General features: G+C 44.5%; 2 protein-coding genes and 1 long non-coding RNA gene across 20 annotated transcripts in view; 1 reads left to right on the top strand and 2 right to left on the bottom strand.

Moving 5' to 3' along the window:
• Positions 1-3,280: 3,280 nt before the first annotated feature.
• Positions 3,281-138,977, top strand: LOC311593560 (uncharacterized protein). 3 transcript variants are annotated; one of them, XM_084774927.1, is made up of 3 exons: positions 3,281-3,302; positions 13,870-14,724; positions 23,659-24,892. In XM_084774927.1, exon 3 carries the CDS (start codon positions 23,694-23,696, stop codon positions 24,117-24,119), a length of 426 nt encoding a protein of 141 aa, XP_084631053.1. In that variant the 5' UTR covers positions 3,281-3,302; positions 13,870-14,724; positions 23,659-23,693; the 3' UTR covers positions 24,120-24,892. The 3 variants fall into 3 exon arrangements, 2 of the variants coding, with proteins under 2 accessions (XP_084631053.1, XP_084631054.1); XR_014777755.1 differs by lacking the exons at positions 3,281-3,302; positions 23,659-24,892 and adding an exon at positions 137,985-138,977 and having other exon boundaries at positions 13,720-14,724; XM_084774928.1 differs by lacking the exons at positions 3,281-3,302; positions 13,870-14,724 and adding an exon at positions 18,045-18,187.
• A 107,150-nt stretch (positions 138,978-246,127) lies between these two features.
• On the bottom strand, positions 246,128-256,214 carry LOC311593418. Of its 2 annotated transcripts, XR_014777701.1 has the most exons (4): positions 256,107-256,214; positions 251,228-251,450; positions 246,620-247,057; positions 246,128-246,279 (listed from the first exon to the last, which is right to left on the bottom strand). It is a non-coding gene; the product is annotated as an uncharacterized lncRNA (long non-coding RNA). The 2 variants fall into 2 exon arrangements; XR_014777702.1 differs by having other exon boundaries at positions 246,128-247,057.
• A 16,959-nt stretch (positions 256,215-273,173) lies between these two features.
• The window catches only part of SEMA6D (semaphorin 6D), a 567,178-nt gene continuing 551,993 nt past the window's right edge, over positions 273,174-288,358 (bottom strand). For 5 of the 15 annotated variants that reach the window (XM_084774602.1, XM_084774592.1, XM_084774601.1 and 2 more), the window contains 18 exons: positions 287,204-287,366; positions 286,674-286,785; positions 286,079-286,139; positions 285,875-285,937; positions 285,664-285,765; positions 285,324-285,414; positions 284,776-284,895; positions 283,930-284,018; positions 282,984-283,201; positions 282,744-282,875; positions 282,268-282,423; positions 282,015-282,188; positions 281,150-281,290; positions 280,973-281,050; positions 280,516-280,616; positions 280,095-280,151; positions 278,495-278,662; positions 273,174-276,810 (listed from right to left, as the gene is read on the bottom strand). In XM_084774602.1, the coding sequence (XP_084630728.1) occupies positions 275,522-276,810; positions 278,495-278,662; positions 280,095-280,151; positions 280,516-280,616; positions 280,973-281,050; positions 281,150-281,290; positions 282,015-282,188; positions 282,268-282,423; positions 282,744-282,875; positions 282,984-283,201; positions 283,930-284,018; positions 284,776-284,895; positions 285,324-285,414; positions 285,664-285,765; positions 285,875-285,937; positions 286,079-286,139; positions 286,674-286,785; positions 287,204-287,312 (3,261 nt within the window). In that variant the 5' untranslated portion in view covers positions 287,313-287,366 and the 3' untranslated portion in view covers positions 273,174-275,521. The remainder of the gene's footprint in view (positions 276,811-278,494; positions 278,663-280,094; positions 280,152-280,515; positions 280,617-280,972; positions 281,051-281,149; positions 281,291-282,014; positions 282,189-282,267; positions 282,424-282,743; positions 282,876-282,983; positions 283,202-283,929; positions 284,019-284,775; positions 284,896-285,323; positions 285,415-285,663; positions 285,766-285,874; positions 285,938-286,078; positions 286,140-286,673; positions 286,786-287,203; positions 287,367-288,358) is intronic. The other 10 variants (XM_084774605.1, XM_084774604.1, XM_084774603.1 and 7 more) reach the window with 10 other exon arrangements.

The following is a 288,358-nucleotide window of genomic DNA, read 5'->3' on the forward strand; positions in this document are numbered from 1 at the left end:
GATGCTGGCACGTTTTTCACACGTTCTTTTTATGTGTGTATCCTCTAGTCCACGCAAGAACTTTAAAAGAGCAAGATAGAGCGCACAGGCTCCTGGCCTAGGTGGAGGGGCGTAGTGTGTTTTGGGTTTCATTAAAAAAAAAAAAAGCACGGCTTGGGGGGGGGGATGTTAGGATTTTTTTAAAGAGTTCGGAGGTGTTGAAAAGTTGGTTTCTTCGGAAGCATTGTTCCTGGGTTGGTGATGTCTGTCTTCTTAATGGTCTTCTGTGTGCCTTTGTTAGGACCTACTCCAATGACCTCACTTAATCTCAGTGACTTCTTTAAGGATACAATATCTAAGTACCATCATGCTGTGGGATATGGTGCTCTAGGATTTCAAAATATGGGTATTGTGTGGCATATTGTTTACCTGATGCATAGCTGTGACAAAATATCCAAGAGCATCAAATTCCCGGGGGAGGGATTTTTTATGGTTCATGGTCTCAGACGTGGATTCTTTAAGGGAAGAGAAGTGATGGCGGAACAGGCCTCACCTAGCAGTGGGGGGATGTGGCCAAGGCTGCTCACACCACAGTGGATCAGGAAGCAGGGAGGCATGAACCAGGGACCAGCTGTTGTTCACAGGCCCTTCCCCTAGTGACCCATTTCTCCAGCTAGTCCCTACCTCCAGAAGTTTCCAGATCCTCCCACAGTAGAACCTCGGGCTGAGAACCAAGAATTCAAAACACGCACCAGCCAGAGAATGTGTCACATTGAAACCCTAAAGGTCAGGGGAGAATTAACGTATAACCAGTTTTTCAATGTAACCCTGTCTGACTTGTAACTCACTATGTAGATCAGTATTGCCCTTTGACTCACAGAGGTCCACCTGCCTCTGCCTCCTGAATGCAGGAATTAAGGGCATGTGCTGCCGGGTCCAACAGTTAACTTATCTTTCTTTTTATGTGAATATCAGAATTTCTTTGTACTATCCTAGCTCCAGTGTAAAAATTCAATGCCTGTATGGACAACTGTTCCCAGTAGGGACAGCTCTAGGAGACACAGGCATGATGTTAGCCTAGTCAAACCGCCCTAAACACCTTCCTGCAGAAACAGGCCAGGCCATCTGTATGACCATGTCCTGGGGTGAGCTCTGTGCTCCCCATTCGCTCCAGTGGGCCCAGATGTCTTTCCTGAATTTTCAGCAGGCAGGGCTTCTGTTCCACAACGTTCTACAAGGAGTTGGGAAAGATCTCGCGATGGCCGTGAGCAGGAGAGGTAAGATAAGTAAGTGGCTGCTTGGTGAATCTGAGTGTCAATGTTTCAGAAGTTTTCTCATGGGCTAGCTTGGGGTCCTGGAAGAGAGAAGCTGTTTGAGTGGCATGTCTATTTGTCCTGTACCCCTCTGTACTTGGTCCTCCAAGGCCACCACACAAACAGCAAAGCAAGCCCCGTCTTTAGCAGATTCCTTTGCTGGTGGGGGGGCGGAGGCGGGGGGAATCAATGTACTTTTTAGCTGATTTAACATTACTTCTTCTCATCAAGTCCCCCTCCCACTTCCATGTCTTGTGTGTGTATGTGTGTGTGTGTGTGTGTGTGTGTGTGTGCCTTGCTGTGCTTAATTAGAGTTGCTTGCATGAGCACAGGTGGGGGGTTATTTCCTGAAGCACGAGGTCAAAATTCATTACATATATGCATAAAACTGCCAAGGAATAAAAAAAAATGAAAAAAAAAAAGAAATTAAAATATCAGACCTATGGATACAGAGCATAACATTCTGGCCCCTGAGAATGTAGGGTGCGCCCAGGGAACTTTTGTTTCTTAAGGACATAAAAGGGAAAATGGGAAATGTTGCACTGTCAGACAGTTAATGACAGACCTTTCTGGGAGCCGCACCACTAGGTGCTTTTGTCTGTGTGAACATCGCAGAATGTGCTTAAACTGACAGCTACAGTGTCTCCAGGCAGTATAATCAGGGGGCCACCTTCAGGTACCAGCCCATCACACACGTTGGCTGCCGCTCAAAGGTGACTCGCGTTTCAGTATCCTTCATCCTTGCGCAAAGTCTTGAACCTCCACAAAAGGCTCAAAGCCTGTCGGCTGTAGATGTTACCTTGTGTTATGAACATAATTAATTACAGTGCAACACAGAAATGAGTACACATTATTTTGCCTCCATATCCCCTAGGCAGCTATACAATCAAAACAAATTTACAAGTTTAATAAAAAAAACAGTCGGTAGGAGCCAGCACTTCCACGTTAATGTTAATATTCATTTAACTTTAAAATCTTTTACTGTGACGAAACAATGATATATGCGTACAGTGTCTCTTTTAATACTATGCTTCAAGTTGGGGTTTAATAAGAACGCATATTCTACCAAGACAATTAATCGACTACGTTTCATAGCTTACTCCAAACAGTACCTTCTGCTCAAGTGACACAGGGAGCACCTCGGTGTGCACGGGGCCAGGGTGCAGATGGATCACACAGCTCTGGGCCGGCCTTTTGGGTTTCAGTATTCTGAAGTCACTCTGTGCCCCATGCTGACGGCCTGGTCTCCCTCCACTCTTTGTCCTGTCGCTCCTCACAAACCACGGGCAGCACTTATGTTCATCTGCTTGATGCACTGTGGGCTTTGCATTATGTTTCAGCAAATGAGGACACTGGCTTAGAAACGGACCCATGTTCTCAAGCCCATCTCCTAGAGCTCTCAAACTGTGTGAGAGCCATGGGGCAAAATCCCGTTGTGACACACTATTTGTCCCTGCTACTGAGCTACCCATTCCTGTACCATCCGATTCTCACACAAAGTGAGCAGTGCTGTGTAGTATGGTCATGGGGTTCTGTAGGCATCAGCCTCGTTTTGGAACATTTTGGCCATGTGTCCTGTATGAACTGTTATTCTCCACTGTTCCCTACATCTTCATCTTTTCTAGTCTAACCCCTCCCCCACCTACTTCCTCCAGTGTACCTCACCTTGCCCGGAAAGTCCTTGGGCTTTGGGGACAAGGACTAGAATGTATGAATGAGGAAGAATGTGTTGCAGGAAAATATTTGGCTAGGCTCCAGGCAATGACCCCAGCTGGTGACACAGGGCTTGTCCCCTTCCACTCACTGTTTCTCTCTTCATTTGTTTCTCACACCCGTGGGGATAATGGGCACTCAAACAACTCATCTTGCATCATCTCTTGAATTAAGGATGCAGTTGGTGAGAAGGAGTTAAAAAAGCATCCTACGAAGGTGAAGATGTATGGAAGGCATAGAAGTAGGACTGAGGACTGATGAGGTTAAGACGTTATTGAGGAAAAGCAGTTTGCAAAGGTAAGGAAAAGAATGGTGCAAGAGGGTGAGTCAGTCAGCCTAGAGATTTGGTTCAAGCTCCGACCAGCTTCAGCAGCAGAAGAAACTCAGGGAATTTTCTAGGTTATAAATATGAGAAATCATGTCATATCTTGCATCTCCATCATCTCAAGTGTAAAATTTATTAATAACAGCATCCAATAATGCTATCCTTCTAGGAATCCAGTGAGCATGTGCACAGGGAAGCATTTTGTAAACTGTACACACAATCTCATGCAAACAATTAGACTTTGTGGCCACTCACCAGTCCAGAAGCTGGTCAGAATTGACTCAGGGCCTCTAAAGATAATACACGTGTTTATCATTTCCTAGTTCACAGTTCACTCAGTTCACCAGTTCACTTAGACCAGGTCAGCAGTTAGATTAGTTGGGGTATGGTCCATAAAGGGAGGGCTTTGATTAAGACACGCACATCTTTATGGTCTGAAAACCCTGGCATGCATCTCTCCCTACCCTATGGTTTCTACTTGGCAGACACACCAATTTTTCACAAGCAGTCCCAGGAGGAGGTCTAGTCCGCCTTTTCATCAATTCAACCCTTACCCCGAGAGGGGAACTGGGTTCCAAAGATGTCAGTTGACCTAGAGGATAGAGGTCGTTGTGTGCCATGTGCTTTGTGTTGTGTGGGTTTGCAAGGACAACTGGATGTGGTGGTTCCAAGTGGATGATGAGACGCTAAAGGCTAGTGCCACCACTGTGCAACTGTGGTCATCTACTGAGTTTGTATTCTTACTGGAAACAAACAGAATCTCAAGTAAGAAGGGCTGAAGTCAAATCTTGTCTATTCATATGGCCTTGAGTGAGCTTAAACTTTCAGCATCTCAGATATGTTTTTTATCCAAAAAAAAAAAAAAAGGTGGAAAACATGGGAACCAATCACAATGCTATTGCGTGGGAGTCAAGGAGGACAAAATATGCAGCAGGGTACCTTTCCACTGTGCAGGGCTGGATCAATGCCCTTGTTTAAATGAGGTACCTGTGAGCCTTGTATTTTTTCCGTCCTGAAGTCCATCCTCTGTCCCTCAGAGTAAGCCCCCGGATGGCTTTTCTGCACAAGGTCTGCATTCGGTAACAGGTGTCCGGTCCCTACCAATTTCTTTGCGGATTAAGTAGTCACAACCTTTCCATCTTTTCTATCTCACGGTTGCTCTGTAGACAGGGACTGTGAAGAGGTGAGAAGTGTAGCATCCATGGCAGAGCTAAAGGTCCACGCTGCACTTCTGCTAAAGCCAGTCTCTTGCAGTCCTTGGCTTGGAATACCTGCTTTGTGCACTTTCCATCATTTTTATGATAAGAAAGGTGTCAACTGCGGAATCTTGCTCGAGGACTGAGTTAGTGTAGAGCATTTCATTTCAGATCACTCCTCAAGATTTCAGTGGCAGTGTTCCTTATTCCATCTGGCAGTCGATTTTCTTCAGGATGACAAGAGCACATCATCTTTTGAGCCTAACTGTGGCAGGTTACAAGTTCCCCCATCCCAAACAGAGACATCTGTTTTCTTTAAAGGGATAACTCCTTTAAGGCAAGCAGCATGCTCAGGTCTGTTTAGAGATACAGCTCCCAGTAGGTCCTTACCCTGCCCCCACCCCACCCCACTACCTCACCCCTACCTCAGCTTCTCCCTTAGGACCAGAAGTGGCTCATCTAGCACGAGTTACAGAAGCCAGTTGCACACTTGATTTGACTGGCACCTCATAGGTGCACCTGGCCCAGCACATGAAGGGAGACGGGGTTAGCATTTGATGCGATGTGCGGCTGTCCGGAGAAAATCTGTTCTTACGCAGTCAACATTTTTAAAAATTTCACCTGAGGGAGGCTGACATCTTTCAGTGCTCATGGTGCACTGCCAACATGCTTTCTCCCTTTTTTGGGGGGCCAGTGACAACTGCCAAATTTTTTTTTCCCAATGGAGAGACATAGTTGACAGTTTTATTTTGCTACTGTCTGTGAGACACAGAGATAGTTTATTTAATTCTAAATTTTTAGGTCATTGATTATAAGACCATGCACCTGAAACCTTAGTTGATAATATGAACGAGGTAAGAACAGTTTTTTTGGGGGGGAGGGCAAGGAGAGATCATAGAGGAGGCCCTAGTTCTAAGATCTGAAGACCTGGGCTTGAATCCTTGCTTTCCCACAATTAGTTTGATGACCTTGTGTGAGACATTTAACCTTTGCTCCTCTTAATATCCTGCATGTGAGGTGGGGGATAATAAGGACTATAAATACTTCAAGTTAGCCGGTGAGTATGATTGTAGGTGGCACCAAGTGGAAAATTATCATCCCGGAGACATTATCCTTAGAGGCACTGTGAGCGGGGAGGCACATCATGAATTTTGTAGACTTGATACTGTAGTTTCACAGATGGGGGGGGGGGAATAAATCCTTATTGTATGTAACCCATCTAGTTTATGGTATTTTGTGTTACTGGCCCCCCCAAAATGAAGGTAATACTTAGCATAAATAACTGGAGCACGTCTCAGAAACTCATAAAACTTAGACATTGCCTTGCTCATCCAAAGAGATACCATGTTCATGGCTTGACAAATAGTGGTCAACTCGCTCCTGACAACTGAATATCATTCTGTCATCTTCTTAAGTCTTTCAGGTGAATAACTTGGTTGACATCAGGATATGTGGAGCCACCGAAGCTATGCAAGGCACGAAACCACACAAGAATGACCACACACTTGTTAACCTCATCTTTGGGCTATCTCTCTGTTGTCTATACTCAAGCTTATGTATGTATATGTATCTTGGGAAATTTACCTCGTAGAAAGATTATGTCCTCAATTCCATTAAAGAAGTAGTCTCACTGGTGCCAGCATCTGTACTCACCAAAAGGCAAGTCTGGCTGCCCAGAAGACAGGCTCCAAGAGAGCTGGGATCTGGATGGTATAGCCACAATTAATGATAAAAGCTGAGAGGTACATATGAGCCGGAGTGCATTGATCAGAAGCAGGACTTGCGATCCAGGCTTATTCCTGGGTGACTCTGTCAATGTACCATGCAAGAGACCAAGATCTAGTCTGCATAGTCACCAGGCTCCAGTGCCCACAAACTTGTCCTTGACCGTTACTCCTCTATCAGGAAACAATACATTCATTCTCTAGTGAGGCTGTAGTAAAAGCTGTTATAGTTGTGGTCTCATGAGTGCTTCTGGCATGTTCATCCACTCACTCATTTGTGGACTTGTTCATCCAACATATGGTTGGTCCAGTGGTCCAGTGTGTTTCAGGAACTCTTTAAGGTAATCAGTGACCCCCCCCCCCCAAAAAGACTCCTTTGTGTTCACAGAGTTCACAGTGTAGTGTAAATACATGGGTGAAAATTATTGCTGTAATGGAGAGATCACCTCTAACAAATGCTGTGAGGGACAGCAGCTAGGACCAGAAGGAGTGGCCAGGAAGGCTGTCTGTCTAGACAGCAGCACGCTCTATGAAAAGCCCCCACAATTCATTTTGGTTTTGCAGTGCTGCGGGGAAGGTATGGGACCTAGAGTTTTTGCATGCTGGGCAAGTGTTCTCCACCTCTGAAGGGCATCCTCAGCTTGGGATTTACATCTTAATACTGGTTGAAGTAAAATTGGAGGTGGGCCTGATCCCTGGCCTACAGGGATTCTGGGTAAGCTACTGTCTGAGTCTCTGAGAGGGAAGATAGATAGCCCTGGCTTTGAGGTAGGATACTGGCTTTTAAAGGTGTGTGTCCGGTCCTGGGAGGCATTTATGAGCAGCCTTGGAGATTTGCTTATAAAGTTGCAGAGAGAGAGAGAGGAGCAAAGGAGTTCAGCAAGGAGTCTTACAGGGGTCAGGGGGAAGTGAAGCGAAGGCAGAGCTTAGGGTTCTGGAAGGCAGAGTCGCAAGACAGTGGCAGGGAGTGGCAAGGAGGTTTTTGTGTCACTGTTCTGTCCTTGCAACTATGCTGTCTCATTAAACCTAGTTTGCTAAACTGGTTTCAACCGTAAGTAGTTTTTGCTGTAGACACAAACTAACACTGGGCTGTTTAACTCCTTGGCCAGTTCTCTTTGCTTTTCCGGTCTGTGTGTGAGAGTGTCAGTGGGTAGGCACAGTTGAGGAAAAGATGCTGCTCTCTGCTTGTCAGCACTGAGCTTCTAGCCCCACGGCCTTGGAATGCGGACTTCACTCCCACAGGCAACTCCTCCCCGCTCCCCACTCTCCCTTTTCTGCTAGTTAACTTTCATCAGTGACCCAGTAAGTTCACATTGCCTGAGGTTGCCTAAAACCTTTAGATGATTTTTTTTTCTTTTCAGTTTAGTGGCCATTGTCACCTGAGGCAATTGGTTAAGTTTAATCCTGGCTGAACATTGTCACCTGCATTGGAGGTGCTTTCAGGAACTCTGAGGGCTTGGAGCCCGCTGTGGGCAGCTTTAATTTTTTTGGATGCAAAACCTGTGCCATCCCAGTCCATTAAAGCCTTAAGTGCCCTCTAATGACAGCACATTACTTCTGTGGAGTGAAAGGTATTAGAGAAATAAAGAAAAGCATGGCTTTGGGGGGATTTTATAAGAGGAAGAGATTTTGTTCCTTCAGCTTTGCTCTTGATCATTGGTTCGCCCATTTGCCTATTTGCTAAACGAATATATACAGTTTATTGAGTATGCACTGTTTGCTGAAGATGAGGAGGGAGGGGAAGAAATGCTTTAATTTGGCTATACTTCTAAAGTGCTTGCTTGGCATGGAGATGGACTGAGGTGGCTGGGAGGTCCGGTCTGGGATGCCGCAGCTGGGGACAATGACTACGTGACTTAGATTCTCTTGTCTTGATCTCCCTTGATGTTTCTTTGAGGGCTTTTGAGTGAAATTTTCCTGCATGTACTATATGGCTATGTAAGACATCTGTGTTTTCTTAAATATCAAGAATAGGACAGGCATGGTGGTGGATGGCTGCCTTCCCAGCATCCAGGCAGCAGAGGTAGAAGGATCAGGAGTTCAAGGGCATCTTCAGCTTCACAGAGAACTGAAGGCCAGACTGGGATTCATGAGCCCCTGTTTTGAAATAAATTAATAATAAACAAGTTGTATAAAATAAAAATAAAACTTATGTTTTAAAATGTCTATTCGCAGAAGGATAAAAGTTAAATGTGTCAGGATCATCCTGAGACTCTAGAGAGAGTGTCCATAAGAGCAAGGGAGGGGAGGAGGGGAGGGAGGGAGGGAGAGAGAGAGAGAGAGAGAGAGAGAGACAGAGAGAGAGACAGAGAGAGAGACAGAGAGAGAGACAGAAGGAGACAGAGAGACATAGGGAGGAAGAAGGAAGAGAGATACACAGAGACAGAGACTGACAGAGAGAAAACATCACACAAATTATATGGAGAAATGGTTCAGTAGGAAACAGGTAGAGATGGCATTCAAAACGGGCCTGGAGCTGGAAGCTGGGAGCTGGGAGCTGGGAGCTGGGAGCTGGGAGCTGGGAGCTGGGAGCTGGGAGCTGGGAGCTGGGAGCTGGGAGCTGGGAGCTGGAAACTGGGAGCTGGGAGCTGGGAGCTGGGAGCTGGGAGCTGGGAGCTGGGAGCTGGGAGCTGGGAGCTGGGTTTGACTCCCTGATACTCATGTCAAAAGCTAAGAACAGCAGGGTGTGCTTGAAATGCCAGCACCAGAGAGGTAAGGATAGGGGAGCCCTGGGATCAGTGTAACCACATTGGTGACTTCTAGGTTCAGTGATACAGCCTGTGTCAAACAAACAAACAAACAAACAAACAAACAAAGATACTAGGGAGTTAAATAAAAGTAGGCTTTGAAAGAAAGATTAAGAATTTTTGAAGAGGCAGGAAACCCAGTTTACAAGATGAAGATTTCACACAAGATCTCTTCTTCAGAGCATAGAAAAGTATGCTAATGCCAGGAGCATGGAGCTTTGAGAGTGTGTGAAGAAGGGAGGAGCTAGGAGAGACTAAATTGAACAGGACATAGGATGTCACAAGAGGTTGAATAAGACAGAGTGACAGTGCTATGGGTGGAGGCAAAAGTCTCCTCAGATAGAGACATGGACAGGTTTGTGCCCTCTCTGTGTCCCTGAGTGGGACCTAGGCAGAGTGGGAGGGCAGCTACAGGGCACCAAGCCAGAATCCCCCTCCGGAATCTCATTAAGTCTTGGGATGAGGCCCAGCATTCTTTATGTTCAAATACTTCATGTAAAATCCAGACCCTGTGCCAGGTTGGGCTTTGCTGACGCTCTGTGGTCCTTTCATGGTGCTCACAAGGAAACGTGGCAGCCTGGCGAGGTGAAGCCACTTCCCAATGTCACCAGCTAATTATTGGCAGAAGCAGGACTCAAAATGCAGTCCTTCTGTTCCTAGTCACGCATCCCAGCTGAGCCAGGCCGAGAGTTTTGACCCATGTGGCTTTCTCACTCACCTTCTCTCTTTCGTCTTTCTGCGTGGGTGGAGGGAGGAGAGAGCAGGTTTCTTTTCAGGGTGTTGGAAGTTTTGTGTCCCTGCCAAGGTCAGTTCAGCATTCTTATTAACATAAGGCAAATAATAGATGCCAAAAATCTAAGGACATAAATAGTTTAATGTGGCCCAGACTGTGTTGCACTTTCTTTCAGGCCAGTACTTCAATCTTTATTTACTTTTATGTGTTGCTGGCTCCGGGCCATGAGGTTTTTTCCATCAACAGATATGGCTGCTGATTGAAGCTATTTGCTTTCTGCTCCAGCAAAGAGGAGAGACCTTTTCTCCAAAGCAGGTGTTTTTTTTAGATCAAGATGGGCTGTTGGATGGCACAGTGGGGAATATACTTAGCAAAGCAATGCCATAAATTGAACTCGTGTCGGCTCCTGATTTAATGCTTTCCTCGATTCCATCATGAATTATATATTATTTTTTAGATTGATCATTTCTCCCGCTGATAAAGGGACAGTGCCGTGCCTAGTGGGTTTGGCCCCTGACCTAAGAAATAGCCTGATTCATCCGAATTCCCAGGGATGACAACTAGGATGAACTCTGGAGACTGCACATCTGCAGAGCAAGTGCGGGGCGGGGCAGGCTGGGTGCAGAACTCTCCTTTCCTTTCTAGTGCATCTGCATCGACTGCCATAGCATTCTTCAGCTTTGTGCCCAGTGTAATTTGCAAACTGATTGTTACTCTTTGGGAGCCTTCCTTGATTAAATAGTAACTGCACTTATCACCCTCTGACAAAAGAGACAGATGAGTGTCTTGACAGAGGACAGGCTTAGTGCCTTGGATAACAACTGTTGGTGTCTGGTGTCTACTGTGGACTACAGTATGCTTAACCCCTGGATGTTTTATCTCTTTCTAAAGCAGTTTGTCTATAAAGAGTTTGAGCCAACATAATCTTATAAAGAAACACAAACAGGATGCTTTGCTTTCCTTCTCAGGACACTTGGTTCAAACATTACCTAGTCATAATGTATCTGACAAACAGTTTCTGTTGATCAGATGGGGAAACTGAGGCACAGGGAATTTAGAGGATTGCCCAAACTTGTCCAGAGCAGGGAAGAAAGGCACTAGCATAAAGCATGGGTGACCTTGTGATCAAGTGGTGATTGAGATCCAAATGGGTCCCTTCAGCTCCATTTTGTTCCTCTGGAGGTGGCTTGAACGGCCACATTTCTAACAAGGCTAGGATCTGTGACTCTTTGATAGGTATCAGAGACTGTTGGGAATGCATATATGGCCTGGTGCATAGCTGGGGCTTTTAATTAAAGTGTATCAGGGATTGGGACATGCACCTTCAAAGATCTTCCTGTAAATGTATGGCCAATTGTGGTGCAGAATGCATGCCAACCTCTTATTTTACAGAGGATCACACAATGAGAAATGTAAAACAGAGTCAGGATGCCTGACATTTGAACCCACTTGGTGGGGACACTTGGGAACTGGTAGTACCACCAGGAACACCTTAGCACCCTTGGGAGGTAGAGTTTGCTCCTTACTTCTGAAAAACATAGCCTGCCCTGGAGCTTTGTGACTCTTTGATAAAAACACTCCTGGCTTAGGGCCATGCAGGCCCAACAGTTGGTTCAGGTAAGTGTCCCCTTTATCAACACCAACCCTCTCATATTTCACAGCCCTCCTTGCTTCTTCCATCAGAATTTGTCTGTATCCTCTGGGGCCTGGCTCATAAACTGCCTTTTCCATGCCTTTCCCAACTTCTCTCTAAAGCTCTTCCTTTCCTTGTCTTTCTGGAACTTGGTTCCTCCATGGCTTCTTCCTTAGCTATTGTACCCAAAAGCATCTATCTGTCATCCACCACAGAGACTTAAAGGCTTGCATAATGCCATTTATTTGTTGAGTTCAGTTGTCTACTTAACTTATGCTACTTTTGAACAATTAGCCCAAAAGATCCTTTACTGATTAAACACACACGCACGCATGCACGCACGCACGCACGCACGCACGCCACCACCTACTAGAAAGGGAATAGTTGACAGACCCCTCGTGACATAGTTAAATGCTATGTCTATGTGTGTAGACATGACAGTCCCACATGGCCATCCTGGGACTGCTGAGTCCTCAGCATATTCCACATCAGCTGCCCATTGTCTTCCTGTGCCCTGAGGCTGATTTTAATTTAGCTTCTCCCATATTAGGAGCAGAAATCCATTTCGGTTCCATTTGTTCCCTTTCCCAGGCCCTTTCTCCTCTGTAATCAAATCCGACTGCCTGGCCTGTCTTAACCAGCCTTATTCTAGGCTGCCGCAGTGGACAGGACAGGGTGTGGTGATGCTTCTGTGGGTGGCACCCTTGCTTGGAGGGATGAGGATTACAAGCTGCAGCTAGCATTAGTGGAGAGTTCTACCTTCTCTCTTCATCTGCAGATCCCAAGCTGAGATGGGACCAGACCCTTCCTGTGTATCCTGTCATGCCTGGCAAACTGTCTTAAAATGACCCTGAGGGAGGGATTTAGATAAACAGATGGAACTGGGACTGGCAAAACTTTCTGTTAGAGCAATACCAGGTGGGCCTGAGAAGACAAAGTCCTCAGGACCCACTGTCAGCAGACATTTAAAGGGGGGAGGGGTTACCTGAGGAGGGATTCAACCAGCCCTCTGGGCCACCTCATAAATCCAACCCCAGTCATGCTGAGAGGCTCTGGTACTGTGTACATGTGGCTCCCTTTGGTGAAATACCCCTTATTCCTGCCGCTCTACCTCGGTAATCTTGGCTTAGCTTTGGATACCAGCTCACACCCAAATCCAGAGGCCTTTCTTGAGACTGCCTCATTAGAGTGCTGGGTCAGCATATTGAGACTTCAGGCCTGGTCACTTTTCCTTGCAGAGCAACATCACAGAATGTTGAACAGCATCCCCGTCCTTTGCGCGCTAGAAGCCGTTAGCATCTCAGCATTCTCCTTCCCTTACACACTAGAAGCCGGTAGCAGCATCTCTTATTGTGACAAAAAAGTCTCTAGATGTTGTTAATCACCACTTGGAAGCTAAGGATCATTTTTTTCCCCACGACCTGAGAAATAGCTTTAGACTGCTATTTCAACCTCACTCTCTGCTTCTCTTTCTTTGTAATGTTTGCCATACTCTTCACATGGCTAGATTTCTTTGTGTGCCTGTGTGGCCTGTGTGTGAGGTGCACACACATGTGTGGGGTGTGTGTACCCATGCACATGTGCAGGGGCTGGAGGAGAGGGCCTGTTTTCCTGCTCCATCACTCTCTGCTTCGTTCCCTTCAGGCAGGCTCTGTGAATGAATCTGGGACTAGGCTGGCAGCCAGCAAGCCCCACTGACAACTTGTCCCCCACAATGTTGGGGTCACAGGCTTGCCCACAACCATACCCAGCTTTTTACAGAGAGCTTAGGATTTAGACTCAGGCCCTGTTGCTTGGCTAACAAGTGCTCCTACCCACTGAGCCATCTCCTCGCACCATAGGTTTCCTGACGCTTGTTTACCTTTCAACTCCTCCCCTAACTATCAGCACCCTGATGCCAGGGACAGCATCTTATGCTCTTTTCTGTGCCTAGACTTTCAAGCCATAATGGGGCCAGGAGAGGAATGGACAGCAAAAAACCCCAGAAGATACAAGATTTCCTCCCATGGCAAATGGTCACTTGTGGAAGATACAATGGAGGGGAATCTTAGCCCTGAATGTGTGATCTTGAAAGTGACTCCAGTGACAATGGAATTTTGGCTCTCAGCCAAGCACCACGTGGGTAACTAATTAAACCACAGCGGCTCCCTCCATGGTCAGGTGCTAAGTGTTCCCACGAAGGGGCTGCTGTAACACGGGGAGTGACCTTTGAGTGGATCAAGAGTCACATGAATATGGAATGCCTCTTTCCTCCCTCCAGAGAGGTCATTTGACACATGTCCTGAGGGCTAAGATCACGCTTGAGAGCTTTAGTAACCAGCCCTTTCTAATTCCCACTGTAGTGGGCACAGCCTTCTGGGATGTGATATGGGTGGAGGAGCAAGCCTGGCCCTCTGCGGGGTGCGGGAGTTGCCTGAAGGAGCGTTCTTCAGACTTGAAGGTTCCAGCCTGTATGATTTATTGCTTTATTTTTCTCTCCTTCTATCCCTTTTACGACTGGTCAAAGGACCATAAGCAGAGACAAATGGAGACCCTTCAGGCCCACATTTGATTCCTAGGGCTGTGAAAGATTCAACGTCAGCCTTTGTTGGCTGAGGAACTACGTACCAGGCCCTGAGCATTTGTGTGAGTAACCTTAATAAGCTCCATAGCCCAGGGAAGAGCGGCCGGTTCATCTGCTTCCTGGAGGAGCTAATGGAAAGGACAGCCCACAGTCCTATCACACAGCTGGAAAGAAACTGTCCATTTCTGGGCTTCTTTGTGCCTGCCTCAAGCCTGACCTGAACCCCGTTCAGCCTATACGTCTGTTTCAGGAGCTACAGTGAGTGGGACTGTGACAATGCTAAAAGCTCTCCGGGCGACACTGCACTTGACTAGGCCTTTGGAAATCTCCTTATGCAACTACATCTGACTTTTCTTTGTCATTGCACTTCTGAGATCGCCTAGTTCTCTCTAGAAACAGAAGGAAAGCTGGAAAATAAGAAGTGTGAAGTCCGAAGCACAAATCATAGGGGAAGTAGCACAACTGTAGTCTGGAAGACTGTGGCTGGAAAAGCAAAAACAAATGCCCTGGACACCTGGGTGGAGTGTACGTCATCAAGGTGTTCAGGTCAGGGATTAAATGAGATGTAGGATGACAGGGAGAGAGACAAAAATATAGAGCCATTCCTATTTGCAGAGTCTCAGAAAGAATGTAGGTGAAGCAAGCTGCGAGGCTCCTCCCACCTCCTGCCTCAGTTGTCCCACCCCTGCTTTCTGATCTCAGCAGAACATGCAAAAATATCCTGAAGAAGATGAAGCAGAAAAGCCCTGGGTACCGAGCGTCGCGTACAGTCGAAACTTGGGCAGACACGCTGTTCAGGTAAACAGGAGCTCAGATCAAGGTCTGCACACTGATAGGATCCCAACAACCCTTTCCCCAGATGTCTACCAACCTGCCATGGATGAGAATTCTCCTTGAGAGAAGACCTAAAACAGAGGACTCACCCCCCCCCCCCGACTCCCCCGAGAGGGTGGCCCAGCACACCCTCATCCGTCAGCCATTGGCTGCTCAGCTGGTTTGCGCTGCCATGTTGTAAACTATCAAACTGCAAGAGTTGCATCGTTTGTTGCTAGTAGAAAAATCCACTCATTTGCTTTCCACGGCTTACTGGATAGCAAAGCTATCTTTGACGTCTTGGCTTGATGGCATTCTGGCTGCAAAGGCCTTGAGCATCTCTCCTTTACCTGTTTTAGCCTCTTTAACAAACCTCTTCACCTTTCCCTCTCTCCAGCCAGTCTCTCAGTCCAGTTTGTGTGTCTGCTGGGTGTTGGTCTAAAATGGATGTAAACTTGGGTCTACTTCATGGGGATCAGTGGCTTTAATCCTTGCTCCCTGCTCCCTGCTCCTGACACTGGCTGTGTCATTAGTTATTTTATGTTGGTTGTCTGTGTGTTTTTTATGTTTTATGCAATCCTTCCATTGCACTCTGAAGCCTTTAAACACAATACTAGGTTCCTGGGAATAAATAACAAGTGATTTGAAGCTTTTTGTACTCTTGCCAGATTCCATTATGTAGAAATATGTTAGCAATCTTACATAAACATATGTTTAGATTTCTGTAACTAAATGCATCCTTATGTATGACTTATTATTATAGCTGAATATGTCTATAAAAATGTAGCTTTATTTACAGGTGTGATCTATTATATGAATCTACATTTTTATTCAATCTCATGTGTACCCAACAAAGAATGTGTCATCTTTTCCCCCTTGGGAATAAGAGTACATTATTTGTGAAGACTTAGTAGCGATGAAATTAGTATAAGCAGTAGTTGCTCTACTGAATAAGTATTTCCAATACATAGAACAGTCTAATGTTCAAGGATAATGTTCTGAAACACTTCAAGGTGACTTTAGCTCCAGAGCTAAAACAAGAAAATGTGGTGAAGGCTGGCCCAAGTTGATTTTACAGAGGAAAGTCAGGAGTAGACTAGGCAGGTGATGGGCCCACAGTTTTTATTTACTGGGTCTGTGATCTTGAGATAGATACTTTACCTTCCTATGGGTCCTAGGTAGTTTATTATGCATTGAGTGGTCACATATGCAAGCACATTTGACTATCAATTGTCATACATATTTTAATTGCTGTAGATCCAATTCTATTTGATTTGCTGTTTTGTTTTATCCCACTGGTTTCAATGTTTTAGGGTAAACACTTATTGGGTGATAAATTATTGCATTTGTGAGACAGTATTTTACAATTATTTTGCCAGCTGCAAAGTCATTTATAGATATTTGTAAAAATCAGCGACTTATACATTGTTCCTGGATAACAAGAGTACTTGATTTAGAAATAAAAGTTAACTATTTGGTTTTTCAAAATCTCTTGATCTGGGATATTTAATAACAGAATTTATTGTGAGAAGTTGTTATTACTTTGCTCAAAATATGAGGTTATAGATTTTTAAAAATCATAGACATAAAAACATCTTATTTTTAAAATACAAGGCAACTGGAGCTCAGAGGCACTTAGACAGCAGCAAATCTGTATATTTTATCCCCTTTTCAGATCTAGAGTAACTGTAGACTTATGTACAGAAAGTATACTATTTTTGAAGACGCGTTAAGCATCAGGGACAATATAAGACAAAAAGTATGGCCTTACTGAGCTCAAGATCTCAATTTATTAAAAAAAAAAAACACCCCTCAGTGTAGTAATGTACTAATGCTGAGCTGGAACCATAGGATCAGCATTGTGCTTCCATGGTGACTTCAAAAGGAGGGCCTGGTCTCATGTCACAGGAGAGCAGCTGATAAGCGTGTAAGAAGATGCTTCTGGGAGAAACTGGGAAGGGAGTGTGGGGAGCAGGGGGTGAGATGACTTAAATGAGGGTAGAGTTCTGTTTGCGTCTTATCCAGGACATATTAGCCTGATCCTAGGGGGATCCTGAGGGCCAAGCTACACATGCGTTTGCCCTTGTCTTTCATGTAAAACAACTAGGCCTTTTGTAGTCTTGTGCTTCTTGGTCAGTGGCTAGAGCCATGATGGGCAGGGTTAGAAGATATGCTGACCCCTGGGCACTTTGAGCCTTTGAGAGTATGGCCAACTAGCCCCCAGAGCCTGAGAGGGGGCTTCTGAAGAGAGCCACAGGGTGGGACATTAGAGCAAGTCACACAGAGGAGGATGCCTGATGCTCAGAAGTAATGGCCAGAGGCTGAGAAACCTCGGGGAAAGCTGCAGCAGCTCCCGCAGCACGTGCTTGATGACAGAGGTTTCAGCAAGAAGGGCAATGTAGGCATTACAGCGAGGATAAAAGAAGCAATCTGCTTACAGTCTCTGTCTCTGTGTCTCTCTCTCTCTCCTTTTTCCTCTGCCGCATTCTCTTCATCCTCCCTTTCTTCCCTCCTTCCCTCTCCTCCTTCCTCCTCATCTTTCTCTTTCGATTTTCTTGCTGTAATTTGGTTACCTCAAACAACAGGTGGCACATTGTAGGGGTATTTACCCTGAGAACTCTAGGAGAGGTCTGGCCCTGGGGCAAAGCAGAAGCAGCAGAAACAGCAGGCCTTACAGAGCTCGAACTTTAGCCAGAACAACCAGGACTCACGGATCATCCCCTGTGTGAAGCTACTATTGTGGCTTATGTTTCTGCTCTAGTCTTCTGTATACCACCATAAAGTAGTCCCCCACCCTCTCTCTCTCTGTCTTGTCTCTCTCTATCTTGTCTCTTCCTTTGCCTATCTTGTAACCAAGTGGCCCTTGCTTGTGGGCTCTGCTACACCCTAAGATTTCCCTCTATCTCAACTTTCAGCTTCTGCTTCTGTTTCTCCCCACTCCCCCTCCCCTCAGTGTGTCTGACCTCAAATTCCAAGGTAAGATGATTGGGTCAGAAGGTGTCCAGGACTAGTGCGATCATGAATTCCTGCTCATTCAATCAATAAATTAAAGTATTACCCCGAACCCAGATGCTTGAAACTGGTCCGAAGAACTTTGCCCCAGGTGTAAAACAGGGTCATGCAGTCTAGTCCTGGTACCTAAGCTTATGCCCTAGTTTGGTATCTCTGTTGCTCTAAACCTCAACCAAAGGCAACTCAGGGGAGAAAGGGCTTATTTGGCTTATAGATACAGATCACAGTCTATCAGGCAGGACCCTGGAGGCAGGGGTTGAAGCATCGAGCATGCAGAATGCTGCTTCCTTGGCTTGCTCAACTGCCTGTCTTCTACCACCCAGTACAGTATTATGCACGAGAAGATGGGACCTCTCACATCACTCAAGAAAATGCCCCACAAATGTGGCCCAGGCCATGGCGGAGCAATGCTTCAGTTGAGAGTCCCTCTTTCCAGGTATGTGTGGAGAAGACGAAAATAGCCATGCAGTGTTATTTTGCACTGTGCTGAGTACATATATTAATTAACTTATTTAATATTTTACATATATTAATTCACTTAATAATTTCATTCATTCTATCAACACACATTTAATTTCATCCATATTTATTTAATTATCCTGTAAGGTTGTGCTAAAATTACCTGCAGCTTGCTGATGAAGAAACTAAGTCCCGGATTTTACATAACTAGTAGTGAATTCCTCCTACCAAGGGGTTGTGAATCAGTCATCTTACAAGGAGTCTGTGGAAGGAGAGACCCCAGGACTGGTGTTCAGTCAACAGTTTTCTTTCCACAAGAGATTAAAGTACATCAGTTGTAATCATTAAGCCACGTGTCTATATAAGTACAATGGAGCCCGAAGGCTCCCAGGGTGTCAGGGTTGGGACAAAAAGTTGATTCAATTCTCTGGGGCTAAAACAAACAAAATAATAACGACAACAACAACCACCACCACCACCACCACCACAACAACAACAACAGCCTTTGCTGCATTGGTTTCTGTACTAGCTTCAGTTTTGACATATTAAATTGTTTGAGTGAGAGCCAAGGTCTCTGGTAACTGAGGACAAAGCCTGGGATATCCGCATCAGTGGGACCGGGCTCCTTGAACAAAGGCTGTGTTTTTGGCGCTCACTCTGTGTGACAACTGCTCCAAAGGCAGGCCTTCCCTATCACGAGGAGCTTGCCAGGCTGGATGCACAGAGCTGCAGTCCCACAGCTCTTTCTCTCTTTTACTTGAGGGACTTGGTAGGAATGAGAAATCTGACATCTCTTGGAGACCTGGAGACTCGAACTTGGGAGATTGTTTCTATTTAGTCATCTTCTTAAAAGGATGGAATTAAATGGGTTTTTTTCCTTATTGAAAAGAACAGCCACAAGGAGTCTTTTGGCTGTGGTCCATACACGGGTGCCTCATCAGGGAAGCAGGCACAGCCTCACAAAGCCAAAGGAAGATGGTTGGGGATGAATTGAAAAAGTAATCGTGACTCCTACATCTGGCTTCTCACTGCAATGCCCTACACTGCTCTCAGCCCACCTTCTAAGTGGAAGCTGGGAGGACTCTCCTGCACACAAGATCTGGGTCCTGAGTCTTGCAATGAACCTGAAATGTGATGGATCCAGTTACCCAGAGAGAGGAAGGGTGAGATAAACCCACTAAATGGAAGGACACGTAGGGGAAGTCATCTGAGTGCCATAGCAGGTGTTTGCTGCCTCACTCTGCCCTGCAGGCCCCTGAGGATTGGGTGCCAAGGCACTGGATTAATGGAAGAGGGGCTCTCAGATGTGGCCTACGGAGATCCTGTCTCAGCTTCTAACTGTGGGTCTGTGTCATAGTTTCTTGTCTGTAAATGGAAGTTTTCAGCGTGCATGGTCTGTGTTAGGCTTCTCGGAGTATGGAGGGCTTCCGTGACCCAGACTCACCGAAGGAAAATTAGAGACAGATCGATGGGGCATGAAAGTACTAAATCTAGCATTAGTTGTATTTCAGCTTAGACGCTGTGTACTGAGTTAGCCTCTCACCGCTGTAAAAACAGCCACACAAGTGAAGTCAGCATCGAAGAGGAATCGTGGACTCGGCCCAGAGGTTTCAGCTCTTATTCACTTGACTATTGCTATGGGCCTGCGGCCACACCCTCTGACATGACAGAAGCGTGTGACAGAGGAGATGCTCATGTTCTGGTGGCTGGAAAGTACAGGAGGGAGATGGGAGGGAGTTAGGGGTTTAATATACCCATCAAGGCCCACCTCCAATAACCTAACTAGTCTCCATTCACCCAAGAATAACATCACGGACTAGAAAGAAGCCTTCAACACACATGTCTTCAGAAAGCATGCCAGACCCTAGCTGCTTTTGAAAACTAGTACGTAGTACACATAATGTCTCTATCACTGTGATCAAACACCATAGCCAAAAGCAACTGGAGGAGGAGAGACTTAATTTCAGCTTGTAAGTTACACATCACAGTCCATCACTGAGGGACGTCAGAGCAGGAACTTAAACAGAATAGGAACCTGGAGGCAGGATCTGGTGCAGAGACCATGGAGAAGTGGTTTCTATTCCTTTGGTCCTCATGGATTCCTCAGCCTGCTTTCCTATAGCACCCTGGACCACCGGCCCAGGGGTGGTACCACCCATACTGACCTGGACCCTCCCGCACCATAGGCTTTCCCACAGGCCAGTCTGGTGGGGGTATCTTCTTAACTGAAGTTCCCTCTCCCAACATGACTCTAGCTTGTGTCAAGTTCAAATAAAAGGAACCAGTACACTGGCCGGTCTGTTTGTAACTCCTGTGTAGCTGCCACTGAGCCTGACTTGAGGTTGCACCCAGGTCTCCTTTTCAGGCCATAGTGGTTCCCAATATCCTCCTCTCTTTCCCACAGCAATTTCTCATGACACATACATCAGGCAAACAGGAAGGAGCATGGGGTGGCATTTTTTTCCCCTGGAGAAAGGAAGGAAGAAAGTCACGGTGCTCACTGAGGTCTTTTCAAGGTCCTTGTGGTCACTGGCCTCCTCCAGAGATGTAATTGGAAACACAGTAGGCCCCATTGGCCTCGTTTTACACTCATTGGTCTCCTCCCAGATTCTATTTAACTGAAGGGCACATGATCCCTCCTTCCAGGAGAAGAGAGAAGACAAAGCAGCCGTCCATAGAAGCCTTTCCCTCAACTCCGTTTTGCCAGGCTCTTTCCCAAGGCAGGGGTTTTCATAGCGTTTTGCTCATTTCTGTATTTAACCCTTGTCAAAGTTTTATTCTATTTTTTGTGTGTTTTCCTTTGTTGTTTGAGATAATGTATCTCAACATGTTGCTCAGGTTGGCTTTGAACTCCTTGGTTGGAAGGACCCTCTTTCCTCAGCGTCCCCAATAGCTGACCATATAAGCATGGGCCAGTTTACCCAGCTCTATAGTCTTCTATAACCAGTGACAAAAAGACTTCTGTACTTTATGCATGTAAGTGAGAGAGCAGGGAAAATGGTGGCTTTTCCTACTTCATGGTTAGTCAAGGAGTAGGAAAACTACAAGCAGAATAGTGGAAAAGAGCAAAGGAAGGGACTGGGCTAAGCCCCAGTTTCCATAAAGGACACTAAAGGAGAGAGTCTCAGTCTAGTGGACCCACATAACAGACATCCTTATTATGAACACGCCATGGGAAGAAGTCTATCTTTAGTTTTGTATAAAAAATACAAAGAAAAATCTATTTCTAGCTCCTCGAGGAACCTCCACCCTAGTTTATTATTTGCAGGTAACTGGATGGATCTGGAAATAATCATTCTGAGTGAGATAACTCAGACCCAGAAAGAAGTGCCACACACTCTGTCTCATATGTGGATGCTAGCTCTGAATCTTTAGCTGTGCAAGCTTAAATGGAAATACCCACTGAAGGCAGGAAACTAATGGTGGGCCATGGGGATTTTAGATGAGAGAAGATAAAATGAAGGTGGTCTGAAAAGAGAATGGAGCCAGAACGGTTAACTGGGGCAGGGGTGATGGGAGGACAAGGCAGAGAAGAGAGTGTAGGGAGAGATAACTGACATTAAAAGCCTTTTAAAAGGCCACACAGAAACCCACTACTGTTTAACTTTCCTAAAGTATATGCACATATAAGAGGAGTGTAAAGGGAGTTGCCCTATTATGGAGGGACAACGCCTCTCCCAGATACCATTGGATATCAAATGAAAAACAAAGTGCCAGGTATGGGGTACCTCTTCTTGAGGTGTTTGTCAGTGGGGTCCCATAGACCCTCACCCATTACAGGCTAATGCCATTACACTTGTTTATTCATAACTTGGTGGTGAGACCCTATTTATCAAGACACTGCTTTCCCGAGTCAGAAGACATGGACAAGTCAAGGTATCCTGACCTGGAAACTTCAATCCTACTGGTTAGCTTTCATGGTGCTTAAAGATGCTTTGCACACTACTAGGGGAGTATTAACAGTCTTACCTCGCCGTGACTCCTTCAAGCTGCAATAATAGCTGGCCTGACAGTTTATGCCCACTAAAGTAGTAGTGGCATGAATGTCATGGGACTAACCAGTAACTTTTTAATTGGATTTTTGAGGTCGGTTCTACAAGGCAGAACTTGCATAGTTAATGGGACTAAGAACTCATGGCTAGTAAGGTCATAAGCCCCAGAGGAAAATCTATTACTATTAATCTGCTAAATGGACACAGAGTGAAACTATCTTCTAAATTCTTATCTTTTTACTCATAGATCAGTGTATGTCTCAGCCAAGAGAAAAACAGCAGCAGAGACAGGCAGAGGAGCCATGAGGTCTCACTCTGAAGAGTTAGTGTCACCTGATGGCTCCTCTGAGAGGGAGGGGCAGTTTTCCTCAAGAACGTGTCCCAGATGAGGCTTCGTGTCAAGCTTGCTTTAGCCAGCCTACTGGTCATCTTGCTGCCACCTCTGGTTCTCCTCATTGCTTCTGATGGTCCCTCTGTAGACAGGTTCTCGTCTTCTGACACGAACATCGAGAAATCAAAACTCCAGGTGTTTGTGATTCACCCAGCCAGTGGCATCCTTTTATGGCACCAGAAAGCAAGCAGGGAAAGTATTCAATAATGTTTCTTTAAAAACCAAAGAAGGAAAAATTCAGTTTCGGGATCCGTTGCACTTTAATAAAACAAACAGCAATGGATTTCATTGTTCCTGCCAGGAATCTCTGCCTGTCCCAGAGTGGAGACCAGGAGCAAGCTGAGCTGTGCAGACGCTGAATCACAACACTTCAAAGCTCTCTGGCGATAAGGGCGGTGTGGACTGTAAATCCGAAGTGCTATGGGGAGTTCAGGGAAGGGAGAGATTTCAATTTTCTTTGAATATTGACTTGCTGCTGCATAATAACTGTAATATCTTCTAATAATGACAGCCAGACATTTCTCACAAGGGCTAATGAATCACTCCATTTAGCTGTGACAACAGCAAGGCGAAGACATATCTTCAACAGCCCAGACGTTATTTTCTCAGCCTTGTCCCAGGGATATAATGTGCTTAAAAGTTATGACAAATTAACTGCTTGTGGCAAACCTACATGAACCCTTTCAAGAAAAAATGGAAGTCTGAGCCTGAGTTAATGGGTTATTATTGGCAAGGGAAATAAAATTTGGGTAAGGAGGTTACAGCCAGACCAGGAAGGACTTTGAAAAGCTGTAGAGCTCAGGCTTGGCCTGGGCTGCCAGGGACCAGCAGCTAGTCAAAAGGCATGGGCAGGCCTTCCTTCAACCACAAGCCACCTCATATTCAATGTGCAATATTCATTTCACATACCAAGGCTGAGGGCAAAGCATCTAGACAGTTGCACAGAACAATGGAAAAGGAGTCTTAAAAGTGATTAAAAACCAAAAGGAAATAATAGGGGAGAATATGGTGCTATGGATTGTTTTAGCTGTGCTAATTTTTATCTCATTGATATTGTTTTCCTAGAACGGAACATCCATTAATTTCACACTGCCACAGTTATGCTTTCACTTGCCCTAATCTCATTTGGAATAGCTGACCAACGGCTCTTTCTGTACCTTTGGGAGGAGGAAGCCATCCATGTGGTTGGAGTACTTAGGAAGTACAATCTTGTCTTCATAAAAACAAGTGTCCCTATGTATAAATTTTTTAAATTTAAAACTATTGTCACTGTCATCATCATCATCATCATCACCACCACCATTATCACCATCATCATCATCACCACTCTTATCACCATCATCATCATCATCATCATCATCATCATCACTATTATCACCATCACCACCATCACAACCATCATCATCATTATCACTATTATCACCACCACCATCATCGTCATCGTCGTCATCATCATCATCATCATCACTATTATCACCATCATCATCATTGTCCTTCAGCAGCTTCAAGTCCGAGGTACCCTGTGACCAGGAGACATATGCACAGAGAACTGCAAAACCAAGCAATCTGGCAGATAAGGAGCAGGCCCAGGTAGTCTTTAAGAACCAGAGCCATCTACAGCTTCATCATAAGCTCCTTGGGTTCGTAGCCACATCTCTTCTTCTACATGCTGTAATGTAGATCCTGTAAATGCTGTCTCTTTTCTCAGTCCTCAAGGTGTCTCCTTCACATGTCCTATGCCATCTTGATCTGTAATCCCATGGTTACAGTCTCCTTATAACTTGGCTTCTTCATGGCTCAAGTGGCCCCAAGTCTTATCTTATAAACATGGTTTTTCCTTCCTGCTTATATCTGACCCCACCTTAACTGAAAATGCATTTTACCAGTTTGTTCTGTTTTGTAGCAACTTAATTAATTTTACAGATGTGGTTATCTGGTGATTGCACGGATTAGCTCCCAGTGGGTTGCATGATGTTGACCTGTGGAAGAAGAGGAAGCTCAGTCTTCTGTAGTTGGTACTGTGGTGGTTTGAATGAGAGTGACTCCCATAGGCTCATGTTTGAATACTTGGTTCCTAGTTGGTAGAACTGCTTGGGAGGGATTAGGAGGTGTATTACTGGGGGTGGGCTTTGAGGTTTCAAAAGGCTAGTGCTATTTCCGCTATGCTCTCTATGGCTCTGCTTCCTGTTTGCGGATCATATGTGAACCCTCAGCTGTTCCTGATGCCATGCTTTTGTTGTTCCACCAAGGGCTCTAACCCTCTGGAATTATAAACCCAATCAAATGCTTTATTTTCTAAGTTGCCTTGGTTGCAGTGTTTTATCACACTAGGGGAAAGGTAGCTAAGACAAGCAGGGACTATAGGCAGATACACAAAACGTGAATGGTACATCTCGCAAGGATCCATCCCTTATCTGTTCCCACAGCCTTTCTGCCAGTTGGTAGGACCAGTGTTCACAGATCTGGATACTAGAGGTTGTGGCTTCGGGTAGCTTCTGTGTAATTTCTACCTATCAGCCACCATATCAGGTCAATACTATCAGCAGATGTCCTTGTAAGACTTGGTTTTTAAAATTAATTCATTCATATTACATCTCAGTTGTTATCCCGTCCCTTGTATCCTCCTATTTCTCCCTCCCTCCCACTTTCACCCTATTCCCCTCCCCTATGACTGTGACTGAGGGGGACCTCCTCCCCCTGTATATGCTCATAGGGTATCAAATCTCTTCTTGGTAGCCTGCTATCCTTCCTCTGAGTGCCACCGGGCCTCCCCATCAATGGGACGTGATCAAATATGGGGCACCAATCCTTGCAAGACTTGTAATGGCCCTTCAATACAGGGCAAAGCAGAGAAAAATTATTTAAATAAATTTGCCACTGAAAATGATCAATGACAGAACAGAGAGAACAAAGATGTCTCTCATTGGATCCTTCTGATCATTTTGTCATTCTAGTTTTGAGAAATGAGTGCTCCACACGTCAGCCTTGGTGATAATAGGTGCTCCACGTCAGCCTTGGTGGAGATGGGTACTTCACATGTCAGCCTTGGTGGGGATGGGTGCTCCACATGTCAGCCTTGGTGAGGATGAGTGCTCCAGATGTCAGCTTTGGTGGAGATGGGTGCTCTACATGATGATAACGAGGTGAGGGTTTTATAGCAGCCAGCAGGATTGAGAGCAAACCCAACACTGGCTGGCTTGGTTCAGAACAGGTGTGTTTTATGAACAGTGTGGTGTTTTGAGAGTCTCCTCAAAGCTCCATAAACCACACACAATAACCTCCCTCCCTTCTCCCCTCCCAGTTCAGTTTGCTCCATAGCATGTTAGAGTTTCTATTGCTGTGCTAAGCTTGGAGAGGAAAGGGTTTGTCTCAGCTTACAACTCTCAGATAACACTACTTCACCAAGAAAAGGCAAGGAGGAACTCAAGGCAGGAATCTGGAGGCAGGAACTGAAGCAGATTTCATGGAAGAGTGCTGCTTACTGGCTTGCTCTTCATGGCTTGCTCAGCCTGCTTTCTTATACAACCCAGGTCCACTTGCCTGAGGTTAGCACCACTTGTAGAAGGCTAGCCCCTCACATATATCATTAATCAAGAAAATTCCTGATAGACTTGCTGATTGGCTAATCTTACGGAGCATTTTCCCAATTAAGGGTTCCTTTTCTCAGATACTCTAGTTTGATTCAAACGAACCAACTAACCAACCAACCAGCCAAACAAACAAACAAACATACCCTAGCCAGGACAGCACCACACTTTGAGACTCTTGTTGCTAAAACTGGGTCAAACTTGCTTCTAGAGAACAGATATAACCCCTATCAATTTTTATACAATTGTGCTTTCAAAAGACCAGGTATTTCCCAATTTCCAGTTGAGGGGAGTGTTGCCTAGTGATGGGTTCCGGGTTATGTGCCCACATCCTTGTTGCGAAGAGAGCTGGTAAATTGGGACTTGACACTACCAGCAGGCATCTGCTGAGTGATGCCCATTTTCTCAAACATGGAAATGGGTTCCTGATGCTGGGGACAAATTAAAGAGGGGTTCTTCCCCAAAGCCTCAAGCAGTCCTAGAGCAGAGAATCACCCTGAGGAAAAGTGTTTTATGAAGATGTCCTAGCCAGCATATGCAGGAGAGAATTTTAAAAATAGTTATTTATTCATTTTTAGTTTGTTTGTATGTTTGCTTGTGTGTTCATGTGCATTTTCCCTGTATATGAGTGTGAAGAGGTGCTTGTCTTTTTATGCTCAGGTCAAGGATAGAGGATGACTTTAGTGTATTCCTCTACAGCAGTTCATGGCTGGTTTTTGGTTTATGTATTTGTTTTGAGATGAGGTCTCTTAACGAACCCAAAGCTTGCTGTCTGTGGTAGAATACCTGCAAGTCCCTGGGATCTACTCTGTCTTCACACTCCAGTTCATCACTGGATCCAGCTTTTATGTGGGTTCTAGAGACCTGAACTCAGGCCCTAGTGCTTGCACAGCAATCACTTAACCTACTGAGCCACTCCCAGACCTGCAAGACATTTTACAAGTGGGACTTACAGCAGAGAGCTTAGTTAAGGCTACCTAAGGATAGTTAGGAACAATGTATAGCATTTACACACCTACAGCAGGAGACCTGATTACCTTATCATATCTCAGTAAGGAAGGGAACTGCAGATCTGATATGTATAATACCCTCTTAAATGTACTTAGTAATTTCACCTTTCTATTCTTACTGAGAATAAGCTAAGACAGACCAACGGTTACATGGACAGAGACACAAATAGAAAGATACATAGAGGTTATGTTGAATAGAAAGCTTCAGCCCAGGGGACCAACCTTAACTCCGTGGCCATATGGACCTTACATTTACCATCTCTATCACAAGTGTAATAGCGCCTGCTGTGTAGCATCACACTGAGAGTTTAAAAGTTAATGTATGAAGCACTTAGTAGAAAGGTTGGTCCAAAATAGGATATTACTAACTGCTAGTATTAGTCACACTGTGTGGGGTGGTTGGGGCTGGACTATTTGGTTACCATGGAAGGGAGGGAGGAAGAGGGCATCTGAGAGTGATGGAAAAGTTAGAACAGACAGGAGCTGGTGATGGATAGGATGATGGATGGATGCATGAGAAGATGACTCATCAAAGAAGTATCTGGGATTTGTTGATGAATCATCTTCTGATTGGTTCTTAATTAAACTAAATTATTTTGATTTCAGCTGACACTTTTCAGATAAAATAAAAGAACAATTGAGAACTTTTTTTCTAATGCAATGGGATTCTGAGACCCAAAAGACTAGCTTAGCAGGCTGTATCAGAAAGAAACTGTGGAAAGGGGAAGTTTTTCCTCCACACCCTTTATAAAGAGAAGATGACTAGAAACAGAGACAAACTCTACATATGACTGTAGCCAGTGTCCCCATCTGAAAGCAGTCTCACCACCTTAAATCCACATTTTAAAGGCAATAGGGTATAAACTGAGAACAAATCACCTTAGAGGTCATGACTCTCATGAGGAAAAGAGTCAAATCCACACAGAGACAATGGTCAGAACCAGCCTAACACCACATCTCACCTCCAGGCCCTGAGCTGAATGTCCTGTGCTGTCACTCCAGAACAGGGCTCTGAACATTTTGCCTGTCATTACCAGGGAGAGGTGATGGCTGCTAAGCGCCCACACCTGTCATGGTAGCTGATTTCTTGCTGGGCTCCTATCCTCTAGCCTAGAGTAACCTGAGGATTAAAAACTGGAATTTGTAGATAGCCTGAAGAGACCTCAAATTACTCAACACCTGGGTACTTAGAGTGTGTTCAGGAAACAAAGTTTCAGCATGGGCTTGGGAGCTTGGGAGACATGCAGAGTCTTAGGCCTGCTCCATGAGACCTACCCAGCCCACCTGTACTTTAACACCTGCTCCATGAGACCTACCCAGCCCACCTGTACTTTAACACCTGCTCCATGAGACCTACCCAGCCCACCTGAACTTTAACACCTGCTCCATGAGACCTACCCAGCCCACCTGTACTTTAACACCTGCTCCATGAGACCTATCCAGCCCACCTGAACTTTAACACCTGCTCCATGAGACCTACCCAGCCCACCTGTACTTTAACACCTGCTCCATGAGACCTACCCAGCCCACCTGAACTTTAACACCTGCTCCATGAGACCTACCCAGCCCACCTGAACTTTAACACCTGCTCCATGAGACCTACCCCAGCCCACCTGAACTTTAACACCTGCTCCATGAGACCTACCCAGCCCACCTGTACTTTAACACAGTCCCCCAGAGAATCTGGGGCTATCATTAAGTTCTGAGAATCACCATCTATAACAGTGGCTCTCAGCCTTCCTAATGCTGCGACCATTTTGCAGTTCCTCATGTTGTGATGACCCCAGCCATAAAATTAATCTTGTTGCTACTTCATAACTGTAATTTTGCTACTGTTAGGAGTTATAATGTAAATATCTGATATTTCTGATGGTCTTAGGTGACCCCAGTGAAAGGATCATTTGACCTAATCCCTCCCCCCCCACAACAAAGGGGTCACCGCCTACAGGTTGCTAGTCTAAAGGGAGGAGAGAAGGAAAGAGAGAAGTTTCATGGAAGGTAGAAGGATGAGGTTAAAAAAAAAAAAGAAGAAGAAGAAAAAGAAAATAGTGGATAGCTGGATTGAGAGGGATGTTTGGCCTTGCACTTGCACTTAAGGTCCTTCATAGAGTTGCCTGGTACCTGCAGGGTGTATGACGTCACCCAGCTCCAGGTGCAGGGCCACCTGCTGAAGACAGGCTTATTGAGCTCCAAGTGAGTTACACACTTGCTTTCCTCCATCAAATTAGAAACAGATTGAAGGGCTGCAGGCTATGCCATGGAGGCGGTGGCAGCCACCTGTTCTCCCCCCAAAGTCACCCGGAATCCTCCTGAACTCTGCCGACCCCAGGCCACTCTGCTTGGGATTTCAGATTCTCTGCAGAGTAACTTTCTCAGCAAGGCCCTCCCTCCAGTTTTGTCAATTTGGAAAAATTCCTACATTACCAACAGAACAAAACACCAGCACCACCCAAGAGCTTTCTGGAGTTCGGAAGCCCCTGGTCCTACCCAGGCCATTGGGTCAATACCCTGCCGTAGAGCCTGGAAACCTGTGCTAATTCACACAAGGAACTCGCAACACCAGCGCCAGTCCAGACATGAGATGGAAGTGAAGTGCCTGTCCTTTGGCCTGACTTTGCAGGGGCTGCTAGGTGGAGATTTTCTTCTGCGGTAGTCATTACATTTCTAAACTATCACCAAGAAGGAAAAAAAAAAGTCAAGGTCTGTTTTAATGAAGATCTTTATAAGTAAAGTATCTTTCCTAACTCACATACACATGCGCTCTCTCTGTTTCTTTTCTTCTTCTCTTTCTCCCTCTCTCTCTCCATTCCTCTCTCTCTCTCTCTCTCTCTCTCTCTCTCTCTCTCTCTCTCTCTCTCTCATACACACACACACACACACACACACACACACACACACACACACAGAGAGAGAGAGAGAGAGAGAGAGAGAGAGAGAGTGTTTTGTGCACTGTGCCAATCAGGTATTCAATCCCCATTCTTCATCTAAATGAATAAGGACTCTATCTCAAAACCATTCAGTAACTTCTGGGTGACCTGCAAGTCAGGGTGATTTGAGTTTAGCCTTGTCAAATTAAATTGGATGCACAGTTCTGTGAGGTTACCCAAGAAGAGACATTTCCCTGCAAATGAGGCCATTTTCTCTCATGCATACTGAAGCTGTGGAGCATTTTGGTGGGGGCTGTTGGAGTAACTGCACATGTGGAGAAACACTGTTTTCTGCTTTATTTGTGGATTTCCTTTTACTATAGCTCAATGGTACTGATCTGCCTCCAGTCCTTTCCAAAGAAAGGCTTCAGCTACCTGTGTCTGCTTTTTGGTTCCCCTTTCCTGGAATTTGAAAGGCTTTCTGGGGTCCTGAGTATGGGGGTTAGATGCTGGGAGCCAAGCTTTCAGGGGCAGGATGCTGGTCTTTGAGGGTACTAGTGATGACCTATCAGTACACTCCATAGCCACAGTGTACTGTGATGAGTGTGTGAGTGTGTATCTGGCCTGTGAGGGAAAGTAGGTGGGACAGAAGCAGCTGAGAGGAGAGCTGGTGGGAAGGGTGTCCCCAGCCAGGTAGCTCTCGGGTCAAAAAAAAGCATGCTCCAAGTAGCTGTGGAGCCTTGGAGCAAGTGTGTTTGTTTAGGATGAGAAAATGTGAGTTCTGGTCCTCGCCTCCATGTTCGCTTTCTGTAGTAGTTTGAACTACTGAACTACTGTTATGTCCTATCAGATGGAAGTATCAACAGCCACTTTGCCTATCCCACGGAGATGCTCTAAGTCATAGGTGTAGTCTGTCGGTGAATGTAACTTGTCACCATGGAAGGGTAGAAGTGACGAATGGATGAACGACTCTTCCAGCTGTGTGGTCTCCAGCCCCTTAGGGGAAGGGCCCTAACTCTCTGGTGTTGGTGAACAAAAATTCCTTTCAGATTGCCCTCATAAACTTCTTGAAACAAAGCTGGGCCCTTTAGCAAAGGCTTTGTTTGTCTGGACCCAGAGTCATCCAGAGGAGCCGCAGAAGAAGTTCCCTCAGCCCTCAGCGTCCACGAGACTCTGCTGCCAGTGTCCCCTTCTGCCCAAGCACCGTGTCCAGCACCATGAAGACAGTCTCTGTTCTCAGGGACGTATCTGTCCTCCACGAAGCTGAATAGGGCCCATTCTCTGCCTCCTGCACCTTTATTTCAAAGGATCCCAAGCACACGACACTCGCTGGAGCCTGTTCCGTGCTGTTGGACAATAAGGGGTCTTTCACTGACAGGCCCCGTTGAAATGCCACCACCTCGGCCAAGCAGCTTACAGGCGGCTCTACTGGGCTGCGCAGAAGCTACCTCTCCATTATGGATCATTTAGAATGCCACATGCTGACAAGAGCCCAGTAAGACAAGTTATGAAGTGTGGATTTTTTTTTTTTTTTTTTTTACCAAGCTCAGATATGCCCAAACCACTTTCCCACCAATCCTAAGAAACCAGAATAATCCTATTAAGTGGAGAGGTTAAACTTTGATCCTGTCTGATTTTGGTCTGCTGCAAATGGCAGTACTGCCACACTGCTATAAACAAGGGGCTTCTTCACACGGCGTCTGTATAAAGACATTTACGTGCAATAGATTAAACTTTGCTGTTTCCTTCCCAAATGGCTGCGGGCATTCATGTGTCTGTCCTGCGGCAGTTCAGCAAAGGGCTCACTGTGCGTCAGAGCTGGGCTAGGACCCGAGAGCCTGATATTGACAGTTCCTTTGCCTCAGAGTCTAGCATACCTGTTGGGAATGGAACTGCCAAGCCCGAGTCAGATGATCAAACTTCCTACGTGAAAGGAGAAAACTTAGGGTAGCTTCAGACCCGGACTCCTCTTCTTAGTAACAGGTGGCCTCTTGGCTGAGCAACTGTGCTACTCAATGCCACTCATTGTTGTCAAACAAAAACCTTCACATTGCAGCTCCAAGCGTGGCTTCCAATAGTTGAGTTTCTTTCTAGCACACTGCAAACATAAGTTCTTTTGTTGTTTCCTTAAAAAATATGTTCAAATTTTTGGTGGGATGCGGTTTCTAGATACCTCTTAAAGTCCCTAAGCAAATGCTCTGCGGAGGAGGAAGAGTGACCTGCTGATGCACACACACTGGTCTGACTGAGTGCCTGGAAGCCCTCGCCACCCCAGCTCTTTCGTTTTGGTTTCTGTAGGTGTGTGTGTGTGTGTGTGTGTGTGTGTGTGTGTGTGTGTGTCTGTGTGTGTATGTATGTGTGTGTGTGGTGTCTGTGTGTGAATGTGTGTGTGTATGTGTGTGTGTGTGGTGTGTGTGTGTATGTGTGTGTGATGTCTGTGCTTATGTGTGTATGTTGTGTATGTGGTGTGTGTATGTTTGTATATGGTGTGTGTGTGGTGTGTGTGTATGTGGTGTGTGTGTATGTGTGTGTATGTGGTGTGTGTGGTGTGTGTATGTGTGTGTGTGGTGTGTGGTGTATATGTGGTTTGTGTGGTGTGTGTATGTGTGTGTGTGGTGTGTGGTGTGTATGTGTGTGTGTGGTGTGTGTATGTGGTGTGTGTGTGTGTGTGTGTGTGTGTGTGTGTATGTGTGTGTGTGTGAAGCAGCAGGTAGCTACTTTAAAAATTATGGTGACCCTTTCATAGAATCCCTTGGGTCCATTATGAGGGAAGGATAAAGAAAATAGATTGCTTGAATGTTTTTCAAAAACTCAGATTCATAATCGGAGAGTTCTCTAAAACCAATCATCAATAATTCATTAAACCCCAGGTTCTGCCTGAGCTGTACTGGTAATTCATCAGCCTCATGGGCTGAACATATGAGCCATGAGAGTGGAAACTCATGGTGTGCGCACGCGTGCATGCCTGCGTGTGTGTGTGTGTGTGTGTGTGTGTGTGTGTGTGTGTGTGTGTGTGTGTGTGTGTGTATGCAAGCTGGGTATCAGGAGCTATTAGAGAGAATGCACGAAGGGTTTAGGCAGGCTTAGAAATGTGGGTAGTATCATTGGCACAACTCTGTGGAAGAGGAGGAGCTGAAGGATGGCAGTTTGTAGTAGGAGTTATCACCAGGAAAAGACAGTTTAGCTCGGATAGGAGCTGGCAGAGTGCTGGCCTTGGGTGTTTACTCAATAGGCTTGAGTGAAGACTTGTGTTGACCTGTAGTTTTCAGGCATTTAGTTGGCCATGCAGACAGTTTACAGTGGAGGAGGGCAGGAAGCCTGAGCTTCTGAAGCTCTAACTCTCTCCATTTCTTTCTCCCAAATTCCACCTTCCCAGGAGTAGCTTCCTCAGACAACAGTTGATTGAACTGCAGATGGCATCATCGTGGAGGCGAGGGACGGCGTTAAACATTTCTAAGTCGTATGACCTGAGCAGGCACTCACTCCTCTCACCTGGGGGCCTGCCTTGTGCCCAGTTTCTGACTCTAGGGCCTGGGATGGAACCAGATGCAATTAACATTTGATAATGCCAGGTCTCACCACCAATGCTGGCCCAGAAATCACAGTTGGGAAAACACTGATGTCATCTGTCACCTGAGTTTACAAAGGAGGGAGCTGAGGTCCAAACTGTGCTCAGGGTTTAAAGAGAACACCAGCACAATTACTTATCACCTCCCGACACCTGCCCCAAGTCCTGGCTGGTTCTCAGTCCCCACGGAGCAATTCCAACTTTGGTTTCCTTTAGCTGAGAACCGGCTTTTCCAATACCAGGCACAGTTCTTGTGCACTGTGGAACAGGGCTGCTCGAAGGTAAAGGGATAAACCCGCCAACTTTGAGATTAATTTTTTTCTGATTTAAAAAAAATGAATTATTTATTATTTTTTCACTTTACATCCCAGTTGCAGCCCCTTCCCCCCTCTCCTCTCAATCCTACCCTCTCTTTCTTTCCTGTATCCCCTCTCCCCTACCCCTCAGAAAAAAGGGAGTGGTCCCTACCAACCCACCCCAACACATCAACTTGCATCACCACTGAATGCATCCTCTACCATGGTGGCCTGGCAAGTCAGCCCCACCATGGGGGAAGTGATTGAAAAGCATGCTAGAACATCCTTCTCAGAGACAGCTCCCCTCCAACCCTTACTAAGGGACTGACATAAAGACCAAGCTGCCCATAAGGCATATATGTGTAGGGGACCTAGTTCCAGTCCATACATGGCCCTTGGTTGGTGTTTCAGTCTCTGCAAGCCCTCCTGGGCCCAGGTTAGCTGCCTCTTTTGACTCGTCCCACAAGGCTTTCTGCCAAAAACAAAAATAAATAAAATTTTAGGGGGCCGGAGAGATGGCTCAGCAGTTAAGAGCACTCATTGGCTGCTCTTCCAGAAGACTCCAATTCCCAGCACCTACATGGAAACTCACAACTGTCTGTAGCTCCAGTTCCGGGGGAACCAGCCTTGAGGTTTTTAAGGCTTACGAAAACATTACCTTAATAAAAACAAATCTGCTACAAATTAAACATTATTCTACCGGCTCCCAAAGTTTATGGCCTGTAGGTGGCAGTGTCTTCCTTCTCTATGCAGCCAGTCCGGCTTCATTCCCGGAAAAGCACGGTGGTGTCCAGATCATCGCCTCCAACCGCTGCCTGGGACGGCTGGGATTGCAGGACGGCATCTAGAATTCTGAGAACTGTGACTGTCCGTGAGGATTTAGAGGTTTTGAAAATGTTTTTATTTTCTACTTAAAATAATAATAATAACAATCTAGTTACATGCAAAAGATAAATATGTGCAAAGGATGAAATTCCTTTGTACAATGTTCTCCTACTGTGAATAGCCAGAAACTAGACCTAGAGAAGTCTAAGACTCTGGTGCTGGGGGTTGATTCTGAGTGAACATTCTTCACAGCGGAGGCTTCTGGCAGCCAAAGCATCCTTCGATGCATAAAAGTAGGGGGTGAGGAGGGAGATCCAGGGGAAAATATTCTAGGAACAGCACCACAGACATGCCAAAGGGAGAGACAAACAAGTCTGTGATTGTTCGTTAAGAACTGCCAGTGATTAAACATAAATTCCCCATTTCCATATGACCCCGGCCTTGCAGATGGCCTGTGGCTGTAGGGTTTCCATTTTGTCAGTAATCATTGACATGGGAAGAGAGACATCAACCCTGTGATGCAACCATCACTGCAGCATGGGTGTGCTCTCAGTTCTGTCTCCTTTCTCCCAGAGCCCACACTGGTCCCTTGGCCTACTCACCCCAGAAAGCTATTGAACTCTTTCAGGCACTATCTGCCACCATGGAGGGAGCCATGGCTTCCTCTCCAAGCCACGCAAAGATCAGTGAATTGCATCTCAATTGATCTTCCTCAACTCCATCTCACTCTTACAAACTTTTTGTTTTGTTTTTTCTTTTTTAATTAATTTATTCAGATTACATCTCAATTGTTTTCCCACCACGTGTATTCACCCATTCCTCCCTCCCTCCTGCTTTCAGCCTATTCCCCTCCCCTATGTCAGTGACTGAGGGGGACCTCCTCCCCCAATATATGGTCATAGGTTATCAAGTCTCATCTCGGTAGCCTGTCTATCCTTATTCTGAGTGCCACCAGGCCTCCCCATCAAGGAGGAAGTGGTCAAATATGGGGCACCAGAGTTTGTGTGAGAGTCAGTTCCTGCTTTCCACTCAAGTGTGGAGAATGTCCTGTCCATTGGCTAGAACGGAGTAGTGGTTCTCTGTTTACTGCATGTGTTGTCCGTGGTTGGTGCAGTAGTTTGAGCAGAAGCCCTGGGCCCAGCTTTGCTCATCCTGATGTTCTTCTTGTAGCCCTCTTACAAACTTAAGCTGTTGTCTCTGAGTTTCCATCAGGAACGGATGTAACTCTTGTCAGTGCTCAAGGATGGAGGATTCCTTTCATTCTTACTTCCTGGACACCCTCTCCCTATTCTTCCTTCTGCATCTACCAGAACTCCAAACCACTCCCAAAGCAATGCTAGACATTTGCTCATGGACATTGTGTTCCTTATGAAAAATATTACTCATTTTTTTGAGGATTAAATGTCCAAGTAGGAAGTAATTTCCTGTCTCCTACACAGCACTAGCTATCATTTCATAGAGTCTGTAGCACGCTGTGGTGTCACGTGATTTTTATCACACTAGTGTAAAGTGCCCTCAGCACACTGTAGTGTGATGTGCATGTTTAACAGTTGCTTCTGAATCTCAGCCCTGCTTTTCTTCATTCCATTGCCCACTGATTGGGGCCATAATACAATGACTGGCTTTTTTGTCTTAGCATTTTCATAACTAGAGAATATATTTCATAAATTATTTACTGACGTATGCTTAATTCCTTAACAAATTTTGTCTTAAAAGACTTTAATTAGTTACATTTGTTCCCTGACATTTCCTAGGTGTATACAGTGTTCTCTGACTGTTCTTGCCATCCACTCCTGTACACCTTCCCTCCTCCTTCTCCCATGTGTCTTTCTGTTTTATTTGTAACTCACTGAGTGTTTAACCTTGGAACTATCCCGCAGAGCCTTGTGGGCTCACCAGTGGGCACACAGCTAAAGGCAAGGAGTCTCTTCTACCTGATTCAGTTTGTGGCCTGTAGTTCAACAGGGAGGAGCAGGGGCCCATAGGACCCTCACCACCAGGACTGATCGCTGACAGGCCAGTCTTGTGCAGGCCCAGTGCAGGTAATTGCAGGAAACAGAGAGAAGGGAGACTGTTTTATTCTTCATAGCCCTGAGGCCCAGCAGAGAGATAGGTGGTGGATGACAAATAAGGTGCCTGGGCTGCTAATCAATTAATCCTACTTGAGATAGCACTTTCTTCTCTTTCCCCAGTGAAACCTCTTTCTCCTGCCTTGGACTTTCTCCTTCTGGGCATTATTTGACTTGGTAAGTCAATAAATGGCTTGATTTCTCTGAGAGAGAGGTTAGGATGAAGAGAAAGGCAGAAATGTTGGAGCAAAACAATGTGTGTACCAAAGCACTGGTTTCCACAGATCCCAGAAGTTGCCTTCCCTGGCCCCTCTGCCAAGCATCTTCACCTACCGTCCCAGCCATCTTTTTTGTCTTCCTAGATAAACTGATTTTTCTTTAAGTACTACAATTCAAGTAAGTTAAAAATAATTTCTCTTTTACTTTGGTCCCTGTTGTATGCTATATTGCATTAGTATTACAGTACAGGCACTACCTGCTTTGTCTGATAGCTTCAGAAACTAACCTGTAAGTGTGGTTTTGAACATCATCCTGTTTTGATATAAGGGTCTGGCTCGGTATGCATTTAAAATCATAAGTGTGATTGGCTAATTCTTCCACTGGGCAGTGGGCTTGTGCATCTCAGGACATGCCCTGTGTTCTCGTGGCCTCTAAGTACATCCCACTTTGACGCTTCCCAACATTCTGTATTTGTGTTCTCTCTGTGATGATGAGGGTGAAATGTAGAAAGAGCCAGAGGCAGACCTTTAGGGAAAGGATGTTGGGCCCCATGCCAAGGGTGCTAAAAAGGCTTCGTAACATGACCCTTGGTCATCTAACTTGGGTCATGAGTGTCAATGACTAATAAAGCGCGGCCCTCCTTGTAGCCACGGGACATGACACATCACTTTTATTCTAACACTTGGGTAGCGGTGGCCAGAGGAACTCAGGTTCAAGGCTAGCCTGAGAGAGCAGCGACTGCCAAGAACAGTCTGCAGAGTGTGGTTGCGTGGCATGATGGGTCTTCAGACTAGAGAGGCACAGCAGATTCAGAAGGGAAGCCAAGAAAGACTGGACCCATGTGTTATGCGGCAGTGGCACCACCAAATATGGAAGCAGCAGCTACAGCCAGGTGGTGGGGTTGACAGAGCAACACACCAGAATTCACCACAGAGAGCCTCGGCCTGTGCAGAAGCACTTTCCTCAAAAGCATTTCTTTCCACCCCAAATCTACTGTGATTTCTAATATCTTCCCAACATAGCAATGACAGTCTTCATGCTGCAGTGAGATAAACTCAGAGGATTTCAGCTATGTGTGATCTGGAAGATGGCATCGAGTTACCAAGTACCAGGTACCAGGGTACCTGGAGCAAGGAAAATGTCCTGAAAGGACACTCCACATCCACGAAGGCTGATGTCTAACCATTGTTAGCCCCACTGACAAATACTTGAGATTTACCCACACCAGATTTATTATGATGAACAAATTATACCTGCACGTACACATTTCAAAATAAGACAGGCAGTGTGTATGTATTTAAAGCATGATAGAAGAATCCATGCCTAAGCCTACCGACGACTGAAGCTCGTGGGTGTCTTTCTTGCTGTGACCCCCTCTTCCTGACCCACGACCTGGAACTTTATTATTTCTGTAAGTTTTTCTTTACAGTTTTTACATTTATGCCTCTAAATAGCTTAGTTTGAAACTTTATGCCAATGGAATAGGATACTATATGACTCAGTGTAAGTGTGTGTGTGTGTGTGTGTGTGTGTGTGTGTGTGTGTGTGGTATGTGTACATATGTATCATCATTCTGAAATATCTTCCTCCTTATCCTTTTGGTTTGAGAATTCCTCTTATTTATTGTTTTCTGGTATTTTATAAAGATAAATTAACACATTATTTATCCAAACTCATATCAACGGACAGTTAACTCTTCCCGGGTGTAAAGATTCCCAAAAGTCTGCTAGGCGTATTCATGCCATGTTTTGGAACATAGGTACAAATATCTCCTGAGATCAAAATACGGACACCAGCATCTTCACTTAGACCAGGCGAACGCACTTAGCACACAGGCAGAGACTCTGATGACATGGTTGTTTAGGAAGATTCATTCTCCTAAAATATCCAAGTAGGGAGTTTAAGAGAACATTGATTACCATGAGGCAACCTGGCTGGGTGGGAGGATGGGTGTTGAGACTAGAGACCCAGGGAGTAAGTACAGCTGTTTCCCAGAGTGGTCCTACCAACGTACACTCATTACAGATGCCAGGGAGTTCTGATTCGTCTACACTGGTTTATGTTGGCTCTTGCCAGACTTCTCCACTTAAGACAATATAGTAAGAATAAAATAATCGAGGTTTTAATTTGCATCCTGCTTTTGGTGAAGTTGAAAATATGTTTTTTATATTTATTGGGCATGAGAATTTCTTTGTCTATTAAATGCCTGTATACACATATCCAATTTTAATGGAATTAATTATTAGTTTTAGATATTATTTATATGTTATTAACCCTTTGTCAGTTATAGTGTGCAATAAATGATTTCTACTAGCTCAGAGTCAAGGTTCAGATTTTTATAAGATTATGTTAATATTTGACTATTTTCAATATGCATATATACAGAGAAAGTAAATTCTGAGCTATTTTATATCCTGGTGCCTGGCATATAGCAGTGTTTATTTTTCAGGAAGTTTCAGTAGCATTAACAGCTAAGGCCAGTCCTCACCATTTACATCCTATACAAAGGGAACACTTGGTTGGTGCAGAGTGGTTGTTCATAAAGAAAAGGAAATAGAGGCAAGCTGTGGTCTTCTCTTATTTGCTATTTAGACACCATTATAGTTCAACTCACCCTTTCTGTTTCCATTTTGAACAGAAACAGAAGTGAGCCCCCAAAAGAAAGAGAAAGTAGGAGACAGGATGGGGGTAGGGGTACGGGTGTGAGGCAATCTCTGCAAGGTTGGAAAGAATTGGGGTGGCCATGGTTCTAGTCCCAGCCCTCTCCATTTGCTTACCAACTATGGCCCTTCATGGCATCACTTCCGGTGCATCCCTTACCACCTTGCGCTGACATCTCTATTGCTTATTTATTGTGTTTCCCCCACTGTAGGACAGACCGTAACTCTCCACAAGGTGTTGGTCTTCTGTTGATCATGGTGTCCTGGTGGTTCTCAAAACAAAACACCAAGCAAATAACAAAATCCCCGCTCATTACTCGTTATATAAGAGAGCCAGGACTGCTTGCTCACCCTACTCCTTCCTGTTTCCCCCGGCTGTTAGCTCAGTTTGCTGTTTCAAGGGTATACAGCTCAGTGTTGTTTCAGACAATATCACCTCCACTTCTTCAACATAAAAGATTTATCATCATTTATGGTTGAGATAAATTACTTTGATTTTCTGTCTTGCTCTACTTTTTTTTTTTTTTAAATCAATTGTTTGGACAATGCTATTGATATCATCTTGATCGAATACGCAGCTGTACAATTCAGGGAGGGATGGAGTGAGTGGCTGTATCCACATGTAAAGGAACTAATAAACACTAGCTTGTACCTTCCCGTAGGGGAAGAAAGAAAAAGCAAGGCTAAAATGCAGAAGAAATGTCCATGTCAGTGGTAGACCGAACTGTTGATTGACTCTTCTTTGGTGTGAGCACCACATCTTTCCCCACCTCAGGCTGATGTACAATTATGTAAATTGTAGATCACCCATCGTAGAGCAAAATGATTTTTCTGTCCTGTGGAAACTCAAGTGACACTGTTGACTGACAAGTTTTGAATCCATTTACAGCCTTCTTTGAATGAGTAGAAATATCTGCCTAGTTCTTTCACTAAATAATGCATTGAATAAAATCTTCACTACATTTTCCTGGCATGTTTAAACGACAATCACAAGGTTTATCTCATTTGGAGAATTATTCTTTAACACAATAGAAAGGAGGAAAACCTAAATAATGGCTCCTGTGGATCACATTTATGGTCTCAGTGCAGTGTGAGCTACCAGCGGCTGCCGCTGAGCACGGCTTCTTTGGATATTAAATGTGTCACTTGGGATTATTGTTGTAAACCACTGCTCAACTCTTTCCTGTTGTAACCCAACAAGTGATCATGACAATAGTTGTTATTATAAATCATCTTAAAATCTGGTGGAGAAAACCATTATAATTTTCTTTTTTTTAACACAATGCCTCAATGTTCCTGATAGCTTTTTATCCTAGAAAATGTGGGTTTGTCTGTCTACAAGACATTTGTCTGGGACTTAGTTTTGCAAAACGTTTCCTTAGGTATTATTTTCCAAGTATACCTGGTTTTTCAATAGTAAGGTGTGTGTGTGTGTGTGTGTGTGTGTGTGTGTGTGTGTGTGTGTGTGTGTTAAATAGCATGACCAAAGGCAACTTGAAGAGGAAGGGCTTACTTCTTACAGTTTATAGTCCGTTGTGAAAGGAAATGAGGATCTGAGCTCAAGGCAGGATCATGGAGGCAGAGTCATGGAGGCAGGATCATAGAGGCAGGATCATGGAGGCAGAGTCATGGAGGCAGGATCATGGAGGCAGGATCATAGAGGCAGGGTCATGGAGGCAGAGTCATGGAGGCAGGGTCATGGAGGCAGGGTCATGGAGGCAGGTTCATGGAGGCAGGGTCATGGAGGCAGGGTCATGGAGGTAGGATCATGGAGGCAGGATCATAGAGGCAGGATCATGGAGGCAGGATCACGGAGGCAGGGTCACGGAGGCAGGGTCATGGAGGCAGAGTCATGGAGGCAGAGTCATGGAGGCAGGGTCATGGAGGCAGGGCCATGGAGGCAGGATCATGGAGGCAGGATCAAGGAGGGAGGACCTGAAGCAGAAGCCGTGGGAGAATGCTGCTTGCTGGTTCACTCAGCTTGCCTTTTCTATACAGTAAGGACCACTTGCCCAAGGGTGACACCTTTGACATCAGGCTGGATCTTCCGACATCAATCCTCATCAGAAGAATATCCCCATAGACATGCCCACATGAATGTATTTTCTCAACTTAATCTTTCCAGATAAATTTAGTTTATGTCTAGTTGACATAAATAAACACCCAAAACCAACAACAAGTGGGTAGAAATGAACTAGGAATTACTGTTTTGAAAAATTCTCCATACATCTGAAAAATAAAAAAAGACTGAGAAAAATTTGGATTCGCCTTTTTTATTTTAAAATACAGCCTGAGTAATGGATGCTTTTAAGCATAGTTATTCTGGGACAAGACAGTTACAAATTCTGACTGAAATTATATGTTTCTCTCATTCATACTTGGCTAAGATAACTTAAGGTATTGTTTTGGTTCTGTCACTGCCAGAACCTGGAGGCCAGCACCAGGAGTGACCAATCTATGGGGCTGCTCATAGAGTGAGCAGCATGTAAAACCATCAAAATTTGAAAATAATACTGAAAGATGAGGTGGAATAACCTCTTTCCTAAGAACAAGCATATTTTCTTTTCTTTACAAAATGTTCTTTTCTTCTCCTTTGGAAATCGACATCTTTCTTTAATGACCCCATCACCTAAGCTCATTTGATCACTCTTGGTATTCTATAGACTTCGCTGGTTTGACCATAGAAATTAGGAAGCCTTCCACTCCCTCATCACCTCATCTGTAAAATGATGTTACAGAGGGACTGTGCTGGTCTCTGTGTGGTTGTTTGAGTCACATGGTTGGTCAAAAGAACTTTTTATTAAATGCAGAAAATGTGTCCTATCTACTTTGTGGTTGCTATGGTTCCATGTAATTACAAAAGGATGTGTGGCTCAGTAGACAGATGTGGCAGCTACCATGACTGACGGATGGCTTGAGTTCAGTACCTGAGACACCCACCAATGTTAAATGTAAAGCATGTGCCACACAACATACATGGTATAAGATTTATTGTAGAAGTATGGGGAAGGAGGGAAGGGGGTGCCCCAGGGGACAGAGAGAAGACAGACAGAGACAGAGGAAGAGAGAAGAAGAGGAGAGCAAGAGTGAGAGAAGAGGTGGGTTTGCCCTTTTTAATAGCCTGGGCAGCTAGCACATCTAGTGGAGGGCAGATAGTAACACCATAGGTTGCTAGGCAGACTGGGACGGTATATTAACAGGAAGTACAGAACAAATTCTCCAAGCTGTCTTCCTGTCTCTGCGTGGTCGCTGTGGTAAATACATTCACTTATACTCATGTACTCACACTAAATACATACATACATGTAATTGAAAAATCCCAAGGCTGTGAACACAAATGGTGCGAATACAATCTCCCGGGGAAACAAGACACAAACACTCATGTGCACGTGATACACCCAGCGTCGTGCTGCTTTACAGGTGCGCTGATCTGAGAAGTCTAGGATAGACCCAGTGGCTCTTCATTTTAACAGTTCTCAACTGATACCCAGATCAGTGGCTAGGTCTCAAACTCTTGATGGGGCAATGAGAGGCAGAGTCTAGGAAAAGCCAGATACCTCCATATTCACAAACATGGAAACCTGGAAAGATCAGAACAATTCTCATGGTCATAAATGAGAACGGTTCACTTCTGATACTTGAACTCAGTCAAGATGAAGGTTGAGATTACTTGCACTCTTGCCAAGGAGACAAAACCCAGAAACACCACGCCAGCCACATGTTGGAATGAGCGTGTTCACCTGTGGAGGATTCCAAGTCAGAATGCTCAACACTGCTTCTGAATCAGTGCATGAAAGATATTTAGCTAAAATGAATGATGCCAATTTGCCACTTGGCATCCATTTCACACGTGCACATACATATAGAAGCTTCATTAGCTCATGTGTCCTGGTATGCACATGCCTTCTTACATGTGAATTCATCGCCAGTCGGGGCTTTTTCTATTTTTCTCTGGGGGAAAGCTGCATGCCTTATGTTTGTAGTAACATTAAAGCCAGTGTTTAGCTTTCAGCAAGCATCAGCTAGGCTCCTGAGACAGTGACAACAACCCCTCCCTGCACACTGAGCAGCTCACACTTGGATGACCATGCTACTGGCTTCTCATCCCACGAGGTGCCTGCAGCAAAGGGACAGAATTAGATGAGGTCATCGGATGGCTCTCTCAGTGACCCAGATACTGTTCTTCTTCCCAGGGTCATGATGACCTTGTACCAATTCCTTTTGACCAAACCCCATCCAAGTTTCAAAAAACGCTTCTTCCTTGTCTGTTCAAGCTGGAGCTGCTGTTACCAACTCCTCTCGAAGAAGACGCGACTGTATGCTTGGCTTCAGCTGGAGAACGTGTTTCTTGGTGCTGAAAGAAGCTGCTGGATTCTTGGCTGGGAGCCTCCTCCACACTAGTCTCACACTGCCAGCCAGTTTCGTCTGTTCTGCTCTCCTCACACTCTCCTGTTCTTCCCAGTGATCAGCTGGATCTTGCCTAGCTTGAGCCAAGATCCATTTCTGCCTATTCTTTGTAGGCCTCCAAGCTTTCCCCAGGGCAAGCCCCTCTGTAAACTGTTGTTTAAATATGCAAGGATGGTTAATTCTTTGTCGCCTTTTCTGTCACTGGTTTTCATCCATTATTTCCCCTTGACACTTCAGAGCTTATATTCTGCCTTGATATCTTGGCTTCCTGTGTGGAAGTTTTGGATCACATATCTTTTTGATACTAGAGTCTTAGACAAGAAAAAGTGTTTATTAAAACATTAATGATAAACTCATTTCAGAATTTCCAGGGTGAATGCAAGGGGCCCATCCAGCTCAAATGTTAATTGGGACTTCTACTGGTATCTCGGAGGAGAAAGATAAATTTAGAAATGTGGACGAGGCCTCAGAGTTCCTTCCGATCGCATTCCAGAGCTGACCACTGTCTTGAGCCTGCCTGTTTTCTAGGGTCATCCTGATGCCATGGTAACTTGTGCCCTCTGTTGCAGTCCAGCCTCTGAGCTGCCAAATGAGACAAGATAGAGAGGAGAATGTTTCTCAGGACTCTTTACCTCTTCCCTCTAGGTAAAGAGAAGAATGGTACCTCTGAAAGGATCTCACAGACTGAGGCTGAGAAGTGAAGGTCAGCATAGGTAGGGCACGAGGAAGGGATGGGTGTGCACTACAGTCATTGGTCACCCACTCTATCTCCAAGGCCCCTCCGGCTTGTGCAGGACATGACTGCCTAGCTCATTCACGCCCTCTTCTTTGGCCATGCTCTAAGGGTAGGCTGGAGGACAGGCCGAACCAGCCTGCCTGGTTTTCTGTCTCCTGAGAAAGAAAGTCCCTGTCACTCCTGCAGGTAAGACATGGTAAGCGTCCTGCTCTGCGGGCTGCCTGAGCCTCTCTATTGTGGTCCACTAATGTCTCCAGGCCGACAGCTTAGGACTTCGCTTCATGGTGTCAGCACTGATTTCGGAGCACAACATTCCGTCCTCCAGCCCCAAACCTATTTAGGAATGAAAAAAAAAAAACCTAATTACATCACTAAGAAAGTCTGTGCTTTAAACAACTCTCTTGATTGTTACTATCAGACAGCTTTTGAGCTTTGAGAAGTCCTAACCATTACCCAGGAAAATGATGGAGCAGAATCCATCTTTCTTATCTTCATTGTACCCTGCTAGGAGCTGTAGGATCGGCAGCAGCCATGTTGCCCTCAGGAGGCAGAGCTCCCTGGACTTGTGCCCCAGCAGCCCTATCCTGCTGACTTAGGCCAGTTTTGTTTTTCTTCTGTCCAGTCTTTCCTCTGAGCTCTGGATGCTGTTCCTGGGAAACTAAATAGTCACAAATGGCGCTCTGTTTTCTAGGTGGAGGAAGGGTGTAGTGAAAAGAATGAAAGGAACAAAAAAACCCCAAGAGTTTGAGAGCAGAAATTAAGCTTAAGCCAATGAGCAATGTGAAGTCTTGATCCCCAGCACTTTGAACCAACAGCTCCACACATTAGATTCTTTAAAAAATAATTTTGGACAGGACATTCTCCACAGCCATGTGGAGAGCAGGGACTGACTCTGGCATGGACTCTGGTGCCCCATATTTGACCACCTCACCTTGGTGAGGAGGCCTGATGGCACTCAAAGAAAGAATAAGCAGGCTACCAAGATGAGACTTGATAGACTATGACCATATAGTGGGGGAGGAGGTCCCCCTTGGTCTTAGACCTAAGGGAGGGAAATAGGGTGAAAGTGGGAGGGAGGGAGGAATGGGAGGATGCAAGTGATAGGATAACAATTTAGTTGTAATCTGAATAAATTAATTAAATAAAAAAGTGTCCCTGTGGGAAAAAAATAAAAAAATAATTTATTCAGATTACAACCTGATTGTTATCCCCTCACTTGTATCTTCCCATCCACACCCCCTTTCACCCTATTCCCCTCCTCCACATTAGATTCCTATCTTACTATGTAAGCAAATCTATATGTTCCTCCATATTCTCTCTCATTGCTATGGAGAGAGCTTTCTGGTACGGAATCAACTAAGTATTTACCTATATTCTTCCTTGTAGCTTAAAGGATTTTCTCTGTTAATATTCAATGGCCTGAATTTATCTTGGTTATAATATCGGTCTAGGGCAGCCTTGGGGTTCAGGGACCATATGTGAGGAGCTGGAGAAACCAATAGAAGAATGTCTGCTTCTGCTGCTCATGGGCACCGTGCAGAACCACATAGGAGTGATCTAGATCTTTGGACCTCGGAAGGACCCTGCTTTTGGATAACTCTCCCTGTGTGGTATCTGATCCTAGATGCAAGAATGTTAGTGACAGAATTTACTTTGAGAGTTCTTGATCTGAGAGATGCTAAGAAATTCATTCTCACCCTTCCCCCAAAGAATAAAATAAGACAAGAAAGGAAAAGAACTCACTCACTCACTGCTCATCACAGGGATTACAATTGTATGTTAGGGTCTCTGGAAGGGGAAGACAGTTTTGTATAGCTTTTAAAAGGGGGGAATTATTCAGAAAAATTTGAAATTTGGAGACTGAAGACAATGCAACCTTCCCTTAAACATCATAAACCAAAATACATTCAGACTATTGTAATACTTGAATATTAAAAGAAAAAATCCTTAAGATACAAGGAAGAAGCTGGGTGTGGTGGCACATACCTTTAATCCCAGCAGTTGGCAGGCAGATGCAAGCAGATCTCTGTGAGTTCAAGGCCAGCCTGGTTTACAAAGTGAGTCCAGGACAGCCAAGACTACACAGAGAAACCCTGTCTCAAAAAACTAAAACCAAAAACCAAACCAACCAACCAACCAAACAAACAAACCCAAAACGAACCAAAGATACAAGGAAGAATACAGATTAATTCCATTCTAGAAAAGCCTCCCTATAACAATGGAGGAAAATATAGATTTGTTTAAGTAGTAAGATAAGAATCCTACGTGTCAAGCTGGATTAGAAACAGCATTATATTGGCAGAACTTGCATTAAATAATATAAATGTCTGAGGATCTTTTCTAAAGCAATGTGGAAAACTCAGATTTTCAGTGACAGATCAGTTTTTTTTTCAAGTATGAGGAATACATATGTGAATAAATGCTTCATGAACAGTCAGATAAATACAAAATATAGTGATAAAGGGCTACTGTTCATGTAAGAAGCTTACACTAAAACTTAGCTAACTGGAACTCAGGTGATAGCACATGAAATAGAAACTTCTACCTTCTGGGAAGACTAGATCTGAAGGCTTCTAGTTTAGAATTAAGCATCAAAAACTTGAAGTGTGCACAACACACACACACACACACACACACACACACACACACAAATGAGTCATATCTCAGAGAGGGTCTTATGTAACCAAGGTTGTCACTGAACTCACACATTGCCGAGGATGGTCTTGAACTTCTGATCTTTCTGCTTCTATCTTCCTAGTGTTTGGGTTGCCCGTGTGATTTATTCTGGTTTTGTGGGTTTATGTGATTCAGGAATGAAACCTAGGGCTTACAAGATTCTAGGCAAGCACTGTACTAATGGAGCCATATCTTCTCCACTCCCTGTCCCCCATGTATAAAAGGGAGAAAATGCAGCCAAATTATCAAAAAGTTGGCAATGGCTGAATAAATCACAAAAATATGTATGCTGCACTAATAGGCTACAATATACAAGTACAATATATGAAACGAGAAGGTACTATTGATATAATTTTATATTAAAAATAAGAAAAATTGGCCAACTGTAACAGCTTCCATATATTAGTGTCCCACTGCTGCTATGACAAATCACCCCAGACTTAATGGCTTAATACCATACAGTTGACTATTTTTAAAGACCTGGCATATGCCTCAAGGCCTTGAGCCAGCCCTGCAGAGCTGTATTCCCATCCAAAGGCTCTGTGGTAGAGTCCACTTTCTTGTTCACTAAAATTTGGTGGAGCGCATTCCCTGAGGTTGCTGGATTGAAAGCCTGGATTGTTGCTCTCTGCTTTCAGCTCAGAGAACTCCATGGGTTCGAGAAGCCACTCGCTTTCTTTGGTTCATGTCCCTTTGCTTCATCTTCAAACCGAGCAGTCTATCAACTTTCTTCTCTATATCAAGCATCTCTCTTCAAAATCTTACCTTGCCAGCCTGCAGGCTACCAAGAAGAGATTTGATACCCTATGAGCATATACAGGGGGAGAAGTCTCACTCAGTCACAGTAATAGGGGAGGGGAGTAAGGGGAAAATGGGAGGGAGGGAGGAATGGGAGGATACAAGGGATGGGATAACAATTCAGATGTAATATGAATAAATTAATAAAATATATTTTAAAAAAACAAAAAAATCTTACCTTGCCTCACTGGGCTGTAATGCCATATACCTTTAATCCCTGCCCTTGGGAGGCAGAGGCTGGCAGATCTGCTTGAGGCCAGCCTGGTCTACAAAGGTGAATTTCAGGACAGCCAGAGCTAGCTAGCTACATAGTGAGATCCTGTCTCAAAAAGCCAAACCAAACCAACAGGAACAAAAAATAAATAAATAAATAAAAATAAAAATAAAAATAAAATAAAAATAGAATCTGGGTATCCCTAGAAAACCTAAAATGCAGCCCCTTCTCCCATCTTAGGGTACATAACTTTAACTATGTCTATAAAAGTCATAGCATGTCTCTTTTTGTCAAAAACAGTGACATGTTCATAGGTACCAGAGATAAGACATGAACATTTTTGAAGAACGCTATTTTGTTACCATTTTATATTAAAAGTGTTACAAAGATATGTGCATAAACCCAAGCTCAATAGCCAATCACACATCAGAAAAATGGTATGATTATTTAGGAGCTATGCAATTAAGACTTATTTTGTATTTTTAAGAACTTCCAGAGGAAGAAAGATTCAAACGTGAAAGGGCTGGTTGAAGGGAAGTCAGGGGGTTCCAAAAGGCTTAATGAAAATGAAAGGTGCAATGAAAAAGCTATATGGAAATCCAAGGTCTTTCCGCACAAGAAGAAATTAGTAGGGAATAGTAGAACCTAAGCAACAAGAAAGGAGGGCAAGGGTGATTATAGGAGTTAAAGGCTTAAGTGGGGATAGGAGGAGAGGAGAGAGGGGAGGGGGTAGATTAGCCAAACTAAGAATGTGAAGAAGGCTCATGAAAACCCACTAGTTTATAAGCTAATAAAATAAGTAATATATTTCATAAAGGAGTTGAGTATAAGTACTTTGCATGGATGGATGATGCTGCCTCTGGAAGATATATCATTAAATGAAAGTCTCATTGCCAGGCACAGAGTATCTCTATACAATCTAGTCACTGACCAGGGAGACCTCAGAGGGACCCAAAACAGCATACACAACTGCCACCACTCTTGGTTGCCTACAGTAACTAGATACTAAGATGCTCTTGGTGAAGACACTCACTTAAGGACAGGTGTGGCAAGATGTGGCCACCAGTGTAACGTGGTATGACAGTTATGGGATTAATAAACTCCTTTCAGATTGGATATGAGGTCTGCTCCACAGGAGGGAATTTATGGCTAGACTATAAACCTGATCAAAAGCCCATGACAGGGGAGACCAAGGGCCCTAGGAGGGGTGCTACCACTGTTATGTTAAATGATTATGCTTTCAAACTGCCTCCTAAATATTTATGGTTATACCTATTGATTTATGTTATACTTAGCAGTGAGTAGTGGTTAACACAGAGACCCATCACTGGTCAAACTACTGACTCTTAAGTGCAAGTGCTCAGATATGGATGAAGTGTCTATACTTCTCCAATCCAAGGCTAAGGGAACACCATGCAAGAGAGGGCAGAAATAATGTAAGAGTTGGCTAATAGAGAGGAGAGCTGTGGCACGAGGACTTCTGGACGTGACACGGCTGGGGCCCACATCTACTCGTAGCAGTCAGTCAAAATCCCTCACAGATGGGTCAGGAGCCCCTGAGGTCCGTCCTTGGTAGAGGAGCTATGGTCAGTTGATGGCTACTAAGAGAGGGAAAGTTAGTGGGTGAGGGTGGGTGTGGCCACTAAGAGGTTACTCATACTACAGAATATGGCCCCATACCCATGTGTGTATGGACAAAACTAACTGGACTCGGGGAGCTTTTACTAACAACAACGGCAAGAATAGGACATGGAATCAAGAAGAAGACAGGATGGTGGGCAATAGCAGGCACTGGAGGGAGGTAGTGGCAGATAGATACGATTAAAATACATCCAATAAATGTATGGGGTTTTCAGAAAACAAGAAATATATTTTAAGACTCTTGTATTTTTAAAATTTCCCTAAAGTCAGGAAAAATAGTAACACAGTGATTTGGGCTGGGGTAATAGCCTAACAGGGGGAGCAGGTGACATAGTGTTAGAGACTAGTCTGTGAGTTCCCTCTTCCAAGGGAACCTCTGATGGAGGAGAACCCCCGGGAGATGAAACTCTGCGGAGTTTGAATGCCTTTTTCACTTTCCAATGGATACTCAGGGACATTATCCTTCTACTTTGTCTGTAGCCTTAGACCTTTGTGGGAAGGTACTGACTGGTTTGTGGCATGGGCATTGTTCTAAAGGACAGTCAGTCAACAAACACTTGTTGGGGATCTTTTATGTCTCACAGTTATGGGTACTGGTGGCACACCATGGGTGAGATCAAAAGGCTGGGTATTGGTATGTGCAGGTAGACAAGGAGGAGACCAATGAATTCAGTAAACTAAGAAATAAGAGATTCTCTGATCAACGCTGTGAGATTGTCCTTGGTACTGAATATATTGTCTATTTTCTGCTTTTTTGACTGTAGGTCCATATCAGACCATGATGCTATCACGTCTTTTCTTTCTCTATATTCACCAGGCATTAATACAATCCTGTTCTAATCATGAAAGGTATTTTTCCACTTACCTAGATCCCATAAGCATCACCCTGCCTGCTTTGCCCCGCCCTTCTGCCGTCCTCCAAGTACGTCTCAGTGCTGTGTTTCCCATGCGTACCCTCTTTTACTTCAGAGGTCTATCCTGCCAGAGTGAGTGCCTTGTTGCAAAGCAGCATCTGATGGCTGTCTTTCCCAACAGAACTTTCCTGAGAGATTTTTTTCTCCACCCACTTTGCGCCTCTGTGTCCTCTACCCCTCCCCACCCTGGCCTTGTGTTGCTCTAGGGGCGGGGAGCATTCATGTGATTAGAGTTTGTGGAGAGAAAGAGAGAGAGCAGGCAGGAGAGAAGTCCCGAGTGGCAGTGTCTTTCACCTCAGAGCTGTTCTTTTGCTAAGAAGACTCTCATGCTCACTCCAAGCCAAACGACTTGGTTCTCACTGCCAACTTTAATAGATACTTCCAGTAGAGAACGGCAGTCCTAAGCTTAAGGGCCATTAACTCTAGCTTCAATAAAAGGATGGGCATTGGTCCCTGAGCCAATATTCAGTCCATTAGCCCACACTTGGGTTCCTTGACTCTGTGCCTGGCTACCTCATTGTCTTCGTTGCTACTCTACAGTCAAGTCCCTGAGCCCTGTGCTGTCTCTGCACTGTTCAGCCCAGTCTCCCAGGGGTGAATTATCACTTTCTCTGCCCTCTGCCTCTGCCCATTGTTGAGACAAGACACAGCCCACACTTGCTGTGCCCACTGTGCATTCCTGTGCTGTACAGTGTCAGTTTTTTGATTTCCAGTTTACTTCCCCAAATGAGCAGCTCAAATATGTCAGAATCCACCGGGCCCTCCAATAACAATAATAGTATTATGATTGTTATTTTATAATTATTGTATTATGATTGCTAATAATTGTACATTATTGTTGCATGCTAATACTATCAACAAGCATTGCTATGGTAATTAATTACATTCCAAACACTCCTAAGTGTTTAACAATAATTAAATCATTGACTCCTCCCTGTAACCTTAGAAGATGGGAAGGTATTGTTAATCTTTCCATTTATAGAGTCATAATGTGTTTAAGGAGTCCTTGGTGGTCAGGTGCTGTGACTTGGTGCTGGGTGACTGTGCACTGGATGGATCTACAGGATCATGTGAGTGGATACACATTCCCGTTCTCTCAGTGGACAGTTTGTCTTCTGATATCACTGAGAAAACCAAGGCCATATGAACACGGGTTTTCTAACTTTATCTTCTCTTTCTATGTTTTTTTTTATCTTTTAGACCATTCTCGCTGCCTTGCTTCAGTCTTGGAAAATGGTGTTTTCCTGCTGCACTGGGCAGCCCTGATGAGCTCTCGGCCCACACTCTCTCTGTGGAGTTACAATTGCACCGAATTGTTCATGTTCATCCTCAGTATCTTTAGCTTTTCCTCCCTCGAGGCTCTTTCCTCCCAAGATCTTTGCTAGCGTTGGTCCTCTCAACCTCAAGAACATTAAGCCAGGAAGGATGTGGCTATTCCTTTCTCCTTCCCAGGCCATGTCCTTGCCTCTAGGTGCCTGCTTTTAGCTCTAGGTCTTGCTGTTCCTTTCAGAACCTTGGCCTCCTAGTTGTGTTTAGGGAAGTAGAAGCCATTGGGTTGGTTAGCTTATCCCTGCTTATCTGTTAGAGGTGATTTTTACATACCCTGAAAAACAGTAATCCTTCATGTCTCTACCAATTTAATTAGCTACTTAATGCTTTAATTAAAGTATTTTATCAAATGCTTACTGTACATTAGAGACCCCAACATGAATTAAGAACCCAAAATGAATGTGCTTGCCCTTAGACTTGGTCCTGGTAAAGGACAGCCAGCTATTAGATGCAGTAACACAGTAATGAACGTTTTGGTGGAAGATCTGGACATAATAGTCACAGAGGGGGGCAGGGGACCCATTCTAACATCATTTAAACTTTAGCAAAAGAGGCATTACCAACAGTTTAATGATGAGGTAACTAGCATACACAAGCAAAGTGTCTAAGTTGCCATGTTGTGCAGCTAAATGTAAGAACAGGGGTCCTCAGCTCACTTATTGTCTAAATTCTATCATATAGGTTTGACATGTACAGGATGGGTAGCCTGAGGGTCTAGAGGACAGATATCTGGGCTTTGAAGCCCAGCTATAAAGTGTTCACCAGTATCTAATTTGCATCTTGGAGGAGAAATGGGTGTTGTCTGGTGGATTGGAGCCTGATCTAGATGGAGGAGACTCCCTGACATAAATACCAGAGTGCAGTGCTGGAACAAAATGGAATTGGAGTAAGGCGCTCCAACAATACTTCTGATTATTAAGTTTAGGATACACGTAAGCTTTGACTCCTTAGACCAGCAGTTCTCAACCTGTGGGTCATGACCCCTTTGAGGGTAGAGCAACCCTTTTACAGGGGTCACCTAAGATCACTGGAAAACACAGAGATTTGCATTACGAATTCACAACAGCAGCAAAGTTACAGTTGGAAAGTACCGACAAAAATAATTTTCTGCCTGGGGTCACTACAACATGAGGAACTGTATTAAAGGGTCTCAGCATTAGGGGGACTGAGGACCACTGTGCTAGATGGTGGCTGTGTAATGAAAAATCCTCCAGCATCAAAGTTTTTTTGTGTTGTGTTTTAGTGTTTAGCAAAGAGATGCTACACATGGGTTGTTTAACCAAGCTTTCTCACATTGAAGTGACATGTAAGGGCCTCTCACGGCGTCTGAACCAGAGCCTGTGGCATTCTGATGAGCTGGAACAGTTCAGTGCTTTTCCTGACCCATGATTACGTAGCTTTCTGTACCTTCCATCTTTTCTTGTATAGTTTGTACGTTTTCCTCCTTGGGAATGAGAAAGATGAAGTAATTTAAGTCACTTCTTGGTCTGTCAGAAAACAATCCCAGAGATATTACAGTATGAAACAACTACTTTTGCCTGTTCAAATGGGTGGTGGGCTATGATTGATTTGGGATAAGTAGCTGGTCCTGCTTGAGGAGAAGGCAACATCCAGGCAAGGAGCCTAGTGATCTTATCTCTGTATTATGAGCATCAATATTACGCATGATCCTCACTAAAAAAGCCTGACAGCTATGGCAGGTCTAAATTGAGGCTACAGAACCATTTGTGAGTCCCCAATCCAGGAGTTATTTCTTGTCCTATCCTATGGTACTTATTGACACAATTTGAATCTTTGTCTTTGGATTATGGCACAGCAAACTTGCTTTTCTGCTTCTTGACTTAGTCACGAGCCCAAGAACCAGGAATATTTTCTAATCTGTGCCCTCAATTCCATGGGAGAGTAATTAAAACAGGTCTAATATGGCAGACCATGTTTGCACTGTTTAAAGTCATCAGCTTACCAACATAAACTCTTATGCCTTCAAGAAAAGTGGGATGCTCAAAACTGTGCTGACCTTAGGAGCAGTTTCTTTCTGGGCCCATGTTAGAATAGTAAGTGTTCTGCACAGCAGGTTTGGGGGACATGCTGCCCGGTGCTCTTACAGGCTTACAGGCATGCGTAACACAATTCTTACTGACTTAAGATGCACGGCAATAAGCTGTGGCATAGTTAGGTCTTTTTCAGGCAACTAGAAAATTACACACAAACTGCAATTGGTCTTTCTCGAATTATTCTTTGTAAATATCTGATGCTGTTCTTAGGATCTGTTACACATGTGGTGGGATAACCATTTGAGATACTTCTGTCTGTCTCTGTCTCTCCCTATGTCTCTGTGTCTCTCCTCCAAGCAGGATTAGCCTTCATTACCCTACTGTCTCAAGGAAAGCAGATAAAGTAAAAACGCCAGTAGCCTATGTGTGTCTATGGCATTGGTTCCAAAGACCTAAGCTCTTGGAATAAATCAGAAGATTAAAAGTTCCTTAAAAAAAAAAAAAGAGGATCTCAGATATACACACATAAAAGAAATGGGAAGTTTTTTTAGACCAGAACAAATGATAAAGGGAAACAGCAGAGAAAAAGTGGACGTTGGGGTTGGGGAGGGAGCTCACAGAGAGCTGAAGACTGAGGCAGATGAACATGGAGGGCTTGGAAGAAGGTGGCTGGCACCAGCAGGGCCAGAACTAAGCATGGCAGTGCAGAAAGATCTTTATCTTCTGAGGTTAGACAAGAAACAATAGCAAGTCTGGCTGGAGTTGAGCTTGGCTATAATTTGTGTGTGCAGTGGTCTCAGGGACCCATGCCCATAGTTCTGGTATGTGGATTCACTGGCATCTCTGAGAGCCGTTGGGGGAACTGTGGAGTATGATAAAGGGTGCTGTGATGGCTTGGGTTTGAGTTCTTAATCAACTTGATGGAGCACACTTGATGGAGATTTATCATAGTTAACACACAGTGTTCTCCTACGGCTCTGCTCCTCTAATTGCCAGGAACCCGCATAACGAAGCTATAGAGACTTAAGTGTTTGAGGAAAGGAGTTCTGAGAACTGGGCTTGTTTTCCCCATCTGCAAAATGGTCCAGCTGTAAGTGAAAATCCCTGAAGTTGGTCCAGTGCTGGCACACAATGGTTTCTCCCAATACAGCAGCAATCTTTTGCGCTGTTTTTGGAATACTTGCTGTATTTTTGTTACTCAACTTATAATTCAATCATTTGTTTACATATTATCGAACCTTTTACCATATCACTGGGTTGCAAAAACTAATAGATTGCCTCTCTCTAAAAAAGCTTAAGGGTGAAGGCATTGATTCTCAATCTTTCCTGCAGTCAGGAAACCCTGGTGGACACTGATAAAATCCTATTCTATTAGAAGTCAATGTTTATTGAGCACTTGCTGCATGCCAGGGTCTATTTTTGTTTCAAACATAGTTTTTAATTCCTTGTTTCTTTGAGGTAGTTATCTTCTACTTATAGGTGAAGGGATGGAGTCTGAGTACATGAGGTTAAGGAACATTTAGAAACAGGATTGGTTCTGAAGTGGGTCACACCTAGAGTCTATATTCTCTGCCCTGAGCAACACACAGTGCTTCTAACGTCAGCCTCATAAAGAGCCACACTGTAGAGCAGCAGGTTTTGAAATTCAATGTCACATGCTAGTCATTTGCTACAGTCATTGTCTCATTTGATACTAATGACAGCTCCTAAGTGGGTAGTTTCATGATGCAAATATTGCAGAGAAAGTCTCTACTTAAAAGGCTTAAATAACTTGCCCCAGGGCAAACATCTAACATCAAATGGAGGTGAGGTTCAAAGCGCATTCCTGGATACAGCTTTAGGTGCTTCCAAAGCTCCTTGTCCACTGACCATGGGGAAGAGACCTAAAGGAATGGTATTTACTTGCAGTAAGTCCAGTGTAAAGTCTAAGGGAACAGGAGGCATTGGTCTGTGGATTGGGGGAAAGCTCGCCTGTGAGCTGAGGCTTGAAAAGGGAGGAGGGACATAATTGAGAACCCCAGGGAGAAGAGCATCATGGGTAGAAAGAGTAAAACACAGGACGGCAGGAGCAAGACAAGAATGTAAGGCTAAGAAGGTGAGAGTGGGAACACTCAAGGCCCTGGAGTTAAGCAAAAAAAGAGTTTGAATGTCCTTTAAAGGCAGTCCCACGGGGGAGCCAATGGCTGGCAAGGGTAGAGGGGTGCTGCTGACAGAGGGACCAGGGAAGATCAGAGGTGTTTGTTAGAGGTGACATGGCAGGTCCTGGGGTATGTGTTGGGGCCAATGAGGTGCCCAGAAAGAACACGAATGCTTAGACTATTGTAACCAAGGCTCAGTGTGATGAGAGGCCATGTTAGGCAGAGATTAATTGGAGAGATGTTAAGAAGAGAAAAAGTGAGAGAAAGATATTGCTGCAGTCTAGGAAACCCCCAAGCAAAGCCTGATGATTGGGGCCAGGTGTCAGCTGTCTGGGGGACCTGCTGAGAAGGCTAAGGAAGCAGGACTAAAAGTGTGAAGTGGGATGACAAATGGCACTGAGCTGAACTGCATGGGGAGAGTCTAGCTAGAAATGTCACATCATCTCTCCTCACTGCCCAGCGTGGCTGAAATAGGGTTTGCACTCCCGAGGGACACAAAGTGCTGTGCGCTGGATCCATGCTCAGAATCAAACATCTTTTTGAGTAGAGATCATTGTAGATTATGCTGGATTAAGGTGACCTCCCACCTCTAACCTGTCAGGACTGCCGTCCTTATGAGTGGGGCAGTTCACACACACACACACACACACACACACACACACACACACACACACACACACACACACACAGAGAGAGAGAGAGAGAGAGAGAGAGAGAGAGAGAGAGAGAGAGAGAGAGAGAGACGGATACCTTGTAGAGATGAAGACAGCAATCATGCTGGTACAGTAGTGCCAGATTGCCAGAAGTTATGTGAGAGCCATAAAACACAGCACTTCTGAACCTCAGAAGGAGCCAGCACTGAGGACATCTCAAAACGCTAACACCAAATGGATTCCTCTTCTTCAGGCTGCTGAGCTATTAGTACTCTGATATGGTAGCCCTGGCTACCAAGTAGCCACAGATGGTCCCCGTGATGCCTTCAGAGAAGAAATGTAATCCAATTGATGCAATCTGCTTTGGGATCAGGCCTTTCCTGACATAAGATTTTTTTTTTGTGGCAAAAATTAGTGGAGTCATAGGGAAATTAGATAGAGAAGGCTAGAGATGGAGAAGGCCTGGAAGAGAATGGTGTCTGCTGTAAGGCGTGTTGAGCTTCATGTAGCAATGGTAAAGGCAGGGTAGGGCACTGGTCATAAGAGCCAGGTAGAAGCAACAGTATGGCCCAAGAAAATAGACCTTCAAAGGGAGAAAAGCTGGGAGAAGCCACTGGGGTTAGAGAGGGAAAGTGATTAGGCTCTCCAACCCAGAAATGTTACAAGTCATTGATCATGAAGGCAACTATAGTGAGGATGATGAAAGTAGGAGCTGAGGGCAGGTGACCGCCTGATCAGGCAGGAGGCAAGCAAGAGGTAGCCTGCTGTATCCATTAAGGTGAAAATGCTACACACGTGGAGTGTATGTGTACATAAGGCGAGCATATGAGCCTTATTGTGTTGTCCTGCTGCAAATAACACTTGTTCTCACTGCCTCCTTCAGCACCCTGGTTGTAGTAGTGGTTCAGGAGATGTGCTGTGCCGTGTGATAGCAGCATTGGATCTGTACACTCACTCTTTTCCTTTATTTTATGATCCATGAGAGAGTTAGTTTATTAACTGGTTCAAGGAAGAATGAATGACGAAAGCCCCTTTCATGTGGCCTGAGTTGGAGAGTACTTGTGGCTTGTCTGTCACTTCTTGCTGATCTTGAGTTTCTCCACTTCTGCTACATGGGAGTTTGTCTACATCATCACAGTCATAAGGCAACACCTTCCGCTTTGTGAGACCTTTGTTTTGCCAAATGCATTCTCCTGCGCTTACCCCATATGATCCTTGCAAGCAATTGGTGTGTATGCTGGCATGGATTTACACCATCCATCATGACTGTCAGTAAGAATTAGTTTGTTGACTCTGTAATAATTGTCGTACATCCACGTTTCAGATCCAGTGGGAGTTACAGTCTCATGCAGTAAGGAAGTGAGACTTTCAGGGAATTAAGAGCTCTTTATTTTTTAATTGGTTTATTTTGTTTGTTGGTGTTTACTTTTTTGAGTTCTTTATATATTTTAGATATTAGCCTTTTGCCAGATATAGGATTAGTGGAAATCTTTCCCAGTCCATAGGCTGTCTTTTCATTCTATTGACAGTGTCCTTTGTCTTACAGAAACTTTTCAGTTTCATGAGGTCCCATTTATTAATTGTTGATCTTAGAGCCTGAGCTATTGGTGTTCTGCTCAGGAAGTTGTCTCCTGACCAATGATTTCAAGGTTCTTCCCTAGTTTCTCTTCTAATAGATTTAGTGTATCTGGTTTTATGTTGAGATCTTTGATCCACTTGGACTTGAGTTTTGTGCTGGATGCTAAGTATGGATCTATTTTCATTTCTCTATATGTAGACATCCAGTTAGACCAGCACCATTTATTGAAAATCCTATCTTTTTTTCAGTTATATGGTTTTGGCTCCTTTGTCAAAAATGAAATGTCTGTAGGCCTGTGGGTTTATGTCTGAGTCTTTGATTGGATTCCCTTGATCAATCAGTCTGTTTCTATGCCAGTACCATGCAGTTTTTATTACTATTGTTCTGTAGTATAATTTGAAGTCAGGGATGGAGATATCTCCAGAAAGTTTATTGTGGGGTTTTTGTTTTTGTTTTTTCATATGGAGTTTAGAATTGTTCTTTCAAGGTCTGTAAAAAATTGTGCTAGTATTTTGATGGGGATTGCATTGAATCTGTAGAAAGACACACATGGGATGTACCCACTATTAGCAAATTTTAGCCATTTAGTATAAGATAAACATACTACAATTCACAGACCCAAAGAAGATAAGTAACAAGGAGGACCCATGGGAGGATGCTTAAATCTCACTCAGGAGGGGAAATAGAATAGACACAAGTTGTGGAAGACAGGGAACAAGGTAGGAGAGGGAATGCAGAGGGAAATAAGGGTGGACATCAGACCTGGGGAGAACTGGGGCAGGAGGATAGAAGACCTGCAGAGAAAAGAGAAAATGTGGGTGGGGCATCTCTGTAACAAGCTGGAGACTTAAGTGAGAACAGTCCTTTGGGAGGATATGTGGGGGACTCTAGCTGAGACTCCTAGTAGCAGGAACCATGGAAACAGAAGAGGATACTGTCTAACTAGACAAAAATCCTAGTGGAGGGAGGAGAACACCAACCCACCCACAAAAACTTTGACTCAAAACTCACCCTGCCTACAAGACATGCAGGGATAAAGATAGAGCAGATAGAGCAGAGATTGAGGGAATGTCCAACTAATGCCTGGCCCAACCCAAGACTCTCGCCGTGAAAGAGACCCAATCTCTGACACTGTTAACATACCCTGCTATACTTGCAGACAGGAGCCTACCAGAGTTGTCCTTTTGGAGGTTCCACCCAGCAGCAGATTGAAACAGATGCTGAGACTCACAGCCAAACAGTGGGCAAAGCATAGGGAGTCTAATGGAGAAGTGGGGAGAAGGATAAAAGGGCCAGAGGTGACAAGTGCTCCCCAAGAAGACTAACAGAACCAACTAACTAACTGGGACTCAGAGCAGCCAGTGGAGTCTGAAGCATCAACCAAGAACCATGCATAGACTAGTCCTAGATCCTCTACATAGATGTAACAAATGGGCAGCTCAGGCTTTATGTGGGTCCACTAGTAAGGGGAGTGAGGGCTGTCTCCCAATGGACTCTGTTGCCTGCTCTTTGATCACTTACCCCTGAAGGGACTGCCTTGCCAGGCCATAGGGGAAGAGGACAAGTTCAGTCCTGATGTGACATGAGGAACAGGGGTGGGTAGGTGGGGGTGGGGCTCCCTGTTCTCTGAGGAATAGGGGAGGGGGAAGGAGCGAGGGAGAGTGGGGCCGGGATGAGAGGAGGGAGAGGGCTATGACCAGGATGTAAAGTGAATAAATAAATAAATTAATTAAAAAAAAAAAACGGTTTTAGGATGGTGGGGGGAAAAAAAGGGAGATCTTTATTTAGCTCATAATATGAGCAAAACACTGGGCTGGGCACTCTATGTAAATATTCAAGGAAATATCAGGTAGAAAGGGCCTCTTAAAGTGCTTTGACTGTGGAGGAGTCATGGTGTACAAATGAGAAGGGATGATCCAGGTAGAGGCTCTTACCAGGCAAATGTGTAAAGCAGTTCTGCTTTGGAATGTTCCAGAAGAGTTCGCTGAGAAGGTGTGGCAGAAAGGAATTCATCCTGCGGCAGGATGAGGGAGGCTCTCAGCAGATGGTGCTCGGCTCACTTCTCCAGATGGCAACTCCCTAAACTTCGGCTTGCTTGTTGGAAAATGCCTAAGGATTGTTGCTAGCAGGCCCAGTGTGCCTGAGGCTAGGAGTGGAGTTTCCTTGTTGAGCTTTGGAGCTCTTTTGCCCTAGCGCAGCTTTTGGATAGTATTGGAGCGTTGGAGGGAGTGGGCAGAGTACACTATCAAGTATCAAAAGTTTCCATACAGATGCCTAGAAGTATCTTAAAAAGTAGCTTCACTTGCAAGGAAGGAGGGAAGGCAGGAACGAGGGAAGTAAAGAAAGGAGGAAGGAAGGAAGGAAGGAAGGAAGGAAGGAAGGAAGGAAGGAAGGGAGGGAGGGAGGGAGGACGGAGGACAAGTTACTCCAATTTTGGGGTTGGATTGTGTACCCATTTGTTCACCTTGCTATTCAGAGTGTCCCATGAACAAGCAGGATCAGAAATACTTGGCTCTTGTGGAAATGAAGACTACCTGACGTCACTGCAAACCTACTGAACTTTGCTTTGTCTAAGGGCATTCCCCAGTAGGTGCATTTAAAGAGGTCAACCAGAAGTTCAGAGTGCAATTTTACTTAAACAGCACAAGGATATTTATTTAACCCATAATGGTCCTAGTTGTAGCAATTCGGGCTTAACTGTCAGTTTTTATTGCTAGACCTGTACATGAATGTGCTGTCGGTGTGATGGCAGCCCTGGGAGAACTGTTCCGCCGTCACCGCCCTCCACATGGCAGTGGGAGCATAGTCCTTTGCCTCAAGTTAATTTGGGAGAAGCTATCCCAGCATGGGAGCCAATATGGGTGTTGCGTGCATGGAAGGAAAGTCACAGGCTTTTGGATTTATGGCCTCAAATCTAACTCACTTCTCAGAGCTTATATCCTTTAGAAGACCATAAAACTGGGATTTTATCTATCCTATAGGATGTTTTAGGATGTTATTGTATAATTTCTAGAATACACTGAGGTTTTTTTTTCTTTCTAAAAGTCAAAAGCCTCACTAATTCTACAAGTAACATGCTGTCCAACTGAGTAAGTTATTCAGCTTCTTCATGAGCTGGCTTTCTCAAGTCCGTCACAAGACTCAGTGGGCTCTTTAGACATTTACCCAGGGTGGGACTAGAGATGCCTCTTGTGCATATCAAGCACACATAAGGAGGTGGTCCTCACTCTGCCTGCCCTATGCATCTTTACTTCTCAGGCTACCATGAAAAGCACCAGCCAACCGTCTGTGAAACCAAACCTGACAGTTTAGAGTGATTCCCTTGGGGTTCCAGTCCTTGCTCTGCAGGTTGGCTAGCACCCTGGATGAATTCCACAAAGCAAGAAGCACTAATTCACCCTAGATGACTGATGTGAGGAGGTGGCTCCATTGCGCATCCTTGGCTGCTAACACAGAGAGCGTGGCTGGGCTGCACCCTGTTCCCGAGACATTATAATCCTACTTAGAGACAACGTAGAGATCCCAAGACTTAAAAGATGCTCAACAATGAGTCATTCTTCTTACCACAAATGTAACAAAACCTTATAGTCATGGGCTCAGTCTTGAGGGGAATGTCACAGTAACTTACCCATTACCAAAATAATTTTTAAAAAGCAGTTGTGAAACTCCATCTCAACTTGGCAATGCTGGTTAAGCAATTTTGGCTTTGGTTGGGGGTTCTTGGAGCAAGAGAGGGTGTTTGCTTTGTGGCTGGAGCTGCTGAGGGGCACACAGCCAAGATGGTTAATCTGGGTTTCGTCTGTTTTGCTGACATAAGGGTTTTACCTGATGTCACTGTGGGTTTTTTTTTTTTCCTGGTCTTTCCCGAGGCACAAAGGCAAAACAAAAACAAAGCCTAAGGAAAACACCAACCCACTGCTTGCTTCTTGGAGGTTTAATGGTGAGGATTCAAGGCTTGCTATTTCCTCTGCTGGGGCTTGCGTACTGTTACTGGAATTCATTTCTAATCTCGTTGACTCTTTTCTTTTCTATCGCCCATGATTCACAGCTGTGCCTGGGGCACCTGAAGGCCCTGACCTCATCCTCATCGCCACTTCACGGCACCATTACATCCACCATCTTTGGTGGAAACTAGAGCCCTTCTCTAGGAGGCAGCTGCTCCAGAGGTAGGATGGCAGCCCTTTCTGTCCTTTCTATCTCTTCCTGAAAGAACATTTGACTAAGTTTATAGCTGTTTTTCTGAACTGTTGAAGAAACAAATAATCAGTATGATCATAAATATTCACCAAACACTTGGCCTTATCTGCCCTACCAAAGGAATGGAGGCACGAGGATCGGAAACATGACCATAGGACAGTAAGTGGAGAAATTCCTGGGCTTCGGGCTCCAGAAAGAGCCTGGCACGGTTCTGAGAGGAACAGCTGGGTGGTGACTGTAGTCTGAGAGGCTTGCTGCAGAATGCAAATTTCATCCAAGTTTTGACTTAGAAAATAACTCACTCCTTAAAACATTTACTAACTATCATGTACGATTAGCACATCAATTATCCTCATGAAATTAAGCTGATGCTCTTTCTGGAAAATACTCCTTGGACGCTTCTCATCTCTTCAACAGGCAGGACGGACTGCAGTAGTATCCTACCTTCAGTGGGAGGTAGAGGCTCAGGAGTCGAGAGAAGCTTGCACCTATACTGTCCCATTCCCTGCTTTCCAGACATGCCCCTCTGTCCTTGTAGACCCAGGTGACCCATATTGTCACCCAATAATACTCCAATTAGAGTTCAAAGAAATATGTATGCTCTGCCTTTAACAAGTTTCCAATGCAGAGTAATAAGATTAAAAAATGTGTCAAACAACTAGTACCCTGACTTGTTCGCAGAAGGGGGGCCCTTGATGACCAGTTTGGCCACGTGGAGCTGTTTATTACTGGGTGGTAGACTACAGGTGCTAAAAAGGGGTTCAGAAAAAGAAAGATCAATGCAGAGAGGTGTGGGGTGGACAGGTGGCAGAGTTGAGCTGGTAGTGAGCTTCCAGTCGATGCCAAACTGAGTGCAAGTCATGGTGGCTGCCAGCAAAGACTTCAAAGGACAGGAGTGTTGCAATCTTTCTGTTAAGTCTTGGCTCCAGGAGCATGGGGTGGGGGGGAAGGGGAATGGCTTTCACCTCAAACTGGGAGGCTGTGGGTTCTAAGCTTGCAGGCTCCCTCATGGTTCACTCTGTAGCAGAGGAAGGCTTTGTAGACAGTGTGGCTTCCATGTCACTCTACCTCAGCTTCATGTCACAGAAGATGCTTGGATTTAGCTTCTCTGCCTTCTTTCTCGGCCAACACCCCTCAGGATTCACCCCTGCTCAGCCAGCCTTCATTTATTTTATGAGTCAGTTCTCTGAGGTGCCTGTGATGCTTGGCACCAGTCATTCCCTCTAGAAGAAATAATAGATCCATCAGGTTTACTCCTAAGTAAAAGGGATTGGTGGTAGGACGCTCCTCTCTCTCTTAAACCATCGTCTACCCCAAGAATGAAGCTAGAGCTGGCTATTTGGATGATTCTAATCCAAGAATTAATATGAAGACAGAGAGACTGCCCTGGTCTAGCACAAAAATAAAATATCCGGAGTCATTTGGAAGAAGATACTGAGATTGCCAACTTCTCCAACTTCTCCAGGTCTTCAGGCAGAGAGCTGTTTCTAGGGAGAACAACGGAGCTGGTGGCAAATGTTTCTAGGGTCTTGTTGCATAGCTTCCTGCTGCCCTCATGGGGCAGTTGTATCTCAGCAGACATAAAAGTTCTGGGCTTCTGCTTTCATGCGTGGGAGGAAAGGCGCCTCTAGTGTCTTCTGACCCTTCCCAGATTCATTGGCCATGCTTACTTGGACAACACTGAGAAGGAAGAGTTAGCCTCCTTTTCTCAGGCCCTCCTTATAGCTGCGCACTCAGCTGAGGGTGCCATGTTTTCAGTGCCTGAATAATGGAATGAGTCCAAGTTGGATGCAAGTGGGAAAGGCGCTCCCCAGAACAAGGCACCTGATCATTGCTCGCTGTCCATGGCCAATGGATAAAGCTTGGCCTAATGCTGTGTAGCTGTGAGCCTTGAAGAAAAGCTTGAATTAAGCATGTCTCAACTCTTTTTTTCAACTATATTCTGATAAGATCTAGATGACTGCGGTTACCTGTGGACTCAGAGAACTTGAGCACTTAACAGATGATATTAGGGGATTCCTCACAAGATCTCACTTGCATCAGGCTGTGGGCTGTAGTTTTGCTCTGTGTGTTTTCCTCTCCCTTGTGCTGTGGTTGTTTAAGGCAGGGGCAATGTGCTCCCTATGAACCCATAATGCTGAATGCCTTGTCTTGTACACAGGAAGGATTATAAATGTCTGTGAGCTGTATGGACTAATGCATAGAGAACATTTACATAGAGAACCATTATACAGTTGAGTATAGTGCATACCCCTTTAGACTCAGCATGCATTTCTGCGAGTTCAAGGCCAGCCTGGTCTATGTAGAGAGTTCCAGGACAGCCAGAGTTACATAGTGAGACCCTGTCTCAGGAAAGCTAAACAAAACAAAGAAAGAAAGAAAGAAAGAAAGAGGAGAAAGAGAGAGAGAGAGAGAGAGAGAGAGAGAGAGAGAGAGAGAGAGAGAGAAGCATTATACTTTTATGAAGAAACATTTATTTTAAAAAATCCAAAGGCCATAGATGTTGCTCAATGGTAGAGCATGTATTTGGCTGATATAAGAGCCTGGCTTCAATACCAAGCACCAGAAAACAAAAATGAAAACAAAAAGCAGTGCAATCTTCTAGCAAATAGTATGACTCCTGCATGGGCCAGGAACATACACCACTGACATTTCTGAGCGAAATGTCTGGCTAGACTCATGTGAGGTTTGGATTGCTTTATGAACTACTAAGGATTTTCTTGAGAGAAGAAAAATATTTCTCAAGACTTAGATCTTGTAAGTATTGGAAGCTTTGATTGTGCGATTGCTGGGGGATGGTCTGATGTATTTTGATGCTAATTAATAAAAATCCATCCTACCTGGGATAGAGGTGTGGCTAAGGTACCAGGGTTGAGAGAGAGAGAGAGAGAGAGGGAGAGAGAGAGAGAGAGAGAGAGAGAGAGAGAGAGAGAGAGAGAGAGAGAGAGAGAGAGAGGAATCCTGGGAAGAAGAAAGACGGCCATGAGGAGGAAGGAGAAAGACGTGAGGAGGAGAGGAAGGCTGCCATGGGTTAGATGGAGGAGAAGCACATGGCTGGCGTAGATGGAGAATCTGGCCCAGATGAAGAACATTAGCAAGTATTTGGGATTATGGATGGGAGGTAGCTTGATAGAAGTTATTAGAAGCAGATGGTGTGGGATTGGGGCAGGTATCACATACCTGCCCCATTATGGGAAGTAGTTTAAAGGATTGATGTCTGCCCTGCCCCAGGTTAACTAAGACTATTTTAAAATATAACAAGTGTCTGTGTCTTAATTGATTGCTAGCTGGGCATACTAATAATACTGATAATACAGATAATTTAAAAACAATATGTGATGATGTTGGTGCTAGGTCACTACCATAGGTTAGTGTCCTAAGTGTTACTAGCAGGAATCCCCAGGCCTTGTTCTGGAAGTTACTCTGGACCAGAGGGAGGCAGAGCAGAAGGATGAGAAAAGCCATCAATCACTTATGAGCCCAGAAGGCCTACGGAGTTACGGACCACAATTTTTGCCCTTTGGCCTGACTTGGTACTTATAAAGGCGTGATAGGAAGGCACACAGGGATAGAAACAAGGAATGAAAACGGATTGGGACATGGAGGACACATGATACAAATGCTGTGTGCCCTTAATGAAACTTTTGCTGAAGAAGTCTGAGTTACAACATAAGATGGGAGCCAGCAGGGCGCTGGCCAGGCAAGGTGGGACATGAGGAGACCCATGAGAGGGTTTTGGAGAAGAAGTTGCAGGGGCAAAGAAGCAGTACGCAGGCGGGACTTCTCAGGGAGAAGAAGGTACACAGGAAAATGATGTGGGGACAAGCAGAGAAGCCAAGAAGAAAAGGCTGCTGCAGCCCAGGAGAGGCAGGGGCCGATAAAATGTATAATGGAGCCCGTATTCTATGTTTGTGATGATGGTGTGGATTTAACCAAGTCTGAGAAAAGTGGGGCACCAAGCTGAAGGCCAGTTCTCCTAAGGACTTCCATGGCATGTCTTCACAGTCAAAGACCAGGTAGCTCAAAGCAAAGACTTGTCCAAAGAACACTTTTTAAAAAAATTACAGTGGAAGCTGGGGGGTGGGGGAGGATGGGGGAGGGTGGGGGGTGGTGGTGATGGTGGCACATGCCTTTAATCCCAGCGCTTGGGAGGCAGAGGCAGGCAGATTGCTGTGAGTTCAAGGCCAGCCTGGTCTACAAAGCGAGTCCAGGACAGTCAAGGCTACACATAGTAAACCCTGGCTCGAAAAATGGGGGGAGGGGGGAAGGGGGAAGCAGTTGAGATTTTTATCCCATAAATAAATTTTCCCTCTTCATTTTGAAAAAAAAAATTCACTTTTTGTAAAATTTGAGAATAGTAAATATATCTTCTAGCCTTGGAAGGGAAGGTTCAATTTTAGTCTCTCACTCTGTCACTTTTTAGTGGTATAGCCTTAGGTGAATTGCTTAATATCTCTTCACCCCAGATTCCTTATCAGTAATGGAGGAATCAGAAGATGCCCTCACTGTACTTGGGAGATATCTGCTGAGCTCTTGTAGGAGCCCCAGAACGCGGCTGCTGAGAGCACCAGGCTTAGCCTGTGCTGCTCTTCTTACCACAGTTGGGTTCATTGTTGGGTTGGGGGTAGAGGCGTTAGTGAAGGCAGCTAAACTTTTTTTTTTTAATGAGACAGCAGACAGGGAAATTCAAAATGATGCAGCTACCAATGACGTTGTCAATGATTGTTGCCTAACACTGGGCCAAACGCTGCTCTTTAATTAATGGGAGTGTGAAATTTATTAAGATTAATGACGTTCACAGCTGGTAGCCAGATGTTTACATGATTCCCCCTGTTTCATTGTAAATATATCCGTGGAAAGGGTTGAAAGATAAAATTAGCCAAATAAGTGCAATATTTTGAGAATAAGTAAATGTTGTTTTGGAGGGTAGAAGATTAAGGTCCTAATGTATCTTGATTAGACTAATATTCAAAATTAACATTCATAAACCAGTCATCTAAGTGAGGTAGTTTTCAACACAAGTGACTTAAGGAGGGGGCTGGTGTGGGCATGCAGGCTCCTGATGAGACAGCCAGCAATTAAATAGTCCGTGTCTTGCAGAGCAGAGAGAGTGAAATGTGTCTTTACTGGCCTCAAATACGAAAGGGCGAATCATTGTGTTTAATCGAGGAAGGATAAAATGACTTTGCTTTGCACATATATTTATGCTCTCTTTTAGCATTATAATTATTTTTGCAGCAGTCAGAATTTTACAAAACCTAATAGGGGAATAGATTTGATTCTAGCATATCTCAGTACTTTGCAGAGAAGTCCAGTAAATAAAACCTCCTCAGTGACTGACTGACCTTATTCGTGTCATTGCTCCTCAGCTCCAACCCTTGAGTGAATGGGAAAAAGGTTAATTAGTTGGAATAAATTTATGGGACTTTTTTTTTTTTTAAAAAAGAAGCAGGCTGAATGTAAGTGATTACAGCTACACAAATGAATAGAGGGCAGACCGAGAGAAGACAGGTCTGACATAAATGATCATCTTGACCATGTGAGGACGACAGGAAAGAGACTGTGCCCACTGTGGTCTTGAATAGTCAAAGAGCAGAGTTAGAAGTGACCAAGCTCTTCACAGGGTGGAATGGAGCAGGGTTCAGAGCTCCAGTAATTACACTTTCCTGACTTAGAAAGTCAAATCACAAATTTGCATATCAACTCCTCACTTCCTCGCCCAGTCAAAGGAAACAAGGAATTATCCACAGGACATCTAAAACCAGCCTTTAGAGCTAGCAACCCATAAACGCCCACTTAACAAGTCTATTTATAGAAACTTTTTGGTGCCATACATGCCCTCAATAAGCTGCTAACCCAAAATTGCAAAGAGCAGTTCAAGCACACGGACTGTGTGTGTGTGTGTGTGTGTGTGTGTGTGTGTGTGTGTGTGTGTGTGTGTGTGTGTGTGTGTGTGTTGATGGTGGTGGTGGTGGTGGTGGTGGCAGAGTCCTTGACCTCCCCAAAGATATCTAAGCCTGAATCTCAGAGGTTTTGCATACATTATATGCTACCCATCTTGAGAAGACTAAGAAACAGAAATGAGGTCATTAATCAGTCGACCTTAAAATAGGAAGATTTCCTTAAATTTCCTACGTGGGCTCATTGTGATTACTATGCTATTTAAATGATGGAAGAGGAGTCAATGCCAGAATAAAACAATGTGACACTGTGACATTCCAAGACAGAGTCTTGCACTGGGTGGGTAGAGACTTGACACGGACACTGTTGTCTGAGCTAGCTTCCCAGCCCCTATATTAATGTCTGAAAGGAAAGTCCATTGGCAACTTCCGTTTGACTTTTTAAAAAAGGATTGATTTATTTATTATGAATACAATGTTTTGCCTGCATATACACCTGCAGGCCAGAGGAGGGCACTAGATCTCACTGTAGGTGTTTGTGAGCCACCCTGTGGTAACTGGGAATTGAACTCAGGACCTTTGGATGAGCAGCCAGTGCTCTTAACCGCTGGGCCATCTCTCCAGGCCCCATTTGGCTTTCTTAAGAAACATTTATTCGGATGTGGTAGATTGTTACGAGATGAGACCCATTTTCCTGGGATTTTTGGGGGAAAGGTATCTAACTGTGGCAAATACACTTTCATTTCATTCTAAAAACCAGCAGCAACAAAAAGAACTGTATATTCTGGGCCAGTGAGATGGCTCTGTGGGTAAAAGTGCCTGTCCCCAAGCCTGAGATACTGAGTTCCTGTGGAAGGAGAAAACCAGCTCCTACAACTTGTCCTTTACTTACACAGATTTCCAACCCCTTCAGTGACAGGATATTTACTATCCTACTTACGACGGCTTTCCGTGGGTGTATCCCGGAAAGCTTTAGAAGAAGCTAGGGCCACTTTCTGGACACTCCCTCGTGTGCTTTTGGAGAGGAGGCAACAGTGTTAATAGCAGAAGTGACTTTTACTAACGGGGTCCCATTGCCCCCAAACTTGCTCCTCCACAGCGCTCCAAACCTGAGCTCCAGAGCTTTCCCACCTACAAACATCCTAGAGGTGGGACTAGGGCACAGCCTTATGTTCTCACTTGTGTCTGCTGAGCCAGCCCACTGGGCTGGCCCACAGTACCACCCACCAGTAGATAATGGACACCCCACTGGGATATCCCCAGCACCCACCTTGGAGGTGAAGTCCCGCCAATACTGGTTGTGTGTGGAATGCCATTCTTTCAGGCCCTTCCAACACATTTGCTGTGCTATTCTTGTGATCACCGCCAATCTGTAGAAAATTACAGGATGAATTTTTATGAAAGACTAAATTTGCATACTTTTGTCTTGCATTGTTTATTGGGAACGGGAAAAGACTCTGCTTTTTGCACGCAATTTGTGTGGCTTTATTTTACATTATTGGGCTAGATTTGCCCTGCTCCTTCACTGGCCTGGAACTGCTATGCCCGTGCTGTCTGCTGAGGCTTAGCATAAGCCATCTTCTGTTTACATTTGCACTGCTGTCTCGGCCAGCAAATTACTCTGCACAGTGCCCACCCGCGATTTACACAGAAGTCTGGAATTAGATATTTCCTCATTGCCAAGTTCAGGCCCTGCTAATGACATGTGTCCTGAACTCAGGGCTGGGTGGTAACTCCTCTTCACTTCGGCCCCTCATTATCACATTTTTAGTGTGTTCAGCGAAAGAAACACAAAGCTAAAGGAAGGCGTGGAGCCTTGGGACCATGCTTAGGCTTCATTAAACTGGCTCTGTTGACGTCTTTAGTCAAGTGGGTGTTACGAGAGGCTCTTTTAAGCCCTGTATGGTTTTTAGCTGCATCTTTTGCCTCTGTTCTCCAAATATGTAGTAACAGCACATTCTTTAAGTCTCAACATTAAAAAAAAGTATCTAGATATTGGCAAAAGTTTACAAAGTGCAAAAATTCCAAAGCTGAGAACCAATACATTTGAGCAGCGGATCTCAACCTTCCCAATGCTGAGGCCCTTTAATAACAGTTCCTCGTGTTGTGGTGACCACAAGCCATAAATTCTTCTTGTTGCTACTTCATAACTGTAATTTTTCTAATTAAAGTAAATATCTGATGTGAGACACAACCCCAAGGGGTGGGGGTGGGGGTCACGCAACCCACAGGTTGAGAACCACCGTAGTAGAGCAATTATAAATACCTAGCTTCAATCAACTTGTTCAGGAAGCTTTGGGAATGATGAGCAGGCTCAGCTGTCACTCAGCTGTGTGGATCACCTGTGGTCAAGCAGTTGACAAGATGGTTGAGTTTGCAAGGCATGGGTGTGTGGTCTTAGCTACAAGCAAAAGTGTATGCACTCAGTAGGCGGTTGGGCTCAAGAGCTCTGGGATTGCATGCTCTGCTTGGCCCTGCTCTACAGCAGCTGGAAGGTGGCTTCTTTTACTTTCTGGCTGAGAGTGATGACAGCTCAGGCCAACAGTGTAACCCCCAGGATCTGAGTGTTCTTACTAAAAATGGCCATAACTGTATTTTTTTTTCTAAAATTATTCTTGCTCTTGTTTAAAAAGAGAAGATTCAGGAGGTTGGGAAATGACGTAATGTTTTATTGACTTTTCTTTTAACAGATATGGATCTGGCCTGACATTGGCTACATGTCCTGATGGCATCCTAAATAGATCCCAGGTCCAAGTTCAGTACCATTTGCCCCCAAATGGCATTTCAAAACAGCTCATATTCTGGTCCCTAACCTTGAGACAAGAGGTGCCTAATTCTGCCCTTCTCCTTCAGCCCTTCTGGTATACACTCACCATCTAATCCCTCCGTCTACAGCTGACACATTAACTTCCCTAAAGCAAAAGCTGGATTAAGCTCCATTTAAAAAATGTAAAATAGTTCTCAGTAACCCAGAGTTCAACTTTTATATCTCAGAAGTTATGGCCTGTGCTCTGCCTGTTTAGCCTGTATTTTTTTTTCTTCTTCTTCTTCTTCTTCTTCCCTTGTCCCCTCTTACTTTCCTCCCTGGCTTGAAAACCTACACAATCTGGTTTCATAGTATTATAACTAAGCCTACAGTTTCGTGCTAGGCACACGCACAGCTCCTCTATGGTGCATGTGGCCTGAGGGTGGCAGGTCGGACTCACGTGTAAGCCTTGGTATGTTGTTCCTGGTACTTACTGCATTCTAGCTTGGCATAGCTGGAAAAGTGGGAGAGAGGGAACGGTGAGATGGGGTAGCGGCTACAACTCATGTGGCAGGCACTTACCACTGAGTATTTCGTGGAATATTTGTAACCCTGCCATGCACTTTATAGGCATACAATAGATGGAGGCCTGGGAAGGCTGATGACTACACGTCGTAAGCAGGTGGAACTCTCGTCCCAAGTCCACAAAGCCACTACTCGGCTATGACCTCGCACTTCACTGGCCTCTTGATTCAACAGTATGACATCTTTTAGGGAGGAAACCCTTTGGGTATAAGATCCTGACAAAATGCCACAGTGGGGTGAACACTGACCATATAACATCAAACCAACCTTTGCTTGAATTCTGGTTTTGGCCTTTATTGGTACCTTCCAGAATGCCCTAAGGCATGGCCCTGTGTGTGTGGCTAGAAAGAGGCCAGGCGATGAGAAGGACAAGAGTGATGACCAGCGAAGACAGCCAACCACTGTGCAAGAGACGGGTGCCTAGGAACCGCCATCTGACCGCTGTTTACATCCCAGAACTTAGTGCTGGGGCTAACCCAAGCCTGAAGGGAAGTTATATCATGGTTTTCACTGCTGTTATTTGTTAATCTTTATGTGGCGTTGAGTCCGACTAACGCCCAGGGATGAATGGCTCTTAAGGGACTCTCTCTGATGTCCCAACATAGTAAACATCTGTTGTCTTTCCTTGCGTATGCTACATCACTTTTACCACAGAGATAAAACGCTCAAACAAAAAACTGGAGGGAGAAGGCTTTATTCCCAGCTCAGTGTCAGAAGCCTCCGTCTGTAGCTAGCATGCTCCATCGCCAGGGGCCTGAAGGAGTGCAGAACATCTTGACAGAAGGCATCAGAGAGGAGCTGCTTGCCTCTCAGCTCACAAGAGGCAGGAAGCAGAAAGATCAAGGGGAGACTGGGGACGAGATGTACCTTTCGAAAGTACGGCTTTACCCCATTCTGGGTCTCAGACCTTGATTTTCCTCTATTCATTAACCTTTTCCACCAGGCAGTGTTTTGGGGCCAATGAGTCAGAGAGGATATATGATTTCAGCCAAGCCAAACATAACACATAGAAACAAATCCCAAGTCTCGCCTTTGTCCAGGGTATCTGCCAAGAAGTTCATAGAGGTAAACGGGAGGCCTTTGGAGATTAGAGCTATCTTGGACAGGCAGGGGCATGGCCAGGAAATGGGTTGTGGTGAGACTGCTGAGTCCCTAGTCATTTTCCTGCTTGAAGCTGGAAACTATCCTGGAAGTTTTATATATAAATGTCAATAATTTTCTTTTTTGCTCAAGCTGGTTTGAGTAGGATTTTTCTGTTTCTTATCTGGGTCTTTTTTTTCTTTTTTAAAGAAATAGGATTAATAAATGGTCAATATTAAAATGAACATATTAAGATACTTTCAGCCCCATCCCCACCCAATGGCAGACATGTTTGCACATAGCAGATTATCTAGAACTGATGAGTGAAACAATGAAAAGTAAATAGGGAAAGAAATGAGGGAAGGAAAGGAAAAAAGAAAGGAAGGAAGAAAGTAAGAGAGAAAGAGGGAAAGAAAGAAAGAGTCAGACAACCCCATTAGGCTACAGGGGTTTTGCTACTTTCTTTTGTTTTAAATGCCCTTTCAGACCACATTCATATTTAGGAGTTAAATTTATGAAAACTATTCCAGAAGGTCTGAGATTTTTTTTTTTAGAATTTATCTAAAGACCTCCAGTTGCAGGAAGGCTATGCCCACCTGTGAAAGAAGAGTACCACCCGAATAGCTTTATAAGCAACTTTGTGACTTTCTGGTGATGGCTTGTGGTGGGGACAACACTCAGCGTTGCAGTGGGCACCCTCACTGAGATGACTACGCATCCATGCCGGAAGTGGACAGAGGAAATGATCCTGCGACAGGTCTTTTCAAGGAGGATGAGGCATAGGAAACCAGTTCAAGTCCTTATTATGTGAACCCACTTTGCTTTAGAACTGAGTGGGGTTTCTATAAAAGGCACGTAGACTAAAATGAGTAAAACAGAGAGAAAGGACCAAGCCCCACACAATCCCAGCTGATTACTTTGTCAGCTGCAAACCTTGGTTTGATGGTGGCTTAGTTGTTACAGTTTTTGTTTTTGTTTTTTTTTTGGGGGTTTTTTTTTTTTTTTTGGCTTTTGAGACAAAGTTTGCTCTTAGCCATGACTGACTCTGATATCAATCCTCCTGCCTCAGCCTCCCCAGTGCTGAGATTATAGGTGGGAGCCACCATGCCCCAGCAATAAGCTTTCCTGTAACAGCGACACTTCCGGAGAAGCTCTGTCACAAAGAGTTAAAAGCACTGTTCTGAGCACTTAACTGATATCATTTTGCTCTTCTCATTAGGATTCATGATAAGGAAACTTAGAGCAGAGAGACAACTGGTCAGCTCAAGACAGCCGGTAACGCACGCAGCAGCATAGCCTTTCATTAAATCAACGGTGGGGCTGCCAAACACCGGCCACACCTCATATCCAACCCACTTGATGGGTTCCAGGACTTTCAGAGCAACTTTACAGAGAGGCCTTTGGGTTTGTTTCCAGACAGAGTCTCACTCAGTAACTCTGGCAGGCCTGGAACTTGCTACGTAGAGCGCGCTGGTCTGTTCCGTCTAGAGCAGAGCGTGGGGTAGGCAGAGATAGGGCCCTTGCTTTAGACTGTCAGCCAGGGTTTCAACTGCGTCACTGACCTTCCGCTGACTAGCCAAGGGCCTTAGTGAGTCACTATTTAAGTTGCCCCAACATCGGTAGAATAAAGTGGGTTTTGTAATGAGGACCAAAGAAATATAACTGGCAAAAAGTAGCTAGAGACTTAGTATGCAGCTATGAAAAGAGCCTGTTATTACACCAAAATAGCCATTCGGTCATGTTTTAATTATTTGCTAGCAAATAGCTTAATGTCCCCCCAAACACTAGATTACTAGCTGTAGATATGTGACATAACTTCCCCCCCTTTTTTCCAGTGTCCTTTGTGATCAGCGTCCTTCATCTTATATTGTGATTTTGCTTTTTTTTTTTTTTAAATAGTTCAATACATATGACAAGACTTTAAAAATTAAGAGAAACCTTTCGGGGGTTCAAACTGGATACCAGGAAAGCAGTGGTAGGGTGTGAAATAAAACCACAGCGCAGCGCCCATCACTACCCTCACTGACTTTGCCAATCTGCAATAAGTCTTATCAAATAGAAAAGTGGATTTGGCAGACGCGCTGGCCAGCTCTCTGCCCTTGTGCTTTGGAAATGAACTCTCTTGTTTGTTGTTGTTAAGCAAATAAAGGGAAAAAAAACCCTCCCTATTTGAGTGTCCTCAGAGCAGGAAGAAAGAGTGCTATTGTCATGCAGGGCTTGTGACTCCAGAGGACATGGGCCACCAGCAAGTGACTGTGAAAGGGCTGTACTGTCACAGAAATCATCAAAGGTGCGTTGTCACTGACCTGAAACTGCCAAGGAAAGATACAAGGATGCACAACATGATTAATTACTTAAGTCTAAGTAGTATGCACGTGGGAGGGGGCCGTGCACAGCCATGTGCACGTGTACGTGCATACAGGTATACCTGCATGTAAGCTAGATGACTTAACCCACAGGGTTCAATCATATGCTTTTGGCTTCCCTGGCTTCTGCGACCTGTGGTTGTAAGCAGCCTGTGTCGTACCATTCTGAACTTCTTCACAAGGTCGGGAGCCAAACAAGAGCATGTGGCCTGGGACAGAGTTCCTTGCCCTTTCTAGTTGGGATCTACATCTTAATCAGAGGGTACATGTGGTCCAGCACTCAAATTACTCCCTAATCTAAGTGTTTTCCACAGGGAAAAGAACGCAAAACCAATTTATCAGGGAAAGCCCCCTGCCCTGGTGCTTACACTCAAGGAGGGGTGCCCCCTCCCCTCCCCCCTCCCCAACTCTCCCCTCCTCCCTACATCTCCCTCCCCCCTCTCCCCCCCCCAGTCCCCACACCTCACCACCCCCCACACCTCCCCTTGTAGGAACTGGCTTAGTTCTGCAGCTAGTGCGTCTTGGCTTCTGTCCTCTGCTCTCCTGCTTTCTCTCATCACCTTGTTCCTCTCCTCCATTTGTTCTTCAGCATGTTTCCATCTGCCTCTCCCTCTTGCTCTTCATTTCCATATTTACTTCTCTCCTTCTTGTAAATGCATCTCTCCTGGCGGTGCCTACTCTGTGCCCCGGCCACAGTGACCATCATCGGTCATCATGCTCAAGCTATTGACTTCTGCTTAACATATGTTGTGTGGTGCCCCTCCAGGTCAGCCTTCGTTGTGATGAAACAGAACATGGTTATGTCTGATGATACACATGCAGGACTTGAGAAAACCAAAGAGCCCTTGTTTTTAGAAGCATCATAGTTTCTAGAGTCAACACATTTCTGCAGCCCACGGGCAGGACACTTGCTTTCCAGTTCCTCTAATTGAAAACACCTAAAGTTAAGACTATATAGAAATAGAGGTATATTAACTGTGAGCCAAAGGCTTACATATCACAGCAAATAGTGTTTTGGTTTTTTAAGTTTGTTTGTTTGTTTGTTTTCATTTGTTTGTAAAGGGCTGAAATGTAACTTGGCCTATTCCCATCTAGGCTTAATTATTTTTTCTTTTTGTTTTTAATTTATTCATTTTATAATCTGTTTCAAACCCCCTCCCTTATCTCCTCCGGGCCCCACCCTCTCTCCCTTTCCCTCTCCCTCTCCCCCCCTAGTCCTCAGAAAGGGGGAGCCCTCCTCCCCTATCATCTGACCTCAGCCCATCCTGTCTCATCTGGACTGCTGCATTCTCTTCCTTTGTGGTCTGACAAGGCCGCCCCACCAGGGGAAGTGATCAACATGTGGGCAACAGGGTCCATGTCAGAAGTAGTCCTTACTCTCCATATTATGAGACCCACAAGGCGACTGTGCTGCCTGTCTACTACATCTGAGCAGAGGGTCTAGATCGGCACCATGCATGGTCTTTGGCTGGTGCATCAGTCTCTGCAGGACCCTGAACCCAGTCTTAATTCTAAAAAATACAAACAAAACAAAACAAACCCAAGTAGAAAGAATGGGGTAATTTCATAGATGAAATCACTCTTTAAAGACACTCAAGTCTCACCATCAGGTTGTAGACAGTAACCAACAGCTTGGCAATAGCCTTTGATGTTTGGGGCTTTCCAAGGGACCCCTTAGGCCAATGACCTTAACAAAATGACACCTGTTCCTGGCACTGCAGGTTTTCTTTGATGGCATAAGATTTCTAGTTGGGGCATGGTTTCTCCAGATCCACCCGGATCTCTTGGATTTCTATTCTGAATGACAGTTTTATTAGTAAGAGGGAGTTCCTGGGTACGCAGCTCGTGTCCCCGGGAGTGGTATGTTTTTCCCTCTAGCCACTCCATGGTGAGCTACTGAGAAGCCCTGAGTAACCTTTGTGCAGGCTCAGAGAGGTCCTGGGGTGATCGGCAAAGTCTCAACAACATGGGTTGGGCTACCCCTTTCAGCTCTCTCAGCTGCCAGGTGCAAGTCCAATTCATCTTAAAAATAATATTTTGATCCCAGACCGTTTCTGGCTAAATGTTACCCCTGACAAGCTTTGCGCAAATTATCATTCACAGTCACACTCCCTCTGTGGCTGGTTCCGTTTTTAGCTATGTGGAAGAGAAGGAGTGCTCTCAGAAAGATGCCTGTGCATTTGAAATGCCTGTTCCTGCTCTCTCTGAAGGTCAGCTCCGGCCTGCATTCCTGGCAGGCTGACATTCCCCAGGCTCTTCAGACAGCTCCCTCTGGACTCAGGAAGTTTCCTAGCCCTCCCCATCTTAGACCAAGAAATAAACCCAGATGCTGCTCTTTAAGGCTAGCTTTGAGCCTCATGGTGCCCCTCTCTGCTGAAGGAGAGAGAGGAAAGTTGAGACTCTGGCTGCCGGCTCTCTGTGTGTTTGAGGAGCTGTGGAAGTGTGTGCGTTCCCACACACAGGCTTCTGGGAGGTTGTTTTGTTGAAGGCAAATGATAGGGTGAATTCTAAGCTTAAGAAAAAAGGAGGCCTAAATGTCAACTGCCAAAGCTTTTATTGGAAATTGCATATGCTCATTTGAAGTTCATTTTATTTATTTTTTGTTGTTTTTAGTTTTGCATGCATCATGTAAAAACAACGAATGTAACATAAATACATACTTACACATACATTCTTATGCTTATATATGCATATTTTAGAATATATAGCATAAAGAAAAAAACGAAGTGATCTCTCATGTCATACAACATTCTGTTTTAGAAAGATTAAAACAGGGCACCAGTAGGTTGTATCCACAGCTATGTACCCATAATTAATTTTTCTTTCTTCTCCTGTCTATTGTTTCTTTCCATTATGTTATTTTTGTTACAAATGTAAGAACTTAGAAATATGCACCAGCATGGTTACATGTTTTTAAAATATTACATAAATACACCAACTTTTTATGGTTGAACCTTACTTTTCCTTAATCTCTGAGCCAACCTTACTCTTTATTTCAATATGATTTGAGCTTTGCCAAAACTAATATGTATATAGCTACTGTTCATTCACTTTCACTGTTGTACAGCATATGCTATGACTGCCTTTCAATTTATCATATGGCCTGTAGACTCCTACCTTATCTCTGCTGTATATGAGCAACAGTTACTCCAGATCACAAATTATGTATGAGCGAGTAGTCACCAGAGAGATCCACCATCTATTTTACCCCCTTTGGCTAAATCACTTTTCAAAGTGTTCGCAGAGATGTATGCTGCTAAAAATCATATGCAAACGCTCAGCTATGCTAGTGGTTTGTGTTGCTGACCAGAGTGTCTGCAGTGTGGAAGTGCACATCACTGAGCTGTTTGTATTTCTCTGCATAATCACAGGCCTTAGCATCCTTGCTAGCCTTTGTTTACCATCTATATATATATATTTGGGAGTTGAATTTTTTTTTTTTGCTATCCTCTTCTGGGATTATTTTAGTCTTTTACTTATCATTAAATTAAAAAATTCAATTATATTCAGACATTAACTTTTTCTAGTGTTTCCATGTGATAAATGATTTTTTTACTTTGCTTATGATGCCTTATGATGTTTTAATATTTATTTTATACACTTTATTTCTTTACTTATTTATTTATTCATTTGAGATAGGGCTCACTAGGTTGTTTCAGCTGGCTTGGAACTCAGTGACTCACTCCAGCCTTGGACCTCCTGTCTCTGCCTTCTGAGTTCTGGAATTACAGGTATACACTACCACACTGTTTAGTTTTAATGCCAATATTTTCTTCAATGATTAAGTTTTTCATTGTATTTAAGGAATCATTTCTAGTATTAAGATACTTAAGCTATTTTATGCTCTTTACTAAATGTTTGCGATTTTTCTTTGTATGCTACTCTCTGTGATGTGAGAACAGTTTTTATGTGAGGCATGGGAAAGCAAGGTTTTGTTTGTTAGTTTGTCTGTTTTCTTTTTCAAGTGGATGACCAAAAATATGTGAATGTGCACAGGCCGAGCATAAGAAGATGCACACTAGATAGGTTCCACAGCAGAAAAGGTATTCCTGGACTGTGGTCAGCCTGTGTGAGTTGGTGTTAAGAACTCTCTGATGTCACTTCCTCTTCATGCCATCAACAGTCTTCCGTTGTGACTGTATTCACTTTCGTTGCTTCCTGATAGGCTGGATTTGCAAGTGAAGTCCCATGTGGGGATTGGGGTTGTGAAGCGTGGACTTTAGGGACGGGGTGACCAAGACAGCAAGTGGGTCACCAAATTACCACCTACTACACAATAAGAGCCTCAACTCTGCCATCCGTCAGGATTCCACATGTGTGGGTGTGTGCCTTTAACTCCGTTCTGTGCTCTGTATTCTAGTCAGTGTGTCTATTTGCTACACCTGTATCAAGGCCAAATACTTAAGTCTCTCTCTCTCTCTCTCTCTCTCTCTCTCTCTCTCTCTCTCTCTCTCTCTCTCTCTCCCTCTCTCTCTCTCCCTCTCTCCTCCCCCCTCTACCTTTCTGCCCTTCTGTTCTCTTTCCATTTTATTATTCTTTCTTCTCATAGGAAAATATTCCGCTTTGTTCTATGTAAGTTCCTTGTACATATTCTGCTTAGCTGTAACTGTCAACTTGACCTTACAACCTAGAGCCATCTGATCCTCAGCACAGGAACTGCTTGGATCAGGTTGGCTTGTCAGCATGTCTGTGAAGGGGGAGAAAGTGGGGTTTGTCTGTAGGAGCAATTCTTGATTCTTAATTGGTGTAGGAAACCATAGCTCAGGGTGGGCAGCACCATCCCTAGGCAAGTGGTCCTAGGCTGCATAAGAAAAAGAGCTGACTACAAACCTCCCCAGAGCCAGCTAGCAAGCATCCTCCTCCATGAGTCCTGCTTGCTGTGCTTTGGCTGTAAAGTGAGATCCTTGGCCAGAGTAACTTTGTGTGGAGTAGCAAGCTGGCATGCTTTTAAGAACCTGCCCTGAGTTCCTGTCTCTGTAACTAAAATAAATGTGCTCTTACCCTGTTGCATTTGGTCACTGTATTTTCATAGGTAACAATGAAACTAGAGCAATATGTATTCCTGCAACACAAGCAGTAATTTTGAGTGTATTTGAATTCTCATAACTGACTATTATATAATGTGCTCTCTTCTTGTCTTATCAGTCTTGTTTCTTAGCTATATTTGGGCACAAATCAGTGTTTCTGAACCTACTGTTGCTACCTGGAGCCCAAATCAGATAACCGTTTAAACCTGTCAACTTCCTTCCTCCTCAGTTACCATCTCAGAAAATATTCTCACTTTCTGTTTCTCTTCAAATTTGAGAAGTTACCTTTTTTTTTTTTTTTTTTTTTTTTTTGGCCAGAAATGTATGTCTTTTATTTAAATGCCTGCCTCTTGGCACTGCGTGTTCTCAATATTCTCTTATTTAATGTAGTATGCTTAGCACCTGTAGGTATAGCCCCTTTCATCCTTGATTTATTATGTGCTCATCCTTGAATATTTTCTTGGCTAATTTCTCCATAGATTTTTTTTGTTGAAGCTTTTCCCCAAAGAGCCATTTTGATCTGTTGATTTCTCTCTCTCTGTGTTTTCTAGCTTATCTGTTATCCTTACTGTTATGAAAAAATTTAAATACCTACAACATTACTGATTATAATGGGCCAAGTATCCTTATATGTATAATAGTATACTTTATACATAATCTTGTTTTGCCTTCTTAGGTAAAGTTTTGGTTTCTTTTATGTGGGTTTTTTGTTGTTGTTGTTGTTTGTTTGTTTTGGTCCCAAGTATGGGATGTGAAAGTGTTTTTCCACCACTGAAGACAGTCTCATGACCTTTATTGTGAGAGGGCACATGATGTTTTTCTGGAAGCTGTCTTGTGAGAGGGGCATTTGATGTTTAGAAAGAAAGAATATAAATAAAAGCCCATGGACAGTAAGAGGTCGCTTTTGCATTGCTGTGCCTTTCAATGGTTTACATCACTTTGCTGGTCTTTGCTTTGCAGAGAAAAAGCTTCAGGGAACTTCTAGCAGTGCTTGGACTGAGTTTGGCCTCTTCTGCTGACTCATGCGGATTCGGTGGAGCCTTGCTGTTTCTGCTGGATCATGCAGCTGCTACCGATTTCTCTTGCTGTTTGGAGTTTGCTATTGATTTGGATTGGTGGAATCCTGACAACACAGAGGTGAATTGGCCCAAGAAAATATGTCTAAAAAGGTCCTTCTCTCCCACCTCTGGTCAGTAGGTTGGAATGGAGGTAGAAGTGTTTAAGAAGCTTAAATAAAGTAGATTTTTGGAAAACCGAAGCCTACAAACCTCATAGTGTTAAGAGGGAAATACTACATTCTGACTGTAGGATGAATTAGGAAACATAAAATTCATAGGGCTATGAGAATGAAAAATGAAGATTTAAACCTAAGCCACATATACTGACTTCTTCCTCCATGTTTATAGAGCAAAGCTGAAGGAGAGACAGTGTGTAACTCCAGGAATAAATTAGAGGTATTAAGTATTTGGATGTGCTGTGAAGTCACAGAAGACACGCTGAATTTAGACTTGAAGCTGCATCCAGTTTGTGGGTCTACCTCTAACAGTACTTTAATGCTAAGGACGGCAGACTGAGAAAACTCAATTACTGTGTGAGTCCCCCATAGCCTTTTCACTTCTAGATATATCTGAGCCAAAAGATAATGGAATGCTTCTGAAAATTATCAAATTGTCTTGCTATGACTTGCAATTTTTGAAAAAAAATTTCAATTTTTGAATTAACTTGCAAACAGCTTTCAAGGCATTTTCAAAGCTGTTTCTAGTTCTCACAATTTTGACAACTCCAGCAGCCATTAAGCAGATAGCTGTTTATTACAACCAGCCACAGATGAAAATATCAGAAGTTAAGTGACTCGCTCAAGGTCACTGACCTAGCAGGCAGCAGAATAGGTCCAGATGCAGACTCTCTGACTCTCAGCTTGCCTAATGCCTTTTTACTCATACTTTTCACAACCACTGACTTTTAGGTCTCTCTGTAAGTCAGTGTTGGGTAAAACAGTATATCAGAAAATTGTGTATGGTATAGATACTTTAGTCATAAAATCAATTTAAGTAGTGTAAAATTTGGATAAAGGATTATGGGAAATTTTATGTGTGTATCCTGCAAATGTGTACACTCAGGTGTGTTTGTAGATGCATGCTTATGAAATATTGTGAGATATTTAGGTAGAGTATTATGGAAAGTGTGTGTGTGTGTATGTGTGTGTGTGTGTGTGTGTGTGTGTGTGTGTGTGTGTGTGTGTGTAGATGGGTACGTCTGTATGAGTGGGTGTATGTGTGTAGGTAGGTGTGCAGGTAGATACATGTGTGTAAATGGATGTATGTATGTGTTAGAATGTATATGGGGGCCAAGGACAATCTTAGATGTTACTGTTCAGGAGACATCCACCTTTGTTTCTGAGACAGAGTTTCTCAATGAACCTGACTGGCAATCCCCATTGTCCACCTGTCTTTGCCTACTGGATGTGATAAAAATGATTGGCTTTTTATGTGTGGGGTTATTTAGTTGTCTCCCCAGTCCTAGATGAATGAGAATTTAAGAGAGGTGTAAGAATTGCTTTTGAGTGGAAAGATGAAGACTCTAACATTTTCTACCATGCTCTGAGTTAACCTTAAGAATTTAACAACACTGAAAGCTTGGAGAATTATATAACAATTTTGCAATGTAGCATGTTACATCTAATACATTAAGTAAGCCAGAATAACAGAGAGATTCTATAAAAATGAGTAAAGGATAGTTCAGTATACCAGATATACTGGAGGAACATTCTAGATTTCTATAGGGTATGATGAGCACTCTTGCTGCAGGACATTGCCTATTTTTCCTCCATCTAAACAAAAGAAGGTTGCAAATGGTCTCAATTTTGTACATTGTTCTCTGTGGCTCCCCTGCTTAGGGAAAGCCTTCTATATCCTTTGTCATTTTTCAGACCACTCATCCCTTTATCTTATCCCCACCCGCGTCTCTTCTGCTTTCCTTGTTACTCACTTTATCTCATATAGTGCCATACCATGGACCCAAGAAATGATGATTGGCTCCATTTTATTATCCATAATGGCTTCTCCACCTCTTTTGTTCTCAGATACCTTGAAAGGCACAAGCTCATAACTTACATTAAGCTTTTTTTTTTTAAACTCTTCTCTCTAGCAATCCTTCTGATCCTGCAATCTCATGACTCACAAAAACTGAATATCTGCATCACCATTCTTAAAATTGTTTTTGTTAAGAGACCCTGGTCTGACTTAGAACAGTGCCTTCAGTCCGTCAGCTTCGGCTACTCACTCTTGTAGCTGAGTTCTAGACTTCAGCATTACTGTTGACCTCACTCCACCATATCCAGGTTTCAAGTTCAAATATGCCAACAGGAGCCTGGGGTGAAGCTCAGTTGACACACTATTTGCTAATGAAGTTGCTACAAGGTTCAGGACTCAGTCTCTTGTCACTACATAAAACTGGGCATTGCAGCACACACCAATCATACAGGATTCAAGAGACAGAGGCAAGAGATGCACCTACATATGGAGCTTGAGGCTAGCCTGGGCTACATGAGACCCTGTTTCAAAAAAACAAACAACAGCACTCTAACATGTTTCTTCTAGTATTTCAACAAGTTGCTAATCCATCAGGGACTCCAGCTCACTTCTTATAGCTCATTTTACCACGTGTCATACATCACTTCCCATTTATGTCCTTAATTCAATAAATCCTACAAGCCAGCCCTTCCTTGCACCAACCTTATTCTCATTCCTTCCTCTCTCTATTAGGCCTACTTGGCAAAACCAGAGCCTTGGTTACACAAGATCTTCTACATCCTCTCCTCTTGCATCAGGGTAGGGTGTAGCCAGAAGAAAACACTGTCAGCTTCCTGCATAGACCCACATTAAATTTATGACCAAAGACCTCAGCTGAGCCCTCAGCATTGCCTAGCCAATTTCTTGTTCTCTCTAGTCAATTTACTTTCCCACTCTTTAAGAAAATTATTTCACACCCTCGGTCCCTTCAGACCTATCCTGATTTTTTTTAACTCACAGTTGATATTTCATTTGCTACATCATCGAGAAGCAAGAACAATCAGAAGGGAAAAAGCACCTCTTTCTACTGCATCCATCACTCCATAGTTGCCCTACCTCCCACCCCTGCATCCATCACTCTATCAGTTGCCCCACCTCCCACCACTGCATCCATCACTCTATCAGTTGCCCCACCTCCCACCACTGCATCCATCACTCCATCAGTTGCCCCACCTCCCACCACTGCATCCATCACTCCATCAGTTGCCCCACCTCCCACCACTGCATCCATCACTCCATCAGTTGCCCCACCTCCCACCACTGCATCCATCACTCCATCAGTTGCCCACCTCCCACCACTGCATCCATCACTCCATCAGTTGCCCCACCTCCTACCACTGCATCCATCACTCCATAGTTGCCCCACCTCCCACCACTGCATCCATCACTCTATCAGTTGCCCCCTACCTCCCACCCCTGCATCCATCACTCTATCAGTTTCCCCAACTCCCACCCCTGCATCCATCACTCTATCAGTTGCCCCACCTCCCACCACTGCATCCATCACTCTATCAGTTTCCCCACCTCCCACCCCTGCATCCATACTCTATTAGTTGCCCCACCTCCCACCCCTGCATCCATCACTCTATCAGTTGCCCCACCTCCCACCCCTGCATCCATCACTCTATCAGTTGCCCCACCTCCCACTCCTGCATCCATCACTCCATCATTTGCCCCAACTCCCACCCCTGCATCCATCACTCTATCATTTGCCCCAACTCCCACCCCTGCATCCATCACTCTATCAGTTGCCCCAACTCCCACCCCTGCATCCATCACTCTATCAGTTGCCCCACCTCCCACCCCTGCATCCATCACTCTATCAGTTGCCCCACCTCCCACCCCTGCATCCATCACTCTATCAGTTGCCCCAACTCCCACCCCTGCATCCATCACTCTATCAGTTGCCCCAACTCCCACCCCTGCATCCATCACTCTATCAGTTGCCCCAACTCCCACCCCTGCATCCATCACTCTATCACTTGCCCACCTCCCACCCCTGCATCCATCACTCTATCAGTTGCCCCAACTCCCACCCCTGCATCCATCACTCTATCAGTTGCCCCAACTCCCACCCCTGCATCCATCACTCTATCATTTTCCCCACCTCCCACCCCTGCATCCATCACTCTATCAGTTGCCCCAACTCCCACCCCTGCATCCATCACTCTATCAGTTGCCCACCTCCCACCCCTGCATCCATCACTCTATCAGTTGCCCCAACTCCCACCCCTGCATCCATCACTCTATCATTTTCCCCACCTCCCACCACTGCATCCATCACTCCATCAGTTGCCCACCTCCCACCACTGCATCCATCACTCCATAGTTGCCCCACCTCCCACCACTGCATCCATCACTCCATAGTTGCCCCACCTCCCACCACTGCATCCATCACTCCATAGTTGCCCCACCTCCCACCACTGCATCCATCACTCCATCAGTTGCCCACCTCCCACCACTGCATCCATACTCTATCAGTTGCCCCTGTATTTCATCTCTGCTACTGGTAAGTGGAAGTGGACCATGCTAATTCCTGCTGAACTCAGTGACTTCTTCTCTTGCAACCACACAATTTTGCCTTTTCTACTTTGCTGTTGTTTTCCCAGACTCTGCTCAGTTCATCGTCAGAGGACATGGAAGAGCACCGATGCAATTAAGGAAGAGTACCTCACACTCCTCCAGGGGAGGAGGGGCAGAAGAGTAAATGCTGATGGGTGACAAGGAGACTTAAGTTTGCTCCTGCCTTCCTTTCTCATCCCCCTTTATGCTCTACATACCTGAAGAAAGCCCTTCAATTCCTTTCCTTCAAGTCACAAGGGCAGATCCCTGAAGGAGAGTGTCTGCCACTGTCCTTTGACAAAGGAGATGAGAAATGTGCCTACCACTCTGTAAAATATTATTAGTTGATCAGAGGCTGGCAGATCGCCGTGAGTTCAAAGTCAGGCTGACCTACAAAGCAAGTCTAGGACAGCCAAGCTAACACAGAGAGACTCTGTCTCAAAAAACAAAAAACAAAAACAAAACAAAACAAAATATTATCAGTTGTTTTTAGTTAGTAGAAACAAACCCATCTATCAATAGTTTAGTAAGCAATACATGTTATATGTTGTTGATCTGTCATTGCCTATTTCCTATTTCTTGGAAATTTAGCACTTGGGCATATGAAAAAAAAAAAGGCTGTTTTAATTCACTTCTTCTTTCCCCTTCTCTTAGTCTATCTTTAGGAAAGTTCTGCCCATTAAAAGCCAACAAAGGCTTTCTATTTCAATCCCTGTTAGCTTGACCTAATGCATTTCTCTTCTGCCTTTTGACTAAAATTGGCTCAAGGATGCCACGCTACTTTCTTCATATATAATGAACTGCAACATGGTGTAGTAGTAGACAAATTGAAAACCAAACTAGGAGTACAACAAATAGTTGTGCCTCAACCCTTCACAGCAGTAGGGTACTAGTCAGTCACGAGTGGCTCACTAATCTGGACCCTGTTCAAACCAGGCAAAGGCTGCATCAACAAATCAGGCTGTCTCTATCCACGAATCCTGCTTAAAGCCGGGGCTCTCTGCCCATCTTCTGCTTCAGAAAGAAGCCCAATTTGAGAACCACTCTCTGCTCGATTAAATTCTGCTAAGTTTAATTTGTCTAAAGTTTTCAGTTGGACGTGCCTCTTTCAGCTTTCAATATACCAGTGGAGTTGTTTTGTCAGGACAACAGGCATTTACAGATGCCAAATTCAATGGTCAGTTCTCAGCACTTGAATCTCTCAATCTTTCCACATCATTTGCCACAACTGATTACTCCAGCTTCCTTAAGATGAAATGCTTCCTACCCCCCCTCACCCACTCAGAATACCAGAATTTTCTTCGACACTTCTGAAATTGATTCCTTGTATTTTCAGTGGTGAGCACATGCCACTTCCTTCTCATTCTTCATTTTCCTACGCTGAAGTCACCATTCAGTACAGTAAATTCTTAACTTCCTTCTATCCCAATTCCCTACCAGACTACAAACTACCATAAGCATGCCTGGGTATTGGCTGAGACCTTTTATTTTGTATTTTAAGAAATTCCTCTTCATTCTTACTGTCTGTCGTAGGCAAGACTCATTCTACTGAGATTTGGCTATCTACTTTTTTGGATTTAAAATAGTTTTAAAATTAAAATACAATTGCATTATTTTTTCCTCCTTGCCTTTCCTCCCTCCAACCCTTCCCATGTACCCACTCTTGGTTCCCTCTTAAATTCATGGCCTGGTTTTTTCATTGTTATTGTTACACACACACACACACACACACACACACACACACACACACACGCACACACACGTGCACACACACACACATACCCCACTGCAACTTGCCTCGTTGGTTTAGTGTTACCTGGTTACTTGTACATACCTAATTTCAGGGCTGAGCCCTTGGTATTGGATAACCTATTAGTGGGTTCCTCCCTGGGAAGACTACTTTTCCCACTCAGCATCCCCTACTTGCCTGTAGTTGTTTGTGTAGGGTTCGAACCCAGCCAGACCACCCCTCCCGTGTTAGCATGGCTATTGGTGTTGCCCTTGGTCTGGTCTTGGTTAGGCATCTCCCTGTCTTCTGCTGTTGGCTCATCATGTGCAGCTCTTTGCCTTCCCCAGTGTACTTCAGGGTGGTGAAGGACTAGCTAGCTCTCTTTCAGGATGCCAGCCTGTTTCCATCCACATGTATGATATGCTTTTCTTTTCAAACCCTCCTTTTGACCCCACTGCTATCATCATTTCCCATCATCCTCCAGGTCTGGCACCCCATCTCACAGGTGCCAATCTCCACCTTTAGTCTCACTGTTGTTTGTTCTGTGTACCTAGTCACACTGTCCCTTGCTCACAGCATCACTTTCCCAGTTGGTTCTTCGCCTAGATTCTCCCTTGGGTCTCATTTCACCATTATCCTCTCAGAGAAACCTTCCTGGATCACCCTGTTATAAATCAAAAGCCTCTGGACTTAGCATTCTTTGTCTTTTGTTTTGTTGTTTGTTGTTTGCTTGTTTCCTTCATGTTTTGTTTCCTAAACCCTTTTAATACAGCACACACATTACCTTATTTACCTATGTACTGTCTATCTCCCCAGGTAGAATATAAATAAGATCTGTGAGAACAGTGACTTTACCTGTTTGGTTTCTGAAAACAATGGCCAATCATGGCCTTTCTGCGTGTGACTGGCTGCTTCCCAAAGGAGGCCAGCAATCCTGTTTTTTGGCTCTTTCTTGTCTGTCTCTCTTGAACCATTGCTCTCAGCTTCCATCTCTAGCTGCCAGCGTGTTCCTTCTTTGGCCCAAGGCCCCATAGTCTCTCAGTTCTATCTGCTTCCTTAATTCCCTACCTTTCACCAAATGTAGAGACTTCTCAGAGATCATTTGGTCAATATGTACATACAAAAATATTTTTTTAAAGTTTTAAATCCAATTTTTTTAATATAGGAACAAACACATTTTAAGGAATAAAATTATGTGTGTGTGTGTGCAAAGATGTTTATCTCGATTATAATCAGAATAGTATAATTTTTGAAAGAGTATAAATATTCATTACATGGTGGGAACATGAATTGTGTAGACGATCAAGAAAGGATGATAGATATGTGTCTCAATATGGGGACATATTTATATATTAAGAAAGGTAAAATATCAAGCTATAGGGTAGTGTGGTGGTTTGATAAGAATGACGCCCATAGGCTCCCATGTTTGAGTGTTTAGTCACCAGGGAGTGGCACTATTTGAGAAGGATTAGGAGGTTGCTGCAGGGTGTGTCACTAGTGTTGGGATTTGAGATTTCAAAAGCCCATGCGAGGCGCAGTCTTTCACTCTCAGTCTCTCAGGGTGCATCTCTCAGCTACTTCTCCAGCACCTGCCTGCCTGCTGCCATGTTCCCACCATGATGGTAGTGTTCTAAGCCTCTGATACTGTAAGCAAGCCTGCAACTAAATGCTTTCTTTAATAAGAAATATCTTGGTCATAGTGTCTCTTCACAGCAATAGAAGAGTTACCAAGACAGATAGGAAATGTCTCATTTTATTAACTATGAAATGATATCTATTGCACTAGACATAGAGGCAGAATCTTTAAAAAATATGTCTGTTCCTTGACTCAAGTTGGTAAAAAGAAAGAAGGGATGCTGGATAAAACTTTGTAAGTTTAGAAATGAGAAAAGAAAAGAAATAAGAAGACCAGAGAAGAAAAGATTGATACAAACTAACATAGCTCCCAAAGTTCACAGAGATAGAAAATTCATGTGTGTATGAAGCTAGAAAGCATTTTCAGTAAATATGACATGATTACATAAATACCTCATTCAAAGAAAAGCACCGTGCCTAAAACATGAAATGACTAGCAAATTGTTAAGAAGAGATAGAACTGGCAAAATTCACGACTGAGTGTCCGTGACCACAGGGCTGAAACATCAGCCCAAACCTCAGTGACTCATTGTTATATTAGAAAGGGAAAAGACTGTGTAACTATGGATGCTCAAAAGTATATATATATATATATATATATATATATATATATATATATATATACACATATATGTGTATATATATCTGTATATGTATATACACACCCACATATATGTATGTGCAACAGTCTATGCACATGGACATATATATGTGTACACACACACACACACACACACACACACACACACACACACATACACACTCACTTTATACCTTACTTTGCCAGGCCATAACAGTCTCATTAAGGGCAAAACCATTTCAGCATGAAAACTTCTATGTTGAGAGTGCCCACTCTGTGGTCCACAGAGGACTCAGTGAGTCTCTGCTGTGTGTATATGCTGGTGCACACACGGGCAAACTGACAGGTATTCTAAAGGACCATTTGTCTACTAATATGCCTTTCCAGTTTACAAAGCTGTTTCATGATATTAATATCGTACTGTTTGGTCACAGTCTTTAAAAACAATAGAACGTATATTATAGGTGTGGTGGCACCTGTAATCCTAATACTAAGGGAAACTGAGGCAAAAGAACAGTAATTTGAGGACACAATTTGAAGCTATATACTAAGAATCTGTCTTAAAAAAAATAAAAACAGAAAAAAACAAAACAAAAACCCAGACATACTGACCTAGCCTTTAAAAAAAGATTTAATTATTCTGATGCTATTTTATTTGCAGTATATTTTCTGTCCTTTATCAACGTAATCTATGTACTTACATCATGTTTTAGTGCAACTTACAAGAAAAATAACATGCCAGACAAAATTGCTTTGTAAATGTAAAAATGTAAATCAAATAAAATTCCACTGCAAGTCATTGGCGAGGCCATCTCTAACATTGATTATGGGGACAAAATACCATCAAAGCAGCCACTGCCTTATTATGCAGACTGCAAAATGAACTTTAAAAAATACTTCAAAAGGTCAAAGTGTTTCTTTTTTTTTTTCCTTTTTTTCCAATCAGGCTATGTAAAAGCAGGGCATTAGAATGAAAAACTATTAAAATTAGGCTTCCTACTTGGGAGCTGAGAACTGTTTACATCACATAATTCTAAAAGTGCTAGTCTTATTTCAGCGCTGACACTGGAATGATTTTATTGAAGACAGGCATGGACACTCTGCAGTTGAGTAAGGAGTGGAGAGGCCAGTAGGTCTCAGAGGGAAAAGTTGGATGGATACCTGGGGACTGTGGCCCAGGGAACCCACTGTTGTCATGAGCCAGCCAGCAGTCAAGATGTAGGCCTTCAGGCCAACAAATCTCTGCCTTTGACACCTGGGGTGGGGTTCAGAGAGTGAATGCTTCCCTTGTGTGTATGAGCTTCTGGGTTCAGTTCCCAGAACTACAGGAAAGACAAAAGAAAACACAAATGAGAAAACAAACCTAAGGATGCCGACTCAAAGCCAACGTCCCACTAATCTCTCTGTCTTTTCACAAGGAAAGAAATACTTAATTGTCAATAGCATCAGATTAACATGGTCCTGCACATGGGCTTGGAAAGCAGCTGACTTGTCCAAGGGAGGAAAAACCACTGGAGTCCAAACTTCTTAACAGGGTCTTCGAAAGACCTCTCACCACTTGCTTGGCTTCTCTCCAGCAACTCCCTGCCACACCCACAGCCCAGACGTCCAGCAATTTAGCTTCCTTGGTTGACTGTCTTCTGAGACACCATCATTAGCCGGGTCTTTGGTTCTCATGCACCCTCCGCTAAAGCAATATCTCTTGACAAGAGGGACTTGGACCCTTTACTCGCCAGACCTAGGCTCTGTGCCCTTATGTGCGAACCTGGCTCTCTGTCTAGACTTTCACCTTAGCATTAACAGCCTGGCACAGTCACTCATGCCTACGCAGACCTCATGACAAACCTCTCAGATCCCAGATAGCATAAGCCGTAGCGTTCAACTTCCTGTCTCTAGTGGCTGAATGAAATTTACGTTATATACCTTCCAACCATATGTTGAAACTCAATGTCAAGTCTAAGAGTAGTGGGTGGGCCTTGTAGGATGTGACGAGTGAGTTCTCCAGGATAACACGGGGCCACGGTTGAGACTGCTTTCCTTGAGACTGCACCAGCAGAGTGTGAGCCCTCAGAGACATAAGCCCTCACCAGACACTGGGCTTTCCACTTCCCCGACTAGAACTATGAACATTCCATCTCTGCTTTTCATGAACTAACTTGTCTCGGGGTGTTTTGTTACAGCAGCGGGGAGTACACTAAGACAGTGCACACTACACACTTGAGTGGCAAACGGAGGGGCAATTGGTAAGTAGTTCCTGGGCAGCCAAGCTTGTACGGGAGACCTGATGGATCTAACTTATGAGATATGGGAACAGAAAGGCGAGGTTGGGAAACATCTGAGATAAACTTGATTTATTCCAAAACTTTGCTCTAGCGTATATGGAAGAAGGTGGATCTTCAGAAAAAAAAAATAGCTTCAGAGAAGTTCCAACCAGGCAATCACACTTCTTTGACTCCCCTGGGGTTATCTCTACAACCTGTTTTCTTAGGAGACCCCACTTCTCATTGCCTTTCTGAGAGATAATTCCTGGGAACCATAAATGAGGTTTCTGGAAGAACCTCTGGGCTCTCCCCTGGGGTGAAGAACCTGGGGTTTCTCTTTGCCCATGCCTTTCTTACTTGTATATCTTGACACCCTAAGGCTGTGTGTTAGCAACCGATGCTGGGAACCACACACCACAGCAGAAGCCTGGGCAGTTTCCCCTCTCCCCACTCTCTATGGGCTCGAGTTAATCTTTTTGGTTGGTGGGAATTATTGAGAGACTTGCCCAAGGCTCTAGCTGGACTAGCTGGAAACGCCCATATCACTGTGAAGGTGGATGCCTCTCTCCGTACGGCTCCATGGGAGGAGAGTCAGTAAAGTTCCCTCATCAGGACTCACTCAAGGCCTCAGAGAGTTCTTAGTCTCCATCACAGCCTGGAAAGTAACATCCTGAGCTTTGTGCTTCCTTCAAAGAAAAATGACCGGATTATAGAGCAGACCCCGAGTGACCCGGGAAAGGCACACTTAGGAAGCTTGATAACACACCCAAGCATGCTCACGGCCTCTCCCTGCCTGCTGACACACTTCTGGCTGCAAACAACTATTTACGCAGCCTCTGGAGTTAGGTGTTGCTGGAGTTAGTCCATTACATTCCCGGAGAGCTAGCCATCAGAGGTCAGACAACTTTGTAGCCATTTCTACCTTTCATCATGCAAAACGTAGTGTACAAATAATGCCCCAAACTCAAGGAGACCGATGACGTAATGACCACACCGAAGGCTGCAAAGTTCTACCTGCCCATTGAGACCGTTGTAGATCAGAACCATCTCATGCAGGCCTGACCCCACAAGGATGCTTCTCCACCCTCCTTTCCCCTTCTTCTTTCCTTCATTATCTGTCTGTCTCTGTCTCTTCTTCTCCTCAGAGGATCAGAAAATCAAATTTTAGACTGGCCTTTTGGGGGAATTATTTGCTCTTTTCTATAGGGTTCCAAGCCTAACACCCAGCTCCAGGCCAAATTGCTGTTCTTAGCAACCACTGAGGTCTTGTTAAGGGCACCTTGCTCCTTGGATCACTTCCCAAGGCTTCTAAACAGGCCTCTTTCCAGACCCTATCTCTTAAGTCTCTTTCCAGTACTTTCTATGCTCTTCCCTCTCTGGCCATGATTAAACACCAGCTGCTAACTTCCCAGCTACCCATCAGAGCAGCTCATTTTCCTAGGTATGTTCCATCGTTTCTTAATCCCCTTTCACTTAATTGCCTCCCCATCCCTCTCACATCCCTTCCAGTGGTTTACTATCTTAGTGCGTTTGCTTGCTGTTTCTTCCTTCACTGTTCTGTCTCCCAGTCTCTGATAACACCAGCATGGATCATCTGGTCAAAGCCTCTCGTAGCAACTGTTTCCTTCTACTAAAACAAAATCAGTGATGTTTTAAATAGACACAGAGCTAGAAAAGGTTGCAAGTTTCCTTGCAATGCCCCCCCCCCCAAAATACTTACCTTTGACTATTTTAACCTTTTCTGGGGTGGCTTGTCTTGGGTCAATGGACTTAGAAATTTGTGGACGGTAGTACTAAAAGTCTGTTTTCCATTATTCACTGAGATTTGGTTGGTGATTAGGGTCTGGATCTCAGGTTCCCATATAATGTTTCCACTCCTGAAGAAATGGGAGAAGCCCCACAGTGATGGTTTTCATGTACACATAACCTTTTCCTGCATTTGTTTTTCACATTTTCTATTCACTGTCCTGCTCCATTTTGTCAGACATGAAGGTTGGGAGGCCATTGTCTCACATGTTTCATACTACATGGCAGAATGGACACCACAAAAGGTATCCGTGTGGAACCCTGCATCCTTTCAGCATGACGAGTGAGGTAGCATCCACAACATATGAAAGCCGAGTCTCTTAGTCAGGCTGCAATTCCTACAGAGAGCATACTTGGAAAAATGGCAGACAAAAACGCCCAAGCAATCCTCAGAGGGCTTCGTCATATGCATCAACAAGGCTGGTGATTTCTCTGTCACCACCATACGATACGCACCATGGAAAAGGCCATTTGTCTGGCTCAAGATTTGAAGGGACCTTTCATCGACCAATGTAAGTTCAGGAGTTCAGCATTGAGTCTCTTCTCCCATAACTTCACGGGGAACGTTAAGATACAAGGTTAATGAGGAAAGTTCCTCTACATCATGTTGAACAGAAGTTCTATTTAATAAGGCAAGGCATAAATTTTGTAGCCGCCTGAACTGTGGACCAGAAACGTTTCACCAGAATCCTGTAGGATCCATTGGCAGGGCCTTCCCAGAGAGCAATGCCTTGCCCGTGGAGCAGCTGTAATGCCCAGTGGAGGTGAACAGTATGGGCCAAACCTGAATGAAATCCAGTTTCTATTTGTTGAAGTCATGGATAGACATCAGCATCTGTAAGTCTGGCAACAGAGTATCTGGCAGCCTCTTTTCATCAGGAAACATGATTGGTCAGAACACACGACATCATATTACAGCTGTAAGAAATACTATTCTAGAAACAGTGTTATAAGGGAGAGCTTAGGACAGAGCGGCCTTTAGAGAGTTTCTTCGGTGCTTTATAGTCTGACCTGTTGTTTTATTCTGTATGTGTAACTCTCTGTTTCTGTCTCTGTCTGTCTGTCTCCCCCCAAGCTGCTTGTGTGTGTGTGTGTGTGTGTGTGTGTGTGTGTGTGTGTGTGCGCGCACACGCGTGCGTGCCCATGTGTGTTTGTGCATATGTGTGTGTGCCTGGGAAGACCAGAAGTTGAGGTTGGGTTTCTTATCAAATCTCTTTCCACCTTATTTTCTAAGAAAGGAGCTCACTGAACCCACAGCTCACTGATTTTGCCAGACTGGGCAGCCGGTGAGCAATATGGATCAGTGTTTCTGTGCCTTCTCAGCCCTGGGATTGTACATCATCACCCCAGCTTTATGCCAGTGTCAGGGATGCAAACCCAGGTCCTTCTTGCAGCACAGATAACTCACCTGCTGAGCCATCTCCCCAGGCTCACCTGCCTTTTAATAAATTGTTTACAAGAAAGATCCTTTTAGAAGATGGTAAAGGTGGTATATTATGAAGATAAGGGGAAAATTGAAAACCAAACATGGTTCGATAGTGTCTGTCCTGGGGAAATTCAAGAGGTGGAAAACTGGTACGGATTTAAAGCACACATTTTAATTAGGAAAGTAACACATGCTGATTGCTAAAAATGATGACATGACACACAGAGAGAAAGTATCACTTGTATCCGCATTGTTCCAAAGAAAACAGAAATACCACTTTCATTTTAGAGTTTGCTGTGTTTTCCCTCTAAACATCATTTTCCTAAGAATACATTTTCTGCCTAGTTGAAATATTTCTTGATGTTATGTGCAACTTATTAATCTGTTTTTAAAACATATTATTAAATATTCCTTATATCTTTGCATAGCCATATAAAATTCTTCACTCAGATAACTATTTCTTCATTTTTTACCTAGGATGGCAGTCTACTGAACATCTAATTTATTTCCTGTGTTGAAAGATAAACTCCTTAGTGCATAAACCTTTATCCAAAATTCAAATTATTTTCCTTAGGCTAGATTCCTAAAAGTATATAAACTGAGCCAAAGGATTGTGACACATTTCAGATTCTTGATGTATTTTGACAAATTGCTTTTGCAAAGGGCGGTACCAATTTGCACTCCCACCCGCAGAGGATTGAGTAAGACAATTTTCAAAGTCTTTGCTAATTGGATAAGTTAGAAATAGCATTCAATTTTGCCTTTACTTTGTATTATTTTCTTTCCACTAAACTTGAAAGACTTTTCATCTTATCAGCTAGTTGGAAAACAAGATCTTTTAAAAAGAAAATCATGTGCAAATTGAGAATCTTGTTAGGGCGTCCTAGTATTTTGCAAAGGTTGATGCTAGCCGAGACATATGATGGAAGCTATCTGAAAAAAAAAAATCAACTATTAGGCAAGCCCCTACCAACAGAGCATATCAGCATATGCGTTCACGGCATCAAACGCCATTTGGAAGAGAGCTGAGAGAATGTGCCCACGGGTCCTACAAGAATCAGGCCTGCAGGAAGCTTGAGAAAAATGGTATTTGGAGAAAGCATTCCCATGGGAAGTTAAGAGGAAGTAGGGGAAGAGAGTCTGGAGATGTGTAGACATGATATGAGTGTGGGGGAACCACACTTACTTTAGTCTTACAAGGTTGCTCTAGAGTCTGGCTGTGTAGACATGCACAGGCTCAGCCGCCTTTCGGGCCATTGGGGGAAAACAAGTGAGTCCTCAGTGTCCAGGCAAGTGCATGGAAGGCTGGGAAGGAAGGATGTGGGAGGGGAGAGAAAGCTTTCACCCTAGAGTCTGGTCAAAGCCTATTGCCAGCCGTCAGTCAAGGATTCTAGCACAATTAGCAAAATTTAATGTGAATGTTGCCTACACAGACAGTTGTCCTTTTTGAATTTTTAAACAACTTATTATTTAAATATATATATATATATATATATATGTATATATATGTATTTGCTTGCAAATGTGTGTCTGTGCACCACTTGTGTGCCTGGTGCTTGCAGAGGCCGGAGAAGAGCAGCAGGTACCCTGGAGCTGGAGATACTGATGATTGTGAGGTTGCCACATGGGTGCTGGGAATTGAACCTGGGTCCTCTGGATGAGTGGCCTGTGCTCAGTAGTCCTCTTCCACTGCTCTTCGACTAAATAAAGTTGTTTCAAATAAGAATGTTAAAATAGCAATGAACCATATTTAAGGCATAAATCACATGCCCTTGATCCTTCCCAAGCCATAAATCTGTACTTTTCTAGCAATCTCAAAAGAACCTCTCTCTATAAAAAAAAAAAAAAAAAAACAAAACACAAGAAAACAAAAACCCCAAACAAACAAACAAACAAAAGAACCCAACCAAACCAAACCAAACAATGCCTCTACCAAACCACACATTTATTTGCCCCAGTGTAAGCCTTGTAACCTGTGTGACCATATCAGACTGCCGTCATCTCCATGGTAGCCTCAGAGCCACCTCATGGTCTCATTTACCAGCAAGAAGAAAAGGACTCTGTGTGTGTGTGTGTGTGTGTGTGTGTGTGTGTGTGTGTGTGTGTGTGTGTGTGTGTTGGGGTGGGGCTCTTAAGAAACTGCATGAAAGATATAAACCCTTTGTGTGGCTCCTGCGGACACTTTAGAGGCTCAAACTCACACGTTCGGAGCATGCTGTCCTTCCCCAGAGCCTTTCTATTAACTCCATCCTTAGATTTATGGTAAACTATCATCCGCGTTTCAATTCTGCTTCATGCCACTTACCCTGAGGTTCTTTCCTGTGGAAAAGTCAAGAATCCCAGCTTCATTTGAGTAGAAGCATCTGAAGAGACTTTCTCTGCCTGCTGCAGGCCACAGTGTGAAGCTGGGTTTCCAGCCTTTCCCCACTGTCACAAACACAGGCAACCTACCAACGGGTAGCCCTTTGTCAAAGCAGGTGGTGCCTCCTGCGACTGCACACACTCTCTTGAGAGCCGATAAGTAGCAGAGGCATCGGGGCATCAGGTGGGGCATCCTTCTTTCCCCAGGAATCCTGTGGTCACCCTTCACATCTGGGGGCACTAAACACAGCAGCTCAGTCTCTCCCTTAGATTTCCTGATGCACCCTGTGACCCTGAGTCGCATCTCAGCATCCATTTCCCTGGTTACAGGTATCCAGAGGCTTCTATGGAGGCGGCTCCAGCTCTGTGGGAAAAGCTTGACCAAAGCGGCAGCCTCATCTCTGCAATGTCCCATGGCTTGAAACTGGGGTTCCCTCCAATGGTGATATCAGCCTCCCTTGGCGTAGGTCCATGCCTCCCCCACTAACATGCTCACAGCATTGACTAAGCTGGAGATGTGCACAGAGACATTATTATTTTACACAATCAAAAGGGCAGAGGCACTTCCCTCTCCTTTATGGCACTTCCTACCCTTCCCTTTCCTCTCCTTCCTCCTGGGATATCCCTGTCCCTTCCTGAACAATTCAGAAAGCCTTGGGAGAGAGCAGCCCAGCAAGAGGAGGAGGGGGTGTGTGAGTCAGAACAGGATACGGGGTGCCTCCTGGCGCAATGAGTAGACAGGGAAACATTTAAAGATAATGGGAGTCAGGTTTCTCATTGTCAAAGGAGGGAAGTGCAAATGTGAACGGAGAGAAAATTAGGTAGGTAGCTACCCAGCTGGGTAGACAGAGGATAGATCTCATTAGGCAGATCCCCTAGGGTGACGGGTGTGAGTCATACATCCAGGCCCCAACAGCAACATCCAGATCTCTTGGAAGAGACACAGGCAAGCAGACATCCCTGGGACTTGAGGGGATTTTGGAAAGACTACTATACTTGGAGACAGGACTAATGGGATGTGACCTTGCGTCTATTTCTGCTTCCCTGTGCCTGCTTCCCACACAGACCCTGGCTCTAGGGCTTGGTTTCCTTCTGCGTGATAGGGACCAAACTATGGGTCACATAACCTCAAGAAAAAGTACAGAGTGCACCCAAAAGCCACCAAGGACAAGGCACTTTAGCTCCAAGAGTTGTCCCTACACCAGGCCACATGGGGGATCTGCCTCTTTGGCCTCAGTGTTCCCACACACTCCAGAGATCTATCCTTGCTATCAGTCTGTCTGTCTGTCTGTCTGTCTGTCAATCATTTATCTATTGCCATACATGTGTCCTCTAACTCTATACATAGATAGTCTAGGAGCAGTCATACCCCAATAGCAAGAAGAATATTAATGGCTTGGTAGCTGTAGCAGCTGTCATTCAAATTAAACCACTAAGAAATCCCGAGATGAGACAAAGAATATATGTACAATTCTGAAGCAATCCCTTGTATTAGAAAGTAAATATACATCCAATAAGCAAGGTACATGATTGGGAGCATGCCAAAAAGACACAGTGAGAGGCTCCGACTGACTGACTCTTGGACAATGTATGAAAACAAACAGTTATGGTAACAGATTAGAGACCACTGGCTAACACAGGTGACTGTGAGTCAGTGCGGATATCAATACACAAATGAATAAGGGAAAAACTTGGAAAGAATGGAAAATTTATCAAGTTTCAAAATACCTCCCTAAAAAATGCTTATAAAATGCAAAGGAACTAAAGGCAACTATGGCAGAGAAGCTGCCAGTCGCCAGGCCAATCAGCTGATCAGTGCGAGCATCAGCAGCAATGGGACAAGAGGAGATCGTGAGCTGCCTTGCAGAATGTAGGGGGAACCATGGCGGCACTTGAATGGTCTTCCCGCCCAAGGCACACAGTCAGAGCATAGCCTTGGCAAATTATCAGCCAGCAACAAATAGGGAGAGGATTAGCTTCTTAACATGGCTAAGTTATAAAGGGCTGGCAGCAGCCTGTAGCTAGATGGCATACACTGGCTCAGACTGTGTTATTTTGGTACATGACACCGCTATGACAAAAGGTGAGTCCTCAATGAGAAAGAGATCATGGTTGTACATCAGTGCTGTTTTCCCCTTTGGATGGCTGTGCTGGGCTGCATGGAAGGAGGCTCTGGCTCTGGTACTCAAGAGCGGTGGACATCGTTTTGTCCACACCCTTCAGTGGTTCAGAAAAATCCACCATTCCTAGTTTTGCAGTTTTGACAGTGTTTGTGATGGGTCCACATATAAAACACACACACTGTTGGCAAATCCTCATTTGTATCCTTGTCCTACGAGCTAAGCTCTTGAAACAAAGGCCTTGAGACAGGCACGGGGTAGGGAACGCCTGAGGAGTCTCTTTGTCCCCTGGGCAGTAGCAGAGGCATGGCCAGAAGTCAATAGGTCATCTGTCCTGTGGGGCCCACGAGTGAGCATCGGGAATGGATATGCTGCATAGAAGTGGACAATGGGGACAGGGTTTAGTTTGTAAGAGGTGATGGGTCAGACAGGATTCTGTGCGCTGTCATCACCCATCAGAGAAAACTCCACCCTGACACCCTGGGCTGCACTAGAAGGATTCAGGGGATCCCAGAGTCTTGATGCATGCCAGATAAGGCTGGTGCCTTACACTTGATGAGGGGGGCCCTGGCCGCTCTCTCTTCGTGCATCCTTTCTCTGCTTGTGAATTATACAATGGAGTTTCCACCCCGGCCTAGCTTTTCCTTCACCTTATTTTTCTCAGCTCATGGCCACGAGCCTCTAGGATGAGAGAAGGGATAATATAACAACCCCAGTTTGAGTTTTATACTGCTTTTTGCCTTCAGAAACAGACATTAAGTTTCCATTTCTTTCTGGATATTTGTTCCAGGCAGTAAGTTTCCAGTTTCCCCGGCTATAATGTAGCCCCCTTTCCCTCACATACAGTGTGTCTCTCTCTAGTTATTACATTAGATGGCCACTGTTACCCCCAGGCTGTCAACAATTCAGTTATTTCCATGCAAAGAGACTGAAACAGAGACCCAATCCTTGCTATAATGCAGAGGATACACCCATGAAAAGAAAAGTATCTGCTCAGGACCCCCAAGACCAAGTTCTCAGCACAAAGGTGATTTATTTGTCCCAGAGGGACAGAGGGCAGGGAGTAAGAGACAGACAGACACGTGCCATAGGAAAATGGCAGTTTATAAAGGTAAAATGGGAGACCCCATGTTAGGATGAGGTGTTGAATTTTAATTGGGCATGTTAATTGGGTGAGCCAAAGGGGGCTTTGAAAGGTGAGCCCTGGTAGTCAGCCTCAGGAGGAGGAAGAGGCCAAATAAGGGAACAGACCTTGGTGCCTAGCTTTAGGATGTAATCTAATGTTTTATTTCTTTTTCTTACAGTATTTTTTATTTTTTACATATACATTTATATTATTACACATATATAAAATAGGTAATCTAATGGTTTTAGCAAGGCAGAGGGAGTAGGGGAGAAGGGCAAGGGTTGCCAGAGGCATGCTCTGCAAGCTGGCCAGAGTCCCTTCAATAGACTTCTTTAGACCAATAGAAAGAGAGAAAGGAGAGGGAGGAATCCCTGACTGTGACATGCTAAGCCCAAATAAACCCTCTAGAGTCTGGTCTGCCCAAGGAGGAGGGCCTCTTTACCTGCAGGTGGGTTGCAAGCCCACTCCCTCCCCATGGGGCTTGGCTCTTGTATCTACCCTAGTCTACTGCAGCCACAGCTCTGATTCTCCATCACTTACTGAGAAGAGATTGGCCCTTCAGGGGTGACTGCCTCTTCCCACCGAGGGACAGGTGAGCAAGGAGTCTACTAGTGCTGATCTATGGCGTCATAGAGCCCAGCGCCGTCATTTCCAAGTGAGGAGGTGAGACAGAGGCCTGAAGAGGTGTGCTATAGGCTAGTGATGACAGAGCGACCTGAAAGTAGGGCCAAGATCAAAGGCCAGCTTCCCTTCTCACCCTGCAATGTGCCTGTTACAGAAGTGTGAGAATGGAGACCATAGTGGCAGAATCAAAAACAAACAAACAAACACAAAGTGGAAAATTTAGAAAGACACAAGACAAGATTGGATCCACAAACTTTCCCATTTTATCTGGAAAAGGAAAAAGCAGTCACTAATGAGGGGAAGAACCTTTTAAGTAGATTATTTGGACATTGATTTAAAACAGCTTTTCTCAGCAGCTGAGTTGAGTCAAATAATATTTATGATAGGGGCTGCCTTGTCCATTGCAGTGTGCTCACTAGCCTTGCTGCCCATGGCCACTGCGGGTGCTGCACCTCCAAAACTACAACAGTTTCCCCTGAGGTTGAAACATTCTACCCTGCAGTTCGGCTCCTTAGGCGGGAAGGTGAACAACTCAAAACAGCTTCAGGAAGTTCCTAAAACTGACCAGACTCACTAGGCCCCTCCCTGCCAGAAGAAACAAAAAGAGAGAGTCCCTCTCAGACCCAAGGAAGCTGAGCTGCCAAGAAGACTCTGGGACTAGACCAGATGTGTGGAAGGAACAAAGGTCAGCTGAGCTCCCAGGAAGAGATTTAGACCAAACAAGGCACCTGGGAAGGGCATTCTTCAGGCTCCTGAGCTGTGCAGCGTGCTCTAGCTTCCCACATTTGGTGAGCTGTCACTCAGGCTGGGGCAGCTTTTGGTGTTGCAGCTGGCCGGCAGTGCTGCTTCTGTCTCAGGCTCTGGAGAGAGACTGTCTGTCTCTTACTAGCTCCATGGCGTCCCTTGAGCTGTTTAGGGCTGTACAATATTATCTACAAAACACTGCTACAAGGGTTCTGTCACACGTAGACGTTTAATAATCAGAGAAGGCAGGCATGGTAGCTCAGCGGAACAGTGCTTGCCTAGCATGCATGAGGTCCTGGCCTTGATGGCCACGGAGAATAAGGAGCTTTGATGCCTGTGTGCCAGAGTAGGTCTCAGCATTCTAGAGGCCTCATTATGTATTGCATTTGTTCAACTACAAGTTGGTAACTGATGGAGAAATCAGATTTGTCGTCATCTTAAAGAGTTTCTTCTAAAGAACAGAGCCAGATCAGTTGTGACTAAATGTCACGCAAAATGTAAGAGCCAAGGAAAGCAAATAAGTCAGTTGTCTCAGCTTTGCTGCAAGTCCAAAATTAGACGAGGATGTACATGTTTATTTAAAGTCAAGAAAGAAATTACACCAAATGCTTAGAGCTCAAGAGCTTTTGTTCTATGTTGTCCTGAGGAAATTTGCCAGAAATGCTTACATGGAAATGCAACCTGCTTTCTAGAACAGTCTAGGCCGCCAGTATTACTTAGAGCCTCAGCAGCCGAACTGCAGGATGCTTCAGTATATTAAGCTAAATCCATGATTAGTCACAGGGTGCATATCCTGGGGGACACTGCAATAATGCTACCAGAGCTCTCTGTGCCATTGTCCCGAGCTTTCTGGAAATAGTGTGGGAATGAAAAGTTCCCCTGTGACAACCACAGCATGGCTAAGCTCCCACTGCCTGCAACTTCCACATGGTGTGCACGAAGAGCCTCCAGCTGTGGAGTGCTACGTGGCCCCTGTTTGCTATCCTCGCTTGTGTTGTTTCCTTTGCCAGGGGTATGCATTCAGCTTATTTTCCCAGGCTGGGAATGAATGATTGCACTGGCTTCTCTCCCTCTCGTGACCATCTTTTAAATAATGGTGATGAGAGTGGCTTGTATCTGGAGCACAGAATTTTGCAGAGCAGTTTCACATGCATTAATTTACACAAGCTATTTATTGCTGTTGCCTCAGAAGTGGCTATCTGCTCAGTAGAGAATTTTCACTTTTTCCACGCAAACCCATGGGATCCTTTTGCTATTTTCGCTTTCGTCTTCTTCTTCTTCTTCTTCTTCTTCTTCTTCTTCTTCTTCTTCTTCTTCTTCTTCTTCTTCTTCTTCTTCTTCTTCTTCCTCCTTCAACAAACAACAAAATAACCTTGTATACTTTTCAGTTCACAATGTTCAATCTTAATTAAGCCAAGTTCAGGATATAAGCGGAAATGACTAGCGGTGAGGGGCCGATTACTAACACTCATTGGCACATTCGTTCTAAATTTAGACAGTGCCTTTAGAGGCCTCCAGATTGAATCACAGCCTTATAATTAATATTTCCTGTTCTTCCTCTCTGTGTGAAGTTGTCAGGCCCAGTGGCAGTCGCTGTATTTGCAGTATTTATTTATTCTTTACAGACTGTGTGCCGTTGTCTATGACCTGAAACCAGGAAGCAAGATGGACTGAAAAATACAATCTAAATGGTAACCTCAGAATCTCAGCTAAATAACTTAATCCATAAAAAGTCTAGTTTTGAAAAAAAAAAGTCCTATTTTATCGTAGGGTATATACATCTCAATGATTAGAGCACTGGCCTGGCCTGGGGAAGGTCCCAGGTTTAGTACCCAGTAGGTCAAAAGTATTTTATTTTCAAACTAAAATTTATTAATGTAATATATCAAATCAAATCCTATTAGAATAGTAGAGAGTATGTGTATGCATACCTGTACATAAATGAATAAAGATGGATAATGGATTTTTATAGGTTGTTTGCTTTTTATTTATTTATTGCCCTTTTCATTGGAAGAAACCCCTCCCCTTCTCACATGATACGTTCTGACTTAGCTTTTCCCCTCTCCTAACTTCTCCTAGCCCTTCCCCACCTCCAAACCCACCCAACTCCACACCTTTTCTTTCTTTCTTGAAAAAACAAACAGAAAAAAAAATCTCTCCCTCTCTCTTTCAGACACACACACACACACACACACACACACACACACACACACACACCCTACAAAACCCACAAAACCAGAAACCAAAATACAGAAGCAAAAGACCCAAACAACCAATAAAACAACAAAAAATGCCAAAACAAAAGAAAGATGAAAAAAAAACCCTACGACAATAACATTGAGTTCATTTTAGGTTGACCAGCTAGTCTTGGGCATGTGGGTTACCCATAAGTATGGTTAATATACCCAGGTAGACTCCTTTGGAGAAACCCAAATTTTCCTTTGTAAGCATGTACCAATTGCAGATAGCTTCTTGGTTAGAGGCAGGAGCCCATGTCCACTTCTCTTTCTCAGTGCTGGGACCTACAGAGGCCTTGGGTATGCTGCCAAAGTCTCCTGAGTTCATATGTGCATCAGCCATGTTGTGTGTGGAAGAGTCAATAATCACCTTTGGCTCCTACAGTCTTTCTGCCTCCCCTTCTGCGTAAAGTCCTGAGCCTTGAAGGGAAATGTTTGATGAAAACATCCCATCTAGGGATGGGTGCTCTGCAGTCTCTCCCGCTCTGAATATTGGCCAGTTGTGGATCTATGTTTTAGTTCCCAATACTGCAGGAAGAAACTCCTCTGATGATGGATGAGATCCTAACAGACAGGATGGAAAAATGTCATTAAAGTTTGGAAAGTTTCCTAGGTATGTCAGCCAACCTGGTTGAAACACACACACACACACACACACACACACACACACACACACACCCCAACCTGGTTGAAACACACACACACACACACACACACACACACACACACACACACACACCCCAACCTGGTTGAAACACACACACACACACACACACACACACACACACACACACACACACACACACACATACACACACACCAAGAGTTCGGTTTTGGAATCCTTCAGGTTCATTGTAAGGTTCTGGGAATTCTGAATTGTTTTGGGTAGCAAGCATCAAAGGATACAGGATCAGAAGAGTTGAAGGGATGCAGGGGAGGATACAGAAAGCCAGTAACTGTGTAGTTTAAAGACAGTTTCAGGGCTGACTGCAGCGAGCTGCTCAAAAGATCAGAGGTACCACCTGAAATCGCAAGTTGAAGTGCATTAATTGACTTTAATGATGATGCTGTGTAATAGTAACCAAGAGGATTTGGACTGCTGTGGGATTTTTCACCCTGTAAAAAATCGCATCTTGGCCAAAATAACAACAGTTGAAATTGATGAATCTTGAACTCTCACCGAGGCCAAAAGCTGACTCAGTCCATTTGCAGATAAAGGATGTTGTCCCAATAGAAAGACATAAAAAAAAAACCCCATAGTTAAACATGCCATATACCTGTGTCCCTCATCCTTGGAGAAGTTTATAGCCATTGGAATTGAGAGAGTTATTTCTTTGCCTGCTGTGTCTCTGACTAGCTGTGCGCTGGACGCCAGACTACCTATCTGATGCTTTTGCTATCGGGGGATATAGCCATGCTTTAGAGAATGTTTAATATTTCCATCCTTCCTGTATGAGGTCAGCCCCTGCTGATTAAGGGCTTGATTCTTGGTTCTTGATTGCCAAGACTGATGAGGCTTGGTTCCTGGAACCCTGACAAGGGATGGCAGGAAGGGGAAGAGAGGACTGACATCCGGATACATGTGCTGAAGATCTGGGCTCCGGTGGCCCAGTGCTCACTCTGATGAAGTGGCCCCTACCACTGTCATCTTCCCAGAACCTCATAATGGTTTTTGGTACAGCACAGGGAGAGGAGTTAGGGAGTCTCAGTAGGAAGTGTGTGTAGAGCAGCCTCAGGCTGCAAACATCCAAGAGGAAGAGGAAGAGGAAGCTGCAGTTGCTGGGTTTTGTTCACACTGATCAGTCATCTATAAATACTTGTGCTCAAACCCCTGAGGAAAGCTTTGTCATTCCTCTGACCCTGGCCTGCGTAAATAATGACCAATGTGTCAATTTTCCATGGGTCTGAAGCCTTGAGGTGTTCACAACACACACGTAAGAAGTCCCTCATTCAGGGTTTTCTCCACTCCCTACACTTGATGTATCTATGAACCCATAGCATGAGTCAGAATGGCCATTTTAATGATATTACATGTTAATCAAAGGCCTCTTGATGTTTGAGCATCAAGTGCCTTGAGACACTCACTGCCTTGTGTGGTCTGTCACCTCTGAGTTCTAGATCTTTCTAAATGTATCATGGTGAAGGCTTTGAAGTCTTTCCCCATCATTTTCACCCACACCCTTAACACCCCATACGTAGCTGCCTAGTGCATCTCCGAGACGTAACTTGGATGACGCATCAAACACACTTGCATTCCCTAAGGGCTTCCTGTGGCCTTCAGGTTAAGGCCCAATTTAGCCCTGGCTGGCCAGAGCTCCAGCTGCATCCACAGGCCACACGCACTTATCATTTCCCGACTGAGAAGAAGTGACTCAGTGCTTATGGAAACTCTGAATTCGATGGGCTAAGAAGTGTCTGGAGGAGAGACTATATGTGGCAGGAATCAATGAGCCCAGGACCCACCTCACTGCCTTTGGACATTTTGTTTCCTGCACTGGGAAGAAAGTGGCCACCTTGCTCAACTCTGTGCCTCAGTTCTCCTACCATTCTCCCAGGCTCGACTGTAATGGCACGCCTTCTAAGAGAGAATTTTTATTTTTAGCAGTCTTGCTTTACTCCATGTTAGTTTCCTTGCATCAGAATGGGGCCCCTGCATGCCAGGCTGGAATGGTGTGTGTAGGTTTCAGTCTTTAAGAGCAGGTGCAAACTGAGACTAAGGAACAGAACATTTATTCAGGATCAACATTTTTTGACTAGAAGACCGAGGAAGCAGGAGTGGGTAAAAGAATGCTCCAAGCTGTGATACAGATCTGAAAAGGCTTTTGAGTTAGTCAGCTTCCTGTGGCTATCACAAAATACCTGTAAAAAAAATTAACTTAAAAAGAGAGAAAAGTTGTTTGGCATCATGGTTTCAGTCTGTAGGTGACTGGATCTGAAGCAAGACAGAACAGCGTGCTTGGGAGGGGCTGGTAGGTAAGTAGTCTACCTCAGATTTCCAGGAACGAGAGAAAGGAGGGGTGGGGAGGAGAAAGTTGGGGGGAGAAAGAAAAAAGGGAAGTGGAGGAGAGAGTGGAAAGGAGGAGGGGGAGCAGGAGAGAGAGAGAGAGAGATGGACAGAGAGACAGAGAGACAGAGAAAGAGAGAGACAGAGAGAGAGACAGAGAGAGAGAGACAGAGACAGAGACAGAGAGACAGACAGAGAGAGAGACAGACAGAGAGAGAGACAGACAGAGAGAGAGACAGAGAGAGACAGAGAGAGAGACAGACAGATAGACAGATAGACAGAGAGAGACAGAGAGAGACAGAGAAACAGAGAGAGACTGAGACAGAGAGAGAGACAGAGACCAGGCTCATGCCTGGGGATCTTGAGACAGGTCCCTGAGAAACTGAGCTAGAGCAGTACCTTGCATGGCCTTTACAGGGGAGGCCATACCACTGTTCTTCGACTTTCAAAGATCCTCTTTTCAAGACATAATAAAAACAGACCACAAACTCAAACTGAAAAGGTTTGTAATAACTGCTGCAACTAAATATATATTAGCACCAATGGACATGGCATTATTTTAAGAAAAAAAATAAGTAGAACAAGCATAATTTAAGGAAAATGGAGAAAACTTTATTAAGCATATGGGTAGCATCCATTGAACGCTCCTGCTAGGTAAATGTAGAGACTGGACACTGACACTGAGTTCAGTTCATCCACAGCCAACGCTGAACCAAAAGTCAGCTGTAACAGACGCACCACAGCTACACCTGCTCTGATTATACACTGTGCCTATCGATGTTTCGAACTTGCAATGGAATGAATGAGCTTCCACCAGGTTGGCTTGATGAAAGCAGGGCGAACAAACATGGCACCAGAATGAATCTCTGTGTTCTGTCTCCAAACGCAGTTCCTGGAGAAAACAACCTTGTAGACCGAGCTGGATGGAAACAGGAAGCTCTTGCAGAACAATGCCCCCGAGCTTTAGAACATTAACTTTCATCCCAAACAAAGAGATAATGTATTTTCCAAACTCATCTTCAGCATGATTCGGCAGCCTGTTTCAGAAACATAGCCCCAAAGTTATAATTAAATGTAAGCTTTGCGTTGGTTATCAGAATGTATCCTGGATTTTATGTAATTTCAGGTCACAGTTACAAACTAACCTAAAGCTGTCACTTGTCATAACATAGTCCATGTGACAAAGGACGTTCATCATGTGCTGCTCAGTGACTGCATCTGAGAGCCTCCATGTCTGTCTCTATGCTACTAAACAAGGCCACACGCACAGTTGCATTGTAGGATGAGGTCAAATTGCTACAGATGTCTCAAATCCTTGTTATGTAGTAGGGGAAAAAAAATAATGGGCTGAGAAGGGATCAAGAGCCAAACAAAATGCCAGCTAAAAATGTGGGGAAGCATCAAAGATGTTCACCCTCCAAAACTCAGGGCAAAAAGGAAAACAATTTAATAGTCTAGTAAGAGACACAGACCCCTCTACTGCCTTGTGCTTTGTTGGAAAGCCTATAGCAGAGCATCTTGCCAATGAAATTTCCTTCCTGCTCCAACATACTTGAGCATATTTATTTGAACACTCTGCGCAGCAAATGGTCCTCTAGTCAAGATATTAGATGACATGAGTGCATGATGCATAAGAAAACAAATTGGAGCAAATTCCCAATTCCCTTCTGCCTCAAGCACCTGCTACAAGTAATCCACACAGATACTGCCTCCTGAGTACAGGTCTAAATACCATTTGCTTGGACATTCACTCAAGATGCTATTCCTAATTTTGTTAAGCAAAACTTTGCTGTAAGATTGTGGTGTTCTAACCTTCATGTTCATTTGTGCATGGGGCGATATTGATTCATGCTATTTACAAAGAGAAGCCATGAAGCCTATGGTAGAAAGGTTAGAAGAAATGGCAGGCCAATTTTCACCTTCAAATTACATTACAAAACCGTTGTGCATGTTGTCTGTGGGCTGTGTAGGAAAGGACCATCCCAGACCCCAGCTCAGGCCATTTGTTGCCACTGATGACCACCCACTACAAGTTATTGCAACAAAGACCATGAAAGTGGAGTTCTGTGATGGGCGGGGCATTTCTCAGGGAAAGTAGAGATCATTGTCCCTGCCCTTATTTTGGCTATAGAAATTGGGCATTCTTCAGCATTCTGACCTATTTCTACATAAGGTCTGTGGACTTTTGTTTTTTGTCATTTGTTCACTAGCAGAACTCTGTTTACTTTCCCTTGCTTGTGTGGGTGTTTGGCATTTGCAATGAGCACTGGAGGTGATGATTATATAGTCTGGATTTGCACAGATGTGCTTGGGGATTTAAAACATAGACATTTCATCTTCCCTCCTAATGACTAGACACTTATTAACCATATTGACTACTGCATGTATGTATTCTTAGACACAGGTCTTTCTACTGTCAAAGACTTTTTCATTTTGTGGGAGACACTGGAATATTTCATTAGGATGCCTCATTTCTCTCCTAGGATATTACAATAATTCTAAACTGCAACTCTGGAACATAACAATAGTGTGGGGAATGTGTGGATTCCTGGCTACATTTTTGTGTCTCTCCCAAAATCTCAGCATGGGTGAAGAGGATGTCTCGGATAATACAAAGCTCTTCCTTTTTGCAGTAATGGAACATGTCAAGAAATCTATATTTTAGGAGGTAACCAGAAAACAGAAACCATTAGCATCATAATTGTGGACCTCAGCAAATGATAATCCAGTTGGATTTAAATAACAGGTTTCAATTCACATCTTGGGCATTTTCCCATATGAATTCACTATGCATCAGACAAAGAAAAACAAACAAGTCACAAACAATCAAGCAAACAAAGCACTCTCAACTCTTTCACTTAGGAGAACAGAAGTCAGTATTGTGTTTCTGACTTTACTGACTGATGGATATCCATCTAGGCTGACAATGGTTCATTAACACCCCCCCCTCTCTTTTTGTGTGTGTTTCTTCATGCCATCACTTTTTTGAACCCCAACTATTTACTGCTAGTTCTGAGGGTGGAGGGTAAGTTGATGATACTGCAGAATTTACTAGCCTTTCTGAAAGTTGCTCTCCATGACCCCAGGTCCAGCTCTCTGAGGTGAGACTGGGGTCCAGGCAGTTTTTAGTACATGCTGCCTCTGAGAAGCAGCCTGCTAAAATAGGGCCTTCCATACACTTCCTTCTTGGCTCGCTACCACCCCAGTTGTTGCCAGTGGGCAGGTTTTGATGTGTCGGTTCACAAAGCTCTCCAGAGGCTGCTGTCAGTTTTCATTTTTGTCACTGTGAAGTTGGTGGCTGTGCTCAACATTGCAGCATCATCTTCCTTTTGTGGAGGGGGTGTCATCTTTACCCAAGCCATCATGATACACGCAGGCAAACTGTGTAAGCAATTTGGGGAATTAAAGTTAGACATTTATGCTGTGCCTCAGACACACTTCAAGCAGGGCTCTGTTTCTGCCCCCCCCCCCCCCCCCCCGGCACCACTTACGCTCAGCATTGCAGCATGCAGATGATAACTGGGAACTCAAGAAAGAGGCGGTTTCTGCTCAAAGATGCTCAACAATCCTCAAAGGCATTTCCCAGACTGCGTTATGTTAATTATTACCGGATACACTGATTGTTCTCTTGTTCACCAGATCCTTGAGACATCAGGCAGCCCTGGACAGTTTCAGAATATTGACAAGACTTCTGTTATCTATACACCCGTTAGCAAGGGTTTGGGGGTTCCTACTGTCCAGCAGACATAAAAACATCACTGCCTGGAATCTCCCCATCAGGCCACAGAACCTGCTCCCGGAGTGATGGGTGGACTGCACTTACCTGAGGCACAGTTGGCTTTCTGTGCAGTAGTAGATTCCTGCTACTGCCCGGTCTCTGGGCACAGGGGCTCATGCCTATTTCTGACCTTTGGGTACAATTCTTATTCTCTGGGATGAAAACTGTCCCCTTGAGTGAGTCAGGTGCTTGGACCTCACGTTGCAGAGACAGCACTGTTGTTTGACAGTGTGTTTGCACAGGGCTCTGCTGCGTTCCGGGGACCTGATTAGAAGCATGGCTTAGAAGCCAACTGTCATTTTGTGAATGGTACTTGTTTGGATGTTTTGAAAAGGGGCTGAGCGTTGTTTTTTTTTTTTTTTTTAACCGATGTTGTAGAGGCTTGCTTTTCAAACATTAAACCTTTCCCCGTCAAGTACACCTCTTGTACATGGGGCCTTACACAAGCACACAGTGTATTTCCAGCTCATTCCCTCTGTATTCCTTCCCAATGGCCTCTTGTCTCCCTAGACAGTTTTCCTGTCATGTGTCCCTCCCTCCCTCCCCCCTCTCCCCCTCTCTCCCTCTCCCCCTCCCTCTTTCTCTCTCTCTCCCTCTCTCTCTCCTCCCCCACCCCCTCACACACACACAGAGTTTTATGTATCTACCTAAAACCCAAGAGCCACAAATAAATGAAAACAAATGATGTTTGTATTATGGAGACTGGCTTAGTTCACTTAACATTATTATCTGCTGTTGCATCCATTTTCATATAAACAAAACAACTTTGTTCTGTGTTCACATACCACTTTTCCTTATCCATCCCTTTGCTGCTGGACACCGATGTAGGGCCTATTACAGTGACTTCGCTGCCATAAACAGGGATGTGATGCATCTCTGAGATGTGGCGATAGAGAGTTCTCTGGGTACATATCTGACTTTGTGGGGTACGGGGTGTATCTCAGTGGCAGAGCAGGTGCTTCTCATGCTCACAGCCAAAGAAACGCTTTTTCTTGCGCTTGTGTAAGCGATGAGCAGTAAGCACTGTTATAATGCAGTTCTTTACATATAGACTCCTAGTTGGCCGCACAATGTTGCAGTGGTTGCTGTAGCGATAATCTCCATTTAGAAAGACAACACGTAGCTCACAGAGCAGTTGGCTTTCTCTAGGTCAGAGCTAGCATACAGTATGGCCAAAGTTCAAGCCAAGCCTCCCTGATACCACATTTGTCACCATCAGGACCACACTGCTTCTCTGAAATTGGGGGATACTTTAGATTTCTGCTCTGACCAGTAGAAGACCTTGGGTGTAGTTTTAGAACCATTTATATGTAAAGTAGCACTTGAAACACGGAAATACTGCTGGTTGGTCAGCTCATGTTTGCAGGCCATCAGTGCATACCCACACCCACCCACATCATCATGCTGGAATAAGTTTGGACAAAAAGATTGGGATGGAAGTCTGTTACTATAAAATATACAAAGGCGGGCATGCTGTATCATAGATGTTTTTCTTTATTTCTGCTATCACTGAGAGCCCATCACATCAGCATTATGAGTTAGCAGTAGTTTCCCCACAGTGCTTTTGGAGATAACAGTTCCGCCTCCCATTGGCTAGATCTGGGTAGGGGTTTAAGGTTTACCCAATGGACAGAACACTCTCCACAGTAGAGTGGAGAGTAGGATATTACTTTCTCACGTACTCTGGTGCCTCACCTTTGACCATGTCCCCTGGAGGGGGAGACCTGGTGGCACTCAGAGGAAGGACAGCAGGTTACCAAGAAGAGACTTGATACCCTATGAACATATACAGGGGGAGGTAATCCCCCTCAGGAACAGTCATAGAGGAGGGGAATAAGGGGAAAATGGGAGGGAGGGAAAAATGGGAGGATACAAGGGATGGGATAACCATTGAGATGTAACAAGAATAAATTAATAAAGGAGAAAAAAAATAAAAGCTTGGTAGAATGCAAAAAAAAAAAAAAAAAAAAAAAAAAAAAAAAAAAAAACCAGTTCTGCCTCCCTTGCCCTGGTCTTTGCTTTTGGAGTTCCCCTAAAATATTTGTGTGGGCTAATTTTTCATCAGTTTGCCACAGGCTAGAGTCATCTGAGAGGAGGGAACCCCAATTGAGGAACTGCCTCTGTAAGACTGGGTTTATAGGCAAGCCTACAAGGTGTTTTCTTAGTTAGTGATTGATGCTGAGCTCAATAAGAACGCAGGTTGAGCAAGCCACGGTGAGCAGCACTCCTCTGTGGACCATGGCACAGGACCTCGGCTCCTGCCTCCAGGTCCCTGCCCTGTTTGAGTTCCTATCATTAGTGATGGACTGTGATATGGAAGTGTAAGCCAAATAACCCCTTTTCGCCATGCTTTTGGTCATGGTGTTTCATCACAGCAATAGTAACCCAAGCTAAGATAGTCTTGCATGAAAATTTCCTCCAAGATAAAATAGAGGCTAAAACTTCATCTCTCTCAATAATGTTAGAAGGTAAAAATAAAATAATTTACAAATTAAAGTCCTGTGAAATGGACTGTTTTAATGAAATGCTAGGATAGCTCCCCTTAAAATCAGATTATATTTTAAACTATTACCTCTAGGCACTCCCTAGAAATAACACTATTTCGAAGTAGTTTTTTATTAACAAGAAATAGCATATCTAATAAAGGTCATGAAATTCCTCTCAAGTACATGGGAAAATCTCTCCCCCCTCTCCTCTCTCTCTCTCTTTCTCTCTCTCTCTCTTTCTCTCTCTCTCTCTCTCTCACCCCTGTCCCTCCCATCTCCTGTCTTTGTGTCTTATCTAACTGGGGCTAACTTTATGGCTGTGACAATGTATAGTCACATGGTGTCACATTGTAGGAGCTCTTTTTGCTTTCTGTGCTGTCACGGGTTTGACGTGTAACACTTTATGAGCATGGAGCCCCCATTTTCAGTTTTCTCAGGGACCCACAGAGAATAGAAGGTCTCTGTTTGCTCTCTCTCCTCCTCCCTGAGTCCTTTATGGTGCCTCACTCACCACTCAGGGTTAGTTTATAACAGAGCGACTTCTCCAGGAGTCAGAGCAGAAGAGAACGAACATATTCATGGCAAAGATGATGTTTAAGTTTCTAGTTGAGTGATGTATCTTAGCAAAGTGACTTAATGAACAATCGAGCAATGGGGTGGTGAAGGGTTGGGGGGGAGGGAGGGCAGCCTAATCTAAGAACAATGACCAAAAAAAAAAAAAACAAAGTCAAGGAAGAGGTGTTGCCTACTTCATACCCACTTCTGGGATTTGGCTGCTGTGAAACATCTCAACATTTGGTGTCTGTGGTGTGTGATGGAAAGTGAGGCCCAGAAGACAGCCCCGCCCCCTTGCTATGTGTCTTGTTGCAGGCAGGCGCTGTGTACCTCCCTTGAGCACACTCTCATCGCAAACTCACAGTGCTGGATTTCATTGTCAACCACTTTGAAAAGCACATTTATTAGGACATAATTCACACACCACAAAATTAACTCTTTAAACTCTGCCACCGGGTGTCTTTTCAGTGTGTGTGTGTGTGTGTGTGTGTGTGTGTGTGTGTGTGTCTGTACCACATCATGCAGCTAGCACCATAGTCCAATTTAGAAGATTTCAGCATCCTGAAAGAAATCTCATGAACATATAAAGTCCTTCCCCACTCTCCCTTCCCCACTCCATCCCAGCCCCTACCACTGACAATCAGTGACTTACCTCCAAGGCTCATCCTTCTCGTAGACCGAGTCAATGCACCATTCCCCATCATGGGCAATAACGTTCCACTCTGTGGATGTGCTATGCTGCTAATTGAGCGGGTCTGCCCAAAATCGTGTGCCAGGAACTTCAGTCCTGATCCAACAGTTTTGGGAGATGGAGCCTTGAGGGGCAGTTAGGCCATGTGGACTCTGACTTTGTGAACAGATTTATGTCACTATTATGAAGTGGGCTCATTTCCATACTCTGGCTGTCTTGCCTCGGAAACAGATTGATGCAGCTAGAGGTCATCACTGATGGTGATATCTGGTCTTGAACTTCCCAGTTTTCAGAACCATTTCTTTTCATTTTAAGATCTATAGCCTCATACATCCTGTTAGAGGAGCACAGAGTGGGCTAAGATACATCACATTTTATTGATCGACTCATTTAAGGTATATTCAGTATGGGCCTACATGAATAATGAGGATACATATGGAAGGTTCCATGTGACCACGTATGTTATGATTTGGCTATGAGGTCTCCTACAAAATGCTCATGTGTGGAAGGCTTGTTTTCCAGTGTGGTAGTTCTAAGAGCTGGGGCCTTGGGAACAATGACTGGATGCTGAGGGCCTTGATTTCATCAATGTCTTACCTTTGATGAACTCACAGAAAGTAGAAGGGAGGTCTAGCTGAAGGTTCTTAACCCATAGCCTGGAGATACCATCCATAGACTCTCTCCATGCCTCGTGGCTGCCAGGAGGTCGCAAGACTCAGATCTCCAGAGAGATCTTCCGTCCATTCCCGGAGTCCCCAATGAGAGTCAGAGTTCATTGTTGATGCAAATGCACAGGAATTTATTAAGCCAATGCAATGGAGTCTACCAAGTTCTTTAGAACTGGAGACCCTGAAGAGCAGGGTCTTCATACACTCTGAGAGTGCTTTTTATACACTCTCAGAAGCAGAACTTCCAGGGGTTGATTGGTTAGTTGCTTGACTGGTTAGTTGACTTTTACAGCGACAGGCTAAGTAATGGCACGGGTGGGAGAAAAAGGGAGAAATGGTGCATTTTTTTTTTGCTCATTTTGAGTGAGCTAAAACAGTTGGGGACTTTCCCAACTAGGAGGGGTAAGTACTTTCCTGAGGTAGTGGGGATTTTTAAACACACACTTGCCGTCCTTAGATCAGGTTGGACTCTTTAAGGTGAAAACTTTCGGCCACATGGCTCCACTATCAAGATCCTCTGTCTGTCTCTCCTGGGATCCAGATCAACAGATCAATGCCACTTTGGCTGAAATCTTTGAAACCATGAGCCAAAGTAAAACGTTTTCTTCTTTTAAATGATTTCTCTCAGATATCTGCCACAGCGATGTTCATTTTGGCTTACCGTTCTAGAAGGGTAGAGTACATAATGGTGGGTGTCCGAGTTTGATTTCGTGTAAGCGTGACAAAACACTGACCAAAAGCAACTTGGGGAAAAGGGAGTTTATTTTATCATGAAGGGAAGGCAAGGCAAGGTAGAAACTGAGGCAAAGACCATGGAGGAACACTGCTTACTGACTTGCTCCTCATGGCTCGCTCAGCCTCTCATGGCTTGCTGAGCCCCTCATGGCTCGCTCAGTCCCTCATGGCTCGCTCAGCCTCTCATGGCTTACTGAGCCTCTCATGGCTTGCTGAGCCCCTCATGGCTTGCTTAGCCTGTTTTCTTATTCCACTCAAGGACCACTTGCCCAGGGATGGCACCACCCACAGAGCCTGAACGCCACACTAATCATCAATTAAGAAGATACCCACAGACATGCCTAAAGGCCAATCTGATGGAGGCATTTTCCCAGCTGAGGATCCCTCTTCCCAGATGACTCTGGCTTGTGTCAAATTGACCCAAAACTAGGTAGCACAGCAGGAAGACATGGTGGCAGGAACAAGAAGTGACATACCTCCTCCAGCAAAGCAAGGCTTCAACTCCTAATGCTTGCATAACCTCCCTGGATAGAGCCACCAACTGGGGATCAAGTGTTCAAATGCATGAGCCTCTGAGGGACATTTCTCATAGAAACCTTACTGCCATACACTACGCTTTCCTTTTTCCTGGGCGTATTCTAGGAGTAGAACTGCCGGGTCAGAGTGTATGCCAAATGCTTGCCTGTATATCTGTGCCAAGCAGACTCCTTCAGTATCACTAGAAGGAAACTAGATATGGAATATGGCAATTTCTATGACTGCAAATTAGATAGTAAGGAGATCTTTTATATTTAGTTTCAAAACTTGAAATCAGACTTACTGGGAGAGTCATAGCATAAAATAATTTGTAATTAAGTAAATAACCACAGAGTAGGTATCATCCTTTGCCTCAGAGCACTGTTAGCTAGAGTGGATAATCCAGGATTTCTTCTACTGCTGCCAAAAAATGCATTTGGCATCTGCTCAGAGTCTTACTCTCTCCTGAGGCGCTTTGGAAGGTCTGGCCTGGGTGATATTTGTAAGAAACCATGCTTGAACGTACTGGGCCACTTTGTGTGCCTCGGAGCCAGGGGTGGAGGGAGCAGCTGTGTGGAGATGAGACCAGCTGAAGCTGAGAGGATGTCAGAAAAGAACGGGCAATGCTGAGTGATGCTTTCAGACATTAGCATCCACACGCATGCTCAGAACTCAAAAGTCTGTGGAGGAGGCTAAGATCCTGCTCTCCATCAAGGCCCTGGCTTTTACAATGATTGGTCCTAGGGTGGCAACCCCTACAGGACCTCACTGTAGCTATTACTATTACTCCGAGCAGTTCAAGGACTCAAATTTGCCTCTGCTCAGCTTTTGTAGGTGAAATAAAGCTTGCAAATGCCAAAGATCCCACACCCAGTGAACTGGGAAGAGCAAGGGGAAGACACACGTGCTTCGAGCCCCATTCTTCACTTGCATAATCAGCAGATCTCATCTGGTCTTTCAATTCAATTAAGTTCCGCAAGCTTAATTAACTGGCGCCTGCTTGAAAGTTGGGCCGCTTCATGGTAGAGTGGAAAGGCAGCCTCATACCAGAAATCAAGAATAATTGAAAATAAAGTGTAAAGTACACTGGATAGTCGGTGTGCTTGGCATGCGCAAAGCCGCATGAACCGCTCTCAGAACACATCAAAAGAGGAGCCAGGGATGAAGTTACAGGAGAAAGCATCTTAAAACTACCTGACCAGCCTGCTTGTCCATCTCCCACACACGACACATGGGTCTTCAAGACCGTCTTTGTTCTGGTGTGTCTCCCACCTCTGCCTTGCCCACGGAGACTCCCCTCAAGCCCTTTCCTCTGGGTAGGTTTTAATTGGATAGACGCTGCTTCTCAGACTAGAAAGCACAGGAGAGTCACCCGAGGTCTTGTTAAAACATGGATTCTGACTCAGCACATTGGGAGCAGCCCGAGAACCTGCCTTTGTAGCAAGTGTGTGGGTGACATCAGTGCGCACCATATGCTCCGGAGACGGGTGGATTATTTAATTATTTTAGTCTTTGCTTTTTAGTTCTCTCAGGAGTAAATAGAGGCCTCACGGGGTGCCTGGCCCTGGAGCAGGCACCCTTAGGCTGAAGAACTCCCTTTCCAAGGAAGGAGATCACTCTGTTTCCCCTTCTCGTGCTTCCTCAGTGGAACCGCCCCGCAGGCCTCTGTGACATTGTCACGATTCTCCAGTTTCTTCAGGGACACTGAGGAACAGCCTTCTTACATTACATAATAGAACACAAAAATCACAGCGGCATGCTTTCTAAACAGAGGAACTTTTAATAAGCAAGGCGCGCAGACATTACACATTCTCATTCCGCCTTGCATTTTGTCATCCATCTTCTGGGAAAGAGGCTTAGAGACCATGGTGTAACTCACTTAGAACAACAGACACAATTGTCACAGCCCGTTAATTCCATCTGCTTCTGACGGGAGGGGAAAAATGGTTCCACAGTGAAGTCAGAGGGGCTCAGACACAGACAGGGATTTTCCTGAGGGTCCCACAGTGAGAGCTGATGTATAATTAGAGGAATGAAGAAAAGAGGAGAAGCAGCGCTAGGCAGCCTCTGGTTAACAGGGCTTCTGTGTGCCAATCTCTGTCCCTGACATTTGAGCCTTTTCTCCAGTGTTAAAAACGGGAGTGGGGGAGGGGTGAGACGGGGGTAGGGGTGTGGGGAGTGGGGGGGGGTTGCAATGTGGATGGGTAGGAGCGGAGTGGGGTGAAAGAGACCTTTGCTACCGTCACAGTGACACATTGTGTCTACACGTGGCTTAAGGCTTCTACCCGAGGTGCTGGCCAGTTATCAAGAGCTTCTGGGGAGCCGGGCATGGTGCTGCTCGCCTTTAATCCCAGCACTCCGGAAGCAGAGGCAGGTGGATCATTGTGAGTTCAGGCAAGGCTATACAGAGAAACCAAAGGGGAGGGGGAGAGCTTCTGAAACCAGAGAGGACACAGCTTAAACATCCCCTAGTTTCTTCACCTTAGATTTGTTTTCCATTTTTTAAAGTTAAAACTTTACTTAAAAAAAAAAAAAACAAAACTTATAAATGAAACAGTATGCACCCAAGTTAATCAGACCCTAAATCTATACATGTCAGTGTATAGGTTTCTACACAGTTAGAACAACCATTATGGAGCTGTGGAGAGCTAAATTAGATTTTACATTAATTTTATGACTGAAGTTATTGGTTTTACTGTGTAAAACGTGCATAATTTCAGGATCACTTAAACATCATACTTATTGGATAACTCCCAGGAACACCACTGTTGGGAGCCAGGATCCCTCCCATCTGATTTAGGGCTTGTGTGACCCTGGGTAAGCAGTTCAACCTCTCAGGTTTTCACCCATATATAATATGAAGCAAATATTGGATAAAAAAAAATGCTACGTGTTGATCAAATAACCGTGGTCAGTGCTGAGTTGGGACTTGTTTCTTTGTTGCGGGACTCCTCAGAGTCCTTAATATGCTAATCTACACAAAGAGGCTGACATGTGCTGGGTTCTGAGGAAATTATCACGTCATATGTTGTCACAAAGACCGTCTCCTTCCATTCCTTGCCCATCCTCCCACTTCCGTGTTAGAGCCCTTCTCTTTCCCAGCACCCCCCCTCTCCTGTCTGAGTTGGAGACCCCCCCTCCTTCTCATTCCTTGTCCCCCTACCTTCTGAGAGTCAGAGACCCTCCCCCATCCTCTTCCCTTCACCCTCTGGATCAGAGACTCCCCCCCCTCCCCCGCCCCCCCGCCCCGCCAGTCTCCTATTCTCTGAGTTTTAGCAGCTTGTCTTGTGACTTGATGATTTGAAGACAGCTGGGAAAGGATCATTATGTAATACCAGAATTCCAAATAATTTCACATAGTTAGTAATTATTTGTAAGTGATAGTGGCTCCCAGTTTTCAAGCTGCTAAGCTGGAGATTTTTCCGGAGCCTTCCTGCAAGCATTGAAAAGTCCCCTTCCTCTCAGCCTTTCCGTTGACATATGAGTTTGATGTCAATTATGAAAGCTTGGGTGATTTCAATATTTTCGTCCATTGCAAGTAAAAGTTGTGTGCATCTGAAACTAATTATTTAGGCTCCCGAGACTGCTCTTTAATTACTTGACCAGAGGGATGTTTATGTGATTTAAACATTAACTTCAATATTCTTGATCAAATGTTTTAGGCAGTTGTATGAGCACATCAGATTGATTTTATGGTCAAACAAATGGTTGAGAACTTCTTTTGAAAGTGGTCCAGAAAAAAAGAAATGGACTTCATACCGGTTGATTTAAGAGAAAGGGCATGTACAGGGAATGCTAAGGTTCATTATCAACTGGCATCCTGGTGGGCTACAGAGACACAGAGGGTCCTCTAGGGATAATTTCCAGTAAGAGAACTCATGAGTTATCAATTTCCTACAGCATTTGGGATCCTTTCTCAAGGGGCACCATTGTTGGTGCAGGAGACTCAGTAGCTAGCAAACAGGCTATTACAGTAACCCACGCGGTGATGACTAGCCATCTATTCATTTTAATTTCTTGGGTAATTGGTTTCATCTATTAGCAGTCAGCCACATATTTAAGCCACAAATGACTTTTCTCCATTAAAATAAAAAGTCTTTCCTCTCGGGTGTGATGGTCAACTAAGCCAATAAGCCTGGTGGATTTTGCTAGCTTCTTATATCAGTGACTTCAGACACTACAGGGATTGCTAAATAAGATCTAGGCAGCAGCTCACCATTTTTTTCTTGACAAAAATGTCCCAGAATGCTGTGCATCTCACCATTAGTTTTCCTTCATTATATAGCACAGATTTATAAAATTTACTTAGTGGGATTCGTGATATCCTCAGAACACCGCAGAAAGCAGTTTAATATGTCATTTTCCAAGGCCTGCAGGAGCTGAATCGCTTTTACAGTCTGTAGTAAAAAACGGCCCTTCCTAAGAGGCAGTACAGTGATTTTTATGCTTTTTTTTTTTTTTGCAACTCAAACATGAATTTACTTGGACTACAAAATATTTACACTTTTCACAACCAACAAGTTGTTGACTTTACAGAGGAAATATAAAGAGACTCCTTGCTACAGTCACTGTCACACCTCCCAGACGCCTGCTTTTTCTTCTGCTGGCAGCACTGCCGTGTATTCTCGTACACCTGGGGAAAACAGGCCGCTGAGGCCCATTTTGAAGCTGAAGCTAAAATGTGTTGCCATGTTATTATAAGAAGAATGGTATAATTTGCATTATTCTTCAGAGGATGACAGAAATCTATTCTGAGCAGACAACAGTCATCATTTGTAATTCCCTGTTGCTGGAACTCCATGGCTTTCACTGGGAGCTGTGTGATTCATGCTAAAGCTCACTTCCTGGGTACCAGCACTGATCGCTAGAGGCCTCCTCTCCAATTGTGAGACATAGTCAAGGGGAGAAGAAGAGGAGGGCTTTATTACTTATAAGGTTAGCGCAAGAGAAGAAAATAGTCCAGCCCTCAGGTTGCTTTCGGTTCAATGAAGCTAGCTCATGAGAATGTTCAGTGTTTAGAAGTTTTAGTATGAGAGATTTCAAACTAAGAAAATAATACTGTAATAGCCACCCCAAAGAAGAGTAAACAGATTTTGTGAATGGTTCTCAGATATGCCTCTTTCTCTCTTTTGTCTTTTTGGATTCTGAAATAGGGTTTTACTGTGTAACCCAGGCTGGCCTGGGACTCTTTAGGTAGATCAGGATGGACTCAAACGCACAGCTACCATTCTGCCTCTGACTTCTGATATTAGGGAACACCTAGTGTTTCCCTGACATAACTTTTTAAAAGAAGTATTATGTTAAAATTATACTCAAACACCTCTCACCATTTATCCCCCCACATGCTTTGTCTGAATGCGCTTTTCAAAATAATTTTCCCATGCACCACTGCACATGTACAGGAACATAGTACATGTGTGTCTTGAGAGACATCCTGGAATCCTACCGATGTCATTGATAATCCATCTATTTAGAAACCACTTATGGTTTTTATTGTGTCTATTGATAATTGAAAGCATTGCCATCTTTAAATCTATAGCTTCTTCATTACCTTAGAAGGGAATTCTGTGCCTTTAGCCCCCACATATTCCTTTATTATGTCAATCCTGGTCCTATGCCACTGCTAACCTATTTTCTGTTCCTGTGTAGTCACAAAATTATGTATGTGCATGCTATGTCTGGCTTCTTTCACTGAGCGCAATGTTTCTGGGCTTTGTTTATGTTGTTAACACTCCAGCATCACGTGCCTATGCCACGACCTGTTCATCTGTTTGTCAGCTGATGACATATAGCCTATTTCTGCCTTTTATGAATGATGTCACTATCAACATTTACATCCACGTTGTTGTTTATTTTGGGTTATACTAATGATGGAGTGTTGGGTTTTTAATGCAGGTAGGCCTGTTCATTGTAACTGCCGCGTGGGGTTTTGTTTTGTTGGACTAGCAAGTTGAATGTATTTCTCTTTTCTCTTGGGATTGGCTCTTTGTCTTTGGTTGCCAGTTATGTATTTATGTCTGTGTGTGCACGCTGGGTCACTCCCTCTCACAGAGATGGACTTCTCTAGTAACTGCATGTTTCCCATCAACATCTCCCTCCTCAAACACATTTCAGTCAATGCAGAAGCACCTTCCTTCCTCACATTTTTCTGACGTCTCTGTCTCTGTCATTTTTAATTTTTTTTAAAAAAAATTTGCCTACATGGTGCTCATAGCTTGCTTTATTATTGTCCCTCTCTCTGGACATTAGTGAAGGTCAGCCCAGCCCCATGAGCTTATTGATTGTTCTCCTTTTCCTCTGTAGAACTTCATAGTTGCTGAATACAAGTATGTTTGGTACCAGCCTTCCAGAGGATTTTGTGTCTGTTGAAAGAGATTGCAAATATCTTCTCCTGGCCTTATCCATTACCCTTAACTTTTATTGTTGTCTTGTGTAATGTGTATATGTGTACATGGTGTGCATTGGGGGGGCGGGGGTGTGCATGCCATAGTGTATGTGGAGGTCAGAGGGTAATTTAGTCAAGGCAATTCTCTTCTGCCACCTTTATGTGAGATCCAGAAATCAAACTGAGGCCATGAGGTTTGTGCAGCCATGAGGCTTGTACAGCCGTGAGGCTTGTGTGACCATGAGGCTTGTGTGACCATGAGGCTTGTGTGACCATGAGGCTTGTGTGACCATGAGGCTTGTGTGACCATGAGGCTTGTGTGACCATGAGGCTTGTGTGGCCATGAGGCTTGTGTGACCATGAGGCTTGTGTGACCATGAGGCTTGTGTGACCATGAGGCTTGTGTGACCATGAGGCTTGTGTGACCATGAGGCTTGTGTGACCATGAGGCTTGTGTGACCATGAGGCTTGTGTGACCATGAGGCTTGTGTGACCATGAGGCTTGTGTGACCATGAGGTCTGTGTGACCATGAGGCTTGTGTGACCATGAGGCTTGTGTGACCATGAGGCTTGTGTGGCCATGAGGTCTGTGTGACCATGAGGCTGTGTAACCATGAGGCTGTGTGACCATGAGGCTTGTGTGACCATGAGGCTTGTGTGACCATGAGGCTTGTGTGACCATGAGGTCTGTGTGACCATGAGGCTTGTGTGACCATGAGGCTTGTGTGGCCATGAGGCTTGTGTGACCATGAGGCTTGTGTGACCATGAGGCTTGTGTGACCATGAGGCTTGTGTGACCATGAGGCTTGTGTGACCATGAGGCTTGTGTGACCATGAGGCTTGTGTGACCATGAGGCTTGTGTGACCATGAGGCTTGTGTGACCATGAGGCTTGTGTGACCATGAGGCTTGTGTGACCATGAGGCTTGTGTGACCATGAGGCTTGTGTGACCATGAGGCTTGTGTGACCATGAGGCTTGTGTAACCATGAGGCTTGTGTGACCATGAGGCTTGTGTGACCATGAGGCTTGTGTGACCATGAGGCTTGTGTGACCATGAGGCTTGTGTGACCATGAGGCTTGTGTGACCATGAGGCTTGTGTGACCATGAGGCTTGTGTGACCATGAGGCTTGTGTGACCATGAGGCTTGTGTGACCATGAGGTCTGTGTGACCATGAGGCTTGTGTGACCATGAGGCTTGTGTGACCATGAGGCTTGTGTGGCCATGAGGTCTGTGTGACCATGAGGCTGTGTAACCATGAGGCTGTGTGACCATGAGGCTTGTGTGACCATGAGGCTTGTGTGACCATGAGGCTTGTGTGGCCATGAGGCTTGTGTGACCATGAGGCTTGTGTGACCATGAGGCTTGTGTGACCATGAGGCTTGTGTGACCATGAGGCTTGTGTGACCATGAGGCTTGTGTGGCCATGAGGCTTGTGTGACCATGAGGCTTGTGTGACCATGAGGCTTGTGTGACCATGAGGCTTGTGTGACCATGAGGCTTGTGTGACCATGAGGTCTGTGTGACCATGAGGCTTGTGTGACCATGAGGCTTGTGTGACCATGAGGCTTGTGTGACCATGAGGCTTGTGTGGCCATGAGGCTTGTGTGGCCATGAGGCTTGTGTGACCATGAGGCTTGTGTAACCATGAGGCTTGTGTGACCATGAGGCTTGTGTGACCATGAGGTCTGTGTGACCATGAGGCTTGTGTGACCATGAGGCTTGTGTGACCATGAGGCTTGTGTGACCATGAGGCTTGTGTAACCATGAGGCTTGTGTGACCATGAGGCTTGTGTGACCATGAGGCTTGTGTGACCATGAGGCTTGTGTGACCATGAGGCTTGTGTGACCATGAGGCTGTGTAACCATGAGGCTTGTGTGACCATGAGGCTGTGTGACCATGAGGCTTGTGTGACCATGAGGCTTGTGTGGCCATGAGGCTTGTGTGACCATGAGGCTTGTGTGACCATGAGGCTTGTGTGACCATGAGGCTTGTGTGACCATGAGGCTTGTGTGGCCATGAGGCTTGTGTGGCCATGAGGCTTGTGTGACCATGAGGCTTGTGTGACCACGAGGCTTGTGTGACCATGAGGCTTGTGTGACCATGAGGCTTGTGTGACCATGAGGCTTGTGTGACCATGAGGCTTGTGTGGCCATGAGGCTTGTGTGACCATGAGGCTTGTGTGACCATGAGGCTTGTGTGACCATGAGGCTTGTGTGACCATGAGGCTTGTGTAACCATGAGGCTGTGTGACCATGAGGCTTGTGTGACCATGAGGCTTGTGTGACCATGAGGCTTGTGTGACCATGAGGCTTGTGTGACCATGAGGCTTGTGTGACCATGAGGCTTGTGTGACCATGAGGCTTGTGTGGCCATGAGGCTTGTGTGACCATGAGGCTTGTGTAACCATGAGGCTTGTGTGGCCATGAGGCTTGTGTGACCATGAGGCTTGTGTGACCACGAGGCTTGTGTGACCACGAGGCTTGTGTGACCATGAGGCTTGTGTGACCATGAGGCTTGTGTGACCATGAGGCTTGTGTGGCCATGAGGCTTGTGTGACCATGAGGTCTGTGTGACCATGAGGCTTGTGTGACCATGAGGTCTGTGTGACCATGAGGCTTGTGTGACCATGAGGTCTGTGTGACCATGAGGCTTGTGTGACCATGAGGTCTGTGTGACCATGAGGCTTGTGTGGCCATGAGGCTTGTGTGACCATGAGGCTTGTGTGACCATGAGGCTTGTGTGACCATGAGGCTTGTGTGACCATGAGGCTTGTGTGGCCATGAGGCTTGTGTGACCATGAGGTCTGTGTGACCATGAGGCTTGTGTGACCATGAGGCTTGTGTGACCATGAGGCTTGTGTGACCATGAGGCTTGTGTGACCATGAGGCTTGTGTGACCATGAGGCTTGTGTGACCATGAGGTCTGTGTGACCATGAGGCTTGTGTGGCCATGAGGTCTGTGTGACCATGAGGCTGTGTAACCATGAGGCTGTGTGACCATGAGGCTTGTGTGACCATGAGGCTTGTGTGGCCATGAGGCTTGTGTGACCATGAGGCTTGTGTGGCCATGAGGCTTGTGTGGCCATGAGGCTTGTGTGACCATGAGGCTTGTGTGGCCATGAGGCTTGTGTGACCATGAGGCTTGTGTGACCATGAGGCTTGTGTGACCATGAGGTCTGTGTGACCATGAGGCTTGTGTGACCATGAGGCTTGTGTGACCATGAGGTCTGTGTGACCATGAGGCTTGTGTGACCATGAGGCTTGTGTGACCATGAGGCTTGTGTGACCATGAGGCTGTGTAACCATGAGGCTTGTGTGACCATGAGGCTGTGTGACCATGAGGCTTGTGTGACCATGAGGCTTCTGTAACCATGAGGCTTGTGTGACCACGAGGCTTGTGTGACCATGAGGCTGTGTAACCATGAGGCTTGTGTGACCATGAGGCTGTGTAACCATGAGGCTTGTGTGACCATGAGGCTGTGTAACCATGAGGCTTGTGTGACCATGAGGCTGTGTAACCATGAGGCTTGTGTGACCATGAGGCTGTGTAACCATGAGGCTTGTGTGACCATGAGGCTTGTGTGACCATGAGGCTTGTGTGACCATGAGGTCTGTGTGACCATGAGGCTTGTGTGACCATGAGGCTTGTGTGACCATGAGGCTTGTGTGACCATGAGGCTTGTGTGACCACGAGGCTTGTGTGACCATGAGGCTTGTGTGACCATGAGGCTTGTGTGACCATGAGGCTTGTGTGGCCATGAGGTCTGTGTGACCATGAGGCTTGTGTGGCCATGAGGCTTGTGTGGCCATGAGGCTTGTGTGGCCATGAGGCTTGTGTGACCATGAGGCTTGTGTGACCATGAGGCTTGTGTGGCCATGAGGTCTGTGTGACCATGAGGCTTGTGTGGCCATGAGGCTTGTGTGACCATGAGGCTTGTGTGGCCATGAGGCTTGTGTGGCCATGAGGCTTGTGTGACCATGAGGCTTGTGTGACCATGAGGCTTGTGTGGCCATGAGGTCTGTGTGGCCATGAGGTCTGTGTGACCATGAGGCTTGTGTGACCATGAGGCTTGTGTGACCATGAGGCTTGTGTGACCATGAGGCTTGTGTGACCATGAGGCTTGTGTGACCATGAGGCTTGTGTGACCATGAGGCTTGTGTGACCATGAGGCTTGTGTGACCATGAGGCTTGTGTGACCATGAGGCTTGTGTGACCATGAGGCTTGTGTGACCATGAGGCTTGTGTGACCACGAGGCTTGTGTGACCATGAGGCTTGTGTGACCATGAGGCTTGTGTGACCATGAGGCTTGTGTGACCACGAGGCTTGTGTGACCATGAGGCTTGTGTGACCATGAGGTCTGTGTGACCATGAGGCTTGTGTGACCATGAGGCTTGTGTGACCATGAGGCTTGTGTGACCATGAGGTCTGTGTGACCATGAGGCTTGTGTGACCACGAGGCTTGTGTGACCATGAGGCTTGTGTGACCATGAGGTCTGTGTGACCATGAGGCTTGTGTGACCATGAGGCTTGTGTGACCATGAGGCTTGTGTGACCACGAGGCTTGTGTGACCATGAGGCTTGTGTGACCATGAGGCTTGTGTGACCATGAGGCTTGTGTGACCACGAGGCTTGTGTGACCATGAGGCTTGTGTGACCATGAGGTCTGTGTGACCATGAGGCTTGTGTGACCATGAGGCTTGTGTGACCATGAGGCTTGTGTGACCATGAGGCTTGTGTGACCATGAGGTCTGTGTGACCATGAGGCTTGTGTGACCATGAGGCTTGTGTGACCATGAGGCTTGTGTGACCACGAGGCTTGTGTGACCATGAGGCTTGTGTGACCATGAGGCTTGTGTGACCATGAGGCTTGTGTGACCATGAGGCTTGTGTGACCACGAGGCTTGTGTGACCATGAGGCTTGTGTGACCATGAGGTCTGTGTGACCATGAGGCTTGTGTGGCCATGAGGTCTGTGTGACCATGAGGTCTGTGTGACCATGAGGCTTGTGTGACCATGAGGCTTGTGTGACCATGAGGCTTGTGTGACCATGAGGCTTGTGTGACCATGAGGCTTGTGTGACCATGAGGCTTGTGTGACCATGAGGCTTGTGTGACCACGAGGCTTGTGTGGCCATGAGGTCTGTGTGACCATGAGGCTTGTGTGACCACGAGGCTTGTGTGGCCATGAGGTCTGTGTGACCATGAGGCTTGTGTGACCATGAGGCTTGTGTGACCATGAGGCTTGTGTGACCATGAGGCTTGTGTGACCATGAGGCTTGTGTGACCATGAGGCTTGTGTGACCATGAGGCTTGTGTGACCATGAGGCTTGTGTGACCATGAGGCTTGTGTGACCATGAGGCTTGTGTGACCATGAGGCTTGTGTGACCATGAGGCTTGTGTAACCATGAGGCTTGTGTGACCATGAGGCTTGTGTGGCCATGAGGTCTGTGTAACCATGAGGCTTGTGTGACCATGAGGCTTGTGTGACCATGAGGCTTGTGTAACCATGAGGCTTGTGTGACCATGAGGCTTGTGTGACCATGAGGTCTGTGTGACCATGAGGCTTGTGTGACCATGAGGCTTGTGTGACCATGAGGCTTGTGTGACCACGAGGCTTGTGTGACCATGAGGTCTGTGTGACCATGAGGCTTGTGTGACCATGAGGCTTGTGTGACCATGAGGCTTGTGTGACCACGAGGCTTGTGTGACCATGAGGCTTGTGTGACCATGAGGCTTGTGTGACCATGAGGCTTGTGTGGCCATGAGGTCTGTGTGACCATGAGGTCTGTGTGACCATGAGGCTTGTGTGGCCATGAGGCTTGTGTGACCATGAGGCTTGTGTGACCATGAGGCTTGTGTGACCATGAGGCTTGTGTGACCACGAGGCTTGTGTGACCATGAGGCTTGTGTGACCATGAGGCTTGTGTGACCATGAGGCTTGTGTGGCCATGAGGTCTGTGTGACCATGAGGTCTGTGTGACCATGAGGCTTGTGTGACCATGAGGCTTGTGTGACCACGAGGCTTGTGTGACCATGAGGCTTGTGTGACCATGAGGCTTGTGTGGCCATGAGGCTTGTGTGACCATGAGGCTTGTGTGACCATGAGGTCTGTGTGACCATGAGGCTTGTGTGGCCATGAGGCTTGTGTGGCCATGAGGTCTGTGTGACCATGAGGTCTGTGTGACCATGAGGCTTGTGTGACCATGAGGTCTGTGTGACCATGAGGCTTGTGTGACCATGAGGCTTGTGTGACCATGAGGCTTGTGTGACCATGAGGCTTGTGTGACCATGAGGCTTGTGTGACCATGAGGCTTGTGTGGCCATGAGGTCTGTGTAACCATGAGGCTTGTGTGACCATGAGGCTTGTGTGACCATGAGGCTTGTGTGACCATGAGGCTTGTGTGACCATGAGGCTTGTGTGACCATGAGGCTTGTGTGACCATGAGGCTTGTGTGACCATGAGGCTTGTGTGGCCATGAGGCTTGTGTGACCATGAGGCTTGTGTGACCATGAGGCTTGTGTGACCATGAGGTCTGTGTGACCATGAGGCTTGTGTGACCATGAGGCTTGTGTGACCACGAGGCTTGTGTGACCATGAGGCTTGTGTGACCATGAGGCTTGTGTGGCCATGAGGCTTGTGTGACCATGAGGCTTGTGTGACCATGAGGCTTGTGTGACCATGAGGCTTGTGTGACCATGAGGCTTGTGTGACCATGAGGCTTGTGTGACCATGAGGCTTGTGTGACCATGAGGCTTGTGTGACCATGAGGCTTGTGTGACCATGAGGCTTGTGTGGCCATGAGGTCTGTGTGACCATGAGGCTTGTGTGGCCATGAGGCTTGTGTGGCCATGAGGTCTGTGTAACCATGAGGTCTGTGTGACCATGAGGCTTGTGTGACCATGAGGCTTGTGTGACCATGAGGCTTGTGTGGCCATGAGGTCTGTGTAACCATGAGGTCTGTGTGACCATGAGGCTTGTGTGACCATGAGGCTTGTGTGACCATGAGGCTTGTGTGGCCATGAGGTCTGTGTAACCATGAGGCTTGTGTAACCATGAGGCTTGTGTGGCCATGAGGCTTGTGTAACCATGAGGCTTGTGTGACCATGAGGCTTGTGTGACCATGAGGCTTGTGTGGCCATGAGGTCTGTGTAACCATGAGGCTTGTGTAACCATGAGGCTTGTGTGGCCATGAGGCTTGTGTAACCATGAGGCTTGTGTGACCATGAGGCTTGTGTGACCATGAGGTCTGTGTGACCATGAGGTCTGTGTGACCATGAGGCTTGTGTGACCATGAGGCTTGTGTGACCACGAGGCTTGTGTGACCATGAGGCTTGTGTGACCATGAGGCTTGTGTGGCCATGAGGCTTGTGTGACCATGAGGCTTGTGTGGCCATGAGGTCTGTGTGACCATGAGGCTTGTGTGACCATGAGGCTTGTGTGACCATGAGGTCTGTGTGACCATGAGGCTTGTGTGACCATGAGGCTTGTGTGACCATGAGGCTTGTGTGACCATGAGGCTTGTGTGGCCATGAGGCTTGTGTGACCATGAGGCTTGTGTGGCCATGAGGCTTGTGTGGCCATGAGGCTTGTGTGACCATGAGGTCTGTGTGACCATGAGGCTTGTGTGACCATGAGGCTTGTGTGGCCATGAGGTCTGTGTAACCATGAGGCTTGTGTGACCATGAGGTCTGTGTAACCATGAGGCTTGTGTGACCATGAGGCTTGTGTGACCATGAGGCTTGTGTGGCCATGAGGTCTGTGTAACCATGAGGCTTGTGTGACCATGAGGCTTGTGTGACCATGAGGCTTGTGTGACCATGAGGCTTGTGTGGCCATGAGGCTTGTGTGACCATGAGGCTTGTGTGACCATGAGGCTTGTGTGGCCATGAGGCTTGTGTGACCATGAGGTCTGTGTGGCCATGAGGCTTGTGTGACCATGAGGCTTGTGTGGCCATGAGGTCTGTGTAACCATGAGGCTTGTGTGACCATGAGGCTTGTGTGACCATGAGGCTTGTGTGGCCATGAGGCTTGTGTGGCCATGAGGCTTGTGTGACCATGAGGTCTGTGTGGCCATGAGGCTTGTGTGACCATGAGGTCTGTGTGGCCATGAGGTCTGTGTAACCATGAGGCTTGTGTGACCATGAGGCTTGTGTGACCATGAGGCTTGTGTGACCATGAGGCTTGTGTGGCCATGAGGCTTGTGTGACCATGAGGTCTGTGTGGCCATGAGGCTTGTGTGACCATGAGGCTTGTGTGACCATGAGGCTGTGTGACCATGAGGTCTGTGTGACCATGAGGCTTGTGTGGCCATGAGGTCTGTGTGACCATGAGGCTTGTGTGACCATGAGGCTTGTGTGACCATGAGGTCTGTGTGGCCATGAGGCTTGTGTGACCATGAGGCTTGTGTGACCATGAGGCTGTGTGACCATGAGGTCTGTGTGACCATGAGGCTTGTGTGGCCATGAGGCTTGTGTGACCATGAGGTCTGTGTGACCATGAGGCTTGTGTGACCATGAGGCTTGTGTGGCCATGAGGCTTGTGTGACCATGAGGTCTGTGTGGCCATGAGGCTTGTGTGACCATGAGGCTTGTGTGACCATGAGGCTTGTGTGACCATGAGGCTTGTGTGGCCATGAGGTCTGTGTAACCATGAGGTCTGTGTGACCATGAGGCTTGTGTGACCATGAGGCTTGTGTGACCATGAGGCTTGTGTGACCATGAGGTCTGTGTGACCATGAGGCTTGTGTGACCATGAGGCTTGTGTGGCCATGAGGTCTGTGTGGCCATGAGGCTTGTGTGACCATGAGGCTTGTGTGACCATGAGGTCTGTGTGGCCATGAGGCTTGTGTGGCCATGAGGTCTGTGTGACCATGAGGCTTGTGTGGCCATGAGGTCTGTGTGGCCATGAGGCTTGTGTGACCATGAGGTCTGTGTGGCCATGAGGCTTGTGTGACCATGAGGTCTGTGTGACCATGAGGCTTGTGTGGCCATGAGGCTTGTGTGACCATGAGGCTTGTGTGACCACGAGGCTTGTGTGACCATGAGGCTTGTGTGACCATGAGGCTTGTGTGACCATGAGGCTTGTGTGGCCATGAGGCTTGTGTGACCATGAGGCTTGTGTGACCATGAGGCTTGTGTGACCACGAGGCTTGTGTGACCATGAGGCTTGTGTGACCACGAGGCTTGTGTGACCATGAGGTCTGTGTGACCATGAGGCTTGTGTGACCATGAGGTCTGTGTGACCATGAGGTCTGTGTGACCATGAGGCTTGTGTGACCATGAGGTCTGTGTGACCATGAGGTCTGTGTCACCATGAGGCTTGTGTGACCATGAGGTCTGTGTGACCATGAGGTCTGTGTGACCATGAGGCTTGTGTGGCCATGAGGTCTGTGTAACCATGAGGTCTGTGTGACCATGAGGCTTGTGTGACCATGAGGCTTGTGTGACCATGAGGCTTGTGTGACCATGAGGTCTGTGTGACCATGAGGCTTGTGTGACCATGAGGCTTGTGTGACCATGAGGCTTGTGTGACCATGAGGTCTGTGTGGCCATGAGGTCTGTGTGACCATGAGGCTTGTGTGACCATGAGGCTTGTGTGACCATGAGGCTTGTGTGACCATGAGGTCTGTGTGGCCATGAGGCTTGTGTGGCCATGAGGTCTGTGTGACCATGAGGCTTGTGTGACCATGAGGCTTGTGTGACCATGAGGCTTGTGTGACCATGAGGCTTGTGTGACCATGAGGCTTGTGTGACCATGAGGTCTGTGTGACCATGAGGTCTGTGTGACCATGAGGCTTGTGTGGCCATGAGGTCTGTGTGGCCATGAGGCTTGTGTGACCATGAGGCTTGTGTGACCATGAGGTCTGTGTGGCCATGAGGCTTGTGTGGCCATGAGGTCTGTGTGACCATGAGGCTTGTGTGGCCATGAGGTCTGTGTGGCCATGAGGCTTGTGTGACCATGAGGTCTGTGTGACCATGAGGCTTGTGTGGCCATGAGGCTTGTGTGACCACGAGGCTTGTGTGACCATGAGGTCTGTGTGACCATGAGGCTTGTGTGACCACGAGGCTTGTGTGACCATGAGGTCTGTGTGACCATGAGGCTTGTGTGGCCATGAGGCTTGTGTGACCATGAGGCTTGTGTGACCATGAGGTCTGTGTGACCATGAGGCTTGTGTGACCATGAGGCTTGTGTGACCATGAGGCTTGTGTGACCATGAGGCTTGTGTGACCATGAGGCTTGTGTGACCATGAGGCTTGTGTGACCATGAGGCTTGTGTGACCATGAGGTCTGTGTGACCATGAGGCTTGTGTGACCACGAGGCTTGTGTGACCATGAGGTCTGTGTGACCATGAGGCTTGTGTGGCCATGAGGCTTGTGTGACCATGAGGCTTGTGTGACCATGAGGCTTGTGTGACCATGAGGCTTGTGTGACCATGAGGCTTGTGTGACCATGAGGTCTGTGTGACCATGAGGCTTGTGTGACCATGAGGCTTGTGTGACCATGAGGCTTGTGTAACCATGAGGCTTGTGTGACCATGAGGCTTGTGTGACCATGAGGCTTGTGTGACCACGAGGCTTGTGTGACCATGAGGTCTGTGTGACCATGAGGCTTGTGTGGCCATGAGGCTTGTGTGACCATGAGGCTTGTGTAACCATGAGGCTTGTGTGACCATGAGGCTTGTGTGACCATGAGGCTTGTGTGACCATGAGGCTTGTGTGACCATGAGGCTTGTGTGACCATGAGGCTTGTGTGACCATGAGGCTTGTGTGACCATGAGGTCTGTGTGACCATGAGGCTTGTGTGACCATGAGGCTTGTGTGACCATGAGGCTTGTGTGACCATGAGGCTTGTGTGGCCATGAGGTCTGTGCGGCCATGAGGCTTGTGTGACAAACATTTTACCTGCTGAGCATCTCACTGACTCCATTTCCCTCATTTTTTCCTCTTGAGATAGGATCTCATTGAAGAGCCCTGGCTGGCTTGAACCTCCAACAAGTGCTGAGGTTACAAGTATATGCCGCCATGCCCTGTTTCCATTTTCCTAAATTAAAAACCACATTTTTTCTGGATAAAGTGGAATACACCTATAATCCCCAAACTCCAGAGGCAGGAGGATAATGCTTATGAAGCTAACTCAGGGTACATGGTGGGTTTTGGTCTAGATTAAACAATAAAAAAGTAAATACATTGGCTTGACTTTTAATACAAATTTGTTAGTTCTTCCTTTAAAAAAAACATATATATCCTGCTTTTGAAATTACTTCCTATAGGTTGAAAAGATTACTTAGTTGGTGAACTGATTGCTATGGAAGAGTGAGAGTTTCAGTTTGATCCTTAAAATCTAAGTAAAAACCTAGGCATTGAGACAATGGCTTATAATCCCAGTGCTGGGCAGGTGGACATAGACAGAAGTGGTGAGTCTTGGACCCTAGCAAGAGACTCTTTCTAAAGCACAGCAAGGGCGAGTGGCTCCTAAATTACTCCCAAGACTGCCATTGGCCTCCACACGCAGATAAATATGTGATCATGTGTGCACACATGTGTGCTCACACATGGACATGCTTCTACACTGTACACACATACAATCCTTTCCAGTGACAGTGTTACTCTACTTTGTCTTGTTTTTCTGAAGTGTTTTTTTTTGGGGGGTGGGGAATCTTGGTTCATTTGGAATTCTGTATGTGTGTGTTTTATGGAATTAATTAAAAATCTAATTTTTACCTCTTAAAATTCATTATCTATTTAGGCACCCAATTGTCTTAGCATTGTATACTAAATACACTATTTTCCCCTCATCTTGAAATGCCACTTTTGTCACACACACACACACACACACACACACACACACACACACACGAGAGGGAGAGAAGAAAAATGTGGTAGAAAGAAGAGTGTACTTATGCTTGGCTCTGTAGCTTTACAGCCAACCTTGAATCTGAGGAGATAAACCCTTTATCCTTTTTTTCTATTTTACTTTCATCTTCAAAATTATCTAAGCTAGTCATTATTTTTTGCTATTCTATATATTGTTGTTAATGTTATATACCTTTTTTTGAGTTCCATGAAAAAATCCTCAGCCTTTTTTATGGCAATAGTATAAAATTTATACCTTTAGTCATTATTGAGACAAGTACACAATACAAATCAGAATTTGTAATTTCTGTAAGTTTATGGCCAAAAGGAAACAAACAAACAAACAAAACAAAACAAAACAAAAACCCCAGCATAACAAACTAGAATCTTTACAATTATAAGTGAACTTTTCATATAGTATTATGTTTACTAGTCTGTTAACACCTTCATTTAACAGAGCCTAGGAGTCATCTTTAGAATAATATTAAGAAGGAAAAGGTGACAAGGAGTAATGTGGAATAACTAGAAAAAAAATGCCTCAGAAGAAACAAAGTCAAAACTATTAGCAATCATGATACTTATAGATGAGCTAAATTCATTAGTTAAAATTTGGAGACTCAGCATAATGCCAGATAACCACATTACATCACACAACCCTAAAGAAGCTAAGTAACAAGGAGGACCCTAAGGAGGATGCTTAATTCTCATTCAGAAGGACAAATAGGCAGGGTGGTGGTGGCGCATGCCTTTAATCCCAGCACTCGGGAGGCAGAGGCAGTGGATCCCTGTGAGTTCGAGGCCAGCCTAGTCTACAATGAGAGTCTGGGACAGTCAGGGCTACATAGAGAAACCCTGTCTCAAAAAACCAACAAAACAAAACAAAACAAAACAAAACAAACAGAAGGACAAATAGAATAGACACCGGAAGCAGTTGAAGAGGAGGAACAGGAAGGGAGCCTACCATGGAGGTCCTCTGAAAGACTCTGCCCAGCAGGGATACAAGCAGATGCCGAGACTCAAATTTACAGCCAAACTTCTGGTAGAACACAGGGAGTCTTATGGAAGAGCTGGGGATAGAAGGACCTGGAGGGGACAGGAAGCTCCACAAGGAGATCAGTGGAGCCAACAAATGTGTGCGGAGAAGGGGGTGCTGCAGAGACTGATGCACCAACCAAGGACCAGGCATGGTGATGACCTAGACCCTCTGCTCAGATGCAGAAGATAAGCAGCACAGTCTCCTTGTGGGTCCCATAATACGGGAAGTGGGGACTGCTTCCGACATGGACTTTGGTCCCCACACATTGATCACTTCCTCCTGGGAGGGCGGCCTTGCCAGGCCACAGAGGAAGAGATCCAGGCAGTCCAGATGAGACTTGAGAGGCTGAGGTCAGATGATAGGGGAGGAGAGCTCACGCTTTCTGAAAACTAGGCGAGGGAGAGAGGGAGTGAAAGGGAGGGAGGTGATGAGGGAGGGGGCTGCAATTGGGATATAAAGTGAACAACAACAACAACAAAAATAAAACAAATAATTGTTTTCAAGACAGGGTTTCTCTGTGTAGCCTTGGTTATCCTGGAACTTGCTATGTAGACCATGCTAGCCTTGAACTCACAGAGATCCACCTGCCTTTGCCTCTGCCTCCCGAGTACTGGGATCAAAGGCGTGCACCATTTAAAAAAATGTTGGAGACTCCAAGCTGTGAATCTACCTCTTCCTTAAAAGTGATATATTCTACATAGTAGCAAAAAGTTGAAACTGAGGAAATGATTTAAAAATAACGTTGACTCACACTAAGTATGCCTAACATGAACCTTGTGTGGGTCAACCTCGCCTGCTGAGCTGACTGGCTGTGGCACCAAGAGGTAAACTGATGAGCACACCTGTGAGAGATTTTATTGATGGGGTGATGTGGAGTATAAACATGGTGGCAGCCAAACAAAGGAAGTCCAAAGGAAAAGCTTTTTTTGTTCATTTGTTTTTTCCTCATTGCTTTTTTCTTAGGGTTTCTATTGCTGTGTAAAAATACCAAGACTAAAATCAATTTGGGGAGGAAGAGGTTTACTACAGTTTACACCTCTCAGGTCACATTCCATTACTGAGAGAAGTCATGGCAGGAACTCAGGCAGGCCAGGAACATGGAGGCAGAAACTTCTGCAGAGGCCACAGACAAATGCTGCTTACTGGCTTGCTCCCTATGGCTTGCTCAGCCTACTACACAGGGATGGTGCTGCCCACAGTAGGCAGGGCCTTCCGGGTCAATCATTAATCAAGACAATACCCATGGAGTTGCCTACAGACCAACACAATGGAGGTGTTTTCTCAGCTAAGATTACCTCTTTCCAAATTCGTCTAGGTTCGTGTCAAGTTCACAAAAGCAACCAGGAAGCCTTCACGTCTTGATGGTGAGTTCATCTACCCTGTTGCATGCCGTGCTGCTACCATCACTGCTGCCGCACTCCTCTGCTGGTATCAGAACTCAGCTTTTTAAGCTTCCAACATGGATTGAAGACCAGGGGCTCTCCAGGAATGCTACAGGCCTTAAGCACCAGGTTGGACATGCTGAGGAATACAGTCTCATGTACTAAGTATCTTCTGGGTGTTAGCCCATCCAGTGTGAAGACCATCATTGTTGGACGACCAAAACAGTATCAGGTAAGTAAATGTAACAAATCTTCCTTTAAGATGTATTCATTCTGTCATGTCTCTTCCTCCAGAGAACCCTGACTCATACAAGTATATACTTCTGGTATCTCTCATTACAGAGAATGAAACTGAACAAGAAGAGCCCAGCTCCCAATCTATATATTCCCCCAGGGACTGCTCCTAACATGTGGTAGAGATCTTTCTGGATTCAATGGGCTTGGTATAGTGGTACACACCTGTACTCTCAGCATTCAAGAGGCAGAGGCAGAGGGATCTCAAGTTAAGGTCAGACTGGGATACCTCAAAAACAAACAAAACATTTTCAGGTATCCATTTGAGGGTGTGGAATGCCCAGGTTTGCATACTAGTTTTGTTTTTAAAGAAAAATTTAGCTGAATGAAACTGCAATGCATAAAATATGTTTTAAAGAATAAATATTGATAAATTAACAATAAAAAGGAATGTTTACCAGGCTTTAAATTTATCAAGTGTTAATTCGTAATCGCAACACAGCATCAAGATTTAGAAAAGAGGGTTGAAGAGCTGACTTAGCAGCTAAAGGCGCTTGCTGCCAACCCTGATGACCCAAGTTCTTTTCTCATGACCCACATGGTCATGTGGGTCTAAGTAAGTAAGTCTGTCTAAGTAAGTAAACAAATAAATTTGAATTTTTTGCAAATGAAAACTAACAGTTATAAAGAGAAAAGTAGCAAATACATGATCATATTGGTTCCTTTTCAAATTTCCTCACATTGTTGTTTAATTCTTAACAGAATACACACACACACACACACACACACACACACACACACACACTTTTAGTTTTCTCTGCTGGCTCCACCACACCGTGATGTGTGTCCATTGCTCATTACTTCCCTTGTGGGCTCCTTTTTTCTACTCCACCCCCTCCCCCACCCCCGTCCCCTATGACTTGGAGTGTGCGACTGTGCTGGTTAGAATTGGCCTCTGTCAAGTATAAAGGGGCACCAGCCACCCAAACCAAGGCCAATTCTTGAAGCTTTCTTGGAGCGGGAGTCCCTGAAACAGGGTCCTGCTCACTGGGACTCCCAGACCACACTGGGCAAAGGATCGGCTGTCGCTTCTTTCTGCCTAGAAGCAAGCGGATTCTCAGGGTCCGACGAGCCAGCTTTACGCTGGAGGCCGTGCTCCACAGACCTGAGCCTTCCTCACTGCGCATGCGGCCAGCCCCACTCTGGCTCTCGTGACATTGCTTCATATGCCTCCTGTTCTTTTTCTTGTTTATTTTGTCATTGTTGGTTTTCACCTCTTGCTCTGATTCCACGTTTGTTTCTGGCACCTTGGGTATTCTCTCCCTTGTGAACGCGCCGTGCATTTAAGCATGTTGTGGTGTTTTTGCGTCAGTTTATAACTCCGCAGCTAGAGGATCTTAATTTCTCTTTCTCTGTCGTCTTGTTCAGAAATACTCCCCCTGCAGTAAGTTATTAGCAGCTTGCAGGCTCTGGAGGAAGAAGGCCTAGGAAATGCAGCAAGTTGTAAATTATTCAGGATGATGAGAACACAGATCTGCCCAACAACAGATACCCTGGTTTGCCATTTCTATAAATGATTTCTAAAACCGTGATGTTCATTAGAAAATATAATTAGTGTTTAGTGAGTCATATACAAGAATTTTTTTATGGCCTCTCTACTGGTTGAAGAGAAATAATCCACACAGTTTGGCAGAGGATTGATAAAGCCTGGGATGTGAGGCCTGGGATCTGAGATACTGATCAGCGTCTTTTGTGGGAGAACAGGCTGTGGTTCATTGTCCGGCTGGATCTGCCCTTGTCTCCTTCCTCACATGCTAGAGAACAGCCCTGCCTGCTCAGTGCAGAGGAGGTAAGCACGTGCCGGCTTGGAATGACCGCAGGCTGGCCATTCTGTCTACCCATCTTGCCATTGAGAAAAGAGAGATCATATTGACTTTCTAGAATTTTTTAAAGATAGGAAAAAGAAACTGAAAACAAGATGATATACCAGCATAATAGCTAAGAAACTGGCAGTTTTAGGGTGAGGAAGCAGCGGCCTCGGGGACTGTGTGGGGATTTGGCTGGTGATGTTGTCTGCTCTTCTTCTTCCCGTTCTACTCTTACACATCTTGAACTTGCGAATCAGCAATCATATTTTTGGAAGAAGAAAAACGTCGTCCTAGGCAGTTTCATGGTATCTAGATTATTTGGCCCTGGAAGCTGGAGCTTGTTTGTACACGACACCCCAGCTGTTTCCTCTGTTTCACGAGCTTTCCGTTTTTCCTCGGGTGATCGCCTAGAGTCCTGACTCTGCTCAGCCAATCCTAGCCATCCATTTTCCTTGCCAGCATCTGAGACGGATGGCAGTCATGTGACCTTCTGCATGAGAATGAGAGTTAGGGTGTGTCTGTGGGGGTGTCTGGTGGAAATTTTCCAGCAAAGGGCTCCTCCTTCTTGAAAAAGATTTTAAACAGCTGGATGTGACAGTGCACTGATCCAGTTCTCAGGAAACTGAGGCAAGACTATTATGAGGCAACCAAGAGAGCCCCTGTTTCCAGTTAACAAAACCCACAAATAAATAAATGAAAGCAAACAATCCTGTTCTCTGATTGGACACTGCTGTTTGCCAGCATGGTCTGGTGCTTTGTGTTCAGATGCTACTTGCTTGCACCCCCCCCCCCCACTGTTCTATGACAAGTCCCTCACCCGGCACGTGTACTAAAATAATACTACGTAACCTTGCCTCCAAGGCTTTATTTAGCTTGATTGGCTAAATCAAGTTGCCTACACACCTGGGCAGGACAGAAGTGAGGTAGGTGGAGCTAAGGTTCTCGGACTTGGAGGACAGAAGGATCATGGGAAGGGGAGAGAGGAAAGAAGAGAATAAGGAAGCAGAGACCACCATGGGTTAAAGTAAAGAAGGACCATGTGGCCAGGAGGAATTTACTCTTGAGAATTGGTATGGCTGGAGAGCAGCAGTCCAGATGGAAAATGTGCAAATATTCAAATTATTTTAGATAGGAAGTAGCCCAATTGGAATGGTTAGAGCAAATGGCATGGGATGTGGGACGAGTTAGTTTAGGGGTTAATATCTGCCCAGCCCCAGGTGAAATAAGGCTATTAAAAATCTATCAGGTGTCTGTATCTTTTATTTATATGGTAAAAGGTTAATAATAACTGCCACAACAATTATAGGCTATTAATGGTATTATCAGCCAGTTATGTTTTCTACAACAGTATTGTCTACAGTTGTGGAGGCTATCTTGTGAGACTGAGGGACATCTTCTCAAGATGAGGCCAGCATGCTGATATTATACTCTGGGTTAGCTAGTTTTTTTTTTTATGTTAACTAGACACAAGATAGAGTCATTTGCCCCTGTTGGGAAAATGCCATCAGATTGGCTTGTGGAAAAGACTGTGCGTCTTTTTCTTAATGAGTGATTGATGGGGGATGGCCTTGCCCATTGTGGGTCATGCCATCCCTAGGCAGTTGGTCCCTGTGGTGTATAATAAATCAGACTGAGCAAGCCATGAGGAGCAAGCTAGTAAGCAGCACTCCTCCATAGCTTCTTCATCAGCTCCTGTGTCTAAGTTCCGGCCTTGAGTTCCTACCCTGACTTTCTTTCATGCTGGACTGTCATCACATGTAAGCTGAAATAAACCCTTTCCTCCCCAAGTTGCTTTTAATTCGGTGATAGAAACCCTAACTGAGACACAGTGGAAAGAGGGAGCCATCATCCTAATGTGTCTGGGTGGCTTTATGGAGCTGCTTTCTTATGTGTAGTCACATGAGTTCTTATGTTTAAGCCAGACGAGTAGTGACTTTTTTAAAATAGCACCAGGCTTCCCAATTGACACATTAGAACAATTTGATGATTTTGGCTTACTTACCACCGTATCAGCCATTGTGAGAATTGTACCTGCTTCCCAGAATGCCTTGTAGGGGGAGGGTAATAGAGGTAAGATGAGGAAGCTTCAGGGTCTGACACCAGTACTATTTTTAAGAGTCTGTCTGAGGTACAAAATTCTATTACCGGTTTCAGCAGAACCTTCATGCTAGTGGTACCCTACAGCACATGATCTGATGCTCCAGCTGGGGTGGTTTAATTAGTGATGGGGCTCTTGCTTCCATCAAAAGTACAAAGATGTTAGCTTAAAAAAAAATCTCTCAAGAAATAAACACCATCCAAGATGCTTGCCTCTGCAGGGAGGAAGGAGAAATGCAGAAAACATGTTTGGCACCTTAAACCCTGTAGCAATATGGAAAGTCTACAAGCTTGAACTGTCTATTTATAGACTTAAAAGGGCAGCATATTCTACCACATTCCTAGGTGAACAGAACAGTTCCGAGTAGCAAACTGTCACGTAAACAATCCAATCTTTCATCTTGGTTTATTTGTTGGTTATTTTTCTCTTTAAAACTGCTAGCTGTTGGTGGCCATACATCTCAGGCTTCCAACTGTGAACTGTCAGGGACAGTATGAGGCAGGTCTTTGGGGCTGTCCCAGTGCAGCAGGGAAGATGTCTGTGTGATACTGAAGGATTTGCTCTTTTGTAGGAACCCCAGGCTCTGGCAGTTGGTGCCAAAATGGAAAAACTCCCCCAGAAGAACAGGCATCCAGCCTTCTATCTCCTCCTTGATCCACTTAACCCAATTACAAACACAAAGAAAGGGGTTGACTGGGAGCTGAGTTACCCAACCTCACCCCCACCATCCCCACCCTCATCCCAACTCTACTACATCAAGTTTTACAGACATGCCTTTCTTTGCAAATGGACGAAGAATAACAGCAAGTGTGAACCTCCCAGGACGCTGGGAAGAGTATGGAAGACAGCAGAGGACTCAATGTTCCATCAACCATCATTCACCTCAGTTTCCTGTTTTGTTTGTTTCCATCATCACTTGCCTTGGGCTTCTGTCCCAGTGAGTTGAAGTCCAACAAAATACAGGGGATTTAGAATTCAAACAAGAAGATAATCACCCAGAAATCAGATTCAAACCTAAGTGACTAAAGTCACTCTGTTAGAGAAATAAAAAAATGTTAAGAAACCTTTTTCTTCTCACAACCAAACTTGGGCCTGTTTGCCCTGGGTCTGGGAAAGTACAGAGAACATGTGATGGTGGTGTGCTCATCTCCAAATGAGTCCTTTGGTCTTTAAAGCCCAGGGAACATCACTGAAGAGGAGATGAAAAGATTGTAAGAGCCAGGAGACCAGGAGAACTACCAGGAGGACTGCTGTGAATATCTTCAGGATAGGACAGGGGTTTTGATCCTGTGAACTCTCTACACCTGTAGCTATCTTCACAGGACCTGAAGGACTACACAGCGAAGACGAAGGATGGACTCACGAGGCCCGACTCTCAGGTGTGGAGCCACAGGTAGTTAGTTAATGGCTGCTTGGGGAAAGTGGCCAGGTTTCTTCAAGGACATGGTTCCTGATCTAAAAGCTAAGAGGCACTATATCCATGTGTGTATGAACATAGGTGATAGAACTCACTCAGTAGGTCTCATATGCTGTAGATAAAACCCTGGAAGAATCCGTGCTGCAGAGACTGGCTGGCTGATTGGAATTTCAGGCTGTGGGGAGATGGAATGTTGCATGTCCAGAGATTAATTACCTTACCTTGGGCTAATTCTAGCCCCTTGCAACAGCCATGCCTTGCCCACCTCTGTGTCTGAATGTTATAAAATCTTGTGACTAACAGGAGAAACCTCTTGGAATCTATTAACCTAGCATACCACTAGTTTCCACCAATCTGAATCTTCAACCTATAAGAAAGTTTTTTCCCCATTTTCCTATAAATGTTTTTTTTTTCTGGGATACCAACAGATGTATTTTAAACTTGCCTTGACTTATGATTTTCTTTGTTCTGTAAAACTATAAAAACCTCATGAAACTGCTTCCATGTTGGAACATAGAATTTTTGATAACCTAAATCTGTGTTCTAGGGCCATGGTTGTTCAAAAATAGTTCCAGGATAAACTATTTCTTATTCTTTTTAAGGTGGGAGCTGTGATTTTTCTTTTGCATTGAACACACACACACACACACACACACACACACACACACACACACACACACACACACTTAAGCATAAAAGAACAGAAGTTGAAAGGGGGTGTGGGTGGATGACTGTGGTAAGGACATACTGTATTCATGTATGGAATTCACACAGAATTTTAAAAGAGAAAGAGTGAGCTAAGGGAATAGACCTTACTGTGCTCATTTGCATAGTGTGACTGCATTTGTGATCAACTTGTATAAAAAGTACAAGCCACAGGAGACTCCTGTGAGGGGTTTTCTTCACTGGATTATTTGATGCAGGCAGACCGACCCTAAACCCTGGAGGAACCTCCTGGTGGCTGGCCAGGTAAAGGCCTTGAAAGAAACTACCTTTCAGTGGTGTGCTCTCACTCTCTTGGGTGAGTTCATTGACATTGTGCCATTGTAGCTTCCTTTCACTGATATTCAAGCAGACTCCTTCAGGCTTCCAAGAGAGACCACGGCTCTCTGGGAATTCTCCAGGCCTTCAGTGTCAGGCTGGCAATGCTGAGACTTCCAGCCTCATGGACTGACAACTGCCAGATTCCCAGTCTTTCCAGGGTGACACCATTGGACTTCACAGACCACGGCTTGCTAAATTCCCCCCCCTTTCAATATATATCAGCCTATTTGCTCTGCCTCTTGGGAAGCCCTGACTTACTCGCACAGCACCTGCCTCCCTCAGCATGTGTGCAGCCATGGCTGCAGTGGGGTTTCAGTCTTTTCCTCTACCACGCGTGTCTTTCATTTCTCCTTTTACCCTAGTTTGTCTGCTAAGTTTGTTTTCCTTGGAGTGTTGCAGGTCCAGAGACTACCTTATCTCGGGCTAGGTCGAGCCCTCTGGAACCTTGCAGGAAGGATAATAAGAAGGGCAGCATCATTTCGAATTGATTTACAGCCCTGCTGTATTGGGAAGAACTGATGCTTTATATATGGGAGACACAATTTCTTCTTTCCATTAGAAAAAAAAAGTTTAGAAAGGCCATGGACCTCATCCAAATGCTGTGCTCTGCTGGAAGGACCCCAGGGTTCCTCAGCCATTGTCCTAAAGTATGAGAGCCACTGCCCTGGGGGTTACTGTTTGAGGGGAAGATTCCAATAATAAGCATTTTACTGTAGATACGATACATCTATAGCTAAAGCTTTCCTCTGGCTCCTTTATGTTCATGCAGACAGTGCAACAGAGTAAAAATCTTTGATAATGGGGTTCACTCCAACCCCTGTAGTGGATCCGTTTCCATTTGTGGAGAGTAAGTGGTAGCTTGGCATTAGTTTGGAAACTTTCTTAGATTCAAAGACTATGTTATGTGTACAAATCAATGCTTCTAATTGCCAAGGGGGAGCCCATGTCTGATTTAGTCTTCACCACTCTTCATCAAATACTGCACCGGTTCAGACATCCATCTCATGAACGGGCATCCTGTTCTACACATCCTATGCATGTAAACCCAACTTATTTGTGTCAACAACCCGATGTGGGTCAATAATTTCAGTCTCTAGATAAGGAACTTGAGAAGAAAGGTTGGAATAATAATATAGCTAGTTCTTGGGGTAGGGGTTACTGACTGCTCATGGTCAGTGTATTGATAGCACATTTACTTATTCATGCTGGTCAGGTTTATCTGAGATCCCATGGGTCAGGTAGATGCTTAATCTTGTAGTGTTACAAGGAGGTCCCTTTCTTTTTAGTTTTTTTTTATTATAATTTATTCAGATTATGTCTCAATTGTTATCCACTCACTTGTCTCTTCCCATCCCCCTCCCTCTTTTGCTCTATTCCCCCCCACCCCCCCATAGACCCCTACAGAAGAGAACCTCCTTCCCCACCAAATGACCGCAGCCTATCAGGACTCATCTGGATAGCCTGCTTTCCCCTTCCTCTGTGCGCCCTCAGGGCCAGAAGGCCCCTTTCAATACTATCAAAATACCTTTAATTACTGGGTGGAGTGAAGGTGCTGGGATCCCTAGGGGAGGACAAGAACCAGGCATCATAAGACTTGGGTAATTTTTTTTAATTGATAAGGAGAATGAATTTAAGTATTTTAATGATGGGAAGTCCCCAGTGTCTGTGCATCCTTATGTGACTTGAACACTCACGTGAGTCAAATCATTTAAAATTTTCTTAATTAAAAGCCTTCTTTCTCTTTAGGGGGAGAATAAAGGCACCAGTTACATAATTTCATCAACACACACACACACACACACACACACACACACACACACACACACACGTCAGTACCATTCATTTTTAACAACAGTATCTAAGCGTGTGGACTGTATCTTTGGACTATTTATCTGAAATTAGTTTACGTGTGATTAGTTCTGAAGCAATATTTACATGTATAATTCATCTCCTCGAAGGTAATTATGGATTTAGTAAAGAAAGAATGCCCCAAGGATGAGAGAGAGAGAGAGAGCACCTCCATTTGCATTTGTATGTTACAGGCCTGGTAGTGCGGTGCAGTTTAGCTATCCTCTACGGAGGAGCCCAAATAGAATTATAAGAATCAGATATAGAAATCATTCACGAGATATGTTCATTTAATGAGATTAGCTACCTTGAAAGAATGAATAAGGAGTGCACAAACGTGAAGCTGAAATTACCATCCAGCACTTTAAACACTTGCATTTATTTAAATATGTTACCGAATGCAAATAACCTACCCTAGGGGAGAATGAAGGGCCTTAGCGGTGCTATCTATTGAAAACAAAATGCATTCTCAAATCAAGCGCTACAATCGTTGTTTGCACACAGGTATGTATTATGAGTAGAGTGCTAAGAAACAGAATGAAGAGACTCTTAGGTTGGGGTGGCTCCAGGACCGTAAGATCCTCTACAAGAAAAAACATAAAATGGTAGAGAGTTTCCTACTAACTTCAGGCATATGTTTTCAGTTCCTTCCCAGATGAGTTTCCAATCATGACCTACCTTGGCTTAGCTTTGATTTGAAACTGGACTGTGCTTCTGTCTCATATCAGATGTAAAATGAAACCAGAGATGCAATTAGTTGGTGTCCTTGAAAAACCCAGTCATGTTATGTAAACATGTTTTTGTTTTAATCCCAGGTGTGGGATATGGGGCTGCATCAGATTGTCCACAGTAGCTGACTATTTGCCTCATGCTTGCTCTGTCAGAAGTATGATTCTGCCAGCTGAAGATAGTTTATCTGGGGACTCTGGGGGAGGGTATAAAAAGACAAGAGCCCCAAGGGAGGAGATGCTGCTGCTGCTGCTGGTTTGTCAAGGGGTCAAGAGAAAAGAGACAAGAAGAAGAAGTTGGAGACATCCTGACTAGACAAAGATTAGACTTACCTCAAGAAACTCTACATTCCTAATTCAGCAGGAAGTACTCTAAAAAGATCTCAACACCCCCTCTCCCCACCAACCTTCAACCTGGTGTTGGAATATTAGAGGTTTTTGGAGTTGATAAGGGTGGTAGATATAAGAACCCAATTAAAATAGCTTAAAAAAAAATACAGATAAGCCTACAAGTTGGAAACCACCACCTGAGAGCAACCTAGAAGTTTCCACTCTTTCCCATCAAACATATTTCTGTCCTTGCACTCAGTCCATAAATACTGAGTACCCATGCTGGGGGCAGTACTGCAAATCTCCTCTGGGACTGAGTCCTGCTGGGCTCATAAGTGGTCCCTTGCTCAAATAAATTCTAATAAATTTATGCTTTCTAAATGTTTTATTTTAACAGATGAAATAGGCTTACTTCCCCCCAGGTATAGCTAATAAGTACTTCCTACCCCCAAAACCTAACTTCCAATCGGCCATTGGAACTTGGATAAGGTAATTCAGCCCTCATTCACCTGGTTATACTGTATTGTCAGATACTAGCAAGCCCCAAGGTGAGAATCACATTATAATAAACAGCAACAAGCCAGCGGCTAGGCTGCTTTTCCTTCGCCTATCAGAAAGGGTGCTGGGGCATCAGGCTAGGTAGGATTCTGGTTCCTTCTGTGAGGCTCCTCAGTAATTCTCCTAGTGACAGTTGCTAGCTCTGGGATGGCCGACTTCATGAATGTGCTATCGACCCCAAGACTGCTCACCTCAACCTTTTCTTTTCTGTAATAAATGAGCTGAATGGGGAAACTAAAATGGCCTTTGTGTTGGGTTAGGGGCCTGAACTCCAGTGTGACAGATATAGCCTTTCCTCTTGCGAGGTGTGTAATCCAGAAGTTTAGATTTGTGTGTTGTTTAACTGGCTGTTTTACAGACCTCCCTGAACTGGTGGCAAGCCAGTTTTAAGAAATTACCAGACAGGAAAGAACTGAACCAGATGACATTACAGCTTTTCTCTCATCCCCTGGCCTGAACGTTTTAATGCTGTGCAGTACCCAGACACATTGATGTCCTCTTCTCTGATAGCCTGCTAATTTATGCTTGCTCTGAAGGGTAGAAGAATAACAAAATTTACAGTGCTGAGAACAAGTCCTCAGTCCAACTCAGCCTGAGAACACTTACTTAGCCTGAATTGTGCCAGCCCTTCATAAAGCACTCCTCTAGGGGATAGGACTGTGGTCCGACCTGATACTAAAATCCCAGTTATAAGCTCACCGGGTCCCTTTGTGATTACAGGGCTCCTGGACTTCAGGTTAAGATTTGCTTCCTTACTTTGAATGGCAGAGGCCACTCTGGAGGGTCATTTTCTTTTCTCTTTTATGACTGTTGTATTTCCATGGGATATGGAAATACTGTGCAATGACCAACAATAGAGACAACAAAAAAGATCCAGTAATAAATTAGAAGCCTTCTGCTGCCAATCCCACTGCAACTTGAAATCACTTTCATTCTGGGAGGTGAGACACAATTGTTTGCCACAGCCCAGCCAGATCATTAAAATCTGATTTAAGGTGTAGAAAAGCGCTACCACTGTTTGCATGAGTTCTTCACCTCTGTGTCTCATGATGCAATTCACCACCTAACAAAAGCCAAGTAGTAGCAACTTCCAGCCCACTGAATGGTTAAGTGATATGATAGATGAATGTGCATGCAAGAAAAAGTAGAAGAATCCTGGTGCGTGGATTCAATTTAGGTTGTCTTCTAAACTCCCATATATACAGTTTTCCCCCCCAAAATGGTCTTATGCATCAGGAACATTTCTACATCTGACATGAGACAGAAGTAAACTGTACTTTCAAGTCAAAGCTAGGTCGTGATTAGTCATTTACTCAGGAAGGAGTTGAAAGCATAAGCCTCAAGTTAGTAGGAAACTTACTACGTATTTTAGATAGCTATGTCCCACTGGCCATCATGGCCCAGAATCCTCCAAGTTATGGTCATAGAACCTTGGTTATGGTCACAGAACCGCAGATCTAAATATAACCAGAAGGCTTAAGGCACTTTTCTATGGCGGTTCAGTAGATTATGTCCCAAGTTTCAACACAGTTAATTGGGTTTCATTTATCAGAGTATCTAATATAATAAGGGAATTGAATATTTTATCTTTGAGTTAAAGATATATAAAGACACATACATGTGCTTTGCTTGACTTAATGTATTTCCACAAACTGAATGTATTAATTTCAGCAACAGACAAAAAATAATTGCACCTCATAGCCTATCCTGTGTCAGCCCCTATCTTCACCAATACTCTGTCAAACCCCAGACAACCACCTTCTCACCATAAAACTGTATGTTGTATATTTCTTATAAATGGATAGGTGCTAAATGTATTTGCTGGGGGTAAAGGGGTTATAGGCTAATGATAATAATATTTTTACATTAATTTGAAATTGTTCCTGCATTGAATGACTAAATCATGATTTATTTAACCACTCTATCATTGTAGACTATTTAAGTAATTAACCTAATTTTTATTGTGTTGAGCTGTTTGGGGAAAACACACCTAAAGCTGAGAGATGATTCAGCTGGTAAACTGGTTGCCATGCAGCCTGAAGACCTGAGTTTGAATCCCTAGAAACCACATCAGGCCAGCTATGGTCTGTGATCTCAACACGCCGATGGCAAGGTGGGAAAAAGACGTAGGAAAATTTCTGAAAGTTCAGCAGCCAGTTAGCCTGACATATGCCAGGGTCAACAGGAGGCTGTGTCAAACAAGGTGAAGATCAATACACCCGGTTGTCCCCTGGCCATCACACATGCTCAGTAGTGCATGTGCTAGCATTTACACACATGAACCCGTAGTCAAAGAAAACTGAAGCCATTCTCTCAAAGGGGACAGGACCCTTTAGAGATGTGATATAGTCTCCCAAGGGAGCAGTACCAGCTCTGACTATGGAGTTACTTTGTAAAGTCTCCGATGCTGAAGACTAATTCTCTAATTTTTGTCTTTGTCTCTTTCTCAGTCTCTCTGTCTCTCTCATCCACCTCATTTATATGTATGTGAAATACATACACACACACACACACACACACACACACACACACACACACAGAGAGAGAGAGAGAGAGAGAGAGAGAGAGAGAGAGAGAGGGAGACAGAGACAGAGAGACAGAGAGAGACAAAGGCCAAGAGACAGAGGAAGAGATAGAGAGGAGAGATAGAGAGACATACACACACACACACACACACACACACACACATACACACACACACACACACACACACACAGAGAGAGAGAGAGAGAGAGAGAGAGAGAGAGAGAGAGAGAGAGAGAGAGAGAGAGAGAAGGACTTCTTCCCAGCCAACAGTTCCCATAAGCTCTTCAGTGGCTGGAACCTGAGCCTGGCAGTGTGGAGCGTTAACGCTGCATGCTCCAGTCAGAGTGAATGGCTGAATTATTGTGACATTAGTAAACCAATAATTCGTTTCCTGTGTCATTGTTCCTCACCTCAAGCTGGTTAGCCAAGCCTTTTCAAAACCCTGACTTGTTCGACCTGCTACCAGTTACAGTCCATTTCAAGCTCTTCTGTATAAAATGCAATCTTGTCAAAGGAAAGACACCTGCTCACGGCAGGGGGGCTCCTCACTGCCTGCCAAATCCTGTGTTACAGTGTCTAGAAACAAAATGATCTTTCCATCTGGAATGTGTCCGCCATGACTGCCTGCCTCGAGTTGACTGCCAACCTTTGGTGCCAGAATGAGGCAGAGAAACAAGGCAGGAAGGCTCTGGGAAATGAATTTTGATGAGTTCTTGACACTGTGGTTGTAAAGTTAGTTTTCTCTGAAGGAGGGCTGTTTACTTCAGAGTGACCTACCATATTTTTTGGACTATAAGACACACTTCCTCCCACCCAAAAGTATGTGTGGGTGACTTAGGATGCACGTTATGGTCTGACTGCTGTTTTCACTGTTTCTCTTGTTGTATGGCTCTAAAAACTGTGTGTGTCTTATGGTCGCTTGTACCTTATAGTGCAAAAAAATACAGTAAATATGTACATGTGGCTTTTAATGGGTGAGGGATCCTCTATCTATGGCCTAAATTCAAATAGATTTTTTGTTACCTCTTTTAAATGCTTATTAAACCTCTTATTACTTTTCATTTGTCTTCATGAAGACACCCTCTTCTTTGGCATCACAGCCTCCCTTTGAGGCTGGAGAAGCCAGAGGTTTGTTCATTTCCCCCCAGGAACAGGAAAGCAGCTGTTCACACAGACCAGGCACACTCACCTTTCCTTTTAAGTGCCAAGTCTGTCACCCTGGTTATAATTTTTGACAGTGCCAGCCAAGTCCATTTGATGAATAGTGGATGCATATCATTCCTTTAACTTGGTGAGACATTATCAGCATCCCCGTGACTTCCAGGTGCCTGCTGTTTGGAGCTATGCAGAAACAGAGGGCATCTGGAAAGTTCTCGTGACTGTTCTCTATTGATACCTACTTAGCTGAACTTGGAGACTTCAGCATATTCAAAGTAGCTTTCATGGATGCGATGTATGCCACGCAGCTCGGTATTGAGACTGGGTACTAGAGGGGGAAAAAAAACTACCTCAAGGCACTCTGTAAATCATAACACAGTTGTTATTTTAGTTGAGTCTAGGAATCAGATGTTTGAAAATTGTCTAAATGCTCTTTGTCTCCAAATTGCATGCAATCCCCTAAACAGGTATCATCAAACTCCAATACGCTCTTCCCCTTGTAGAAGTCCAGTTTTAATCTCTTCCCCAAATTCATTTTCTCTGTAGGTCTGTAATATCCCATGAGCTCCCTCCTTTTTAATTAAAACAACAGTAATCATCAACTTATCTAGCTCACTCTCAGCGAACAATTGTGTCCTCGTGCATCTGTTTTGTTTACTTCTTGTTCCTTGTCCTGGAAGAGAAAAGGATGATAAAAGGTAGGTATTGGCTTGGAGATGTATGCAAGGAGACTACAGCACCAAGGGAACAAACTCCATTTAGCCTAAAACATTTCCTCCTCTGCACAAGCCCGTCACAGATTTCCAATTATTTGCCACACAGATAACATTGTATAGTTTCCCACATGTTACAGACAAGACACCAGAAAACAGCTAGTTTGATGAAATTGCTCAGCAGCCCATTAGCTGTGTAGCCCTGCTAAATATCTATCATGTGTGGCCCCCTGTGGGATCTGCCAAGGAAGCAGAAAGGAAGGACTTTCCCATCAGGTCTCTCAAAGTTAAGGAGATGAGAAACAAGATATGGCCTCTCCCACTGGTGCACCAGCTTTGGAGGGCTGGAATTTGTGTGGGGGGAATGTGTGTCTGGGGGAGTGTGTGTGTGGGGGGTGGGGCATGGTTGGTATACATACAGTAAAAAAAAGCAAATGTCCCAGGTCTTCTGACCATGAATGAATGTTTTATTGTGGACTCTCCCTGAACAGCTTGATGATCACTAGCTCAGTTTTCAAGATTGAAAAGTTATTCCCCCCCCCATTCATCTCAATATAGATAAATTCCTATTGTACTATGGTACAACCAGGAAGCAATTCAGCCACACTAAGCCTGAGAGGCTGAAACAAGATGAATGATTCTAGTTCAGTGGTGCATACTTAAATCTTTCCAAGCAACATTTTGAATGTTGATCCTTTATTATTTTTGCCATCCTGAGGTATTCTCTCCTCAGATACTGGGAGAAGTACATATGGTGTTTGTGTGGGTACACTATAAACAGAAATAAATGCCAAACGAAAAGTTACAAAAACTGATATAGCTTAAGTATTTGCAATGATGATATCGCTTTGAACAAAGGAAATAACAATTAAATACAACTGGCAGTTCCAAACATTCCACAATTAGAGGCACTCGTTTTAAAATGGAATTTGTACTTATGAGTTCGACAATCTGGTCGAGACAGACGTTTAAAATGAGTTGCGAGTGCCACCTTCTAGTCTTGATGGCTCACCTCTGTGCTCACACATATAAATAAACTAATAGAAAGATAAAGCCACAACTTTCAGGCAGCTACGGAATGAAGACCCACACATTGTTCTCCTGATGGACCCTCAGCCTCTGCGTTTGTACCAGTTGATGGTGCTGAGTTAGATCTGAGAGTAAGAAGTGATTTGGGAAAACAGGAGGTTCAAAGTCAAGTCATAGGTTGGCACCCACTTGTGACTTACCTGGAACTGTTATTAGAAACCCACGTTCCTGGTGCCTAGTTTAGGTCTTTGGCATCAGTCCTTTCGGCCTGGCTCCTGGGGATCTGCATTTATTAATGGCCAGTTCAAAATGGGATCGGTCTTACTGGCCAGAAATGCCACTGTCCTCATAGACAAATCACAATGCAGGAGCTGCACTCACATTTTTTCACCTTCATCCCTGGAGTTATTCTAATCTGTTACTACTAAGCCTTTCTACATATATGTATACATTTTAAAACCAGGCCTGTTCCTGCTCTGTGGCGATACATAAAACACACATGCTTTGGACTCACGGTGGAATCACAGCTCCCTTCATGTGAGACCTTGCCGCTATCATGAGAAAAGAAGCAATTGTTTTTTTTTTTCTGCTTCTTCTAACATATCCTCTTTCTGCCATTCCTCATAATAGCCTGGCAAGTGTCTTCACATTGTCACACCTGGCAGGAATTGACCCCAGGGTGAGAGCCACACTTGTGAAGGTCGAGACAACAGGGGGATAGCAAAGCAGAGTAGCCTACTCAGCACTTTCGTACCATCTGCACAGTTTAGGAAGTCACTGGCTGAAACTCCTCTTGAGGAGTGAGACAGTACCTCAGGGATTTACAGCCAAGGCAGATATGCCTCCACTCTCAACCTGAACAGAAATCAACCTCCCCCATCCTTCTCGGCACACTACTCAAGTACAGAAAGACTGTCATTATGGTTGCAAAGGATATTTAATTTAAAGAAAGGGCGCAGGCAGCGCCCAAAGGTAACAGAATTAGAATTGGCCTGGACCACTTACAAGGAGATGATCTCTAGAATGCCATTTGACCTAGACCATTCATGCATCCTAACACGGGGGCAGAGCTCCCCAGCTACAAACAACTGCAACAGCCTGCATACGGAGATGCCCATCCTCACTTCATAGACTTTTGCCTAAGCAAGGGGAGTAGAGCAGGAGGAAGAGAATGCCACGGTGAAACCTACTGCTTTGTATGGTATACTGGTTAGTTTTTGTCAACTTTACAAGCATGAGAGTCACCCAGAAAGGAAGAGCGTCAACTGAGGAATCGTCACCGTCAGCTTGGCCAGTGGGGATGTCTGTGGATGCTTTTTCTTGGTTGCTGACTCTGGTGCTTTGAACTAAAATAGCTCTAATGGGTTCAAATATTTGAATACTTGTTCCTCAATTTGAGGAACTGTTTGAGAAGGACCAAGAGGGTTGCCCTTATCGGAAGTGTTCCACTGGGAGGTTTCAAAAAGACTCATGCAATTCCCAGCATGCCTCTCTCTGCCCCCTGCTTGTGGATCAAGACGTGAGCTCTCAGCTGCTTCTGCTGCCATGCCACATGGACTCTAACCCTCTGAAACAATAAGCCCAGCTATAATGTGCCTTGGTCGTGGTGTTTTTTTCACACCAAAAGAAAAGAAGCCAACACACTGATAGATGTGGGAGGGCCCAGCCCACTGTGGGTAGTGCCATCCCTGGGCAAGCAGACCTGGATCATGCAAGAAAGGTAGTTGAGCAAGTCAAGATTTTTACCTTTCAGGGATAATACATCCTGGTTAGCTGGTCTGAAAAATAAATTATGATTAATAAGAGACCAGTAACGTGGCGATGAAATATCCTGGGAAGTTTTTCCACAGGGTCAGCACACAGAAGCTGTGGTCCATCTCAAGCTGGTAGCTGAACTTGGCAATTCTGTAAGAGTCTCCCATGTGGTAGTGGCTTTGAAGTCATGAGGGGGTCACAGAGTGCAGAGTGATAGCATTAGAGGTTCCCTGAAGAGAGGCCAAGAGGCCATTTGTGAAGGTGCAGCCTTGGCTATGGTAGAGAATCTAGAATGTTAGAGATGCCAAGGCTGCGGGAGGGCTACCAAGGATGGCAGCAGCTGTGAAGTGGAGCTGGTCTGAGCCTAGAAGACATCCTGCATGTGCTGTGCATGGCAGAGCTGGAGAGTGGCATTGCCTAAGCCCTTTGAAGACCAGAAGATAGTGAGTGAGAGACATCAGACACTGAACTATTTACATTGTTGGATTTGGGGTTTGCTTTGATCATTTTGTAACTGTGTTCTGGTTCTTGGCTATTGGAACAAGAAGAATTGAGCTTGTTTCTGATCAAAATGAAGCACACAGTTAAGACAGTGGTAGTTTAAAGAGACATTAGAAATTTAAGTGACAGCATTTTTAAAAGATATGTTTTACATTACAATATTAACATGAAATCTTGGAGACAAGATTATCATTTAATAATGATGTGTTTGCCAAGTTAACAGAGAGTCATTTGTGTTGGTTAGTTTTTTTTCCAACTTGGCACAAACTAGAGTCAGTTGGGAAGAAAGAATCTCAATTGGGGAACTTCTTCCTCTACCCCTGAATTGTATCACCAATTGGTAGGCACATTTGTGTGGCATTTTTTCTAAAATAGTGGTCAATGGGTGTGCTACACCTGGGCAAATGATCCTCATATGTACAAGAAAGATAGTTGAGCGAGCCATGGAGAACAAGTCAGTAAGTAGTATTCCTCCATGGTCTCTTCTTTATTTCCCCTAAGTGCCTGCCTTGCGTTCCTCCCGTGAGTTGCTACCCTCCCTTCCATTGATGATGGATTGGAAGCTCTAAGCCAAATAAATACTTCCCCTTCCACATTGCTTTTGGTCAACAGTTGACCATAGTAATAGAAAGCAAGCTAGGACATATGGCATTTAAAAGTAATAAAAACAAATCACATCCTTGAGTAAGAACAAGAGAGTGCTAAATCATGATGTACATTAGCTATTACACTCATTGCTAGCTGCCATTTGCGAATTACTAGATGATGTCATTTGTTAATCTACACCTTTTATAGGAGAGTATTTCTGTGTTATATCAAAGCCTTCTTTAGCCTAGAAAAGCAAAACGCTGTTGTGTGACACATGCAGATTCTGAAGGTTTTGGCATATACTATCAAGGAAAGTTTGGGGAATTGATAAGATATTGCTTATTCACTTGATTACCCACTTTCTTAATGAAATCCCTTGAAGCCCAAGACATACATCACATTGATAAAATCTTAGGGAATTTGTCTTCTGCTGAAATCAATTCATTCCTCTGCATTCTGAAGTTGTAATTTTGTTTTTGTTCCACCTTCTAACATTTATGTCACTCTGCCTAATGTGGTAACTGTCCCATTTCTGTGCCCCCAGCCGATGATAGGCTCCCTGACAACAGAGTCCTCACCAAATTGACCTCTCAGAAGCCCATAGTGACTTGAGGAAAGCAAGAGTTCCTGAGACATCCATTAAGTTAAGGTTTATAGCTGAACAGTAAAAGTGATGAGCTGGTCATGTATGGACCAAGAGTGTCTTTGGTCCATACATATGTCTTTGGTCCATATGGCATGGCTATGACCAGTTGGAACAGAATAGCAGCTGCATCTTTAGAGAGGCCATGATCCTTGTTTCCCATGGTTGCTTTTCACCATCTACACTGCCTGTGGTTCTCTTGGTGGCACCTCTCTCATGGAAGCATTCTTTTATCTTCTCCAGCATTAGCTAAGATGAAACATCCCCATAGGGAGATGTATGGTATATCCATATTTAAAGAGGTAGTTGAGAGCCAAAGAGTCCATGTTGGTCTGACTTGACCAGTTACTTGCCAACAGCCAAGCAATCAATTAGCTGGTGATACAGGATGATCTGATCTAGTTTCCAAGTTGACAGAAGTGTCTGATCATATTTTGGTTTAGTGTTTAAGTCTTGTTGGCTTTCTGGAATACTAATCAAGCTCGGGTGTAAGACTGGTATAGAGAAAATTAACATTATCATTAACTTTTTATTCTTAGTCTGAATTTCCTTGAGCTTGACATTTTTGCAGAACCTTTCTCCTGAATTATCTTTACAACCCCCGGCAGGGCTTTATAGATTTGCATGGTTTGCTCCACCAGAGGCCTGTACACGGCTATCTTCTACACTTTCTTTGACCTGCTTCAGGCTGGTCTCAGACTCTGCTGTGTTGGGACTCAGTTCTGGTAAAGGCCTCCAGGTCTCAGGTGATGGATGGGTGGGTATCTCTCAGTGCTCCTTCACCTCTTGCCAGTCTCTCCTCTACTGAGCACCCCAGTTGAAGCACTACAGTCTTCATACATTCCTTCTAGCTCTCTGGGTTCTCTGTGCAAATTGTTTTCTTATGTAATTACCTCTACCCAATCAGCATTCCAATTCTCTAAGGCTGAGTTCTTATCTTTTTCTCACCCCGTTCTATGCATTCTTGCAAAATGAACAAAGACACCTTATTAATGTCTGTCCTCTGCTTCAACTTCTATTCCCATTAGAGTGACACTACCTGGATGTTCACCAGCAGTCCCCGCCTTCCCATTGAGCTATTAACTAAGCTGCATCTTCTCTAAGATGGCCCAAGGGCATTTCATCTTTAACTTACCCCCATATAAACATATACTTCCTCCCAAAACTGATCCTCTTCCAGAGATCTGAAGCTCAGCGAATAGCACAGCCACGCCCTTTCTACCAGTTGCTTCTTCACTTATGTGATTAAATATATGACTAAAATCAGCTTCAGGCAGAAGAGGTTGTTTTTAGCTCACAGTTTGAACATGCCAGTGCCTTAGTGTGGAGAAAGCATGGAGCAAGTGGCCTGCGGCAGAGGGCATATGCTGCAGCTGATGTTCATCTCTCAGGGAACAGGAAGTAAAGACTGTGCAGGAAGCAAGGCTAAGTTATGAGAAGTCCGACCCACAGCTAGAGACCCACTTCTTTTGTGAGGTTTCAAGCGTGAAAGGGTCCACAGCCTCTCAAATAGGACCATCCTCTGGAGATCAAGTTCTCACAAAGACATGAGCCTATAGAGGACAGTTCATATTTAAATTTAAAAAAATCCACTCCAGCTCCATAGACTACTAGGCAGCTCATAAAACAAAGTACATTATGACTGACTTCAAAAGTTCCCACCTCTTATAGTCCCAACCCCATTCAAAAGTGCAAAGGTCAAAAGCCTCTTTGAGGCTCCATATAATCTCTTGTCTGGGGTCCTGTGAAATTAAAAGTCAAATTATACCATTTTAATATACAATGGTATATTCATTGTTACAATGGTAACCATTCATATTCCAAAAGAGAAAATTGGGAGAAAAGCAATGAAAACTTGAGCCAAAGGGCCAAACCTTATAGGGCAAACACCAAGTCCTAAAACTTGTGCTTGTCCCGATGGGACCACTAGCCTCATTCCTCCAACTCTGGCCTACAGCATGCATGGTACGGTGGTTACTTATATATCAAATTGGCACAAGCTAGAATCATTTGGTAATAGGGAACCTCAATTGAGAATGTACCCCCACCAGATTGGCCTGTGGTTCAGCTTATGCTGTATTTTCTTTATTGATAATTGATGTGGGAGAGACCATCTCACTGTGGATGGTGCCATCTCTGGGCTGGTGGTCCTGGGTTCTATCAGAAAGCAGGCTGAGCAAACGCTGGGAAGCCAGCCAGTAAGTAGCACTTCTTCATGGCCTCTGCCCTCAGGTTCCTGTCATGTTTGAGTACTTATTTTGAATTCCTTCCATAATAGACTATGATGTGCAAATGTAAATTGAAATAGACCCTTCCTTTCTCAAGTTGCTTTTGGTCATGATCTTTATCATAGTAACATAAAAGTAATTAAAATGTGGTCTCTCTCTCTCTCTCTTGCACTTTGTCTACTTGGTGCCTACAGCTTCTCTCTGCAATGGTCTTTGCTTCTGGTATTCCCCCAATATTCTATCGGCTCTCTCATTCAACTTAGGCCTTCATAGTTTCATGCACAATCACCACAAGAGGTCTGCGAAGAGAAGTTAATGCTGTCACATGTTTTCCAGTCTCAGTGACCTTCTGGACCCTCAGCACAAGCCTCCACAATGACCTCATTCTTACATGCTACATGCCTTGACTACAACTGCAGGGCAGGGCCTTCTGCGATATAGCCTGGGTTCCTTGACTACAACTGCAGGGCCTACTGTATGCCTTCTAGGCTAGTCTTGGTAAAAAGCATTTTTCTAGGCATCAGTTTTCCATAGTGTACTACAAAGGCTCATTTTTCCAGATATTTCCCTTTAAATTTAATTTGCACTGCTACCCTGAATCTCCAGCTAAGTGGAGTCTTGTCCTCCACTCATCCTTCTTATTGCCTCTGTGCAAAGTCCAAGGTTTCCTCGTAATGTCTTGAGTTGCACCAACCTGTCCTGCCTTCAACTTTAACTCCATCCCTACTCCTTTCTTTATAAAATTGTACGTACATCTTTTCCCATTCTACTTTCTGTTCTGTCTCACTGGAAATGTGGGTAAAGTCAGCAAGCAGCACCCATGCCACAAGCTGATCTTATATTGTCTTGACATTTCCTTCATCAAAGAGTTCAGACTGTTGCTTTTCAATTTAATCTCATCTAAGAGTTCATGGTCAGGATGTGGACACACACAGGCATATTATCTGCCAGAACATAAGGCACATGGTCTGTAGCTCATTTCCTTGTAAAGTCCTTGTGCCTCTCTGAAGCCTCGTGAGCACCATCTTTAATGACTGGATTCCTGCTGAGCCCCTGCCACCATCACTGCCCATTAAGTTCTTTTCATGGCATTCTAGGGTTTCTCTTGCTCTACAGCTCCAACGAGTTCAGTATTCCTCCCATAAACCAGTTCTAAAGACCTATGAACCACGTGGTTATGTTTATCACAGCAGTGGCTCATTTCTTGGTACTGATATTTTCTTACTAGTGTGTGTCTGTGTATGTGTGTGTATGAGAGAGAGAGAGAGAGAGAGAGAGAGAGAGAGAGAGAGAGAGAGAGAGAGAGAGAGGGAGAGGGAGAGGGAGGGAGGGAGGGAGAGGCTGGGACAAAATATCTGACAAGAAGTTACTAAGAGAGTTTATTGGGGATCACAGTTGAGGGGTGATAGCCCATCTTGGTGAGGCAAGCATGTCATCAAACGGCAGTGAGAATGTGTGGAGGCAGATCAGTCACATTTCAGGGGAACAGGCAGCAGAAACTGGATGGGAAATAAGTCCTGCTACAAACCCACTTCCTCTGGGGGAGACTCTGTCTTTTAAGGGGACCATAGTCCCACAAAACAGCATGACCACCAGCTGGAATCCAAGTGTCTGAAAACATGAGCCTGTGGGTGAAGACTTCACTTTCAAACCACAACACTGGTATGCAAATGAGAAGACAGCATTGTTTACCTTGCACACCTCCCTCCTTGATGATACCCTACCCTTCACCAAGCCTTGTCCACTTGCCTCCCCCTCTCTCATCCCATTCTGATCCAAGCTACCATTATCTATCGCCTGGGCAACTCAGCTGGCTCAATAACTGGCCTCTACCAGTTCATTTCCTACATAAAGTCTGGGTAATCTAAATGCAAATGTGATCATGCTTAAAGAACCCCTTCAGTGGCCTTTCATTGCTCTTAGAATAAAGACCAGAATGCTTAAACAAGGTGTGCATGATTTGCCCTCCATCTTTTTTTTTTTTTTTTAGTCCCACTCACCAGTCCTATCTCACTTCCCATTTTCCACTGTGCACTGACTCCACTAGACATCTTTGCATTTTTGAGTGCTATATATTCAGCAGAATATACAGTCTTTGTTCAGGTGGTTTATAAGAAGAATACAGAGCCTTTGTTTATATGGTTTCTTATGTCCACATCTTCACACTCTAGTTCTAAGTCTTACCCTTCAGTAAAGTACTTCCTCCTTTTCTTTCACTTTATCTTAAATAACACTTTTTTTTTCCCCTCCAGAAAGCCCTTGTTTTCTTTCTGTCCTAGTTAGCATCTCTGATGCTGTGATAAAACACTGATGAAAAACATCATGGGGGGAAGAAAAGGATTTATTTCAGCAGACAGGGTCAGGGGAGGACCCTGGAGGGAGGAGCTGAGGCAGGAGCCATGGAGGAGTGCTGCATACTGCAGGGCTTTCTGCAGCTTCCTCATCTACCTTTCTTATACATCTCAGGCCCACATGACCAAGGATGGCACCTCTTACAGTGGGCTGGGGCTTCCTCTCTCATCACTAATCAAGAATGTGCCCCATAGACGGACCTACAGACCACCTTTATGGAGGCAGTTTCTTTGGTGAAGTTTCCGTCGTCCCTGGCAAAGTTTTATGTGTATTGTTTAAAGAAAGAAAGAAGGAAAGAAAAGAAAAGAAAACTAACCAGCACAGCCAACATCTTATCAACTTGACACACAAACAGCATTTATAAGCAGGCATCTTTCTTATTTATTCCCAAGGTCTTGCTTATCCCCATGATCTCCTGGTAACATTACAATACAAAACACAGTCCAACTTTGAAGATTCTCTAATCTTTAACGGTTTTAACAACAGTCCAAGATCTCTTTAAGATCCAAAGTCTCTTAACTGTGAAATAAAAAAATAAATTTAACACTTTCTTATTCCAACAGGGCAGAACCAAGACACAGTTACAATCAGATCATAGCAACAAACCATAATCCAACCCTGTGAACAGCCCAGTGTCCAATGTCTGGGGCTCATTCATAAACTTCAAGACTCCAAAGGGCTTGGGCTGTTCCACGCCTCTGACTCTGCCATCTGTGACATGCATAGGTTGTCCTGTGGACTTGGGCTGGCACTACTTCACAGCTAATGCTGTCCCTAGTTGTCATCTCAGTCTCAGCATCTCCAATATTTTGGAGTCTGAGGCGGAGGCTACACCTTCACCAATGGCCTACTGGTCGTTCTTTAGGGGCTCCCACCCTGCCACACAGTGCCACCGTGCCACACAGTGCCAACCTGCCACACAGTGCCACCCTGCCACACAGTGCCACCCTGCCACACAGTGCCACCCTGCCACACAGTGCCACCCTGCCACACAGTGCCAAGGCTCAGCTTCTCCTCATGACCCTTTCGATCCTGCATTCTTTACTGCAACTGAAGCTGCACTTTCACCAGTGGACCCCAACAGTGCCAACCTCCAGCTGCTCTCCAGGACCCTCTCACGCCAACAAATCAGTACCGTATTGGAGATTCTTAAACACTGTTCAGATTGGCTGCCAGCACAAAGTACAGCTTTGCACCACCACCACCACCACCACCACCACCACCACCGGACCACGGCTTCTGTGTGCTGAACCTGAAAAGAAATGCTTCCCAGAAGATTTCACTTCAGTGATGTTGGCCTCTTCTGGATCAGGTGATGTCGCAACCCCAGGCGACTAGTGTCAATTCTCCCAGTAAAGCAAAGATTTCACTTCAGTGGTGCTGGACAACACAGCTGAGGTTTCAGACCTAGTTGACCAGAACCACAGATTGTTAATTCAAAACATCATAGGAATTGTCGGATCCAAAAGAAACTCATGACAAATGCCCATTTAGCCTGCCCAAAGCCTAGGCATGCTAGCCTTGGCTCACTCAGTGCCTGTGCCTCTTAGCCTGCCCAAAGCCCGTGCTAGCCTTGGCTCATTCAGTGCCTGTGCCTCTTAGCCTGCCCAAAGCCCATGCTAGCCTTGGCTCACTCAGTGCCTGTGCCTCTTAGCCTGCCCAAAGCCCGTGCTAGCCTTGGCTCACTCAGTGCCTGTGCCTCTTCTCAGATCTCCTCACCCTGCCCCCTCCTTTAAACTTTTCCAGCTCCTGGGCTTCCCTTCCCCAGCTGCCTGTTCCTATACAACCCTGCCGTTTCAGCCATCCATGCTCTTGGTCGTCTTGGCCCCTTGCTCTTGCCCCTCCCCCTTGGTCTCCTTTGCCTTCTCTCTCTTCTCCTCTCCTTTCATTCTCCCCATCTCTCTTCTCATGGCCAGGATCAGTCTCCTGATCATGTTTACTCTAACTACTTTCTCTCCTTCCTCTGGAGTCTTCCAGATACCTGCGGCTGTACTCTCCCTCACATCTACAATAAAAACCTTCTTTGCAGCCATGCTTTGGAGTGGTCTTGCCTTCACTTTATACATCGGGTGCTGGGAAACCCCTACTTTATACAGAAATGGCCCTGATAGTGTTGGAGGGACTTTTAAACTTCTCTCTGATACTTTCCAGGCCAGGCTTCCGTTGTCAGCATTGCTTCTGGAATTACCTGCCAAGTTCCCACAGAAGAGTGCATCTCAATCTTCTAGCCCGAAGTTTCACGTGCTTCCACAGTTCTCCTGTGAGACAACCATGGTCGGCTTCCTCACAGCACTACCCCCACTGTTCTGATACCAGTTTCTGCCTTAGTTTCCTTTATGTTGTCATGGTAAAAACACTAATCAGAGCAACTTGGGTGGAAAGGGCTTATCTTACCTTACACTTTATAGTCCCTTTGTTGAGACCAGTCAAGGCAGGAGCTCAAGGCAGAGGCTGGAGACTGGCCCTGACACAGAGACCACGGAGGAAGAGAAGAGTGCTGCTTTCCAGCTGCTCTCTGCGGCTTGTTCAGCTGCACTTCGTACACAGCTCAGGTCGGCCTGCCCAGGTATGGGACAGCCAATGACAGCGTAGTTTTTCCCATGTCAGTCAGTAATCCAGGTCAACAACCCAACCTGATAGCTGGGATTCTTCAGTGGAGGCTCTCTCTCCCTCCCTCTCTCTCTCTCTCTCTCTCTCTCTCTCTCTCTCTCTCTCTCTCTGTACATGACTCTAGTTTGTGACCCAAACTGACAAAACTAACCAGCACAAAGTGTGTAGTATTAACTTTCTAATGGCTTCAACTATAGGCAGGTACTACAAATTCATATGTTAAAGTCGATTAATATAGTTTTACACGTTGTCTTTTTTTTTTTTTTTAAATAAGTTGCCTTAAATTCTTCCCTAGCCCAGAGGATAGAATTTTATTTTAGGGTAAATTTGTATTTGTTAATTCTGTTTATCAGAAACATCTAAGCCCAGCTTAACCAAACATGCTATTATGCTTCATCAAGCCTCTTCTCACTTTGAGCACTATCACATCATATAAATTGTCTATGGCGCGAACTGCATAGAAACGCCTTATGGAAAACAGGAACAGATTTCTGTGTGTGCAGCTTGATATCATCTCTACCCACTCGCTAAATTTAAATATTTTTTTTTGTAGCCTCAGAAAACAAAGTGTCAAAGATGGATAACCAATGGTAGAATATTTAAACCGCTTTAGTAAAACCATTACAAGGAAACTGGGAGCGCTCTTTTGATTGCTTTGGCACAACAAACTGCACCGGTAAGTTCCTAAATCACTACTATTATGATCTTTAGCAAATGTGTGGTGTAAATTATTCATCAATCAAGCACTGCATGTACTGCAGTGTGCCCCAACAAGGATAGGCCAGATATGATAATTACGTGAGTGCCCGATCATTACATGAGAATGAAAACAGGGCCTCTTTGGAGAGTGTGGTTATGTGTGGCCATCCGGGTCTCTGTATGCTACACTAATTATCACAGAAGCGCTAATGAACTCGCGCTTCACTTCCTGTTATGACTTGGCTTTAGATAGCTTAGGAAGAGTTCCATAGGCTCATTCTTCAACTTCTAATCACTGTCTTGTTAATTGAGTAATTCCTGCCACAAAAGCTTAGGATGTGTAGAACTATTTTTTTCAGGATTCTTATTCAGGCAATAACGGGTATACTTCAGGAGGAAAAAAAAACATTCACCACTGAAAAACACGAGATTCAGAGTGAATATTAAAAGCCAAAGGAGGTTGAGATCTCCGGGTTGTGGAATATTTTTATGGCAAACAAATTTTTAAAAATAGAAGTAGCAGAGTGTTTTCGGGATTTTCTGTTTTGGCCTCTGAAATGCCAGTGTTTTAGCGACACGGACTCATCTGGATGCAAAACTGTATGTTTAGCAATCTCGCCACTCCACATCTGGATGTTTCCTATATCAGAAGCGGCACTGGTGAACATGAAGTAAGACAGCCATTGCTTAAAGGAGCATGAGCATTGAGGCCTCCCACCTCCACCAGCTTGTGTTTTGTCTGAGGTCAGCACTGATCTGCGGTGGGCTAGTGAACACAGCCTGTGCTGAACTAGGATTCTGGGCACTGGGGTCATCCAGGAATTGAATCGTCTTACACAGTCGATGACCCTCGTTTATCTTAAACCACATCTGACTAATCAGATTCTCCCCTTTTTCTCATTGTGACTTTCATTCATGCCTCCTTTTAGATAGAGGAGAAACAGAGTTATCCTTCCAACCTTTCCATGCAATTACCATCAAAGAGAAATAACAGGCTCACAGCTATAGATTAAAAAATATCCAATTATACACTGAAATTGGGACAAATAATTATGTCAGTAAATCAGTTGGCACGGAAAAAGCCAGACCCATGAAACCAGGAGATTTGGCAGAATGTAAGACTTTTACTGGCAGCAGAATTGTGCCTCCCTTTCTGTCTGTCGCCTGCTAACACAACTGGACACATAGACAGTGGTTAACAGAGCCAAAGATGTGAGTATTAAAGTTGTGGCCAGAGCCACTGAGAACCAACTTAATCCATAGGACTGGGTGATCTGTGCTCCAGAGAGGAAGTGTTTCCCTCCTCCCATGCAAACTTTCACGCAGATGCCCTAACGTAGCAGCCCCTTGGGCTTTCCTAACATTACCTTTCCTCCCACAAAATGACGTAGAGAGGAAAAGAAGGGAATGCTTTAACTATTTGAATACATCAATATCTGAAAACTGCTTCCTAGACATTCCGGAGGAAAGGCTTAATTCACAGCCAGGCATCTTTGCAATGAAACCATGAGCCTTCCCAGCATTGGAGGCCTCTTGGACGGCCCAGATGCTTGAGGCAGGTCCTTCAGGATTGTGGAGACAGGCCATGTCCATCCAAAGTGATGTGTTCTAGCCTTGCGTCTCCGGCTCAAAGGATACATCTGCAGTTCTGGTTAGGAGTTTGTAGATAAGGAAAGAGTCAAAGCTCAAGACTGCCTGAGTTGATGTGATAGGGATAAAGGACCTGAAATCCAGTTCCCACTGGTTATGCAGAGCCTGGATAGGGTGAGTCTTGCGATCATATGTGTGTCTGAATTCCTACTTGGAGGAAGTTAGGTGTTTGGGAGGTTAATTAACTATGGCTCCTTAGTATAAGGTTTCATTCATTACTGCTCTAGTGAACTAGTATTATCCTTGGAAAGGTACAGAGACGCTGTCTCTGTGACTGCTAAGAAATGCCACGTTGGCTTGGCCACTGGCAGCATAACCATCTTGCAGTCACATCATTTTCCACTAGGAGGGGTTCTTGAAAATTATGAATCTGGTTGTCAGACAGGACAAGAACCTTGTACTAGCAGGGACATAAATGTAGATACTTGTAATTATAATATTTTTTAGACCCCCGCTGTCTATGATACATTTCTAATAACCAAAACCCAGTTTGGTTGTTGTGTCTGAAAGCATCACTGGGTCTTTTCCAAGTGGGTTTATTACTTTCCCCTAAATGACACCATGGCATTGGCAATGAACGCCAGTATCTGTGTGTCCAAAAGAAAACTGGAAGCGGGATGGTCCTCTCGCGCCATGTCCTTCCATGCCAGATGAAATGCTTCTGCACACCGTGGCCAGAGAGCCAGCTGTGGGGCAGGAGGATGAGGTGAGGAGCCAGGGTCAGTCCAGCTGCCAACTGGAAATGGGGAAATGATCCTAGCCATGCCACGTGGTGGTCTGATGACCAGGAAGAGTGGCTGGTGGTGAGCTGGGACAGAAAGGGCTTTGAAATTTTGATCTTCATATTATGTAACAGATTCCTGGCTGCATTCATAAAGCATCAAAGTAAAGACTCAGATTTTTCTTTTCTGAAAGACAAGGGGGTCTCTATGCATGAATTGTAAAAAAAAAAAAAAAAAAAAAAAAAAAAAAAAAAAAAAAAAGGAAGAAGAAGAAAGAAAGGAAAAGAACAGAAATCTCAAGAACAACCATTGCTATTGACCTCTGAGTAAAACTACTCTGTAAGTGACCTGTCTCCTGCCTGTGAGAGAGTTAAAGAAAGGCGGCAGAAGAGAGGCAACTCATCCTCTTTCCAAGGTATCTTCCAGGCTGACTTGCCTTACCACATGGGCTACAGCTGCTTTTTTCTTCATTCCAGCACTGAGCCTCACGGGATGAATATAACTAGCTGGAGTTCTCTGCAGACCTTAAGAGGTGATATTACAGAGCAATGTTTAAGAGGGGGCAGCATGGGTGCTGAGCCCAAGCTGGGTGACTGTGTATGGCCTGCGTACATGAGTCAGCCCAGTGGGGTGGCCAGGGTGAGGCTCCACAGTTAAGAGCCCCACATCCCAAGCTTCTCAAGTCCTTTCAGTACCTGGGGCACCGGGGAGTGGCCGGACATGGAGAATAAATAGCGTCTTCTGCCAATCTACGTTTATTTTAAAAATAAGTCAGTAACTATTATTTTTGAGTAGTTTGAAGTTTGCTGAAGAGTGAGAAGAAAGTACAAAGTTCCCAGAGGGAGGCTTCACATTGCCCCTCCCTCCTCCTCCCCTTGCCACCTTGCTAGAGTGTGGTGTATTTCTTACAAACTGACAAACTGATGGGTCATTAATTAGCATTTCTAGTTTATGTGAGGACTCACTCTTCCTGTTGCCCGTTCCACTGGTTTTGACAAATGTATTAGGACAAGTATTCACCACTCCTTGTCACACAGAACAACACCATTGTCCTGCAAGTAGCCCTCCCTCGCTCTATCTCTCTACCTTTCCTCTCCACTAGCTCCCAGCTATGACTTGTCTTTTCTCTGTCTGTCTAGCATTACCACTATCAGAATGTCATCTGGCTAGAATCATATATAATATAGCTTTTCAGATTGAGGTAGTTCATTTAGTAATATGTAACTCTTCTTCATTTGTGGCTTGTTAGCTCATTTTTTTTTCAGTGCTAAATAATACCCCATTGTGAGGCTGCACTGGTTCATTTATTCATTAAGTGTCAGTGGACATCTTGGCTGCTGCTTCCAAGTTACTATGTTTAAAGATGCTGAAAACATTAACGAGCAGGTTTTGATGGCTTTGTACCAATTTTTAAACCCCTATATGTCACAGGAAGAGATAAGTCTATTAGACACACATCTCAGACACAAGACACTGCTGTGCCATGATAGCGGCTTCATCAGTCCTGCCTAAGTGAGCAACTAAACAGGCAACAAATCCGGTGCAGAATATCATGAACGGAACGATAGTCTTTCAGATTCATATGTTGAAAGTCCAGCTTCCAAAGTGGATGCACTGGGGCTTACTGTATTTATAGAGTTTTTGAATGAGGTCATGGAGTGTGTGATTCTGATAGGGTAAAACACTAGCAATATCCTGCTCCCATACCCACCCTCCTCTCTCTCTCTCTCTCTCTCTCTCTCTCTCTCTCTCTCTCTCTCTCTCTTTCTCTTTCTCTTGCAAAAAAGTGGGAGGTAACAATCCACAAGATAGGATGATGCCTCACTAGTAACTAACTCCTGTACCTTGGATTTCTAGTCTTCATTTCTGTCTTTAATCCCCCAAGCTTATGTTATGTTTGTTATAGCAGCCCGAGTAGACAAATACTATGGAGTCTGTTTCCCCAGGGGTGCTGTTGGTGAATGAGGGATCAAGGATGATGGGGGTGGGGATGAGGGGGGGGTACACATTTACTAGGCAATACCACTAGGGGTCCACAGGGAAGGAGCCCTTTCATCCCTGGCTCAGAGGTGGCTTCAGTGGGCAGACAGTAGGTGTGGGAGATCCATCCAACCACTTCCTTGAAATGCATTCCCAGTGAGGGAATTTCTCAGTAGGCATTCAGGTCAAAGCACACACTCAACTTGAACGTAATGTCATACTGTTAGCTCTCCTTGCTCGTGACCCTCCCGCCCCATACCTGAGCACTTCTACCTGTGCTGCTCTTGTCACTAGAAAACACACATGTTGTCTACTTCATAAGCAAAATACACCTGACAGCTTTTTAAATTGATATTTAGTTGGTAATTATTGAGGTGGGATGTTTTTATTTCTTCTATGACTTAGCAATTCAGATATTTTTATTTCTCTTAAAGCATGCTCCTATTTTGATGAAGTACTAAGCAATCTTTGCATCTTGAAGAGGATGGTCCATCACCGCAAGTGGTACACTTCCACCATAAATTTTAGGTGGTCTGGATGTGATGTCTGCTGGCATTTTATGTTACTACAATTAATTGATCTATTTGTTTACATTTTGCCCCCACACCAGGTTCCGAAATCCTTACTGTGAGGATTAACGCACATTCTCTGTATTTGCACTCGTTGCTTTGTTTTCAATTTTGCAATTAAAGCTTTAATTATCCTGGAAATTCCCTGTAAAAAGTAAACAATGTGAATATTCTGGCTGCATTTAAAAACCGGGATAGCTACTCTGAGAGTCATTTCTCCCGTCTTAGTACTAAGCAGGCCCAATCCTGCTTGGCTTCCAAGAACAGAGGATATCAGGGGCTCTTAGGATGGTGTAGGACCTGAGTGCTGCTTCTCCCTGACATCTTGCGGTATTTGTGCTGAGTCTGAAGGTCTCTGGTCCTTAGTTGACAACAAACGTCAAGCGAAAAAGAGGGAGGAAATAAAATGGGAGCTGGAAGGACATTTTATTTCATTTTTAAAAGCCAAGTAGAAAACTCACTTGAGTTTTCCCTTCACAAGCAAGTTGAACAGGACATTCTTGGAGCTTCCATCCAGCCAGGCCTCAGGAGACTGGGAAACCGCACCTCTAATCTGCACCCCAAACAGCGAGGAGCCAAAATTATGTCCAAGGTCAGGGACTGCTGGGAGCTGCAAGCATCTTGGAGAACTCTGACCTCAAATCACTTTGTTGATAGGAACACTGAGTCCCAGAGGTTAATGGACCCACCCGAGTCCCGAGTCCCACCACTAAGGGGCTGCAGAGTCCTCCTGGGGCCACGCCCTCAAATCTGGGCGTGGCTTCTCCCTCCCAGTTCCTCAGCAGCCGTCCCTCCATATCCTCTTCCCTTCCTTTTCCTGTGACTTTCTTCTGCTTTTCCTTTCACTGCAATTATGAGTTCCTCCTGTCCCCTGGATATGATGAGTGTGACAAGCAAAGCTGAGGAAGACGGTGGCTTGCAACCAGAGGCACGTAATGGCTTAAGCTTCTCTTAGGAAATTTAACACTTAAGGCTTGCCGTAGGTTTTTAGCCTCCCTCCCCGCCTTGGGCACTTTAAAATATTGTTCCCCCAGGGGGACTAGAGATCTTTTTACTTTTCTTAGGAGAAAGTGATTACAGCCAAAGCAATAAAAATCCTTCCCTTTTTTGCCTAAAAGCAGTGAAATGATTACCTATAGCTTTAATTTAAATTCCCAGCGACAGCTGAGGTACCTCTGCAGCTGGAGGGGATGAGCCCACGACCTTCACATCTATTGTCAGCGCAGAGGCAGAAGGGAATTTTATTGACCAGGGAGGATAATGCGCATTAGGGAAGTCAGGCAGGTCTGCTCTGACCTATTGGAATATAGTGCAGGGTCAAAGGGCACAGGATTTGAGCTGGAAAGCATCGTTAGCTTAAATGCCAGTTGTGTCCCTTTGTGTATTTTGCTGTGACACTTGCCTGTCCTTCTGGGGCTGACAGGAGAGTTGCTCTCGGCTGCTCTTTGCTCATCCATGGGTTGAGAAGAGATTGCGGTCTACGCCCCTTGGGGCTACTAAAGCTTGAGAAAAGAATGGCAAGTGATTGCTACGTCGTCGTCAATCCCAGAAATTCCATCTACATGTTTTCAGAGCCCCGTGGTACAGCAGGCCACTCCTTAGGGGAACAGTTTACTGTGTTTGCTTTTCAAAAGGAGCCCTCAGAAACCACTCCAGGGAATGCCCAACAGAAACCCTGCTTTCATTGTGCCCCTCCCCCTCCCCGGCTAAGTGTCTTGGAAAAGGGCCTCTCTAGGGACGCTTGTTCCTGGTACTATTAAGACCCAGTAACGCATGAGACTTTTTGTTTATTTTTTTCCCCTCGCTTTCCATGCACAGGGGGACAGGGACTTGCTCTGAGGTCACTGTAAGTTCATCCAATGTCCTGGGAACTGGCTTCAGGCCACCTTCCCTATTGGGGCCTCAGCCTCTGCCTACATACTTCATGTGCATTTCTCATTAGATAGATATTGCTAGTATCCCTTCTTGACAAGAGGAGAAATGTGACCCAATGCCTTAGCTCCTCTACTGCTATGATAAGACACCATGACCAAGACAATTCATTTTTTTTTTTTAAAAAAAGCATTTAATTGGAGGCTTACACTTTCAGATGGTCAGAGGGCCATCATGAAAGGAAACCTGACAGCAGACATGGCATAAGAGCAGTAACTGGGAGCTTACATGCTGAGACACAACCAGAAGGCAGAGAAAGAGAGAGAGAGAGAGAGAGAGAGAGAGAGAGAGAGAGAGAGAGGGAGGGAGAGAGAAGAGAGAAGAGGAGAGAGAGAGAGAAGAGGAGAGAGAGACAGACAGAGAGAGAGAGAGGGAGACAGACAGAGAGAATTTAAAATAGCACAAGCTTTTTCAAACCTCAAAGCCTACTCTCAGTGACAAACCTTTTCCAGGAAGGCCACACCTTCTACTCCTTCCCAAACAGTTCCACCAACTGTGAACCAGGCATTCAAATATATGAGCCTATGGGGGCCGTTCTCATTCAGACAACCACAATTCCACTTCCTACTTAGTGGCAGTGTTGCCTGGGGACACTTCATGGCTTTCTCACCTGCCAGGGATGCTACAGATCTCTTCATCCCAGGGTCATCCAAGCTACTAACCGGTCAACTTGAGGTATAGTTTCTGCTGTGGGGTTCTCTGTGGGATTGGGCTAAATCAATATCAGCTTAGACCGCATGTTTACTAAACTTTAATTCCTTCACCTACTTTACTTTCCTAACCACACCCACCACCACCACTACCTTCTACTGCCATTATTACTACCACCTCTCTTTTAAAACCCCTTTCTTAAGCATTTCTAGTGGATCAAGCCTCAGGCACCCGCTCCCCCAAAGTCTCCTCTGTGCCTTTTTATATTGTCTTTATACTGACACTTGCTTTTTTTTTTCTTTTTCTTTTTTCTATGTAACATTACCACGGGCCCACCTAGCTCCAGTCATATTACCCAAAACAGCTTTTCTCTCCTAGAACTTTGGTGACATGGAGGCATGTGATTGACAATACAAGGAAGAAATGAAGGCGGATGGTGGCGGAGATGCCAGCAGGAGACAGCTCCTGGTGCCATGGAGACTGACAAAGTGATCTGAGATTGCTTACTACTTACTGGCCTGTCACAACCATCACAGAACAAAAGAACCCTCAGTCATACTGGGATGACTACAGGAAAATGGCCCTCATGGATTGATGGTGTAATTGCCTGTGAGCATGAAGCCAGGGCTCTTCAGAGGAGGAAGGAAGGGAAAGCCGGAAGGCTGGGAAAAATAAGGGCGAGAAAGACTCCTGGAATCCACGTGGCTTCAACTCTGCCTAGGTTAGAGGGGGACAAGCCGATGATGATGACGGGTCCTTTGGCCTCATTCTCTGCGTTGCACCAGAGTGCGTGACTGGCTAGGGTAGAGGGACGTTCTTCCTGGTAAACAGGCATGGGTGTGACTTTCCAGCACAAGCATCAGCTGTCCCAACAGTATTAGCTCCAAGTACAGATGAGGGGAGAGCGCTTCCCAAAATTGCACAGCGCGATGACTCTCAGCCAAGAGGATGACATCCTGTCACTGGCTCTCCGTGAGTCAGCAGATGGTGCCTTTGTTGCTGGGCAGAAGCTGAGGAGCTTATGTGCCAGAGGTGCCAGAGGAGACTAAGTCATAAGCAAAGGATTTAGGGCCTACGCTCCCTCCTTTTTCGACCTCTGGGGAGTTAGTTTGGGATGCATCTGAGGCTACAGATCGCTGATGGCCACTGAGTTGACTCACGATTGTTGGCAATGTCGTTACAATTTTAGCTGGGAGAGGTTTGACATCGAGCCAGAACAAGGCCTTGGCTGGCTTCAGACAGAACAGATTGGGAGGCCAAGACCCTGAGCACGCACGCACTGGGGTGCTCAGACAATTCGGGCAGGTGGGAAGGAGGTCTAGACAGGCAGGTTGTGCTCAGCAGGAGCAGGGTACAATCACACAGGTGTCCTGGGGAACTTGATTGAGATAGGTTCTGAGTGTTGTCACAGAAAGCGTGTGGCAAACCTCTCCAGCAGAGAAGGGATATGGGGGAGTGGAGGGGGGTCCGCTAATCAACAACAAGTGGTCCAAGGTCTGGAACCAGAATTTTAATTCACCAGAGGTCAGGAAAAGACAGCTTAGAGGTCTGCTTGCTGCTAGGAAGCCCAGCTTCTTATCTTTGCTCCTGTGACTGTGTCCTGCCCATTGCAGGGAGGGCACAGAGAGGCTTAGCTCCTTCGGTGGGGATGCAGTTTCTAACATTCTCAGTTAGGATTGCGCGCACATACAGTGCCTGTGGGAGACAGAAGACGGCCTTGCATCTACTGAGACTGGAGTTTCAGGCAGTTGTAAACTGCCGTGTGGGTGCTGGGAATCAAAACCATGTCTTCTAGAAGACCGCCCGGTGTTATCTCTTATCAGCCAAGCCATCTCTACAGTCACGGCTTTCTGCTTCCTAGGTGGCACCTTATTGCTGTGGTTTCAGATGAAAAAAAAAAAAAGCAAAGGAATTTCCCAAAAGCCTATTCATAAGGGTGATAATCCTATTGATGATGGCTCTTCCCTTACAACCTAATTATTTCATAAAGGCTCCATCTCCCTGTGCCGTTGGCAATTAGGTTTCAGCATGTGAATTTTAGGAGGATACAGATCTTCTTTCTACCTAAAGAAGAAGGCTTGAATGAATAGGGATGAGCAGGTGTGTGCAAGATCAGGCTTTTTTTTTTTTTTTTTTTGGTTTTTGAGACAGGGTTTCTCTGTGTAGCCTTGGCTCTCTTGGACTAGCTTTGTAGATCAGGATGGCATTGAACTCACAGCAATCCACCTGCCTCTGCCTCCCTGAGTGCTGGGATTACAGGTATGCACCACTGTGCCTGGCTAAGACCAGGCTTATTAAGGGAAGCCTCAGGTGCTGACTTGATGAGAGCGGCTGATGTCTTCTGGAGGAGTCTTTCTTTTACATAAGTCTGGCTGTTAATTTTGGTTGTCGACAAAGGGATGAGGAAGACTCAGGATGAAGGATCTAGTCTATCTGCAGGGCATACAGACTAATGGAAGAGCATGCCAAAAGGATGCCATAGACCTTATTCCTGGAGTGTACCAAGTAGAGACCAGCATGGCGGGACAAGTGCCCCAATCCAGACTAGAAAAAGCCCTTCACATGTTGCATCTTTGTTCCAGAATCTGCCTGAGGAACTTTATTATCATCTTTCCAGGACTCGAACCCTTTCTCATGTCCACTTAGAGATGCCCTGCTCCTTGTAAGCAGGATGCAATCTGAATAGTTTGTGCAAGATATGAGAGCAGATATGACAATTGTGGAAAACAGATCAAAGAATGCCAGTGATGGAGGAGGGATGGGTACCTATGTCAGTGCTTTCTAACGTTTGAAAAATGGTCTTAGCCTTCTTCCTCAAAGAAGACAAGATCAATGCCTAACACTCAGATAAGAAGCACAAATGACCTAATCAAAGCAGGAACGAGTGCACACGTATCTGCCCACTCTACCTCCCTTGGTCAATTATGTGCATCCCAACCTTTGTTTTAACAATGAGGACACTGGATTCTAGGAAATAAGATGTCTTCCCTGTGGTCATGCAGCTGGTATTTATGGAGCTTGGGATGGGCATTAGGAGCCTGATTCTTGGACTAAGGATGCAGTTTTTCCATGTGCACATGAGCATTTTTTTTTCATTTAGATCAGGCATTCCCTGTAGACAGATTTTAATATATAGGCAAGGGTAGAAAAAAACTACACATGAACACTAATCTTGCCAATAAATAATCATTTTTAAAACATTCCAGTGTCTGCCATTCCAATCACGTATTTCTGAGTGTATGTGAGTAAGAAGCTACGCAAATGTTGTTTTATAAGCTTGATCCTTTCTCTTCATAATTTCATGTACTTCTCATGTCATTAATTTTTATGACACCATTCAATTATATGAAGTTATCACGAAATACTTACTGGATCTCTTATTAGATTTTTGTCCATTTCTTCTCACCGTTGCAGCTATGAACTGAATTGCAATCAACATCTTTGAAAAAAATGTTTCTTTATGCACATCTGACATGTTGTTTGCCTAGAGAAACAGATGGACCAACCAGCTTCTAAAGTTCCTTCCAACTCAATGTTGCTATGGTTTGATCTTATGAAAAATACTCAAAACATTATTCTTCCCAAGAGTGAACATCTGTACCATACAATCCAGAGTGGCCTTCCAGGAAAAAGCACCTTGGTGCTATGGAGGAAGAACTCCAGCCAATTTGGCAGACATTATTTTTAAAATCTAATAAATATGTGTTTACTTTCACCCATATATATATTCTTCTGGGAATTTACTATAAGTAGCAAGAAAGCTAACAGCAGCAGAATTTCAAAATGCTACAGTACCCAAGCCATTCATAAGCTTTGCCTCAGTGACTGCATTTTAAGGCTGGTGGGATACCCATGCCAGAACTGCCTTAGCTAGGAAAAGGAACCAAATTTGCTACAGGGATTTTAGAGGCTGACGGAAGATTCTGAACACCACTGTTAAGTCCTAGTGTGTGTGTTTCTTCTTGCCAATATAGCTAATTGCTATAGATTTAGGAACCCAAAGTGATAGATAGAAATTTATCTTAAATTCCCAAAGTAGAAGTCTGGGGTAGGTCTTAAGGTAAAAATCAAGACTGGGCAAGGCCTATTCTATAAGTCTACAGATTGCCCCTAGTGGCTTTTGGTGCTCTGGCTTCCACACCAATGACTGCTTTCTGCATGATTACATCGCGTTCTCTTCTGTAGTCAAGATGCTCTCCGTCTCCCTTTTACAGGGCTCCCGTGATTCTACTGAGGCCAATCAAATTCATTTACAACACTCTCCCTGTGTCTGAATCCTTAACTTGGCCTTACACAGAGGGCCAACTGCAGGCTTAGTCTGAAGGTTAAAGAAGCTGTAGTGAGAATGCCAAGGAAAAATGGCATGGTACGCTACATCTGCTGTCCAGGTGGGGATAGGGTGTTACGGCATCGTGGAGCAAAGCCAGAGAAGTACCACTCCTGGGACCCCAGTGCCATGAATGGGATTCACTGAGGGCCACCACATAAGCATAAGGCTCAAATGCCAGTGCCTGTGGCCTCGGAATCAATGCTTGGTGAGACACGGTTCTCGCTTGGCTTTGTGCCTTCTACCTTAATTGTTGCAGCAATATGGGAGAGGAACAAAGGTCATCTCAGGAAGGGAGCCACAAGGACTATTATTAAGAGCCCACAGAGAATATGGACCTAGGAACTAGGGCTCACACTGAATCAGAGTGGTGAGGTCAAGACAGAGAAATATTTTTGGTTTTTGTTCGTTTGTTTGTTTCTGGCTTCCCAGCTATTAGCTCCATATCTGTAATCTAGTGCCTGGTACAAGCCTATCTGTGTTGTGTGTGACACCAAGGATAAGTGTGGCCACTCCTTTGTGGAAACTTCTTCCCGATCTTCCCTCTCCCGGCCCTCCCATAGAATCTTCTATATTATTTTTTTGAAGGTAAAAGAACTCTCAGTAAAACATACTTCTGGTAGACCGTGCAGATCCCACTTCTAATTTGGATCACCAACGTAATAGCATTGCTTAAACCTATTTAATGCAATTGACAAGAAAGTTATCCGAACTGACTCTAGCAAGAGGTAAAGCTGCAAACTGGCTCGTGCCTCTGATGGATGGAGGAGAATCTCTGCCTTGGGCTAAAGGTCAGCCGGGGGTATCATTTCTTCTTGCTTCTGAGGCCCTGCTTCTCAGGGCTTTGTACTCACATGGCTCTTTCCATTTCACCAGAAATGGCTTCCGTGATCCCAACCTTCATAATTTGGAAACTCTCATCCAAAGAAAATCTCCAAGGAGCTCTCCTTGAGGGTGAAAGCAAGTGTCCACCACTTCACTAGTTCATCATAGATGGCCTTCAGCTTCTGACTGAACATGTAGTGGACTGCGGCTCGTCCCCACAGGGAGGGACAGACAGAGCCCAACAGTCAAAGAAACATGATGGAGGGAGCAACAGCATCAGCAGCAACCGTGGGGAGCCTCGGGGTCAGGCACACTTCATGCGTGCCCAACCCCAATCCCTTTTTATACAGGACCCCAGATGGTTCCTCTGCACACTCACGTTAGAGAGGCACCAACTCACCTCTCTGAGAAAGGGGACAGAAAGCTGGGGAGAAGCAGCGTGTGCCTGCTAAACAAATCTCCCTGTGATGGTGCTAAATTGATTTTGACAGCATTTTTCATAGAGAAGACTACAAAACGATTCCAATAGTTATCATCTATCAGCTTAAATGTTTTTCAATGACAAATTAAAAAAAAAACCTCTCAATTCAATGGGCTTACAGAATAAGGGGAAATTATATCTTACGGTACAAAATATTACAAAGTAGGATGATTCCTGTCCTTGTTTACTCTTTTTAGACTCCCTTCCCTTTTGTCAACACGAAGTTTTTGTTATGTATCAAGTGTGTTCAAGGCCAGCCTTAAACTCAGATGCTGTTGCCTCAGCCTCCTGAATGTTGGGACTACATGCCCATGACACCATATCCAGATTACCTTTTCCTTAAAGACCCCCCAGTGGCCTCCTTTCATATTTCATTGGCCAGGACTGGCATCTACAACTGTGTCTAGCCTGCTTCTATCAAGGCAAAGCGTTATCACTGCTTTGGCCATTCAGAATGTACCTGTAGCCATGAGGGGAAGAGACAGCAAGATTAAACCAGGTCCTCATCTTCAAGGAGGGAAGAGCCTCGGCATCCAGGGGTCAGCCACAGCCGTGTCTACAGTTCTCCTACAGTCTGTTACTATTTAGGCTTCCTATTTGTCTCATAATGGCCAAGTTGTTTTGACTCTGGTGGCTTATGGTTTGACCTGAAAATAATTAATTTTCCCTGCTTGTACATTTGGTATTTTAACGTGAAGCTTAAAAAATGTTTTAGGAAGAAAAAGAAAAGAGACCGAGAACAGTAGAAATGGATTTTTATATTCGGGTTCTGATTGAATGTGACAAAAGGCCGAATAAATAAAGAAGGCACTTGACAGAATCCTCTAGACGAAAGGTCTTGTTTGGTTTGTGTTTGAGCAGTGGAGCCTCCTTTTCCCAGGCCTGCCGCTGAGGACCAGGCTGCCTGTACCTTCCAACATCAATACGGTTTTTGGCACTGAGCTCTGATAGCCCTGGGGCACACATTTAAATTGTCATAGCCGGTCTCCCTCACAATGACATTCTTCAGCAACGGAAGTAAAAAAGAGTGTGTGTCTGGCGAGGATTGTGGCCAAATACTAGCCTGCCACACAAGGAAGTCAGGGGCTTTTTAACACCTAGACTTGTTTTCCTTCATTAAGGCTAAATAATACCAAGTTCACTCTTGGTTTCCTTAGAACAAGGCCCAGCAGTGGGTGAATTAGGAGCTGCTTAATTATGCCTCGTGCTGTGTCAATCCCCTGAGGATGAGAGGCCTTGTTAGGGAAGGGTGGACAATTTGAACCCCCTCTGGCTGCTGCCTCTGAATGGCTGGGATCTCCTTGGGCTCTGCCTCATAATAAGGCGGCTCTCCAGTGGCCCTTGGATGTCTGCCTTGTGACCTGCCAGGCTGTTGTGGTCAAGGCAGTGGGTGGCTTTGCAATGGCTTTATTTGCTTGTTGAATGGACGGTTTCCTTATGATTTCCTTTGTTCTCATTTTATTAGCCATCTCCCTGTGCAGAGGCATTCGCACAAGTGTGGACATTGCAAGGAGGAACATGAGGGATTTCACAGAGTGTCAGCCAGTCACTCCAGCACGTCACCCATTTCAATAGGTTTTATTATTAAGTCTTTGGTGGTTTGAGCACTCTTAGATTTTTTACAAGACTCAGGTAATTTATAAGTTAGTGTGGTACAGCTGCCAAGTCCTTTATGAGGCCCCTACAATGTAGCAGCCATGTCAATGCTTTTAACTACTATGCAATGGGCAGATTATCTCTAGTCGGTGAGCAACTAAAGCCTAGAGAGACTGACTCTCTCATGGCCACATAGCTGGTAGGTGGTGGATTCTGAGGTTTGAAACAAAACAAAACAAAACAAAATGGATTTAATATAAATCAAAGCTTTGTACTCTTTCCTGCTCAGGGTAACAAAAAACATAGCTCCGCCCTTTTCTTTAGCTTTACTCACGAAGGAAGACAGACAGTGAAACATGCATGAGCAGAGTTCAAGTGCACTTTATTCTTCAGGTGGTTTTCTTGGTGGTAAACCAGGAAGCTCAGATCTCACTGCACGTTATCCCTGGGGTGGGTTCCTAATTCTGTGAAATAAGTGCTTTTGTTTATGAGCTTGGGTCTGATGGCTCAGACCCAAAGGCACCCAATAGTCTCTCTCTGTGTTTCTCTGTCTCTCTGTGTGCGCGCGCGTGCGTGTGTGTGTGTGTGTGTGTGTGTGTGTGTGTGTGTGTGTGTTATGTGTTTGTAGGAGGTAGTCATGCCTGCATGACACAGTTTACCAGTTTACTATGTAGTTTTGGCTCATAAGTGTATAGAGGCTGAGAAGTCCTATAACCTGTCCTGCCACACTGGGGGCTCAAGGAAACTGATGGTGTAGGTTCAAGGCTAGACAGTTCGTGGTACAGCTTGCAGTCCAATTCTAAAGCCCTGAGAATGAGGAGCATCAACAGCAGAAGATACATACACCAACTAAGGATGCTGACTCAGACTCAGGGAGGAACCTCTGAGATAGTCATTCCATCAATTCCAGGGTTAAAATTGTCAGTAACTTCCTCAGACATATTATCCCCACATAATATTTAACCAGATGTCTAGGCAGCATATAGTCCAGTCAAGATAACACACAAAATTTTCCATGACAAGTACCATTGACTGGATTGGGGTAGTGTCAGGAAAGGGAGAGGTCCCATTTCTTTCTCTTTTAAACACAATCCAAACATACCACTTTTATCTTGTAGCTCAAAATTTAAATGGTTGCTGTGTAACACTGGTAAGGGCACTAAATATTTCTGAGTATTGAAGATAAGATTCACCATGCAGTGTTCCGAGACGGTGAAACCAAAGGAGGCAAGGGGTAGACTTCAGCAAGATGTTTATAAGTGACAAACACCGCCATCGTTTTCACAGTTGTTTGCCTCCATTGCAAATAGCAATGTCAGGTTGGTTTCTAATGTAGTGAGGCTTTCTGTGATTGAGATACTGTATGTCCCAACTCTCAAGAAAGGTTTGGGTTGCTCAGTCACTGTGCTTTAGGGAGTGGGCCTGGGATTCTGACTACAGGGAGCTGGGCATCAATGGATTTCTACTTTCCACAGCCGCCTCTCCAGCATCTCTGTTCCTTGGGCCAGGGCTCTCCTCCTCCTGACCTAGTGCAGCCGTCATCATTTCAAGAGACAATCATAAGACGATTCCCCTTCTGGGTAGGTGAGCCTAACTAGCATTTTCCCCAATGAGTATTTCTAAACTGGAGATTTGTATGGCTCATTCAGAAGCATTTTACCAGAAAAGGCAGCCTGAGGGAAAATGACTTAAAAGGACACATGAAAGATGGACTCGGCCTGTCTTTGTGGCAACAGAAATATTGCTGTTATTAATATCAGGCACTTAGAGAGCTCTGCCTTCCAAAGGAGCTCAAAGTATTGCTCATATATTATCTTATTGTTCCTTGCCATATGCATGCAACGTAAAAGACAGAAATGGGAAATCTTCGGGGAAAAAGGCACTATTCACTGAAGTGCGTGTGGGTTGACAAGACCAAAGCGTTGCAGTCCGGTGTGGGGAGCTGACAAATCACTCTCCTAGAAGCACCTGACTTCCCGCTACATGGCGCTGAGTGGCAGGCATGTGAAAATTGCACTTCCAGAAAGACATCTGAATGCACAGCTGGGGAGAGGGGGAGGGTGGTGTGCTTCACATCTTTGGACTACGGCTGACCCTCTCACCCATGCAGCCTCTATGAGAGGCTGATTTTCGGGTCCCTCCCTTGCCATCTCAATGATCTCAGCATCTTGGCTGCTGACCTCATGTCTAAAGGGCATTGACTCCATGTAGGGTCAGGTAGCCCGCAGAGGATGCCTTGGTGAGGTTAGGCTCTCCTGTTGCGTGGCAGCGGAGGACTGTATGCAGTAGTGCACACATAAGAAGCTATCTTCAAGTTATGGTGTTAACTCATCCTTCTCACCTTCGGCTTTTGTCTAATCTAGACTGTTCCAGTTCATGTCCATAATCACTCTAGCTGGTACTTGATTAAGTGTGAAGGTAGCAGCAAAGGGTAACAGGCCCACACATGCATGAACACCGTGAGCTCATGCTGGCTGGCTGCACATGGAGGCTCAGTCCCATCTTTTCATGTAAGAGGACCACATATGTTCCTGCCCCGGCTTCCCTTCGTCATGTACTATAAGCTATAGGACAAAGTAGATCTTTTCCTCCTCAAGTTGATTTTGGTCACTTCCTTGTCAAAGCAACAAGAGGAAAACTAGAATAGTAACCATTTTATTATCGCTTTCAAAAGAGGCATGAGAAAACAACAAACAAAAACTCCTCCGAGTTGAGGTAGCTCGAGGTAGCTCTGGGGATCAGCAAACACACCAATTACCGTTCTTTCTGTCAGAACTGACCTTTGAGGGGATTGCCTCACTTGGAAAAGGTCAACATCTCCTGGTCCTGGCACAAGCAAGTCCCGAGCATGGCAATAAAATATAGCCAGATTACCCATGGAAGTCCCCTGCCTCTCCCATCCAGCAGTGCTCTGAGCTTCTCAGATCTTTCCAGAACACACTGATTCCACAGCTAGCTCTCATACGCAAGGTGGATGATGGAAAAATCAGCCCTTGCAAGGCAATGTTGTGTAGCCTTTTTATTGGAGACTTAGAATGTGTTTTCATAGCAAAGCTGCTCCTAAAGGAGTTGATTCCAAGGTTCGAGCACTTTGCCTCAGCTCCTGATTAAGGAATGTTATGAAGGGTTGTGATGGGCTGCAGTTACACAGTGAGTTCATCCAGGAACTTGCGCTTTGAAATGTCTGCATTCAAACTCTAAGAAGAAACCTCAGACTCCGTGGGGACTCTTGAGTGCAATGTGTCCTCTGCTGTGATATTGTAAGAACCCGTGCCTCCTACTCATACATCCAACGACAAACTGAGGCTATGCTCTGAGCTTGGCCTCCTGCTTGTATGTTCTCTTCTAGGATCCCAAACCAAGCCTTTGTCTGTTCCAGAGAGATATTTGTGTGTTCCAAATGAAGAGAGTGCTCTATGCTCAGACCAAAGGTTTTAGATCAAGCTGGGAACCAACTGGGCATACCTTTCACACAGCTTAGATTTCACTGTCAGGGAGCGAGAGGGATTTTTAATTCTTTACTTTGATTTCTTTCTTTCCTTCCCTCCCTCCTTCCTTTCTTCTTCTTCTTCTTCTTCTTCTTCTTCTTCTTCTTCTTCTTCTTCTTCTTCTTCTTCTCCTTCTTTTAGAGTTTTCGATTCTTGCCGTTTTAATATTTGTTTTGTGGTATGATGATACAACTCAGGGATAGTCTGCTTGCCTTGTATGTGCCACCTTGGGGTTGACTCCCAGTACTTACAGGAAAAGAAAGAAAGAAAGAAAGAAAGAAAGAAAGAAAGAAAAGTAAAGAAGAAGGGAAGGAGGGAATGAGGGAGGGGAGAAAGAAGGTTGGTTTTGAATTTAGTTTTGGGTTTTGTTGAAGTATTACTAGAAGGTCTCTTATATTCTCAGGAAAAAACTGCTGGTGGCAGGCCCAATGCTAAGATAGTGTTCAAATGTTGTGTGTTGCACTGTCTTCACATTTATAAAGCTTGAACCTCAAAAAACTCAGGAAAGGCTTTCTTACTTCTGAGTCATAAGGTCTATGGATGGGCCGTATTTTCTCTAATTATGTGGAAATGATTTTAGGTACATTTATTTTAGGGAGAGGAACTAAATATATTCTTCCCCAATTAAAAAAACAATACGCAAATGCAACATCGATGATATTAATCTCTCTATTTACATCTGGTAGCTGGTGGGTGACTGATACAGACTAACGATCAGAGCAAGAGGGTCTGTCAGCACTAAGGGAGGCCGATTCGTAGCCTTTGGTGTGAGCAGTTCAGCCATAGGGCTGGACCTGACCCAGGTGGAGTCTATGTGAGCTTCTGTGCCTGAGGTTTCACAAGGGACTTGGTCCCGTTTTCAGCAGTGAGTTTCTTATTAAGTCAAGAGAGCACCTCGCCTTGATAATATATTAATTGTAATTGTGCTTTCTTCTGATGACCAGCAGCAAAGAGGGCCTTGAGGACTTGAACTGTGCTGTGTTCTGGCAAGCTGAAGTTTTACTTGCATAATATCAAGGGAACCCAAATCTTGTTATCCAATTGGTTGTGTAAATAGTCATGGAAACAGAGAAACAGACCCCAAACGAGATTTACCAGAACCCAAGTCACACAACTAAAGAACAGTAAGGAAAAGAGAAGTGTTTCAATAGTTTCTAAACAAAAAGCTCAGAGAGATTAGAAAAAATATATATATTTAGGAGACAATATTTCAATGCCATACAAAGAGAAAAGAACAAACAAAAGTCTCTTCTGATTAAAACACAGTTGCCATGCCAGCTATGCTAACTCATACCTGTGATCATCAGCATTGAGAAACAGAAAAAAAAATGCAGTTAAGGCCAGTTCAGGGCCAGCATGACCTACACTGTCAGACCCTGGTTTGGAAACCAAACCATAGAAGAAAAAATTTAAGCAATCAGTAAAAAGATTGAAGTTTAAACTATTTCTCAGAAAAGAAAAGGAAAAAAAAAAGAAGATAGAGAAATGCAAGAAAAGATAATATATGTAGAGAAAAGAAACATTTTGGAAATAACCATTAAATTAATAAGCTCTTTAGAATGAAGAAAATTGGTGAGGGGGAGGGAGAAGTAAGAAGAAAAGAAATTTCCCTAGTGCCCTAATTCTGGTATCCTCTAATGGAAAGGGCACACATGGACTGACTCCAAAGAATAGAGACTCCTTCTCTGGGCATGATCTTGTGAGATCCGAGCACCGATTACCAGGGATTGAGCTTGGGGACTGAGTGCTCCAGCACTCAGCTTCTCAGCCCTGGAGAAACTGTTTTATATGCCCGAGAAGGAAAATGAATGAATGGATATCAGTCTTCTCAAAAAGCAGCATGTGATGCCCAGGACAGTGAAGCAAGAAACTTCTAGGTTCTGAGGGATAATGAAGTTTATGTTATTCAAAGGGGAGGTGAGAAACTTCTTAAGGTAGAAACACATAGGAAACACACACATCTTTACTAGTGACTTGCAAGTGTTAGGTTATGAAACATGCAAGAATTTGCAAAAAGTCAGGTTACAGCTCATAATGATAGGCTTCTGCCATGATCCGCCCCGCCCCCTCCTGGAAGGCTGTCCAGGAGGCTTGTCTCCTTGCAGCTGCTGACACAGAACACCCTCGTGCTGCTGTCTTGGGGCCCATGGGCTCTCATTACACCAGCTGTTGCCTCCACCATCATCCAGAAAGAACTTTTTATGGTACTTGCTTCTGGGTGTCATGACGACCTCCCAAATTCAGTTCCTGAGCAGAGAGGGTTGATGCTGAATCTGGCTAAGGTGCCCACGGTGTAGATACAAGGAAGATGAAGAGAAGGTGGACTGAAGACATTTTGGGTTTGCAAAGGGGGGGGGGGAGTTGGGCTTTTGCTCAGAAAGACTTAATCCTGCAGGAAGTCTCCATATATAGAAAGAGAGTTTAGCCTCTGACTAGAAAAATATATACAAATGTTCCCACAAGATATCTTAGGCATACCTGGTGATATGCTAAAAAAAAAAAAAAAAAGATACAACCTAATGTGTACTAATTATAAAAACAGATAAGAGAAGGAATATAGTTGTCTAACTCTGAAGCAGAATAGGAGGGAGTCTATGTACGATGAAAAGTGCACTGCGGACACAGGCTTTCAGCTTTGTGTTAGATGCACTGCTACCACTGACTGGGGATCATAAGTAACTCTTGCAAAGGAGCGGATGTAATGCCACCACCCTGTTCTAGATAACAATAACCAACATTTACATAACTACAATAAGACAAATATATTCCTGTTGTTATTTCCAGTGTTTTCTGTTCGTAAAAAGTTTATTACTTGTGGTAATGGCAGAATATAAGCGTTCTCAGCATTTACAATGCAGTGTGTGTCAGGTGAAGGTCATCAACATCAGTGGGACAAGAAATAGTAAAGTATTTACAGTAGCCAAGAGAGATGCTCCAAAGGCGTTTGACTTTTAAGTGTTGGCGTTGCCTGCTGTGAGAAGGGACAGGAACGTGTTTTATATCTGGAAGTTAAGAGAAAAGCTTCTGAATTTGGCAAGATGTGGTGTTACAAGCTTATCTCTAGAGGTACGGGAATGACCAAAACCAAGTCAACTGACAGACCATGCCTCGGATAGCTATGGGAAGGGAGGATGAAGAGAAGGGAAGAAGCCTGGATTTTCAGTGTGTTCTGAGCCAATTGTGTGTGTGTGTGTGTGTGTGTGTGTGTGTGTGTGCGTGTGTGTGTGTGTGTGTGTGTGTGTCGGCCCACCCTTAGTCTGCAGTTTCTGTATCCACAGATTCAACCAACTGTGCATGGAAACTCTTTGGGGGGGGGGAAGCACATATAGTGAGCATATGTAGACTCTTTTTGTCAATAACCCCAAACAATACAGTACAACAATTATGTATATAATATTTGCTTTGTAATTTATGTCTTAAGCACACACTTTTAAGGCCTGTAAGAGCATACAAGTCTATTCTATTTAAATACTATGTACTTTAGAGTGAACTTGTGTGTCTGTTGATCGTAGAATAGACAGAAGCCTTGGAGCCTGTAGATATCAACAGAGAATTGAATAACTCCCTAAAGACAAAAGGACAGTGAGTGTTCTTATAGAAAATGACCAAAATAATATTCTTTCCTTTGTTTTATAGAGAAAAAAATTAGATTTATGATTATTTGAAACAGATTATAGAATTAGTTTTTAAATAATTTATAATATCTTATCAATAATTTTGTTATGCTCATGGTTAAAGAACAATGATTTATCTTATTTTGTACTGAAAATTACTCCCAAAACAGATTAGTTTTGAACATTTGGATGTGAAAAATATATGGACACGGTATTAAAAAAAACAATACATTTTCTAATCTCTTCTGTCAGGTTTAGAGTTGTCTTTTGTTGTTTTAGTTTGTACTTTGTTGTCATCACTGCCTGCATTTCAGTTTCAAAGGTATCAGCAAAGACCTGAGCAGAAAACTGTATTTTCTAGCCAAGCACCTTACTTCAGGAAGCTGTTGAGCTCCACCAGTAATTATTCTCTGTATATCAATGTGTTGCATAAAAGATGGATCAACCTTGACAAGACGGAACAAATATGATCATTATGGAGCCCTAACAATGGAGAACAACTTACTGAATTTGGGTCAGTTTGTCTGTCAAATGACACTGTTCCCCTTTACTGCTTCACACTTGAGGAATCTCCATTGTGCGCTTGACATATTTTGTAACTGCTTGCAGGCAATCTAAAAAATCTTCATTTTTGGAAAATTGCATATTTATTTAAGAAATGTGGGCGTGCACAGCTATCTCAGCTAACCTGAAGTTTTAACACCGTGCAGGAAATAAAACAGCAGAGCTCATCTAAAATATCTGGAAGGTATTCGTGCCTAGGAAATGGCGTAGGTGGCCAAGTATGCTAGAAAAAGGGACTGTGAAAAATCTGACCCCAAGATCCACATCCACGGACAAATTCAAGAAAATATTCCAACACAGTGTCAGGATAGAAGCCTCAGCTGTGACAGACAATGCAATGGGAGCCCAAGGGGACCTTCCTTCCAGGGCCTTTCATGTCATCTGTGGTCTTCTGTAGATTGCCATCTGGTTGGCTACTAGTGTGCTTTCTTTTACCCCATGGAATATTTGTTGGCACTAAGAAAGGCATAGCAGGTGTAGACATATTTGATTTCCTTGAGATTTGCTAATCTTTCGCTATATCTTCCTTACGTTCAACTGTGTGAGAGTTAGGAAGGGTTCCAGGTTGCTTGGGTGGGAATTTCCTCTGCTAGGAACCACAAAATTACCCGGTTCACACAACTTCCTATGAGACTCACCTATGCTTTCTAGTGTTCAACTTTTACAATATGTGTAGCTTAATATTAGGTTCCCAAGTCTTCCTTTTCCTTGCAAACATTTGAGAAGAAGCACTAGACACAAAATTAGGCCTGGGTAGCCCCAGGAATCCTCAAAGCTAACTCATTTAGGTAAACACACACAGTTTTATTGAGAACAGAAATCACCTGTTGTTCAGGAAGCAAAACAGCAGAACTCAATCTGAAATCTTTGGGTGGTACCCATGACTAGGAAGTGGGGTAGGTGGCAAAGTCAGCTGGAGCAAGGGACTGTGGAAAACCTGCCTACAAAGCATTCACTCCCAGCCTTAGCTCAGGTCATGCTGACTCTCAGTGCTTTCCAAGATCCCTCTCAGAGCCTCACTAGGCAAGCTGCCCACTTTCCCACTGCTAATACAGAACAGGGTTAGAAGTTGGCTCATTGTCGTCTGTGAAGAAGATTATGACTAACAAGAGCAACTTCCCACCAGCCCTTTACCTCCACCTCCTCCTGGTCCTTTAGCATCACGTTCTGTATATCTTGCTAAGAACAGGGTTCTTAGGCCTTTAAGATTGATTCTTGATCTTTCCCTTCACTGCTGCTTTGTCTGTCTCCTACACAAAAAAGAGCTTCATGTTCTTCGGTGCCGCAGTCTGAACCCCCTGAACAATGCTTGTTTTTGTTTGTTTGTTACTTGGCCATTTTTCACGAGGTATGCCAAGTTCTATGCTTCACAGTCTAGCCCAGGCAGGCTCTGTAAGTGTTGGGTCCATCCGCTCTGTGCATCTCTGTTCCTATAGACTCAGGCACCCACATTTCTTCACTTGAATGATGCTTCTCACTTCTCACTAGGCTTCCCACTTCTTCTCTTGCGTATTTGCATCCCGTTGTGCATGTAGCTGCTAGACTAGCCTTTAAAAATAAATGTCATTTGCTACCCATTTCAGTGGGCAGGCAGTATCTTTAAAGCTTAGATGTCATGGTGTGGGTTAAAGGGCTCAGATGTGGTTGTGGCCCATGCCTGTGTCTTTAGTCTCATCATAGCCCATTTCCTCCTAGTCCCACCACTTCTATAACTGTGAACACTTTTCACTTAGCTGAACATGACGAAGTTCTTTTTCAACTTGAGACTTTCATACACTAGAAGGGTTCTTTCTACTAGTCTTCTGTTGGAGGTCCCCCACTCCTTCCTCTTTTCTCATCAGCCCTTATAACTCATCACTTCCTTAAAGTTTTTCTCTGGGACTTCTAATGTGTATGAGAATCCCTGGTAATACAACTTGTACCATGGATTTCATCAGCATTTGAACTATTATGCTATGTTATGGCATGTATGTATGTGTGTGTGTGTGTGTGTGTGTGTGTGTGTGTGTGTGCGCGCGCGCGCGCGTGCGCCTGCTATTGCTATCTGAGTTCTATGTGGGAAGGAAGTGCATCTTACACATTTTTCTATTCTCAGTACTTAGCACAGCACCTGATACATCATAGTGTTATGGTTCAAGTGTGGACACTCAGCTCTCCACCAGTCCTGGTGCCAGTTAGAAGGCCTGGGAACCTTGGGAAGGTGGAGCTTGCCAGGAGAAACGGCTCATTAGAGGTGGGCCCATGAAGGTTCTACTTGCTTCTATTTCTGGTCTGTTCTCTCATCTTCCTGGTCCCCACCATGACAACAATCACCACCACAAAGTCCTGTGCTCATGCAATGACTCTCCCACTGCCATACCTTCTCCACGGTGACAGACTGCGAGCCACCGAACCCATGATTCAAAAGACATCCTGCTTCCCTTAAACTGCTTCTGTCAGTCACTAACTACAATGAATGAGAAGACAAAACAGATGTGGGCAGATTAAAAAAAAAACACCTCATTGATTATTTGTATGAATGGAGTATAGGCAGTGAAGGCCAACTTACTAATCTGTGAAAAGGGGTTTCTGAATTATAAATTAAAATGTGACACAGAAATATTAAAGTTTGCTGGTCACTAGCGAGGATAGACCAAACCATGCTGTAAGCACACAGGATGGAAAGAATATGAGACAACGAGATGAAAGAAAGACAGGACTAGGAAGCCAGAGCAGAAACAAGACTACTCTTGGCTGTGTGGTGTCTACTCATAGCTTCCTGCCCAGAGAGCACCATGCCATGAAGCTGTGTGAGCCACATCATGGTTTTAGGTTTTCTTTATAAAAATATTTATTTTTATTTATGGGTATGCATGTCTATCTGTTTTGAGGGTGCACATAAGCACAGGTACCCCAGAGACCAGAAGAGGGCACTATACATCCTGGAGGTAGAGTTACAGGCAGTTTTGAGTTGGTGCTAGAGATGAAACTCAAGTCTTCTGCAAGGGCTGCAAGTACACCTTACCCCCGAGCCATCTCCCCAACCCCCATATGTATATGGTTTTAGATTGTCTACTAGCTAAATTATAAAGCATAAAAGAGACTGGTGGAATTAATTTTTATTTAAATAATTTATTCAGATTACACCTCACACTTTATCCCCTCACTTGTATCTTCCTGTTCCCCCTCCCTCCATCTTTCACCCTATTCCCCTCCCCTAGGACTGTGACAGAAGGAGACCTCTTCCTCACCATATGATCACACCCTACAAGTCTCATCCTGGTAGCCTGCATACCCTTCTTCTGAGTGCCACCAGGCCTCTCCACCAAAGGAAAGTGGTCAAATATGGGCCACCAGAGTTCATGTCAGAGTCACTCCCCACTCTCCACACAGCTGTGGAGACTGTGCTGTGCATTGGCTAGGTCTGAATAGAGGTTCTAGGCTTATTGCACGCATTGTCCTTAGTTGGTACAGCAGTTTGAGGAGACCCCCTTGGTCCAGATCTGCCTTGATGGTCTTCTTGTAGGTTTCTAGGACCCCCTGGATCCTTCTATTTCCCCATTCTCCCAGATCTCCTTTGTTCGTGGATCAGGATAATTAATATAATAAAATGGATATCTTACCAAAAGCAATTTACAGAGTCAATGTAATCTCTATCAAAATACCTACACACCTCTTTGAAGACATTGAAAGATCAACTCGCAACTTCATATGGAAAAACAAAAATGCCAGAATAGCTAAATCCTGTAAAATAAAAGATCCTCCAGAGGAATCTCCATACCTGCTCTCAAGCTGTACTATAGAGGAATAGTAATTAAAACAGCATGGTACTGGCATAGCAATAGGCTGGTTGATCGATGGAATTAAATTGAAGACCCAGAAATAAATACACACACACCTATGGACACTTGATTTTTGACAAAGCAGCCAAATCTATTCAATGGAAAAAAGGATAGCATCTTCAACAAGTGGTACTGGCCTAACTGAATGTCTACATGTAGAAAAATGCAAGTAGATCCATATTTATCACCATGCACAAAACTCAAGTCCAAGTGGATTAAAGACCTCAACATAAAACCAGACATATTAAATCTGTTAGAAGAAAAAATGGGGAAGAGCCTGGAACTTATTGGCACAGGAGACAACTTCCTGAACCAAGCACCAACAGCCTAGTCTCTAAGGTCAACAAATAATAAATGGGACCTCATGAGGCTGAGAAGCTTCTCTAAGGCAGAAGACACTGTCAACAGAACAAAGCAACACAGCCTTCAGACTGGGAAAAGATCTTCACCAACCCTATGTCTGACAAAGGACTAATATCCCACACATATAAAGAGCTCAAGAAATTAAACACCACCAAACCAAATGACCCAACAAAGAAATGGTGCTCAGAATTAAACAGAGAATTCTCAACATAGGACTATCAAATGGCTGAGAAACACTTAAAGAAATGCCCAAAGTCCTTAGTCATCAGAGAAATACTAATCAAAACGGCTCTGAGATTCCATCTCACACCCATAAAATGGCTACAGTACATGCTGGAGAGGATGTGGAGAAAGGGGAATACTCCTTTATTGTTGGTGGGACTACAAACTTGTACAACCACTTTGAAAATCAATCTGGCACTTTCTCAGAAAACTGGGAATAGGGCTACCTCAAGACCCAGCTATTCCACTCCTTGGAATATTCCCAAAAGATGCTCCACCACACAACAAGGACATATGCTCAACCATGTTCATAGCAGCCTTATTTGTAATAACCAGAATCTGGAAACAACCTAGATGTCCCTCAGTTGAAGAATGGATAAAGAAACTGTGGTACATTAACACTATGGAATACTACTCAGCTATTACAAACAAGGACGTCTTGAAATTTGCAGGCAAATGGATGGAACTAGAAATGATCATCCTGAGTGAGTTAACCCAGACCCAGAAAGATACACATGGCATATACTCACTTATAATTGGATACTAGTCCAACACGGATGTCCCCTGAAAGTCTTCACTTAGCAAGAGACTGGGATAGATGCTGGGACTTCTTCCTATTGGGACTCTAGGTGAGAGAGGTATGGAAGAATGGGGAAATTAATTTTGATGTGGTATTTTTATTTATCCCACATGTCTAAAATCTTACAACATGTAACTAACATAGAAAGTTAATGAGGCACTTTACACTATTTTTCAAAGAAGGCGTCCCAAGTTACTGTGCTATACATGCAGCAACTCTCAGCTCAGACCATTTACATTTGAATTGTCCTATAATTACCAGGGCTGGGAAGCGACTATCATTACTGGAGAGTCTTATATGGTTGGATGATTATAAGACTGTACCTCGGACTGAGGGACCTAAACTACCCTCACCGAGCCCTCTACGCCAGAGTGGTACTACGGCTAAGTGTTTGGCAACTGCTTTCTTCCTGGCTTGATGACGGCTGCCTTCCAGCCTTGTCTTCAGAGAGCAGAGACGGAGTGAAAGAGAAAGAGACACGGCAGGGGGAGAACATAGGTCCTCTTTAGTCGCCTCACTAATCTTCTTCTGTTGCCATCTTCACGATGTCATCCAAAGCTAACTGCTCTCCAGAGAGCTCATCTCTAAAGATCCAACGAAAGGACTACTTTCTTCTGCACATGCATGATTTTTAGACATTCATGTCTTCAGCCCTCGGTTGTTTTCTAAAGCTTATCTGTGCCAACCATGAGCTCAAGTTAATTTTCTTCCTCCAGGGTACCATGTCAGGCAGGCTGTGACTGATTCCTTAGAGGGCACAGCCCTGGAGACTTGCTTACCTGGTATGTAGGATTGACTTGCAAGAGGGGGAAGCGTTTGTGTCCTTCCAGAATATGGAAGTGGAATGGAATTTCGAGAGGGAAGATTGCTTTGAGAACTTTAAACAATAAAGTGCCCTGTTCTGCAGATCTTTTTATGAAAAGAGCCAAGCAGCGGCTGGTGCCCACTTGGGCCAGGATTCAATAATTCAGTGAAAACTGCTATCAGATGATCTTTTAAGTGGTTTTGAACCAGGAGATTCTATAATTGAATTAATCTTGCAACATTCTTCCAACAACCAGTATTTTCTTTTGAATTCTCATTTAGCATTAGAAAATGCCTTAGTTGACATTTTATTTTCCTAGCAAATACATTTTTAACTGTAGCTACACATGCCTACAGAATGAAAACAAGGATTTGGCGGAGGGGTTCTCTTTAGCCCACTGTTACCTGACTGTAAATTTTACCCTCCACAGCACATTAGATTTGTTAGTAACACTATTTGACTATACCACAGTGAGTGACAGTAACTCATTTTTTAAAAATGTTCGTTAATGAAACGCTAGCCACACGAAGAAATCAGCACTATTTCCCAATAGAGAGAACTCAGCAAGCCCAGCAAACGATGACTTACCATGGTAACTGCTCCTGGGTTGGTAGATTTTTTCTAGGCACTGTGCTTCTGTCTGCTGTTAGCCATAGCCTCAGTGAAGGCCAGGCCTGTTTCCTGCCCTCTCATTGCCTATGCAGAGAAGACAGATCAGCTCAGCCAGAAAGTAAAAGAAATAAAATATTAGCACTTTTTCAAAGTTGAAGAACGCATAGGCAGAAAAGTACACCGTCGTACTTTACGGCAGTGAACATTTCTTACTTGCTTTGCTGAAGTACCAAAGTTAAAATCCTGTGGTGGTTTATATGAGAAATTCCTTCAGGGTCTCATGCATTTGAACACTTGGTCCCCAGGTGGTGGCGCTGTTTGTGGATGTCTAGGTGGTACAGACTTGCTGGAGGAAGGCCATCACCATCACCAAGGAAACCACATCCGGTCCACTCCCTCTTCATCGTGCTTGTGTTAGAAGAGGTGAGCTCTCAGTTTCCTGAAGCAACTCTATACGTGTAGCTCGCTGTCCTGCCTCTCCGCCATGACAGCCCCTCACATTCCTCTGGAACTCACGCCCACACAAACACCTGGCAACAGGATGCTGCTCACTGCAGTGTCACTTCCTTCTCCTTCCCCAGCCTAGGTAACAGGTACTTTTGGTTCGCTCAGCTCTTCATAAGCTTTCCGTGCCCTATCAGCTACCAGATAGGACACATTCAAAGACTGAGCTCAAAGGCCTTCGCTCTGTAATGTAAGCCATGGGAGAAGCTGTAGGGTGCTGAATGGTATCCTATTAGAAATAATTTCGCTCAGGTGAACATGCAGCCCCCTTTGCTGTTTTAATCTTACTAATTCAGTCTTTTCATTCTGTCATTTGTAAGATATTTCTGAGCACCCACAAGACAGAGAGTAAAAATCATTTCATGGTAAGCAATGCCACATTGTTTTTAAACAGTACCCTCGCTGTAAGGTTGCAATTCACAGAGTGGACAGTGTGTGGTGTCCTCTGGTGGGCATACTGGGGAGGGAGGGAGGGAGGGAAGGGTCACAGAGGAGGTGGGCGGTGAGCCAGGCTTTCAGGAATGCTGGGCACTCCTGGCAGTTGGCAGAGGGAGGGTGGGGGCTGCAACCCAGGCTGAGAGGATAAAGCAGAAAGCACACTGTATGTAGGGGCAACAGGTGCTAAAGTAACTGGGCTATGGTGAGATGGCTCTGAAGCCATGTACAGGCAGTCTGTGAGAAAAATAAAAACTGTGTCTTTTTGCCCTGGGCATTTTCCTTAACCTTTACAATTAAAAACAAAAATCTGCCTGAAGATGAAGGCTATGGAGTTTTCTAGAATATGAGAAACAATTATGTCACATTTTGGTAGTGGTGGCAGCCACTATGGCCTCCTCCTCCTTCTCTTCTTCCTCCTCCTCCTCCTCCTCTTCCTTCTCTCCTTTCTTGTCTGTAATAAAATATAAGAATGCTTTTTTTGTTGTTATGATTTTGCAAACAACAGTGCATAGATTGTCCAAACATTGACATATTGCGTGCTGCTCTGTACTAGTTTCCTATTCAGAAACAAGACATAGTTATGTCACAGTTACCCAGTGTTACGGAGCTGAGCTGTGTGTGCTGGGAGTCCCACTGGGCAGGATCTGCCATGGAGAGCTCTGAGCAGTGCTGGGTAGAATGTCCAAATTCAAGTAACCACCTCAAAGCCCCATTGTAGTAAGGGCGCCCTTAGCATGAATAAAGATGACCACACGCAGCACTGTGGTCACAGAAAGGGGAGCTATACCATCATCCTGAAGGGGCTCTGCATTTGTCAGTAGCAGCATGGCTGTGGATTTATCTCCTGAATCGAACTTGTGGACCCCAGGGGTTGAAGGGAGGAAAATCCAAAATGAAAACCTGAGCTCTAGATAGCTGTGACACCCCCAAGCTAACACAATGGACAATGACTGATTAATTCCATTGGCTCTGGAGTGCTAGTAATAGGATCCTCAGGGCCAGTACCGTGATGGTTCTCCTAAAAGTTGTTATAACCCGGGGGGGCCACACTGTATCGTGCATACAGACACAGCCTGGATCCTCACGACCCATAGTTTCTTGGCCTGACTTTTGATAAAGTGCCATTTGCTTATACATAGGATTAGCTCTAATCTTTGCTGCTGACCTAAATGCCATGCTCTTCCAGCTGCCAAAGAGCTTAGGCGGCAGGCTTCGAGCCTTGCAAACCCACCACCATAAACACTTTTCTGAGCTCACGTAAGCCACCCCAGCAACTCCAGCATGCATTTCAGAGAGGTGTACAGGATCTGTGAGCTGACTCTGGGCAAGGGTAAGCTTCTTAGGCTTTAACCAGTTTCTCCAAACTCTGTGTCGACCCTCCTCACTCACCTGTGACAACTCCTCATCTGTGAGCATAGCACCCGTTTCCTGCCCCCCTCAAGGCTGTCGCCCAACCAAGTGTGTCACTTTTGTGTCTGCTCATACTATCCTTTCCCACATCAGCCTCTTTTTTATCTAAATCTTTACCTTTCTTGCTTCTGAGGCCCTGGCTCTTATTTGAAAACACACACACACACACACACACACACACACACACACACACACACACACACACACACACAAATACTCTCCCCATTTGTTTGTATTTTAGCAGATATTTATAGGATGGTGATCTTAGGTCATCATCACATGCTACGAGGAACACGGTGTAAACATTCCGTCATCTAAGATCTTACAACTGCAGGGAGAAGAGAGTTCGGAAGGCAAATATGCAAATATGGCACTGAGCAATGTACATCAAGTCACACCCAAGCCCTGTGTTTGGGAACCCTGAAAAAGCAGGGGGATACTGAGGAGCCAAGAGACACCACAAGAATGGCTGCATTTGAATTTAATATAAGAGACTCTTGATTTTCTATTGCTCTTCATACTTTGATCCTATTCAAGGCACTTAATTACACATAGTGGAGCAGTCATAAGCCATATGATCAGCCCTGTCAGCTGTGGCAAGTCTGATGTGGAAAGAGAGCCAGCACCTCCAGCACGGGTCCCAGCCTGACATCCTCTCACAGTCCTCAGCAGACAGCACATGCTTGGTTCATCCACAGACATCACAGATATGTCATCACAAGCAGGAATATGGAGGCTTTATAACTGCTCCAAGCAATCTGAAGGTTAAGGATGCATGACTTCCTTCAAATAGGATGTTTCAGGCTGGGAAGATGGCTCAGTGGGTAAGAGTGCTTGCTGTGAAAACAGGAGGACCTGAGGTCAAATCTCTAGCATCATGGGAAAGCCGAGTACAGTAGCATATGTCCATAGCCCCAGTGATGGGGGTGGAGACAGGTGAATGCCCAAAGCTAACTGGCCAACCAATCTAGCTGAAACAGCAAGCTTCAGGTTCAGTGAGAGAGCTTGTCTCAAGAAAAATGTGTATAGTGATCCAGCATTTCCCCCAGGGCTTTGCATGTTCATACACACGCACACGCACACGCACACGCACACGCACACGCACACGCACACGCACACGCACACACACACACACACACCTGTCCACACACAAAATAAAACTGGATGCTTTGCACAGAATAATTGCAGTCATTGTGCCACATTTCAAGTATGACTATTCTCTGTAAAGCATCTCCCCACCATCTGCCTCCAGTCTCCAGAGATGCTCTGTGGAGCTGTATTGATGCTGAGATGTTGGGATCTATATTTAAATCCAAAGTAACTTGTGGCCTCAGGTCAACCTCTTCCAGCATGTAGTTGTCTCATGGACCAGAGAGTGATGTCTTGACCTCACACAGAGGAGCCCATTTTCTGCAAAGAGGTGAGCATTTTGTTTTTTATTTCTCCCATGTTCCTTGTGTTCAAACACTTGTTCTGTGGCATGGTGAGCTGTTTGTGGCCTCGAGACACTTCAGGTCCTCCACTGAAGGTTTTCCCTGGTAGTTACTATGGCCAATCTTCTTGTCTTTTGGAATCACTGGGCAGGATGGGACTAAGCATCCATGAGCCATTGCTGCCTGTAAGAGTCTTCTCAGGGGCTCTATGATTGTGTCACCTCCCTCAGAAAACCAGGACCTACAGCATTTCTGTTTATAAGACACCAACCAGCACATTCCAGTTCTCTCACACCCAAGGGGACAGAAGCAAGGTCTGGCCACTCCAATGTCTCTGTGTCACATTACTGTCAAGGCTGAAGCTTTCACTGTCACGCAATGGTGCCCTTTCGATAAGAAGAGCCCCGCTGTCTAAGGACTCGATTTTCTGGACCGCTGGCTTGTGTGTGAGTACGTTTCCCAAGCATGGCACCCAATGGTTCTAGGAAATGCTGATACGACTGTAGCAATTTTCTCCAATTTGTTCCTGACAAAGAATTCTCTTCGAAATTGAGTTGGCTTCTTTTCTTTTGTTCAAAAAATGCTGGTAAACACAATTAGCCTCATTAACCTCAGTTTCTATTTCATAACCGAAAATTAGCCTACAATCACTAGTTTGCTGGAAAGCACAGTTGTAATTAGTCTTTAACTGAGTGATACGAAAAAAAAATCTGCCTCTTTAAAAATTTTCTCTGACATCTCAGTGCCTAGGAAAACAAGTCTGAACCTTTCTGTGTTAGCACTGGGGATGGAAGTAAAAATAAATCAGGAGTTGAATCAAGGATCTCAAGCTGAGACATGAAAAGTGGTATTCGTGGATGTGGAAACTGGAAGCTGAGGAGGTGATGGTATGAAGGGAGATGCTATGAGGTCAGCCTTCAACATGTCTCCTGGCCAAAGCAAGCTACTGATGGCACTAATGAACATGCCATCTACAGGCAAAATCAAGTTAACATTTGATGAGGTGGGGGGGGGAGAGAAAGGAGATGGAGAGAGAGTGGAGAAAAAGGATTTGCTCCCTTGGCACAGTTGAAAATATGTCACTCTCAGCTCTTGAAATCCACATTGTTGGCTGCTTAAGTACTGATGCCATTTTTTGAGAGCGAGCAGCCTCCACATTTGATCTTTTTCAGTCTACCACTTGAACACAGGCCTACCCATTCTTCTGATGCACAAGCTGTGGTCAGGGGCCAATCAAGAAGTTGCCTGGCCATTGTCGATAACGTACCCAAAGCAAAAGATGAAGTTTCTTTTTGTTCAACACCTAATCTGAAATAGAAAGAAAAGGAAAGAATTTGAGATAGTTCAAATAGGTCTCTGGAAGGAGTTAAATGCACATAGCCAGAGGAGTGAGGCCATAGTGGGCACCTCTTGGACAAAATGCATAGGTCTGATATGGAATGCAGAGTCACTGACTAACCTCATCTGTTGTGGCTGCACAATAGACTGGATGGCTTAAAGACAGCAGACACTCATTTCTGATAGTCACGTGGGTTAAGAAGCCTATATCGAGGTGGATTCTAAGGTGGAAGCAGCCCAGTTCCTAGTTCATAAGCTGCCATCTTCTTCCCCAACTCTTACATGATAGGGCAAGGGGCTCTGTGAGCATCTCGTTTATGGGACACTAATATCATTCATGAGGTCTGCTTCTCCATCACTTCATCACCCCCTAAAGGCCTCTTGACATCGTCCCACTGGGCCAGGAAGATGTCAGTGTGGGTTTAAGTAGAGCATAAGCATTCAGTTGAGGACCTGGGTAGTTCATGAGGGGCACAGTCCTGATGTTTGCCCTTCTGAGCTGTTTCATTTGTGGGCAGCAAAAGAAAGTAGACTGGTTTGCTGTGGTCAAGTTGGTACAAATTGGAGTCATTTTGGAAAAGGAAACCTTAATTGAGAAGGTGTTTCCATTAGATTGTTGACAGGCAAGTCTCTGGGATTTTTTTTTTTGATTAGTGATTGACAGGGGAGACCCAGGTCACTGTGGTGTGGTACTATTCCTGGATGGTATTAAAAGCAAGCCTTGGGGAACAAGCGAGTAAATTGCATCACTCTATGATCTCTACAGAAGTTCCTGCCTTCAGGTTCCTGCTTGCGGTCCAGCCCTCCTTGCCCTCTGGCCTCTTCCCATGAGGGATTGTGATTGTGACAATAATCTAAATAAACCCTTTCCTCCCCAAGCTGCTTTTGGTCACGGACTTTTTCCCAGAACCCTAACCAGACAAGCAGCTTTGTATGTCCTTAGGCTGCATCCGGGGTAACCTCAGACAAGATTTGTGGAATAGTGCTCTCCTAAGCTCGGGAGATGACAGACGCATGCGTGGAAAACATCTCTTCTGCTATTGGCATCAGTTTAGGAGGCCCCAGACCTATCTAGCTCTGAAACTCACCGAGTACATACTAAACAAGGCCAAACCAAAGCACTGTTAAGTTCCTTAAGAGACATGATCGGTCCTGTCCTTACCTCCTTCCTCCTTGTACTACATGGCAAAGTCCTCATTTCCAAGGTCGGTTTCTCTAGACCAGTGGTTCTCAACCTGTGGGTCACAACTCCTTTGGGTGTTAGAATTACTTTTTCCCAAGATTTGAATATCAGCTATCCTGTATATCAGATATTTACATTATAATTCATAACTGTAGCAAAGTTATAGTTATGATATAGTAATGAAAATCATTTTACAGTTGGGGGGTCCCCACAACAGGAAGAACTGTATTAAAAGGGTCACAGCATTATCAGGAAGGTTGAGAACCACTGCTCTAGACTTAGATGACTCCCCTCGGCATACACTCGGGCCTGGTCACTGTGGTGTGGTGTTTCTGTCTATGTAGACACTGACTGGAGGGCTGCAAAGGGAGTCGAGATGTTCTGTCTCAGTGCCCAAATTGCAAATGGAGGTTCCCTCATGTCTCTCCCTGAACCTCTTATCAAGCCCCATAATAGTGGAATGAAGTAGTCACTGAGTCAGGAAATAATCCAAGGCAGTAAAGTGGTTTTCATTAGGGACCTAAGGCATCAGATGCAAATAAAGTAACGAGCGGGGAGATTAGCATTATGGAGAGAGCGGTGTGTGACAGGGGACTGTGCAGCAGTATCGATAAAGCATCTTGTCCTCTCCAGCTTGCTTTGAGAAGAGACTCTGTGCGCTAGCCAGTGGAAATGGGCTGTATTGCTGGAAGTGGATGGCAACACAGGAACTTTCTTCACAGGAGCATCTGCTCTAACCTGGTTTAGAGATGCTCATCAGTGTACTCTGCAGGAACTGCTCTCTTCCCAAGAACGACAGAAGACAACCTTTGCTTTCTGAAACATGGCGTTGGTGTGACTGTATTCGCCCCTGAGCAGATTCTGCCTTCTCTGGTGCCCTAGACATCTAAATACGCCTTCCCCCATCTTAATCTCCATTTGTCTCAAGCTAATATCACATAGCCTCCAGAAAGAGGAAAGACCCTGGGGGTGGTTATTTTGACAAGCTATTCCGGATAGGAGCCTCTCTCTCTCTCTTTCCCTGACATTCATTTCTTGTTTCTTTTGGGTAATTAAACACAGAAAAGGTCACCTAGTATTCTGGCAATAACAGGAAGTGGGGAGGGGAGCAACAGCAAACAATACGAGGAAGGCAGCACTATTTTGATTTTTCTTCCCGTTTCTCTAGGAAGGATTAGTTATTTATTGATTATTCATATGCCACCTACTTCCTCTAAGACTCTCAAGGCAGTGCAATTTGCGAGCACCCCAGAAACACCTGCATGCTACTAAGTTTAATTTCTTGGCAAAACACCATCGCCAGCCACACCGACGCGGAAACTTGACTTGAGTGCTCCTGTGTTTCAGTGAAATGGAAAATTTGTCTCAGCGACAGCGTCTGTACTCACTTGTACCCCATCCACCACCCACTCCTGTTAGCCCCTGCGAGGCGCATCCCGCCTTGCGTGCTAAGACCCCCAAGCCAAAATAGCAGGTCTATGGGATACCGCCCCCTTCCGTTTTCTGTACTTTCTCAGCTCAGCTCCACAAGGGGTGCAAACTGCTTCCTCCACATCCCAGCATTTCAAGGCCCGGGGGCCCGATAATGAACCTCATTCAATGGGGGCACCTTAGCTGGTTGATGACCCTGCCTAAAAGAGCTCAAAGCTTGGCAGCAATTGCAAATCCGGACCCCTTTGGTTAAACTGTGTCTTCGCCCTTGCTGAGACCATGGCTTAGGCGTTCTCGCTCTGTGGTGGTTGCCATGCTATCTTTAGACCTAAAATGCTCTCTTTTTACACTGTTCCAGGCCTGCTCACTCTCACGGTTTGCTGGAAGACTGCTACTGTCGGAAGCATGAGAACTGGTTGTTCTCAGACATAGGTACTCAGGTAGCAACCAGGAACAGTACTTTCACTCCCCCATCCCCCACCTCCCATCCCCCCCCATCCCCCTGCTCCCCGCCCCCCCCCCTCTGCTCTCCAGGGCAGCTGTGTGGCTCTGGTGGCTTCGCCTACCCTTCACCCACCTATCAGCAGACATTTACGTGCCACTCCTGGTTGAGTTCTCTCACATGGAAGGGGCTTGGGAAGCCATGATGCGACCTAGGCTATCCTTCAGTGAGAAACCTGTATTTCCCCCACATGGTTTGTCATCTCCCATTAAGTCACTCAGGTTCGGTCTTAGACAGTGTCTATTTTGTGGGAGAAAAAAAGGACAAGGACAGCCCCTTCAGCCTCAGCTCAGGGTTGGCACATAAGTTCTTTGGCTCCATCCTTTGGTTTGAGCAAGGCCACCACAATTTCAAAGCTTAAGGAAATGGGTTGTACCCCTTGTCGGCAAGACTCACAAAATCAATTCTCCCTGGGAAAGGATGGGAGGAAAGAGTGAGGGAAATGCGTTACAAAGCTTTGGATTACCTGCCTTGAAGCTTTCAACAGTGGTTTATTTTCTGCTGTTTTTGAAAGCTATTTTAAAATGGGTTTATTTACACATTTATTTTATCTCCATTTATGACTCCTTCACAGTCGGGAGCTGTGAGCTGCATCTCACTTATTGTATAGGCCTCAGGTTGCTCAGCACACCAGATATATCTCAAAATAGAAGCATCCTAATACCAAGGCAAGACAGAAAAGAGACACAGAAGAATTTTAGGTTGGGGCTGACCTTAAGAGGTTATCTTTCCCGTCACTCAGGCTGTCATGGCCAGAAAGCCAATAACAACGGCCACCAAAGCACATACAACAGCCTCCTAATCTAGACTCATTGCTGTTTCTAATGCTTCAGCCTTTAAATTCTAACTTGCTCCTTTGCTTTCTCTGTCTGCCTTCCCTCACCAGAGTGGCCAACTTTACACTTCGCAGGTAACAGAGATGACCCTGCCTTTCCTGGTCCCTGAAGCCAAAGACACAGAACGAGATGGCTTCCACCTCACAGTGACCTTCTAGTCAAGGGGTTTCCAGGAGAATTACCACGTAGTGCAGGGCAATTTTGGCTCCCTGATGCATTCTTGTGTTCCTTTCTTCAATGCACCAAAGGCCTTCAGACACGTTGACTTCGCTCACTTGTCATGCCCTGTTCCATCTTTCTGACAGAGCTGTATTTTGGGACCGCAAAGACAATCCAGTGAAGGGCAGATTGCTCTCAGAGGGAGAAATGTGGAGACAGCTCTGCATAGATTGGCTGGTGCTGAAAGCTCTCTGCTCTGCAGAGCGGAGTTCAGTTCATACTTTAGGTTTGCGATGAAACTCGCTCCCACCATGACTTCCTGTCGCTGCTGGAGGCTTTGGTTTGCAGAACCCTTATAGCGAAGGTTTTTATAATCAGGACACATGCCGTGGTTCTCCTGATTTGGTTTAATTCTCCAGTCAGAAAGCTGAGAAAGAAGAACTTGTCTTTAGTTCTCTGCAAAAGTACTTTTTAAAAGAAAGCCACAAGTAGTCCAATTATGAGCCCTCTGTTTGTAGATTTCGTCTGTTTTCTAGCTCGGTTAGCTGGACAGTGCCTTTCAGCCTCACCCTGAGCTGTCTGGCTCTGGGAAATGTGGTAGCTCATTCCTTCGGGCCACTCATTGGTCCCTTTGACCATTTCTCCGTCCACAAAGCTAACGTGACCATTGTTCTTTCTGTCAAGCTGCCTACTGTTCAAGGTGACTGTGGTTGTAACTCTCAACCATCCTTCTTCACAGGGTTCCAGTCACCCCTGAAACTTACCTTCTTGTCGGAAAAGAAAAGGCATTTTGTCTACATTACTTCTACAGTGAGGAAGATCCTTTGGTTCCAAATCAGGTTTTTTTCCCCCTCCATAATCAGGATCTGTTTGAAAATTCATGAGTCAGTTCTCTCTTAAGACTGTCTAGAAATGGTTATTAGGCCTGAAAATTTATAACATGCTTCAGGAAAAGAGAATGTGCTTCTCTAAATTCTTTTAGATCAAAGAAACCAAAACTCAACTTTACCTTGAGCAAAATGCAGAATGTATTGATCCATATAAACCAGGGAAGATACACACACACACACACACACACACACACACACACACACACACACATATGCAAGAAATGGTGTTTGGGCACACAGTTCAGCTATCTATGAGTACTCTTAAAACCCTTCTTACTGGAGGGTGGAGTCAGGGCAGCAGGGAAGGGAGTATCTTCTATAGAAGATGGAACCAAAGTGTTAGGTCTCCCTACAGAGCATATTCAGATATAACATTTGGGGATGCCTGCTGATTCTAAGTTGAAGCCAAGAAATCAAAGTGTTTGTAAAAGCATATTTGTGAAGTTAAGGGGACAGAATGTGAGCTTCATGTATGAGTTAGAGCACTTAGATTTGTGGTCCTGGTTCCTGGCTTCAGGCAGCAGCAGTTAGTCAGGGTTTCCTGACCCTCTGTACAGGGTTGTAGGGACAGCTCCTGTGGGATGACCTGTTGTGGCTCCTCCCCAGTGCCCTGTTCTGCTCACAGGAGAAGCAGGCCTCTCTCTGCTGACTACCTTCCAGCTGCTCACTTAGTGTGGTCCTTGTCCAGATGATGTTTAGGCAGCCATGTTGTTAAGACTTCATTGACGTCATTTCTAAGAGACAAAACACACAGCCATCATTCCTCAAAATGTCCCCACACACTCTGTGATCCCCTCTTCTCCGATTTTGAGCCTCTGATTCGCTTAGTTTGCATGTTCTAGATTTCTGTGTTAATGGAGTAAGCATGTGTGTGTGTGTGTGTGTGTGTGTGTGTGTGTGTATGTGTGTGTCTTCTTTCAAGAAAATTTTAATTTTAAACATCAAAACATAATCACATCATTTTCTGCTTTCTTTTTTTCCTCCCTCCAACCCCTCCTATGAACTCCTTTTTTCCCCTCTCACAAACTCACGAACTTTGTTTTTAATTCAGACACACGCACACACACACACACACACACACACACACACACATACACACACACACACACACACACACACACACACACACACACACGCACGCACTCATACATTCACACTTGCTGTCCACTCCGTATAATGTTACTTGTATACATATTATTTCAGGCTGACCACTCGGTATGGGATAACCATTTGGGAGACTTCCTGGAGGAAGACTATTTCTCCAGCTCTGCGAACTCCTTAGTACCCTGTAGTTCTTTGTCCAAGGTTGGGGCCCTGTGTGATTTCCCCCTTCTGTGGTTACATGCCTGTCAGTGCTGTCCTTGCTCAGATACTGTTTAGGCAGCCATGACTTTATTGATGTGGCTTCCTGACATCTCTCAGAGATGCTCTCACAGCAGATGTCCCAGGCCTCTGGATCTTATGATCCTTGCCATCCCTTCTTCCTTGATGTTCTGTGAACCGAAGGTGAAGAAGCTGTGTTGTAGATGAGTGAGCTGGGGCATGTGACTACTTATCTTCATTTTGATTGGCTGTGGTGTTCTGTAGTGGTCTCTGTCTGTTGCAAGGGGAAACTCCTTTGTGGTGGGTTAAGAGCTGAATTTATCTGTGGGTATAAAGGTAAATATTTAAGATGTAGTAAGGGATCACGGGGGTTTAGTAAAGTAGTAGTAGGTTCTCCTCCAAGATCCCACTAGGCCCAGGCAGTTGGCTCCATTTCCAAAGTAAGATGTGATTTCACTCTTGTTGACCAGGCTGTAAGTATTTTGAGTCTCATTCAAGTGGTTTTTGAAGATTGAAAAGTTTGTACTTTTTTTTTTAAATTGCTTAGGCTCCCATTGTATGGATATGGCACTGCCTATTCCCAAATTAATGGAAAATTGAGTCGTTTTGTTTTTGGTTTGCAGTTATTACAGGCAAACACGCACTGAGCATATGCACAGACTTTGTGTGGAAGTGTAATTTCAGTTCTCTTAGTTAAATCTTTAGAGATGGATAGTGGAGTATATGGTGGCATTATAAAACACCTTGGCCTGCAATGTTTCATCTCCAGCAGTGGCCCAGCCCACTGAGGCCCCATAACTATCAGAGCCTTCACTGTGGTAATCGCCATCTTTTCTGTGTAACTTGGTGGCGGATCACAAACTAGTATCAATGTCAACATCATTAAATGAGGGCGGGATCCCTGGACACAGGTCTCTTTGTACTCTATGGGGCCTCTGCTGAATGATGGTGTTATAATGGTCACCCCCTACCACACTCTAACATGTCCTAGGAGAAACAGTTCACTACACAGGAGCAGACACACAGGCCCATTGTCCCCCAGTCAAGTGACAGCCAAACTGAAGTCCCAGTCCTCCCCAGAAGTGTTCCTATTTCTTTTCATTGTTGCTCTTATTTATTCTTTCAAGAATTTCAATATATTTTCAGCCTGTCATCAACAAGGCCTTTCACTCCCTCAATTCCAGTTCAATATCGTTTAAAGGAGTACAGTGATTTCCATCATGGAGACGTCATGTTCTTACTAGTGGCAACTTAGTTTCTTCTCTCCCCAAAGAAGATACTGATAAAACTTTGGATGCCCATGTTTGTTCTGGAACCCGGCCACAGGAAGCTCTTGCAGAGAGCGGGCAGCGACAGAAGGGACCACACACATTAAGAAGCTGTTGGCAGTGTGGCTCATCCACACTAGATTGAGGTACAAGCAGCACTGCTGGATGAAAGACTTTGCTCCTCATCTTCTTTCTTCCCTGGCAGAAAGTCCTTTCAGGGATACAGCCACTTACTTCTGTGGCATGGAGCTGGGTAAACACATCCTACACCCTTCAGCGGCAGCTCAAGGAGAGTCAGGTGGCAAAACTGCTCTTCGGAGTCTTAGGAATAAAATTTGGTGTCACGGCAGACTAAAGGGAGACTTGCAGCGTTAGAATAATGGGGTAACATGACATATAGCCTCCCATAGAGTCACCTCCGGAGTAGGCCACAGGGAAAAAGACCGGCCAATGCTTTTCTGAAGGTGACAGAGTAGAGACGGTGTTGACAGTGCTGGACCCATCCTCTAGCACTTAGTAACAACTGCTGGTAGGACGCTGCTATCTTCACCCTCTGTGACAGTTTCAAAACCCTTATAATGCAATCTAAACTGTACTGCTCGTTCCTGACACTTTTCAAAGATGTCCGAAGATCACCTACCTTTCCCTCCTTCTTGTCTTCACTTTCATCCTCCAAAGAGAGCTTTCAACCTTCAGTGGTTAAAAGCACATTTACTGAGCAACTGTTACGCTACGGCCAACTGCACTGTGTGAGGATCCAAAGACAACATTATCGGGCTGTGCAAAGTGCACCCCCCATGTCGAAAGCCTGAGCATCCACATGGAAAAGACAGCTTTGCTTCTGTTTCTCCTTTGCTCTCTTTGATTCTAGACCGTATCTTCAGGGCTTAATTGTCATCTCCTGATATTAAACACCTCTGCTCTTGACCCACAGTGGCAACTTTAGAGAGAGATGACTGTTTTGGTCCCAGACTCCTGACACTCCTCCTGACCTTTTGTTTATCAGAGTCCCAGTGGGTCATCCCTGGAACCCCTCTCTATGTACCCTCTTGTGTTTTCTTGTGTTGATTTGTCCAGTCCTGAGATTTGTATTCCTGATTCCCATCTGCTGTCTTTTCCCATGAATTCTCAGCTATAGATTTTTATCTTCGTTTTCCATAATCCCACTTTAAAAGATGAATAACTCACCCACTTATGCTTACTAGTTCCTGCTGGTATTGTGTTTCTCATCGACTTGACATATTTATCTATTGTCATTGAGTTTGGCATTATTTGTTTGTTTTTGTTTGTTTTATTTTGCTTCATTTCTTAGGCCTGGTCTTCTTGATCACAGTTTCCACCATGAAATATCGGCTTCTCAGCCCTGAATAATAGCCTTTCGTTGTGGCAAGGCCACAGCACAGGTGCCAGCCCTCTGCACACGGCCCCTTCCTCCCATCAAGCCTGCTCTCTTCCACTGTAGAATTGAAATCACCCTAATTAGTTGGTATGTCATGCACAATGTATTGAGTTACGTGAACTCCAATCCTGATGCAGCTTCTCCCCACCAACCACAGCATCCATCCGTACTTCTTGTCTAGATCTTATGGTAAAAGTTGATAAATGGATAATTTTTTTTTCCAGCCATTTCTGCTAAACTTGTAGTTCTTTTTCTACAGGAAGGATTTCCTTCTGCCATTCACACATCTGCTCATTCTGTGACATCAGTGGAGACAGGTTCTGGGCTTCCTGTCTTATTCAATAGGTTGTAATCCATTCTAATGTCGATGTTTAAGTTGTCAAATTTGTCCATTTGGAGACCCTACATTCGTGATGCCTGCTGCCTCCCTAGTCTTCGACCATTTATTTCATTTGTATCACATAATAAGATGGTTCAGATTTAGTTTTACACAAGACCTGTTCCTTTTGGACATTTGTGAATCTGATGTGTGTGTATTTGTATGTGCATGTATATGTTTGTGTATGCATATATATATGCATAAATGTGTATGTTTATGTGCATGTGTATATGTGCATATGTATATAAATGTGTATATGTGTCTGCTTGTATATATGTATGTTTTTATGTATATATGTATATGTGTATCTGTGTGTTTGTGTGTCTGGTACATATGTGCATGTCATGTGTGTATGTATATCTACATATCTGTGTGCATATATTTGTGGGTTTGTGTGCATGTGTGTTTATGTGTGTATGTATATATGTATGTGCATATGTGTGTTTTGTGTGTGTGTGTCTGTGTATATGTTTGTTTGTGTATATATGTATGTGTTGTGTGTACATGTACACATGTGTGTGCACAGCCTATGTTTCATCCAGGCTTTGAAACATTTACCAGCTGCTCTTGGGACTGTGAGTTCTCCTTTCTTCTTGAAGCTGCAATCCAGTGTTGCAGGGGCTGTTTTGGCTCTTTTCTCCTCACACTTTAGATTCTATTCTTTCAGGTGGAGAAGCCTGGGTCCTAGTGATGCCTGCTCTGGTGTCTTGCACATAGCTGGTTGCCTGGCCCTCCTTGGACCTGCCTTGGACCCTGCCTTAATGGCTTTATGATACAGGCAGGAAGGAAGATGTCCATGCTTTTTATAAAAGGGAACGGGGGACAAAAGAGCAGTGCAAAGAATTTCACCCAAAACTGCATTTGCTGTTTTCACTTTTTGCATTTAGATAATTTCATTTTCCCACTTTTGGAATTACTCTCAGTGATAAAATTCATTCGATCTTCTCTCTGCTTTTTTTTTTTTTTTTTTTTTGTGCCAGTGACTGTTTCCCTACAGTCATTGCTCCATTGTGTTTGAACAGGGACAGAACAGCGTTTTGTGCTATGAAGAGAATAATTTCTGGCTTGCTCAAAACAGGTTGAGATTGGGCTTTACAAACAGGCACCCCAGAACCTTGGTGCCTTGGCCCAGGGAGCTGAATCTCCTCTGGCTTTTGCTACACACCTCTGGGCAGCTTTTTGGCAACCCAGATTTCATTTCTGCCATCTCTGTGTTCTCACAATAAACATGGCTGAGGGAAGAGATTGCCACTAACTGAGCTCAGACTTTTCAGTTTCTACCGGGAAGAAAATGGCGTCAGGCATGCTAATGTTTCAATGGAGGAAACCAGGCACATGACGCCCCTTCCTGGGAGGTAGAAAATATATTCTTACTATGTGTCTTCAGGAAGAGTGAAGAGGGACACTGATGACTCCCAGGGGTAACTGCAGACAGCACTGTCCTGCATCTGGCACTCTCCGAAAAACAGGAAGCTGAACTCATGGCATCATTACAAAGAGAAGCTGCAAAAGTGTTTTGTTAAGTGTAAAATACTACATAACAGTGAGTGTTTATAACTCCCCTTTCCAGTAATCTTGTCTGTCCTTATATGGAAAAGAGGATTCACTTTCACCACTTTCCTATACAAAGTAATAAATGCCCAATTTGTGCGCTCTCTCTCTCTCTCTCTCTCTCTCTCTCTGTACGTACACAAAAGCCTACGACCTCCAAACAGAGCGGCTGAGTTGTCATATATATATACTGCCACTGCCACTCGCTCTTTGCATAAAAATTTTAGTAGCTGAAGTTATGTGAATGATTTTTCTCTTTTTATTTACCTTAACTTTGAATATTTTCTTAAATAGATAACCCATTTAAATGTCATCTTGCAGCCTATATCGTATTTCATAAGTAATTCTTTTTCATCGGCTCACTGTCCAGGCTGTTTTCAGTAACTGACAGTACCGAGAAGGTCCTTTCCCATGTTGCAGCAGCCCTTGGCCTCAGGCCGTGGAGTCAGTGCCTTCTGCCTGAGTTCGTCTAAGGAAGGCGGCTCACCGAGATGCAGGGCAGCGGTAAAGACAGACTCCAGTCATATCTCCACACCCACTCGACCTTGAATGGTTTCTCTGGCAGAAGCCAAACACCACCATTTTTGGCTGCAGTTTGCATCAGAAGAGCCTCCTACTGACGACAGCCTCTTTGTTTCTACATAGCACACGCCTCTCCCTGTGGCTGTGGCTCCCGTGTTACTGATTTCTGGACTTTTCTCTTCTTCTTTCAGCTGTTGCTTGGCCTCTCTGTGGTCTGCATTAAGTCCTCTCCATAGCAGAAGGTCTTTCTGGATAGGTTTTTATTATGCTCCATTGGGTTTCTGTACATCCGGTGTACAGCTTCTTTATTGGAGGCGTATTGATCAAGGAACAAAATGCGCAGACTACTATCTGAACCTGAAACGAAGAAAAATTTCCTCCATAACTGCAGAAGTGGGATCTTCCAGCAAAGGGCAGCAAGCACCACGCTGGGGATCCCGAGAAGTTGAGTCACTGTCTTTTATTATTCAAAACAAGTTAAGCGTGTTTATTTACGCGTATAATTTATTGAGTGAAAAGTAAAATAACTTAAATATGTAGAGACTAAATAATTTCAAATTCCAGTGTATAACTGGCTAAAACAGCTTTGAAAGAATACAAGTCTTCATTTGTTTGTTTGTTTATGTGTTTGTATGAGACAGACAGACAGACAGACAGACAGACAGAAAGTACCAGGGCCATGAGAGACTGGAATGCCACAACACATATGTAGAGGTCAGACGACCATCTCTTGCCTTCCACCTTATTGGGCAGGGTCCCTTGTTTTTGCTGCTGTGCGGTGGTCTCCAGGCGAGGTGGCCTATCGGCTTCTTCTGTCTCCAGTGCCCATCTTCCTGTAAGGAGTGCCGGGCTTCCAGATGTGCTTCACCTCATCTGGCTTTTTATGCAGCTTCTAAGAGTTGAACTCAGGTGGTCAAGCTTCTGAGGGTAACCACTATTATCCACTGAGTCAGGCCTCCAGAATAAAGGTTGTCTAAACCAGTTCACGGTGAGCTGGTTTTACCATTGTTCTTGAGAGTTTGCCTACTCTGATTTAAGCGTTCTCTACAGGCTGAGCACTACAAAACGGCACTCTGCTTTTACAGTTGTATATAGGAGGACATGGATATAAATGTTTCCAAGAAGAAAGTAATAGATCAGACTATTCCTATTACTTAAACTCTATTTCCCATAGTTCTCTTCGCCCTCCCCCCGCTGTGTGTGTGTATGTGTGTGTGTGTGTGTGTGTGTGATTGTGTGTGTGTGTATTCACACACATGTTCGTGTGCATGTACACCAAAGGTCAAACTTGGGTGTCATTCCTCAGGACAATCTGCCTTATTTATTGAGACACGGTATCTCACTAGGACCCAGAGCCCACAGAGATGCTTAGATTGGCTGGACAGAAAGCCCAGGGATCCATTTGTCTCTACCTCCCCTATGCTGCGATTACAATCAAGAGCACCACATTTGGTGCCTTACATAAGTTCTGGTAATGGAATTAAGGTCCTCTTGTTTGTGCAGAAAATACTTTACAAACTGGGCCATTTCCCCAGCCCCCTCCACAGCCATTTCTTTTGTCATCACATTAACCACTTAGCCAGGCCACAGTGTCTGTATATGGCACATGTCCTCTTGTTTTCTCTCTGGGCTTTTGTGATTTGGTTCTTTGGTCAAGTGAGCTCACTGAGAGATGCGTGCACCGGGCCTGGTACTTTCCAGGAGTCATTTCCTTATTTTCCATCTGGCTCTGTTGGTCTATGACCAAACTACCCATCTTCCAACTTCATGCTGCACTCCAACCTCCCACACTGTCTCCTTTCATGGTTTTCAACAGCTCTCCCCAGAGAATAGGTCAGTTCTCAGACTTTCTGTTCTTATACTAATATACCAGGACAACGGGATTCTTGTTTGAAGTGCTTATTATCCTAACATCAGCACTCTGTATCTAACCTTTTTGTCTGGAGTTTTGGGTCTAGAGCTGGAAGTCAAATCAGGCTCTGAACTTGGTCATGGCCACTGACGCTCCATTTTTGAGTAGGTGAATGTCTGTTATGACTTTCTGGACAGCATGGGAGCACAATCCCAGCTACTGGGGAGGTTGGAGATGGAGAAGTGGCAAGCACCATGTTAGTCTTGGGGGTTTAGCGAGCTTCTGCCTCAGATTTTAAAAAAGGTTCGTTTTAAGGAGTATGAAGGTATAGCTCAGAGTTACAGCATAGGCCTCCCACAGGCAAATGCTTACCTTTGATCCTGGCACAAGACAAAGGGTGTGTACTACAAGGGCTCATGATGCCAAGAAAAGCTGACTGTCTAAGATTTAGACATTTTATAAATCAGTGTTTAAACTATTGATAGCTTGAAATGTATCAAACTGGGTATATTTTCTTTCTCTCTGAAAATGGCATACTACTATATTTGGGTACTCAAAATAGAATGGTAAAGAGAATTATTTTCCAAGCATGACTAATCAGAAAAAAAATGATTGAAAACAGATTTTTTTGTGGCTCTTTACATTTTATTTTTGTTTGTTTTTATTGACTTTACATCCCAGTCATAGGCCCCTCCCTCCTCTCCTCCTGGTCCCATCCTCCCTTCACTTCCTCCTATCCTCACTTCCCTACGTCTCAGAAAAGAGAAGTCCCCTCTACTAACCCACCCCAGCACATCAAGTCACATCAGGACTGAAAGCATCTTCTTCCTCTGTGGCTGGTGAAGCAGTCCCGCCAGTGGGAAGTGATCTAAAAGGCAACAGAGTCAATGGGGGCCCACAAGATGACCAAGCTACCCATTGGCCACAAATGTGTATGGGGCCTAGGTTGAGTCCATGCATAGCCCTTGGTTGGTGCATCATCTCTGTGAGGCCCCTGGGCTCAGGTTAGTTGGTCTGTTGGTCTTCTTGTGGAACTCCTGTCTCCTTCCTTTTATCCTTCTCCCCACTCTTCCACAAGACTCCCTACGCTTTGCTTTGACCAATGTTTGACTTTGAGTCTCAGCATCTGTTTTAAACTGCTGCTGTGTGGAGCCTCTCAGAGGACAGCTATGCTAGGATCCTGTCTACAAGCATAGCAGAGTGTCCTTAGTAGTGTCAGGGGTTGGCTGTCTCCCATGGGGTGGGTCTCAGGTTGGGCCAGGCATTGGTTGGACATTCCCTCAATCTCTGTTCCATCTTTATCCCTGCTTATCTTGTAGGCAGGGTAAATTTTGAGTTGAAGTTTTTGTGGGTGGGTTGGTGTTTCTCTCCCTCCACTAGGAGCTCTGAAAGTAGATTTTTAATATTTTTAGGAGGTCTTTTGGAAGTTATATCAAAAAGCCATTCAAACAGGTAAGCAAGTAAAAGAAAAAAGTTGGTAAATTGGCTTTCACCAAAATAAAATTTTTTTAAACTTCTGTTTAAAAAAAATGAAAAGATACACCATACACTAGAGATCAGAGCCACAAAGTGACTAAGGAATTTATGTTAAATAGATAGACATACCTATGAGTCACTAACTAATAAGATACTTCTATAAGAGAAAAGGTTTGAAAAGATAACTCCTCAAAAGAAAACATGCAAGCTGTCAATAATCACATGGGGGGGGGGGAAAGCTTGATATCATTAGGAAAATGGAAATTCAACCCACAGTGAGGTGGGGTTCCAGGGCTCCCATAACAGCTGCGTGGAAGACCAAAAGCAACGGGCAGCCAGGTTCTACTTACTGCTGGCAGCGATGTAAAATGTAGCTACTGGCAGCTCCTTGTATGTTACAGCTGCATCTCCCCTTTGATCTTGTAATTCTACTCCTACCCAAGAGAAATAACACTTACCCACAAAAGATTTGCAAAAGACTCGTCACGGCAGCTTTATTCACAATAGCTTTAAACTGGAAATGCCCCAAAAGTCTGTCTGTGCCAGAGAGAATATATACATTGTAGTACACTTATAGTATGGAGTAGAACCAAGCAATAAAAATGGACAGAAAACCCATGCAGGCATCAACATGAATATTAACATTTGTTACACAAAAGAACCAGAGGCCAAAATTTATATCGATCCTATTTATATGAAATTCAAAGATGGGCAAAACAACCTTTGACATCAAAATGACAGTGTTTTTTTTTTTTTTATAGAAAGCCAAGGCATTTGGGGGTAACTACAAAGACAGGCAGAGAAGTTTCTGGGGTGACAGGTCATTCCGCATCCTGCTTGGGGTATCAACTCAAGTGCGTGCGTTTATCACAGCTCATGATCATATGCAAAGCCAGGTCTACATAATGAAAAAGAGTAAAATTAAGTCTTCCCCTTTAAAAAGCTACTTAAAGAACAAAGGCAAAACGCAGCGATTTCTTGATGTATCAGGGTGAGTGGGAAGTACTCTTTTACCGGCTGTATGATAGAAGATACAGACCATCAAATGGAATCGCGTTACCCTGTAAAGTGAAAAAGCACACAGCAGAAAGCAACTTACCTTACAGCGTCACACATTTAACCTGATGTTACCTTAATGTCTTCCACCAATCACCGTGCTTCAGCTTAATGGTGCCCCAGGACTAGAACTTTTATTCCAGGCTCGGCCTGTTTAGTCATTAGTGCGAGTAATCAATTCAATAGGTCATTGCAAGCCTCTCCTGCTCTTTGCTGGTGCACAGCTGATGACTGACAGGATGGCCACCAGGCTCCGCAGGACCCGCGTCACCAGCTTTGCTGACTGCCACACAGCCAAGAAGATTTGAGATGATTAAAGGAGCAATTGGTGAGTGGAATCTTTCCAGTCATTGTGGAAGACTGGAGACTCTGGCTGATGGAGTGTTTCCAAAACTAGGTGTGTCGTCTGCTTGCACACAGGCTACCAATGTGCTCCCACGGCAAGATGGCCGCTGTGTTTTCCACTAACAGAGACCATTCAACAGCGCATCCCAAATCATGGATCGTGTGTTAGTCCTGGCTTTGACATTAAAGCAATACTATTCGTTACTGTGCTGAACACATCTTTAGTGCTCTTCTGGGTGTCTCTAAGAATTCCTGCATGGTCTGTGTGTGCCGTGGCCTCACCCTTCTTGGTTTCTTCTAGTCTATGAGGGCCTAGGACCTGCAACGTGAGGCCAGCTCACCCAAAGAGGCTTTGCCACCACGTGGGTCCTAGATTTCATGCTTTGCCAAGCTCAAGGAAGATCTAAGGCGATACAGAAACAAATTGTAACCCTTTCTGGAAGTAAACTAGGATCGGTTGCCTGAGTTTGGGCTACTTTTGCAAGCATATAACAAGCTGGGTCCTGTTTCACATGGCAGCCACACCCTTACTCATGACTGTCTGTGCTCAATAATAACATGTTTTGCCTTAACAGCCATGCCTGGCTATGGCCTTGATTCCCTGACCAAAGCTCCTTTAAATAAAAAGGTAGTACAGCCCCTCCTCACCTAGATGCCCCTGCCCATCTTACTGAAAAGTTAAATTGCTGATAGAACATGCTCCATTCCTTGTCATTCATTTATTATAGGTCACAATATGTGTCCCTGATACCAATGACATTTAGGCTAAATATCTGTGGAAACTCAGCCTGGAACTGAGGGGGTGAAAAGCAAAGGTCGCTGCCAGCACTTGCTGAGTGTCATGCTTCTTACTGCCTCTTACTCCTGTGTATTGCGGGCACGGAGTGTCTGCTTCTGTCCCCTGACTCTCTTCTTCTGGGCCTGTGAGGTCAGTGAGGTCCTTGAGTCTGAACCAAATGGAAAGACAGTTTGGTCACTAAAATGACCACACTTGGAGCCAGTACACGATGGACACACACTTAAGCTAATTGCTTTATGGCCAGCCTGTTGCCTTCACAGTAGCTCTCATCTCTGATCCTGTGTGGGGTGCTGTGGTAGAATCAGAATTCTCTAGCCTGCCCCATTTAGTCTCATCTAATGTATCCAGACCACCGTTCTCTGAACCCTGGTCTTCCAAGTCAGCTTTAAAATAGGCATTGCCAACTTTTCCATGTCGAACAAGGAAACACCAAGACCACTTGTTCTTGGCTGTAGCTGCCATTGCCTTACTTTGCTGTTGTGGCAGCCTCCTCTTCTGTAAGACTTCTGACCCATTGGTGACACTAATTCACAGGAATAGGGCTGCCGATGGCTACCTAGAGTGACCTCGCAGGCTGAGCCCAAGGGAAAACAAACCCAGATGAGTGTTTTAAAACAGGTTTAATCAAAAGAATAGCCATTTGTCACAAGAAAATCCACCCTTTGGAGCATTTCGGACCACCTTTAGATGGTCTCTCTCTTGCCTTTGTCTTCCTGTCCTGCCACCATATTACAATATTTGTGAAAACCCCCAGGAATGATATAGGGCCTGGGAGGGTTTTGGTTTACTGCCTGGCTGTGTTTCTTCCACTGCTAGGGATTAAGAAACTAGAGCTGAAACTGAAAACATTCACCAGCAATTTCTCCATCAGTGCACCAGGGGAGACAGGCCTGCTGCATCTTCCTCCTTCTTTTCCCTTTAAATGAATAGCATTAAGAATTACAGACAGGCACAGCTTGGGACAACTTTAAAAGCCCACCCTGAGACTCCCACTAAGATAAGCAGCTTCCACATTAAGGGCTTCCACCGTCAGCTAAAAAGGATGGCTGGGGCCCACAGTAGGAAAGAAGGAAAGATGCTTTTACAAAAATAACATAATTTGGCTCCTGGAGAAAAAGAAGAGTAAAATACAGGCTATGTTCCTCCCTGCTTCCCTTGCCTGCCTTCCCCATTGGAAACCCTAAGAAACTTGGTGTTCACGAAGGTGAACTCAAAATGAGAGAATGATGAAAAAAAAAAACTCCATGAAAGGAAAGGAACAGAAGTGCTGGGCTGTGGGGCTATCCGGCGGGCTCCTCCCATGTTTCATTAAAGATTTAAGGGAGAGTGGAGCCCCTTTCTGTCTCCTTTCATCAAAAAGCGAGAGGACTCAGCTAATGCAGAAGGTGAGGCCAACAAATTGGAAAGCATTCTGTTTATCTTTGGGCAAACATTGAGTGCTTATTGTGTGCCCAGAACTGTGCCTGCTAGAAAAAAAAAGTGTGTGTGTGTGTGTGTGTGTGTGTGTGTGTGTGTGTGTGTGTGTGTGTGTGTGTATCAACCACAGAGCTCATTTTGGTAAAAAGAAGACTTTCTGGGTACCAAACCAAGTCTTGATGATTCCAATGACTCAGATGCCAACCACAGCTGAAATACCGTGTCCTGGGTGACTTCTGAGTCTCTACAAGGCAACCTACAGTGGCTATGCAAACATTTCTCTTTGCTGGTTTTCTACTTCCTACAACTCAACTGTGTGCAGCACATGACATCATTTATATGAGCCAGTAGCCAGATTTATTCCGCCAGTTTGACCTCAGTTTCTCTGAATGTGTTGCTGTAGAGTCATCTGGCTCTGAGTCATTTAGAGCCTTATGGCAGATGCTTGTTGCACTCAAAACCATTATGTGCTTGTTTGCAGTCACGGGCCAGACATATCAGCCTGACAGTCATGGCTCTGATTGGTGTCTGCACATTGGATCTATAAAGTGCCTGACTGAGAAATTCTGAAACTATTCACCAAGTGAGTAGGGTAGCTTTCAGTAACCAGGAATTATTTTCTATTTGTTGAATACTAAGATTACCCAAATGTGCATCTTACGTTTCTGACTGTGCGCTGTCACAAAAGGAATTCTTCCACTTGAAAATGCAGCTGGCTAAGTGACACTGCAAGCAGCTGTAGTTGACCACATTAGTACTTTGTCTTTTTACAGCCAAGGATAGAGAGTAAGGAAGGGCGAGGGAGGGAGATATGTATCTATGTGTCTCTTTGTGTGTGTATGTGTGTATGCCTGTGTGTATGTGTGTGTGCATGTGTGTATGTGTGTGTGTGTGTGTGTGTGTGTGTGTGTGTGTGTGTGTGTGTGCACCTGTGTGCATGTGATGGAATTGGAAAGGGATGGGAATGGAACTAGGCATTTCTGCAGAAAGTAAGCAATTGTAATTTGTTGACATAGTGTCCATTTATAAATGACCCCTTAACAGCATCAAAAGCACATTGCTTGGATACTGAGAAATATCATCTCAGGGATCCAGCAGGCGCACTGGTCTAGGTGGGCACTGGTCTAGGTGGGACTTTCTCACCTCCCCAGCTAGCCCAGCCTGCTCTCTAGTCTGAGACTCTGACAGCTCCCTAGAGCCTCCATGTCCTGACACCAAAGCAAATCACTTCTGGGGAAGACAATGACTTGTTTACTTTCCATTGAATTGAAAACTGCAGCTATTTTATAATAGACTGAAGATATCTCATAATAAGCTGAAGATATTTCATAATAGGATCTGGAAATTTTTTACCGAATATTTTATTGCACTGTGTTCCTCTGGCAAGCCTACAAGATATAGTGCCGAGAAAGACTAATAAATCTAGGTGAGTATGAAAAGCTTAGGGATGATATTTATAAAAACTTGGCCGGTAGGAGGAAGCCTTTCTATAGATGCTAGAATGAGAAATTCCTTAATTCTGTTGAAGCTTCTCAGAGAAGTTAGTGTAAACTATTGTAGTATAAACTACAGACACCATTTTCTCCTCCTCTCCTTCTCTTTCTTCTTCTTTAATAGTTTTAAGAAAAGGTATAAAATAGCCTTAGCTAGCTTTGAACTCACTATGAAACAGAAGGTCACTTTGAACTCCTGATTCTCCTGCCTCCACCTCCCAAGTGCTGGGATTCCATGTGTGCACCACCAGACCTCTGGTTATTTGTCATACAGATTTGCCTATATTTATTCTTAACCCCAGAAGAGAGAAATAGATCTTCTACATCACTTTGGAGTGGCAATCAGACATATGCATCATAATAACAGCTTTCTTTTTTTTTTTTTGGTTGCGGGCGGGGTGGTGGTGGTCTTGTTGCTTGGTTCAAGGATGGGTGTGAGAGAATAGTCCTGAGATGTGTTTGGATGGCAGATCCGTTCCCAGCGGCAAGCACAGAGTCAGGAAGCTTGGGCTTCTTTGCCTTTATTTCCTCCCCTTCAGGTATTCTGAGAGCTTGGAAAACGCTGCGGCATTAGATGGAGGTGCATCAGTAAAGACTTTATTCTGCATGTGTGTTGCCACAGTGACCCTGTTTCTAGTTCTCTTGGTTACCTAATGTCGGGTACCAAATCACCTCAAGATGTATGGCTCAAGATGACAACTATATATGACAACTTCTATGGGTCAAGAATGTGGGTGCTTTTCTTGACAGCCTCGCTCTGAATCACCTACAGGTTGCCATCAAGATGTCTATACGGGTGATGGACATGCGAAGACCTAACTCTGAGCAGAGGGTTAGATTCCGACATGACACACTCATACTGTCCTGGGCAGGAAGCCTCAGTTCCTTGTGAGGTAGATTCCTCTATACGTGTGGAGGGTCCTCAAGATGCAGCGGCAGGCATCTCCCAGAATGTGAGGGCCAGAAGAGAATGTGATTTAGTATTTAAAGTCAAACTGTTGTGCTTGCTTTATTCCATTTATTAGAATTCAGTTACCAAGTCAGGCCCATAATAAAGAGGAGGAAAAACAGGTCCCGTCTCTTAAACAGGAGAATTATAGGCACACATTACAAGCATCCCCGTGGCTGAATAGAGATCCTGATTTGTGCAGAAGGAAAGGGGAAAAAAAAAAAACCAAACCCTTAAGTCTGTTTATGTCCGTCTGTATGCTTATCCCCACAGATAACTGGCCTTCCAAGCCCCAGGCCATCCCTGTGCTATTTCAACACCACTCACGGCTTTAATTATCCTCTTCCCACCCTGCCTCACGATTTTTGACCTTCCACACTCAACCTACAATTAAAAAGAGTCTAATGCAGATAGAGTCAGACAGTCCTGAAACATAAAGTTGAGAGCCTCACTCACCCCCAAGCCCCCGTGAATCCAGAAGACAAAGATGAAACAGGCATGGAAAAAGAGGAGGAGCAGTCTCTCTCTACCCATGGGATTCTCCTCTGATCTGCAGCATCCTTGAGTTCCCGGAACTGTTGCTATGGCTTCCTGGAGGCTTCCCTTGGCTCTTGGAAAGGGTGGGTAATTTATCAATGTGGGGCCAGCATGACATCTCACCCATCACACATCTGCAGCTCCCCTGAGCTTCTCTCCCCTGCTTGGTACTAATCATGGCACTAAATCACTCCCAGCTCATTACTACCCAGACCCTGCCCCCTAGACAACACTACAGCCCACCAGGAAGTCTGATCAGCCTTTCTCTGACTCCCTTTCATGCTTTCTAGTGGCTTCTGGGACTCACAGGGCACAGGCAGCCCTAATGGCCTTATCACTCGGATACCTGCTTCTCCTTCCCAAAGGGAACGCCCCTTAGTGTATCTGAGCCGGAGAGTCTGGCTGAAGCATCCTATTACTGTTTTATATAAAGCACTTACAGAATTCCTTGAGGAGAGAGGAGTCTCCAAGGAGAACTTGTCTCATTAAGCTGCAGCCCGCTTTCCAAGCAGCCAGAGCGGCTCTGAGCTGAGAGCTGAGCCCTTCTCGGGGCTTGGTAGTGCTAATGCACTAACCTCTGGGTACACGGGCACCTTAGTGGGGGATGATCTCAGAGGAGAATGAGGACACTGGGCCTCTGTCCTTTGCCCCACTTAATGGAGCTGAAGAAGCAGAGACATCTATAGCATGATAAAAATGTACCCAACATCAAAGTCCCAGGGCTCCTACTCCCCAAAACTCCCCATGATATGTTCTTTCCTTCCTTCCTTCCTTTCTTTCCTTTTAAAAATTCTCCTTTCTCTGCTCTATAGGACTCTCTTAGCCATAGATAGATAAAGAAAATGGCTTCTGAAGATGTGGTCTTTTAAAAGCCTAGAGAAGAAAGACCAGGCATTTCTTTAAAAGGCTTCTGGCCACGATGTCTTTCAATTCTGATTTATAGGAACCAGTCAAAGAAACTCCTGGGAAATGGCTTTTTTTTTTCCTTGCTAAGAAAGCATCATAGAAAACAAGCCAACTCCCAGGTTGACAGGCCGCTGTCTGCAGAGAACTTGGGGGTTGCATGTAGAAAGGTTTGCAGAGCAGCGCAGGGAATCAGGCTGCAGATGTGCTCTGAATGCCGAGCTCATTCTGCTCTGGGTTCTGTCTGCAGAGACGTGAGCCTGGAGCACCACCGAGCACCTCTGCATACAGCTTCCTGGCTGCTCTTTGAAGGCCATTTTGGGGGGGGGGTGGTTCATGATAGGGTTTCTCTGTGTAGCCTTGGCTGTCCTGGACTCACTTTGTAAACCAGGCTGGCCACGAACTCACAGTGATCTGCCTGCCTCTGCCTCCTGAGTGCTGGGATTAAAGGCGTGCGCCACCACACCCATCTTTGAAGACCATTTTTGTTGCCAGAATGATCCTGCAAAATTTTTTGCTCTTCCCTTCCAGGCTGCTCGATGCAGGGAGGAGCATTTTAAGAAAGCATTTATGCCAGGTGGCTTGAGAAGGCAGCAAGAACAAGGAAGAGAGAGGGAGAGAGAGGATCGGGGCAGTGCATGCAAGGCATCTGCATGCCTGAAGACTTCAGAGGAGCAAAGTTGCATGTAGAGAAAAACGTTCTACCAGGACTCAGTTTGGTTTTTCGCCAGCGAGAGCCATGATTATTAGAGCTAAAGGCGGGTCTTGGGGCATCCCTTCCTCAGTATCTTCAGTAGATAAATTTCCCATCATCTTTAGAATAAGTTGTTATGGATCTGAGTTCCTGACTCTCAAGCTCAGTAAAAGTAGGTGGCAGGGGGGAATGGTGTATTTCCCTGTTGAAACTTTACGAGATCCCACAAAATTCACATCTTTCATCAGCATGTAACTGGCAGTGGTCCAGATGATGTCTACTTGAGGGTGACTTAGGACGACAGTGTTTTGTGCCCATCTTGGATGGGCAGACAGAGAAAGTGATGAGAAAGCGCTGGCTGTTGTAAGACACTGGGGGAACCAGCTACTTTGTCACTGCAGCAAAGCATATCCGGTTCAGTATGATGTATGCTCCCACTCAAAAGAGGGACTTACAATTGCTATGTCCTTTTCATAAGAGTGATTTATCCTTGCAGAAATGTCCCTCTAGATGAGGATTTAAAAATGCCTCATGTCTGAGCCAGGGGCCCATATATTATCTCTGCCACAGGAAAGGGGGAAAAGATTTTTAAAAATAGCTTTCTGTGAGTCTTCAGTGAAAGTATAAGGACTTTGTCAGTTTTGTTCAATCATATTATTAAAACTTACAATAAAATTAGTTTATCTTTCTCCTTCTGCTTGTGTGTAATGTCTTTCTCCTACAAAATATACATGTTTGTTATTTCCCTTCCTTGCTAAACTACAGATCATCCTTTGAACAAGATTAGGGCAGAAGATCATGAACTACTTATGTCCCAGAGGTGATGAAATCTAGCAATATTTTGTCTAGAGCATAATTATTTTTGTAATGAACTCTTTTTTACATCTGTCATGTACACAAAAGACTTAGGAACAGATCTGTTTTTAAGACCAATAAAAACAGACAGAAAGTTATAAACAGTAACCTTTCACCAGTTTTCTAGCATCCAGTGGGCCTAGGTGCAGTGGCACACAGCCTCAATCCCAGCACTCAGCTAAAACAGGATGATTGCAAATTCCAAGCCAGCCTGGAAAACATAGGAAGACTCTGTCTAAAAGAGGAAAAAACAATAAGAAACAAATCCAAATATTTAACTGGGCAATAAGAAGTGTTGTGTGATGAATTAACAGAGTAAGGCTCATTATTTATGAGTCATAATTCCTTCAATAGTGGGCAAAACCCTTGAATATACATAGAATTATCAGCCAGATCCCCATGCTGGGGTTTCACTGAGGTAGATCATGGTGGTATAGAGTCTGTCAAGAGAGCTGTCAAAGCACATGAGCCACAGATTCAAAAAAAAAAAAAAAAAAAAAAAAAGCTGGCTACTTGTAGGGCTCTGTAGGTGCCAAGAGGCCCCTCTGTCCTGCAGAGCCATCTGTCAGGGAGAAAAGGGGGCAGCCTACCTTTTGGTGTCTCTCTGTTTCTTTCTCTCTCTGCTCACCAGGTGTCTCCCTGGTGCTAATTCCCACAACCCCTGCCTGCCAATCTCTGTGACTCAGCCCCTCTGGGTGTTTCATCTTCTCCTCCAAATGCAGACGAACCGTGGCCCTCGCAGATTCAAGGTCTGAAGATGGCACCCGAGCTGCTATCAGTGAGAACAGGCAATTTGATGTCCAAACTGGCACAAAAGCAAGTTCTAGGGCAGTGATTGGGCAAGGTGCATGAACTGATCCCAGCGGAAGCCCTCGGTATTTAATTGTAAGAGTTATAACATCTGTGTGGATATGGTGGCTAGAGTTGGAATTCTGTTATATGCGGAGAACTAAATGCTTATTATTTGAGATGGTTAGAGGGCTATGGGGCTGATTAGGAGAGAGCTGCATGACCGAGGGCTAACACTAAGGGCAAGGTGTGTCCACCTTGGCTACTCAGAGAGCTGGATACTACAAAACTCATTCAGCTACTGGGAACTCTGACAAGATAAGATCGCCGTGATTGTCAGTCTCTTGTGAATACTTCTTTCAAAGCCAAAGTGCTTGAAGATCACACACACAGCCTGGTGGCCAAGCTGGGCTTACCAGTATACATGCATCCCCACAGTTCAACCTACACGCATGGCTATTAGAGCACTGATTTGCTGAAATAGTTGGACTAGTAGGCTGTGTCTATGTGGTATCAGAAATCATTGAACTAGCCAGCTGTGAGTATGATAAATATCAACGAGCCTGACTGTTGAAATACTTCCCAGGATGCGATGTGGTCTGGAAGTCAGGGCTGTGGGGTCAAGGATTCCACACACACTGCCTTGACTAGAACAGTTTAGGAACAGACTCCAAGGTGCATCATTTCTAAAGTAGTTTAAATTTATTTTTACTTGTGTGTGTGTGTGTGTGTGTGTGTGTGTGTGTGTGTTTGTGTGTGTGTGTGTGTTTATGTATCTGTCTCTGTGTGTATCTGTGTTTGTCTGTGTCTGTGTCTTGGTGTGTGCATTTGTGTGTAGGTGCCAGCATAGACCAGAGGTACCAAATTCCCTTGAACTGTAGTTACAGGTATTTGGAGTTGCCAGATGTGTCTTCTGCAAGACCACTGGGTATGCCCCATTACTCCACTATCTCTCCAACTCCTACGATGCCTTATTTTAAAGAATTATACAAAATCTATTGTCTCCCAAGTCTTTTATCATAGATCATTCCTTTGTATGGAACAATGATCCACCATCCATCCGAGGCACTGCCGGCATAGGAAATATGCACCTCTCGCCTGTCTTGAAGTGACATGTCACAGGCTCGAGTTCTGTCAGCTAAGAACTAAGTAAGCATTGTGCCCCAGGCCCGCTTGTGACATCAGTTCTCTGTCACTTTAAAATCAAGTCACACACCCACAAGCTGACTTGGTTTCTTCATTTTCCAAATAGGAAAAAAAAATACCATCTTGCAAGTGCGTCAGGAAAGGCAGATCAAGGACTGGGTGCAAAGACATTTGGAAGTTAAAAGGCGATGCAAGTGAACTCCTCACTCCTCAAATGAACAATGTGGCTTACGATTGATTCAACAAGCTCTCTCCTTTTTACAAATGAGTTCTGCACGGATCTGAGCAGGTTTTGTCTTTTTTTCAGCAGACTCTCACATCATTTTATGAATGCAGAGAGCCAAGAAGAGCGGATGTTGAGTGGTTGCCAGAGCGAAATGAGCAAGCCCCACTGCCAGCTTCCCACCAAGAAGTAGGTGCTTGGACCATTTTACTCAAAGGCAGTTCTTTGAATGCACTATGTGCTGAATAAATGCCCGAAATGCGTGTGTGGCTTCCTTGCTGTGGAGACAGGGAGGGGGGTCACTGAGTTTAATGCACACATCTCTCCCGTGTGCTCTTCCAGAGTAAAAATGGAAAGAGAATTGGTCATAAAATCGTAGAATGGAGGAATAGAAAGGGATTTTAGGTTTATCTGTTCCCTTCCCCTATTTGACAAAGGGGTAAAATGTGACCAGGGGGCTAAACTTATTTACTCCTGATAAAGGAATTTTTGGGAAGAAGAGTGAACCCAGTTCCTTTGAGTTAAAGCTGATGCCTCACTTCCACCTTTAATCTGGAAGCTGTGGCAGGAGAACTGGCCTTCAAATATAGCTCAACTCCAGAAGATCATGTCAGGATTGCTCAAAACCCCTCTATGATTAGAATATAAAGTGTCCCCTATATGCTTGGGTATGTGGTCCCCTACCTCACAGTGGTATTTTGGAAAGCTCTAGAGCCTGTAGGAGGGGGTAAATGGCTATATCTAGTGTGTCACCTCATTGAGGGGTGGTCTTGAAGTTTAACAGCCTGTTCCCACTTCCTGTCTGCTCTTGACTTCCTGACTATAGATACAATGTGACCAGCTACCTTACACTGCAGCTGTCATGACGCCTTACCTTCAGGTTGTAAGTCACAAGAAACCTGCCCCCCTTATAATACTTCTTGTCAGGTATCTGGGACCAGCAACCAGGAAGTAAGTGATATACCTCCCAGTCGTGGCTGAGTAGATACTGAGCATGCACTATGATTAAAATGGCTTCTCTCCAAAGGCAATACAGAGAATGTCAGAGAAGACACTAGATGAAGTAGGCTGTATTTCTTAGTCAAAGGCTGACTGGGAGGTAGCACAGGGGAGGATGTAGCTGAGCTGTGTTTTGACCCATGGAAGGAAGGTTCTAGAATACGTGCCACAAAGAGCAGCTCTGCCTTTTAGGCGAGGAAATTGACTTTTATATCTCATGCCTGCTAGTCACTGGCTGCACATTTCTGGAAAGGATTTTTTTTTCTTTCAAGAAAGATGTCTCACTGGGCATGGTAGTGCACACTTTTAATCCCAGCACTCGGGAGGCAGAGGTAGGCAGATCCCTGTGAGTTTGACACCGGCCTGGTCTACAAAGTGAGTCCAGGTCTCTTGTGCCGAGAGGCAGTTGTCTCGAAAAAGGGGCGGCTACAAGACATTGTCAGACTCTCTTACAACTTCAGATGTGATTAGAATCATCACTAGGTGAGGGATCTGAGTCTGGTATCCCAAGTGTACCTCGGGCGCGGACATGGCTACAGTAGAAGGGAAAGATTAAGGAGAGAGAAGAGGCAATGCCTACGACCACTGATTTAGAACTAGGTTCATCCTAGGACTCTGAGCTGGCCAGGACAGGAGGCCTAGGGAAACACTGTCCATCTTTTCTGTCCCTCTCCATTACATTTTGCCCTTAGGGTCTCTACTACAGTGTCAGCTGCAATGACTAACAAAAGCAAGAAACATGGCAGGTGTGATGCTGTCCCCAGTGCCTTGGTCCCTGAGCCCCCAGGTTGTCTAGAAAAAAAAATGTCTATGACTGTCTCAGTCTGTAAAGGGAGTGGCCAGCTCTGACAAGTCCTCATGGAGTAAAAGTGAGGCATAGCGTTCCCCCCTCAAAGTGCTGGAAAGCGCTCCTTTCATCTCTTTCTCAGGTTGGTATGTAACTCCTGTTTGAGGCCGCGTGAGTCAGCAGAGATGGGAATGTTCATTTATTTGCACAAACATATATGTCAACAGTGCTTTTGAAAACAACCCACTTTTCTTATCATGCCATGAGGAACATATTACTTCTTTTCTTTGGAGAGAGTAGGTGTTGACAATCCTCAGCATAGCTCACATAACAGCATGGTGTTGGGAATGGATTCAGCACAGTCCCATTTGAGAAAATAGAGGTTCAGAGAAGTTGTAAGTGACTTGACCAAGCACAGATTAAATTAAAGGCAAGAACTTAAAGTTGCTCCACTCTCTGTCTCTCTGTCTGTCTCTCTGTCTCTGTCTCTGTCTCTGTCTCTGTCTCTTTCTGTCTGTCTCTCTGTCTTTGTCTCTGTTTCTGTCTCTGTGTCTCTGTCTCTGTCTCTGTCTCTGTCTCTTTCTGTCTGTCTCTCTGTCTCTGTTTCTGTCTCTGTGTCTCTGTCTCTGTCTCTCTCTGTCTCTCTGTCTCTGTCTCTCTCTGTGTCTCTGTCTCTGTCTCTCTGTGTGTCTCTGTCTCTGTCTCTCTCTCTCCCCTCTCATGTCACATTAGGAATTGGGCCTCATGCATAACAAGCAGGTACTTTACCATATAGCTATATTCCCAGGTCTCTTTGTGCTTTTTATTTTAGCACAAGGTTTAGCTAAAGTTCCCCAGGCTGTCCCTGAGCTCACTGTAGCCTGGGTAGGCCGCAGAACTTGTGACCTGCCTCAGCCACACACACCCCCATTTAGCTGGGATTACAGCCCTGAGCCAATGGCCCCAGCCAAGTGTCATCACTGTGTGTATGCATTCACATGTGTGTCGGTGTTTGCGGGTGTCTGAGGCCCAGAGGCCACTAGTATTTTCCTCCATCTCTATCTACTTCATTTCTTGAGATAGACTCTGGGGATCACAGATTTTTCTAGATTGGATGGCCAGTGAGCTTTAGGGATACCTCTGTCTTTACCTTCCCAGCCTCTTGTTTTTATGGGTGTATGGTTTCTGCATGTGTGTTGGGTATCCAAATGGTGTGGCAGCAAGCACCTTACCAACTGACCCCTCCCCCTAGCCCAAAGCGTGCCCTTATTAACTAAGCAAACAATTGGATGCCCAAATACCAAAGCTTAGGCTGAGAACCAAATATGTTCCCTGTTGCAAAAAATGCCTCGGTGACAGCCACCGAGAAGGAGCAGTGCGCATGTGTTCCACTTGAAGTCTCACAGGGAACGGGGAAGGAGGACAGTGCGGAAGGAGGACATGAGACTGGCCTGAGAGAATTTGGAGACTGTCTTTCCCAAACTTAGAGAATGGGTCATATTTTGAAACTTCCGGGAAGTCAGAGAAAACGGGACAGGAAAGCACTGCTTGAAGCATAGCTTGAGAAATACAAGCACAAAAGGTGCTACCCGGCAGGGCTGGCGGAAGTGCAGCAAGCTGAGGTGGACTCTGGAAAGGAATTGAGTGTGAGCTTCCATTTGGAAACCAGGCTGTGAGGGAGGAGGAAACAGAAGGGAAGAAGCTAGAGTTCCCAAAGCCAACTGGACTTGGGGGTAGTGATGTGGAGGAGCCTACCGCATGGGGTCATGTGCACAAACTTCACTTTTAGGGTGTGTTCTTTGGCAGTGTTGAAGATGCGTGTGAAGTCAGCACTATTGAAATGCAATGCCCCTGAGTGAGGTTGGTGGAGTGTAATGACCCCAGCAAATGTGGTGAGAGCTTAATAGCAGGCAGCTGAAACCAAGATAATGCAAGGCAAGAGTACAGAGGAGGCACCTGGGCATGAAGCTGGGTACTAAGAGGCAGGGGAAGATGCTGAGGAGGAAAGCTTCCAATGTGTGCTTGAGGTTGCTGTGCAGAGCCAGAGATGAAGGCAAAAGCCACTGTCTGCCATGCAATGGGGTAGAGAAGTCTTATATTCATTCCTTTCCTTCAGAAATGTCAATAATTTTAGTTTTTGAAGTGAGCTGACAATAGATAAATAAACAAGAAAAACTTAGCAGTTGTCAACACGTCTAAGTATGGGAGCCACAGAAGTTCAAGACCCAAGAGGAATAGTAGTTGGTCATTAAAGAGAGAGAAACAAAGGGGCAAGGGTTGGGGCTACTAGGGGTAGGACATAGGCTATGAGGGGCACGGGCACAGTGGAGGAAGTGGACAGCCTCAAGGGTTGTCTAGTGATGGAGATAAATCTCCCAGGTGACAGCCACCTGTGGTCATCTCTAACTGGGCCAAGTGTCAGGTCTCCACTCAGTCTCTTCTTCCGGCAGGGGGAAAATCCTTGCTAAGCTGAGAGGGTGTTATCAGCAAAGCCACTGTCACTGCTCTGGGGATCTTTAAAGTTGCTTTTACAAACCAGCAGCTCTTTAGAGTTCTTCCTTCATCTGCTGAGATCCACAATTACAATAGTGGATTGGAGACATACCAAATCAATGTGTTTGGGGCAACATACTCTGGCCTGAGCTGGGTCCTGAAAGGGAAGATGCAGACGGTCCAGGTTCTGTGCCCACCTCAACTGAGTAAAATCAGGGAGAGGAAGAAGCTGGCTCACAGGACTCTTTACTCTTCTGTTGTGGGGAACAGGAATGTGGTTGACGCCAAACTGGGATATTCTTGAGCTGTGCTAGGAGCCAGCTTTGGTGACAGCAGGTCCCATGTACCGGTGCAGATTTTTACATTAAATTTGTTTTAGTCACCTCAAAGACATGCATTATGTTTGCCAACAAATTTGGACAATACTGTCTTCCCACTACTTTTTTAAAAAATTAAAATAAATATATTTGTGTGAGCATGTATGCATATACCCAAAGAGGCTGGAAGAGCTCAACTCCCTGGATACTACCTGCCAATGGTAGCCAGGATTTTTAAATTTAATTAATTTATTTTTATGTATATGGTTGTTTTGCCTGCCATGTATGTCTATGTCTGTGAACTACGTGCACTGTCATATGGGTGCTGGGAACTGTATAAGAGTATCAGGCACTCTTAACCACTGAGCCTTCTGTCTAGCCCCCAGCTCCCAGCCAGTTTTTAGGATGGCTAAATACCCATGACCTTGTTAGCATCCCAGCCTACTTGGTATATGTGCTGCTGAAGCAAGCACCATCCCAGCCTACTTGGAACAGAGCTGGCAAAAATCTAGAATATCATGCTCCTGTTAAGATGGTAATAGTCACAGTAAACCTTATATGTGTGTGCACACGCGCGCGCACACACACATACACACACACACACACACACACACACACACACACACACACATACACACACACATATTATATTACTATAACCAGAAAAACAAGTACAAAATTACCCACTAATGACCAAGACAATTCAGTATAGAAAGGAAAAGAAAGCTGTATGGGGTTCTGAAAAAACAATAGAAAGGATAAGAAAAAAACATTAGTGGCTTCTGACTGCTTAGTGAAATTTGGTGACAAACTACCATGGACCAACCATATGAAAATTCATATCAAAAATAATTTTGACATTTGATCATTATGTCTACCTTAATTTATACTCTTGATTTAACCATATTTACATATTGCATGATAAAATTATATTTTATTTATGTTATATACTTAACTATAGTTAATGGAATGATTATAATTTAATAAAACAGACTAGATGGCTATAACATGACAGAGGAGAGAGCAGCAGTCACCGATGTGCGCCTGCATCATTTACATGTAGGAATGCAAGGGCTAGTTACTGACTAAGGGTTGCAAACGGACATCCTTTAAACTCTTCCTTTCCAAAGAGTATATGGGACCCAACAGTTTTTGGTCTTCACTAGTTTTCAGAACAAAATACAATAAAACTTAATTAAATAAAAAATTAAACTAAGCATGCCAATCACCAGCATACCTGTGATGAAAAGAAAAAAAAATCCTACCAGTGTGTCCCATTTGTAATATCTTGGCACCATACTACCAGTGAAACACACATGAGGAAAATATTAATGGCACAAATACAATATGTGATTTTGCTAAAGTATAAATATATGAATTATACTTGGTAAATTAGGCATACCTTTATTTCAATACTTATTTATACATTAAGGTACATTAGTGGCCATAAAAATTATTTCATTCACTTGTCTAAGATAGCTTACCACTCCTAGCCGTATTTTTTTAAACGAATGTCTGCCTGGGCCAGTGTACTACAAAAACCCAAAAACGATCGTGTCCTGAGGAAGGGGAAGGAGGAAGCTGCAGCAAGCATTGTTGTACACTGACTTTTCAGTTTTGCTCTATGAAGGTATATCTGTTTGTGTGGGAGGGAAAAAGTATAATTTCACTTAACAATTAGCGTTTGTAACTTTTAAACGTTAGGCATAGAGAACGTGCCTTTTCATCCTGCAGACCTCACCAAGTGTTAGAACTGGACTGGGTGACGCAGACCAAAGAGTACAGACAGGATGTGGTTTGCTTGTACGTTACAGCAAAGGTCAAGAAATACTGTCAAAGGCCAAAGTAGCCAGCTGTTGCTTCTCTTTCTCCTTCCTTCCTCCTTTCTTCTTCCCCTTCTTCTTCTTCATTCCCTCCTTCTTCCTTTCTCCTCTGTAATTTTTTCTTTCTTCCCACTTCTCTTTCTTGTTTTCTTTCTTTCTCTTTTCTTTTCTTTCTTTCTTTCTTTCTTTCTTTCTTTCTTTCTTTCTTTCTTTCTCTTTGTTCTTTGCAACAGGTCTTGCTTTGTGGCTCTGTAGCCCAGGCTGCCTTGGAATTTTCTCTGTAGCCAGGCTGATCCAAAGCTAGGGACACTCCTATTTTAGCTCCTGGAATGACAAGATTAGAGGTATGTGGCCCTTGCCAGAAGGTTCCTGTGTAGTCTAGCCTGCCCTCGAACTCACTTCCTTCCTGCGGTTTCCTCCTTCTGTGTTTATACTGGGATTATTGGCATGATCCACTGTGCCTGACAACTGGGAGATTTTATTTGTTAGATGCTTCTCAATTTTTAAAGACACATATGGTATGGATGCCCCATTTATAGCTGAGCACTCCATAAACACTTATCTCCTTATTTGACTGGTTTTGTGTTTCTGAATTAAACCACCATTCACTGCACAAAGATACTTCCCAGATGAGGTCTATGAGTTGCACTAATATATGGATAGAAAGATATAAATTTAGAAGATACTTTGATCTTATGTCCACTAGCAAAACAAGATTGTAGTAGGTTCACCCCTGAAGCCCAAGTTTTCCAACCATAGGTTCTTGGCTGGATTTATAGGAGCAGGCATAGGTTTTCCCCTGTGTAGCAGGCTCTAAGTCCAATGAGAAAGTGGTTGGTTACCCCATAACATTCATGCCACTGACGCACCCACAGGCATATCTTGCCACACAGACATTATTGTAGTTCACAAGATTCACAGCTGGATATGAGGAGTGATGATTTCCCACCTCTGCGAACACCCTGCCCAGTTCTATGAAAGCTATCCAGCATGAAGGAAGCTTCCCAGATGGAACCACCTTGGCTTCTCCAAGTCTTGTGATCAGAGTATACAGTATCTTCAGCAATAGGGTCTGGCCATAGAGTTATGGCAGACAAGCAAGAGTAACGGCAAATGCCTGTACTGTTGGGGAGGGGGGGTCTCTGGGACATCTCTGAACAAAACTGGAGAGAAGACATCCTGTACCTGATACTGGATTTTGTGTCTGGCTTCTGGGAGAATCATTATTCCAATCGGACTCTCTTTAAAAATATTAAAAATTTCTTTTAATGTCTGTGGGTGTTTTGCCTACATGTAAGTCTTTGTACCACATGCACATCTGGCCTACAGAGGCCAAAAAGGGGATTTTACATGGCCTGAAATGGGCGATACAGCTGCGAGCTGCCATATAAGTGCTTGGAATTGAACCCAGGTCCTCTGGAAGAGCAGCCAGTGCTGTAACTATTGAGCAATCTCTCTAGGCCCAGGTCAAACTATTCCTTAAAGATAACTAAACATCCACACCCCCTTCCTCTGCACTACCCTCCCTATCTTCTCTCCTTAAGGTCTATCTTCCCCTCCGCACCAATGGTCCCTTTCTAGCTTCCCGCATCCTACAGGAGCTTCAACTTAAACACTCAAATCTGAAGACTCAACGCAACAAGCCATATATGGGGACCTCGTCTTTTTTGAGTCTGGACCCATTATATTTATATACCTTTTTCATCATTTGCATTCAATTTACCTGTAAATGGTATAACTTTCTCTTTCTTTACAGCTGAATAAAATTCAAGGCCCAGAGAGTCTGCCACCGAAATGGGGAGAGATGCTGCAAGAGACGTTAGATCTTGGGGAGGAAGAGCAGAGCAAGACAGTGTCTTGTAGGACTGACAGGACTGTTGTACTTACACCTCAGAGCTGTCCTGGCTGCCTCCACAAGACCTGCACACAGTTAAGTCAGTCACTGTAGTAGATTGTGGGGGGAGGGTCTCCTGAGTACCCCCTGCCATAGGTGAGGTGTTACTGGTAGTTGATGTCTTCTGGGGGAGAGAACATTCTTTTCTGTGTAAGTATGTGGCACCTGGTAGACTGATCGGGCTTCAGTGGCTAGCCCCAGAGCCAGGAATGCATGTATATGGGGCGTTTCTAGCTGAGAGGCCTTCACACCCTGTGTTTTCTTTCTTCCTTGGACTCTAAATCACTTGTAATTTTTCCACGAGTAGCTATTACTTTTACCAAAATAGAGAAGTGAATGTGTATATGGGTATTTATAGAAAACAGAAAAAAAATTATTAGTTTACCTGTGAATAATAATTGTTGGGCAATTTGCTTAATTGAGGTTCCTGGCTCAGTGACATCAGCCAGTGTCAACCTGCTAGACTCCACCTGAGGTGAGCTGCCTCATTCTGTGATTTGCAAAGCACCATATGCTGCCCCGACTGACTTTTTTTTTTTTTACACAGTGTGAAATAATTCCTGTTGACAGGATAACCGCAATTACAGCAGGTAGGCCAAACTAGGGGAAAACAATAATCAAATTAGGGAAACAGTAAGTAGACAATTACCTATACTCACCACCAAATGTTGCTGCTAATCTGTTCAGGATGTCTGTGGAGCATTTGGTTGGAAACAGCTTGAGGGCCACTTAGAATGATGCCGGGGTGTGAGCATGGGCCCCCCTGAAAGCACTTGCTTATGAGCTGCTTAGGACCTGTTAGTGGCATCCAGTCGTAATTTATACCACAGTGTGCAACATGAACATTTAGTCCATGCCTTGAAACCTGAAGGTAGAGGCCCAGGACCGAGACCATAGCTAAAATTTGCTTTTAAGCTTGATCAGATGGCCTGCACCTTAGATTATTGATTATGATTTTATTTTTTTAATCTGAGTGTCAAAAGAAAATGTCTAATTATCTGACCAAAACTTCCTTCACATAGTCTGCATCCTGTCCTTATACTCTGCTCAGTTTCCCTCCTTTGACATCAGTGAACAAGACTCCTCAGAGTAAGGGGAGTTACCCACAGACCAGTGGTTCTCAACCTGTGGGTTGAATGACCCTTTCACAGGGGTCATGAAAGGCCATCAGAAAACACTGACATCTATATTACAATTTGTTACAGCAGCAAAATTACAATTATGAAGTAGTAACAAAACCAATTACATGGCTGGTGGCGGGGTGGGGTGGGGGGGTCACCACAATATAAGAAACTGTATTAAAGGGTCGCAGCATTAGGAAGGTTGAGAGCCGCTGCTCTGGAGAGTCTCAGTGAAGCAAGCTTGCCACAGGCAGTAGTCAACCGTTCACTTTTGGTACCTCACCTTCTCTTCATCAGGATGAACCAAGTGACACCTACGTAACACCCCACAAGAAAACTGCTGCCGCTTTGTCATCCCAACACGTGCTCCTGACCAGAGTTGGGTCTCCCCAGCATTTCGTTGCACAGTGCCTCTGTTAGTGAGCAAAGCTGCTTTTTGGAAGGAGGCTGAAAGACGTCATGGAAGTGAGGATGCTTTTTAAAACATTTTTTAAAGATTCATTTTTGTATTATTTTATGTGAGTGAATGTTTTGTCTGTATGCATTTCTGCATGCCATGTACCTACCTGGTTCCATCAAATGTAAGAAGAGGGCATCAGATCCTCTGGGACTGGAGTTACAGATGGTTGGGAGCAGCCATGTGGGTGCTGGGATTGAATCTATGTCCTTTCTGCAAGAACAGCCAGTGATTTTTACCCATTGGGCTAACTCTCTAGCCTGGAGAAGGCTTTTAAATGTCTCCTGAAGTTAGAAAAAAAAATCCCCAGTGGAATTGTAGGAGCTGATGGCTTTCTTGTGACCTGAAGTCTTTAATCAATTAAAATTTACCTGTTGGAGCCTTTTGCTAAACAAATCAACATCTCACTCATTAGAAATTAAGAAGCCATAGCATGTAGCATGCAAGTGGAAGAGCAAGAAGTGTAACACCGAAAGCTTAGGGGTAGGGCGTGAAACCACACTGCACAGTTCTGTTTTAAATGTACCACAAAGTTTGGGTGTTGCCACCTGCAGTGCATGACATGTGCATAATCAAGTTTGCTTACTTTTAGTTTATGAGTTGCAGGCTGCAGTTGGGCTTGATTTGTATTGTTTCATCTAAATTATGGGCTGTAGCTTGGGGAGCAAGAAAGTGGTTAAAGATGATGCTTGTAGCAGCTGGAGAAACTAAACGGTCCCTGGGTTTTCTTTGAAATAGACCACAAAACACAACACGGCAGCATGAAGGTATTTCTCACAGGGCTTCTCATTTTTAAGCGGGTTTCTCTACCTGAGAAGCCTTCCCTCGGGGTCCAGAATGCCTGGTGCCCTCAGACATCAGAGTATCTGATGGAGTTACAGACTGTTGTGAGCTGCCATGTGGGTGCTGGGAACTTAGGTGCTCTCATTAAGAACAAACAGCGCTTTTACCTGTTGAACTAACTCTCCATCCCAGAGAAGGCCTTTCTGGATGGCTGAATGACTGCTAACTTCCTCCTCCCCCACCCCCAACAGCCCTCCTTCCCCCCCCCCCCCCCCCCCGCTCCCCTGACTTATTCTTCTGTCATTGGCCCCAAAGTTCCCTGTCCCTTAAACAACACGAACTTCTGGAGGATACCTAATCATACTGTTTGAGTTGTGAGACTCTGGCTTAGAAACAAACAGCATACCTTGCCCTGAGATGAGTCAGGCTTGCATCAAGGGACAGGGACAGTGTCACCAAGGAGAAATGCAGGCTCTGAACTCACATCCAACCTCCCGAGTCAGAGGCCAGCATTCAGCAGCCTGTTGGCTCCTCCATACATCTGTAGCTGCTAAGACATTCATGTTGATGTCGTAACTGATGGGCTATAGACATGATTTGGTAGCCAAGGACTAATGTCTGTTTCTGTCTCTACAACAGACACACACATACACAGAGATGAAAGGGAGATGGGGGAGAAGGAGGAGTGAGGGTGAAGGAGAAGAAGAAAGGGAAGGGGAGAGAGAGGAAGGGAGGGAGGGAAGGAGGGAGGGAGGGAGGGAGGGAGAGAGAGAGAGAGAGAGAGAGAGAGAGAGAGAGAGAGAGAGAGAGAGAGAGAGAACCTTATTTTCTGAGATGTGGGATGTGTGCCTGTTTGTGAATAGGTTTTCCATTCCCACAGACTCACTGCTTCTCCCTCTCCACTCTGCCCATTTCCCAGTGATCTGCACTGGTCATGTCAGCCTTTTTATGCCAGCTACTCTGCTTTGCCTCCTGTTCCCACTCTTGGCATCTCAGCTGTGGACAGCTGAGCCTCCAATGCCTAGATAGCAGTCCAGGCAGCAAACTTCTGTTTTCTGATTGTTCCCTTGACCCCCAAATGCAAAAAGGAAAGGCAGCTGGAGGCACTTCAAGTCTCATGTTCATAGAGCGACTTGGCTCATCACAAGCCAAACTCCTGGATGTCCCATGCATGTGTCAGTCTTCTCTTCTCCCATGAAATCCCCCAGCTAAGTACAAAGCATTCCCAGCCTGTGGTTGCACAAGCAGAAAGCCTGGATTGGACCACTGGGATCTCAATTTCCTTCATGCTCACAGGCAGTTGGTGAGAAGGCACCGCAGGACAGTGCTCTCTTGGCCTGTCTACCTCTCTCAGCCTTCTCCACTATTCTAGGCTTCCAGTTCCCAGACTGGTTTCCCAACTATGCACTTTATGCCCACACAGAGGTCAGAATGTACAAAATCATTTTCTGGAGTATAACTACCAAGCTCCCCATTCAAACCACCCACTGGCCTCGCGAGAGCATCTAAGCAGGATATTGTGGCCATTGACCTTTGCCTCCGTCTTCACCTCTTCTCGCTCTCCCCTCTCTCTACTCTTCGAGCACATGAGCTCACTGCCTCCTCTGGCTGACTAGCTGGAGTTTCTTCCCCATAAGAACAGCCGAGTTACGTTTGCTTCATGCACGGTTCCAATATGGGTCCATTGATATTTCTCTCTCCTGTAGGCTAAACTTTCTGTTCACAGTGAGGCCTACCCCTGACACACTGAAACAAGTTTTCATGCTAGTCCAGAGCTCTTGTGCTACTGTCCAGTGCATGAAGCTCCTTTCCTAGTGCTATAACAAGACACCAGGACCAAGACAACTTATACAAGAAAGAGCTTACTTGGGCCTCACAGAGGGATATAGTCCATGATCATCACGGTGAGGGCATGGTGACATGGTGGCAGGCAGGCATGTACCTAAAAGCTTACATCTGAGATACACCCATGAGGTAGAGAGAGCTAACTGGGACTGGCATCAGCTTTTGAAGCCTCTAAGCTTACCCACTGACATATTTCCTCCAATAAGGCCACACCTCTTAATCCTTCCCAAACAGTTTCACCAAGGGGGACAAAGTATTAAGACATAGAAGATTCTGGAGGCTATTCTCAAGTAAACCATCACTTACAGAGATCTTTCTTTCTCTCTCTCTTTCTTTCTTTCTTTCTTTCTTTCTTTCTTTCTTTCTTCTGATCCTGGTGCATTGCCATTGGACTATAAACCCTTGAGAGTCATCACTTTAAATTATGGAGTGATTCTCTCTCTTTTTTTTTTCTAAACTGAACAAAATTGTGACATGAGATCTGACACGTTAGCTTTATTTCTGTGTTCATTTGTTTCCAAGTGAATTACTCTCTGTGACTAAAGAGAATGTCAAAACTAGCTTGTGTAGGCTAGGAATGGCAGATCAATGGGCCTATACTTGAACCATGCATGAAGCAAGCATAACTTGGCATTCTTGACATGAGCTGCTCTGGGGAGGACTGTGCCTATCTCGGCATAGTAGTTGGGGTGCACTTGGAGAGTACCTGCTACAGAGCACAAGGCAACCATTTTGTGAAAAAAGAGGTGATGGGGTTCAATCCATAAATCTTTGACTCCCCAAAATGAGAAGCATTTCTTTCTTGGTTTCACCTTTCAGTGGGGTGTGTTTCAGCCAAGACTGGAACAACACCCTATTCTGGCAGGGCTAGTCAGCACAGCATAAAGGCAGACAACCCACACAGGAAGCCTAGTTCTCCTGACTCGGAGAACTTCCCTCAAGACTATGCAACGGGTTGTCCAAACACCAATGTATGACAAACATGAAGATGGACTGTTGCACAGCACTCGGGCTTTGTTACTTTGCACCATGGCTAGCCTCCCACCTTCCTGAGTTCTGTCTTTGCTTCCCTCAATAGCTGCCTTCTCCTCACTTAATGATTTTGAGGAGATTTAAGGCACCGTCTCTCTGTCTTAGACAAAGCTCTCTTTCCCACGCTTCAGACATGTGCACCCTGCAAAGGTTCCCCTGTGCTGTCCTTTTCGTCCTTCACAGTCCCAGAAGAATTGATCTCTTTTTGCTCTATTTTTCGTGTGCTGGAGTTTACATGAAGGGAGCCATTCAGTATCTGCTCTTCTTTGCCTGGCTTCTTTCGCTTAGCATCGCTCTGGTAAGGCGCATTCAAATTGTTGATTCAGTGACTCACTTCATTTTATTATGGAACAGCATTCTGTTGAATAGTTACCACTACAGCTGATTTATGCAGGCAGCCATTGATGCTCTGTATAGTTTATGGCCGTCAGGAGCAAACCGACTGTGAAGTTGCTTCATTTTCATCCATACAGGTCCTGATGTGAGATGTCTAACTTTAAAAAGAAAGGAAAGAACGTAAAATTGTTTCTAAAGGTTTGTACCTTTGCTTTGTGACCTTTTGGATAAGGTCAAGTACAGAAGACATGTGCTCACTTATGCCTATCCCTGTGTACAAGCTCCGCTGGGCCTACATCTTTGCCAAACTCTAAGACCGGCCACATTACCTTCAGCCTATTACTTTTACAGAATTGTTACAATTAACCTGGGCAGTTCAGACTCCCGCTCTCTGCTCCCCTCTTCCATGTCTTGTCTCAGTGTCGTTCTTCAAGACCCTACTCTCAGGTGTCTGACATCTTCCCACAGACCTACTACAGACTTGGCCACTCCCTCTATAGAACTGTATCCATTTGCTCTAACTGAGGAGAAAACAGAACATGAGGAAGGCTCCCACCCCCACTCAGACCCCCACCCCGACTCCGACCCCCACCCCACCCCCACTCCGGCCCCCACCCTCACTCCGGCCCCCACCCTCACTCCGACCCCCACCCCCACTCCGACCCCCACCCCACCCCCACTCCGGCCCCCACCCTCACTCCGGCCCCCACCCTCACTCCGACCCCCACCCCCACTCCGACCCCCACCCCACCCCCACTCCGGCCCCCACCCTCACTCCGGCCCCCACCCTCACTCCGACCCCCACCCCACCCCCACTCCGATCCCACCCCGTGGCATCACTGTGTGCACTGGAATTCACAACAAACATTCACAAACGCTTCCCCTCCCTCGGGGAACAGTGAGCTACACCCCAACGCAAGGGTGAAGCTGAAAATAAGCTTCGCTTTCAAATAGCTTCTGGCTCTTCAGCACGGCTCCCTTCAGGACCTTACCAGGCACGGTGAAATACAGCTTTCATATTGCTGAGAAATAAGCCAAAAGAGGACACGCTCAAGAGATGGCTACCAATTTCCATTCCTTTCAAGTTTCACGCCTACAATTTAAAAACTTAGAACCCAGGGGGAGAAAAGAACACTCCAGTTTCTCAGCCCTTTACAGTAAGAAGCAGGGCTGCTTTCCCATGATGCCCCAGGGGTGGCGACAAAAGCCCCCTAACTGGAGGACCTGGTGTGCTTCCACTCCCCTCTGGGGCTGAAGGGAGCCCAGCTAAAAGGAGCAGAAGAAAGAAGATCATCTTACAGGGCTCCTCCCTTTGTGTTCACCTTTCCTTTGCTAAGCCATGCTCTTGCAGAAGGTGCTATTTTAACTGTTTCTTCACTTCAGTAAATAAAAGCTGTAGCTAGCTACTGAACACATTCATTGAAGGATAAATTTTTAAAGGGAGATTTATTGCAATTATTATTATTGCTGTCATTGTTATTCTCTCTCTCTCTCTCTCTCTCTCTCTCTCTCTCTCTCTCTCTCTCTCCCTCGCTCTCCCTCCCTCCCCCCTCTCTCTCCACCCCCGTGTGTGTGTGTGTGTGTGTGTGTGTGTGTGTGTGTGTGTGTGTGTGTGTGTAAGTGTCTCTCTCTCTTTCTCCTATGTGGCTTCCAGGGACCAAATCGAAGTTGTCAGGCTTGGAGGCAAGAGCTTTTACCCAGCGAGCCATCTCATTGGCTCACAGCGACGTTTTTAATACCCAGTCTCAGTGGCTAAATAGTTGAGCACCCCACTCCACACTTCACAAAGTCATCGGTCTGGTGCCTCTCTCACCTGTCAGTCCTGCGCTCTGAATTTTATAAAGATCTTGCAAAGTCATCTGACGTTTCTAAGGAAAGAAGGCTCTGATTTTAGGATGTGGGTTTCCATGTGACTGGTGCCTGAATTCTGTAGATTAGAAACTGAAAACAGCTGTTCTCAGTGCTAATAAATTAGAAAATCTGTCTGGGCCAGGCAGCTCGAAGATCTATCCTGTGACCACTCTTATAAGTCGGAAAAGGAGGGTGGGGCTAGGGTGGTTGAGATGAAAGGCAGGATTTCCTGTGGAAACTCAGCTTGGGCCTCTGTTGTTAGTGATCTAGCTTTTCCTCCTCGCATGTTTAGTGCGAGTTTGGGTCTGCAACCCACTGGCTATCTGCTTATCTCATTGTAACAACAGAAGACATTGCCTTCACCTGAGCAAGCTCTAAAGCACTACATCCGGCATTCTTAGTGCCAACACTTGTGAGCGGCGAAGGCAGACATGATTTCATTTCCAGCCTCAAAACGGGCATTCCCAAGGCTCGGTGCAGGGATACCCCTTAAGATTTCAGAGATCTGAAGTGTGATGCATGCACATCTACCTCCCTTCTCCGTTGTTAGAGTACCAGGATGTGGCAGCTTGGAGCCGGTGGTACGCTTTTTGGCAAGCTTGCTGTGAATACGGCTTGGCTAGCGAGGGGGAAACGATCGGTGTGGAAGTGACCTTGGCCTTCAAAAGGACTGACTGTGCGGCTATATAAGAAGTCCAGCTACTTCCCAGCTAAGAGTGTGGGGAAGGGTAGTGGGCCTTGCTGAGATCGGCCTTCCAGCCATCTTCACGTCCGAGCTTTAAATGTCCTATGTTTCACACTCGTGTCCAGGTAGTGCTGCTGTTTTGGATGATTGTGGAGCCTTTGAACGTGTGACTCCCTGACAGACATAGTGCCTGCCTGGAGGACTTCTGTGTCTGGAACTGGGCGCAGTTTCCCTTCTGGTTCAAGCTCTGCTACGCTCGCACCATCGTGGACACGGGCCTTTCCCGCTGTCCTGACACCACCACCATGCTTTCCCATCATGAATACATCCATCCTCCGTTAAGCTGCCTCCTGCTATTTTGTCGTGGGGGAAATGAATGAATCTGCTAGGGCCCCAAGTATTTGTCACCTTCAGGCCAGTCACCATCTGAATCACCACAAACAGGCCCCATTCAACTCCACAGTCAACTATTGACACGTAGAAAGAAAACCAATTCTTTTTTTTTTTTCAATATATACATTTCTATTATTACACATATATAAAACAAACTACCTACAGCGAGAAGAACCATCAAACATTTCAGGAATTCTATAAATGTTACATTCATAGTGTTTTGGCTATTTGTGTTTGGCAACCTTGAAGAAAACATCGTTCCTATCTTGGTGAGTGTAAAATTCTGAATGCAAATCAATATCTACCATATCTCATCCTTATCAACTTAAAACATCTATCTAGACCTAAAAACATCTAAACCCCTAGACTACTAAGCTTAATTTGTAAAACCAAACTATCTGGTGTTTAACCCCATCAGAGGTTTGAGAAGGAATAAATGACTTATCTGAGTAGACAGAGCCAGTTCTTGACCTGTGGGTAATGGTTGCTTCTCAGTTTGCCAAGTTTCCCAGTGTTTGTACTAGGGCAGTGAGTCCTTGCAGCCCTGTGTAAGGACAACTTGTAGAGGAGCCTCTGGGTCTTATATTGCTTTTTAAGACTTTAGTCCTGTTCTTTTTTTATTTTTTATAACCGTTATTGTTTTTAAAAATTTACAAATAAATAAAAACTAAAGCTAGATCATGATAAGTTATAAATTAGAAATAAGTAAAGCTAATTTTTTTTTTTTAATTCTAATTCTGTTGTGGGCCTTCTTGTTCTGGGTGGTGGATAAGTTCATAAAATATCGTTGATGTTGAAAGCATAAAAATTTAATGTGAAGTTTCACAGCTTCTGTTCTGGGTGCTAATTCTAAATGTACAGAGGTTCGCTTAGATGTGTGGACTTTGTGTCTGGTTCATTTTAGTGAGTGACGTTTTTATTTTATTTTCAGTCCTGTTCCTTATCCAGACACTTCGGTGGGCATCCATGCCTCAGATCCAGACCTCTAGGACCCTGGATGTGTGCTTCCCATGAAGGAATTGGACTTGACGAGGAGTTTTAAGCTTTCCTCAGGCAGTCATAAGTATTCCATATGAAGGGGTCAACTGAAAATCATAGAGCCCTGCCCCCGCCCATCCAGTTACCCCGTTACACAAGCTTCTCTACCTGCCGTGAGTGTGATTTTAAAATCAAAACAAGATATGGGGGGGGGGGGAGTGAGGATTCTGCTGGAGGAAACAAGAACCTCTTTGTGAAACTGTTCCTGTTAGGAAGGAAGAGAAACTCCTAAGACGGCAAGAATTCAAGGACCCAGTGGCACTTTAATCACTGTAATCCTTCCTTTTTCTTTCTCTCAATTACTTTGCTTCCCTTCCCCAGTGCTCATGTCCTCAACGCCATGGGGCCTTTCAAGATACAGATTCCCAGTTCCCGATTATTAGTCTCCCTCAGAGCCGTTTCCCCCCTCCCCCTTGCTTTCTCTTTCTTTTGCCTAGCTAAAATTAGCATTGCTACCTGGGACTTGCCGTTAACCCAGCACACAGCTCCATCTCTGAGTGAGATGCCAAGAACACCTTTTCAGCCTGGATCCCAGGGTGTGCATGGATGTACTGTGCTGAGGGCATCAATATGATGCTCAGCCATGGGTGGTTGTTTCTATTCTAAGGGATACATTTGGCCGTTTATTAAGCTGCAAGAAACAGTGTAATCTTCACCTGCTGACAAAATGAATGTGGGTGAGATGCTTCTAGATGCATGGCGTTGATGTTTTGAGCAGCAATCAGCAGAGTTTCAATATGGCTTAAAGCAGGCAGATGCTCAGTAGAGAATCTGACATCCCCAAATGGCTTTTTAAAAATTTGATCCAGGCCCCCAAAAGAACTTTACTTAGCTGAGCAAAAGCAAGATGCGTTTACAAATGTCACGTGTCAAAAGTTACCTCATCACATTTATTAGGAGGTCTTATTTTTTTTTTTCTGGCTCCCTTGTTTCAAGTTGCAGGATATTTGCTAAAAGCCCAAGAAGAAATCAAGTTAGATGGAGGAAGAATTGAATGAGTTAGCTAGGATGTGTTTTAGGTTATAGGGAAATGAGGATGCCTGTATAATTTAGTCTCCAAAGTAGGACGCTAAGTGTGGAACACGGCATTTCTAACAATTATTCCAGGACAACGAGTGTTAGCCCAGAGGGTGCTAGGAACAAGCCAAAGATCTGAGGAGATAGCTGTCAGTAATGTACTTCCCAGCTCAAGTGTGGTGACTAGAGTTTGACCCCCAGAGTCCACAGGAAAGGTACTTGCAGTGATGCTTGCTTACAGTCCTAGTGCTTCATGGATAGAGCCAAGAGGATGACGGAGGGTTGCCTGGCCAGCCAGCCTAGCCTAATTGGTGAGAACAAGGGTCCTTGTGGGAAAGCCTGTCTCAGAAAACAAAGTGAATAAGTCCCAAAGAATGTCACCGAGGATGCCCTTTGACCTCTACACAAACAAGTATGCATGTTTACACACACACACACACACACACACACACACACACATACACACACACACACACACACACACACACACACACACACACACACACACACGAGTATCCCAACAAGTAATGAAGGTGCCTCACTGGCCTAGGCAACAGAAAATCCAGCGGTCCTGAGCTTCCATTGGTTCAACCAGTTTGTCTTAACATCTCCCTTCTACCTTCTAGCCTGCTGTTGGATCCTGAGACTGCTTCTCCCGGTTGTTAGAAGGACACCAGCAGCACTGAGAGTACTGGGCTTCCTCTCTCAATCAGCAACAGATAGCACATCTGCCCCAGTATCCCAAGTGACAATTCCGAGGTTCTGTTACTTAGATCACATGCCACTGTCATATACCGTACATGGGCAAGGAAGGAGACACCTTGATTGGCTTCGTCTATAAGGGCTCACTGTTTCAGCTGTGAGGGGGACAGTTTCTCATTAGTGATTGGAACAATTTCCCCCATAAAATCTTGATAATCTTTAAAAACACGTTGTTAAAAGGCTGACAGGATGGCTCAGCAGAGGTCCTTGTGCACAGGCACGGTGGCATGGGTTCACTTCCTGAATCCTACAAGGTGACAGGAAAGAACCAACTTCTGCCAGTTGTCCTCTGACATACACAAGTACATGCCTTGGCATATAAGCTCCTGTATTTGTGTGTGTAAACACATACACACACACAGACACACACAGACACACACACACACACACACACACACACACACACACACACGAATGAACAAGCAACATATTTTTTAAGAAGAAGGGAAGTGGTTGAATATGGAATGAGTGACCACAAAATATCCACTCTATAGAAACAAACCTATGCTTAATCAAGTTTCTCCTTAATGCTAAGAAGAGGAGGCCTCTGGTTCTGTTGACACTCTGAAGCAGGACCTAACAGTCAGTTCCCAGAGTAAAACTAGGTTTCCAGCTTTCATTCCCATGTGACCTTGGGCAAGGTGTTTCAACCAGATCTTATTTCTCCAATCCAGAACAGGATAACGACAGTAACTGGACAGTTGCCATGGGGTTAGGCAAGGTACTAGTAGAGTGTGATTATGACAGTGACTGTCATGTAATACTTGCTTAACAAATGACAGTGCCATCGGAATGGTCATTAGACATCTATATATAAACATATATGACATCCTATATGTTGGGGGGGTTGGGGTTCCTGAAGTAAGCCCTGTCCCCATGGCAGTCCATAGGACACAACTTCTCTTTTGCAAGGGAGGTCAACCAAATTCTAACCATCCCTTCAGTCTGTCTTTGAGCTGGCCATAAAGAAATTCTCTAGCACACCCTAGTGTGATGGTAGATCACATGACCCTGGCATTCCAGAAGCCTCTTGTCCATACCCTGAGGGAAGGAATGCTGCACAGAGAGGCTAAGAAGAATGCTTGAGGCAAACGGCTTTGCCCACTTTCCTCAGGGTGGTTTCATGTAAGCATCTGAAAACTTCCATAAAATGCAGAGAGGCGGGTTCTCCACCTTCTAGACAACAGAAAATGAGGCTCTTACAGGAAGCCAGGTGAGACCTATCTACCATCATCAACCTCCACCCACCCCCACCCCCACCCTCCACCCCCAAGAGATGCAGTTCCCTGAGGACACAGGGCTACAGTGTCTGTGCTCTGAACATGACACACTTCACTCTGGCTACCTCATCATCTGCCAGTTTTATTGATAAATTTTATAGAAAATTAAGAAGTGTAAGCCCAGTGTTTTTCTTGAGTTCTGTGAACGTCTCCAGCTAATTTATCAAATGTAGCTGACTGGTCAGACATCCCAGAGGTCTAGGCCTGAAATGTAGACAGTTCTGGTAACTAAGCCCTCAATCCAGACAGAAGTCAGGCAGAGGACACCTAGGTTGCTTCCATGGCACAGTTGCTTGCTTTTTGGAAGCAAAGAGTCCTCACCCCCTTTTGAGGCCACGGAAGAGTTTTGTGTTGATGTGGTGTATGAGTAAAGGAAAGCACACTTTGCTTTTTTTTTTTTTTTGCCCAGACAGAGATGTTATCAGCAGCACAGAAATTCATTTATTTGGTTGAGGCAGAAATAATAAGGGCAGATGTAAACTGAGCCGGGCGGGGATCCTGGTAAGACCTGCAGAGCAATACAAAGGGTGAGACAGACTGGCAGGCTAAGTCAAGGGTCAGGAAACTTTAGATGCCCACTGACAAAGGTGAGTCAGTGTTCCTTTTTTTCTTTTTCTTTTTTAAAATTTACTCCCATTTTTATCATTTAATTATATAATTATTTCATCTATCCTTTTCCGCACTCCAAGCCCCCTCATAATACCCCTCCCTAGTCTCCTTCAAATTCATGGCCCCCTTTTTTCACTAATACATGTACCTGTATATATTCCTAAATATAACCTGGTCAGTATGTGTCATCTTATGTATGTACGTTTTCAGGGACAACTAGTTGGCATTCTTAAACTCACCACAGCTTAGAGGAGTTTCCCAGTGGTTTGCAGTCAAGATTCTCTCGGACTCTAGACAAATTCCTCTGGTTGTCACACCAGCCCATTTGGTCCTCCCACAGGATAAAAGCATGGGGGAAGCACTGAGAGTCAGGAGCTGAGATGGCGCTTTAGAGATGCCACAGCAGAAAGGGCATGATGCTTAGTGACATCCATTTTTAGTGACAGGAGAAAGGGAGTGTCAGATGGAGGCCTGTGATAGCCAGTGTGAAAGATGAGGGAGACAACGGGATCTCTGACAAAGAGGGAGAAGGCAGAGGCTGGCCGCCTAGATACGGGGTTGGCTTCATAAACACAAGACTGGCATGACCAGGGCTTTGAGAATGAAGTCAAAATTAGGCCAGAATAGTGGGGAAGACATTTCCTCTTCCTCTCTGTCCTCTTCCACACAAGCAGGAGCTAAAAAGCAAGCAGAGAGAAAAATGTCACAACAATGCACACATGTACAGCCTTGTACATAGCCTGCCTGCCGAAGTCCACTCATTAGCAGTTTATCAAAGTTAGACACACCTTTGGGTGTGAGCATGGAAAAAAAAAAGGCACAGTAGTAGTTGTCATCTTCCTTTCATAAGGGCATTTGTAACAAAAACACTACTTTAAAAAGGCTTTTTAATAGAAAGCAAATGCCTTATGAATGTGTGTTACAAATACAGACCAAATCATCAGCAACAGCCATGCGTGTGCACAGTTTAGTTTTTATTGTCCTGTGTTTCCCTGGGGATTTTTAGGATTAGATTTGGATAGTTGGATAGGTGTTTATATTCAAAACACACACATACACACACACACACACACACACACACACACACACACACACACACACACGGGAGGCATAGGAAAAATAAGCAAACTGCAATTGCTAGGCTTTGTTTAAAACCAAAATCCATTAAAAAAAAAAACATGGCCGACTGACACTATGGCTAGCTGTTCTTTGCTTCTTTACAATGGCCTTTCCTTATCATTAGCCTGGAGAAATCATCTTTTCCCATCATGCATCGGCTTCCCTGGCACATCTAAAGGGCAGGTGAAAAAGGAATGAACTTTATTCTGGGAAAGCCTAACCCATTCCTGGAATCTGTCACCCACTCCCCTTCATCTCATGAGTAATATGCTTCTCCTGTTAAAGTTTGTCTATGAAAGCAGCCACCCAACCCTCCATCATGCTCTAAGAAGCACGTTCACCCCTCAAGCCTGTACCTTTGCCCTGTAATAAACTTCCTCTTAATTATTTACTCTGCTTCCTTCATGTATTCTTTCTCTGATAGAGACAGAGGCTAGAAACTCTGCATAGAGAGCTCACTGAAGTCTGTGTTAGAGACTTCCCCAGCCTTCACGCATTAGATGGGCAGGCACATAGGTAGGTAGATAGATAGATAGATAGATAGATAGATAGATAGATAGATAGATACATGATAAATGACAGGTGATGTCAGATAATAGATACATACATATACACATACATACATACATACATACATACATACATACATACATACAGAATTTCTTTTCTTACTGTTGGTTTCTACAACAGACAGCTTATCTAAACTCTAATTGTTTATTAATGTAGTACCAATAAAGATGAATTTAAAAAAATATATTTTCATTACAAAATGCTACCTAAGATTTTTAAGTCCTTATATTTTTGTCTTGCTCTACATGTCTGTCCAGCCTGGCAGTCTTTGAGCTGAAGATAATAAAGTATGGCCTGCCTCTGATTCAGAGGGGCAGACGTGTAGTTGTACTACTGGTCAAAATTAAAACTCAAAAGAGGACTCTGTCCTGCCGAAGAGGAAGTAAGGACTCTTGTTTTCCTGTGCTCGGTTGCCCAGCACGCTTTGATTCTGAAACCAGCTGTAGGCTTTTCTAGTGTAACTATCTCATCTTCATGTTCAAACTGACGGCAAGCAGAGTGTTTTGTCTGTGTAACTAGTAGTTGCTCAAGAGATGATTACAAACAAACGAATCAATGAATCCGTCATCTTTGACAGAATCAATTCAGTGACTTGAGCTATTTCATGGGCCTTTTGAATTATTACTTGTATCGATGCAAAGTGATGGATACAATGAAGTAACATTTCATATTTCTAAATGTAGCTTTCTGTAATTTATTAACTTGTTTAAGAATTTAGTTCTTATTTACCCACTTGACCTACTACTGTCCACTCATCTCAATTATTTAACAGCTTAAACAGACACTTAATAAGTATGTAAATGGAAGCACCTTAACGCAATGCAGGTTTCTTCCTAAGTGTCAATTATATGCCTTAACATTCCCTTCAATTTGAATGTGTTAGTAAGACTCTAATTACACTGGTTTATAGCTGATGGAATTACAGAAGGAGAAGATCTCTCTCCTACATACTTATTAGACCCCAGTAAGTGTTCCTTTGCAATCTCTTGCTATTGAATTATCAAGTAATAACTGTCTTAATGATTCTAATTGAAATGCTTACTTCAGACTCCTACCACAGGGGAAAAAAAAAAGACTTCACTTGGAGTCATTCTCTCAACAGAGCCTGGTCTGTTACCCAGAAAATGTGGCTTCCCATGGCAGATGGTGACATGCTGAAGGCCTATGAAGAATTTTAAGGGCATCTGTGTTTCCTTGAATTGTTTGCCGTGGAACTTAAGCCCTGACTTGATTTTGCTACTCTAGGCTTTGTGATCAAGAACACCATTACCTCACAAATATACATTTTCCCATTCAATCTCTACAACCTCCCAGAAATTTGTATACATTATTATCATCATGGAAGAGATTTACAGACTAAATAGTTTATTTTGAAGGACAAAACAAACAAACCAACAAACAAAACAAAACAAAACAAATCAAAGAACGAGTATGTTAATAATAGCAGAGGTCAGGATCCAAGCCTAGGGCAATGTTTCTCTCTCTCTTTCATCTACCGCAGCGTATAAAGTTTTTCATAAGAGCAAAGACTTGAACGGAACATTAGTCTTTATCTGATGATCTATCTGGTTCCTTGGGAAGTTGAGGCTCAAACCTAAGCAACAGAGTGGGGTCTGCTCCACATCTCTGAGGCCCAGCCCTGCAGAGCATTATTATGTTTTGCATTGCCACGAGATGGTCTTGCTGTAGACCCACAGCAACCTGAGGCTGGCCTCAGACCTTTGCTTTTCCTGCATCATTCTCCCCAAGAGACTGAGGCCAAGCTGGTCTACATGAGGTTGGGATACAAAAGTCAGATGTTCCTGTGCATGGTGACTGCACTGCTTGAAGGAAAAAGAAAAGAGAAAAACCCTATGAAAGAAAACTGCTTAAGCTGGCTGTACAATACTCAAAGCTTGTGGCTTTTATACACTCTTCTTCCCCTTTGCAACTTTGCCTGAATCTACAGTAGTGTCAAAACTCCTTCACCTTCAAGCGTAGAGATCATTTCATATATAAGAAGACAGCTTAAAACACACTGCTGTGCCAATTTTTTCCCTCTTATTAATAAATCCGATCTTTCACAATTTCTTGCATGTATGTAAAGCATCCTGGTTACCCTCCCAATACCTTCAATTTCCTTCTCTCTGTGAGCCCTGCTTCTCCCTCAGGAACCTATTTCCCATATTCATCAGGTTTTGTTTGTTCAGTGGGTGTCCCACATGTTCTAACAGGACATACTGTGTGATCCTGAACTGGGAACTAGCCATCAAGGCCTAGTGGGCTCACAACTGAACGTGTGGGCACACAACTAAATACTGTCCCTTCCCCTCTCCAGAATCTGTTAGTTGCCAAAATATCAGCAGTGAAATGTAGGGTCCAGTGCACCCATTCCCTGTCCACACTTGATGGTAAGGAGAGCCTGGCTTCACTACCTGGAGACTGCCTGCTAGCCCTTCCCAAAGGCCATGACCTGGTGTATTTAAAAGTTGGCATTTGGTAGCCTTCTCCTTATCCATAGCTTCCTATGTCCTTTCTGCCTCCTCTTCCAAATGTTCCTTGAGCCTTCGGGATTGGAGTCATTGTCCCTGTAGGGATGAACCCCCAGGGATCCTTCTTTTCTCAGCAGCTTGTGCAGGCAGGGGTCTCCGCATTCACTTCTGTCAGGGATGTTTCTCTGGTTAAGGCTGAGGGTTAGTGCTTGCCTGTGGGTGTAAGGATAGGTATTTGGGGGCTGGAGAGATGTTTTGGTAGTTTAGGGGCATTTGCTACTCTTCCAGGGGACCCAGGTTTGATTCCCAGAACCCAGTTGGCTCAGCAACATCTGTAACTCCAATTCCAGAGGATCTAATGCCTTTCTTTCTTTCTTTCTTTGTTTCTTTCACCTCTGCAAACACAAAGCACTCACATGTTGTACAGACACACATGAGGGCCAAATACTCATCCACATACTTTAAAAAACAAACAAACAAACAAACAAACATATTTAGGAAGTGGTTTGTTAGCATGTCAGTTCAGCTAAGCAGCAGAGTTAAGTCCCCCTCTAGGCCCCAAGACTTTTAGGTTGTGGGGCTTGAATGGGGTTATTAGTGTTAAGCACTGATTACTTCTTGTAATCAAGCAGAGGTTGTTTACCCTACAACAGACTTGTTGTTATTACACCAACTGCCTCATCCTACCTGGCAGGTTGGTATTACAGTGTTAGAGTTCACAGCTGGGTAAGCTCATGGATGCTGCATCTCCATCCCCACGGCAACATGAGTAACACTATCCAATGCTGTGACTGGTAGCCAACAATGAGGAGGCTTCCATCTTAGCTCCAGCTTGATTCCTCTATATCATGTAGCCAAGATGTGTGGTGTCCTCAGTAATGGAGTCTTATCATCTGGTCCTACTGGGTGACTAGGAACAATGACAGGAGGCTGAATTATTTGGGAGTTGGGTCTAGGGCCTCTCTAACCAATATTTCCTATGAAGGCCTCTCTAACCTATATTTCCTTCCCCGGGCACTGGGGGCTTTTGTTTAGTGACCCATTATTCCTAGTATCAGCATTGTCTACCTTCGTGGGTTTTTAAAAATGAGGTAACAGTGTCTTTGTAAACTGAGATTCACGGTAGTAATTTCTGTTTTATTTTGTAGAATAATTTCAATACTACTGGTGTGATTTCTTCTTTGAAGAGCTAGTGGGATTCTGCAGTGAATCCACCTAGTCCTGGTTTGTTTGTTTAGGGGGGGTTATTTTCTTCTGGATGGAGAGTTTTCTTACTGTTTCAGTCTCATTGGGGGTTACATGTACATTTAAATTATTTATGTTATCTTTGTTTGATTTTTAATTGATCATGTGCACCTATAAGTCTAGCCATTTCATTACATTGTCCAATCTGTAGGATGGAGGCTTTAAAATTTTCCCTGGTGTCTGTTGTATGTCTTCCTTTTCATCTCTAGTCTCATCAGTTTGGGTGTTCTTTTGCTTTCTTAGGGTTAATTATCCAAGAGTGTGCCAATCTTATTTATGTTTTCAAAGAACCAACTCTTGACTTTCATGGATTCTGTATGTTTTTGTTGCTATTGTTGCTTCATTAATTTCTGCTTGATCTTCCTGATCTCTCCCGGTCTGTTACTTTGTATTTGGTTTGTTCTTATTTTTTCCAGGTGTTTAAGGCACATCCTTAAGCTATCTGATGGGAATTTCTAATTTTTTTGTGTTTGTTTTGTTTTTTATGTATGTATTTATCATTAAAAATTTCCTCGTAGAAATCCTTCATTGAGGTTGATAGAGTTGGGTATTTTTATTTTCATTTAGTTCTAGGAGTTTTAGTTTCCTTCCTGATGTCTCCCGTGACCCAGTTCTTGATGAGAGGTGTAATGTCAGTCTGCATATGTCTGTGTGCTTCCATAGCTTCCATTGCTGCAGCTGCCCAGCTTTAGTCCATTGTGCTCAGATAGAACTCATGATGTCACTTCAGTTTTCTTACACTTCTTAAGGGGTTTATCTGTGTCCAAAATGTGGTCTGAAATAGAACATTCTGTGTTTTAGTGTTTGGGGAACTGTTCCGTCGACATCTGAGCAGGGTGAGATGTAGGGATCCAGTTTTCTTATTTCTCTATGTGGTTATCCAGCCTTTTGAATATCACTTGTTAAAGATGCTTTTTCTTCCACAGTGTATTTCTTTTCTTCTTTGCAAGGCAAACCAACCAACAAAACAAAACCCAAGATTGTGTGCACTTAAATCTGGTTCTCTATTCTGTGTTGATCAATCCCTTTTGATATCTTCCAGAATTAAGTTTTCATGTATTTTACACGGAATTTACGCATTCTAACCCAATAGATTTAGGAAGTCATTCAGCTATAATATTTGCCTGTTTAATTTTTGTTTTATAGTCTGTCTATTGGTGAAAACTGGGTATTAAGTCACCCCCAATTACTGGGTTTGAATTAACTTGTGGTGTTATAGCTAGTAGCATTTGTTTTATAAAATTGAATACACATGTGTTTGATGTATATTTATTTAGTATTGTGATGCTTTCTTGATGGGTCATTTCCTTGATGTATATGAAGTGGTGTTATTTATCTCTTCTGACTAGTTTTGCCTGGAAATCTACTTTATCAGTTATTAGAATGATTATGCCTGCTTGCTTCCTAGTTTCATTTGCTTAGAATATCTTTTTCTGTCCTTTTACTCTAAGGTTGTATCTATTATTAATGATGAAGTGTGTTTCTTGGGGACAGCAAAACAGATGGATCCTGTTTTCTACTCCAGTCTGGTAGTTGTGTTTTCTTCCTGGGGAACTGAAATCAGTAATATTCAGAGTAAATATAGAGGGTTGTGTATTAATTCTGGTTCATTTGATGACTGTGTGGTGTTCTCTTAGCCAGATATGTTTTGATTAACTGCCCTGGTATTGCTTATTTTTCCCTGTGGCCTCTTCGGTATGTTTATCCTTCAGTATGATGTATTTCTTCTAGGGTCCTCTGTAGAACCAGTCTAATGGTCATACATACCGTTAATCTGTTTAAATGGTTTTTAAAAAGATTTTCCCCTTTGTACATAAATGCATTTTATTCATGTGAAATCTAGCTCTTACTTCCATCTCTTCTTCCTTTTGGGTTTCTCACATATCCTTCTCCCACTTTTATTTTATCTATCTATCTATCTATCTATCTATCTATCTATCTCTATCCATCTATTATCTATTTCTATATCTTTATTTCTCTCCATCCCCTTCTTTTTCTCTCCCTCCACCCCCCTCTCTCTTTATCTCTTTCTACACACACACACACACACAAATACATATGCAAGCATATGTAATATAATGAGTTCAGTTATAGTTTCCTGTGTGCACATAGGTGCAAGGCTCTTCACTATAGCATGAACAATCCACAGTTTCTCACCCTGGAAGAACCCTGATTTTCTCTCCCCTTGTTGTGGTCAGTTACCTTTAGCCTCTGAAGAAGCAATGGGGCTGTGTGAGCTCCACCATGCCTGCTGGAACACTGACTAGATCAATGCTTGGCAGGTCTTATGATGTAGCATCCACAGCTGTTGAGAGTTCATGAGCATCACAGGCTGTGGTGTCCAGAAGATACTGTTCTGTAACTGTCCCTCCTGACCTCTGTCTCTTAGCAATCTTTCCACTTCCTCCTCCACAGTGTTCCCTGAGCCCTGCAGGAAGAGGATGTAGTAACGATGTCCTATCCGAACATCATCACTCTGCAACCAGTCACTCTCTGCACTTTGGTCATCTGTGGTTTTCTGTGTTACTCTCCCTTCACTGCCCAAAGAAGCTTCTTTAATGAGGGAAGTGATCTGGACTAATCTGGGAGAAGAAGGATAAGTATTTAAAAGAGATAATCAATTTGGCAAAATGCTAATACTAAGATCTCTTCTAAGGTCTATGGCCTTGCTAGCCATGGATTCTTGGCCTGGTATACAATTCCAGGCGTGAATTCCTTCCTATTGAGCTAGCCTTAAATCCAACCAGACTGCTATTAACCGTGTCCCAAGGCACTCATGCTGCTATTACACAAACGGGCATGCTTTACCCGGCAGGTTGTTAGTGTAGTTCACAGCCGAGCACCAACTATTTGTGTTTTGTATCACCTGTCAGCCTGCCTGGTACCTTACAGAAAACAAATTGTAACTATCAGGGAGGAAGATTCCACTTCAGTACCAACTTGATTTCTCCAAGACTTGTGACCACAGTGTGTGGTGTGTAGTTTGTTTTCTTACCATAGGAAGTTTTTATTTTCTCTTCACTTATAAGAGATAGGTTTAGTGGGCGCACTAGTCTTGTTGGTAGTTGCAACCTTTCGGAATTTGAAATACATTTTTTTCGAGCCCTCACCTTTGAATGTTTCTATCTAGTCATCGGTCATTATTCTAATGAGCCTGCCTTTGTGCGAGACTTGGACCTTCTCTCGCTCCAGTGCCAGCATTCTTTCTTCATTTTGTGGCTTTCGTGTTTTAACTCTGTGACATGAGGCATTTCTTTTCTGATCCCGTCTAGTTGGTGTTCTATAGAACTCATCTCTTTCTTGAGATTTGGGGAGTTTTCTTTTATGATTTTATTGGGAAAAAAAATCTCTATGGCTTTATCCTGGAATTCTTCTCCAGCTTTGCTCATAATTTGGATTTCAGTTTTTCACGGAATCTCAAAGATCCTGCTTGTTCCACTTATGTGTTTAAAAATTCTCATTTTCTTTGGGTGTATGTCGCAATTTTTCTGTCTCATCTTTTAGTCTTGATACCCTTCCTTCCATGTGGTCCATTCTGCTAATGGGTCTGCCCATTTGCATTTGACAAATTGAATTTTTCTTTTCCAGCTTCATTTCAGTTTAGGCTTCCTTCAGTATTTCTATTCCTTTATTGAATTTTATTTTCATAACCTGAATCAACTTCCTTATTTCCTTCAGCTGTTTGTGTTTCTCTTGAGCGTCAATCCATTTACCTCTGTTCTCCCTGAGCTCATTTAGGTATTTGTGACGCCTTTGAATATGTTTGCAATTTCTATTTGGATTCTGTGTCTTCTATTCCATCTGAGTCACTCTGCTTGGGGTAGCACCTTTTGGTGGGGATGTAGTGTCTCTGTTTTTCATGTTGCTTCTACTCTTCCTATGAGATTTGTGTGCCTAGAGTTCAGTTGTTGGCTATGTCTTTTGCTATGTGTTTTATGCCCATGGGGCTGGTACTTCAAGGTGGGTAAGGGACTGGATTGCTTGTGGAGCAGTGGTCTGGACCAGGCTGGGCCAAATGTAGCAACTCAACTGGTCTCTCTTTTTTGGGCAGGAGATGGGTTCATAGGGGTGAGGATGAAGGCAGTGCCTCTGTCCATCTACACTGGGCTGGGCTGGGCTTTACTCTGGGTTAATTCTTTTAAGGAAGAAATAAAAACTTTATTGCCCCAACACAAATTAAATTGATTCAAGGTCAGGTGAAATTTCTGTGATTTTTAAGGATTCTGAATATGTCCGTGGAATTTATAAGCACTTTAGATACAAGAAATGGCCTGAATGTAATAAAAAACACATGACATAATTGTAGGTTGTGAAGTGTTACCTGGGGCTGGACAGTTCTGTTTATGACCACGGTGTTGTCTCAACACTGGCTGTTTCCCTCTTCAGAATAGCCAAGGGTTGTTCTGAGGCTGCTTTTCTCTTTTATGCTGTCTGCTTCTCATTTAGCTGCCACATGTGATCTTTCTGTGTAAGTTCAAGGGCTCAAGAACCCTTGCTTATCCACTCCTTTTTTCCGGTGCCAGCCCAATTAACACAGTGCCAAAAAAACAAATGTACAAATTGCTGATAGTCCACAATTACTTTCCTATTTAACAGAAACCACATAATAGAAATGACTCATGTATTCTTGTGAGGAAATCCCAAGCTCACCCAGCCTGTTCTCCAACAGCGTTTTGAGATCCATGAATGCGCCAAGTGCTAGCTTCCTTTAAGAACTCACAGCTAAGGATGGGCAGGCCACCATTTGTGGAGACCTCCTGGGAATGACCTCGCAAGTGAGGACCCCAGGGAGTGCAAACAGGGAAATAAAGAACGTACCATAGAAAAAAGCAGAGTGTAACTTCATCATGTCCTTCCCAAATTCAGGTCAAGTCCAACAGAGAGAGAGAGAGAGAGAGAGAGAGAGAGAGAGAGAGAGAGAGAGAGAGAGGGAAGATGAATCAGCATATGAAAGTGCTTGTTATGCAAAAACTAGGAACTGAGTTCACATCTGCAGTGCACATGGGGGAAAACTGGGCATGATCCCTGTGTGCGACTGTCATCCCAGTGCCATGGAGCGTGTGGCGCAGACAAGAGGCTCACTGAACTTCGCTAAGCAGCAGCCTGGATCCAGGCTCAGTAAAAGTTCCTATCTGGAGGTAATAAAGCGGAGGTAATAAAGTGGAAGAACATAACAGCTGATGTCCTTCTCTGGCTTACGTTCTCTTCTATAAGAGAGTGTAACTGTGGTACTTATATAGACCAATTACAGAAAATTTAAATTAAAGTAACTCTCTCTGTATATGTATTTACTGTAGTTATGGGCAATAAGTTTAGTCAAGTATGTGGATTGCTTGGTTTTAAATATTTATCGGGTACTTATTTATTAAATTATCACTATGCTTATTTATTTTTTTAAGGTGTGGCATGTGACTGATCTCGGAAGTATTCATATTACTTTGTGAGATACCAGGAGACCCCAGTCTTAAACTCCAACTAGAATTTGTTTATTAGGCTTTGCCCTTTTTTGTTTTGTTTTGTTTTGTTGTTTGTTTTGCTTTATTTTGGAGGCAGTGTTGTATCCCTGGCTGTCCTGGAACTCACTTTGTAGACCAGACTGGCCTTGAACTCACAGAGGTCTGCCTACCTCTGCCTCCCCAGTGCTGGGATTAAAGGCGTGCGCCACCACTCCTGGCTGCCTTAGGGGCAGGCTTAGTTCCTTTTCCAGGACTTGCCAAGTGGCTCTTCTTGCAGCTGTGATCCTGAGGCGTCTCACTGTCACCACTCATCCATTCTACCTGCTCCTTTCTCTTCTTTTCTCTTCTTTTCTCTTCTCTTCTCTTTTCTTCTCTTCTCTTCTCCCTCCATCTCTTATTTTCTGCCCTGCTCCTTCATTTTCTCCCTCTTTTTTTGGTGAGGTCTCTCTATGTATCCCAGGTTGGCCTTGAACTCACAACCCCCTGCTTTAACCTCCCAAGTGCCAATGTTGACAACTTCTGTATTTGGCCCAAACGGTTGATCTAGATAGAAAGGAATCCATAGACTAGGTTAAAGATCTTGACTTGGATGAAGAGGTAGCAATTGGGCTATTGTGAGAGATGGCACAGTGTAAAGAAAGGTACTTGAGATGGGATACAGAGGAGCTCTTGGTTAATCTTCACATATTTCCTGATAGTAAGGAGTACTCCAGAGGATAAAGCCGTAAAGGGAACAGTGCCTGCCCACAAAGCACACACTGTGGCTGCAGAAGACAGGTGAACAATCCGCCAGAAGGTGCTGGCAGTGGTAACACATGTCTTTAATCCCAGTGTTCAGGAGGCAGAGGATCTCTATGAGTTTAAGTCCAGCCTGGTCAGCAGGGTTAGGCCCAGGACAGCCAAGGATACACAGAGAAACCCTGGAACAAAATAAACCTAAATGTCAAAATAACAGAGCCTACCAGCAGATGACAATTAAGAGAATGACTGTTGTAGATGAGTATTAGAAAGTGTCTGGATGGGACCGTAATGATTGGGTGTAAAGTGTCCTCAGTGGGGACAGGCTCTGGTGGGGTGGTAACATTTGTATTGAGACTTTAAAATTTACACTTAAAAAAAAATCACTTTACTTTTTAATGTACCCAGCTCTCAGGTTATTTTAAGGATAAGAACTAGGAAGCCACCCCTGGGAATGTAACGTTCAATCAAAGTTGGCTTGCTGTAGAGTGACCAGCACACCTGCTTATCTCAACACTCTTCCAATAGCCAAACTAGGAAGTCAACCTAGATGGCTGTCAGCGAATGAGTAGGTAAAATGTGGCATATATATATATAAACAATGGAGTTTTATCCTGCAATAAAGAACAATGAAATTATGTCCTTTGGGAGAAAATGCATGAAAATAGTGGTCACTGTGATAAGTGAAATAAGCAAGTCTTGAAAAGATAGTCTTTTATGTTTTTTGTCATATGTCGAATTTAGGGGAGAATAAAAGCACAGGAACGCACAAGGGCAGTATCAAGGATGTGGAAAGTGAAAATGGAATGGTACATAATAATAAGAATAAGAAAGAGTAGTACAGGGGTGAACATGATCAAAGTATATGCTCATAGGGAGATGTCATGATGAAACCATTAGTTGTGGTTTTGTTATTGTTGATTTTTTTGTTTGTTTTTGTTTTTCAAGACAGGGTTTCTCTGTTATACAGAGTCCTGGCTGGCCTCAAACTCACAGAGATCTGCCTGCCTCTGCCTCCCGAGTGCTAGGATTAAAGGTGTGTGCCAGCATGTCCGGCTGAAACCATTAGTTTGTACAGCTAATATACGCTAATACAATTTGTTTAGATATTATTGTCATTGTCGAACCAATGTGTCGGTTGAGATGGGCACAGGAAACTGGGAGCACATTGAGACTGCGGTAGTCTAAGTCAAATGTAATGGAGAATTTACACAACTACGTGCAAGGGGGAGAGAAACAAAGAGGGGGTGTTCACAAGCTATGGTCTGGTCGGGGCATAGAGCAGTGGACAAAGCTGCAGGAGGCTGCAGCGCTGGACTGGATGAGAGATCTGCCATCGACAGGTTTGCCAGGAAGGAGAACCAGTACGTGCACACGGGATTTGGTGAGTACATAGAAAACAGTAAGAGTTAGGAAGCTATAAAGCATTCAGATAAAACAACAAATTCTGCGGGGACCATCAGATTGCTTCCATCAACTGTTATGGAGAGTAACCTACCCTCCACAAAGACATTTCTTAGGCATGTTTCAAACTAATTAGTCAGAGAGAGTGCTACTCTCTGGGCAGACATGCCTATGGCTCTGAAAGACCCCCCAGGAGTCAGAGGGCCGGCGGGGGGCTGCAGATACTCTGTCCTTGGAGTCACCACATGCCAAGAAAAACACTTCTCACAGGCAAGGAAGTTTGGGGTCGGACATCCGGTTCAGCCAAAAACTGGCTCCTGCCTTTCCAGGTAGTGTTGTGAGGGAGAACTTTTGCATCATAAGGCTGCCTTTCATCCCAAGCTGATCCTCCATCCCCCGAACCTTTCTTGACTTGTGACATCCTCCTCTCAGCTCTGGGATAGGTAACGCATTGTGCTGTTAGCCTAGCACCAGCTCATTTTATAGACTAAAGTTATCAAAATAGAGGAAGAGGACATTGGCAGCTTTCTTTCGCAAAGGATGGGAGCAACTGATATAGAAAGGTGGCTTTTGTCTTGGGGCTTAAGAAGAAAGGGGCACAGTGATGTCACTAGCCAGAGTGACAAGCAGAGCTCTTGTGATGGGAAAGCCCGCTTGCATGTGCACAATACAGCAAGTTCAGCCTGAGCGCCTGACTCATTGAAGAGATTTAAACAGTGCCCCTTCTGAGAACCTGCCCAGTACTCATCCATTGGTCAGTCTTCTCTATCTGTCCTCTGCCTTGCTTCTCTCTCTTTTGTTGACTTTCTCTGCCTTTCTTTATTGCTCACTTTGTGTTCTTTTGGGAGAACATGCCACATGGCAATAGTTGGAGTTTTGTAGAACAACACGTTCAGCCTGTATTTCCCAATCTCTTCCTTAGCCCCAGCACGGGTTCATTTGACAGGTTGGAAAATAGTTGAGAAAAACATCTTGTAGCAAAAAAAACTATCCCTTTTATCCTATAACTCGGTTCTCTTGGCTCTTCCTCTCCTTTTCTAAAAACAGGGAGCAGAAAGCATGACCTAGCAGAAAACAGATAGATTTTAGGGAGCATGGCCTTGCCCCTTGTCATTAAAAGACCCTAGCACGAGTCTACCATTATCAATGTGTGAACAACTGACTCATCTCCCAACTAATGTGTACAGCTTGTTTGTACCCCAGGAAGGAGCCTTGTCATCGTCCACAGGATGCAATGCCGCCTGGATGCCATACCATAACAGCCAGAGTTGCTTGCTCTGTAAGAGGAGGAAGTAGACACTTGGAAGCTGCATTTTCCAAAAAGAATTGGCTCCCCACTTGGTCCTACAAGGTAACTAAAAGTGAGGTGAAAGCCTTGCATTCTCCGCCTTCACTTCCTGTTTCCCACTTCAGTTGAAGACACAAGGATAAGTCATAGTCCTCAGCCTTTCCTTCAGTCACTTTGGAACCCTACAGAAGCAGAACTCTGTAGGACAGGCCTCCCCTGCTCCCACAAGAGCACTTATACACAATGGAGACATCCCACCTTGGAGTAGCATTGTTATCCTCTGAGAACCACACTCATCTCCTTAAGTTGTGACAACAGTAAAAGCTTCCTGAACTACCTTGCAGAGCCAGAATGGAGGCAATAAGCCCCACCCCCCACCCCAGAGCACACCTTGACTAGGATAGCTGAATTACAACCTCTTGCCCAGATCCACCCTTCCTCTACTTCTTTCTCTATTTAAACCTAAACCTCTTGATGTTTGGTTGTGAGTTTAGCCTTTAACCACTGAGCCTCTTGTCTTAGTTAGGGTTTTCCTGCTATGACGAAACAGCATGACTACGGCAGCTCTTATAAAGGAAAACATTTAAGTGGGGCTGCCTTACAGTTCAGAGGTTTAGTCCATTATCATCATGGAGGCAAGCATGACGGTGTGCAGCACGCATGGTGCTGGAGGGAGAGCTGAGAGTTCTACATCCCGATCCATAGGCAGCAGGGAAGAGTCTGTGTGCAACACTGGGCATAGCTTGAGCATATATAAGACCTCAAACCCCACCTCCACAGTGACACACTTCTTCCAACAAGGCCACACCTCTTAATAGTGCCACTCTCCATGGGCCAAGCATTGAAACACATGAGTCTATGGAGGCCACACCTAGTCAAGCCACCACAGCATCTCTCAAGGTCAATGTCATGTTAGTACCCTGGAAGATGAGCTTGGCATTACCGAACCCCTTATCTGTTTCTCTTCCCAATGTGGCCATATTGAATAAATCCCATTTCTGTGACCTTCATTGGTTTCCTTTATTGCTACACTGGGCCTGAACTTAGAGATTCCAGAGTGCAGGCTTTTGCCTGCAAATCTCCAAGTTACAGGATGAACCTGTTTAAGAAAAGCTACAAAAACTGGCCTGTTCTTAACTTCGAGTTTTCATTGTGTTTTGTTTTGTTTTGTCATGTTTTGTTTCTTCCTAGTTTGTGGCCTGGGATCCTGACCCCACTCATGTTAGGCAAGCGCTTTACAGTAAGTTGAGCACCCAGTGGGGTTTTTGACTTGGGTTCTTTGCCCACTATGGAATCTAAGTTAAAGTGGATAACTTAAGCTCAGTGCACTCTCCTTGGCTTTGGTAGGTTTTCTCATGGGCTCAGCAGTGGATGCTCAGTATAGGCCCACGTGATGAGTGAGTTGTTACCTTTGGTAAGAGTGCCTGCATCAAATGCACTCTCTGCTTTCCACGTGTGGTGTTTCTTCTTTCCTACAGGCCTAACCCCATTACAAGAAGAAATGACATTTTGATCATTTTCCTTCATGCCTTGTTATGTTTTCATTAATCGTGTACACAAGCTTCATTCGTAACTAGGACAAGGCAGAGAACTTGGTCCTCAGATGGGGGCCCCTGAGAGAATGATAGGCTGGGATGCTGAGGCTGGGTACCACTTTACAGTGTAGATGTGGATTATGTCCATGTGGCAAGAAGCCCTTCCTCCACATCACAGCTGGGGATGTAGACATGACGTGTGTGTCCTCTAGACTTTTAGGATGTTTCCTGCCACTTTTCCTGATAGTCTGTCTCTACGGTCGATTGGACACGCCTCCTCCATTTCCTTCCGCTGGGCCCTCTCAAGGCTGAAGAGTTTCTCCATGTTCAACCTGCCTGACATTTTCTCAAGAAAAGCTGCACCATTTTGCTGTAAGCCCAGGTCCTAGGTGCTCCCTCTTGGACTCGTATAGTGAGAGACCCATGTTGATGATTTTTTAAATCTCCAGTTGCTAGTCTAATATATATGGTCCATAAAAGGTCTCTGATACACCTTTGCTTGATGAAATGAAGGTTTTCATTAAGTAAACAATTCTGTTTTATAAGCATGATTTACAGACATTTGTGAGAGAACTAAGATTTCATCACTGAGGTTGAGGCCAGATTGGGCAGGCCCTATTGTGCAAGACCCACAAGGTTGGGCTTTTGTGAGTACGTACCGGTTTTGCTGTGGAAAGAACTGAACGTTTTTTAAGCAACCAAGGGGGTGATTTAGTGATCAAGGCTGTTTTAGAAAGTCCATTCTGATGGTTGCATAGAAGATAGATTGCTATGGTAATACATTTGAGGCTTGTCTGAGCCTTTGTTTTCAAAATTGACAACAGAAACTTTTACCAAATAAAGGATTTTGAAACTCAAGCCCAGGTGCGGTTACCTTAATTCTCCTGTTTGCTAATGAGGATAAATATACTTTATCCACCCTCCTCCCCCATTGAATAATGCAGGGCATATTTCAGAAGTCAGCATCTCCCCATGAGGTCAGCACACATCAGCGTGGTTTATTATTTACCATTTCAATAAAGAACAAAGTCATAAGGAACATCAGGATCTTTAAGGATCCTTAATGGTAAACAAGATTGTCCTCAGAGGAGGCAGTGGAGACTCGCCCACTTCTCTCTGCTAACATCCTTCTGGGATACAGAATTCGCTGGTCCTTAAGCAGTCTTTAAAGTGACATCAAAATTGTATGATTTTTATCACAGAATAAGATTTGAAAAGCTCAGCTTGCAGAAGGTTGTGGGTTTGCATCCGCCTTGTGAATAGCTGTGTGGACATTTGCACCTTCGTGTATCCTTTAGCCAAGCACTTAGAATTGTTTCCATCAGAACAAGCTGTTTATCAGGATCTTGTGAAGAGCGCTTTATACCACTAACGTCTGAGTCCATCGTAGAGATAATGATTTATTTTTATTTAATTGTTCTGGGATCTTGCCTAGACACCAGCATTTTTTAAAGCTCCCCAAGTGTTTTTTAATATCTAACTAGGTTTAAAAATTCACTAATATAAGACAAATTAATATATAGGAAGACAGATAAGTTGCGGAGACAGGAGATTTCCACCCTGTCTGTTCCCATTAGTCCATCCACTGTGAGCATCCTGTTACTTAGGGTGCTCTCAGCTGGAAGAAAAACTGTGATAAACGATGGAATAAGAAAGACGTTATTCTTTTCATTCACAGAATCTCTAGACAGAAGTGCCTTCCAAGCTAGTTGAGTGGCTGTACAAAGCTGCCAATGCCTGGAGGCCTTTGCACTTCTTGACTTGCCTGCTCCTTTTCTGCCTTAATAGTTCTTAGATGGGTTTGTCAGTAAAAGGCCTTCCATGCCATTCTGAGGACCTGAATTTACATCTCTATTACAAAAACAAAAGCAACAAACAAACAAACCCCCTCCCCCAAGAAACCAAAAACCCATAATCTAAAACAATTGCTTGCTTCTGTAACCTCAGTGCTGGGGGCAGTACAGAGTCAGAAGGTCAGCTAGTCTGAGCAAGCATATGAGGCCTACGTTCAATGAGAGAACCAGTAAGCCGGAGAAGAGACTGAGGAAGATACCACATGCCATCCTTTGGCTTCTAAATGATTGTATACCCACATGTACACACGTGACTATGAGAAAAGGTACGTATTACACACATAGGGCAGGGTAGCAGACAGAGAGACAGACAAACAGAGATGGAGGGATGGAGGGAAGGGGGAGAGAGAGAGAGAGAGCGAGAGAGAGCGCACATGTGTATGTGTATGTGTATTAGGAAAGATACCTTACTTGCAAAGATACTCATTAAAACATAAAGAACTTGTTTATTTTTCCCTTTTTGATGAAAAAAAAGAAAGAAAATATGATAGAGCTCGACCCTACAATGTCAATTCCTTGCTGACTAGAGAAGAGGAAGAGGAAGAGGAAGAGGAAGAGGAAGAGGAAGAGGAAGAAGAAGAAGAAGAAGAAGAAGAAGAAGAAGAAGAAGAAGAAGAAGAAAGAGAAGGATGACCCTTTCTTTCTAGGGAGGACCTGCTAAGTGGAGGAAATTTCCTCTTTAACAGTGGGGGCAGGGAGAGCCTCAGAGAATTTGGCAAAGGGGCGTGGCTCTTCTGACACCCTCAACTAACTTGTTGAGAGGATGTAACTGCTAATTATGTGGTGTTTTCTCAAGTTCTCATTATCATAATTACCTCAGTGGCTTCAAAGCTACCTGCTGTGTAGTCTTCAGTGGCCTTGAATCTAGGAAGAGAAGACAAAGGAGAAAACAGGATTGGGAATCATTGCCCCTCCAGACAAGGAGATGGATGAGGCCTGAGCGGCTGCTTCCTTCCCTGGGGAGAGACTTCTCAGCTCTCATGGGGCCCCTACAACACTTTCTTACTTTACAGAGCAACTGGCTGGCCTCCTAGTCTGGTGTTGAATTGCAATCATCCTCCTGCCTCACAGGTGAGTGTCTCCCTCCTGCCTTTTGGTACCTCCACATATATCAGTCCTGGCATCTCCAGCTGACAGACATGCTCTGCTTTAGACACTTGAGCTTTGGTATTGCACTGCCATCTTGCTTGTTACCACACTGAATCTTTGAGGAGTTTGTTTTCAGTAGACAGAGAGTTACTTCATCATTTTTTGAGCCCAATTAACTAATCAAAGTCACATTTCTTCAGAATGTCTGTTTTCCTCTTATAAAGCAAACTTAGAATAAGAACTTACAAAAAATTAAAAATACATATTTGAAAGGTATTTCCATTTTAATGATTATAACTAGTTTTGGTATTTTTATATGTTTCTGTACACACACACACACACACACACACACACACACACACACACACACACACACACAGTACTCTTGCTTTTAGTATTTTCCTCATCTTGATTCATTTGTTATACATACTCATCCAAGTTAGGCAAACACTGTGATCTCTTTGGAGGTGAGTGTCATATGTAATCAGAAATAATCATTTACTAAATTCGAGAACTCTTAGAGGCTAATTCAGGGGTAGCCTTAACCTGTGCAGCTGGAAGAGGCAGACTTCTGCTCCTTTGGCATCTTACTTTTATAGGTCATCCCAGTACATACTGACCAACCAAAATCCAGATTGCTGAATGACAAATCTCTCAACCCAAGATGTTATGGGCTTTAGGACCTCGCTATACCTAAAGTCTAGGTAATACTAAAGAATTGTGAGTTCACCAGCATTCCAGAGGCAGAGGTAGGTGGATCTCTGAGTTCGAGGCCAGCCTGGTCTACAGAATGAGTTCCAGGACAGCCAGGGCTACACAGAGAAACCCTGTCTCCACCCTACTACACACACACACACACACACACACACACACACACACACACACAAACACACATACATTCACACATTCACACATACATTCACACATTCACACACTCACACACTCACACACATACACACACACACACACACACACACACACACACACACTCACACACACACCCAGTCAAATTTTCAAGAGCATCCCATGAGTACCACATTCTCTTTCTAGCTTCCCCACACTGCACACTGTCCCGTCATATCTGTGGACTGCCCCACTGACAAAGGCTGAAGAATACTCTAATCCTCTTATCTAGGAAACTGTTTTGCAAATGCCCAGAAGCTGTATACTTCAGTTTTCCCTCTCCTTATTTGGGGCATATGCGTCTACAATGTATATTAGCATCAGAAGATACAAGTCCCTGACCAGGCCTTGCTACCCAAGTGAAAATAGGACTCTTGGGCAGTCACCATGTCTCTTTCCTGCCTGCCAGAAAGCTAGGCGGTCCGTTGATCAGAAAACAACTGGGTTTAACTAACAATATGCAACTTCAGCTCCATATAAAAACAAAACAAAACAAACAAATCTTCTAAATAAGAGGTCAATGCCTTCTCCACCCCCAGGGACCTTCTGGAAGTGTGACTATAGCAGGATGCCGAGACCCTCTGTAGATGGGTACAGTTTGACTCTCCAGTTTAGAGCCTTGCGTCGTGTTAGGTCATGTTCAGTCCATGGATTTTCTTTTCTCGTGATTGATGTGAGATGTTCATTGTAGTGGCCAAGCATGTGACTGGGTTCAATGAATATCACATTTTTCGGTGGCACACTGGCCTGTAACCATGAACATTATCACCCTTCTTATAGGAACCAGGCCCGACTGGGCTGCCTGCCTATCTTGCTGGTTCATGTCCTGTTTCTAGCAGCTTCCATGTCTGTGTTTATCTTGGTTAGCTGCTCTGAGAATGCACCCCTCCCTTCCTCGAGACTTTTCCTCCCGTGTGCAATCGCCTCTTGAGAGATTTCACCTGGGAGGAGGATTCCTGTTTTGCTGCCTGTAAGAAGGCTCTTTGGAACTCTGAAGGAACGAGAATAATAAACCGCTGCTGTGGTTGCTGCTGCGGCTGCTGCTCTCTTAGCACAAAGGACCCGCTGTGATAGTGTGTGTGTGTGTGGTGTGTGTGTGTGTGTGTGTGTGTGTGTGTGTGTGTGTGTGCATGAGTTAAATCCATAGACCCTCGCCCTCGACTGGGTACCTCGGTGGCACAGGCGCCACACCTTCTATCTCTGTGGAGTACTGGAAAGAGGCTATCTTTCCAGACCCATGGTTCTTTTTTAAACGTATACAGAAGGTGTTAGTTTGTGGAATATGAGTATATGTGAACAATCTGTGACTGTATCCTTAGTACTTCTATAGCTGTCAGAACTTCATTGAATTTAATTCCTATACTTTGAAAATAGGAATGCTCAATCTTCCTAAGAAAAAGAAGCACACATCCATGACATGTGATTTTTTGATAAAGAAGCCAGAAATACACAATGGAAAGAAGAAAGCATTTTCAACGAAGGGTGCTGGTCCTAACTGGATGTCAGAATGTAGAAGAATTAAAATAGATTCATATCTATCACCCTGTACAAAAGTCAAGTCCAAGTAGATCAAAGACCTCTACCTAAAACCAGATACATAGGCACTAATAGAAGAGAAAGTGGAGGAATAGCCTTGAATGCATTAGCACAGGAGACAACCTCCTGAACAGAACACTAATAGCACAGGCAATACGGTCAACAATTAATAAGCAGGATCCTATGAAACTGAGAAGCTTCTGTAAGGCAAAGGACACCATCAATAGAACAAAACAGCAACCTATAAAATATGGAAAGATTTTCACTAACTCCACACCTGACAGTGGGCTCATATCCAAAATATATAAAGGATTCAAGAAACTAGACACCAACAAACCAAATAACCCAATTAAAAATGGATTCCCAACAGAGGAATCTTAAATGGCTGAGAAGCACTTGAAGAAATGCACAACATCCTTAGCCATCAGGAAAATGCAGATCAAGATGACTTTGAGATTCCATCTTACACTTGTTAGAATGGGTATGATTAAAACAAACAAATAAACAAACAAACCACGAGTGGCAGCTCTTGCAGGTGAGGATGGACAGCAAGGGGAACACTCCCCTTTTGCTGGTGGGAATGCAAACTTGTACAGCTACTATAGAAATCAATATGGAGTTTCCTTAGAAAATTGAGAATAGATCTACCTCAAGAACCAGCTATACCACTCTTTGGCTAGACCCAAAGGGCTCCCCATCCTACCACAAGGGCACTTGCTCAACTATGTTTATAGCAGCTTTATTCATAATAGTCAGAAACTGAAAACAGCCTAGATGTCCCTCAGCTGAAGAATGGATAAAGAAACTGGTACATTTACACAATGGAGTATTACTCAGCTATTAAAAACAAGGAAATCGTGAAACTTGCAGACAAATGGATGAAACTAGAAAAAAAAAATATATCATCCTGAATGCGGTAACCCAGACCCAGAAAAACAAGCACAATATTTACCCACGTATAAGTAGATATTAGCTATAAAGTAAAGGATAACCGTGCTACAATGAACAGACCCAGAGAGGCTAAGTAACAAGGAGGGGTCAAGGGGGCGAGGAATGCATGGATCTCCATGGGAAGGGGAAATAGAATAGACTTAGCCGGTAGACTAGGGGTGGGGCATGGAGATGGAAAGAGGAAGGTTCTGGAGAGTGACGGGGGGGGGGGGGGCGGATGGAGAGAGAAGAGTATGGGAGACACAGCTGGAATTGGCGGGCATTTGGGAGGTGATACAGAAACCTAGTATAGTGCAAACTCCCTGGAAGCATGTGAAGTCACTTATTAATAAATACAGAGCCCCAAGCAACCACTGTTGATGTTATTTTTACAAACAGTGTTTGTTTCTCTTAGTTTATTTCTTAACCCAGCTATCACACAAATAATTGTATTTGTTTAATAATGAACTTCACAGGACCAAGAACTGAGCAGTTATTACTGTACTCTTAACCCTCGAAACTATTGGGTTTCCTCCCAGCATGCATCTCAGCAATACTTGCACTTTGTAGCTCTCCTGCTCCAGCTCTTCTCTCTGATGTTTCTTGAACCTCTCTGCTGAATCCCTAATTCCTCCTCCTCTGGCTGGCAGGAAGTCCAGCCCTTTTCTCTCCTCTACTCAGTGATTGGCTGTAAGCTACTTTATTGGCATACCAGGGACAATTGGGGAGCAGCATTTATACAACATTGAGATAAGAGCTTCTCAGAACAAGAATTGCAACCAGATTTGGGGATGGTGTACAGAAATCTGTATTTGAACTACATAATAACCTTATGCCTACAGGTCATCTTCTGTAACTAGTCAGGCTCCCAGCAATGAAAGTGGGACAACAACACAACCATCAAACCTTTGATCTACAACATGTCCTGCCTGAAAGACATGCTGAGGGAATGGTGGCACAGAATTTGTGAGAATGGCCAACCAAGGACTAGCCCACCTTGAGGCCCATGGCATGAGAGGGAACCCATGCCTGAAACTATGTGGATGGCCAGGAACCAGAGACTGAGCAGCCCAGAGACCCTGGATAGAACCAAATATGACTTGGCCAAAAAAGCAAGGTCAATAAAATGATTCCGAATGATATTCTGCTGTACTCATATATTGGTGCCTAGCCCAATTGTCATTAGAGAGGCACCATCAAGCAACTGATAGAGGCAGATGCAGAGACCCACAACCAAACACTAGACAAAGCCAGGGAAGCCCCACAGAAGAGGGGAGGAAGGACTCTAGAAACAGAAGGGTTGAGAACACCAGGAGAACACGACCCACAGAACCAATTAGGCAGGGCTCATTTGGGCTCAGAAAGACTGAAGGGACAAACATGGACCCTGTATGGGTCTGAGCTAGGTCCTCTGCATATATGTTATGGTTGTATAGCTTGGTGTTCTTGTGGGACTTCTAACAACAGGCGTAGGGGAGATCTCTGAGACTTTTGCCTGTACTTGGAACCCTTTTCCTCTTCCTGGGTTGCCTCATCCAGCCTTGTTTTGAGGGTTTGTGCCTAGCCTTACTGTAATTTGTTATGCCATGTTCTATTGATATCCCTTGGGGGCTGTCCCCATTTTTTCCTGAAGGAAAATGGAGGAGAAGTGAATCAGAGGGAGAAGTGAGGGGGTTGTTTGGGAGGAATGGATGTAGGGCAAACTGGAGATCATGATGTAATATATGTAAAGAATAAAAACAAACAAAAAATTTAAAGATGTCCAGGATTAACTGAATAGGCCTCAAAAGCGCCAGGAAATGGCATGGACATATGATGGTACTGTAGTTTATGTTTCCCTTCACTATACAAACCCAGCATAAAGAATCTGAAAGTGTTTCAGAGATTAATCACGCTACAATCAATACCTAATTTTAAAAAGAATTATATCGTAAGACAGGGTGTAGAAGCATGCTATTTTCCTATGTCAGTGAGTTCCAGTTGACACATGGCCTGAATGTCCAGGACATTACCCACCCCTCCCTTCAGCCCCTCCAAGAATCCTCCGTGAGCTAGATTGATATTGCTGTAGGTTCATGCCTTGTTGTTTATGGCATTAAAGCTATTTGGGAAAGATCGAAACACTGACAGAGATGTAAGTGTTTAGCATGTTATATATGCAAAAAGATTAAACATCAAATATAGATCCAAGTTAAATAGCTTAAAGCGCGTTGTTTATCATGCCTTGCTCTGTTGCTAGTCTCATATCTATTGCTCATCGAATAGTCAACGGGCCTCGCATAGCCATAAATGGCCTACAAACCAAGCTACTGGGCGAGTAATGTTTAAACCCAGCATTCATAAAATAAGAAATAGAATTACAGAGTTGACAGAGACCATAGAACTCTCAGAGAAATAAATGTCAAACCATCTCTGTTCAAAAATGAGATAGCTTACGTTGAGAGAGGTGGAATAGCCTAGTTGCTCAAGCCACACAGAGTCAGCCCCATTGCTTTTCAGCCAGAGACAGAGGGTTCTCTGGAAATGGTGTTATTGGCCACAGTCTCAAGAGGATGACAGAGGAGAATGCAGAGGGAGAAAATGGAAGGTTGACCTCTCTCAGGGGCCAGGAAAGTAAATCTCTCAGGTGCCAGACCAGTATTCCAGTATTTAAGCTACCATGCCACTGTCTGACTTGAGAGATTCTCTCTCTGTGTCTGTCTCTGCCTGCCTCTGCCTCTGCCTCTCTGCTTCTCTCTCTCTCTCTCTCTCTCTCTCTCTCTCTCTCTCTCTCTCTCTCTCTCTCTCTCTCTCTCTCTCTCTCTCAGCATGCTGCTGGACAGGAACATGAGCATTCTATCCTGGTCACTTTGTCATGTTTGGACCTCCACTCTGTAACTTAACAACACATTCTCTAAAAAAAAAAAACAACTCCAAGTTCCCCTGCTGTACTGCTCTCCAATGGGATGTGAGTATCCACCTTGAGGACTCATAGATGTGGTTTTAGGGACTATTAAATCCCCTGAAAAGGAAAGTGTTACTTACTTTTCAGTCCACAGCCTGCATTAAACCATCAAGGAGCTTATGATGGAAACAGCTAGGGACATCTTTGAAAGGGGTTGGGGAAAGGGTACACTTTCAGAAAGAAAAGTCCAGTAGACCTGAAAAAGCTACTGTCTGTAACATAGGAAGTAACAGTATCATAGAAACGTACACAGACAGCAAGTAATGTGTCGCTAAGATTAGGACAAAGACACATTTTCTTATGTCTCTCCATTAATTTGCCCAAATGACGCTAGAAATAGACTCCTACATGTTCCTTTTCAGAAGCACAATGACTTCCTGACTCAATCTCAATGCTGGATGGGGGCTTTCAGAACGCCATATGCAGCTGCAGAGATGCTAGCTACAAAAATGAACAAACATGATATATTGTAACTTATCCTGAAAGGATTCCTGAAAAAAAAAAAACATTTTTTTGAGACAAAGTCTCACTTGGTTTAGGCTAGCCTTGACCCTAGCATGTAGACAAGGATTGTATTGAGTTCCTGAGCATCTTTCCTACAGCTCCCAAGAACCAAGGCTTCGGGAATGGAGCCGCACTCGCTTTATGCACGGATGGGAATGGAAACTAGACTGCCTGCATACTAGGCATAGAAATCTGGTTAAAGGATACCATAAGAAGAGGGGACCCTACACGGGCTATGTCAGTGTCTGCTGCCTTGCCTGAGATGTTACTCAAGTTCTCTGACAAAGACCTGAAAGGAGCTGCAGGTGGGCTTTGGTTGGGAGAAGCTGCTGTAACCAAACTGGCAGAGTTGGGTGCAACCACTGAATCAGAGATGGCTGTGTGTCCTCCTGTAAGGGTCAATGGTGGCTACGCCTCCAGCTAGTTACACGCTAAGGAAAATGACACAGAACCTTACTTTCACTTCCCACCCTAATATTTAGGGAATTCATCTATTTTACATGGGGGTGGAGGCCTTCTATGCACTCAACAGCAAAAACGGTTTGCTGGTTATAATTCTGAACTAGAAATATATTTATTTTCATGTAGTTAATGCATAGTGAATTCTTTATGTGGTATCTGTGTTTCATGTGTGTATGTGTGTAGATGCGTGTGTGCCATGGTGCATGTATGGAAATCAGAGGACAATCTTGGGTATAGGTGGTCTATCTTCCACTATGATTGAGACAAGGTCTCTTGTTCACCCCAGCCTACACTAGACAGGCTGGTCTGTTTGGGGGTTCTCCTGTCTCTGCTCCCTGTATATTGGGAACGTTGGTCTTATGAAGTGCTACTGTGCTAAGTTTAGAGTTCTGAGAGTTCTGACTCTGGTCCTCATGTCTTCAAATCAAGCACTCTACCCACAGAGCCATCTCCCCAGCCCATAAAGTGTCAACTCTAAAGTTTTCTTTGAACTAGATCAAGACACATGATCAGCATTTGCCTATGGATGCAGGCCTGTAGGTCATGTGACTTTCTGAACCACTTGTCTTATTCCTAGCTCCAGCCTTCAACAGCAGTCTTCCAAAGAAAGAACGGGAGCATAATGCGATCAGGTAATGGATATTTCAGGTTAAGAATATGTCACTACACTCTGAAATAAAACGCAGCCTGACTAACATAGAAAACACGATGCAGCAGTAACATCTTAAATGTCAAAAGGCAGGATGTAATGACTTGGATATTTTATTTTGACTTTACATGCGGTGTTAAAAACCCAAAGTACATATTATTTACACATCCACAATACAAGTTTACAAGATATCTATACACGTTAAAGTACTCTATAAAACAGTATAGAGCCACTTCACTTAAGGGTTATTTTTTTTTATGCCGTACCATTAAAAAAGATACAATCTGTGTTTACCTTTGCACAAATGGATAAAGCATTTAAAATTAAATTAACAGAATAGAGACTAGAATCCATGTTAGAAATTTCAACATAAATACTGATAGAACTCACAGTACAAACTCTAAGGCAGCACAATGTTACAACATGTTATCAGGGTCACACAGAGTTACCACACCGGGATTAATATTGGTAAGGTAAATGCAAACACATTGTTGGTGGCAGATGTGCAGTGCTTATTGTTGGTTGGTTTAATCGATTAAACTGTAATATTTTAGTTGTAAAGCTGAAGTGTTTTGAGAACAGGCGCTTCAGCTTTTGAGCTTCCAAGAGATCCCAGGGAAACTTTTTTTTTCCCCACAGAAAAGACTGTCCTTGAAGGAAAAGACCAACTGCATCAGTATTCTACATTCTGTATAAAAAAATGATCTGGTGTTTTGCACCCCACCCTCCCCCAAGTAATGCAAACCATCGTCACTGTCCCCAAGATGCTGCTTGAACTTTAACCTGACTGGGTCAGGAGCCTTCCTCAGCTGTGGTAATTTCTAGATTAAAGTTGGGTAGATGACTGGGTGATGTGCAGTGGGTTGACCAAAGTTGTCAGTAGGCTACACATCATCAGCCATCAGTGAGCTCTGCCAAGCTAAGGCTCTAGACATGGTTTCCGCAGGTGCCACGTTCCCTCGGAACCTTCATCTGCTATCAGAAGAGCAAGGGTGGGTGCTGCTTCTGATGCTGGGGGGTGGGGCGGGGCCTTGTTCGACAAACTGCTCTAGGTTGCTGTATGACTGGAAGAGGTCTTCAGGTGCTGGCTGAAAAACATGTACAACTGGCACATGGGAAATGATGCGCTATAGTGGAAACACTCAACATATTGCAGAACTTTTACCACTCTCGTGAATAAGGCACAAAATGCACAGATCCAGGTAAACTCACATGTGGTATTTACAGTTTGCTGTCATCGCCTGCATGACTCAGGAGAAAGTCCTCAGAGCATAGGAGGACAGGATGGGTTTTCAGAGCCTCCCCTGCTAAGCCGATTTGTAATTCTTTTTCTGTCTCTCTGTTTTGCTTTTTCTCTTTGCCTTGGGTGGGGGTGGGGCAGGTAAGAGGAATTAATTTACTATATGGATAATGAAACAACATCACATAATCAAAAGAAACACTTGCAAGTGTGTCCAAGGCTAAGTAACGTGCCTCAGGCTTTGATTCACAGTGGACAGGTGACGGTTACTACTGAATACTGGTAGATACGTCAAGGATACCTCTTAGTTTCTCTAACTTAAGCTGGCAAGGCTGGAGTAGAAGTTCTGATGAATAGCAGCACAAAATTACTTAGAACTCTTAAATGTTCTGACATTGGGTACCACATAGGTTATGTTGATCATCTGACAGTCAAAGAAGCCTTGACTATTCCTTTTGGAGCTAAACACAATGAACTGGGCGTGGGAAGAAGTTAGTTCTTTATCAGTCATGCTTAGTGTAAACAACTTCATAGTACAAAAAGATGCAATGGGCACCTAAATAAATCCTAATGGATACAGATCTCCCTCTCTTACACACACACACACACACACACACACACACACACACACACACACACACACATCTCTTAACACAGTTTGTTGGTGGCATTCAGAAAAAAAAAGTGCCACACATGAAAAAAAAATGCTACAGTTTGGGTCACAGGTTGAATTTTTAGCAAACTGCTCGTTTTTGTTTTGAAACGTTCCCATCTTCTCACTTTGACATTTGTGCAAGAGGCAAGGTGAATGCATACATAGTAAAATGTTCACATTTAATGGGAAGACCACACATAATGGCAGTCTACGTTGAACCCATTTTCAAGTATTTGTTCAGTCTTCTGAGCACTGTATCAGCTCTTTATACTGGGGAAGGGAGCCCTTCCAGGCTACACATCCCCTCGGCTTCAAACAAAAGAAATGGAATGACCAGTACCTCCCTTGGATTCGGGCAAGCACACAGAGCCGAAGCCTTGCTGCAGTAGCTACATGTGGCAAGTTCTGATGTTACCAAAGTTACAGAGTTTCTTTGGCTACTTGTTTCTCTTTTAAACACAAGCAGGTATCTTGTCTTAAGGTGCCCTCACAGCTTCCTCTCAACAGCAGGGACAGGAATAAAGCCACACAGGGATAGCATACTTGGGGCCTAGTAAGTGTATTTGTTCAGTGGTCTGACCGATGTGCTTGCAGGGACAAAGGAAGGCTTTGGTGGCACACCAGGTTTTAAGGATGGTGTCCTCTTTAGTCCCGTCCTCGGAAGGGTGCCATTACTGCTGTAGCTGCTCTGTCTGGAGAGGGAAGGCTGCAGGTGGACACTCACTGGTGCCCCCTGAGCATAGTCCACCTTCGCCCCTGTGGCGGCGGGCATATATCCTCCGCGGTTCATACTGGGCTGTCTGGATAACAAAACACCATTTGGTGAGTTTAAGTTTTTAGGCACAGAAGATATAGAGTGCCTCTGGGAGGAATTTCTGTGGTAACCCCTTTGTCTTTCCAGAGAAGTCATTGGGACCCCAGGCGTGGTGGGGACATCTACTCTCTTGGTTGGACTATTCCTGGGGAGTGTTGAGGGCGGGGAGTACAGAGATGCCTCCCGGTTAGGGACCTTGGGTGGGACCTCAGACATAGATCCCACTGGGTCCAGCATGAGGGTTTGATGGGCCATATGGATTTCCCCCAGGATGGCTTTGGGGTTGCTGTTCGGGTCATTTAGATGCTTCAAGAGATCATTGAGGGTGTTTCTGGAGTCCACCGAACGCCGGTGCTCCCTCTTACTGGACGGCTTTGTAAGAGGGTGCTCGACGTTCTGAAGTTTCCTTTCGGCTTTGTGGGCGTTAGAGTTCGAGAAGGATGTGTTGTAGTCATGGGTGGCGTTGGGAAGGACAACGGCGCTGGGGATGTGCCCGTGACTCAGTGGGGAGTGGGGTGGAGGACTGGAAGGGAAAAACTGGGGGTGTTCTTTCCTGGAAGCACCGTGGCCGTGGGCCTTGTCAGAGTGGCTCCTCATGGCCTGCAGGGTCTTCTGGTGGAGGACAGGTGTGGATTCTGGTGTGGGGAGGGCAGCCAGCTCTGGAGGCTGGCCTCGATGGTCCGTGACCGTGGATTTCGTCTCTGTGTTGGGTGGCAGCTCCTTCCGACTGGTCAGCAGGTTGCTATAGAGTTTTGGAGAATCTATGTTCTGCTGGTATTCCTTTACGGGGCTGTCGAAGAGACCGTTCAGCTTGGCGAAGCTCCCGCTGGAGTCTGTGCACGACTGGGCCGATTCGGCGTCTTTATGGATCTTTCTGTTCTTCCGGACAAACATGTCGCGGTAGCAGTACACAGCCACTCCCGCGATGAACGCGCCCAGCACAAAAGCTGCAAACACACAGGTGATGAGGACGTTCATATGGACCATCTGGTTGGAGTCGCCAGACTGGACTTCCCACCGAACACCTGCAACAGACATGTGACGACTTTGAATGAAGTGGTTTAAAAAAAAATTCTTAAATATAAAATAGCTTATACTGAACCAATACTACCTTCAAACTCTCCATATGCCTAGCCTTACAGGATCAAGCAGATCCCAGAATTTCAGTCTCCCCACCCGCCCAGAAACATTTACGCTTGCTGCAAAAGCCAAGGTAACTCTAAGTCTTCCATTGGTATATACTTCCCTCTCCTTTCCCCCCAATCTCTCTTAAGCAGTTGTTAGGAATTTGACAGTGTCTATCTAAAGAGCAGAGTTAGAGCATTTCAGAAACCATTTACCTTATGGTTCTCACCTAATTCCTAAACCAGGATTAAAGAGTTGCTGCTGGGGTTAGGGAAATGTCTGAATTAACAAAAACACGCATCACACTAAAATAGCCTGCTAATACAGCTGTGTTAACTAGAACAAAAATGCAACTAACTGGTCACAATCTAAAAGCGAGCGCTTGGTCAGTGTTAAGTACAAATGTACACCTGTGCATTTGTTTTCACATTCTGTTTTGAAATTTCATCTTGGGATGAAATATTCGTGAAGTATCTACTATGTAAGAAAACCAGACAGTGTAAGAAAAGAATCTACGTATTAGTTTAAGGATATCATTACGTTATCTGGAGGCATTTGAGAGATACTTAAATTAGACCTAGAAAGTGAAGAGTGAGTTAGTTCGTAATTGTTGGAAATTTTAATGCAACCACAGACACCTAACAATCGGTGAAAGCAAGGTTAGACCAAGAGGGATTCAAGCCTGTTCTATTGTTATACACACAGCTATGCCAAAAGTTCTGAGTTAGAGGGGCTGGGAGGTCTCTGGCATCAAGTGAGTATTAAGGGCCTTGAATATTAGTTGGTTTTAATCAGTTGTCAAAGTTGTGGAATTTAATGGCAGTGTGAAAGACCAGGAGAGAAAAGAACAAAGAAATGGTATTATTGGGGAGAAAATAATCAAAACAGAAATAATGATTATAAAATTGTTTGCAATGAAAATATAAAAAAAAAAATCAACAGAAGTAAATCATAAATGACAAGGCAGTGCATAAGAAACTGATTGGAAACCGGATACCACGCTTATACACAAAGGGATAGACAATTTTTTTTTTCTAGAGCATTAAATCTAATAAGCAATTGATCAGGCAGCATTTAAACTTCATCTGCTATGGGCTGAAAGTAGTAATTATGGGCAAGTACTATTGTCACGCTTTGCTGCTTATGGCATTTGGGTGACTTATCACCCCATATACACTTTCCACATTGCATCTGCAGTGGAAGCTAAGAAGGGGGCTGACAAAGCCTCCTAGCGAGAATATTTAGTAACGAGAAACTTGTCATCTGTGAGTTTTCATTTTTGGTTTTTGTTTTTGTGTTTATATTGTGAGGGTGACCCTCCAAAAAAATCCTATGATTTCAGTAGGCTCTCAGCATCTCCAGGCAGAAACCAAAACAGATTAGACTGTCTGAGTGGCTGCTTCAGGAGCCACATCTTGGGCAAGAAAGTACTCAGGTTTAAAGCACAGGACAGCGAAGTCACTGTGGCCAGTGAGGCTGGAGGAAGGCATCTGCATTTCTATTCAGCTTCCCCTCTGAGAGCCAGGCCTAGGGAGGGATCAGGTTTCCATGCAGTCAGAGATGAGGTGCCTGGCCAGGCCTTACCCTTTGGGATACCTGATACAGTATCAGTAAAATCAGAAGTGTTTGGGTCATCTTGAACTACAAATTTCCGGGAGCTCGTCAGTTTAGGTCTCCAGGTATCAATCACTTTAGATGTAATTTCTGGGCTACTTGCCACAGTGGCAACAGAAGATGAGGGTACCTCCATGTCTGTGGTGGCAAACAGATGTCCATTAACACGGCTAGCGTGAAGAAGACTTTTCTGAACGCTTCCTTGCATTTTAAACTCGAGTAAATGTTCTGAGAAATCCTGTCCTAGAATTTTGTAGAGGCCCCGCCCCCCGCAAGGGAACTGGACCAAATGCTTTTCTTGCAAGAGATGAATAAAAACTTGTAATTGACAATGAAGATAAGACTATACAGATTTCAAAAGTAAAAGACGCTTGAACATTGCGACTGAAGCCTCCTCATGGAAGTGTTACACAAGTCCCAGCTCAGGCTAGCTCTGTTCTTGCTATCTAGCTCTTGGGGGCTGTTTAATTTCTCTGTCATGTGTACCATACAGAGGACTTCTGTCAATGGTTGGGGACCCTTCACTGGAGAAGCTATAATAGAACTACATTTAGAAAATACCTGGTCAAGTCCAAGGAAACACTTGATTTTGGACCTGATAAACCAGTTCTGCCTTCCCAGGGCCCCATGTCCTTTGGTAGAGTTCTCACTGCACAGGGAGCCTCCATCCACAGTGCAGCACAAACCTTGCTGTGTTCTCTGAAATGCCTGGGGAGTTTCTTCCAAAGAGTTAGCAGTAACTCATGCACAAGCAATGGTATTTACGCACTAAATAAGGATGCTGGGATACATGAGACAGGCCAACCTTTTGTCTTCCCCTGAGGGATGAGACTGATGTGAACCCTACGAACAGCATAGTCCGAAAAGCAACTGAGCCTCTCGGTGTCTATTACCAGCTTTAACTTTGTAGATTTCCATGAACACATAAGCATATGCTTTTAGACACAGTACAGACTGATCCAATAGTCACAGGAAAAGACTTCGAAACGAACACAGACAGATGTGCAAGACCCCATTGTACATCTTCGCACGTCAAAATCCAGCTTCATTCAACGGAAGCCTCTTTCACACCACTGAGAACACAACATTCAGAGATTCCTGGGATTGCCACAAAACATTTTTTTTTTAAAAAAAGATCTTTAAAACTTAGAAATACACATTTTTGAAAAATGTGTATTGTTCATTCCTCGTTCTTATGAAAGGTGGGGAGAGAGGGGAAAAATTATGCGGTTCTGTCATCCACAGGGTGTAGATGGCCAGAAGGAGCATTCACAATGCAGAGGGTTGAGAAGGAAGCTGGGCGGCCGGCGTGCAGTTGAAATGCAGTGTCTGTCAACCCATTTTGACTTTCCTTAAGGATGGGCACTGGTCAGTGATGGCCCGTTAACATGCTACACACGGGTGGAGGGCTGAGTAAGAAAATATCTTCCAGGACCTTCAGAGGGTTATGAGTCAAAGCAGAAAAATGAAGGGCTGCCAAACTGAGCAAAAGGAGGGGAAAGGGGGCTGAAAATGCTGAACTGAAGGAAAGAAAAGACTGTTAATTCAAAAAAATTAAAAAAAAACTAACCAGATGTTGGACCGCCAAATATTTTGTAATCTGGTGTAGTTGAAGTAGGCAAACTTTCTAAAGAGATTAAAGGAACAAGAGATCAGTGAAAAGTAACGGAAAGAAAGCAAAAAAGTCTATGAATTCCAAGTAATAGGAAAAAGTCAAAAGAAAAGACTACAAACTAAAAGTCCATTGGTTACACTACCTTTCTGTAGATTTTTTTTTTTTTTTACAAAAGTGCAAATGGTGAAGGAAAAGGAAAATTCACAATCTTCTCTAATGGACCCCCATGACCGAACAGCTCAGCTTTTGCGAAGTTTAAGTTAAACGCTAGGTGGTATGTGTCCCAAGCCATTCTAAAGGCTGGTTGTAAAACAATGCCTGCGTGCAGATGTGGTCAACAGAAGCAGCTGGAGGGGAGGGCAGGTGTCTGTCTTACCCTGGCAGTCCCCTAGGTGGGCCGTGTTGCCGTACTCTGTGTCTTGCTCGTATCCTCCAGCGCTGTGGTTATGGAAAGCAAAGAAGTCTTCGGTTAACAGCCTTCATAGAGACACAAGGGACAACCAGGACAGAGCCGAGAACACAGACTGGTTAGTGAGAGTAAGCAGAGAGCACACAGACGAATTCAACACACTTGACAATGGAACTCCCTGTTAGTTTAACTACTCTGTTCTGAGAGAATGAAACGCGCTCTCTCCCCAGAATTGCCCTCAAGGGTTGCTGTGTCTAAATCTCATTTCCCTCTCAAATTTAGATGTTCCCCGTACAAGAAAAAGAAAGGAAGGAAAAGAAAAGCAATATAACTAGACATTTATTTGTTTGTTTATTTCTTTGTTTGTTTATTTTTAGCTGTTGATGCCCTGGGAGAAAATGGCCAGGTGGTCCAGTGTACTTACAGCATCCCCAGGGTCACTCTCTCACAAACTCCCTGGCTTAGCCAACCACAGTACGGGTCACGTGATGCAATGCAAGATCTGCAGGAAATCAAAACAAACCATGATGCAGGTATTCTCTCACCCAGCACAAGCTATGCCACTGCAGGAGCTGAAATGAATAAGGAAACAGAAGCTTACTTCTTACAGGATCCAAAGCGCTCGCAGCGGCTGAGGGGCATGCGGACAACACAGCTAGAAAAGGCCACGTACAAGGCATGATGTTCTCTGTCCAGCTGCAGCGAGACGACCTTTCTGTCCTCCTCACTCTCCGCGCTGCACCTGTTCGGTGGGTACATTTTGAAGACACACACACACATACACACACAGAAGTCAAGCCTGCACCGACTACACAGGAGGCGCGACTTGGCAGCCAACCAAACCAAGGGCCTAATTTGAGAAATAATAATTATGGGACGCAGCTCTATGCTTTTGCATAGCTGGCTACATTTCAAGCTGGACAAAGGGCCCTTAAAACTGCTCTCCTCGTTCGATGGGGCTGCTATGAAGAATGCCTTGGACTCTCGGAAATGAAATCCTAATGTGTTTAAATCCTCACATGCTACAGGCCTCTGGGTGTCTCATGTGCTCCATTCCCCTCATTTATTTCTCACGTGTCTTAATTGTCCAAACGATCTCACTAAACTCTAAGTATTTTCTCTATGCGCATGCTTACAACCAGCCACGCCACATGCAGTGTCCTAAAATAGACCTGCAAGGTAAGACGGTGCTAAAATGTTCTCATTTTTCACAGGTGAGAAAGAAGGGCTGACTTATTTTTAAACCCATCAGCTGTTCACCCTCCTTGCCCCAGTGAGCTTACAATAACAAACAAGCCTGGAAGGTATTTCAGTGGGGGAGATAAATAATAAAGGAAGAAATAAAACTTGAACAGAGCCTGTAAAAAGTACAGCTAATTTAGATATCTAAAAGGACATGGCCCAGATGAGAGAGATAGCAGCCATTTTTTTGAGCAGGGCCGAAGAGAGTTCTAAAACATACTTACTTGGCATGGTTGTAAGCCTCAATCTCTTCAAGTAAGACACTGTCATTCAAAGAGAAAGGACTGGTCTTTGCCAAAACTTTAAGCACCACGCCAGCTTCAGAGCCAACAAAGATGACTGTGTAGTTTTGGTAGGGCCCTGCCGAATGGTCCACTTCGATGGCCGTCAGCCGGTACCTGGCGGAGGAAAGAGGTCAGTCAGACCAGGAGGCCAGTGACAGGAGAAATGGGTGGCAGTACACTCATATAGTCTCACCTGACCCGTGTCTTTGTGAACCAGGGCTCATCAGCAATAGGGGGGACTGCAGCATCCATCAGGGGGTGGGATTTGATGAAAGACAAGGTCTCATCTGGAAAGTCGATGGAGGTTTTGTAGGCTTCCGCAAGGCCGTGTTTGGCACAACAGCCGGGCCTGAAATGAAGACAGCGATTTTCAATCATTCTCTCTCACATACTGTATTTAAGGAGTAAGCACACATTCTGTAGAAAAGAGGCCAAGAGAGGAAGGAGTGACAGCAAAAGTAGAGGAGTAATGGCATTTCCCAGAATTCCGTAGGCTTTCCCCAGCCACAGGCACAGGGCATAACAAGGATAACATTTATTGGCTTTGTGGGGGCAGCCCTGAGAGGAGTACCCTGCTGGAGTGGGAAGCTGGTGACAGAGAGAGATACATGGTTCCAACATTCACAGGGGTTTTGTTGAATACAAAACCCCTTGGACTCCTTTCTCTACCTTGGTTTTGGCACTTTGTCTTCAGGTACAGCCGTCCAAACAGAGTCTGGGGTTTTCTGTTCTTTGAAGCGCCCTTTGAACACTTTCTCGATGTCGTCCATGCTAAAGGCACAGACTGCAGAACCAGGAATGCTGAAAGATGAGAGAATCATGAGGAAGAAGCCGAGAACGGAAGCCATGCCCGGTTCCATCAGCCAGCACTGAGCACCTACGGGAGGGCCAGGTCCCGTTTGTTCCTACCTGTTGAGCTGAGTGGTGAAGACCCCAATCACCGTGGGGACACCATTGATTTGGATTATGTCAGTGATGGACTGTAGAACATCGAAGTAGAAAAAGGAGTCCCCAGGGACGGAGCAGTTAAGCCGAGCCTTTAGGAAGGAAGTCCAGTGTTTCTCCAGGACGCGTTGTGAGCCACCCATATCGTTTTTACAAATGCGAGCCACGCGGGAATACACCGCCTGCCCAGAGACAAAAACCAAGCAATAAGATTATGAGCACAAAAGAAGAGGAACACAATAAAACGCTGCTACCCAGGGGAGGAACAGAAAAAACAAATGCAAACAACACAATACAAAACAAAACAAAAAAAATAGAGGTGTGGTTCAAAAGCCCGAGGTCTCCTCACTGTACTGCCACGTACTAAGAACGCAATGAAGAGCTGCCGAGCGTGCTTCCTGAGGCCTGGGCTTTCTCTCTTCCTGGCTGAATGAAAATCACTCCTGTACTTCTGTCTCGAACTTTTCCTATTGCTCCTCATATTATTAATAAAATGTTCAGTCCTTGAATGTGGTCATAGAGGAGTGTGCGATACTTCAGGAGCACACAGGCTTTTACAGAAACACTCTAAATTGAACATTCTCCATTCTGCCTTTGACACTGGACACGTTGAACCCATCAATGGCTTTCTACAGAGTAAAAAAAATAAAAAGCCTACACTTTCTATGGAGATAGAAAGAAAAATAAGAAAGCTTCTGAAAGCCTGAGGAGGCAGCTGCTCCTTCTTTGGGCACTGTGAGGTGTTTCCCAGCAGTTAGCTGCACCATTGGCAACCCGGCTCCCCTGTTGTCCTTATGTGCACTAAAGCGGGTGCTGTGACACAAGACAGGGGAGCACCCATCACTCTTGCTAAGTGGGTGGGAGTCTGTGTAGTTTAACACCACGGCGCACACCGAGCACATATACTTGCCTTGCCTAAGTTATTATGTTCCACGGCGATTTCTCTGAAGAAGAAATAGACATAGTTTCCGTATTCTATGGCATGAAGAAAGTGTGGCTCTGGAGAAAATTGAAAACAAACCACTCTTAAAAGATGATTCAATTAGTGTAAGATCCTAACTGCCAGCTATGTTGCATAACTACGCTTGGAGCAGTGATTTCAAGGAGTCCCAACATGGGTGTGTTCAAGCTTCAAGAGCCTGTGTCTTTCTTTAAAGTCAGCTAATGGACTGTAAAATTAAAAAAAAGAAAGAAAGAAAGAAAGAAAGAAAGAAAGAAAGAGAAAAAGAAAAAGAAAGAAAAAAGAAAGAAAAGACTCACAGGGAACTGAGCTACAGCAAAGGTCTTTGTTTCAACATATTCATTCATTAACCTATTAACTAGGGAAGAAAACCTCATACCAAAAAATTTTAAAACCTTTGATTTTCAGAATTTGAAGAGTCTATAAATATGAACTCATCAATTCTCACCCACCACTGAAGTTCTAAAGTAGGTAGACGGGTATGTGAGGGTAGTACTGTGGTATGGGAGGACACTACTGTACACATTTGGAGTTAGGCAATTTGATACCCGAAGACACGGTCTCTAGCTGGTTGGTTTTGCTTTGGCCACTTGCCCCACTGCCTGGATGAACGTATTCCCTGCCGTGTCTGTTCGTCCCCTACCAATGTCCTACTTATAAGCCAGACGCCATGAGCTTATCCTAGATGAGCAATTCAAAGCCATGCCCTGAGTTTTCTGGTGGCCTTGGGTGCTGCTTTCACTTCAGCCTCCTAACTATCCCCACTAGCCCGAAGGCGACGCCCCTCATAGGTACCTTTGATCCACTTGGAATCGTATTTTATTGTGCGAAGGGCAGAGCCATCACCCATGCTTCTGTAGATGACAGCGTCACTGGCCAGGAAATCGGCCACTGTGGCAGAATACAATTTCCCATCTGAAACCAAAGTTATAATTTGGTAAAATAACCATAATTAGCCATGGTGTGTTAGCACAGCTCCCCTCCTTGTCACCGTTATCTATGCACAAAGCTACACCTGTGCTCACCCTCAACCTTTCACTGGCTGTCCTATGATATTACCTAATTTTACAGGTGAGGGATCTAAGCACCAAAAATTAAACAGCGTGTTCAGGGTGAGCGGCTTAATTAATGACAGAGCCACGTGTGAGAATACTTATTCCCGTCACTGAGGTACTCCTGTGTTTTCACATACTCTTCTTAACAATTTGTTCATGGGCTTTATAGCCTTTGAAATGCTTAGGTCAAAGTATCCATCCAAGGTATGAGCTTTTTTTCTTCCTTTAAATTCTTTTGTACTTTCAACATCATTAATCATTGACATTCAATGCACTTCAGTTTCTTACCAGCAAACAGGGCAACATTGGTTTGTCTGGCATCAAATGGGCATCGTGCCAGGCCACTGATTTCTTCCCCGTCATACTCTAAGGTACTCAACTGCAAGAGAGAAAAAAATATAGCTGTGTCACATCGGTTCGATGTACTTGTTTAAAGGCAATATTGCTTTATTTATATTAAAATTCTATTTGAGGGATTCTGTTTTTTGTATTCTCTTATAACATTAGAGATAAAAAAACAAATCACTGGGTTACAGCAGAGAAGGCTCAACTCTAATAGCATGCCAGAGGAAAAAAATATAGTTGAAGAGAACAAAAAAAAAAAAATCATCATACACAGCATACTTACCCTATAGTATCTGCACATTGGGTTGAAAGCATTGGTACCACAGACGAAAACCATCTCATCATTTCTCGGGACAAATACTTTGATGAAGTTGTGACATTCATCCTAAAGGAAAAATAACAACATGGCGCTCAGACATCTCCTACGCCGATGTCATGGCGGCAAACCCAAAGAGAGGGAATGCAGCAGGCACCCATCTGCTTGCTGTACTCACTTTATGCTTGCCTTTCATAGCACAGTTTTCTCGATCCTGCTGTTTGGACCTCCATGTCAGCTTCTAGATTAATCAAGTAAAATGAAAATTCAGTTTTACCTGGATACGCTTGGTGGGGTTTGGTGAGGGTGGGGGGGGGGCACTACTGAAGCTCAGGAGGAGTGGGGGAGCGAGAATCATTCGCCCTCTGTGGCTAGCGCTCACCTTGCTTGGTATGACCTCTGTTTTGGGGATTTCATTTAAGTTCACTGTATAGACTTGATCCCTGTTGGAAACAAGGCAGTTAAGGCATATCATGCGAACGCATAAATACTGAGCTGCTTCTTATTTCGTCTTTACAGATCTGCTACTACTGCGCTTTGAAGATCATCTGGTTTCTCTGTGTCTTGAACAACATCCACAGAGGACGTTTTCATCAGTGAGACGTCTGTGTGCATCACTGCAGTCAGAGCAGGGGCAGCCTTCTCTCCAGGCTTGGGGCAAACTGACTGGGCATCGCCATAGGCGTATGGCTGATATATGCTCGGCAAATTCTAAGTTAGGAGAGAATCAAAGAATGATGCCTCCCCCTGCTGCTTTAGCATAGCAGAATGATGTGTGGTTTCTGGATGTGTTGTTTAAAGGCTCTGACTCTGTACGCTGTACCTGGTACCCAGCACGCTCTTCACGGAGAGTATTGTTGGCTACTTGCAATTCTTGATCACAGTCACATATTAGTTTTTCATGAACTAGACACATTAATGCAAGCACCACAAGAGAAAAGAATTTTAATCTAATAAACCAACGAAAGGAAAATTACCTGCCAGCAATATAAAGTGTGTCTCGAATTTTCAACATCAGCTGAAAGTCCAGCCTATGCTGCGATTCGTTGCCTGAAGGGCGTCCTCTAAAAACCGGATATTGCCTTGAATCTGCAAGTAAAAATGGGCTAAACCATCAGTCAGGATTACAGAGCTGAAGAATCGATAGACAGCATTGATTAGCTGTATATAGTACTTGTAGGAAGGGCTTTAACTAAATTCCTCTCTTAAGGTCCTGAATATAAATTAGTAAAAGATGGAGAATGCCAGCAAATGGTCTTTTTCTTTCTTTCTTTTTTTTTTTTTCACTGAAAATATATAATCCCTATGTATGGGCGGCTGAAAGATGGCACCCAGCAGAACTGGCTCTGTTTCTGCATAGCCGAGGAAAAGCCTGAAGATGATTTAATGTGTGAAACATTGTAAAGACATATTAAAATTTATCTGTGGTGCTGAAAATGAATACATATGGAAAAAGACAAACAAAAGGCATCCTCTGTAAATGAGGACATGGCTTCGGGTGACTTACAGTGATAGTCAACAGTGTTAAGGGGCTCATCGTCTTCAGGGAAGCTGACTGCCCGTAACCTGGAGACCAGAAGGAACAGCATGCAGAACCAGAGTAGAAAGAACCTCATGGTTGGCCAAGAAGAAATCTGAGCTCCCCTTCCTCAGAAATCCCACTTAGCTACCTGGAAGACAAAAACATTATGGAAAGGCCTTTATGCTGTGGTGCCGATTGGTTTCTCCTTTGTAGCCAGTTCAATTTCCCCCCACCTCTTTCTATAGCTCCCTACTTATCAAGACACCTGGCAATGGTAGACAGGCATCCCCAAGAACAGACAGAAGGCAGCACTGAGCCAGAGCTCGCTGAAGCACCTGGTGAGCATGCTGATGCCTTAGGTACATTTGCCAGAATTTGAGGCAACTCTGTGTCATCGCAGAAAAATCACCAGAACCACAAACAGAAGTGTTGGCTGCTGATTTGGCAAGGAAGTGGGCAAAGTAGGGATCAGAATTTTAATTAAACTGTAATCTGCATCCCTTCCCCCAGTCCTGAAACACATGGGTACAACATGTCTGTTCCTCTCGTGAAAGGCCCAGATGCCTTGAGAGGCCAGAGCTGATGATCTTGTCCTCAGCCACTGTTACTGCATAGGTGCTGCGGAGGACCTGGCATCGCCCGAGTCACAGTGCTACATTCTGAAGTAGGTGTTTTGAAGACCAATGTGGAAAAAGGGGTCAGTGACCCTGTATTAGGGTGAAAGGGACAAAAAAAAAAAAAAAGAATAAAACAATTTCCTGAAAACCAATCAGTAAAGCAGGAAGTGACAGAGTAGGCCAGCTGGTACTCAGCCTCTAGGGACACCAACATTCTAACATAAAACCATTCAGACACACACCAATACCCTAAGTACCCTTAGCTTTACTGGGATTTTTTTGAGCTGTAGGAGGCCTTAGGGACCATCAGGCCTATCACCTTCCTTTGTTAGATGTGAAAAAACTGAATTCACTCTGACTTTCATGGTGCCTTTAGGGCAAGGCTGGAGATCAGATCAGTCAGCTGAGTCCCTAAACAGACTCTTTGCTCCAAACTAGACTGAGGAAATAAATGGGTGTTTTTCCTTCAAACAGATGGTATCACAAGGAGACTTTTTGAAAGAAATGGCTATATTCATCATTT

The sequence above is a fragment of the Acomys minous genome (assembly GCF_964271855.1).
Source record: "Acomys minous genome assembly, chromosome: 3".
Lineage (NCBI taxonomy): Eukaryota > Metazoa > Chordata > Mammalia > Rodentia > Muridae > Acomys > Acomys minous.

Excerpts from the sequence above, each read along its gene's own strand:
- LOC311593560 (XM_084774927.1), top strand. The coding sequence starts at position 23,694 with ATGCTTTCACTTGCCCTAATCTCATTTGGAATAGCTGACCAACGGCTC.